We start from the raw sequence: 288,358 nt of genomic DNA on the forward strand, positions 1-288,358 counted from the left end.
TATGAAGTTTATGATCAACAAGGAACTTAAGTAGCTAAGAATAATATATAAATTCAGGTTGCCACTGGTTTTATATTTAAGGGTTTGGTGTTTGTTAACATCCAACACTCTAATGTCATTAATGCGAAGGTATGTTTTCTCTATAAATATGTTTCTAATTACAAATACAATCACAAAATAAAAAATAAGGCAAACACAACATGACAACCATACACATCAATGGCATTACAATGTTGGGCATTAAGCCAAATAGAACCCTAAAACCTAAAACCATTTGCAATTTTGTTACGATTTGTTATTTTTCTGCCATTGAATTGTATTAGCAAGTTACAAGTACATGGCATTGAATTCTGTTTTAATGGTTCTTTTGTTTTCTTCGTTGTGTGCATTGTTTTGCTCTGCAAGTATTGCTCTAAGGTTTGTTGTTTCCATTTTTGTGATATGGCGTGTTGCCTTCAAAACAAACTGTTGGGATCTCTATTACCCTACAAGGTATATTTCTTGTTTTAATTGGCCACCCTTAGTTTGCAGAGTTATTGCATATTTGTTATAGTGCCATTAGATTTTGTTTTCATGTTATGCAGTTTTTTGTGGGTGTTTCCTAATGGAGTTAAATTGCTCTGATCTATCTCTTTGAGTCTGTGAAGCCTTTTAGTCTACGAGGTATATACCTTTGTGTTTAATTAGTGTTTGGTTTTTCGTTTTCTTGCTTCTTGTCGCCATCAAATCTGTTACTCTAGAAGTTATGTTTCCTATTTTAATGTTTTTCGTTTCAATATATTTTAGGTTTTTTGTTTACTTGTCATTGCATACCCTTAATTTGAAAGGTTTTTTGTATATTTGTTACCTTGTACCATTTACTATGCAAGGTAAATACCTTTCTGTTTAATTAGTGTTTGTTTTTTGATTTCCTCCTAAGTGAGGTTCTTTCTTTTAAAATGCTCTTTTGTTTAGCCCATGCTCTCAACAGTTAAACATATACTTTCATCTCCTTGGAATTTGCCTAATTATGTTATTCATCATGAACCATGTATCCAAAATGAGTTTACGAGGTTCATGTTGAACAAAGAACTTAAGTAGATAAGTATAATATATAAATTTTTATATGAAGTTATAGTTAGTGGTACAGGTTGTGTGTGGGTTAGCATCCAACATTGTAATGATGTTAATCTGCATGGTTCTATCCTCCTGTACGCGCTTTATAACACTATAAAATTAATCACCATGCTTGTCTTTTGTATACTTATTATTGTAATCCCATTTATTTGTATGCTTGTGTTGTAGTTTTTTGGTACTTATAGATTGTAAGGTTTTTTTTTTCGTGGGTGTTCCGTAATGTCATTAATTTGTAGGGTTATTGATGTGATTAGTGACTTTCTGGACGTGAAGCCTTTTACTCTGCAAGGTATATATCATTTTGTCTATAAAGGCTATAAATTTCAAAAAGGATTCATTCAAAAAAATGATTCCTTGGATTGGATAAAAGATTAAAAAAAGCATTACACAAGGTCAAAATCATGCAGATGGACAACACCAAAATGTTGGGATTTAACCCAAACTCGACTAGGTAAACTATAAGCACTACCAACTGCTAAGAAAATGGAACGACATGAAAACAACAAATCTAGTTGCGAGTGCTTTTACATTTTATGGTTTGGTCATGGTTGACATCCAATAGTATAATGTCATTACTTTGAAGGGATGTGCCCTCTATAACTATATTTGCAAATTCAATACCAACCATATATGATAATCCATAAATGTCTCTGCTAAAGAATATCAATAATTCTTGGAAAATAGTGCAAATGCTAAGTTCAAATAAATTTCACATATTTTGCACAACATAAACCCTATAAAAATATCAGAAAGAATTCTAAGAGCACAATTTACAAATAATAAATTTTCTTACCTCTAAAGCTTTGAAAAGAATCTTACCGTGTAGAGTATAATGGGTAACAGATAAGGCTAACAGAATGTCAAAGTTGTGCAGAGTAATAGCATTACATTGTTGGAGGTCAACCCAAAGAGAACCCTAAATCCTAAAACCACTCGCAACCTGCAAGCAAAAAGCAACGAGAGGAAAACATTAAATCTGAAACACCTAAAGACAAAGTTGAAATGTAAAAGAACCTAAAAAGTGAACACTTACCTTGCAGAGTAAAATGCTTCATGGTTAGAAAGTGTCAAACAACACCAATAACCCTACAAATTAATAGTATTAGGAAACAACCACAAGAAAAGGCCTTAAAATCTCTATGCAACAAAAAGGTGGATAACATGAAAACAAAATCTAATGACACTATAACGAATACACAAAAACCCTGCAAATTAAGGGTATCCAATGACAAGAAAACAGAAAGCCTAAAATATGTCAAAATGAAAACCATTAAAATAGAAAATACCTTGCAGAGAAATAGACCTGACGGCAACAAGAAGCAAGAAAATGAAAAACGGAACACTAATTAAACACAAAGGTATTTACCTTGCAAACTAAAAGGCTTCATGGACTCAAAGCGACAAATCACATCAAGAACCCTGCAAATTAATGACATTAGGAAACACCCAACAAAAATCACCTAAAAATATATAAGTAGCCAAAAGCTACATGACATGAAAACAAAATCTAATGACACTATAACAAATACACAATAACCATGCAAACTAAGGGTATCCAATGACAAGAAAGAAGAAAACCTAAAATATGCCAAAAATGAAAACCATTAAAACATGAAACATACCTTGCAGAGTAACAAAGCTCATGATAGTTTGTTTTGAAGGCAAGAAGCACTCGCAACCTGATTAAGAAGTCGGTGGCAAAATCCCTCCATGGACTCAAAGGGACAAAGCACATCAATAACCCTGCAAATTAATTGCATTAGGAAACCCGCACAAAAAACTTCATAACGTGAAAATAAAATCTAAGCACACTATAACAAATAGGCAATAACCCTACAAATTAAGGGTATCTAATGACAACAAAACCAGAAACCTAAATTATTGCAAAATCAAAAGCATTTAAACAAGAAACATACCTTGCAGAGTAACAGAGCTCACGACAATTTGTTTTGAAGGCGACAAGCACTCGTAACCTCCTTAAGAAGTTGACGCCAAAATGCAAGCAGATCACAAAGATGAAAACAATAAACCTTAGAACAAAACTTGCAGAGAAAAGCACTTCACACAACGAAGAAAGGAAAATACCTATTAGGGTTATACCTTGCACAGTAACAAAGATCACGATAGTATATTTTGAAATGATAAGCACTCATAACCTGCTTAAGAAGTCGACGCCAAAATCCAAGGAGATCACAAAGATGAAAACAATTAACCTTAGAACAAAATTTGTAGAGAAAAATACTTCACACAATGAAGAAAATGAAATAGCTATTAGGGTTATGCGGCAGCTATTACATTCTTTGACCAACTTCAACATGCGTGCACATGGACTGGGGCAAAAGCAAGGAACAAATTGATGCTTGGGGATGCATGCCAACCGACACACGCAAGTAGCAATACGTGCATGCGTGCAGGCCCACGATGCTAGGCGCGGGAGAGATTCCGACCACCTATAAACATTCGGCTGGATTGTCTTGCAGTTCGGCGGCAAACATCTCCCACTAAAAGCCTATCGGCTTAATTAAAAGATTAAAATTTCAGTAAAATATTTTATGGACATAATAAATGCAATTGCATTTCCAATATAAGAAAAGCTGATCTAATTTAATACACACTTTTTCAATTACTTTGGAAATTTCATGTTTAGAATAACCACTTCTTATTGCAATTTAATGTTAGAAATTGTTTAAAAATTAGGCATCTTGTGAATAATATTTCTTGACATATTTTATTAAATACATATGCTAGTACCACTCACATCAAAACATGGAATACATTAAATAAATTAAATGATAACTATAATATTATATTATTAGATTCTTGAAATAAAGAGAAATACGATCTCTAAGACTAATTAGTGCAACCTAAATATCCCAAATTCTTTTATGGTATTGGAACATGAATATGCCTAGTTGTTGTCCCTAAGGAAGAGCTAGGCATTTAAGTTATTTTCCTTTGTTGCAAGTGTAGCATCGTAAATTGTCATCGAGCCAGTTTACACCTCATGTTTGTGCCCCCACTTTAGCGTGTCCCCTCCTTATCTCCTATCTAGGTCTTTTTAATGCCTTAACTCCAATTTTGATGCCATGTACACCCATTAATTATTTTCCTCGAGCAGTGTCCTTCTCCCTGGGGCTAAATTGAGGTCCCTAACTAAGAAGGGCTAGGGCGCTAGCACCCTAGTCCCTCTTAGTTGGGCCATGTTTTGAAATGGGAGAAGGGCCCTATCTTTTCAAAAGGAATTTAATTTTGTGGCTCCGCATGACCCTTGGAGGTGGAACTAATTGGTAAATGACCTAGATAGCCCTATATAAAGACATTAATCAATTCATTTCAATCTGCCAAGCAATCAAGCATTCATCAAACATTTTCAGAGATCTTCAAGGTTGCATATTCTTTAAATTAAACCATTGTAGAGAAATAATTACATCATTCATATGAAAGCATGTTTGTTTGATCAGGGTTTTGTCATGTCCATGCCATTTCATACAATGTATATGTGATTACATTCAAGAAACAAAGCATCACCATCAACAATTGCAGATTTGAGGTATATCCTTCCATTATTTATTTCAATATCTGTACATTATTTTCCCTAAACCAGGGTTTAACCTAGGCAAACCCCTATTCCCAACCATTTTCCCTCTCTTTCTATGTAGGAAATAGGTGTAGAGCTGTAATTTTTAGTATCGACATAATTCACAGAGATGAACAAGTTCCCCTTTGGGCGGTGAAAAGTGCAAAGGACTAGAGTGACAGGCATTCTGGTCCCAACAATTCAGAACAACTTTCTCGAAACAAGTTTGAATATTCACATACCGCTCACATCTAGGTTCATGGCTCCATTTGATGACTGCAACTCACTTTTTATGCATAATTGCCTCAATTTACACACATTTGCCCTAATTTCAACATCTTCACGATTCAACTAAAAAAGAGGGAATCAAATTCCAACCTATGAATCTAGTCAAAATTATTAGCCTTGTCCTTGCTTATTTGAGGCTAGATCTATTGGATTCACCCCTCTTTAATGTAATTGGTCCCTAAGCAAAAATTAGGTATTTTACTACATCATTGGGTGAAACCCTAATTTTCACCATATTACATTTTGGTGAATCCAACTCCTTATACCCTTATTTCTAATTTGTGTTCTCAAATCTGATTGTTTATGCATTTTCAAATTAAAATTTACATTTACAAGTTTAATTTTCAATCGAATTTCATAAATTTAGAGGTTAAGTTCAACAAACCCTAATGTATAATTCTAAAATTGATCTTCTACGTTGCCTAATTTGGATTAATTATTTCAGATCTAATTTGGGAAAAAAAAATTATTTTCAAATTTTTCATTCATATATCTTATTTTAATAAAATTATGTAAATTTAGAGGTTTAATTCACAAAACCCTAATTTATTTGCTAAATTTGATTTGCGGGTGATAATTTTTTTTTGGTAACTCGGGTATCCTTGGACCCAATTCTAGCACCCAACCTGCTTTACCTTCATCTTACTGCCAAGTTGGAGTTCCGAAAGGGGTGATCTTGAGGGGAGATTAGTCCCTGGGGATGGACCAAGTTGCCCATAAGTCAGATCCATCTAGTGATTTTGAGCCTCAGAGTCGAACTTGAGACCAATGGGGAGCAAACCCATAGTCCAATCCAACTCTGTTACCTATTCATGCTTAAAAGGGTTTCTGGTAATCCTGACGAGAATCGAATCGGAGTTGATGCGTAGCATCGTGACCATTAGTCTAACACTACACCTCACGACTCACCTTCACACCAACCCAGCTACTCATGCACCCTTTTAAAGGGTTTGTGGTAATCTTGGCGAGAATCTAACCGGAGTTGATGCATAGCATTGGGATCGTTAACCTAACACTATGCCTCACGACTCACCTTCAAACCAACTCGACATATTTTTGCACTTATGTTTTCAGATCTGATTTTATTACACATTGCGTAATGCTCGCCAAAATACTCTAGAGAAATAAAACTAACATCAAATAGAGATAAATTTTCTTTAAAAAAAATCATCTAATACAGCACATATAACCATCTACTCATATGCAATAAACATCCATTAACATAATAAGCACATAACAACATAAAGATTTAAGCATAATCACATAGACTATAACGCAAGTGAAAATAAACTCAATACCACATCTATCTTCCCTAGGGTATCTCAACATCATTATTTACTCTACTACCAAAAGCAATAACATCATGATTACTACCACAATTCAATGTACTCTAACTCTATTATCATTTGTTCTTTCCATGCAACATATGCAAGATTATCTTAATTCTATCTATCATGAATGCATACATTAATAAGTAGTACCAATCAACTCTATTAGGTCCATTTTAAGAAAACCAAATCCAAATATACCTAGTCCCATTTTTTCATTCTTTCTATCATCATAACATCCACATAATGCTAAGTACGCAATAACTAATCCAATACCATTATTTCTATTATTGAAACAACCACAAGATACAATACGATACATCATTACATTCTCTTACAAGAGTCATAATCTATATCCTACAATATCCCCTACAATTACATATACTTCATCTAAATTACATCAAAGAGAAAGGCTTTCATACCATATGATCCAATTATAATAATCACATGATATCTACAATTACATATGCCATATGATCAAATACATCCATCTACTACATTATCCATCTAAAAGTTGAAGATAGAAGAATCCCCATCCATGTATGAAGCAACCAATGAAGAACATACCAATGGAAGAAGGTATCAAACCACTCGACCATGTGGAACCAAAGGAACCACCACACACCCCCTCCCCCCCCAACCCCCCCACCCCCCGTGCTAGGAGATGAGACAAGGTCCTACACACACTCTATACCTAAGCTAACACCTAACAACCGAAGAGACTCAACAACTCCAAAGTTAAAACATAAAGCAACTCATAAGCATAAGCCCAAATCACAACAAAAGTCTAATCACAAAATATAGAAACTCCTAGAGGCATACCAACAATCAAGGCATATGGAATAGGACCAAGGACACATGTAGGAGTGGAGTGTCATCACATGCTATCCTCACATGGAAGGAACCACAATAATAGACATGTCTCTACATGATATCCTCAAATAGAAGGTATCATCTCAATAGACATGTGGATCCATCTCAACCTATGAGAGAACAAGGGAGTTTGACTTTCCATCACCATGAATTTCCCAAGCTTATCCTAAAACATCTTCCCTAGGATTAAGTCTTGGGGCTCACATCCATTATTATCTTGATTAGATGAATCCTAATTACCCAACCCATCTAATTAATTATTAATGTTATCACTTATTTAAAAACAAGGAAAAATTTCAAAGTGCTTTGGTGGTCTAGACTCTAAGCATCCTTACTAGGAACCTCTTAGTAGCTTATCTCTCACGACCCCGATCATCACATGGAATCCCACTCCCCCTAACCATGTTCCAAGACCTCAAGAGAATACAACAAAAAAATACAAGGAGGCTCAAATGCAAAATCAATCTAACAATAAGAAATGTAATGCCATTGCCAAAATGCCAACAATGTCAGCATATAATCAAGAGCTTCAACATAATCAATATATCACATAACCATAATAATGAATAAATCGGCCATACATATAAGAAAACCCTCAACAACGAGGCTCATCAACTCACTGGAGCTACACATGAACATTCCCTCAACAACAAGGCATGTCATCTAGTGCCCCTCCCTGAGTCATCTTGCGCGTTTTTACAACAATAAATAATGTTGATCAATATAACTTTGTCTAGTTAATGATGATTTGATGGTATTATACTATGTACTAAGCCTATTTTATGAAATGATAATGACTAAGTTGGCAATTGACACTCATCTGGTGGTTTCTGGTGGTTTCCGGTGACTGATTATTGGTTTAGGGTTGTCATTGATGGCAACTCTTCATGGAGATTCGATCTGATGGTCGTGATTCTTCTTATCCAGAAGAGTGTGTTAACCGGTATTCAGGATGGACAGAGCATTTTTGGGTCCAGAAGCTTTCCAATGATTATGGTGCATTGAAGCGTGTTTGGGATGATTAGAGTGACTTAGACACATCATTTCCTTATTATTTTGGTGATCTGCATTTATCTTTTTGGATTAGTTTAAGTCGACATGTGACTACACATTACACCTTAAGGCTGAATGGTAAATGACCTATTTTGTGGTTGTCGATATATAAGTTTGGTGTGGGTGATCTTTTTGGTGTATGGTGCAATTGTATGCGAGCAAGAGGTGACCGAGAATCCATTTTGGCGCACTTTCATGTGCGCATTCTTGATCCGGTAGTTGACCAAGACATAGTACAAGGCAAAATGGAGAAGGTGATCTAGTCAATGCATCCAATACTTAACTGGAACTCATCTAGGCATTGTTGAAGCTATTTCAAAGTTCATACATTGTAATTCATCATTGTAGTAACTTTGTGAGTCAGTGAGACTTCCCTGAGGGTTGTAGCCTCTCGGCTTATTGTAATTGAGCAGTGAGCTCTAGGCAGTGTGCTTGAATGCCTGTGCATTCCTATTTTATAATAATGTTTTACTACTGGCCATAGTGGAATAATATTGTGGGTTCAAATCCCACCGTGGTTTTTCCCATTTGGGTTTCCATGTAAAAATAATGGTGTCATGATCTTGTGGTTGTTTGTTTCATGTTTTTGCATTTCAGTTTTAAGTGTTTGCTTTCGGTGGTTTAAAGTTAAGTTTGAAAATCTGCAAACCAGTAGATCACTGATTCACCCCCCACCCCCCTCTTAGTGATCCCTGATTCCAACAAACTATGATAGTGCTTGTTGATTGTGAATATCTTCTACTGTGATTATGAAAGAGACGATGTCATACCACTCATTCACGAGCATGCTATGATATTGTGATTCCCCTTCACTTGTCTGTTTATTTCATGATATATGTTATTATATATGTTATATGTGTATTGGTGGTGATAGGATTGTAGATATCGAACATTGACTCCACCTGGTTTCACAAGCCTAAGCGTGTCTTCATCCAATGGCAAGTTGATTGGAGATGACATCAAAACTCATTCTATACTCTAGGTTTAAGTTGATTACCCTTATCAGTTTAGTGTCTTGGTGTAAGATGTTGTTTAGTGTCAATTGGTTTCTTGAGTTATCCTATTTCTTTGTAGTGTTATGATTACTGACCGATTTAATTATTAATTAATTAATTGATTTATATAGTTTAATAATGTTAAACTAAACTATTTAACATAAAGGGGTAAAAATATTATTAAACCAAGGAGACATTACAAAGCAAGGCCATTAAATGGCCCTATCAAGATCAACCAAGTGATCCAATTGATGAGACAAATCTGGGGGCAGATGGCCCCGATCCACCAAATTCCAATCATGCATATGATCGGAAGCCCATTTAGCCAAGCAATCAGCCACACAATTCCATTCACGGGGAATATGGTTGAAAGTAACATGCTCCAGAGATGCACAGAGAGTGAGAATTTGTTCAACAATCAAGGCCAGCTGCCAGCTCACATTATCCATATACTGCCTTTTCAGTAAGTTCACCACAACCTGGGAGTCAGACTCACATATGATCCTTCGCCAACCCAACTGATTGGCCCGCTCCATAGCCACTAAAATAGCCTGAGCCTCCATAAGATTATTCATATGAAGACCCTTATACTCAGAGAAAATAAACTGAACATCCCCTGAGCTATCACGGCCCACACCTCCAATGCCAGCATGACCAGGATTACCACGAGAAGAGCCATCCGAGTTGATTTTTAGGACTCCCAAGGGAGGAGGGGACCATCTTCCCTCCCTATTCACCTTTGGGGTAAAAAATTAAACTAAACTATTTGATTTACATAGTTTATAATAATAAATTAAATAAATAGTTGATATAAATATTTAATATTGATGTGTGATTATTATTTGGGAATTGTTATTTATAAATATTAATCCTTTGGATTTATATTTAATTAATGATTTTATATCATTATTATCTATCAAGGATTATTCAATGTTATTTATTTAATTATTAAGTTGTGGCTTTTATATTAATTTGGGTATTTATTTATACACCCTTAGTTATTTTATTAATAGGCTTTTATATTTCATTATGCCCATGGTTTAATTTATTATTGGCTGATTATATTATTATTTTTTCCCTTACCTATTGGGTTAATTAAATATTAAATATTAAATATTCTTTAGCTACCCTATTTTATGATTGGTTGAGTGTATTGGGTGAGTTAATTAATTATTATTTTATTAATATTTGTCTTGGCTTTTGGAGGGGTTGGTAAGAGATATATTTTATTTGATTATTTGTATTGGCCGACATTTTCTATAGTTTTGGCTATGATTTTCTATTTATTGAATTTTCTATGCATTTGCCTGGGTTGGCTTCTATGAAGAATTTTGCATTTGTTGAAGACTGGATCTGGATTTTGTCTGCTTGGAGCTTTGCTTGGTTTGGCTGGTTCAAGATTGGGATTGCTTTTCTTCAATTCCATTTGGCCATCACTTCTATATTTGCAGGTTGGAGATATTACTCCCATGTCTCTTGCATTTGATTTCAAAGGATTGTCTGCACTGTGTTTGTGTAAAGATTGTTCGCGGGGAACTAGGAGGATTTAAATATGTTGTAAATTAATTGTATACTAAAGAAGATAAATATATAGTACTTTGGAGATTATGGTTATAATGATTATATCTTTTGGGTTTTGTCGTGAGTGACTTTCTCTAATCTTCCTGTGTGTGATTGTCGACTGTAGACACCTAAAATTGTCCTGTCTAATTAAATAAATATTTTTATTTATTTAATTATTTAAGCCCGATTCTTCTATTAATTAATTAAATCTTTATTTATTTAATTAATTCATTTATCCTCTTCTAGCCTTATTTCTCATTTAAGCAACTACTTTATTTATTTAATTTATCTTTTTTTCTAAATCAAATAAATACTTTTATTTATTTAATTGATCCCACTTCTTCTATTATTTAAATAAATATTTATTTATTTAATTAATTCATTAACCTTTTCTACCTATGACACATGTCATTCATCTCATAATTTCTACACTACCTACCCTCTCATTATTTTCTTATTTCCTTTACCTACCCTCTAATCCTAGTCAATCATCTATCTTTTACATCTTTTAATCTTATCCCTCCATTTCTTATAGTGCCTTCTATATAAGAAGATGTTTCCTTCATTATCAATCCTAACCTCGACTCCGCTTTCAAATTTTCATATGCGATCAAGCCTACTTGCAACCACATTTCCGTTCTTTGTTGAACTCTTGTGCACATATAAAATCTGAGAGCAAATATATCAAGCAAGATCAATGGAGATGGGAAGAATGGAGATTCAAACCCTATTGGACATGTGATGGTATCATCTTTTTGATTTTGTTGTTTGCATTGTCTTAGGTAATCTTCATATGTTATGGTGGATCTTTGTTGTTGTTAGGCTAGGGTTTTGTGGTTGAATCTATTTTAGTCTTTCAACATTGTTGTTTCCATTTTCACCATAAACATTTTGGCACGCCTGGTGGGACATGAATTTTTGTTAGATCTATGTTTTTTGCAAGTTTTTCTAACCCTATATTGTTGTATTGTAAAACAATTTGGTGAATAACCTTGTGCAGCGAGGGTTCTGGACACAAAATCAAGATCTTGAAGAGATTTGATCCTATCTCACAAATGGCTTGGAATTTTTGCACCAATATTTGTTGGCAGGTTGAAGACAGTATCAAGAGCTCTCAACACAAAATTCAAAATTTTTGGAGCATATTTGTATTTTCTATGAATTTTTTATGAATTTTCATAAAAAAATTAATTTTGAGAGCAAATGAACGAATTTTTTGGATTTTCTTATATTTTTGAAAATCTCTCCAATTTATACACATGATTTGTTCTTTGTGATTTTAATTTTGATTCCAAATATTTCCTAAAAAAGTTGAATATTTAAAACTTAGGGTTTTTCATTATTTTGATCAGATCTCACAAACTTCTTTGAATTTTGACAACCAATTTTTGTTGCAAGTCAAGAACAATATCAAAAATTCTCAATAAAAAATTAGATTTTTTGAATCATATTTAAATTTTCTATGAATTTTTTATGCATTTTCATAAAAAATTAATTTTGAGAGAAAATTAGAGATTTTTTTTATTTTTTTACATTTTTGGAAAGCTCTTAGAATTATATATAGGATCTGTTGTTTGTGATTTTAATTTTGATGCAAAATAATTCCTAAAAAATTGGATCTTTAAACATTAGGGTTTTGCATTATTTTGCTCATATCTCACAAACTGCGTTGAATTTTTGCAAGAATTTTTGTATGCAAGTTTGGAATGCTATCAGGAGTTTCTAGTAAAAAATTCAAATTTTTTGGATCAATTTTGCATTTTCTATTAAATTTTTATTTTTTTTCATAAAAAATTAATTTTTGGAGCAAATTAGAAACTTTTTTTGGATTTCTTACATTTCTGGAAATTTCTTGAAATCTTACAGATGGTATGTTTTTTATGATGCAAAATAACTCATGGAAAGTCAGATCTTTAAATCTATCGAAAAAATGTCCTATCGAAGGCCCCTATTTCACAAAGTCTTTTGGATCTAAAATCTACCTAACTTGTGTGCTTGCAGGAGGGGTATTATTGCAAAACTATTAACAAATCTTTGTTGTAGAATTTTGGCAATGGTTTTCTTTTGATCTTTATTGTGTGCCTTGTTTTCATAGATTAGCAAACACTTTAATTGGTGCACTAAAATTGAACCAATGTTTTTTGTGTCTTGGGCAATAGGCTCTTTTGTGTTTATCTTTAGAGGGCCTACCTCCCCGTGTGGTCACTAGGACTACTAGTGAGGAGGGAATGACCCAAGTGGTAGCGAGGAAAACCTACCTCTTTCGAACCACTATAAATAATTGTATCCATGGTGAAAGTCATGGGTAACGCGTGTTGATTAGTTCATACCGACACTATGGCTCCCCATAGATCCATTTGATCAAATTTATTTGATCAATAGTAGGGCGTAACCCCTACCGGCTGGGAGCCTTCTATATATACAAAGCTGAAAGTACTGCATGTATGGCCATACGAGTGGATGCCCTTACTGGCACCTTTTTGTTTTAGAAAGCTAAAATCCTTCTAGTTGTTGGGGCAGGAGATTGGACCTCTAGAGTGGCCCACACACATATAGTTCTTAGTACAGATACAAAGTTTGCCATGAGGAGTTTTTGTGGGGACTGATGCTTGGTTGCCCCGGTGAAGTGAGTGCCAAGGGTGGAGCCAGTGGGGTCAAGCATCTAAGTATCTACCCTAAATAGCATAGCCTTGGGGGAAACCCCATATGGGATCAACAACTATTGTCCTGTCCAACCATAAGAATTGTGTTTGTCTTCTTTTAGACATTCAAACATTCAAAGATCAAACATCAAAATATTGTGTCTTTTATGTCTTTAAGTGTATGCAAAACATTTTTACATCAAACGACACACTTTTTTTTGAGTCATTTTGAGTCCAAACACCAACAAACATTGAGTCATCATCAACATTGTGTCCTCTTGTCACAAAAAATGGTCACAAATTCAGATTTGGTCACAACAACAACTTCACAAATTGGAAAAATTGCACTCAGATTTTTAAAACGCGTTTGTCTCTTACAAAAACACGTCTGTGTACTTCAACCACATCTGTGTTCAGTATTAGAAAAAAACTTACAGTCCAGCAAACAAGAGCAATCAGTTTCAAAATTCTTGAGCTTCCTAGGTTATTTCTCTAGGTTTTCATCTAGCATTTAGCCTATTTTTGGGTCTCACAAAGTCCATCATTTCATTACATTCACATTTTTCTAAACTTGAGTCAAAAGGTCACTTGCTTGTCTTCATCTTTCTTTGTCCACACACTACATACAACAACATCTTGCTAAGTGGTCCCTTATCAAGGTTTATCACCTTTGGGTCTTATTTGGTCTTAATTAGAGTCAAGGTCAACTTACCTCATCAAGAGAAACTATCATCTCTTTTGAAGCCACACCTACTCTACTACATACATACTTGGTCTTACACTTTGGACATTGCAAGTACACCTCAGATTCATTTACATTCCATCCAACTCTTGGTCTTCCATACTCTTTCCATTTTTCATCTAGTCTCACAGATCTTTGTCAAGACCTAGTTCATGGTTGAAACTCGTTCCCAAAAATCTAAGAGAGAAGCTAAAGAGGCTCAAGAGTCTACAAACATGAGTGCCTATGAGTATGACAACAATATCTTTTTCAATTCTGATCATACTACATTACCTGACATGGACACTTATAGAAACATTCATAATGTTAAGAACATGGATAATACAAATAACAATGATGCACACAATGACAATGCGGACATCATTTCAGTACATTTAGCAGAAGTGGAAGACTCTATTATGGATCCCCATTTTAATAGATTGGTTGAGGAAATCATGAGAAGAGATAGACAATATTTTCTACAAGTGATGGCACAAAGTGGAGCCAAGATACCTCATGATTTTGATATGTCTCAAATAACGGAACGTCGACCTATGCAAGAAACACAACTCAACGTGTATCAAAGGAGACCTAATAGTGGAGGTCCTAGAGGAATACGTTTCATACCTGTGTCACCCTCATCCTTGTTAGACACAATGTGCCATTGAGAGGGGTAGGGGGTGAATCAGTGATTCTCATACACTTTTCCCTTTAGCAATCCTATGTGAGCATACTAATTATTAGATCTAACTAGAAACAAACTTACCGGTTAGAGAGAAGACTAAGTCAAATGCAAACACACACAAAGGGCATCTCATAACACCAGGATATATGAGGAAATCCCAAGATGGAAAAATTCTCGGTGAGCAATGGTGTTGGAGTCTACTACTCCAATCCAGCCTCATAGTTAAACCTCCATTACAATGTTTAGGGCACCAACCCAAGGAGCTACAACCCCTAACTTGTTTATGGGATACAACCCAAAGGAACTACAATCCCTGATTTAGGACACCAACCCAAGGAGCTACAACCTATGCACCGAGCTACAACTCAGTGTTCACAATGTAAATTTCAATTACAAAATTAGTTATCTTGTTACAAGTGAATCTTGCAACCTTATTATATGTCTTACTCTGTCGATGAGATACCTTCTCTGCTACACCGACTCACTCTTCTCGTTGCTCTTCACCTACTTCTTCTCTGCCAATAAGCCCTGCTGGTTCATCTTTCTTCTGTTCTTCTCTCACTAAATCTCCTCCTCACTACTCTGCTCTTCATCGGTTCTACTCTCTATCGGTTCTCTATCTACCTTCTCTGCAACCTCCTTCACTTCTACTCTATCGGTATGAACACTACTGGTTCTTCTCTTCACTCTCGCTCTCATCTCAGATATTCTTTGAGCACTTGGCTGATTTTATCTTACTTGAAGAAGTATCACACTTTGTAGTAGCACAATATTCTTCTCTACAGTAGCAACAACCAATCTCTTTGGTATTCATACTTATAGGCTCATTTTCTCACTAAAAACCAATTCAAAATCTAGGCAGTTAGGGTCTCCTCACTATCTTTGAGGCAAACCGAATCCAATCAGATCCTTCTTGATCTGATCTTCCTGGTAGCCAACTGTACATCTCCACCATTAGCATTCCTTCCAGAACTCGCCTTTCTTTTCCAGCAACCTGCAATCACTCTATCGGCACACTTCTTGGTCAATTGCCATTAATGGCATGATGGGTTGCTTCAACTACTTTGATCTACTCGATCAAACTATCCTTGATCCTCTCTTGTCCATTTTGTCTTGAGCTATGCACCTCTGCAACTTCACCTCGATCTTCGCAGTCTCCTTTAATGTTGACCAACTCTACACCTACCCCATCGATGTATATTCCTTCTTCATCTAATGCAGGTTCGCCACCTTGACTCCATGTGGCATCCATGTTGACCATCTGCCAGCTTGGCTCCTTCATGTTGGTCCAGATAGGATCACTGACCAACCAACTCTACCGGTTCCTCTTTCCTACCTATTTACTAGCCCTGTCGGTATCACTCACTATACCGATTACCTCATCATGTCTACACTCTATTGAACTGTCGGTGGAACACCTAAACCGATCACCAAACATGTATATTCATAGCATGCACATTCCACAAAGTGGGAGTCTTCTCGATCTACACCTTGTCCACATTACCGGTGGACTTGCATATTGGTAAGCACTCTTGATGACACCATGTCATCAACCTTCACTAGATTCCATCTTTAGTCAAGCCATTCTTCCTCTATCTGCATCTTCTCAGCTATGCCTTCTCCCTGATCAACTTGGACCATGTCTCAACTGGTTTGTCATGTTGACAAATGCTTCACATGTCATTTGTACTAACATCTCAATCATGCCTTCTCAGTTGGTCTAGCGCACAACCATGTTCTCATGCACTTGAGGAATTCCTTTGTTTCACTAGTGTGAGCATTCTGACACTTGCCTTTACCTCTTCTTCCCTAACTCACCAAACTATGATGCACACATTGCATAATAGGAGATAAGTTCCACTTACCGGTGGAGTGACACTTTGTCTTCTGCTTTCTACAATGTAGTCATGTGCCTTCCCTATTTGTGCAACATCTCTTCAAACAGGCACATGTGATCTGATGGGAGTCTTGTTGTTATACAACCTCATAGCATATCGATGACCTGTTCATTCTTCTCTTCTAGTGTTGATGTGATTCAGGTAACATTGTGCCTCTTCATCACAAACAACATCCAAGCATCCTATGTACTGGCGTCACCAATGATCCCTTTCCTTACCTTATCGGTGTTCTGCAACACAAGGTGATATCCAAGGTCTCACATCCTGTGCTCCTTCATGACAGTGTTGCACCAACATCTCTTCTATTGGTAGTCATCCCATACCACTTGACATTAATGACAACACAATGCCAACAATCCTTGTTTCAAAAACCTGAGGTCTCAAATACACATGGTCAAGCTTATGATACTCATGAACAACTTCATCCACATAGACCATTATGGAGGTCTTATGCAGATAAATACACTCAATCACATACCAATGCTAAGGACCAACCTTCAAAACAATTGAATATCTCAAGACATGCTCAAAATCTAAACATAAGGAAACCCCGTGTCAAATTTGGGGGCAACACACTAGAACAAACTCATGACATGCCTATGGAATATGATATGCATGGACAAAGAAAATATTTCATTCTTCATTATGACTCTATACCAAGTGGTTCCTATATGCAGTATCGTTATAGACCTCCTCCATATGAGCATTTTAACTCGGTGGCTTAGGCATGGGATATGGTCCAAGAAGTCGAACTCCACCCAAGATCAATTTGGAACAACAAATAAAGGACTTACAAAAGAAAATGGAAGACATAAATACACCAAAATCAACTTACACAATGAGAGACATATGTCCCTATCCATTTGATGAAAGCATTCCAATGCCTCCTTTTCCTATACATTTCATGACACACAGAGGAAAAGGGGATCCTAAGGTACATATAAGATAGTTTTTCATGGATTTCATTGAGGTAGCAATAGAAGAGACATAGTTGATGAGAGTGTTCCCACAAAGCTTAGGTGATCAAGCTATGGAATGGTTCTCTCAACTTCCACCTGGAATCAAGTCATGGGGTGATCAAGCAGAAGCTTTCATACAACATTTCTCATACAACATAGAGATAGATATATCAGTTACCACTCTGTGAAACACCAAGAAAAGGGATGGGGAGTCATTTTCATCATTCCTACAGAGATGGAGGAATTTAGCTAGCAGATGCTCTTGTGAAATTCCACAAACACAATTGGTAGACATTTTCATATAGAATGTTAACAAAGACATTAGTTATGACTTGAGAAAAGCTTGTTTGTCCACCTTCAAGGACGTCATTGAGAAAGGCTTAGCAACAAAGAAGGTCTTAATTGAACAAGTAGTCATTAAGATATTTAAAGAAAACAAAGAGGACTTTAAAGGAAAAGACAAGCCACGACTTTGGAATAAAAACAAGAACACGGTCAATGCTAGTGTTGTTGATGCTAACACGATGCGACCCAAAATCATCCTTTCTGGATCAGGCTCTACAAACAATCAAGTGAATACTCAAACAACTTCAAAACCATTTAAGAAATACACCCCATTGGGAGAATCACTTGAATCAACTTTCAACAAGCTAGTCGCAAACAAAATAATAACAATTCTAGATAATCCTCCATATGAGCCAAAAGTCAAACCAAATTGGTGGAATGACGATGAGTACTGAGAATATCACAAAAGAAAGGGACATAAAATAGGAAATTGTCATCTATTGAAGAACATCATAAAAGATTTTATTGATAGAGGTGACATTGAGATCGGAGGCCATACATCCAATCAAGAGCATGAGATGTTTAAGGAACCATTCCCTAAACATGACAAGGGAAAAGCCAAAGCCACAGATGAGCAAGCCATCTATGCCAGAGCATCCTATAACTGTGATTCAATTGTTAATCACATTTTGATGGACAATTATGTCTCTGCCATTATCATAAAGGACAAAACACCTGAGAATTCTACCCAAAGACCCAGAGTTGTCCTAAAAGGCATTGGACCTTCTTCTGAACCTACCTCTGAATGTAATGTCACAACTCGTCAATGTAAGGTTACTTTGCAAGGTGATCTAGCTAAGACCACCACTTCCTCATCAACCAAATCTGAGTATGATCTGATAGAACAGTTAGGGAGAACACCTGAGCTTATCTCCATCCTTGAGCTTTTATGCATATCCCCTGCACATAAAGCCATTCTTGATAAAGCTTTGAGAGAAACCTCTGTCCCCACTGATTTGAACGTGGACCAATTTTAAGCCATGGTACGATACTTTTCCATTCCACATTCTCTTACATTCACTAAAGTTGATGATGCATCTGTAAGTGAATACCATAATGCACCTTTACACATTGAATCCTTCCTACATAACCACCGAATAAAATGAGTCCTGATAGATGGAGGAGTCAGTTTGAACATTTGTACATTGAACACTCTTAAGCAATTGAGATATTTTGAAAAGGCTGTGAGTTCTACACATGCAATCACCATTAAAGCATATGATAACAAAGAGTGCTCATCCAAGGCCACAATCACCTTACCTCTTAGAGTAGGGCTAGTTGCAAAGGATGTGGTTTGTCAAGTCCTTGATCTAGATCTCACAGATAACATACTCGTGGGATGCCCATGGATTCATAAAATGAGAGTTGTTCCCTCAACATATCATCGATGTATGAAGTTCCCACACAATGGAGTTGAAGTGACCGTTAAAGCCGACCCAAATCCATTCATATATTTCAATAATCTGTGGCCTAGATAAGAAATAACAATACCAATCAATCGAGAAGTTGTTCCATCTTCAACATATGTTGGTCCAGAATCCTTAAAAGCTTATACATCCAAACAAGAAAAGCTCAAAGAAAAATTCAAGGTTAAAGACCTGGGATGTGGTGAGTATATCTTTCATGTTGATCAACTCCCACTATCTCCTAAGGTATTCAGTCAACGAGAATAACCTACAAACAACTTGCAATGCCAAGGAATTGGGTGTGAACCACCTAGTGTTGTGGCTACTAAGTCTGAATGCAAATCTCCTCTAGTGGTGCAAGCAGCTCTTGATATCAATCGTCCTAAGAGTGGTTCCAATGAAGAATCTATTGAGTATATCGCCAGCCCTCTTGAGGACTTACATAGCCTTACCATTTCATCCACTCATTTCATTTCCACTCATCTCCTAGACTTGGATCAACATGAATCACAAAGGCCCTTACTCACTCGGGATAGAAAATCAAGCTATGAAAAGAAAAATCTAAAAGTAAAAAATAAAGAAAAGTTCTTTAGTCCAAATCAAAATCAAAAGCTATTGGACTCTACAAAAATCAAGGTCAAGGATAAAAATCCTATGAAAGAAAAAGAGCAAGAGATGATCTCCCTTAATATCAAAATAAATGGGGGCAAAAGTTTTACAATTTTAAGTCAAAAAGCATACTTGTTGATCCTAAGTCTCCATCATGTCATGTTACTTTCACTTCTTTTTGCAATCATAAGCCTTCATTCCTCATCCACTTGTTCCACACATTCATTCCCTTCTGGCGATACATCATGGACCTTTAATGGAGCTTCCTCGAAGGACTTTGTTATCAGGGATTCCCAAACTTCTTTAGGTGACACGCATATGAGCTTGTGTAGTCCACATGCTGGTAATTCTATCTCAATTCCTTTATCAAAGAAGATAGTCACTTGAGCTACATATCATTCAGTCAGGGAACAATGCAGCTACAATCATAAGGTTAAGCCTCGTATATTTGAGGTAGGTGACTTAGTTCTCAAGGAAAATCCTAAAAATCAGCAAGATAGGGAAAAGAAAGGCAAGTTCAAACCAAATTGGCTTGGTCCTTACATCATCACAACAGTTTACAGATCAGGTGCATATCAACTTTCAACACCAGAGGGCGAACCTTTAGAAGATCCTATCAACAACATGCACCTTCACAGGTTTTATACATATCTCTTCAGAATATCTTAATTCAAAAATACAATATATATATATATATATATATCAAAAATACAATAAATAAATTTTTTTTAAAAAAAAAAAAAAATCATTTAAAAAAAAAATTGTTACTTGGTGAAAACCTAGCAAACAGGCGCCTTCTGACAAAAAAAATAAAACAAAAAAAACTAAAGAGAAATAAATTTGTCCAATGGTGAAAACCACTTCGGTGGGACCTTGAGCAAGTACCATGGTGAAAACCGGGTTACTGACACCATGCGTAGAGACATTGCTCCTCCCTCCTTTAGGATTCACTTTCATCCTTTCACTTTGCACACACTCACAACCTATCCATCCATAATAAACTAACCCATTCCAGTCATGGCTTGTTATTGATCTTCCTAAGATTGGTTAGCCATTCATAATAAATCCTTCCTTCTCACCCATTTCCATCCATAATAAATCAGCTCCTATATGTGGGTGAGGCAAATCCTAAGTCTAGTGATGAATGTGGAACTGAGAGCATCACACGTTCTGAGGAGTATTTGTTGGTTTTTTGGATATGTTGATATGGTTTTGTCATTGATGTCAACACTTATCAACACTGGTCAACCTATTAGCACTTGGAGAATTGGTTATGTTCACTGGCAAGCAAGTGACTTATGCAAAGTCACCAGTATTTGGTTCACCGATAGGATATATTGTTCACCGGTACTTAAAATCACATGGAAAATACTTGGTTATGTCAAAGACATCGTTTGGACACTCTTTCTTGGAGATTTGTTCATTGGTATATTCGAGTTTGCATATTTGTTGTTACCGACAAATAGGTCCAAGTTATACACCGATAGACTTATCTATTCCAGATCAGCACGACACATCATAGAGATGATTTGTTATTAATGTAAATACATTTGAGCCGACATCATGCATCGGATATTGTTTCTTTGTAATTGATTTTATTGTAATATCTTTTAGTGGGTCGACCTACTCAATTGGTCTTAGGTTAAGGAATAAATGTAAGATCTCATTTGTGAGATTAAGATATGCAAGGGAAAGAGATTGCAATCATGTATATGTGAATATTAGCAGAGTTATACACGCAGACATCATTCAAGATTGAAGGAAGGTTGAAGAAGGCATATCAAAGCTGAACTGGTACTGAATCCAACATATGGAGATGCTATTTTGAGCAGTACATTATCATTGGATTTAATCATCCAATTGTAGTCAGTGTGACTCCCATTTGTGATTGAGCAGTGAGCTCTAGGCCCTTGGCCTTTCTGCATGTGCAGACCCCTTATTGTATACACATACTATCTGTAGTAGTATCATCTGATTGTGGGTAAGGTTTCCCACCATTGTTTTTCCCCTTACAGGGTTTCCACGTACAAATAATGGTGTTATGTGTTGTGGATGTTATTGTCTTTCTATTTCATGCATTAATCTTTACTGGTACTGTAATTAACTAATAAACTATCTACCAGTATTAAGTTTGGTTTACCAGTATTAAGCATTAAGTTTTGGTTAAATTAATTTTGGTTTGAGTTCATTAGGCAACTAATTCACCCCCCCCCCCCCCCACTCTCAGTTTCCTCAGGGACCTAACAATTGGTATCAGAGTCTAGTCCTCTTTTTGCAGAAGTTTAACAACTTAAGGAGATTCAATGTCCTCAAACTATTTAAGGAAGGACAATCCTAAACTTGATGGAACCATGGCATATGGAAGATCAGGATGGAGACACATCTGAATTGCATTGGAAAGGATATCTGGGAGGTTACAAAGAATGGTTATACTGCCCCTACTCAAGGTCAGCTTAATCCACCAAATCTAACCAAAGATGAAGAAAATGATTGCAAAGCAAGAGAAGCACTTTTGAGCGCATTATCAGATCAGCAAGTCATGGGATTGTTAGATAGATCTACTACTAAAGCTATTTGGGACAAACTAGAAACATATAATGAAGGAGATTCTATAGTCAAAATTGCAAAACTGGAATGCTTCCGGGTCAGGTATGAAAGTCTCAAAATAGAAGAAGATGAAAGGATTTCTGCTTTTATGGAAAGAGTAAATGAAATTGTTTTGGGTATTAAATGTTGTGGAGGAACCTTAAGTGAAGATGAAATTGTTTCAAAAGTTTTAAGAGGATTACCACCGGCATACAAAATGAAAGTTACTTCCATAAATGAGTTAAGAACAATGCCTAATACATCAGTAACTAGAGATACATTGATTGGAAAACTTTCAGCTTTTGAAATTGAGGAATTTGGTCATGTTGCTACTATAAAGACAGATTTAGCTTTTAAGGCATCAACATCATCTGCATCATCATCATCATCATTTGAAAAATCTAATTGGAAAGCCTTTTATGCAAGAGAAATTGAAGAAAGGAGGAGAGAAAATGAAGAACTTGAAGAACTTGAAGCACTATTTGCAAGGAAAATGCCTAAAGGTCCAGTTGGAAGTAAGTATGAAGGTAAAGCACCCTTTAAATGTTTTAACTGCATTAAGATTGGTCATATGGCATCAAGGTGTCCTAATAGACATGCAAGATTGAAAGAAGAAGCTAAAAGAACATACAAGCCTAACCCTGAATATCATAGATACAGATTTAAGAAGAATAGAGACAAATCTTGTTATCTTGTTGATGAAGGAATCACTGATGAGGATCCGATAGACAATGGATGGATCTTTGTTGCTATAACAGAAGATAAACCGACACCTACTGTTCAACCGGTAGAAAAGGCCCTAGCAACTAAAATTGAGGATAAGGATGAATGGATCATTGATTCAAGATGTTCACATCATATGACTGGTGATAAAAGTAAATTATTAACTTTTTAGGAATATAATGGAGGTCTAGTAAGATTTGGAGATGATAAAGATTGTTTGATCAAAGGAAAAGGTACTATATCTCTTGATGGTAAGAAAAATACTAATAATGTTTACTATGTTGAAGGCTTAAAGCATAATCTTTTGAGTGTTGGTCAATTAGTTGAAAAAGGATTTCCGTTACAATTCAAGAATGGTAAATGCAAAATCATGAACAGAACTAGTTTGGAAATTGCAACCAGTAATCAGACTAGAGGTAATATCTTTCATTTGAACAACAGTGAAAAGACATTCTTGATTGCACATATTGATGAAAGTTGGTTATGGCATAAGAGACTCTGTCATGTAAATTTTGATTGCATTGTGAAAATTAGTACAACTAAAGCAGTAAGGGACTTGCCTAGAATTGTCAAACCTCACAATTTAGTATGTAAGGAATGTCAATTTGGAAAGCAAGTTAGAGCATCTTGTAAGAGTATTCCAAAAAAATCTAATAATGCTCTTGACTTAATTCATATTGATTTATGTGGTCCAGCTAGAACTAGAAGCTTACAAGGAGATAGATATTTCATGCTAATCATTGATGACTATTCTAGAATGTGTTGGGTTACTTGTCTTAGAGAGAAATCAGAAGCACTTGGGAGATTCAAGCTATTCAAGGTGATGGTAGAGAATGAAACTGGTAAGAAAATCAAATGTCTGAGATCAGATCAAGGAGGTGAATTCACATCTAAGGAATTTAATACATTCTGTGAAGTGAATGGGATCAGAAGACAGTTATCAACACCCTGGACACCCAAGAAAAATGGAGTTGTAGAAAGGAAAAATAGAACTATCTTGGATGCATCTAGAAGTATGTTATCAGAAGAAAATATACCTCATGTATATTGGAGAGAGGTAGTAAGTACAACAGTCTACACATTCAACAAAGTTCACATCAAAGGTGAAACTGGTAAGACCCCTCATGAATTATGGTTTGGTATTACTCCTACTCTTAAATATTTTAGAATATTTGGAAGTAAATGCTATATTAGAAAAGATGAGTATATTGGCAAATTTGATCCTAGAAGTGATGAAGGAATATTTCTTGGTTATTCATCTAAGAGAAAAGCATATAGATGTTTTAACAAGAGATTGCAGAAAATTGTTGAGAGTACAAATGTGAAAATTGATGAACAGTTTAGAGGAACTTCAAGGTATATAGACTCTGAACCAGAAACAAAGATACTGACAAATGAACCTACAATGAACACACTGGTACAGAATGAAGACCCAGTTACACCGATATCATCTGAAAATTCCATAGTAACTGAAGAACAAAAACAAACAAAGACATCTTGTTATGTAAAATTGAACCACTCCGAAGATCAGATAATTGGGAACAATTATCAAGGAGTTATGACTAGAGGAAGACTAGCAAATGAAGAGGTATGTCTTATTTCTCAAATTGAACCAATATCAATTAATGAGGTATGTGGAGATAAACACTAGATTAAAGCTATGGAAGAAGAATTAGAACAAATTGAAAAGAATAACACATGGACATTAGTTCCCTGGCCTAAAGACAAAAATGTAATTGGAACAAAATGGGTATTCAGAAACAAACTTAATGAAGATGGTAAGGTAATCATAAATAAAGCAAGACTAGTGTGTAAGGGATATTCACAGAAAGAAGGAATTGATTATAATGAAACCTTTGCACCGGTAGCTAGAATTGAGGCAATCATATTATCTTTCGCTTTTGCAGCACACAAGAACTACAAAGTATATCAAATGGATATTAAATGTACATTTCTGAATGGAGATCTTGAAGAAGTTTATATTGAACAACCTGATGGATTTTCTTTGACATATAACAAAGATATGGTTTGCAGGTTAAGGAAAGCTTTGTATGGATTGAAACAAGCTCCAAGAGCTTGTTATGCTAGATTAGATAAATATCTTTTGAAGATTGGTTTTTCTAAAGGTAATGCTGACAACAACTTTACTATAAAGTGACTAATGATGACATCTCAGTTATAGAAGTTTTTGTTGATGATATAATCTTTGGAGGAGAAGATGGATTATGTAAAGACTTTTCTATTAAAATGCAGCAAGAATTTGAAATGTCTATGATTGGACAGAAAAAATTCTTTTTAGGATTGCAGATTTCACAAACTGATAAAGGTATATTCTTGAGTCAATCTAAGTACTTGAAGGAGTTACTAAAGAAATTTGACATGGAAAACTCTAAACCGGTAAGCACACCTATGACTACAACTGACAAATTATCACTAAGGGATGAATCAACACCTGCTAATCTGACTAGGTAAAAATCTATGATAAGAGGTCTACTATATTTGACACAAACAAGACCTGATATTATGAATGCAGTATGTATTGTTTCAAGATTTCAGAGTAATCCTAAAGAAAGTCATGAATCAGCAGTAAAAAGGATTTTTTAGTACTTACAAGGCACTACAAATCTTGGCTTATGGTATCCTAAAGATGAAAACTTTGAATTATGTGCATACACAGATGTAAATTGGGCAGGAGATGTAGATGACAAAAAAAACACCATCGGTGGAGCATTTTTCCTTGGAAGCAGATTAATTTCTTGGTTGAGTAAGAAACAAAGTTGCACATCTTTATCAACAGCAGAATCAGAATATGTTGCAGCAGCAACTAATTGCATACAAGTATTATGGCTTAAGAAAATGTTGAAGGATATAAAGGTAAAATGCAAGGAATGTATAACTATCTATTGTTATAATACAAAAACAATTGATATATCTAAGAATCTGGTACTACATTCAAAAACTAAACATGTTTCTATCAAATTGAATTTTCTGAAAGAGAATGTTGAAGCAAAAGAAGTAAAATTGGTTTATGTGAATACTAAAGAATAGATTGCAGATATTTTTACTAAGCCTTTTCTTAAGGAGACTTTTGAATATCTCAGAGATTAGCTTGGGGTTATACCCCCACCGGTAGAGGCTTAGACAATTGATGTTTGTCATCAACCAACAGAACTAACATAGAAATATTTTATTCCAACTTTGATGAGGAGAGCTACTTCTCAGGGGGAGTAGTTGGTATTTTGTATTTGAACTTGGTTTTTGTATTGCTTTAGCATTTGATGTCAAAGGAGGAGAGATTGATATGGAAAAACACATGGAAAACACATGTTATTCCTAGGGGGAGAGACTGTATCCCTTAGGGAGAGATATTATGATTTCTGGTTATGATCTCTTTTGGGAGATTATTGGTTTTTTGTATTTGGCATTTTTGTTTTGGCACTTTGATATTTTTTTCCATCTTGTGTTGCCATCAATGCCAAAGGGGGAGATTGTTGGTATTTTGGATATGTTGATATGGTTTTGTCATTGATGCCAACACTTATCAACACTGGTCAACCTATTAGCACTTGAAGAATTGGTTATGTTCACCAGCAAGCAAGTGACTTATGCACAGTCACCGATATTTGGTTCACCGGTACTTAAAATCACATAGAGAATACTTGGTTATCTTAAAGACATTGTTTGGACACTTTGTCTTGGAGATTTGTTCATTGGTATATTCGAGTTTTCATATATGTTGTTACCAACAAATAGGTCCAGGTTATACACCAACAAACTTATCTATTCCAGATTAGCATGACACGTCATAGAGATGATTTGTTATTATTATAAATACATTTGAGCCAACATCATGCATCGGATATTGTTTCTTTGTAATTGATTTTATTGTAATATCTTTTAGTGAGCCAACCTACTCAATTGGTCTTAGGTTAAGGTATAAATGTAAGATCTCATTTGTGAGATTAAGATATGCAAGGGAAAGAGATTGTAATAAGGTATATGTGAATATTAGCAGAGTTATACACGCAAACATCATTCAAGATTGAAGGAAGGTTTGAAGAAGGCATATCAAAGCTAAATCGGTATTGAATCCAGCATATGGAGATACTATTTTGAGCAGTACATTATCATTGGATTTAATCATCCAATTGTATTTAGTGTGACTCCCATTTGTGATTGAGCAGTGAGCTCTAGGTGCTTGGCCTTTCTGCATGTGCAGACCCCTTATTGTATACACATACTATCTGCAGTAGTATCATCTGATTGTGGGTAAGGTTTCCCATTGTGGTTTTTCCCCTTACAGGGTTTCCATGTGCAAATATTGGTGTTATGTGTTGTGGATGTTATTGTCTTTCTGTTTCATGCATTAATCTTTACCGGTACTGCAATTAACTAATAAACTGTCTACCGGCATTAAGTTTGGTTTACCGGTATTGAGCATTAAGTTTTGGTTAAGTTAATTTTGGTTTGAATTCATTGGGCAACTGATTCACCCCCCCCCCCCTCTCAGTTGCCTCTGGGACCTAACAGTATAGTTTCTTCCAGCTTTCTTTAGTCTATCCACGCACAATCCGCAATAAAGTTTTGCCTTGTCTGTAATAAAGTATCAGTTTCATGGATTGAGTTAGTTTCAGATGAGACACAAGCAACAATGGGCTTCAACAAATCAAATCTTTCAATAGACTCAGACAACATTACGATTCAGTACTATCTATCCTTTTGTGAAAGTAAACATTGTGACCACAATCAAATAGACTTATACAAGTGACAAGAGACACTAAACTTGAGGACTACAATAGATGTTGGTGTCAATTCTTGGTTTTCTTTTGATTTTATCTTTTGGTGGCATTTCTTTTAGCTTTTCTGGGATGTCTCTGAGTAGAGATTTTATCTCTAGGATGTCTTTGACTAGAAAGGCGAGGATGGGGTATCGTCACCTATTTTTCTTTGTCATATGTGGATTGTCTCTTAGTAATTCTATGGCTTGTCCAAGGATATGAGGACACTGTGAGTCTAGTATGAAATGGAGCATTCCTTGTTTGCAACTATCTAATCTCCATGCAAATGGGTATAATGACTTTATGGGTCGAACATATACCTTGATTGTCATAACCTGTTCGCCATAATAAATCTCAATGATGATAACGCACAAGAAGCTCTTTCACTTCCATATCTTCTACCTTCCATCCCCCTTTCTTGATTGACCCCCTTTGTCCTTCTTGAGTCTATGTAGCCTGCTATCACATGACTAAGTATAATGACATGCCAAAAATATCTGCATTTCATGTAGTTTTCATCTGCATTACCTCATATTAGCATTTCATACATATAGATATCACAATTGCATCACATCCTACACACAACACATGTTAGCACATTTTACATTCTCATCATGTAAATAGTTATTTGCATTATCATATTCATCTGCATTTCATACATTCACATTTGCATAACATATAAAACATTTAAAAACATAAAAGAACAAAAAAATATTGCATTCCATCATGTACATATCTGCATCACATAGGTACACATGAATATAGCTACCACAAGGATGAATCATCTCATTTATCAAAATGATAAGTGTCATGATACAATGATGTCAAAATACATATGGCTACAAAATCACTCGAAGGTGTCTACATCATCATACAAAAAGTGATACATAGGGAGCCCTCTAAGGCTACGATGAACTCCCTCCCTCAGAGCCAGCTAGCCTCGACGGAGTCTGAGCCCTAGAAGGACCCATGACCCCACCACTAGACGCTTGTCTCCTATCTCTCTCTCCAGTGGTCGTCATCATCCATGATGGTCTTTAGAAGCTCCTAGCCCGCTGATCTAGTGGAACCACTCCATAATATAGGTCTCTCTAGTAGGCTATCTCCTCTCCTACTCATAGCACATAGGCGTATCCAGCCCCTTTGTCCTTTGTTGCCCATCTGCCTGCCCTCAGTGTTGTCTCATCCTCCATATAGAAGCCTAATCCCTCTACCACCCATTGTCGCTCAATTGTCTTCTGAGCCTAGCCACATCCCTCTCCAGATCCTAGATCTCATCTACCTATCCTTGGTAGATCTCCCTCAAGGATAGTAGCTCATCCTCCTCCTCTCCTCCCCAATCCCACACCCAACCCTCATGTCTCCCTATCTGAACATAGGAACCCACTGATCACTCCTACTAGCACCACCGGTAGTGCCAATCCTGTCTATGTCATGGTTTCCCATGCTACATGTCCAACCCTCATCTCCAGTCCTAGATGTTAGAACACTCATCTCAGTGCATCCCTATCTCCATCTCGATCATAAGGAACCAACTCCCCAACGATCGGTATCCTCAATATCCTATATACATCCTCCAAGATGACTATCATCTCACCCATTGGCAAATGAAAAGTGAAAGTCTCTGAGTGCCATCTCTTAGTTAAGGTTGTCAGCAAGCACATGTTCACCTAAAACTCAAGCATATACATAATATATCGCGGTCCCGTAGCCTCAACTACTTCTCTATCCTTGAGTGGCAACTCTGGTCATAAACTCTGAGTCAAAGGGAATCACTCCCATGACTCCAGCATAGGTAGGTCCTCCTGCAGTCAAGCAAATCAACTGTGTTAATCCTAGTGGCATTCCTCGTTCATCACAAAGTGCTTCTTTTTATCCTAGTGCTTATATCTATCATATGGCACTCTATCCTAGTGGCATTCCCTGTTCATCACAAAGTGCTTCTTTTTATCCTAGTGTTTATATCTATCATATGGCACTCTATCCTAGTGGCATTCCTTGTTCATCACAAAGTGTTGATTTTAATCCTAGTGCTTATATCTATCATATGGCACTCTATCCTAGTGGCATTCCCTGTTCATCACAAAGTGTTGTTTTTTATCCTAGTAGCATTCCCTGTTCATCACAAAGTGCTGCTTTGATCCTATCTTTTAGGGCACCTACTTGAGTGTATCCTCTTGAGTAGCTTATCCAATTGACAATGTATGTTCTATCACAGAATTGTCAATTTCAGCTTATCCAATTGACAACATATGTTCTATCACAAAATTGTTAGTTTCTATGGTACTCCCCGTTCATCACAAAGTGCCTCGCTGTATCCTATCCTAGGGCCTCTCCTTGAGTGTATCCTCTTGAGTAGTTTCTTGATTGGCAACGTATGTTCTATCATAGAATTCTCAATCTTAGCCCTATCTACTATCCTAGTCTTTCCCAGAGGACCTGTTTGAGTGTATCCTCTTAGCAACTTATCAAATTGACGATGTATGTTTATCACAGAACTGTCAATTCAACCTTGAAGACATAAACATGCATTCATGACACAAACGCGCTTGCATACTTTGCAAATGCACATGTCCTACACAAATGTGCCTGCAATACACAGATGTGCTCGTATCTGACACAAACGCTTTTAAAAGCATAGATGTGGTTACACCTGACATAGACGCGCCTAACCCACCCAGACACGCCTAGCACCAATGCAAACGCTATTAGGATTAATGATAGTCCCAAAGACACTGAGAGGGGAGGTGAATCAGTATCTAACTAGTTAGTAGAGTATTTAAGATTATTAAGAACTTTGCATCCCAAAACAGTGTACTAGTAAATAATTAATACAACAAATAAGAATAATAGAAAACGCATAGAAAACACACCATAACAAGAGATATTTAACGAGGAAACCTGGTGTGGGAAAAACCTCGGTGGGATTTGTGACCCACAATATTCACTCACTGACCAATGAATAAATATTACTTACAATGAGGAGACTGCACATGCAGGAAGGCCAACTGCCTAGAGCTCACTACTCAATAAGAGTCTCACTAACTACAAAAGTGGATTATGAGATCCAATACAATGTACTGCTTCAAATCAGCATCAACTATGCCAGGTTTAGTACCGGTTTAAGCTCATTTTATAACCAAAAACCTTCGATGTCAACTATATCTCCTTGTACAAAATATATCCATCTATTCTCTCCATGCATACTTCCTTGCTACTCTATCAATAATGACCTATAAGATCTTATACATATATATGAGTCTTTTACAATATGCCATGTCGGATTTACAAAAGATAATTATATTTAAATACAATAAACAAAATTTTATTCCCTGTCGGCTGGGGTGTCGGTATGCATTATTGCCGTTGCCGGTGAAGTGCTTGTCAGTGTATGTAGATGTCTATTGCCGGTGCCGGTAACTGTCGGTGGCTTACCAGATGAATGCCGGTGGGTTTCCAGATGGTTGCCAGATGGTTGCCATCAATGACAACATCAACCATTCTCATGAGAGTGTAGAATGCCAACAATCTCCCCCTTTGGCATTGATGGCAACACTCATGAGAAAAATCCAAAAGTTGTTCCAAAATTGAAGTCCAAAAAAATGTTTACCAAAAAGATGTGCTCCCCCTGAGAAAATGATCTCCTCTGAATAAACAAACTTTTTTCTCTCTCTCCACTACTCCCCCTTTGACATCAATGACAAAGGTTTTCAAAAAATAGTCAAACGAGTGCAAAAATTTCACCTCAAGGTTTGTAACCAGTTGGTTACAATCTGAAATGTGTCTGCCAAAACCAAATTAATACTTTGCATGAATCTGTTGCTATCATTCAGGGTTGCCTCAGTCTGTTCAATCGTGTCACTAAGATGATGCATGTGCTCTTTCTCCTTGAAGTAATACCTTTGATATTTCATTTCTCAGAGAAATAAGATTGTCCAACTTAGGACCAAGTTTATATTTAAGCTCTCTGGCATTAGAATTAATCCTTGCCTTCTCTTTCTCAAATTTCTCCAATTTCTCCTCAAAACCTACTATTTCCTGCTCAATAATTGATATAGGTTTGGATGAACCAATTAAGTTATCAACTATGTCATCTATTTCTTTCTATACTCCGTTGATCTCCTTTTCTATGTCCTGTGTCAAAAGATGTGTTTTGCATGTTTCTCTATACAACTCTTTGTATTCCAAAATTGTAGAATTCAGTGTCTATAATAGTGTATTCATGTGTTTTGTGCACTTCTTTATTTTGTCCCCAAATAATTTATCCTTCTCCTTTTCAACTTTCTCTTTGAAGGTATCCTCATTCACCTTATCAACCATTATTACATTGTCAACAATAAATTTGGACAATGTGTTCAATTTACCTAAAGAATCCTTAACATGATCTATGTTACATTTCAGTGCAATCAATTTAAGGATTGATATGGTGTCATCAATTGCCTTGTAGGCCAAAGCATTACAATCTGTTATCTTCTTGATCAAGTCCAAAAGTACCTCAGTAACATTTGTAGGTTTGAATTCACTTGGTGAAGTACCGGATGTCTAGCCAATTACCTTTACTACCTCTGTGCTTTCAACATTGGTAACCATTTTTCTTGTGTTTATCTCTGGTGGATCACTATGAGTTTGTATTTCAACCTATAAGGGTTTGTCTAATTGTTTAGGTATCTCATTGATTGCTAGTTTCTCTGCCTCAATATGTACCTCTACCTCTGTAGGTTTCTCTGTATGCTCAACTGTCAGTATCTGAGTCTCTGTGTTAGCATTTATTCCTTCAGTATTCTTCCTAGTATCCAATGGTTGCTCTATTGGTAATGATTGCTTTGTTGGGATCTCAACCTCAACAGTCTCTACTGGTTTCTCAGTAATATTGCCACTGTCAACATTATCATTCTTAACCTCTGTATTGTCCTTGTCCACAATAATATTTACTTCCTGAGTGTCCACATTCATGGTGAATAGTATCTCAGATTCAGGATTAGTGTTATCATGTGTGATACCTTCAGTGTCAATAACCGGTGGATCATCAGAATGTACCAATATAGTCTCCAAAGGTGGTGGTAAATTTTTAGTGATCTTGATGTTTGGAATACCAATTTTACCTTTCCCTTTGTCCTTATCCTTCTAATACACTTTGAATGTTTTCTTTGGCCAAATCAATTCCTCTATTTTTTCTTTTTCCACAAAAAATATATCCCATTTATCAGTAGTCTCCTCTGCAATCTCATTTACTCTTCCTGCCATTAAACTTACTTGTCGATGTCCACTGGCAAAATTGGATCTATTAGCCTCACAAATCAGATCATCAATTTCCTCTTTTGAGTTAACTAGATGTATAGCTATAAGTTTTTCAACTTTAAGTTTCTTATCCAATTCCATCACTACTATTCTTTTTGCATCTAATCTTGTGTATAGCTCATTAGACAAGTCATCCACAACCTCAATTAAAACTTTCTTATATATATTCAGATGTAAGATAATACTGTTCTCAATGCTTTCCTTATCTAAGTCATTGAATGTGTTATATAGTTTACTCACATTAGCCAAATTACCATCATCAGTTATTTCATTTAACAAATCATCTAATGAAAGAGTGATCGGTTTCTGTTTCTTTTTAGGAGTTAGTTTCTTAGTCAGTTGCCTTACTGCCTATTGTTTCTTCCTCAAAGTCCTTGTTCTTTTGGGTGAAGGAGAGGGTACCGGTGAAGGCTTTCTCTTTCTCTCAACTCTTTTGAATATATTTTCCTTATCACTGTCAGTTCTAGAAGATGCGCCTCTGGTTGCAGTCCTTCAAGCTCACTAGCCGTTATCCCAGTAAAGTTCAAAATATTTTCCTTGATCTCTTTTACCTTCCTAGAAGCCTTTCTTATGAATGTTTCTCTTTTCTTCTTTTGCTTCATCATTTTTACATCTTTCTCAATGGTTTCAGCACTACCAAATTTTTTTTCAGTTGGTACTCTAGGCACATCAAGTAATGCCTTTGCATATGTCTCCAGAACATGTAAATCAACTTCATAACCCATTTTTGTTACCTAGATAGTTTGAGGAAATACAGCTTCCATCCATGTCTCATCCTTCTTAATAACAAAACAGATTTCTTTGTCATATTTTGTCAACAATACTCTGTGGTATCTTTTTTCTGGTTTTCATCTTAGATTTGAAAGAGTCAAAATACTCAGTTATGATTTTGTTTTTATCAGTTCCCATGTTGGTGAAAGCTTCCTATAATTGTTTTCGTACCGGTGTGTCATATCCAAAGTCTTTCAGTTCTGTACCAAGAATTTCCTTAGTGAAATACAGCATTAAGCATACTAAAAGATTACCAAAGCAAAATGTCCCTTTCTTATCTCCTTTGATCTTTTTCAAATTATCAATGAGTTCATCTTTCAACCACTCACATACATCTATCATTGCATTGTTGTTAACCATTTCATAAGCACTATTAATGCAAAGACTAGAAATTGAATTAAGCCTATTTGCATGTGTAGTCTTGTAACCTAACACCATACTTATGAATCTCACATTGATGTCTTTGATATCATTCACTCTTATTGATCTACTATCTGATGTTGCTCCAGTTAGGGTCATCACTTTGTTGTTAGGAAATTTCTTTGTTTTGTCTGGTCTGCTGTCGGTTGAGGGTAAACTAATTACTTCCCTAATTGCTTGACGGGTTATCTTGCAGACATAATCCAACCATAGAAATTCTCCATGTGCCCTACTTAGAACAATTCTCACTACTTCTTCCAGAAATTCAAGGATATTCAATATCTCAACAAAATCAATTTTAATATTACTTCGCACACTTTGTGGGTCATCCTTTTCAAAATCTCGAGTAACTACGGGAAAGAAGTGTTGAGTTTGCAGAGAAACAGAGCTGAAAGTTTGAATTCAAAAATGGGAGGAGATTTAAGGAGGGAGGAACCAGACAATACGTCAACATGGAAGGCAACACCGAAAGTGTGGGCAAAGCTGGAAAAAGGGTCCCTCACAAGCTTTATGAAGAAGTTGGTTGATTGCGACAAAGGTATGGTAAATCTCGTTGTTTCCAAAATTTCTGAAAATTGGTGTAATGGGTCCTTTAAAATCTATGGGGTCTAGTTCAAATTGGACGCGAGACTTATAGCTACCATGACTGGTATGCCCCACTCAAGTCTTAATTTTTTTAGGGACCTTAAAGTTTCCAACAACGCGGTTAATCTTTTCCCGCATAAGGAAAAAGAGAGGGCTAAAATTAGCAAAGCCACAGGGGGTTACTATGAAGCATCCAAAATCAAGAAAATATGGGGCTGGGTTTTGAATGCCATAATGGAATATATCACTATTGAGGGCCACTTTTCTAGGGTCCACACTTATCACTTTGTTCTATTAAACCATTTCAGACATGACAAAAGGGTGTCCTGCCCTACTACCTATTTAGGTCCCTTTCAAGGTCCCTCAACAAACACAATAAGAATCCTTCAAATCCGGTTCTCCATTGCAAGATTTTGTTGCTTATTTATGAGCATTGTAAAACCCTCGCCTTGTTGGAAAACAAGAGGTTATTCGCTTCTCTAGGGAAAGCCAAGAGAAAACTGGAATGAGGTGATTCTAGCAAGGAGAAGGCGATCTCTAGCAAAAAAAGTAAGAGTGCCTTTGGGATGGAAACCTATGAAAAAAGAATGATACAGAGGAAACTGGTAAAGATGAAAGTGAAATGGATACGGATGATTTTGATGGTGAAGATAGTTGGAAAGATGAGGAGGTGGGTGTAGAGGATGAAGGTGGTGAGAATGAGTCTGATAATGACAGCCCAGTCCACAATGCTAGCCCTGGCAATTACAACAGCAAACCTATGGTGGATATGGATGACAAGGATAATGAGGATAAAGATGTGAAGTTTGAGAGGGAGGATAACCTTAAAAAACTCACTAAAGCTAGATTGGATTATGACAAGTGGACTTACAAAATTTTGAAGAACCTGGAAAAAAATGGGAAACAGATGGACGAGAAAAGGAAGGATTATGACAGGGATCAAATAAAATGGAAGCAGGATATGGAGGAGATGGTTAAATTGCTGGAAGAAGGGAATGCAGTGATAAAAAATTTGCTGGGCATTATCTCGAATATCCTGTTAGTTGTCACTAAAAACCTTAAGAATATTGCTAAGGTCCTCGATAATTCCAGCTCTCCTAAATCGGTGGTGGACCTTGACATGGATGAAGAAACTATCGAGATAGGCAGTGGGGAAGCTACTCCAGGTGGTGCTGCAAAGAGGACTAGGGCAAGTGTCAAGAAAGTTGCGGCTACTTCTGCTAAGGATAGCCCTAATCTTAGGGAAAATATCAAAGATTTGTATGGGATTAGCAATACCCTGGCTAATGCCCCGAAAAATATCAATTAGTTTCTTCTCTCAGGTCTGGCTGGCTTTTGTTGGCTTTTTGGGGCTTTAGCCGGTTTTCTATGGTTTTTTGCTAGTTGTTTGTTGGTTTGTTCCTTTTGGTCTCTTAACGCTATATCTTTTATGTTCCTTTTGTAAAGGGTTTCGGGGTCCCTTCAAAACCTGTTTTTACCTTAATCAAAAACAAAACCTAAAGTCTCCACAATCTTATGTTCAGGTTTAACAGTGCCATTTTCATCACAAATTACAGTTCTAAACATTTTCAACAATTCCTCAGAACCTAATTCTTCAATGTTGCAATGTATATATATCCTAAGGTCTTTAGCAAATGCTACACCTTTAGGAATTTTTGAAAATGCCCCTATGGAATCATCTTGCTTAGCTACTTCGGGAATTATTTTGAACACTGGCCTAGGGTGTTTTATATTTTCCACAATAGTAGGATTTTCAATAAACTTGGGAGCAGGAGAAGAAGTCATTGAAAAATACCTTTAGCTGTCTAACAATATCTAAATACTTGAAAGAAATCGCCTCACACCTTCACCTTGAATGCCTTCATTCAGTTTTCGCGCTCTCTACTGATTTGAATGCTCGATGAATCAAAAATGAGGTAAATCTGATGATTTATAATGACTTTTCTCTCAACAACTGCATTAAATGCTCGTCAGTTAAGTGAAAACTTAACACATCTACTAGTTAAAGAAGAAATCTATCTTCTCACCATTGACCGAGGGTGATCTGCATGATATTCAATTTGATGTAATACCCCCAAAGGATTACTTCTCAGTTGGATGAAGAACCTCCTGCCAATGGAGAATTACTCTGTTCTACCGGTGCAGAGATGATTTCATCAACATTCTGATTTCTCTTCCTAATCCATTGTTTTGAAAATTCTTGCTTTACCTCATCTACCTTTTCTTTGCCTTTCAAACTGGATCCTTTATTGTTTGCCAGTGAAGTCTTGCTTCTACAAAATTTTGTAATATGTCCAATTTTGTTAAAGGCATAACAAGTCACATTATTCCTCTGAATAGCTTTTTCATATCCTATGTTGGTTTGTGTTCTGCATTGATTAGATAAGTACCCAAATCTTCCACAAACATAACATTTCGCATTCATTTTGCAATTTTCTAAATTATGACCAACTTTGTTGCATTTAGAACATTGATCGGTGGGTGTATTAAAGTTCTAATTGTTTCTAAATCTGCACTGATTTTCTCTATGACCATAATTGTTACAATTAAAGCATTTCCCATTAAATTTATAAGCATTAAGTTGTCTTACCGATTTACTGTGATCATGATTGTTTGCAGTACTAGAACTTTCTCCAACTTCAAATCCAAGTCCATTAGTATCTCCACTAGGTTTTTGATTTTTCAGCATATCATCAAGTTCCTCTGAACTCTTCTTGAATTTCTCTTTGTGTTGATTTGCAATAGCCAACTCATTTTCCAGAATTCCCTTTTGTCTCATAAGCTCAGTTATATCATGTTGTATGTAAATCAAATCTGTCTTCAGCATATCATTCTCATGACTGAGTCTTAAATTTTCAGTTCCAGCATCATTGAGTCTCCTAGTCAAGTCTTCTTCATTCTTCTTTCTGTCTTCAATATCTTTGCATAACCTCGTAGTCATATCTTGCATTTCATTTTTCATGTTATTGTTCTCTATTCTCAACTTGTTTACAAGTTCATTAAGAGTTTCTTTTTCATCATCATCAAACTGCATCTTTTCATGAAGTTATTTTCTTTTATTTCTTGCTATAGTAAGATTCTCTCTAAGTCCTTGAATGAATTCCTATGCAATCCTTAGATCATCTTCAAGTTTGATATTCTTCACTTTCTCTGCATCATAATCTACAAGAGCTCCTTCCAATTGTTTTCTTAAGTTCTCCATCTATCTTGATGTCAGAATCTTCCTCAAGATGTTAGGATTTTGAAAATAGAGGACCAGGCTCTGATACCAATTGTTAGGATTAATGATAGTCCCAAAGATACTGAGAGGGGGGGAGAGGGTGAATCAGTATCTAACCGGTTAGTAGAATATTTAAGATTATTAAGAACTTTGCATCCCAAAACAGTGTACCGGTAAATAAGAATTAATACAACAAATAAGAATAACAGAAACAACATAGAGAACATACCATAACACAAGATATTTAATGAGGAAACTCGACGTGGGAAAAAACTCGGTGGGATTTATGACCCACAATATTCACTCACTGGCCAATGAATAAATATTACTTACAATCAGGGGCCTGCACATGTAGGAAGGCCAACTACCTAGAGCTCACTGCTCAATAAGAGTCTCACTAACTACAAAAGTGGATTATGAAATCCAATACAATGTACTGCTTCAAATCAGCATCAACTATGCCAGGTTCAGTACTGGTTTAAGTCATTCTATAACCAAAAACCTTCGTTGTCAACTATATCTCCTTGTACAAAATATATCCATATATTCTCTCCATGCATACTTCCTTGTTACTCTATCAATAATGACCTATAAGATCTTATACATATATATGAGTCTTTTACAATATGCCATGTCAGCTTTACAAAAGATAATTACATTTAAATACAATAAACAAAAGTTTATTCCCTGTCGGCTGGGGTGTCGGTATGCATTGTTGCTGTTGCCGGTGAAGTGCCTGTCGGCGTATGTAGATGTCTATTGCTGGTGCTAGTAACTATTGGTGGCTTACCAGATGAATGCCGATGGGTTGCTAGATGGTTGCCATCAATGACAAAATCAACCATTCTCATGAGAGTGCAGAATGCCAACAGATGCGCCTTCCCGTCTTTTGACCCAATTGACATTCTTTGCAATCTACCTAAAGCACATTTATTGCACTACCTTGACATGCATTTATGACAACAATTAATGCAGCAAGGTACAAGGAGGTTTTGTGGTACTCACTGGCTCTCCTACATCTGTTGGCCTCTGATATCAACGAACACAATTGAATCTGTGCATGAATACCATCACTGTTGATTGCTCTCTTCTCTCTCTGCACTCTGATCTCTTACATGCGTGGATGACAATGAGGATGTTTTCCCTCGTGGTCTATTTTATAGAATACCCTAGCCCTAGTCTCTCGTGTCAGTCTTCTTTATCACGTGACTTTGTCACTCTATCCTATCTTGTCAGTCCTTTCTAGCCTTTCTTTCTTATCGAGAGATTGTCTGCAATCTTTTCAGACATTTTCATCCAATCTCTCAAGGGGGCATATCATTCCCATCTTTGGGCAACTTTGTATCAGTTCATCTTATCTTCTTTGAAACAATGCAACAAGTTGCATGCTCTCAAAGAGGGGCAAAATGTAGACACCTAAAATTGTCATGTCTAATTAAATAAATCTTTATTTATTTAATTAATTCATTTATCCTCTTCTAGCCTTATTTCTCATTTAAATAAATACTTTATTTATTTAAATTATCCTTTTCTAAATTAAATAAATACTTTTATTTATTTAATTAATCCCACTTCTATTATTTAAATAAATATTTATTTATTTAATTAATTCATTGCCCTTTTCTACCTATGACACATGTCATTCATCTCATAATTTCTACACTACCTACCCTCTCATTATTTTCTTATTTCCTCTACCTACCCTCTAATCCTAGCCGACCATCTATCTTTTACACCTCTTAATCTTATCCCTCCATTTCTTATAGTGCCTTCTATATAAGAAGATGCTTCCTTCATTATCAACTCTAACCTCGACTACGCTTTTGAATTTTCATATGCGATCAAGCCTAGTTGCAACCACATTTCCGTTCTTTGTTGAGCTCTTGTGCCAACATAAAATCTGAGAGCAAATATATCAAGCAAGATCAATGGAGATAGGAAGAATGAAGATTCAAACCCTATTGGACATGTGATGGTATCATCCTTGTGATTTTGTTGATTTGCATTGTTTTAGGTAATCTTCATATGTTATGGTGGATCTTTGTTGTTGTTAGGCTAGGGTTTTGTGGTTGAATCTATTTTAGTCTTTCAATATTGTTGTTTCCATTTTCACCATAAACATCAATAGATGATTGATGTGCTTAGAGATGTTTATATTTATTGTTTCAATTCAAATTATCTTGGTTTTTGTTTGACTTTGTGTCTCTTTTTGGGTTGTTTTGAGACCTTGATTATGCCTTAAATTAATTTATTTTGGATTCACAATTGCCTATGTTCATTTTCTGAGTTTTTCTCTATGTTATATGCGCTATTGTTTGTGTTATATGCGCTATTGCCTGGGTTATATGCACTGTATTGTTAGTCAGATGCACTAATGTATATGTTATATGCATTGTTTCATTGATCAAAAGCATTGAAATTATCAGAAAATGTGCTTCTCTATTCAACGAATATGGCAGATGATTGTTAAGTCCTTATGTGTTAGTTTTTTGGGCTTTCTGTGTTGATTATCCATTTCTGTTTTCACAAAGGCTAATGTATGTTGGGTTCTGAGTTCCTAACGTTGTCCCAGGATCATTTTATTGGTTATAATTTATTATATGTGCTTTTGGGCTTTGTGCAAGATGAGACATGCCTTGCTTCTATTGTTTATTATTGTGAGATGATTGTTGTTGTGACATTGTCAGTTGCCTAATAGAGGTTGTGTTAATGGCATATGTTGTTCATGCCTAAGAGTATATTATTGTTGATTTGTCTTAGTTATCTAGTTATGATGTATTAGGAGCCCATGTTTATGTGTTGTGCATTGTTGTTACCCTATGGTCTAGGTGCATGCTAGGGGGAGTGGGCTTCCAATTGAGTGACTGGGGTTGTGGGGAGTAGAAAACAAGGTTATCCAGAGTCTAGACTGTTGGAATATCTCATTGGGATTTTACCTTGTACTCAAGCGATGATTAAATTAATTGATTTCAGGATAGTTGGGTAATCGTAATTTACCATAATAAGATAAGAAATGGATTTGTGACCTCAACACATGCCCCTGGGGTATTTATAGCGATTCGGGAATGGTTGAGAAGACCTTGGTGATCTAGGTAAGATAATTTCCCTTTCTCCTTCAAGGTTGAGATGGCTCCACATGGGCATTATGAATTCTAGGATGAGTTCCCAAGTTCCCATCATGATTGCATGTGATGACACTCCTTCCCTACATGTAGGTCCTAGTACCTTGAGTCTTGATTTTGTGAGCAGCCTCTATAGGTCTTATGTTTTGTTGAGCTTTGATTTAGCCACTGATGTGTGGAATGTTGTCCTTTGGTTGTTAGGTGTCAACTTAGATCTAAAGTGTGTGGGATCTTGTATCATCTCTTAGCATGGGGGGGGGTTCCTTATGGTTCCAAATGGTCGGGTGGTTCGATGCCTTCTTCCATTGGGATGTTCTTCGTTGGATGCTCTTGTGCATGGATGTGGATGCATATCTTCTCTTCATGTAGATGAATTCTTAGAGTATATTATATGTATTGGAAATTGAGATTATGTATCTCTTATCATGAGGAAGGAATAATTGTAAAGGAAGAATATGTAATATTATTGTGTAATCATATGTAATATGATTTATAGTGGATTGAGATCATGATGTATTGTAATAGAATATGATTGTTGAAATTATTGTAAATGACTATGTTGTAATTAGATATTCATTATGTATGTAACTCTAGATTGGAAGGGACCAAATGATTGAGTGAAGTGCATGTTGGCATTAAATGAATGTTCTTAATGGAAATGATGTTATTCTTGGTTCATGGATACCTCTAGACTATGGATAGGAATGAGTATCTTGTCAGATATATGGTTATACTTAAGGAACTGAACTAGATTGCATTAGTTGATGCCTAATTGAAAATCCATGATATCTTGACATGTTAAATGGTTTGGAAAGGGATTAGGACAATATGGTTTGGTGTTTTAAAATGAATCAAATGGATAATGGGGATATGATAAGATATGAATTTGATAAATAATTATTCACATGTTAAGAAGGAAAGTGTTTGATTAGGAAATGAATGTAAAGAATGTTGAATGGTATCATAGATAGAAATGTGTTTATGTGTAAGATTTATTTACGTGATGACGTTGAAGTACCCTAAGGAATGGTAGATGTTGTATTGTATTCTGCTTGTGTAATTATGATGTTATGTTATGTAAATGTTAATGATATTCTATGTAATCTTGTAGTTGTTAAATATTGATTTTGAGTAATGGTAGTTTAATATGTTGTATTAGAAGATGCTTTTAAAAAAAATTGTTTCTATTAGCATATTAGTTAGTATATTTCATTCTAGGCCTCTAATTTCATTCTATCCGAAGTCCAAGCTTAATGCTCAAAATAATTCCTATCTTAATCATGTGGCCAATTTCAAAAAATTCCTACGCTCAAATTAGTGCTTGACCTTCACATTCCTTTGGATTTGAAAAATGATTGGCTTATTTTGTCTTCTTTCATATAGGGGTATCTCTCACTTGATCCCAATAGTGAAGATAAGCTCAATTGGGGTAGCATAAAAGGAACAAGAAACTATTTAGTAAGCAAATTTATCATGAAATTCCACCCAAATAGTGTCAAGCACACATGTGAATGAGTTAAGTGGTAAGTGCAAGAAGTTGAGTCCACTTAGAGTGTAATTTTTACACTTAGAAAAATAGCAAATTGTATGGAGTGCATGGAAAATGAATCAAGATCTTGATTCGCCTTGGGATGGCGAGCCAAAAAATAAATTGAGATCCCATAGGCTACAAGATCCTAGGCCTAAAATTATGAAATGAATAAGGATCCTATTTGAAATAAATTGGGATCCCATTTCTAAATTTTTATTTTTTTAAAATCGGGATCTAGCTCATTTTGCCTACACGGGATCTCGATTCGAAGACCTTCCAGCTAGTCCTTTTTTCCATTTTTTTTCCTAGTTTTACTTTTTATGTATTTTTTTCAATTCATAAAAGAAAAATTATTGTTTCAGTTAGGTTTCTTTTGCATTTATAAATGGAAAATTATTGTTTCGTTTAAGTTTTTCTCCAATTTATAATTGAAAAATTATTGTTTCATTTAGATTTCTTTTCAAAATTTAAGTTTAGGTTTTAATATTAAAGCAATTTAGAGTTTTATGTTTAGTCATGTTTTTAATTTTATGTAATTTATATTTTTTTTATAAAATACTTTATTTTTCATAATTATAACAAAAATGAAAAATGAAAACAAAAACAAAAATGAAAACGAAAATGAAAATTAAAACAAAATCAAATTTAACAAAAATGGAAATGAAAAAGAAAATGAAAACGAAAATGAGATTCAAACCCAAACTTAATTAAGGTATGCAAATTATCACACGACCCCTTAAGACATTAATTATCACATGAACCCTTATACTTTGAATGGACATTTACTTGTCATTCAATATCTCATTAAGAGCTCTAGTTGAAATAGGGCCCCTTAAGACATTAATTATCACACATGGGGGCTTCACTTAATGAACCTGGGTTATAACATGTGCATTCATGGCATACTAAAGAATCCCCCTATTTTCAAAAACTATTGCCCTTAACTCCTTTCTTGTCAACCCCTTCCAATTCATAGCTCGAATTAAAAACCCCCCTTATTTTCACTAGATATTGTATGTATCGATTTTTTTTTAACATTTTCCATACCCCTCTATATTTCTATCTTATGTTATGATAAAGACTTGGTTGGGTTTTAAGCATAATCCTAGATTTGGCAGAAGGTACTAATATTAATTGATCAGTTGCATAAAATGTTTTGGGTTAAAATTTTCAAATAACCTTAGGCAGGCTTTTGTTTTAATTTTCAATTGACTTCAGTTTGATTCTCGCCAAGATTACCACAAGCTATAAATTTTGTTTTTTGTGCCTCGGCTAAAACATTGGATAATATGTATTTTGAATTTATATATTAATAAAATCTATATATTATTGACCAAAAAAATAATTAATTAAAAAAAAGCTCTACAATATTTTTAATTAGCTAAATTATATGCATTGGTTAATGATATATTTTGTTTAGGCAAGAAAGGTGGTGGAGTCAATGCAAATTCGTGCGGATGAGATGTCTCTACAAAGCTTAGTCAAAAAAGATGTTACAATGCATTTATGATTCAGGCTTCTAATGACGTAAGAGGACGATGGCTTTGGATGTGGTGTGAGATGTTTTATTCATTATTTTTGTTTTGAGTTGCTCATTCCTTTATTTGCTTTTCATTCTGCTCAAGAGGGTGCTATAGTGAAGAGTGTGGTTGTTGGAGAGGGGTAAGAATGGAAGCTAGTTTTACCTTCAATACAACGAAAAATTTGGTGCCCTTTGTGGGCAAGGTGGCAGATAGAAGGCTTGATGGTCTTTTTCAATTTAAGGACCAACGATTAGTGGATGCTATGAAGCTACTTCTGGGCAAGGAGATTACTTAAATTGGCTACCTTTATAGGATGAACATGGAGATTTATTCTCTAATTGTTGCTTGGGGTCTGGAATTTGAGGAGGATGAAAACAAGTAAAGAGGGTTCTGTGTAAACTAATTGACGAAGAATACCTATGAAATATGGACTGCATCTTTGAGAGGGTGATTCCAGGAGTTGGTTTCAACATCTCAAAAATCTTGGAGAAACCTGTGGATCCCCTTCCTTTTATTTGGTGGCAGTAGGATGACCTGAAACAGGCTTGTAGAGAGCTGGCACGTAGGGGTTGGGAGGCCTTTAAAACATTTGCAGATTTAATGTGGGTTGATGAAGTTCTTGAAGCTTTGCATGAAGTGGCAAGGGCAGAGGTCGGCAGAGAATTGAGGTTGAGGAAAAGGACTGAGAAGGCGATGAGATTTCTGGCTAGTGTTAAAGATGATCCAAATTATAAGCAGTTTAAATTGTAGCCATTTTTAGGATGTTTGGTTGTAGGTTGTTGTTTTCTAAGAGTTTTTTTAATATGGTGTATTTTATTTGGTAAAGCCGGAAAAGGATCCCTTTTATGTTCCAATGAACTTATAGTTTATGAAGCTTTTTATGAAATTATAGTTTATGCTTGTGTTTTGAAAGTTTCAGACTGAATCTTGGAAATCTGATCTATGTACTCTTTTTTGCTTTTATATATTAATAAAATCCTACATTACTAACAAAAAAAAATGATATATTTTGTTTAGTTTATAAATAATTAAATTACATGCATTTGGTTAATGATATATTTTGTTTAGTTTATCATATATATTTTATTTTAATTTAAGTTATTTAATTTGCTATTTTAGATCATATTAAGAATAATATTTTTTATGTGCAGTTGTTGTTAATTTTTATAAAATAAGTAAATAATAGCTATTTGAATTATTTCATTTAGCTTATGATATATATATATATATAATTTATTTTTTATTTTATATAAATAAATCAATTAAAAAATAATATTGTATATCCACTTTTTAAACCTAAATTATTGTTCTTAATTTATTATATCATATTAAAGATTATATTAATGTTTATATCATAATAAATTTAATATAAATAATATTAATATATAAAATAAATATAATATAACTAATAATTTATTATTTTTATATTTCATATGTCAATATAAATCTAATATTTTTTAATATTAATTAATTTACAAATATAAAAAGAAATTAAAAAAAGAGAAGATGTATTGAAAACCTTGAATAACTAAATATATAGAAAACTAAATAATGGAGAGAGAGATCATAAATTTGATATGAGTAGAGGTCTTGGAAATCCAAAAACATATCTATGACAAAATCTTCTCAGTCACGCAGTACATCATTTGTCCATCGACATGTGTGAAAACACGAATTTTGAGGAGAATGTTTGAAAGGCTTCAAGGCCTAAAATCCTAAGCCCTATGTTGGTTTCCCTTTTTGTTTTGTTTTTTAATGCCGATTGTTGATCACCCGTATCCAGTCATTTAAGTTTCCCCTGAATCATTTTAAGTCATATGGATGAACGACTCCTCCTTGTTATCCATCTGGTTGAAGTTTTTTCCTCAAGCTCCACATATCATTCGCATCTTGGCTGAGATCAATGGTCGCAAGAGTTGCGTGATTGCGTGATTGCTTCAACATACATGACAGAGATAACTCCGCAATGTCATTGCTGACCAGTTAAGGGATGGCGGGGTTCTGACATGAGGAGTTGGATGTTACTGATTGGCTCGAGTTGGAGTCCATGTAATTGTGGGCCCTAATCTAAGCAGCCAAGCACAGGTGAACGAGAACGAGCCCCACCTAAATGGGTAATTGATCGAGTGGACTTGTCAATGGTTGCCACATAGATCATAGGCCATCAAGTAGCAACGTGGGCCCAACCTTCCCCCGTGTTGTAAAAGGAAGTAAGCAGTGATTACATTGATCAAGATCAACAGTGCGGGATGAGCAGGCAAGTACGCGACTAGATAAAGATGTAAGCAAAAGCTAACTCTGCAACTCTATCGGTGACCTAGATTAAGGGCCCCACGAAGGTGAGTCATTGATCAGAGGGACCCGAGATAATATATAGTCATTTTTTATCGAATCAATGGTTGTGGTGACTACATGATTGCACAGTTATTCCAAGGTGTTCCCACAAGTTAATTCTTCAATGCCGCTGCAAATCTAGCAGATGGAACCCATAGGTGACAAGAATGATTGCTTAGCTAATAAAAACATAGATACATGGCCAAGTCGGCCATGTACCAACGATGATTATACAATGAGAAAGATTTTTTATGGCCAAGGTCAGCGATAAAATAAAATGTGATATAAATACTGATGTGTCGATTTCTGATTGTTGTTAGGGCCCCAACTTTCAAATATGAAGTGCAACGACTCTCTCCCACCCTGACACTAGTATGCGTGCTTGTATTTAATTTTGCCATCTTAACCGTTATGATCCATATTTTTGCCTATTTAGCACCGAGATTGCTCTAATTCATGTTTACAGTGTTTTGTATATGCTCTTGGTTTTCATCATCTTTTGTTTGTTCTTTAATTCTCATAATTAGGGTTTCTGAAAAATAATTGTTGATTGCACCTTGAGTTGCATTCTCCTTAGCCTTCTTCCTTTCATGCAAAATTCTTAAATGTTTGCAGCCATGTAAGCACTTGAGATTCATTATGTGCTAAGGTTTTAAGCTCTTCATCCTATTTGCTCATAAAACCCTAACCCTAACAATGGTAGAGTCCTCTAGCCAAGGGAAGAGGAAATGGTTTGAGGAGATTATATCTCAGCTTCCTGGGTAACTGAGACTCAGAAAAGATCTAATCTTGGTTCAAGGCCAGATGAGCTCATCATTGACCACACAATAGGTATTCAAGATGCATTGATTCCTCCAACAAGATTTGGTCTATGGAGGAGGGGTTATAACAAGAATAAAGAGGGGGTCCCAATTTCAAATATCCGGACTTCCAATTTGGGGAAGCTTGTGGTACCAAATGCATATGTGAATATAGAATTGATTTCCGCAATTGCAAAAAATTATAATCCTTCTACTAGGGAAATTGTAGCAAGTGGAGGTGGCAAATTGACAGAAATTAATAGAGATGTGATAAATGAAGTTTTTATGCTCAATCCCAATATTGATTGACCCATCAATTTAGATGAACTAAAGATTGAATATGATAAGAATGAGCACATGTATAAGGGGAAGTTGGTACAATTCTTGCATGCAAAAATCAAAGGGGAGGATAGATTGTTGACTTCAAAACAGACATCCCATTATAGTGTGAACCTGTTTGCAAATTACTTTGTGGAGACATATCATGCCCTCTATCAAGTGTATTTTGCAAATGTCAAGGACATGATACCAACCTGGATGATGATGGTGTTTGTAGATGTTTAGAGCAAAGATATCAACAGACCCTTTAATTATGCTTTTGTGGTGGTTGAAGGTTTGCATAATGCCCTCTCTAATTTCAAATTGGGAAAGTCAAATATTTTCCTTATTTTTCCCTTTTGATGCATATGTTTTTGTATAAGGGTCTCAAAGTGTGGCACACTGATTTGGGGATTATTACCAAGGTTAGAGGGGAGCCTCTCCCAGTTCAGGAATGTATGTATGTTTGGGATTCCCATAGTAATAGGTCTAATTATTTGATGTTTGAAAAAAATTTTGTGAGAAAACTCCCTAGCATCTTGCAGAAGAAGATTAGGTCGGGACTATCCCAAGAGGCTAAAGAATTTTTAAGGCCTAAGGAGCTTAAGCCAAATTGAAAATTACTCATAATTGGGGGTCAATGTTCTATTTCAAGGACCACACTTTTATAAGGGTTTTTGGTAGTCTGGTCACACCTAGGTGCTTACTCATTACTGTTCAGGATAAGGTAGATTTCCTTGAAATCATGCATCAATTGGTAGAAGCAAATAATTCTTTGATGGGTGGGTCACATAAGAAAGGATCAATTATCCCATCACAAGTTGTGATTGGGATCTACCATTTTCTGAATAGGAAGGTATATGATATTATTCACTCTATGTTGAATAAGTATAGCCTTCCTTCGGTTGAGTATAGATACTTTGATTCAGAATGGTTTTTTAGGAGCCTTGGTAAGGCCAATCCATATGATCATCGGTGGGATACAAACAATGATAAAGACCTCATAAGGAATGCAACTGATTATTGGGAGGTGTTAAAAAGAAAAGAAAGATGGTGTAAGATCCAATATGAGGAAGATAGAAAGAGGAAACAAGATAGTTCATACTCTCCTTCTTGGGAGCCGCTACAAATCCTAGAGGCAAGGATGAGGACAATTTTTTCCTCTTACATAGATATTGATAGGATGCTTTTTCCACCTCTGCCACATGAAAGGCCCTGTTTTCATGTTGTACCCCTAGTTCAAAGACTGGATGTGGAAGAGCCTCAATCCCCTTAGTCAATTGGTTCCCCTATTGGACCTACTTCTCCTCCACTAAGCCCTCAAATTTCTCCCCCTATGGTTGTTGTAGACCCTGAACCCTCAAACCCTTCCTCTTCTAAGAGGTTTCTTGTTGAAGCAGCCATGAAGAAGCCTATGATTGGCTCAGTTCCTAGTGGTCCACTTTACCAAGTGCCTGAGAGCCCTAGGGCAGTTACTCCTTTGAACATATTGTCACTAGGAAGGGAGGTCCCTTATCAATCATACCAAGGTTTTGATTTCCAAGTGAATGAACCACTACCTCCTCATAAATTTGATACATCAACAAGAGTTATTGTCCAAGAGACTCCTAAGGAGTTGGCTCTTGATTCAATCAATCTTGGAGGTGATTTGAGTGAAGATGTAAGGTTAGTTGCTTGTGAAGAATTCATGAGGGATGATAATTTCATCCACACAAGGAAGTCTAAACAATTTTTTATCAGACATTTGATAGACCATATAGAGAGAACCCAAGGCATTGATTTTGATAAATTAGGACATGATGAAAGGGAAAAATTAAAGCATGAAGTCTTGAAGATTGAAAATCAACAATTTGCTACTATGAGTCCAGAAATAGGGAGAGAGATTGTGAAGAAAAGTAGAATACTCCTTCTGGAAGGATGGGACATCTCCTCTGCTATTGTTTTTGACTAGATAAGAAGGAGACATGACATAGATTTGGATTCAATGAATTCAGCACCAAGAGATAAGGTATTGTCTGAAGCTCTATTTGATGATCACCTTGATCAACTTGTTATTTGGTTCCTTAATAAGGTTACAAGGAGACCTAGCATGAGTCATGAGATGGATCAATTTTTTGGTGCTTGTTCGTCAAAAGAGTGGTTGATACCTCTATCACAGAGGCAACATACCTTAATTTGAATGTGGAAAAGTTTACTCACAAGGTTTCTTTTAAGATAGAAGAGGAACTCACACTCTTGAGAGAAAAGGTGGTTACTCTGGGAGAAAGATTAAGGATGGTACCTACACATACACCCCTAGGGGAGATTTGAGTATGTATCCAATGAAAGTATTGGATTAAGAGATGATTTGGCGTAGGCTAGTTTGGAGATTGTTGATCTCAGAAATGAAAGGGATGGCCTGAAGGTGGATACCTTACAGCCAAAAAGAAAGGTAAAGACAAGTATGGAAGAGTTATTATTGCAATAAAAAATTAATGAAATTTTGGAGCACGTAAATACAACATGGGATGAGCATAGAGAATTGTTAAGCTTTTTTTTCAGGAACATTTGAATTGGCAACATTTTGTAGCTTGCTTATTATCTCATATGAGCAAAGTGATTGCAGTGTTGGAGATTTCATTGGTTAGACCTCTTCCAAGTTATCTACATACTATGATGGAGATTTTTAAGGCCAAATTTGAAAGAACATGACAACTCTTCACCATTCATAGGATGTATACCAAGAAAATAAACAATGAATTTAGAAGTTTTCATTGCCTGGTCACTAGCCATATGCCTACCTTATTTGACAGGGAAAGAAGTACGACAAAAGGAAGGAAAGGTTTAAGGGCTAAAACAGATTAGATAGCTGACATCAAAACACTTTAGAGACATATATTTCTTAATGTTACTTTAGATGATGCACAACTCTGCAAAAAGCTAGGGCCATACATGGATGCCCTTTCAATATTGGATAGTGGTATGACAAGGATGGAGGTTACCAGCCAAGAGATTGCAGCTAAGGAGTACCAACAACACATCAAGCCTCTTTAGGACCTTAAGAAACATGGATTTGGAGAATTTTGATCCCTCTTTCCTTTCTCTCTTCCTTTTTCCAAATTTGTAAAAGGCCCGAAGCTTATTGCATCCTTGTTTCTATAAAAGGATATTCAAGGCCTTTTTTCTTTCTACCTGAAAAAATGAGAAATATAGAAGACTAGTTTTTGAGAATCTTGTATGCTTTATTTTTTCACTAAGGGTGAATAGTATGCCATATATTTTAGTAGTCTTTTATAGAGTAGTACTATGACCATATGTTTCCTACTTGTGAAAAGATTTGCAAAGGATCATATGTATGAATTAATAATATCAATGGTTTTCAATTCATATCTCTTCACTGTGTTGAATGAGTTTTGGATAGAATTTGGCTTCTTCTAAAGTAGGAGATTAAAATTTGCTAATTTCTTCTCAAAAGGATTCTATATAGACAACAAGTATTGAGTTACAATTGATAAATTCATCTTTTACTATGACTCATACCAGGTATTAATCACATAAGGCCCAAGGCACTACAGAGGATACATATCTTTTTATTGTAATAATAATTCATCTAGTGCATAGCCCAATGGAATAGGCATTGGTCAAATATTTTTATTGTAATAATGATTCATCTAGTGCATAGCCCAATCAAGTCGGCATAGGTCACACTATTGTATTGTTAATTATGCTCAGAGGAAATATTTTATCAAAATATTTCAAATTATCATTTCATTTCATAGAGTTCTTTTTTAAGTTTTAGGAAAGCTTTGTTCTCATTGTGATCAGAATTACATAGGAATGAAGGCCTCATCCTATACAGTTTAAAGATTATTGATTCACATAATAGTCTAAGAACATGTATGTTTAACATCATGTCTATCTGAGAAGATAAAAAATTCTACCATAAGGGATACCCACCTTAGTCCTACAGAGCCTAAAGTGTAGAGAGTGTGATTAGGTCCTTATCCCTAGTCCACACTCTATCAGTTGGTACATTGATCCAGGGTCTTAAAGATTGAGATTGGCCTCTCATAGAGATTTATTGGAGCAATCAGTTGGAAACACCAACAAATTGCAGGTTTATTTCAAGGAAAAAAAATGAAGTCTATAATTATATTGTAGCAAGGTAGACATAACTTATAGTGATTTTTAAGTAAAGATAACAAGTCCATGAGGAAGCATCTGTAATTTATCAATTTCTTTATTATTATGCAAAGTTGAAATTGGATATAAATTAATGGTGCAACAGAGGACTAGACAAACTCACGTGTACCTTCAACAATGAACACCAACAAGATTTTCATGTAATTGGTCTCATTCAAGTTCATAAAGGGCATTACCTTGATTTTAAATAAAACAAATATAATGTCTATAGTAGTTGTATAGAGCATGCATCGTGCCAAGCTGTTTGATTCCTAACCTTCTAAAACCTTTAAATTTGATTTGATAACCCCATTGACATCATGAATGACATGTGAATTTTCATCAACCCATGTACCTGCACATTTGGATCACCATGTGAGACCCAAATTTGTATTGAAATTTCATTTAGATCATATTTGATCTTTTCTCCAATTTCATTGCACTACAAAATATGAATGGTTAGTGAAAGAAACTTACACCAAGAAGTAGGTAGCAACAAATTGGTTGAGTTATCCTAAACATTCACCATCAAGAATATTCATTACACATAAAGCCAAAAAGTATAAAACCAATATTAGATTTGATAAAAATAAATAAAAAATTTAAACAATCTAACATCTAGGATTACATAGTGAAGAAGAAAGTAGAATGTTTTGAATATACACCTTGTTCATATTTTTGACAAAATCTAAATTTTTTTTGTGATCTCTTTCTTCTAATTTGTATGTATGATTCCTAGCATTGTAAGATAAGATGGGTGTTGCTATGATAGAATCAAGTTCCACAAAAGCATGATCTGACAAATCATACTTGTACATGTGTTGCCCCTTTATTCTATTGTACCAACATAATTGAATCTCAAAGCCTTCTGGCCTATCAAAAAGGTCAATGTCATTATGGTAATCAAACACCCTATTACCATCCTTCCTCCATATTATTTGAACCCTTCCAATGTACCAGGTCCCACAAGAAACTCCTTGTCTTATACTTTGAGAAATACTTTTTCTTGTAGCACGTTCACTAGGAGATATTGAATTTCTCTCAAACAACACCCCGTAATCTGATCCAATTCCAAAGATAATTGAAACACCCTTTACTGAGGGCCTCTCATCTTACCTAAAGTAGACCCCATTCCTTACTTTAGTCTGATAACTCAATGATGAACCACTAGTACCAAACCGGTACTGAGAGGGGGGGGTGAATCAATATAAACACAAATACAGTCCAAAACCGGTTTGACAGCAAATACTCCAAATGACTGATAAATAGGGATACCGGTAAAATAGAGTGCAACCGGTAACATCCAGTATAGCTCAATCAGTCATGAACCGGTCACTCAATAAGCTTTTCTCTTGGCTCAATTCCACAGTATCATTATATTCTCATGCATAAACTAGTAAACTTAACCATCAGATCTTCACAACAGTGAGTTCAATATGTTTTATAGACAGGCATAAGACATAGAACCTTCATGTGCTTAACAGATAAAACAGAGCATCACAAGACAAAAGCATTACACATGACACACATATTTTTCACGTGGAAACCCAACTAGGAAAAACCACAGCGGGGATGAATACCCACAAGCTGCTTTTTGAACTCTTTAGAAGTTCGCTCTATTAGGAGCCTTGTCCGGTTAAGGACATTACAATAGGTTCTGGTAGGAACCGATTCTGTTAAGGATCACCCGGTTAAGGGATACCTGGTTAAGGGTTAAACCCAGTAGGGTCACCTTGTTAGAGGATTTTAAGAACTCAATAGCTGAAAGGATCTCCTAAGCTTCTCTAGCTTCTCAAAACTCATTAGCCTCGAGTTACCTAGTTAAGGGATTTGAAACAAGCTAGTTAAGACCACCCAATTTAAGGGATTTTGAATCAAGCCAGTTAAGGCTACCCTGTTAGGGGATTTTACAACTATTGAAGTGGTTAGAGATCAACAGGTATTACAATGATCTGTTAACAACACTTGATTCTAATGCAGATCCATTTAGGCTCCTCTTTTCCTTCTGCACATTCACTTTGTAGGTATCTCTTCTCTCCTTTGGTCTGGCAATTATCACGTATCACTTTCCTTAGATACACACTCACAACTTTTGCCAACAACCTCAGACAGAAACCCAACATCGACCTTATAGGAAACATACAGGTTGGTAGCAAAAACCCTAAACCCTAAACCTGTTAGGTTGAGCAATTCAAATAGTTCAATCCTGACCATTGAATCATACTACATTAAATGCACCAGTCTTGAACCGATCTCAAGACATTCTCCATCGTCCATTATCCACCATTTCCATGGCGGCTGATAACCCATCATGCATTATCACCGTTTGACAGACTTCACACATTCCCGAGGTAGATAGGAATAGTCATCTTCATGCAAGATCCTTCACACACACAGAGCTTGCGTGGCAACATGATCTATCCTCCATCATACTGCTAACTCATCACATAAAGATCACCAATTGAGTCACACAGACTTGAGGTACTCCAACCAGAAACCCTAAAGTGGAAGCTACCTACCAACCGGTAGTCATACAGTGCTTCCATGTGTTGGTTCCCATAACTACATGCCGGTTCACCTTGAACAAATATGCCACTTCACTTTGGCATATAAACCAGTTCACACATGTGCCGATTTCTCTCTCTTCACTTATCACATGTGTCAGTTCACACTATGTCCCATATTGACATCAATGACAACATACAATATCATTATGTCTTCATGTCGGTTCACATAAGGCTCATGTTGGTTCACATAGTGTCAACAATCTCCCCCTTTGGCATTGATGGCAATATACAAAAGATATCTTCTCTGCTTCACATCTTCTCCCCATTTGTTGCAGATATCCTTTCGCTTCACTCCTTCTCCACCTTTGACAACAATGCCAAAGTGGAGGTACAATCATCACTATTTCATCATGCTGCTGCCCCTGAAGAGTAGCATCCATAACCACACCAATCAACCAAAGATTTGTCTTTTTAGTACCTGATTGATGTGGAACAATCACTTTTAGTTCACCACCTGAAGGGGTAATACCCCTAATTCACTTCTCAAATGCACAAATGTTGTCTTTGGGAGAGGCTTGGTGAAAATGTCTGCTAACTGCTCCTTACTTGACACATGCTCTAGTGCAATCTCTTTATTCTGAACCTTTTCCATCAAGAAATGATACTTAAGCTCAAAATGCTCGGTTCTAGAATGTAAAACTAGATTCTTTGATATATTGATAGCACTTGTGTTATCACAGAATATACTTACCAGTTCAGATACAAAGATCTTGAAGCCTTCTAGTACATGCTTCATCCAGATTGTCTGAGTGCAGTTCATGAAAGCTACAACATACTCCACTTCTGTTGTAGACTGAGAGATGCAACTCTGCTTTTTACTCATCCATGAGACCAGTCTACAACCGAGAAAGAATGCACCACTGGTTGTGCTCTTCCGATCATCCACATTACCAGCCCAATCAGCATCTGTGAATACTTTTAGATTGAAATTATTGTTGTATGGGTACCACAATCCATATTCAATTGTTCCCTTTAGATACCTAAGAATCCACTTGACTGCACTCAAGTGAGATTCTCTTGGACTCTTCCGGAACCTTGCAGTGATGCCAACTGCATGTGCAATATCCGGTCTACTATGCACTACATAATGCAACTTACCAATCATTGATCGGTATTCCTTCTCATCAACCAGTGTGGAATCATCCTCCTTTGTCAATTTGCAACTGGTCACCATCGGTGTACCAACTGGTTTGCTATCTTCCATGCCAAAAGTCTTCAACACTTCTTTGACATATTTGGACTGAGTGATGAAGATTCCATCTTTCATCTGCTGGATCTGCAGTCTAATGAAGAACTTAATCTCCCCTATGAGTGACATCTCAAACTCTTTCTTCATCTCATCAGCAAACTCATGACTCATCTTGTCATCTCCACCAAAGATGATGTCATCAACAAAAACTTCACAGATCAGAATCTAATCTCCTTCAGACTTCAAGTAGATATTGCTATCTTCACTTGTTCTCTCAAATCCAATCTTCACAAGATGGGAATGTAGGCACTCATACCATGCCCTAGGTGCTTGCTTTAGACCATATAATGCTTTATGTAGCCTACATACCATGTCACTGTCTTCAGATAGGGTAAATCCATCTGGTTGCTCAATATACACCTCCTCTTCAAGTACACCATTTAGGAATGCAGATTTTACATCCATTTGATATACCTTGAATCTCTTAAAAGCTGCATATGCAAGAAGCATACGAACTCCTTCCAATCTGGCTACAGGAGCAAAGGTTTCCCCATAGTCTTCACCTTCTTCTTGAGCATATCCTTTGCATACCAGTCTAGCTTTATTCCTAATCATTGTGCCATCCTCATTCAACTTATTTCTGAACACCCATTTGGTGCCAATGACATTTTTATGTTCTGGTCTAGGTACCAAGGACCATGTACCATTTTTCTCTATCTGGTCAAGTTCTTCTTCCATTGCCTTGATCTAGTCTTCATCTTTATGAGCCTCTTTGAATGACTTAGGCTCAAATTCAAAGATCATAAATGAGTTTTCTCTGATCTTTCTTCCAGTAAGGATTCTTGCATCCTTATCACCTATGATATGCTTGGGATCATGATTCAACTTGACATACCGAGGAATGGTCTTAACTGGTTCTTCTTGCTTTTCTTCTTCATCCTCATCTTCATCAGTATCAGCACTCACTGGTTCAAGAACACTGTTACTGATACTAGGTTGACTAACAACCGGTTCCTAGAAGGTTGCAACCAGTTCATTTACAACTTGCTCACTACCAGTTTCCTCAGTCTTCTCAGAGGATTCATCAACTGTTACATTCATGCTTTCTATAATTCTCTGAGTCCTATTGTTGTAGCACTTGAAAGCTTTACTCTTGGTGGAATATCCTAGAAATATTCCCTCATCACATTTAGCTTCAAATTTACCTTGGTGTTCAGTCCTCTTGATGTAACATTTTCTACCAAATACCTTAAAGTAGTTAACCACAGTGTCTTACTGGTCCAATACTCATAAGGAGTTTTGTCCTTACCCTTTTTGATGAGTATCCGGTTCATAGTGTAGACTGCAGTGCTCACTGCTTCTCTCCAAAAGGTGTGAGCAAACTTTCCTTGGATCAACATGGTTCTAGCTGCTTCAACCACAGTCTGGTTATTCCTCTCTACTAGGCCATTCTGCTATGGAGTCTGAGGGGCAGACAGTTTCCTCTTGATGCCAAATTCTTCACAATACTTGTTGAATTCACTGGAAGTGAATTCCCCTCCTTGATCAGTTCTGAGACAATTTATCCTTTTACCACTTTCCTTCTCCACTAATGCTCTGAAAGCTTTGAATTTCCCAAAGGCTTCAGACTTGTCTTTCAAGAATGTGACCCACATCATTCTTGAGCAGTCATCAATGAGAATCATGAAGTACCTATCACCCTGCACACTTCTAGTTTTCATAGGACCACATAAATCAGTATGCACAAGATCAAACAAGTTGTCAGCAGTGAAAGATTTACCTTTAAAGGTTGAGGAAGACATTTTCCCCAATTGACATTCTCTACACAAGGTATTATCTGGTTTGCTCAGCACTAGCAACCCTCTAACTACCTTGATCTTACTAGCCTTCACAATGTTATCAAAGTTCACATGGCAGAATCTCCTATGCCATATCTAGCTATCATCAAGCTTAGCAATAAGACATGTACTTATATTTGCATTTAGATGAAATAGGTTACCTTTAGTCTGCATGTCGATGGCTACCAATTTACCATCTTTACCTTTGATTCTGCAAACTCCATTCTTGAATTGTAAAGTGAGACCACTGTCATTTAGTTGGGCAACACTTAGAAGGTTGTGTTTGAGACCATCAACCCAGTACACATTGTCAGCACTACTCTTTCCATTCAAAGAGATGGACCCTCTGCCTTTGACCATGCATGGTGCATCATTACCAAAGCGAACCACACCACCATTATACTCTAAGGATAGAAACTTGCTCTGGTCACCAGTCATATGGTGAGAACAGCCACTGTCAATGATCCACTCATTGAAATCATCAAACCGAGAGACAAGAGCCTTCTTGTCTGCCACATCTTCCTTTATAGCAACAAACACAATGTCTTCATTCTCTTCATCTTCTGATTCCTCATCTGTGACACCTTCATCAGCTGCCACAAAACAATTTCTCTGGTTTCCTCCTTTGAATTTCTTGAACCTTTTCAGTTTGTCCTTGTTGTCACTATTAGGATAGTTCATAGCAATATGTCCTATTTGGTTACAGGAGAAACATTTCAAAGGAAGCTTACCTTTGTATTTACCAATCTGTTTTGGAAATCTCCTGGCAAGAAGAGCTTCAAATTCCATCAGAAACTCTTCATCCTTCATTTCTTTGTTCTGATTAGGTTCCCCACTAGTGCTAGCCTCTTTTCCTTTTCTGGATGGTATTGCAGAAGCTTTAAAAGTTGATTATGTCTTTTGAACACTACCATCAAAACTATTTAGCTCATAGGCTATCAACTTGGCTATGATGGAGTCCAAGAATGCCTTAGACTTGTCTATTGATCTCAGCTCCTGAATAGCAGCAACCCTTATTGCATAGACCAGAAATAGGGATCTCAGGACTTTACTTACCACAATGGAATCTTCTATTTTGCCACCTGCACTCTTTATTTCTCCAACAACTGTTTTGATTCTTATTCCATACTGTTGAATGGTCTCTCCTTCAACCATCCGCATGTCTTCAAACTTTCCTCTCAAGCTCTCTTCCTTAGCCTGTTTTACATGCTCATCACCACCATAGATATTTTCAAGAGCATCCCATACCTCTTTGGGATTTGCCTTGTCCTGAACATCAATAAACTCAATGTCAGATAGACTACTGATGAGGGCTTCCATGACTTGCCCATTTTCTTGTATCTCTCTCTTTTGGTCATCGATGAGAGTACCGGTAGGAACAACATATACATTTTCAACATAACTCCAGTGTTGAACACCCATGCTTTTGATGAATATCTTCATCCTGTCTTTCCATATACCAAAATTTTCCCTGTTAAACTTTGGACCTTCCCTCTTCATCATTTGACTAGGATCTTTTCCTCAAGTGGTTAAGCTTACAACACAGAGGACCTAGAGGGCTCTGATACCAATTGATAACTCAATGATGAACCAATAGTACCAAACCGGTATTGAGAGGGGGGGTGAATCAGTACAAATACAAATACAGTCCAAAACTGGTTTGATAGCAAATACTCCAAATGATTGATAAACAGGGATACCGGTAAAACAGAGTGCAACCGGTAACATCTAGTATAGCTCAATCGGTCATGAACCGGTCACTCAATAAGCTTTTCTCTTGGCTCAATTCCACAGTATCATTATATTCTCATGCATAAAGTAGTAAACTTAACCATTAGATCTTCACAACAGTGAGTTCAATATGTTTTATAGGCAGGCATAAGACATAGAACCTTCATGTCCTTAACAGATAAAACAGAGCATCACAAGACAAAATCATTACACATGACACATATTTTTCATGTGGAAACCCAACTGGGAAAAACCACAATGGGGATGAATACCCACAAGCTACTTTTTGAACTCTTTAGAAGTTCACTCTGTTAGGAGCCTTGTCTCGTTAAGGACATTACAATAGGTTATGGTAGGAACCAATCCTGTTAAGGATCACCTAGTTAAGGGATACCTAGTTAAGGGTTAAACTTAGTAGGGTCACCTTGTTAGAGAATTTTAAGAATTCAATAGCTGAAAGGATCTCCTAAGCTTCTCTAGCTTCTCAAAACTCATTAGCCTCGAGTTACTCGGTTAAGGGATTTGAAACAAGCCGGTTAAGACCACCCAATTTAAGGGATTTTAAATCAAGCCAATTAAGGCTACCCTGTTAGGGATTTTACAACTGTTGAAGTGGTTAGAGATCAACAGGTATTACAATGATCTATTAATAGCACTCAATGCTAATGCAGATCCATTTAGGCTCCTCTTTTCCTTTTGCACATTAACTTTGCAGGTATCTCTTCTCTCCTTTGGTCTGGCAATTATCACGTATCACTTTCCTTAGATACACACTCACAACTTTTTCCCACAACCTCAGACAAAAACCCAACATTGACCTTATAGGAAACATACAGGTCAGTAGCAAAAACCCTAAACCCTAAACCTATTAGGTTGAGCAATTCAAATGGTTTGATCCTGACTGTTGAATCATACTGCATTAAATGCACCAGTCTTGAATCGATCTCAAGACATTCTCCATCATCCATTATCCACCACTTCCATGGCGGCTGATAACCCATCACGCGTTATCACCATTTGACAGACTTCGCACATTCCCGAGGTAGATAGGAATAGTCATCTTCATGCAAGATCCTTCATGCACACAGAGCTTACGTGGCAACATGATCTATCCTCCATCATACTGCTAACTCATCACACAAAGATCACCGATTGAGTCACACAGACTTGAGGTACTCCAACCGGAAACCTCGAATTGGAAGCTGCCTACCAACCAGTAGTCATACAGTGCTTCCATGTGCCGGTTCCCATAACTACATACTGGTTCACCTTGAACAAATATGCCGCTTCATGTTGGCATATAAACCGGTTCACACATGTGTCAGTTTCTCTCTCTTCACTTATCACATGTGCTGGTTCACACTATGTCCCATATTGACATCAATGACAACATACAATATCATTATGTCTTCATGCCGGTTCACATAAGGCTCATGCCGGTTCACATAATGCCAACATAGTCAACCTATCTTTCGATAATGTTGGATTTCCATTCAGCTAACTAACCAAACAAGCTTTAAAAATATCCTTACCATCAAGCTCTACCACTGGTTTTATAGTTTTTTTTACATTTTCATCAATGGAATCTAAATTTTCATCTAACTCATGCCTCCATTCACTTTCGATTATTTGAAATTAACCATGATTGTGTGCCACTGAACACATAGATATGAATATAGAGTTGGAATGAGTTGGTGTAGAGTCATCAACTACTTTCTCCAAAACTTTGAATGTTGGATAATTTTGTTCCTCTATCCATGGTTTAACCCATCAAGAAGATTTTGTGGGATTATCTAATCGCATGCCAAGAGATGATAAAATATCTTGTGCATCCTTCAATCCTTTCTTGAGGGCTTCTGTAATTTTATCATCGATAGATATTGAATCATACTCTGATAATATGTTAACATTTAGTATCCGTTCTTGGTGCAATCTATTCCAAATACTTTCTTGCTTCTTATGAGATTTATTAAAATGAAGCCCTTGGGGATTTTATTCTTCTTCTACAACTCTATTTAGGGATCCAATAGCATGAAGCAAATAGGTGAAATCATAGGCCTTTTTGCTCCAACCATCCCACCAACTTTGCTAAAGAATTTCTCACATACATTTGACCCAATCAAGTGCAAAACACATGGCAAGTGAGAGTATTGATCTCAAAACAATCTCAACAATAGAACTACAAAGTGGCAATAAATTTTCATGTCTTGATATGGCTCTTTACTGATGAAATTTATGTTGACGTTAAATTATTAGATTCTTTTTGTAGCCAACTTAACCATAACGTGAAGAAATGATGAACTCATGAAGCATTTTGCACTCTTTCCCAAAGAGTCAAACTCTGAGACATAAAAATGTCAATGTAGTCGGCAACAATCATTAGATATGTCTCTGTCCGTAGTATCCTCTCTACCCTTCTAGTGGATGTACTTCTCATCTCTTTCAAACAGTTTTGAACATGCCTCAAAGCAATTCGTTGTGTCGAACCCCAATTCTGTCGATCTATCCTCTCTATATCTTCACTTTTAATCTTGTTATCATCCACTTTAAAAGTGTTATATACCATCCTAACATGATTAAAACTTATCGGCTCTTCTCCTAAAATGAAATATCATCTACCGCTAAATAAAGGATTCACTAGATTTTTGTTGTTGTAGATGTAGTCGTGGTCATGCAATCCTATTACATTGCAACCATTGGGCAACCCACTTAGTCTCCACCCTTCCCAAGAAATTTGATGTCGAATACCGTCTTCTCAACAATAGTCCATCAACATAAGCTGTCTTCTTCTACTATTCCCATCTAAGGAATGACCAATAATAGGTCCTAAATTATTTTCCACATCTCTTCCACAAAAATTCTATTCTTTCCCATTGTTGATGAACAAAATTTACATTGAACCTATTGCATGTTGGATGGGAAACCACAATAAAATGAGGAGGCTTTTCATGTAAAGGGTTTGCAATAATAACACTTGCATATTTCCCAATAACATTATTCTTAAAAGAATCTGTTATGATATCAAAGCATGCAACTCCCTCACCAACTATCACCAAGAAATGTGATTGTCATTTATGTTCTTCTTTATTACTAGAAAAACCCACCAATGTATCACTTTTTGCTACCCACCTAACATACTTTCTCACAATAGTTTCATCTTCAGCAAGGTAGACATTAATTGGACTATCTATACCATGTTTGGTTTTATAAGAAGAATACACTTTTCCTACTACCTCAAAAATGTAGTTGTGCTCCCCGGGGATGTATGCCATTGACTTTCTAACTTGCCTCAAAGTTGTAGAAATTGAAGAACCATCCAGATTCAAGCTATAAAGTTATGTAATCTAGGACCTCCCCATAACTTGATCATCTCATAAAGTGATTTTGTGGATGTACTATACCTTCTTTCTGCCTTTGGATGCATCACATTGTGAAAGATATCCTTGACAAAATCCCAAAGTGCATCTTTACCTTGTAATTTCCTTGTTTATGTGTCTCACATACATCCTTGCAAAACCTAAAGGCATCCTTCCTTTCAGTTGATTCAAACAACTTCTCCTTTAATGGTCTTATTCTAACAGAGAGTATAGAAACCTTTGTCTTTTCCCACAAAAGAGCTCACATTATTGATCTTTGACTAGCATTTGAAACCCTAGTAGCTTTTTTGAGTTCATATTGAGTCAAATAGTCTAGTCTTCTCCCTCTCTTTTTATCCCACCCATGTCTTTTATTGGCACATATTGATTCACATTATAAACACATCCTAAAATCATCACATTCTGGAATCATTTTACAAAATTTGCATGTCAATGATTCAAATGGGATCCTTGTCATAGAAGCCCTCTTGCAATGAATATGCCTATATGTGCTATCGATACAATATTCATTACTCTCATAACGTAGGATCATCTTGGTATGCTTCTCTATGACCCATAATTTTCCACCCCTTTGATCATCCATTAGGACATTTGTGTCTAATCTCTCTCTATTTCTACTAATATAGGATTTCCAATACCCCCAACATTGCAACATCAATGGGAATTAATGACCTTTAATAAGATAATTAAACAAAAAATGAACAAATTAAAACATATCAAATTTAAAATAAATTTGAACTTGGGTAGTTAACACACCTAAAGTAGAAGGATTTGCACTTGTAGAACCCCTGTGTAATACAAATGGTAATGATGGGACCAAGAACCTAGTCAAACTTTGTTGGGAATTTTCATTGGTAGGATTCTTGGGTCTCCCGGTTGTGTCACTCCTTAAAAAAATAATATCATGTGAATCCTCATTTGTAGTAGTGGTGTGCTTCTTTGATTTCATGTGTTCATTTAGAGAACTGGCAATATTACCACTTGTTGGTACCAAACAAAACCATTTATTGCATCGTGTACATTCCACTCTTACTTTTTTTTATCCTCATAGCCTCTAAGTGTTGCTTCCACCATCTTGAATCAAATTAGTCTTGTGAAATCATCTAGAAGTTTAATTGCTTGATCAATCTCAAATCAATCTCTAACCACAATTGTCTACTTTATATTCTACTTGAATGATTTTCAACATTCCCCTCCATTAAAATGTGATGTCGATGGGACATTTTTTTCATAAGATTGTTTTTGAAGTTACAAACTATTCATGTTTCCATGGATACTTCCCCTGTTCTATAATAATGCCACAAATTTCACGATGGATCTTTAGTTTATGTTCTTCATTTTTGAAATATACTTTGAGAGTGAGTTTCTCATTGACAAATTCTTCCATTAAACTATTTAGTTTCTAATTCCAAGATGCCAATATATTAGGATCAAGAACTATGGTTTGTTCCACTGACTCAGACCCATCTCCAACTCTTGGTTGTTTACGTATACATACCTCCATAGTCTCTCTACTATGTTGAGGGTTTGTGTACTTTCCATTATATTTGACTCGACCGTACTAGCATACACTGTGTCAAGTTTCCTCTTAATGCCTATAAGTATTTTTGTAGCTTTACTTTTTTGTTCTTGCTTTATATTTAAGGGATGCCCAAGCTCACTAATAAAATTGAAAGGATTTTCAATGAGTTCATCATCCACAATCTTATGACGGATGTCAGCAAGTGTATAACCGTTTTGATAAATGATTGTGCCAACAACAAATTTTCTTCACCGGTAACAATTACATATTCCATTTCTACAATTGGATCCATCTGCATTATTTTCCACATGTACCTATCGGTTGGTTAAGTAATGGGTAAAATTATAATAAAAAATTCAGAAGTTTGGTTATAATATTACTATGAAAGGATGTGTATTTTCATCATGGTGCATCCATAACTAAATGAGAAAGGAAAGTTTACACAGGAAGGGGTTAATTTGGAAATGGAAAAATTAAGAGTAAATAAAGATGTTTGTTTTCCTAGGCAGTTGCCCCAAGGAACTATTTATTTTCCTTGCTATTCCATTTGGGCTTAGAGAGGCATGACTTAGGAGATCTTTTAGTTTCAGATAATTGTAAATCAACATTTGTTACTTGGACAAAATGACATGGCCTCACATGGAACTACAGTTGCATTCCGAAAGATTGCAAATCTCCATTTTGGCGATAGAGTCTGCCATCTGTGAGGCCATAAAAATGATTAAACAAAGATTACATTGGAACTCGATGAATTTATTTTCTGCCATAACTAAAAAATTAATTATCTAATCATAGCACAACATCGAGGAGACCATTTTGATGACATCCGTAAGATATGGGATCATTTGCTACTTTTTGGAAGTGTTTCCTCCTAAACTCGTAGAGATTATCTCCTCAGGATAGTGAATTGATTTGATTGTCTCTGAGATTTCCAGAGAGCAAAGGCACTATAAACGCAACAAAAGTGAGTTCAAATTCATAGAGCGGTGTCAATGTTTAGAGAAGATGGATAAGTATTTTGGCATTAAGTGTTAGTGCCTAGAGCAAGAAGATCTGGCATAGTTGCTCGAGCAGCAGGTGGCATATCTATTCAATAAATCAAACGATAAGGAAAAAGAGACAGTAGTGGAGATGTAGGGGACAAAATTTTGGAGTGAGGAGAATGTCCATGATGGTTTGGTCATGTAGAGCCTGTTCGAATCCATTGTTTAGGTATTGGAACATGCCATATCTATAAATGGCATAGTAAGGAGGATGGTTTGGGAGGATCTGACCCAAGTAGTATTTGAAGCTTTGGATATTATTGAAGCAGTCTCGGCCTCTGGATGCATGTTGGGCTTCTTTTACTTGAATGCAGAGGGTAAGAAGAAAAAGATGCAGAAAGCCTAGAGCCTGTTCAAGGTAGGGATTGTGAAAGAGTATAGCATGGAGAAGTTCGAGGCATTCATGCAGAACAACAAAGGAGTCATGCCTGAGGAGATAGTTGAGTGGGTGGTGCAAATCAGGTAAGGGATCAAATATTTGTATAATTGAGAGTAGAGATCTCTCATATGTTGTTGTGTACTCCTTTATGTAATGTTTGATGCTATAAATATATAAGGTACTGCCCCCTAGGCAGGTCTTACTTAAAAACACTTCGTCAAGGTATTGTAAACTATAATCAATATTCACTAGCTCTTACTTATAGATCAAATGATAGTTCTTCATGTATTCTTCACCCTAGTTTACTAATTTTTTCACAGATGTAATAGCGTTTTCCATGCTCAACATCACTAAGTTAAAATAGATGAATGAGAATAATAGTTAAATGGAGAGGACAATATTTTCTCTAAATACCTGATTAAGTATTGTTCCTTGGTAGTTCCTTGATCCTCTTTCATTGTGAATCTTGAAAAGGGCTTGAAGTTGCAGGTTTTTGTGAGGTTTACTTCCCGTCTTCTAAATGAACATTGTTTGTTGTGTGTTTGACTTAAAATGAATATATTTTACTAGTTAATAGATTTAGCCTTTATTAATTTTATGATAAATGACTCATGTATGCCCTTAGTTTTTCGAAAGACAAATAGAACCAACAGTTGGGTAAATCAATGAATAGTTTACCCTCTGCATAAGGGTGCAGCTTCCCGTATGATGTTCAATGAATTTTTAAACACACACAAATATTAACTTCACTTTTAACCAGACTACGAGAAAAGGCTTTTCACATTCATCAGTCAACACCACATGAATGCTAGGAAAATAAATGTTCTATATGTAAACCCATAGATTTACAATCAAAATAACTTTACTTCTCAGAATTTTTAATTAAAGAAACAATTAAATCAGGGATTCTAATTGAATCTGTCTCGTGTCTCATAGGACAAGGGGAATCAGAACATCCACACAAAGTTAACAAAAGGATTACTGATCAAATTCATTCACAAACATAAGAAAAGTGGAATAATCAAAGAAGCAACATATTCTACACAAATAGATACATCCCAGCATAGATTCTTCTTTTTGCATTCAAATACACATATTTGAAAGTTGCTGAAAATGTCTAAATTTATTCACTGACAAAATGCCTTCATTGAAAATCCACAATATTTAAAAAAAAGTCTGCTAATCTTTTTCAAAATTTATCAGACCTTTTTTAAGTCTTTTGCCAAAAATATATAGCTAAACTTATCGCCCTAACCACTCGGTAACCATAGAGTTACACCACTCTGCTTGAGGATAAGTTAAACAGTTTGTTTTAAAAAATAACTTGTAAAACTTTTTCTTGACTAAACACAATATAAAGTAAAGAAAACATGGGAACAATTATCCAATTCATGGCAAAGGGTGACTAGTTTGATCCTTCTTCCACTCCGTGAATGCCTTCGTGAATTGTTGGATGACATGTTCATTTGGAATACCTGCATGTAAAATTTGTTGTTTCCAAACCTCCTTATCACAATGAACCTATTTTACTTTATCCACATGATTGTTCAAATGATCTATGCATAAAAATAGTAAGGATTCAATTTTGGCAATGGTGGAGAAATCTTTCTTGGTGACCACCATTGCACTCCTAACCGTATCAATTTGCACTTCAAAAGATTTGCTTATGGCATCAGCAGTGTCAAGAGTTTGTCCATCCTCCTTCCACTAGTACAAAAACAACAATATATGACTAAATAAAATACCAAAAATTATAGATAAATGACTAAATTTGATCACGTGACCACTAGTAGTTTATTGTCAGTCATAAAGCATTTTGGTCACATGACCACTGGTTGTTTTGATTGATCAATTTGGTCATCGATTTGGTCATTCATTTAGTCATATATTTAGTCACTAATTTAGTCATTGATTATTGTTATATGGTCATTTATTTAGTCATGATAGTTACTAATTTAGTCATATATTTAGTCATGGTAGTCATATATTTTGTCATATATTTTGTCATTGATTATTGTTATAGTGATATATGAGTACACAATAATAACAACATAAAAATACTAATTGCATAGCTAAACAATTTATAAATAGAAAGCAAGAAAAAAGAGCTCTATAATAATGAGCAGATACTCCAAATGTACATTGTATGAATTAGCAAAGACTTTGTACGAGTACATAATAATCACAAGTTATACATGAAAAAAAATTATACTCACAGTTTTCTAAATAGTGAAGAATGAACTATAATAGGTTTTCTAAGAGCTATTGCAATATGAGGGCAGTGATCATTTGTGTCCAAAGTCCCATATGACCACCATCTAATTGGTCTCAATTGTCATTTCTATAAAAAAATTGTCTTTCAGTCAATCACCTATGGTATAAATACATCAACTCTTCAATGGTACTTCAAAGATTAGAAATGTAGTTTGTTGGACGATCTACAACTTCCATCAATTTTGTGGCAATGGACCTTGCATATTCGCATGAGCCTTCATAGATCTACATAAAGAAAACAAACCAACTATTTCTATTAATATATAGAACATATGAGAAATTTATACAAATTAATATCTTATTTGAATGATGAAACAAAATTCTGGTTTTTATAGTTTTCTCTGATATTTCCTAACTTGCACAAGATTTATATAAAATTGGTGGTCTATGAAGAATTCTAATCTACTAGTAATTTATACAAACTCATAGCCAAAGGAATTTCATACCAAAGAAGTGCATATTGATTGCCATGTGGATGAAGTTGAAAAAATAGTGAGGAGCAAGGATTGTTACAAACCTAAAATATACCAGTCATAAAAAAAAAATTATTGATAAATAAATATGACAAATCTCAATCATAAAAAAAATATAACAATGAGCGGGGGTGTAAGGGGGGAAATGGGGAAGCCGAAGGCTCGGCCCACCCATGTGGGAAGCGGCACCTCAGGGAGCCGCAACCCACACTATGGGCCACATGAGCCGTGACCCAGTGTGGGCCATGACCCCCAGGGAGCCGCGGACAAGGGGCGCCTCAGGGAGCCACGACCCACTGTGTGGGCCATGACCCCGAGGGAGCTGCGGACAAGCAGTGCCTCAGGGAGCCACGACCCACACAGTGGGCCGCGTGATCCGCGATGGCCCCCAAGGAGTTGCGAACAAACAGTGCCTCAGGGAGCCGCGCCCCACTATGTGGGCCACGACCCCCAGGGAGTCATGGACAAGCGATGCCTCAAGGAGCCACGACCCCCAGGGAGCCGCAGACCACACAAGATCGAACCCTTCCTTTCTGCCTCTCATCATGGCAACACACACAACCGCTCAGGGGGAGCTCGACCTTCCCTTCACCACCTGGTTTTCCTCTCACCGCCCTTCATATCTCCGCCCTGCAAACAAGAATAAGGAGTAAGGAGATACAAATGTCCTAACTTAGTATTAAGTTAGGGCATTGATAAAAAGGGTCTAGCAAGTGGTTTGAAATCTTTTAAGTTGAATTATATTTATTTTTAGAATATATATATATATATATATATATATATATATATATATATATATATATATATATATATATATATATATATATATATATACATTCATTAAACAATTGGTTATTATTATAATATATATCTTTGGTATCTAAATGATTAAATTTGTGATTGGTAAACAATTACCTATGATTTTTTTTAAATAATATTAATGTAGAGAAATTACATGAATTCTAAAATAGTTAAAATCGTAGAATTACAACTAAATGATTTAATTAACATTGAAGTTGTATTGGTATTAATGGATTGTTTCAGTCATTTTAAATTACAAGGGGGTAAATTATTTATATACGATTATTTAAATCTTTTAAGGGGAGTAGTTGTCCATAATGGAAGATTTATTTTCTAGACGACTTTATTAATGACTTAGTTAAAATAATGTCGTATTGGAACTTTATTTTCAAATGTTCAATTAATTAATAATAATACAACAAATTTATATTAGTATTAATTTAATGGATTTTTGCAACTATTTAACAATACAACGAAATAATATTAACGGTAAATATGGTTAAAATTGTGATTGCCAATGGGCAATTTAATTAATATTAAAGTTGGTTTACATAATTATCAAATTTTTACAAAGGCATGTTTAATTTTAACATTGGTCAATCAATATTTAATATTTTGAATAGAAATCAAATTTAAACATTACAAAGTAAGTATTCTATTTTTTAATTTGATTAATTTGGATAAATAAATAATTGAGTAAATCTAATATAAACAATATATATGACAAGTAAAGTATTAATTAAATGAGAATTAGATTAGGTTGCTTAGTTTGTATAAGAGGTGATTGTGATTTGTTAATATAGTTATTATACTTTGTAGCTAGAATCTACTTGTAGTATTCAAATCTTATATGTGATTGATGTGTTATTGAACTCTATAAATCTATTTAACAAAATTAGGATTTTGGTTGTCTTTAAAAACCATCATCATGTCCTATTTCTACAATTTGTTTATGTCAATCTTTCACCTCAAATTTGAGTCCTATGTCCTAAAATTTTATCAAGATGGTATTAATTATGATCACCATTAATGAACATGTTGTGCCATGTTATATTACTTCTATTCTTATTATATTTTTAATAAAATAATAATAATAATATAATACATGAGCTAATAAAATAATTTATTATTTATAAATAATAAATAATTTACAAACAAAAATATTAGGATCAATTGTTTATATCATTTCCACAAGTACCTAATTTCTTTAAGAGAAGAGCCAGACAATTATCTAGTCATTTATTTAGAATTTCTCTATTATCTATCAAATTAGTCATTTCTATTATTGTGATCACACCCGATGACCAAATTAGTCATTCATAGATTTTTTGTTAAAAATTGCTAAAATTTGGTCTCGTGACTAAAATTTTTGGTCACGTAATAATTTACTGGCCATATTTCTACTAGTGTTCATATATTTCACCCCTATGCATTTCAGATCATTAAGCATGTTTTGCACCAATTCAAACAATTATTGCCCAAGTTTTACAAATTCCTCATAGCCCTGTTTTATTACTGAATTTCTCCATTCAATGTTCTTTTTGCAGATGTACAAAACATTATCATCAAATCCTTGTAAAGGCTTCTCTGCAAGGAAATTCATTACACCATTCATTTGAACTTCTTCCATGTGAGATACTGTTCAGGCCCATTTTTCTTCTTTGTTCTTCCAGGTTGTGTTTTCCTTTCCCAACTCTCGGATGACTTTAGCAGCATCATCATACACCTTACTTAAATACCCAATGTATTCATTTCCCTCTTTCCTGATCATATCCAACCATTCAAGGAACACCCCATGCACCATTTTATTCCTTTGTATTTCTGCGAGCAACTTTTGATTGCTAGGGGATTTAGGATAGAAGAGTACCAGTTATGGAGACAGTAGTTGGGGATCTAGTCCATGGATTGCATCAATGTTTTCCACCATTTGTCTTAAGGATTCTCTTAGTTCCTTTTTGTCTTTTTCATCCTTCCATGTCCTAATTATGATCTTTTTTGTTGAAGCTTCAAGATGAAGAAAAATCATGGCCTGAGAAGCAGTACCAATATTCACCTTTTCAACAGTAAAATCTCGGGCTGTAGGGTCCTTTGTTTTCTCATTTGTCAACTAGTGTGCTATCTTTGTAGTGCAATTCCCACTGTCGGCATCAAAATCAATCTTTGAAATAATTTTTAGCTTCTTCACTTTGGGATTTTCTCCAAGCACTTGCTCACCATGTCCTCCAATGGGACCGAAACTGGAACTACATTCCTTTTCCTGCTATTCAGGGTATTTTATAACCATTGAGGCCCAGTGCATACATAAGTTTCATCAAAGCCAGCTGCAGTTTCTTTTTCACTCCTTACAACCAATGTGGTAGTAGGGTTTGCTAAATTATCCACTTGTACTTGAGTGTCATTTGCATCATCAATATTTAGCACCTCCAAGTCTGGATGAGTTGAAGGATCGTCCATACCAAGAGAGGCTTCCAAATCAACTACCATTGAATAAACGAGAGATTTCTTAGCTCCACTTCTAGTTCTGGCCCTGGTGATCCTAGTAGGAGTTGGTTCCTTTTTTATTTCCACCGGCCTAGCACTCTGATTAACTTTAGTATGTGTTCTGGATGATCTTGCAACACAAGATGCAAAATGGGGGTTAGCCAATGGGACCTCAAAGGACAAGGTTGAACCTTTCTTAGAGCCCTTTCCCATTCTTCGCTATCTTAGCCATCTTTCAGTTCTTCTGATAACTGGGGTTTCCTTGTTTGAATTTTCTCCTCCTCATCTTTTTCCTAGTCCATTTCTGGAATGACTCCCTTATTCCTATCATCCACAAACTGAGGATCCATCAATTCACTCTCATCATCCTTGATATTAGCAATATTCATTTTCAACTCAAAGGCCATGACCTGTTGTAGGGTGAACCTTTGATCTGTGTCCTCTTCCTAACTTCAAACTCATCACAACAATCATCCCAAAAATCCTGTATATTTGGCACATGGATAAAATCTTTTCTTAATGTCAGATGAGCGGTGACGATTCCTTTGGCATCAAAATTTGCTCATGGACCATATAATTGAAAATTCAATTTCTTAAATCCTAGTTTCAAATTCAAGGCATTAGGGACACTATTACAAATGAAATAAGTTAATTCAATTGGAAATGAGACACCTAACCGATGTCTATCTCTGCACTTTGTATCAATATAGGCTAGTTGCCTGCATATCTCCATTAAAATTTGTCTCTCAAATGCATATCTAGGCAACTTGTATGGTTCTCCTTCAAAACCCCCTACCCTTAGATAGATAAACTTGGGAAACTATATGAAGAATCTACCATAAGTACCAATCAATTTCATAGCTTCATTTGACAACCTTTTAAGAATCTTTCCCTTCAATTCATACACCATTCTGCCTAGGAATATGTCATGCAATTTATGATAATTTTCACAGGACCTTTGTTGTTGTAGATGTGGGTGATATTAAAATATTTTCATATTATCCACCCACACTTCATGATACAAATCAAGCCACTACCTAATACATGCCAAGAAATACAGAATATATGATGACATATAGAAGCTTTTGTTACCAAAGCAACTCAAACCTTCATGTAACCTGTCTGCAATCAATTCTACCCAATCCATATATCTTTTCTCACCAAAAATGACTTGTATGAAGTACATCCCATCTTCCCAATAAAAGGCAATTTGATTCTCCCTCACTTTATGTTACAAAATGACTATATCCCTGACTTCTTTGATTAGATGTTCCTAGGTCAATGGACTTGGCAGTCAGGAACCTCCTCTTTGAAACTTTAACAACTAGTTTCTAGCAATGACATTCCTATGGAATGATTTATTTTCTGAGAAAAGTCCCTATGACTTACACACCATCCAATCCTCATATTGATCCTTCTCAAGTATTTTCATAATGACAACAACAACCTCTTGACTAACCCTAAGAAGAACCTCACCATCTACACCTCTCATACATCTCTCAATAGGGTCATATATATTCATGTATTCTAGAACCAACTCAGGACATGACACCGCTGGAGGGAAAGTTGTCACTTCCACTAACCCACTATCCAGAATCCTCTGCATTAAGGGAGAACCGATGGGATTCCATGCCCTTTCATGAAATTTGTCTAGGTCTACTAATGGAAATTTAGGTCTCATTTTGAATTTATTGACAGAAAAAGCATAGCAAGGAAGATGAACTAAACCAACTGAACTACCAAAAAAGGCTTCCAATTTAAGAAATCATAGGAATGAGAAGAAGATTTTGAACTCACCTTTCATGCAGAGCTCGAAATCCAAAGAGACAAGAACAAAAAATATTGCCTCTGCAAATCCCTTACCAAATTAGGCAAATGAAGAAGGCAAGTATTTTATTTTTTAAAAATAAAGCACATCTTGAGAACAGGCTTAAAAATTGGTCACACGGTTTGATATGATTGTAACTGCATGCTTATCCATGCCAAATTACTCCGAAAAGAATTAATTTTGACAATTAATTAATTAAAATTCTTTTCCCTCCATATCCTTCCTTGAAATAATTATTCTCAAGTATGGCTCTTCATCACGACTCATTCCATTGGGGTTCACCTTTTAAATCTAGAATATTCCCTCCATGCTTATGCTTCGCCACTTTTGTCTGCCACTTTTATGTCGAAAGCTAACAATCCTTGAATTTTGAACATTGAACCCTCCAAGAAGTAGTTCAAAAGTTAAAGTTCAAAAGAATAGAACAAGTACAAACCAAGACAAAGACACCAAAATACCGTGGCTTACATGTTACAAGGAAAGGACTCAAACAAGACTCGACTTTCTCAACTTTGAACTTGAACCTTGAACTTTTTGAAAAGGTTCAATAGTTCAAGTTCAATGACAATAGTCACAAATAACTATAACTCTCTTTTAAAATAAAAGAAAAGTCATGACACAACTTACTCCGCTTCAACTTGAACCTTGAACTTGAACCTTGAACTTAGATGAGGTTCAACTAAGAGGTTCAGTTCAAGAAAAAATTTAACAAGACAAAAACCGAGAATTACATAAGCCCAAACTAAATAAACACTCCTTATTTTAAATAACATAAGAACAAAAATGCCTTGGGAAAATGAGGAGGGTAACATATTTTAAATTCAAAAATACATTTAATGCATCCAACTTGACCTTCATGGCACCAATCTGTGCCTATGTTCAAATTGTTCTCACTTTTTAGAGTGAAATCTTAAGTTCCAACAAAGTTCAAATCTCATCTTGCTAGCAAAGTGGATGACCATCAAAAAATTCTCGTTATAACTAATGCTTTCGTATTTTTGACTCCCGTGATCCACCAATTATGATACATTTGGAAGTCTTATGTCCAACCCCTACTTTTGACATGTCACGAACAAAAGATACCTTTGAAGATTTGTATTTGGGATAGAAATTTATAAAACCACTACATCCTTAATATATTAGAAATATATTGCTTTGGGTTTTGGGAATATAAAACCCCCAATATGAACGCACGTGATACCATATTGCCCTAGTGGGTGAATCCCTCATGGGTGAAGCCCTCGTGACATCACATTCCCTTAAAACATTCGTTATCACACATGACCCCTTATACTATAAATTTAAACATGTACTTAACATTTAAGATCTTAGGAAGGCCTCTCTAAGCCAAAATAGGACCCCTTAAAACATTCTCAATCAAATGACCCTGGGCACATATATTTCAATATTTATTTGAATCAACATTTAGTATTCTAGGACCTCTAAAGTCTCTCTCCCTCTCTCTCTCTCTCTCTCCTCATCTCTTGGGTGTCTATCTCTCGTTCTAAATCCCTCTATGTACTATATTATACTATATTTTTGCAATGGTGTAAATGAGGTGTTCATTCTTGAAACAAGAGAAAACAAACTCTTACACAATATGTTTCATACTTGAAACCAAAGCAGCAAAACTCTTACATGGAATGTCCTTGAAACTAGGCATATATTTGTCTTACATGGGGTTACACGTTCTCAAAATTAGAGCAAACAAACTCTTACACGGGATGGTCCTGAAACCAGACACTCACCCCTTGGCATTTTTTATTTAATGTTTTACATAGGTTGTTGCATATGCGAAACTAGAGAAAAAAAACTCTTATATGAGATACTTAACACCAAAAATTAGACATCACTTGCAAACATGCACAAGGATGAGTGGAACTAGTGAAACATAACTAGACTATTCCTACTCTCCTCCTCGACATGGATCACCTAGAAAAATACATCTAGAATGTGTATCCATGTCCTCTCTCACCCTTCATCCCATGGATCACCTAGGAAAACAAATCGAAAATATGTATCCATGCTTTCTCTCTTCCTTCTCATGAGATCATAGCTTTTCTATTTGTAATTCATGGATGATGTGTTCTCTTTCTCTTTTATGGGATCACTTGTGTTCGTGAGATGACATTTTTCAAAAATGATATTATTGTGTGAGACATTTTGATATTGACGTCTCTTCAGCTAGTTGACTCGAGGTCTTGTTTTTGGTTTTTATCTTTGTGTGTGTCTTTTTCCTTTTTATCTTTGTTTGCATTTTTGTGTATGTCTTGTTTTGTGTGCTCTTGTAGGTGTTTGAGTGAGTTAAGATCCTAAGATTGGGGGCTTGGTTCCTCAAAATTAGTGATGTCTTATAATCCTTGTGATAATGCTCCTAATATCTCCTCTCCTTCACCTTTTTCTTCTACTTTACTGTGAGTATTTGCATAGGCTCATACTCTCATTAAAGTGGGGGCTAAATGTAGAGTCGTAAATTGTCACCTAGCCAATTTACACCTCATGTTTGTGCCCCTACTTTAGCTTGTCCCCTCCTTATCTCCTATCTAGGTTTGTTTAGTGCCTTAACTCCAATTCGAGTGCCATGTACACCCACTAATTGATTTCCCAAAATGGTGTCCTTCTACCTGGGGCTAAATTGAGGTCCCTAATTAAGAAGGACCAGGGTGCTAGAGTGTCAAGTGTCTTGGTCTCTCTTATTTAGGCCCTATTTTTAAATGGGATAAGGGCCTCTATCTCTGAATTAGAAATTTAATTTTGTGGCTCTACATGACCATTGGAGGTCAACCTAATTGGTAAATGACCCAGATACCCTTATATAAAGACATTAATCAATTCATTTTAATCCAAAGGCTCCAATGAATCAAGCATCCATGCATCCATGAAGCATCCATTATCAAGCATTTTGAGGGATCTTCAAGGCTGCATATTCTTTATTTAACTATTGTGGAGAAAGAATTACATCATTCATATGTAAGCATGTGTGTGTGATTAGGTTTTTTTCATGTCCATGTCATTTCATACAACATATGTGATTACATTTAAGAAACAAAGCATCATCATCAACAATTGCAGATATGAGGTATAACCTTCCATTATTTATTTTAGTATTTGCATTATTTAATTCAATGTTAATTCCTTAAATGAGGTTTGACATAGGAAAACCCCTATTCCCAACCATTTTTCCTCTCTTTTTGTGTGCAGGAAATAGGTACAAAGATGTAATTTTTAGGATCAACATAATTCACAGAGATGAATAGGTTCCCTTTTGGATGACGAAAAATGTGGAGGACCAAAGTGACGAGCATTCTAGTCCTGAAAATTCAGGATGACCTTCTGGGAACAAGTCCAAGCATTCACATACTACTCAGATCTAGGTTTGTGGCTCCGTTTGATGACCATAGATGACTATTTATGCATAATTACCTCAATTTACATGCATTTGCCCTAATTTCAGCATCTTCACAATTCAACTTAAAAAGAGGGAATCAAACTCCAACTAGTGAATCTAATTAGAATTCTTAGCCCTATCCCTTTTTATTTGAGGCTAGATTTATTTGATTCACACCTCTTTAACATAATCGGTCCCTAATAAAAAAAATAGGTATTTTATTACATCATTGGGTGAAACCCTATTTTTCACCATATTACAACAAGAGATTGGGATCTTTGTGGAGTGTGTGAGTGTGAACTAGGTTAATATTGATGAAATAACTAAATTTGATATAAATAGGGATGCTATAAGATGGAGACATAGAGAGAAACTCGATATTGAAATCTATAGCTAACTATTTTAGATTGAAGCATTGGGCACCCATGTCTGATGGTAACATAGGCCTAGGAGACAGTCGAAAATGGAATCAAGGAACTCCATGCATCTATCTTTTGAAAATATGGGTCAAGCTAGCAAGACGTAAGAAATATGAGTGCCCTACTTATAGGATTTTCAACTGTTCAAAGTTTGACAATATTTGTCACTAATTGCTATACTTGTCTGTAAATTTTATAGAATGTCAGATCTACATCTACACATAAAACATGGAAAAATGGTTGCACGTTGTATAGAGGCTTTCTGAAGTCAAACCATGTGTCAGTGATCCCATTTCCATAATGACAGTAATGAAGAAAAGTTTGTAGCCGCACAAGGATAGAGGCTAAAAAAATGATTAATTTTTAAATGATGAGATCTTAACGTAGATATGAAAATCTATCAAGGAAACCCACACAAGGCTTGGTGTGATGCTCATGAAGTACTACAACATGTTAGTGCATGCTTACAACATGAATGACATAACATACTTGATCATAACATACTTTCTTTATTGTTTTGCTCCTTGGATGTGCTTTCTTATTTGAATTTTCATAGAGAGTGTGTAAACTTTGAAATGAGAAAAGGATTTGTATTAATTTGCAACTTACACCATTTTGGAACAACCTTTTAGAACAGGTCGACAAACCAAAGTTAAATCATGCAAATTGAAAGGTGACATTCATCTCTTGAAAGTCAAGCCCATTTTGGTAGGATAGGAGTACTAGGAACCCTAGTCTTACCAAAATGTGCTAGAAAAAAGCTTCAGAATAGGGAAAATAATCTAGTTTTCCAAAGTGGTCCCAATATGAGGCACAAATATGCATAAATTACGCACATTTTCTAAAATGGGTGCTAAAGCTAGCATGAATTGTTAAGGTCAACAAGTTATAATGCTACATTTATCCCCCACTTTGGTTGGTGTAAGAAAATACTGTTAGACAATTCAGATAACCAAAAGACAACTGAGAGAGGGGGCATGGATCAGTTGTCACAAATTACCAGAAGCTTTAGCAATTTAAAACAACAATACCGAAACCCAAAACAATAATACTAGAATAGCAGTTGATCCAATTAAGCATAAACAATAATCACATAATAAAATCCATCCACACAACACCAAGATTTGTACGTGGAAAATCCAGTAAAGGAAAAAACCATGGTGGGAAGCCTACCCACAGTCAGATAATACTTCTGTCATAAGTATGTGAATTTACAATGAAGGGGCTTGCACATGCAGGAAGGCCAATAGCCTAGAGCACACCACTCATCACAAAAGGAGTCTCATTTACTACATACAAATCTAGACTAAAATCCAAAGAAGTGTTGAACTGCAAAAGATAGCATCTCCTATACCTAAGTATAGTTCCCATTAAGCTCAATACTAGAAGACTAAATCCTCTTGCAAACCCAATTCGATCTCAATGATCGACCAACTCCTCTTCCTGAATGATATTACATTATTAGCACATTGCATTCTTTGACCATGACCTCTTACAATAACCATGATGATCTACAATGAGATCTTACATCTTATTTATACAAACCCTCGACCATACACAATCAGGTCAGCCACCAAACAATAAACTAATTACATAATTACAAATTATGTCGGCCTTAAACCAAATTAAATAAACACATAAGACATCCTAGAAATACAACAATAGGTCCTATCCACATGTTACATTAATGTCGGTCCATAACCTAGATTAACCGGGACCAAGTGTAGGTCCACGCGCTTCAGCAATGATCTCCAAATGCCAAGTCTCAAACAAGATCACCAACAACATCCTAATACTCCATCAGAAGCTGCACCAACACCAATTATGCAATGCATCAAAGATCTCCACTAAAAGCTATGTCGGTGAAACCCTCATCGGAACCAAAAACCAATCTTTTGAGTAAGAAGGATACCATCCAATTACCAGACCAAAATCAACTGACCAAATATGACTCATAGCATTATGAAAAAGTCAATTCCATCACCATATTATATCGGAGTCAACTGGATCATGTCGGATCCAAGTTAACCAAAGACCACTCAACCTACCAGAACCAGAAGGGTGTCGGTAAAGCATCCAAATAGCTAGTGTTGACATCAATGCAACACATAATTAATTCCACCAAATAGCCAACAATCCCCCCCTTTGGTATTGATGGCAACACTAGATGTGAAAAACATCTAAGTACCAAGAAATGCCAAACAAGTCTCCCCCTGTGGAAGACAACCAACAATATCCTACATATAGCTCTAGATATCAATAACTCTCTACCTTTGAATAATATCTTTGTAAAGTTCTGAATTTCTTTTTCACATCACTGTCTCTCCCCCTTTGACATCAATGCTAGAAATATGATAGAAATATCAAAGAAAAAACATAAGCCTCTGAATCTCAAAGCTGACTACTCCCCCTGAGCAGTAGCATCCCACATCAATGCTAGAATGAATAGTATCTCTAATAATGCATACCGGACCGATGTCAAACCACATCAATCAAGTCTCTACCGGAGGGGCAGAAACCCCCAAACTGTCTCTCAAGTACTTAAATGATTCCTTGGATAAGGGTTTAGTAAAAATATCTGCAATCTGTTCTTTAGTGTTCACATAAAGCAGTTTAACTTCATTTGCTTCCACCTTCTCCTTCAAAAAGTTATACTTGATAGATATGTACTTTGTCTTAGAGAGAAATATCGGATTCTTTGATATATCAATAGTAGCAGAGTTATCACAATGAATAACTACCGGTGCATCACAATCCACCTTTATGTCCATCAACATTTGCTTCATCCATTAAATTTGTATACAATTAGTAGCAGCAACAACATACTCAACTTCAACAGTAGATAAAGAAGTACATGACTGTTTCTTGTTGATCCATGAAACCAACTTCTTTCCAAGAAAGAAAGCTCCACCAAAAGTACTTTTTTGGTCATCAACATCTCCAGCCCAGTGAGCATCTGTATATGCACATAAAGTGAAGTTATCATCCTTAGGATACAAAAACCATATTCCGATGTACCTTGCAAGTATCTAAAAATCCTTTTCACCACCATCTCATGATTTTCTCTAGGATCACTCTGAAATCTTGAAACAATACAAACACATTCATAATGTCAGGCCTAGTCTGAGTCAAATAAAGTAGACCTCCAATCATAGATTTGTATCTTGTAGGATTTATCAGTGTAGAAACATCTTTCCTTTTCAATTTCTCACTTGTAACCATAGGTGTACTTATTGGTTTAGAATCTCCCATACCAAATTTCTTCAACAACTCCTTAGCATACTTAGTTTGACAGATAAAAATACCTTTGTCAATCTGAGTAATCTGCAAGCCTAAGAAAAAATTCATCTCACCAATCATAGACATCTCAAATTCTTTCTTCATGTTTTTAGAAAATTCTATTCATAATTTATCTTCACCTCCAAAAATAATGTCATCAACAAATACTTCAACAATCAGTATATCATCATCAGTGATTTTATAATATAAATTGTTGTCAGCACTACCCTTAGTAAAACCAAGCTTCAAAAGATATTTATCCAAACTTGCATACCAAGCTTTAGGTGCTTGTTTCAATCCATAGAAAGCTTTCCTTAACCTGCAAACCATATCAGTATCATCTGATAGTGAAAAACCATCAGGTTGCTCAATATAAACTTCCTCATCAAGATCCCCATTCAAGAATGCACATTTAACATCCATCCGATAAGCCTTGTAGTTTTTATAAGCAGCATAAGCAAGAAATAATCTTACAGCTTCAATCCTAGCTACCGGTGCAAAAGTTTCTCCATAATAAATTCCTTCCTTCCAAGAATATCCTTTACAAACCAATCTAGCCTTATTCCTTATAACTTTACCATCCTCATTCAATTTATTCCTAAAAATCCATTTAGTTCCAATAACATTTTTATTTTTAGGTCGAGGAACCAAAGTCCATGTGTTATTTTTTTCAATTTGATCTAATTCTTCTTTCATAGCTTTTAACCAAAATTCATCTTTACATACCTCAATTACTAATACCACTTCAACTTGTGAAATTAAACATACCTCATTAGTTCTCACTCTTCTTCTTGGCATTACTCCATTGTTCTTATCCCCAATGATTTGATCTTCAGAATGATTCAATCTCACATACCTAGGAGTCTTCTGACTCTCTGTTTCTCTTCCATGTTCTTTAGAAACTATAGTATTCTATGATGTTGTCGGAGTAACTGGTTCAACTCTTTGTTTTGGTAAAGGTGCTACTGGTTCATATACAATTATTTCCACTGTCAGTTTCTTCTCGTACATTCTGATTTGACTTTTGCTTATCTCATATACTTTGACATTAGCACTTTCCACTATTTTATGCAATCTCTTGTTATAACATCTATATACTTTTATTTCATTAGAATAACCAAGAAATATGCCTTAATCACTTTTAGGATCAAATTTCCTAATAGTATCATCTCTCTTGATATAACATTTACCACCAAAAATTTTGAAATACTTAACTGTAGGTGTATTGCCAAACCATAATTCATAAAGTGTCTTACCAGTTTCTCCTTTGATGTGTACTTTGTTGAATGTGTAAACCGATGTACTAACTGCTTCTCTCTAGTAGATATGAGGTATATTAGCTTCTATCATCATTGTTCTAGAAGCATCCAAGATAGTTTTATTTTTCCTTTCCACAACTCCATTCTGCTGAGGTGTTTGGGGAGCAGAAAATTGTCTTCTAATACCATGCTTGTCACAAAAGTTATTAAACTCACCAGATGTGAATTCTCCACTATGATCTGATCTCAAACATTTAATCTTCAATCTTGTCTCAGTTTCCACTTTAGCCTTAAATATTTTAAACTTTTCAAATGCTTCATATTTTTCTTTCAAAAAAGTAACCCACATCATTCTAGAATAATCATAAATGATTAGCATGAAATATCTATCACCGTGAAAACTTTTAACTCTAGCAGGGCCACACAAATCAGTATGCATAAGGTCAAGAACATCATTTGATTTATCTTGTATACTCCTAAAAGAGGTTCTGACATGTTTACCCATTTGACATTCTTTACATACCAGATTATAGGCCTTCATAATCTTAGGTATATCTCTAACATCCTTAGTTGAACCGATCTTCACAATGTAATAAAAATTCACATGACACAACTTGTTATGACATAACCAACTTTCATCAATCTGTGTAATCAAACATGTCTTCTCACCGGAGTTCAAATGAAATATGTTACCTTTTGTCTATGTACCAGTTGCAATCTCTAAGCTAGACCTGTTAATGATTTTGCATTTTCCATCCTTGAACTGCAATTAAAATCCCGTATCTACCAATTTTCCTACACTCAAAAGATTATGCTTCAAACCTTCAACATAATAAACATTGTCAGTATTGTTCTTACCATCCAATGATATATTTCCTTTTCCTTTAACCATACATGCCTTGTCATCTCCAAATCTAACTAGTCCACCATCAATTTCTTGTAAAGACATAAACTTCCCTTTATCTCCAGTCATATGATGTGAACAACCACTGTCAATTACCCATTCATCTTTATCCTCAATTTTAGCAGCAAGTGCATTCTCCTTAGGTACATTATCTTCCAGTGCCGAATCATCTTCCTTGATAGCCAAGAATACCCATTCTTCCCCATTTCCGGATCCACTAGCAGAATCTTCTACCAGTTCATTATCTGAATTAGTAATGCCTTCCTCTTCCGCTATGTAGCATGATTTGTCTCTTTTTTTCTTGAATCTATACTTGTTCTGATATCCAGGGTTAGGCTTAAATAATCTATGAACTCTTTCTTCAAATCTTGAATTCCTTTCAGGACATATAGAAGCAAAATGACCAATCTTATTGTTACCTATTTTCGCTACTAGCTCAATCAGGATGTAGGAGATATCATATCAATATGCCTCAGAAGGAGAAAAAAAGTTCTAAGTATGAGAAGAGTACATGTTTTTTGTCTAACTTGTTTGCTTCATGTGTAGACACAAGGAAAATAACTTCTTTATTCATTGATTTATAGCATGTGGGGTAAAATGTTGCTCCCACGATTTAAGGCCAAAAGAAACTCAGAGCAAAATGCAATCAGCTTGTGTAAAGTTTTTACTTGGGCGCAAAAGAGGGTTTTAAAAGGCCAGAGACCTTCCAAGCGGTTTCAGTCGCCAGGCATGAAGAAAATTTATCCCACATTGGCAGTGCAGAGGTAGTTTATCACATTTAAATATAAGATCACATGTAGCTATAGTGTCAAACTTACGGGCTTTGACAAGAAGTGGCTCATCACCTAGTGGACCCCGCATGTGTGCACATCTCAAGGCGTCCTAATTTTGTGACCGGTTAGCAGGAAGAGACTAAAGAGTGAGCAAGTAAGAAATATCGGGCGTAGATCACAGTGATCCAATAACTATCACTATATCATGATGTTTAGATGCTCATCAGATATCTCACGCGCCTTAGCGACTGATGATGTGGTAGGGTAGAGAGTATAAGACCAAGGACAGGTGGCAGATAGGTGGTGGTCCAGTGGCTGGTGACATGAGTCCCAAAAAAGTTTCACCTAAAGCTCAGTTCCATCGACATCGAGTAGACCTTGGCTGCGATGAGTCTTGAAAAGCTTTCACCGAAGGCTTAGTTCCATCGACATAGGTTATATCGAAGAAATTAGAAGCAGTTCCACTGAAAGAGTGATATCGATGAAACTGCAGGTTTGATGAGATTGATAAACGACTCACCAATGGAGTAATTTGGCCGAAAGAAGGATATCCGATAGAGAAAGATGCGTGGCAGGCCCGACAGATAGGTGGTACCCAGGCAGATCTCTGGAGCCAATCAGGGTTGACACATGTTGACACGCGGCACAAGAGAGAAGATCAATCGGGGTTAAAGGTCAAGCAAGTTGAGGAAAGATCAATGGTCATCGCTATATCACATGATAAAGATGCTTGTTGGTTATCTCACACGACTTGGCAACTGACGACGTGGAAGTTAAGATGGCAGTCTAGATGGCAGACAAGGTGGACCCACAAGTGAACCATAGGTTGACACATGGCACAAATAAAGAGAGAAACTTAGAAGAGATAAATACCGAATAGGTTCCTAAAGATCTAGGGTTGGTCGCTATACCGCGATCGAAAGATGTGTGGTGTTAATTCACCATGACTTGGTGACCAAGTGGTGGGGCCCATCAAAGAAATATGTGGAGTGCTACCATCAGCTATCGAAAAACCCAGTTTTCCACCTACCCCGATATCCCGATGAGGTCACCAGTGAATTGGAACGAGTCGGAGTGGAGCTATCGGGTATCGATATAACATGTTTGGGTGCTGACCGATAATCCAATAGAACAACATTTAGTTGGGAGTGCATCATCGGCCATTAGAATAAATATTTCAGTGCTAACCCGATGACATGATGGAAACCGTTGAGGGAGCACACAGTTTGGAAAGTATCATCGGACATTGGAGTAAGTATTTTGATGCTACTTCGATGCCCCGATAGAAAAGAAAGTGAAATGGAGCGTATCATCGGCCATCAGAATAAGTGTTTTGGTTCTAACCCGATGACCCAATGAAGAAAGCAATGCTAGTTACAGTTAGAAGCCGAAAGTGGTGGCAGGCAAGGTAGCATCCAGGGATCCATGCAAAATAAGGAGTCATCAGGTAGTTTGCAATCCATGCACAATAAGAAGAAGTCATCCGGTTAATGCAAGTGATTTTTAAGCTTAGAGCAAGTCTGCATGAGTCTTTCTCGTGATCTTGAAGTAATAAGGATCGAGTTTTTAGTGCCATATGGTCAACCTTTAGTTGACTAAGAGTTTGAACTGAATTGCATGAGTTCTTTTTGCATGATTTGAAGCCTTTTTGGTGGCTTTTTATTTCTATGAGAGGATCAGTTTTGAGAAGAGATATTTTCAATGGGAGTTCATCTTCACCCTTTTTGGAGTTATCCTTTCCTCTACCTTTTGGAAGATTTTTGTATAAAGGGAAAAAAATTATCTTTCTTTGCTAGTTCTTGATGATTCTCTAGCTAGTTTTAGCAGAGAATACACTCTTGTAGCTCATATGTAGTTTTATGACAGAATTTTGAATAAAAGTTACCAGCTTATGCCTTATGTCTTTGCAGATCATTTTCTTATTCACGATTGAGAGTTAGTTTATTGTGTTATTGTCTAGATAACCTTTAATTTTTTGTCTCATTTATAAGTCACGGGTTGTGCATTGTGATAATTTGGTTCATTTGGTTGATTGTGAAATTTTTCTCTTTCCTTTCAATTTCTTGAAGTTCAAATCCTTTGTATGAAATATTTATGTGTTATGAACCAGAAGTCTATCTGTGCAGATTGGTGTTTTTAGGAGTATATCCCTGTCATTTTTGAGATATCTTATTGATGCTTCACTTTGTTTTAGCATTTGCAAGTCTTTCTAGTTTTCCTATCCCTTTTCTTGGTAAAGATTTATAGTTATTCATAGGGAACCAACCCTTCATCTGGAGGTTAATTCTCACTATAGGCAACCCATAGGCTTGAGAATTATCCCATGTGTCGACAAGTTGCTTGAGCTTTCATCTTGTGCATTATGGGTGCAATTTGAGTGACAACACTTATTACATGCAAAACATTTAAAAGGTGCTTTTCCTTCATACTTACTTCCTACCAGTCCTTTCGGTACTCTTCTAGAAAATAGTGCTTCAAGTTGCTCAAACTCATCATCTTCTCTCTTCATATCTTCTAATTATTTTGCATATAAATATCTCCAATCTTGTTTACTGGTTCTGGATGTAGATGCATGAAAAGTAGGTTCAGTCTTCACAACTCCAGAAGGTCCAAATTTCTCAAGATCAAAAGAAGTTAGTTTCCCAACCAATGTATCTTTATTGACAGATGTATTAGCCATAGTTCTCAACTCATTAATAGCAGTAGCCTTCATTTTGTAAGCCGATGGTAGGGCTCTCAGGACTTTAGAAATAATTTTATCTTCACTCAGAGTTCCACCACAACATTGAATTCCCATAACAATCTCATTTACCCTTTCCATGAATGCAATAATCCTTTCATCTTCTTCCATCTTGAGGTTTTCATATCTTACCCAATAACCATCAATTTTAGCAATCTTTACTATAGGGTCACCTTCATTAAGAGTCTGCAACTTATCCCATATAGCCTTTCCAGATGATTTTTATGTTAATCCCATAATTTGCTGATCAGATAGTGCACACAAGAGGGCTTCTCTTGCTCTACAATCATTCTCAAGCTCCTTGTCTAGGTTAGCCAAAGGAGGATTTCCAAATCCCAGATTATAGAGTGTGACACCATTCTGTGTGATCTCCCAAATATCCTTGCCAAGACATCTCAGATGACTCTCCATCTGAATCTTCCATATTGTATAATTTGTTCCTATAAGCCTCAGTATATTCCTTTGAAAAATAGCTCCAGAAGAACTGGATTAACTTGAACTATTAGTTGCCATAGGATCTTTCTCAAGTGGTTAAGCTTTCTGTAGAGAGGACCAAAGCTCTAATACCAATTGTTAGACAGTTCAAATAATTGGAAGAAAACTAAGAGGGGTGGGGGTGAATCATTTGTCACAGATTACCGAAAGCTTTAGCAATTTAAAACAACAATACAGGAACCCAAAATAATAATACCAGAATAATAGTTAATCCAATTAAGTATAAACAATAATCACATAATAAAAGTCATCCACACAGCACCAAGATTTGTATGTGGGAAACCCGGTAAAGGGAAAAACCATGGTGGGAATCCTGCCCACAATCAAATAATACTTCTGCAGTAAGTATGTGAATTTACAATGAAGGGGCCTACACATGCAGGAAGGCCAATAGCCTAGAGCACACTGCTCATCACAAAAGGAGTCTCACTTGCTACATACAAATCCAGACTACAATCCATAGAAGTGTTGAACTACAAAATATAGTATCTCCTATGCCTAAGTACAATTCTGGTTAAGCTAAATACCGGAGGACTAAATCCTCTTACAAACCCAATTCAATCTCAATCATCGACCAACTCCTCTGCCTGAATGATATTGCATTATTCGCACATTACATTCCTTGACCATGACCTCTTACAATAACCATGATGATCTACAATGAGATCTTACATCTTATTTATACAAACCCTCGACCATACACAATCAGGTCAGCCACCAGACAATAAACTAATTACATAATTACAAACCATGTCAGCCTTAGACTAAAACAAATAATATCCACACATAAGACATCCCAAAAATACAATAATAGGTCCTATCCACATATTACAAACCATGTCGGCCTTAGACTAAAACAAATAATATCCACACATAAGACATCCCAAAAATACAATAATAGGTCCTATCCACATATTACATTAATGTTGATCCATAACCTAGATCAATCGGGACCAAGTATAGGTCCACACACTTCAACAATGACCTCCAAATGTCAAGTCTCAAACATGATCACCAACAACATCCTGAAACTCCATCAGAAGTTGTACCAACACCAATTATGCATTGCATCAAAGATCTCCACCAAAAGCTTTGCCGATGAAACCCTCGCCGAAACCAAAAACCAATCTTCTGAGTAAGCAGGATAACATCCAATTACCAAAGCAAAATCAACAAACCAAATATGAGTATAAGCATTATGAACAAGTCAATTTCATCACCAGATTATACCGGATTCAACCAGATCATATCGTATCCAAGTTAACCAAAGACCACTCAACCTACCGGAACCAAAAGGGTGTTAGTAAAGCATCCAAATAGCTAGTATTGACATCAATGACAAAACATAAATGCAACACATAATCAATTCCACCAAGTAGCCAACACATATGTTATGAATAAGTTTGTGGTAAAGTACAGAGAAGCCAAAAATCCTTTCATCGGAACATTGAAGAGGCATGACAATTGTAAGCTCAAAAAGGAAATATTCCCCAAGATTTAGGGTCCTATCAATCCATAATGCCAAGATAAAAGGTTAATCACACAAAACATTAAGCAAAAATATATTCGTAAAAAAAGGCTAGTAAAAATTTGATCATCATTAAAAACATGCATGAAGCATACATGGAACATACATGGCAAAAAATGTATGGCATCAGGGACTAGTAAGATCTACAAACTTTTACAAGGAGTCATGTCTTCAAACACAAGGTATGACCTCTAGGACTAGTAAGATCCTCAAATACTTACTAGTACTAGTAAGATTCCCATATACTTATTAGGATTCATGTACACAAACACAAGGCATTTGGTTTTTTTCCATTGTTGCAAGAGATTGTAATATATGTGAAATGTGTGACTGTGAACTAGATTAATAAGGTTGAAATGACTAGATCTAATAGAATGTAGCAAATATTGAATGAAATACAAAAAATAATAGGGTTACTCTAAGATGGAGGTGTAGAGAGAATCTTGACATTGAAATTTGGAGCTAATTGTATTTTATTGAAGTATTGGACACCTATGCTTGAAGATAACATGCTTGGAAGATGGTAAAAAAAGGAATTAGGAATCACTATGCACCTATCTTTTGAAAATATGGGTCAAACTAGCTAGAGAGGGGCATTGAGAGCCCTACTCATAGGATTTTCATCCATTTGAAGTTCAAAAATACATCATCTAGAAGGTAAAAAAAATGTGAGGGTTCACACCAAGTCAACACATCTTCCAATCACCATCAAAAACCTTTACCCCCAACTGTTGAGTCCAATATGCATGAACTGATACAAAACTTATTTTGCTAAAATCACATCTTATCCAAAACCTAAAATAAAGAAAGTGGTTCACCCCCAAAAGGATTACAAGATATTGATTTGTAGTGTAGTCATGACAAGCAAATAAATCCTGATAGACAACAATCTAAGATATTTTTTTGTATGAACACTTATCTCAAATCAAATAAAACACCAAAGATAATAGAAATACTTTTGGACTAGGTAGGGAACACCAGACTTCAGAAAACACATTGAATCGTCACTTCATATCATCTCATAAACACAATGTGAATTTGCAATGAGTTTTACAACATAGTATCATAGAAATAAACATTTGGATAGTCCACCAAATACACTTTATATCAGCTAAACATATCCATATCTAGATCACCAACAATAACAACCGGGTCATATAGGATTGAAAAATGCTTGAAATCAATGATAACAATGACATCCACATGTGCAACATTATATGACTTGTTGATTTTAAGATATAAGGAATAATTTAATTTTGGGTAGTCATCATCAACACTAAGAAATTTTTAAGTCACAAGAATTAGTCCAGTATTGCCAAAAAAAGGGCATTAAATAAATAAATACTATAACAAATATTGGAATGTGTTAAACTCTTAGGTACTTTCACCTACAATACAACATTGTTTTTACAAATAACCCAACATCAATTTTCCTAATATTTTCTAAAATAGCACTCACATCAGCGTTGAATCCCAAATAAGTAGTTTTCCAAACAATTTACAAACCAAAGATGAAGTGAGAGCCTTATAGATGTCATTCTAACATCACATGAAAATTTGCATGTTAAAACAAATAAATATTTAACACATTATGAAAGAGGCTACAATTTAATAAATTAAATTCTTTTCCTATGTACAGGGAACTTGATGTCTAATGTTTCCACGCAGGGATTTAAAAATTCGCATAAGATTTTAATTTGATATGACACATTACGAAGATGTGTTCAAGAGATAAGAAAGAGAAGTGTCTATAAAAAGCTAATGCTAACCCTAGGAAATTACAAAGAGTCATGGTGGATAGAGCTTAATATAGAGATATTTTAATGGTCATTTCATGAATAATCATTTTGAAAAAACTCGAATTTGGAGAAATATAGAAAAGGCCTTGATGTTAATTTCTAACTTGTTAGCTTGGATGCCTAGAAATGGACAAAAAATTACTTTCTTGAGGAAAAAGATTTATGAGTTAGGACATTTTAGGCCTCTAATTTCAATCTATCCAAAGTACAAGCTTCATGCTCAAAAAATTCATTTCTTAATCATGTGGCCAATTTTAAAATATGCCTAAGCTCAAATCAATGCTTGACCTTAACATTCCTTTGGATTTTCAAAATGATTGGCTTCTTTTGTCTTCTAAATACAAACATGTATAAATTAGGGACATTTGCTAAAATGGGCGCTAAACCTAATGTGAATTGTTAAGGTCGATAATTTATAATGCTACATTTAGCCCCCACTTTGTTGGGTGTAAGAACATACGTTATGAATAAGTTTGTGGTAAAGTACAAAGAAGCCAAAAATCCTTCTATCAGAACATTGAAGAGGCATGAAAACTCTAAGCTCAAAAAGGAAATAGTCCCCAAGATTCAGTGTCCTATCAATCCATAATGCCAAGATAAAATGTCAATCACACAAAACATTAAGCAAACATAAATTCAAAGAAAAAGGCTAGTAAAAGTTTGATCGTTATTAAAAACATGCATGAAGAATACATGGAACATACATGGCAAAAAATGTATGGCATTAGGGACTAGTAAGATCTAAAAACTCTAACAAGGAGTCATGTCTTCAAACATAAGGTATGACCTCTAGGACTAGTAAGATCCTCAGATACTTACTAGTACTAGTAAGATCCTCATATAATTATTAGGACTCATGTACACAAACACAAGGCATTTGGTTTTTTTCCATTTTTGCAAGAGATTGTAATCTATGTGAAATGTGTGACTGTGAACTAGATTAATAAGGATGAAATGACAAAATCTAATAGAATGTAGAAAATATAGAATGAAATACAAACAATAATAGGGTTACTCTAAGATGGAGACGTAGAGAAACTTGACATTGAAATATGGAGCTAATTGTATTTTTTTGAAGTATTGGACACGTATGTCTGAAGGTAACATAGGTCTGGGAGACGGTAAAAAATATGGGTCAAACTAGCTGAAGAGGGGCACTGAGAGCCCTACTCATAGGGTTTTCATCCATTTGAAGTCCAAAAATACATCATCTGGAAGGTAAAAAAATGTGAGGGTTCACACCAAGTCGGCACACCTTCTAATCGACGTCAAAAACCTTTACCCCCGACTACTCAAACCAATATGCATGAACCAGTATAAAACTTATTTTGCTAAAATCACATCTTATCCCAGACCTAAAATAAAGAAAGTGGTTCACCCCAAAAAGGATCACAAGATATTTATTTGTAATGTAGTCATGATAAGCAAAGGAATCTGAATAGACAACATGATCATCTGAGATATTTTTGGTACAAACACTTATCCCAGATCTAAGCAAACACCAAAGATAATAGAAATACTTTTGGACTAGGTAGGGAACACTGGACTTCTTAAAACACATTGAATCATCACTTCATATCATCTCATCAACACAATGTGAATTTGCAATGAGTTTTGTAGCATAGTATCATAGAAATAAACATTTAGACACTCAACTTGATACACTTTATATCAGCTAAACATATTCATATCCAGATCACCAACAATAACAACTGGGGCGTATAGGATTGACAAAGGTTTGACAACAATGACATCTACATGTGCAACATTATATGACTTGTTGATTTTAAGATATAAAGAATACACTTCATTTAATTATGGGTAGTGTATATGGTGAAAATGGATAACAAATAACAACAATATTGAAAGGCTAAAATGAATCCAACCACTAAACCCTAGCCTAACAATGAACAAAGATCCACCATAACATATGAAGATTACCTAAGACAATGCAAATAACTCAAAATCACAAAGATTATACCATCACATGTCCAATAGGGCTTTGATCTCCATTCTTCCTATCTCCATTGATCTTGCTTGATATACTTGCTCTCAGATTTTTTGTATGCACAAGAGCTCAACAAAGAATGGAATGTGGTTGCAAGTGGAATTGTAGTGTAGCCAAGTCTTCAAAATTAGTCATTAGGGTTTGACAATGAAGAAAGCATCTCCTTAAATAGAAGACACAATAAGAAATGGAGGGTTTAGATTGAGAGGTGTAAAAAGTGAGGTCGGCTAGGATTAGAGGGTAGGTAGAAGAAATAGTAAAATAATGAAAGAGGTAGGTAGTGTATGAATTAAAAGATGAATGACATGTGTCATGTATAGAAAAAGATAATGAATTAATTAAATAAATAAATATTTATTTAATTAGTAGAAGAAGTAGGACAATTAAATAAATAAAATATTTATTTAATTTAGGAAAGGGATAATTTAAATAAATAAATGTATTTATTTAAATGAGAAATAAGGCTAGAAGAGGATAAATGAATTAATTAAATAAATAAAAATTTATGTAATTAATAGAAGAATTAGGCTTAGATAATTAAATAAATAAAATATTTATTTAATTGGACATGACAATTTTGAGTGTCTACAGGTAGTAATCATCAACACTAACAAAGTTTTAAGTCACAACTGTTAGTGCAATATTGCCAAAAAATAAAAAGGGCATTAAATCAATAAATGCTATTAAAAAATATTGGAATGTATTAAACTATTAGGTCCTTTCATCTACAATACAACAGTGTTTTTACCAATGACCCAACATCATTTTTTCTAATATTTTCTAAAATAGCACTCATATCAATGTTGAATCCCAAATAACTAACTAATTTTCCAAACAATTTACAAACCAAAGATGAAGTGAGATCCTTATAGATTTCATTCTAACATCACGTGCAAATTTGCATGTTAAAATAAATAAATATTTGACACATTATGAAAGAGAGGAATGGGCATGAAAGAGGCTACAATTTAATGAACTGGATTCTTTACCTAGATGTATTGGGAATTTGAAAGTTGGCATAAGATTTTAATTTGATATGACGCACTAATAAGATGTGTTCAAGAGATAAGAAAGAGAAGTGTCTATAAAAAGCTAATGCTAACCCAAGGAAATTACAAAGGGTCATGGTGGATAAATCTTAATATAGAGATATTTTAATGGTCATTTCATGAATAAGCATGGTGAGAAAACTCGAATTTGGAGAAATATAGAAAAGGCCTTGATGTTAATTTCTAACTAGTTAGCTTGGATGCTTAGAAATGGATAAAAAATTACTTTCTTGAGGAAAAAGATTTATAAGTTAGGATATTTTAGGCCTCTAATTTCACTCTATCCAAAGTACAAGCTTCATGCTCAAAATAATTCCTATCTTAATCATGTGGCCAATTTCAAAATATGCCTAAGCTCAAATCAGTGCTTGACCTTAACATGCCTTTGGATTTGCAAAATGATTGGCTTCTTTTGTCTTCTTTAATACAGGGGTATCTTCCACTTGATCCCAATTATGAAGATAAGCTCATTTGGGGTAGCATAAAAGGAACAAGAAACTATTCACTAAGGAAATATATCATTAAATTCCGCCCAGATAGTGTCAAGCATACATGTGAGTGTGTTAAGTGGTAAGTACAAGAAGTCGAGTCCACTTAGAGTGGAATTTTTATAGTAACAAAAAAAATTGCAAATTGCACGGAGTGCATGGAAAACGAATTGAGATCTCGATCCGCCTTGGGATGGCGAGCCTAAAAATGAATCAAGAACTCGATCCGCCTTGGGATGGCGAGCCTAAAAATGAATCAAGAACTCATAGGCTACAGGATCCCGAGCCTAAAATGATGAAATGAGATCCCATTCTAAAATGAATAGGGATCTCGTTTCTAGAATATATTTAATTTTTTAAAAATCGGGATCAAGCTCATTTTGCCTACACAAGATCCTGATCCGAAGACCTTCCAGCTAATCCTTTTTTTTCCATTTTTTTTTTCTTGTTTTACTTTTTATGTATTTTTTCAATTGATAAATGAAAAAATATTGTTTCATTTAGGTTTCTTTTTCATTTATAAATAAAAAATTATTATTTCGTTTAAATTTTTCTTCAATTTATAATTGAAATATTATTGTTTCGTTTAGATTCTTATTCAAAATTAAATAACTTTAGGTTTTAATGTTAAAGCAATTTAGAGTTTTGTATTTAGTCATGTTTTTAATTTTATGTAATCTATATTTTTTTAATAAAATACTTTATTTTTCATAATTGAAACAAAAATGAAAAATGAAAACAAAAACAAAAACGAAAACGAAAACAAAAACAAAAACGAAAATGAAAATGAAAACAAAAATGAAAATGAAAAATAAAATTTAACAAAAATGGAAATGAAAAAGAAAATTAAAACAAAAACGAAAACGAAAATGAAATTCAAACCCAAACCTAATGTGTGCAAATTATCACATGACCCCTTAAGACATTAATTATCACATGACCCCTTACACTTTAAATGGACATTTGCCTTTCATTTAGTATCTCATTAGGAGCTCTAGTTGAAATAGGACCCCTTAAGACATTAATTATCACACATCACATTCCCTAAAAACATTCATTATCACGCATGACCCCTTAAGACATGTTAATTAGGACATGACCCCTTAAGACATGTTAATTATGACATGACCCCTTATACTATAAATGTACACATGTACTTAACATTCAAGATCTTAGGAAGGCATCTCTAAGATGAAATACGACCCCTTAAAACATCCTCAATCAAATGATCCCGTGTACATATATTTCAATATTTATTTCAATCATTATTTAGTATTGTAGGACCTCTGAAGTCTCTCTCCCTCTAACCCTCTATCTAGATCTCTCTCTCCTTATCTATTGGGTGTCTCTCTCCCTGTCTAAATCCCTCTTTGTACTATATTGTACTATATTTCTCCAATGATGTAAATGGGGTGTTCCTTCTTGAAACAAGAGAAAACAAACTCTTACACAAGATATTTCATGCTCGAAACCAGAAATAACATTGATATATGTCTTACATAGGGTGCACATTCTCAAAACCAAAGCAAGCAAACTATTACACGGGATGTCCTTGAAACCAGGCATAAATTTGTCCTATAAGGGGTTACACATTCTTGAAACTAGAGCAAACAAACTCTTACATAAGATGGTCATAAAACCAGACACTCCCCCCTTGGCATTTTTCATTTCATGTCTTACATAGGTTGTTGCATACTCAAAACTAGAGAAAACAAGCTCTTATATGAGATGCTTAATACCAAAAACCAAACATCACTTGCACACATGCATGATGATGAGTGAAACTAGCAAAACATAACTAGACTATTCCTACTCTCCTCCTTCACATGGATCACATAGAAAAACACATCTAGAATGTGTATCGATGTCCTCTCTGACCCTTCGTCTCATGGATCGCCTATAAATATAGATCTAAATTGTGTATCCATGCTTTCTCTTTTCCTTCTCATGAGATCATAGCTTTTCTATTTGCAGTTCATGGATGATGCGTGCTCTTTCTCTTTTATGTGATCACTTGTGTTCGTGAGATGACATTTTTTTAAAATGATATTAGTGGGTGAGACATTTTGTTATCGAGGTCTCTTCAACTAGTTGACTTGAGGTCTTGTTTTTGGTTTTTTGCTAAATGTGTGTGTCTTTTTCCTTTTATCTTTGTTTATCTTTGTTTGCATTTTTGTGTATGTCTTGTTTTCTATGCCCTTGCATGCATTTGAGTGAGTTAATATCCTAAGATTGGGGGCTTTGTTCCTCAAAATTAGTGATGTCTTATACTCCTTGTGATTATACTCCTAATATCCAGAGATTACTTTAGTGGCGAACATTCACCAATGGTGAATTTTTCACGTTGATGACCTGGGAAATGGCGAATATTTTGTACCGACTGGGGGTGGCCATGTCGCTAGAACATTAGCAATTTCCATCAAATTCACAGCTTGATCGCCATATGTTTTATGTAATTAAATGTTTCTATGTGAGTATTTCACCAATACAATATATGGTGGACACATGGTAAATTTAATTTTTTCACCTACACTCTCTGAGGTTGCCTTAATAGATGACCATAATTTGCCTATAGGCATATCAAGATTTGTTAGCCATGAGGACCTGATTCGCCCGACATTTTGCTGATGTGTGTCTCCATTCACCCCAACTTTCGCCAACTATATAGTATTTGCCAAATATTTGGACGACCCATAATTGCCTCAAAAATTACATGTCGTGTTATAGTTACGAGGGATTCACCCAATATTTGTATACCATATATAATTCCCACAGAATTTGCCATATAAGGATTGGTATAAATACATGTAAAGAACGGATCTATCTCTACACAATCTGGTGGGTTCTAGGCTCTGAATTCTGATCAATAGTGAAGTTTCAAACCAAGGAAAATCATTGTTGTTGACTGAATTTGGGACTGCTAGTGACCTGAAGGTGAGCAATCATATTTTTGAGGTGTTATAATATTATTCTAAATTTATCTATATTTGTTTGCACTGTTGAGTTCATTATTATTCACTAGGGACCCGTCAGTGCCAAGTGGTAAACCCGGAGATTCACACCTTAGACATCTAGATTGTAGGTTGTAGGAAAAATGAAACATATATTATACTTTATAATCTATTATTGCTTCTTCAACAAATTGATATTTTTTTGGCAGCCTTTATTTCATTGGAGATGTCGAACAGGAAGAAGGGTAGGAAACCTAAATGTGGGAAGGCCATGAGAGGCCAACAAAAAGAAGAGCATTGTCTTCGTACTTTGACTTTGGAAAAGATTGTGGTGAAAATCAGGAAGGTACATCATCACAAGTACAAGTACAAAATTCGCAACCTACACCACATGTTGAAGACGATGGTGAACCTGATATCTCAAATCAGGATGATCTTGAAGAAGATTATCTAGTAGATGCCCAAGTTACCCAAAATGATATAATTGAATTGGGTGATAATGCCATTGATGATAATGTCAGTGGGGAATTTTTAAATTAATTGGGCATCAAAGTATCCATTCATTGAACCAGTGGAGAATCCAATTGAAGGCGAGCCTCCAATAGAATGCAGGTGTAAGATTTGCACTTGGAAACATAACAAGAAAACTAGGTTGCAGCTAAAATTTGACATCATAGAAAAGCATATGGGTAAAGTTTATGAAAAACAAATGATAGACGGAGTTGAAAAATCAGTGATAAGATGGAAAACAAAGGAGGAATGTAAGCATGCGAGGAATGCTGAAGAGTATTATTTTCATGAGAAAATACAGATGAAACCTACTGAAGTTAAAGGTTCTATTGAAGCTAGTTTGGGAAAAGCAATGCAAATAGAACAATTGGAAAAAGTTGTCCTGTTAAGCATTGTTTTTTATATTTTGAGCAGAGGGTGTGCTATGACAAATTTCCCATCAATTAGTGGTTTATTACACTTTTTGAAAGTTCCTAACTATCCTAATAGACACTGGTTAGTAAACAGTGGATGGGAATGGGCAAGTTGTCTTGCTAAGGTTGAAAAAGAAGATGTAAAGGAAAAAATAAGAGAGTCAAACTTTATTGCATTTTCTTTAGACAAAGTTACGACAGTAGACAATACTTCATGGGTATGCATGCATGTTTATACTGTACACAATCATGCTCGCCAACCTCAACTACTATATGTTGCTAAAATGAAGGAGAGTGCGACAAGGGAAAATTTATTTCAACTAGTGAAGAGAAGTTTAATTGAATATGGAGGTATGGATGACATGACGGTTGCCAAAAAATTGGTGTGTGTTGGAGCAGATGGAGCTTCAGTAATGCAAGGTCACAGGAATAGTCTTTGTATAAAGATTGAGATTTATTTTGCACTGTACATTACTGAAATTCACTGCATGGCTCACAGAATGAATCTATCTTTTGGAATTGTGAGCAAGTATGTTTCAGTAAAAAAAATTGAAATTTTAATCAGAGAGCTCTACTCACTTTTGTCGAAGTCCCAAGCGATTTATGGAATTTCAATACTTTGTTGATAGAATAACTAATGGGAACAAGCTTCTCAAGGATAATGATACTGGATGGACCTCTTTGGATGGTCTAGCGCATCGATTTTTTTCAGAATATCCATCCTTGATTGGACTATTTCACACAACTCACGACAAATCAGAGAAACTAGAATTTCCTGACCTTCTTCGGAGGTTAAGTAATCTAGAGACACTCTTAACTTTAGCATCTCTTATGCCCATGCTAGAGGAAATGAGGAATATTATGAATGTTGCCCAAAAAAGAGCTCTGTATATTGCAGAATATGCTACACTGCGTAAGATGACATGCATGACCCTCAAAAATCTCTATCAAAATCAACCAACATTATCTGATGACAATTTGTTAAGTGGCAAACACTCACAGATTTGAAGAATCCTTATAATTTTTTACAAATCGATATAAATGGGGAGGTATGTGCCAATGTACAAGGAGTTGAGATACCAATGCACTTCTATGCCATGGTCGACCCCGAGGAACTAGGAAAGCGCCCCAGGAAGCAACTAGAAAGAGTTACAAGGGAAGATTTCGACAAGATTGTTGAGTCTGTAACTACTTCTGTGAAGAAAATTGCCTATGATATTTCCTCATAAGTTAGAAGTAGATTCCCTCCTGACAACCTACTCGAAGCCATGTCTATTTTGTTCCTCAATATTGGAGCCTCAACAGTGCAGTTGATTTTTGAAGTAAGCTACTCACTTTGTGAGGTTGAGGTCGGCAGGGGAAGCACAATCAATCCCTAACTCCAACCTTCTACAGATGATCAATCTCTTTGTTAACTCTAACCCAGTGAACAATTGTAGCCTTACTTAGCATGCTAAGGCTAATGGTTGACTAGCCTAGTTATCCAACCATGGAAATACTTGAACCCTTTGGTTTAGGGAGTGGACAAGGTTCCTCTAGCCTGTTTCAGACTTGTTTTGATCAACCAAGTTGATCCCCAACAGGTCCTAGACCCACAACACCCAGTGTTGTTACTACTTATCAAATTTCCATTAGTTTTTATATTCAAAGTCATACTATGTATTCTAGTCGGTTAGTATTACCGAATCATGCAGTCGGTACACATAGAGAAGTTAGTATGAACAGACTAGTCAGTTACAGAAGAAAGCAGTCAAAGAACACAGTATTCACCGAGCTGTTTACCAAGTATTGTTTCATGGCTACCGAGCAGTAAAGTTAACTCATCGAGTTGATATTCACTGAGTAAAACGTATTACCAGATACATTGAACCTGGACATACACATGAAAATGTGTTACAAGATCGAGGCACATCTAACCGTTATTACATTAGAAATTGCACTAGAAGATTGTGTATGATTGCAAGGTCAATCTAACCAATGAAATATTTTGTTTAGTTATTCATTCAAGGAATCTTGTTTGTAAGATCGAAGCAATGAATTAGATCACCGCTTTAAGAGATCTATTTATACAGCATGGGAAGAGAGAAGTATACATGTATGAAGGAAGACTGTTATAGAGACACAAAGAGCTCACCAAGAAGGTTATCAGTGAATAGTCGAAGAATAGAGTAAACAGAAGGGTTTACTGAGTTACAATATGGGTTACCGAGGTATGCTATAAGCTAGGTAATCTTATTCTGAGCACTTAGAATCTGCTATAACATTTCAAATGTAAAGTTGCAGATATTTGTAATAATTTTATTGTAATATTGTGAAGTTGAAAGAGATACCTTTAACAGGGTAAAAGACTCTAACCAAGTCTATAAATTGTAAATCCTCTAACCAGGTGCAGCATTCGGATTAATATTGTAAAATCCTTTAGCAAGGTAGATCTAACAGATCTTGTTACTCCTAATAGGGTAAGCTATCAGAAATAGCTAAATGTAGCTCTAACCGAGAAATCTTTATTATTGCAGTAGTGAAGTTGTGGGTGCCATCCCCACCGCAGTTTTTCTCTCTAACCAAGAGTTTCTGCGTGACCAAATTATATGTGTTATGGAGTGAATCATGTATGATTGTTATCTATTTGTTTTAACTTTATTTTATATTACTGCACTATTATGTTTATGCATAACAGTAAGGATATTGTTGGAGAAAAGTTTTGGAGTACTGATTCACCTCTCCCCTCTTAGTACATTAGCTTTCCATATTGGGCCTAACAATTGGTATCAGAGCTTGAATCTTGGAAAAGGGTTTAACTACCTAAAGAGAAAGATCTTATCAATGGAAGGCTACAAACAATCTCGAAGGATTGTGTATCTACAAGAAGAGCTGGATAATGCAAATCAATTGATTGTAGACATGCAAAGGCAAATGCAAAAATCTTTGAAAATAAGGAGAAGATTATCTGATGACTTGCAGGATTCTCAAGAGTTAGTGGAACAAATCGAGACATCATCTGAGAACAGTATATCTGAAGAGACTGAAGAAATGATTGGAATGTTGAAAGAAAAGAACAAAGCATTGGTTGATCAACTAAAAGCAATGAAAAGGGAACATGAACATTTCAGTACACAAATGACTGAAAATCTAGATGCATTAAGGATAGTTGAGGATAAAGAAAGAGATCTACAAAGAGAGAAACAACAACTTGAAGCTCTAGTATCTGATAAGAATGATGAAATCATAAGGCTAACTGGTATTCAACAAAATATGACAAATCAACTAGGTTATGCACATCATGAAGCAATTCTAAAGAATGATGAAAATCAATCATTGAAACTTGAAGTATCAAGGTTGACTGGTGAACTTGAAACAGAGAAGAAATCCAAAGGATCATTGGAGAAAATTTATGAAGCATCAAAGATGTTGGATGAGCAACTGAATACAAGACGACCCTACAAAGAAGGAGGACTCGATTACAAAGGAAAAGAATCAACCGAGAAAGGAATTCATACTACCGAGAGAGGAGAATCATCAAAGCAAGCTGGAAACGGGAATAACATCAAAAGGAAGAAGCCTATTTGCTACTACTGTGGAAATCAAGGTCATACTGCCAACATATGCCAGATCAGAAAAGGTAAGCAACCGAATATCACTAAGTCCAATGGATATTGTTACAATTGCAATAAATATGGTCACACATCTAATCAATGTAGGACAAAGTCTGTTAACAACTATAAGAAGGCAAAATTCAAAGGGTTTTGTAGAAACTGCAATAGATATGGACATAGTACCGAGAAGTACTGGTCTAAGCAAAAGAACTACATGCAGTATCCACACCAAGCAAACACTAGAGGTTATTGAACTCACATAGATCCTTACCGACAATATGCAGCAGTACCATGGGATTACAATACAAGGATATGGTGCGAATGTTGTGGAAGATATGGACATATTAGTGCCAACTGTTTTATAAGGTTTGGAATGAACAACCGAAGATCATGGAGAAATCCTGGTATGGCATGTTTTCATTGTCACAAAGTTGGACATTTAGTTGGAGATTGCAGAGATCAACCTAGAAGAGACACTGAAGAGATAAAAGAAAAATTCAAGATGATTTGGAAAAAGAAGGAAATTATGTCAAATGAAGAAAGCACCTTACCTACCGAGTTAGGTGCACCTATTTCAAATTAGTCAGGAAAAGGTATGAAGGGACTGCATTCTCTAAAGGTTAAATCATAACAGTTCCTATTCTATTATGTACAAAATTCAAAATCTGCATAGTTAAGATGCAATTAGTCAGTTTGAAATTCTATTAAAAATACTTTACAGGAAACCTGTCAAGTCGGTTAATAAAGGGAATTTGGTTACTCGGTTAAAAAAAAAAAAGGAGTCAATTGGTAAAAGGTGAATCGAATGCATTTAATGTTTTGACCTAACTTGCATGGAGCCCGATAAGGTATTTTTGAGTACTTAAAAGTATTTTCGCGGTCATTTTCATTCACCAAGTTTTTGAGAAGCAGAGCATAGTGAATCAAGGCGGTCAAACTTCATTCAGAGTGAATTTCAAGGTATTTACATCAAATCTATTCACACTGTTAAGCTAGTTTCTGATCTAATCAAATTGCTATTATCTACTGAGTGTGAAGTGTCAGTCGTTTGTAAACACTAAGGATATTTTGCTAAATTTTACCCGAAACCTTCAATGGCGCCCAAGATCCAAGATCCAGTAGTTGTCAAAAATGTGGAGAAGCCCTCACTGAAATATTCTTTAACTCCCAAAGTTGCCTCTGAACCGGATGACAAAACTGCATTTTCACTCATCCCGAATCGAGTCTTGTTAGTTGAAGATGTTAGATTCTTCACCAAATGCCGTGTTGAGGAACTCGGTCATGTTGAGATTAGTGACACATATGATGAACTTTGCACTGATGGCAAACTAGATAGCAAATTTGAGCATATCAAAATCAAGGGATTAACTGAAGCCCTAGTCTATCCCCGTGTGTTCAAACCCCAGTGGGTTAAGTTTGTCTTGAGCAGAGTACATGATGATTTCATGTGGCTACAGGAGCAACCGTTCAAGATCACTAAGGAAATCATTCATCTGATCACCAAGTATCCTATCTATGATCATGCACGAGCACAGAAAATGATAGCACAAAAAGAGCTAATCAATCTAACTGGAGTAGAATCTGATTACCAAGGACTGAAATTGAATAATGTCACTGATGCAGAACTCAAGTTTGCAATTAGAGTAATTGGCTATTGTTTCTTCCAATCTGCAAGGGAAAACAGTTTACCATGTGTTGCAGTTGACTTGGCCTACAAAATAGTCAAGAAGGGAATGAAAGTAGATTTATGTGAAGTGCTACTGAAGAACTTGTTTGAGAACTTGAACACAATAAGGAAGCCGAAGAAGAACAACTCGACAAATACATTAAAGTTTGGTTCACTTCTTGTATGCATGTTTTTCTACTTTGAGAAGTTCTTTCCCTCAGTCGGTAAAGTAGTATGGGAGCTACACCAACCTATCACCCATCAAATCAATGACTTTATCAAGAAACTGGGAGATAACTTTAATGATATCATGGATGATTATTTCTACAAATTTCAAGAGAAGATGCACAACAGGTATAGGATTCCACCACAGTTGGTAGAAAAATATAAGGATAATATATGTTTTGAGGTAGACATTGATTATTGTTATATGAATGTTGTTGAACCGAGGACTCAATATTTGCCACCAATGGGTTATGAGATTGATTATGATATGGCACAGTAGCAAATTGATGCCTATTTATCATTTCCAAGGCATGCAACCAAACTAAGATATGGAACATGTGAAGAGGTGAAGGAAAAAGTAAAAATGAGTATTGTAGTACCTAAGGCTACAAGAAAAGCTACAAAAATGATAAAGGTTTTATCTGAGAAATTCAGAGAAGAATCCTCCTCTACACCTATCAAAGGCAATCTTGCCATTACCGAAGAAGAATCAGAAGCTCAAGAGGCAGCAATAACATTAAGTACAGAGTTGCCTAAGGGAAAAGTTTTGAAAAGAAAGAAATAGGACATTTCAAAGGCCCTACCAACTCCACCAACAAAGAGACCCAACACTAGAGCATCAGCTGCATCACCGAGTAAGAAACAAAAGAGTGTTACTACACCCAAGGTAACCAAGACCTATAAGAAATCTACTCGGAGACTCATTTTGGCAAAAGAGTCGAGTGATACAGAATCTGATGATGCGAACAAATTTCAGATTGTAAAAAGCAAAAAGGTAAATATTCACAGTGTTGAAAATTTTTGTGCCAATCTTAAAGAATATGGTGGATTTGAAGGATTTAGATATGTTAAGTATGAGACTAGGAATAATGATGAGAAGCGACAAATTGAAAAGTTGTCATCTACACACTTCTAAAGTTTCGGCTAGCTCCATTAGAACTAGTAAAGTCACTTCCAAGTGAATTATACTTACATATTGATAACAAAAGGAAATATGCCATGGACTCGAAGAAACAAATAAGAGAAATAAGTCTAGTCCATCTATTCCCTGATATGTCTGTAGTAGAAATCAAGTTGCATTTGACCACATACAATTCTAAATTTCTTGTCAAACAGAGAGCCTTAAAATTGATGAATGGGCTATACATAGATGTGGAAAATGAGGCAAAAGCCAAGTGGTGGGAGATCTTCAAACAAAAGGATGTCGGTGAACAATCTCAAATTGAAATTGTTGATGTCACCGAGAAAGATCCAGATGTCACCGAGCAAGGTCCAGACTCGGCTGACACTATTCAAATTGATGAAGATGTTATGGATGAAGCAGCACCGGAGTAGGAAATGATTGAAGGCACTACCTATACAAAACTTGTATCTAGTGAATTTGTTTTAGAACAAGTTCAGCCTTATCTGCCAGTGAAGCCACCTGTCTCAACCAAAGCTCCTAAGGACACAGAGCAAGGCATCGAAGGTAACAAATCTGAAGCAGCAGAAGATACAACCAAAGATCAGATGTCTCAAGCACCGTCGAGCACTGCAAATGTTACAGCTGAGACCCCTAGCACCGAGACACCCAAGGACACTACAACAGCTACAAGAACCGACCAAAGTGTTGCATCTACCAAGCAACCTACCAAGGGTTAGCAAGCCTCACAAGCACTTGTCTTAGTGCAACCATCCAAAGGAAAAGAGAGGAAGGTGAGAAAGCATAGTTTCAAACTTGATTTGACTAAACTGATAGTGTTGCCCAATGTCGATATCTTAAAATTAAAAGGGCAAGCACTTATTGATTTCGGTGAACTATGCAAAGCAAAGGTCGAATAGGAAAAACAATTGGCTATTCAAAAGAAGAATAAAGTACTTTAGAAGGTTAAGACACTACTAACAGAAATACTACCTTCAGCAACAGTGTCAACCGATGCAGCCATCCACATTCAACTAGATGAACTCCTTACTCAAATAGAAACATCTGGAGTTGATGCATCTGAGTACTTAAGCAAGCTAAAGGATAAAGAGCTTACAACAAAATGATTGTAGAGGTACAAAAAGCTCTCGCTATAGGAAAAGTAAAGCTTGTCAAATTCATTACTGAGTTGTCCCCTCCACTCAAGCATATTCTTTATTTATTTCAGAAACTGTGTACATTTTCCTTATTCATTAAAGATATCAAGAATAAAACTGATGCAATTGAGAAAGAGATCACCGATCTCTCAACTAAGTTGACCACTGAGCCTAATTCAGTTCGAAATTTTTATACAAAACTTCAACAACTCATGGCTCAATAGTTAGAACTCCAGAATGAAGAGCATAAAATCAGGATGGACATAATGACCCTTCAGACATTATTCCTTCCTCATCTCTCATCATTACAGGAATAGATCAACAGAGCTACACGCCTATCAACTACACAAGAGGGAAGCACTCTTGATGGCTTAATATCACTCTTAGTTGATATTCAAGCACAAAATTCATTAATGGAAAGTGTAAAGGATTCACTCTCAGTCGCCCTCGCCGACGCCCAAACCAAGTATAAGTCTATTTTTGATCAGTTATCGCCTCCAGATGGAAATTAAGTTTTTGATGTTTGTCAAAAAGGGGGAGTAATACTATAATACTACATAGAGGAAGTAATACCAGACAAAGGGGGATTAATACTATATTTGGAGAGTGATACAGTTTCGGTAACACAGTTTTGAGTATTGTATACAAGGGGAGTATACTGAGCAGAATATACAGAGCATTCAGAGCACAAGCACAGAACAGAACAGAACATGCAAAATTCAGAGTTATGTACAAAATAATGATAAGGGGAGTATATCTGCATATACTATTTCATTGACTATTATATATATTGTCAAGTGTAGTCATTTTGCAAGTATATAGTTTTTGAGTTATGACTTTGAAAGTAGTTTTTGTCAAACATCTCAACTAATGTCAAAAGGGGAGATTGTTACTACTTATCAAATTGCCATTAGTTTTTATATTCAAAGTCATACTATATATTCTAGTTGGTTAGTATTACCGAATCATGCAGTCGGTATACACAGAGAAGTCGGTATGAACAGACTAGTCGGTTACAGAAGAAAGCAGTCACAGAACGCAGTATTCACCAAGTTGTTTATCGAGTATTGTTTCATGGCTACCGAGCAGTTAAGTTAACTCACCGAGTCGATATTCACCGAGTGAAACGTATTACCAGATACATTGAACCTAGACATGCACATGAAAACGTGTTACAAGATTGAGGCACATCTAACCGTTATTACATTAGAAATTGCATTAGAAGATTTTGTATGATTGCAAGGTAAATCTAACCAATGAAATATTTTGTTTAGTTATTCATTCAAGGAATCTTGTTTGTAAGATCGAAGCAATGAATTAGATCACTGCTTTAAGAGATCTATTTATACAGCATGGGAAGAGAGAAGTATGCATGTATGAAGGAAGACTGTTACAGAGACACAGAGAGGTCACCGAGAAGGTTATCAGTGAACAGTCGAAGAACAGAGTAAACGGAAGGGTTTACCAAGTTACAATATGGGTTACTGAGGTATGCTATAAGCTAGGTAATCTTATTCTGCGCACATAGAATCTGCTATAACATTTCAGATGTAAAGTTGCAGATATTTGTAATAATTTTATTGTAATATTGTGAAGTTGAAAGAGATACCTTTAACAAGGTAAAAGACTCTAACCAAGTCTATAAATTGTAAATCCTCTAACCAGGTGCAGCATTCAGATTAATGTTGTAAAATCCTTTAGCAAGGTAGATCTAACAGATCTTGTTACTCCTAAAAGGGTAAGCTATCAGAAATAGCTAAATGTAGCTCTAATCAAGAAATCCTTTATTATTACAGTAGTGAGGTTGTGGGTGCCATCCCCACCGCAGTTTTTCTCTCTAACCAAGAGTTTCTGTGTGACCAAATTATATGTGTTATGTAGTGAATCATGTATGATTGTTATCTATTTGTTTTAACTTTATTTTATATTATTGCACTATTCTGTTTATGCATAATAGTAAGGATATTGTTGGAGAAAATTTTTGGAGTACTGATTCACCCCTCCCCTCTCAATACATTAGCTTTCCATATTGGGCCTAACAAGTGTTGCTTTATTGTCATACCAGACCAGTTTCAGCTTGTAGCCCTCTAGACACTATTTTTGGCAAAAAAACCTCAACTTCTCCAAGGGATGAAGAAAACAAACTTCAGATCTGAGTACCCTTTATTGAGTAATTTCAGAATCCAAACGGATAGGCTCCAATTCCTTTTCTACAGCTCTGAACTCCTCTAGGCCAGACAAACCTAATAGGGATAACTACGTTGATTCCTTAAGCAACAAACTGCAAATGAATACATAAGGTTAGATAATCATTTGGTTCTAGTCTGAGGATGCTCCTACACACCCAATCCAACCTTGGATTGGTCCAGTCCACTCCCGGAGTCCTTTTGCACTCCTACTTCCTAAATTCTGAGACCAAGCACATGGGCATGCTTGGCCTAGGGTATGGTGTGGAATCTAACATGATGAATAATGATGAATAGTAAATACCGAATAGATACTGAGAGGGCGGGGGTGAATCAATATGGACATAAACTTCTTCAACAACTTAAATTTCAAAGACTGCACTGACTGGTAAACAATATCACCGATCTAAATCAAGGCACTACCGATAACACACAGTATGACTATAAAAGACATAAACTAGTTCATCTAGATCATCTTTAGACCTAACATCTCATCTCAACTTCACCCATATGCTTAAGCAAGTAAAACATCAGAAATACAATGACCATTGGATCAACTTGCATTACCACTTAACAGAAAATACTAAAACATCACATGAAAAAGCATCACACATAACACACTGATTTTTCACATGGAAACCCAATTGGGAAAAACCACGGTGGGGATGAATACCCACAAGTTGTTCTTGAACTCTTCTAAAGTTAGCTCTGTTAGGAGCCTAGTCTATTTAAAGACTTTACAATAGCTTCTGCTAGGAACCGATCCTGCTAGGGATCACCCGGTTAAGGGATGGCTAAATACCTGATTAGAGGTTAAAACCCTGTTAAAGGTTACCTTGTAAGAGGATTTTAAGAACTCAATGATTTTGAGTCACCCTGTTAAAGGATTTACAAAAAGCCTATTAAAGCTACCCAGTTAAGGGATTCTCCAACTGCTGAAATGGTTAGAAGTCAACAGGTAATACACTGATCTGATAACAACACTTAATGCCAAGGCAAATCCACTTCAGTTCCTTTACATCTGCAATCACACTCTACAGATCTCTACTCACTACTCCGGTCTGGCAAGAATCACTTCACACACATTCATCTGCCAACAACTTCAAATGAAAATCATCATCGACCTTATAGACAACAATTAGGTCAGTGGCAAAAACCTAAAACCCTAAGCATCTAGGTTAACAATACAGTCGGTCCAATCCTGACCGTTCAAACACATTACATAGAGTAAAACAATCTTGAACAAATCTCAAGACGTTCTCCATCGTTCATTCTTCACCGCTTCTAGAAGCTGGTAACCCATCATGTTCTCTCCACCGTTTACTAAGGTTTTGCACATTTCTAAGGCAGATAGAATCAATCTTCTTCATGCAAGATCTTCAAGGAGATTCTTCACGCACACAAGGCTGACGTGGTAGCACAATCTAATCTTCATTCCAATGCTAACTCATCATAGGATGTCGTCAGTCGAATCACACAGACTTGGAATGCATCAACCAGAAACCCTGAAGTTGAGACTACCAAATGGTAGTCATAACAAATGAAACCCCGATACAAACTTTGCATATACCGGTTCACATTCCAACAAACCGGTTCATCTTTTTGCATATACTGGTTCATACCATCATACCAGTTCTCTTGCCAGTTTGCATTCTTCAATATACCAGTTCATACTTCAGCATATTGACATCAATGACAACATGCAATATCATCATGTCATCAAACTCTGCACATATGCCAACAATCTCCCCCTTTGGCATTGATGGCAATACACAAAGATATCTCTTTGCTTCACATCTTTTCCCCAATCTCTTCCATATTATATGTCTTCAATATTGCAAAGATATCTTCTCTACTTCACATCTTCTCCCCCTTTGACAACAATGCCAAAGTGGAGGCACAAACATCCATGTTCCACTATGCTACTCCCCCTGAGGAGTAGCATCCTTCAACACACCAATCTTAAAAAGATTTGACAATGCAATACCTGACTGATGTGGAGCACATACCTTTAGTTCACCTCTTGAAGGGGCAACACCCCTAATTCACCTCTTAAATAGGTAAATGTAGCCTTCGGTAGAGGCTTGGTGAATATATCTGCTAACTGCTCTTTACTGGAAACATGTTCCAATACAACCTCTTTGTTCTGAACTTTCTCCCTCAAGAAATGATACTTGAGCTCGAAGTGCTTGGTTCTAGCATGTAATACCGGATTCTTGGAAATATTGATTACACTTGTGTTGTCACAAAATATACTCATTGGTTCAGATACAGGGACTTTAAAACCACTTAATACATGCTTCATCCAAATTGTCTGAGTGCAGTTCATAAATGCTGCTACATATTCTGCTTCTGCTATGGACTGAGAGATACAAGTTTGCTTCTTGCTCATCCATGAGACTAGTCTGCCACCGAGAAAGAATGCACCACCAGTTGTGCTCTTTCGATCGTCCACATTACTAGCCCAATCGGCATCGGTAAATACTTTGAGATTGAAATCATTATTGTATGGATACCACAATCCATTATCTATAGTTCCCTTTAGATATCTAAGAATCCGCTTGACTGCTACCAAGTGAGATTCTCTTGGACTTTTTTGAAAACGTGTAGCAATGCCCACTGCATGTGCTATGTTCAGTCTATTGTGTACTACATAGTGCAACTTACCAATCATTGACCGGTATTCCTTCTCATTCACCAATGCTGAGTCATCTTCTTTTGACAATTTGCAACCGGTCATCATAGGTGTACCAACCGGTTTGTTGTCTTCCATGCCAAAGGTCTTCAACACCTCTTTGACATACTTGGACTGAGTGATAAAGATACCATCTTTCATTTGTTGAATTTGTAGTCCAATTAAGAACTTAATCAATCTGATTAGTGACATCTCAAATTCCTTCTTCATCTCATCTGCAAGCGCATGGCTCATCTTGTCATTTCCACCAAAAATTATATCATCAACAAACACTTCACATATCAGAATCTGATCTCCTTCTGACTTCAGATAGATATTGTTCTCTTCACTTGTTCTTTTCAATCCAATCTTCACAAGATGGGAGTGTAAACGTTCATACCATGCTCTAGGTGCTTGCTTCAATCCATACAAGGCAATGTAGCCTACATACCATATCACTGTCCTCTGATAGGGCAAACCCATCTGGCTACTCTATATACACTTCCTCTTCAAGTATTCCATTCAAGAATGCAGATTTCACATCCATCTGATACACTTTGAATCCCTTGAAGGCTGCATATGCAAGTAGCATTTGAAATCCTTCCAATCTAGCTACTAGAGCAAAGGTTTCTCCATAGTCTTCTCCTTCTTCTTGAGCATATCCCTTACATACCAATCTTGCTTTGTTTCTTACCATTGTGCCATCTTCATTCAACTTGTTTCTAAAAACCCATTTGGTGCCAATAACATTTTTATGCTCAAGTCTGGGTACCAAAGACCATCTACCATTCTTTTCTATCTGGTCAAGTTCCTCTTCCATAGCCTTTAATCCAGTCTTCATCTTTGTGTGCCTCTTTAAATGTTTTGGGCTTAAATTCAAAAATCATGCAATAATTTTCTCTGACCTTTCTTCTTGTAAGTATTCCTGCATCCTTATCCCCTATGATCTGCTTTGGATTATGATGCAGCTTTACATACCTACGAATGATCTTAACTAATTCTTCTTGCTTTTCCTCTTCATCCTCATCTTCATCTTCATCTACATTAGCATCTACTAGTGTAGGAGCACCGTTATTTGTACTTGGTTGTTTTGCAACCGGTTCCCAAAAGGTTACATCCAGTTCATCTACCGCTCTGTCACTGCCAGTTTCCTCAGGTTTCTCAGTCGTCTCATCAATTCTAACATTGATACTTTCAACAATTCTCTGAGTCCTATTGTTAAAACACTTGAGAGCTTTGCTCTTGGTGGAATACCCTAGGAATATTCCCTCATCACATTTTGCATCAAACTTGCTCTAGTGTTCACTCCTCTTGATACAACACTTGCTACCAAACACTCTAAAGTAGCTTACTACTGGAGTCTTACCAGTCCAATACTCATGAGGAGTTTTATCCTTACCTTTCTTGATGAGTACCCAGTTCATAGTGTATACTGCAGTGCTCATCGCTTCTCTCCAAAAAGTGTGAGCAACCTTCCTTTGAATCAACATCGTTCTGGCTTCTTCAACTATAGTCTGGTTGTTCCTTTCTGCTAGGCCATTATGTTGTGGAGTCTGGGGAGCACACAGTACTTATTGAACTCACTAGAAGTGAACTCACCTCCTTGGTCAGTTCTAAGGCATTTAATCCTCTTACCACTTTCCTTTTCAACTAGTACTCTGAAGGCTTTAAACTTTCCAAAAGCTTCAGACTTGTCTTTCAAGAATGTGACCCACATCATTCTAGAGCAATCATCAGTAAGAATCATAAAGTACGTATCTCCCTGAACACTCCTAGTTTTCATAGGACCACGCAGATCAGTATGTACAAGATCAAGTAAATTATCTATTGTGAAAGATTTACCTCTGAAGGTTGAGGAAGACATTTTCCCAAGTTGACATTCTCTGCACAAAGGATTGTCTGATTTGTTTAGCACAGGCAATCCTCTAACTACCTTGATCTTACTACCCTTCACAATATTATCAAAATTTACATGGCAGAGTCTCCTATGCCATATCCAACTATCATCAAACTTAGCCATTAGACATTGACTGATATTTGTATTTAACTGAAATAAGTTACCTTTGGTCTGCATATCGGTGGCCATCAGTTCACCACTCTTTCCTTTTATTTTTCACACTTCATCTTTGAATTCCAAAGTGAGTCCTTTATCATTCAGCTGAGCAACACTCGAAAGGTTATGCCTGAGATCTTCTACCCAATACACATTATCAGCACTTCTTTTTCCATTTAGAGAGATGGACCCTTTTCCTTTTACCATACATGATGCATCATTACCAAATCGGACTACACCTCCATCATACTCTTCTAGAGATAGAAACTTTCTCAGGTCACCAGTCATGTGGTGAGAACATCCACTCATTAGAATTATCAAAGCGGGTGAGAAGAGCCTTCTTCTCTGACACATCTTCCTTAATGGCTACAAACACTATGTCTTCACTTTCTTCATCTTCTGATTCATCATTAGTGACACTTTCATCGACTGCAACAAGACAGTTTCTCCTATTTCCTTCTTTGAACTTTTTAAACTTCTCTGGTTTATCCTTATTATCACTGCAGGGACAGTTGATAGCAATGTGTACTATCTTATAACAAGAAAAACATTTCAAAGGGAGCTTACCTCTGTATTTTCTAGTTCTCTTAAGAAGTCTCTTGCCCAAAAGAGCTTCAAATTCCATCAGGATCTCCTCATCATCCATATCTCTACTTTGTCTTGGTTCACAGTTGGTACTAGCTTCTTTTCCCTTTCTAGATAGTGTAGCAAATGCTCTAAAGGCTGAATCAGTCTTCTGAACACTGCCATCATAACTGTTTAGCTCATATGCGGTCAACTTAGCAATGATGGAGTCAAGGGATACCTTTGTCTTGTCAATAGATCTCAACTCCTGAATAGCGGCAACCCTTATTGCATAGACTAGTAATAAGGATCTCAAAACTTTGCTAACAATGGTGGAATCATCCATTGTACCTCCTACACTCTTGATGTCTTCAACAACAGTTTGAATCCTTATCCCATATTGTTGAATGGTCTCTCCTTCAACTATCTGCATGTCTTCAAACTTTCCTCTAAGGCTTTATTCCTTAGCTTGCTTCACATGCTCATCACCGCCATAGATAGACTCCAGAGTATCCCATACATCTTTGGGGTTGTCTTTATCCTGAACATCTATAAACTCAATATCAAATAGACTGCTGATAAGAGCTTCCATGACTTGCCCATTCTCCTAAATTTCTCTTATTTGATCATCGGTGAGAGTACCGGTAGGGACAACATAAGTATTCTCAACATAGTTCCAGTGTTGAGCACCCATTCTTTCAATGTAAATCTTCATTTTGTCCTTCCATATCTTAAAGTTATCTCTGTTGAACTTAGTACCTTCCCTCTTCATCATTAGAATAAGATCTTTTCCTCAAGTGGTTAAGCTTACAACACAAAGGACCTAGAGGACACTTTGATACCAATTGATGAATAATGATGAATAGTAAATACCCAACAGATACTAAGAGGGTGGGGAGGGTGAATCAGTATGGACAGAAACTTCTTCAACAACTTAAATTGCAAAGACTGCATTGATTGGTAAACAATATCACTAATCTAAATCAAGGCACTACCGGTAACACACAGTATGACTGTAAAAGACATAAATCGGTTCATCTAGATCATGTTTAGACCTAACATCTCATCTCAACTTCACCCATATGCTTAAGCAAGTAAAACATCAGAAATACAATGACCATTGGATCAGCTTGCATTACCACTTAACATAAAATACTAAAACTTCACATGAAAAAGCATCACACATAACACACTGATTTTTCACATGGAAACCCAACTAGGAAAAACCATGGTGGGGACGAATACCCACAAGTTGTTCTTGAACTCTTTTGAAGTTTGCTCTATTAGGAGCCTAGTCCGGTTAAAGACTTTACAATAGGTTTTGCTAGGAACCAATCCTACTAGGGATCACCCAGTTAAGGGATGGCTAAATACCTGGTTAGAAGTTAAAACCCTGTTAAAGGTTACCTTGTAAGAGGATTTTAAGAACTCAATGATTTTGAGTCACCCTGTTAAAGAATTTACAAAAAGCCTATTAAAGCTACCCAGTTAAGGGATTTTCCAACTGCTGAAATGGTTAGAAGTCAACAGGTAATACATTGATCTGATAACAACACTTAATGCCAAGGCAGATCCACTTAGGTTCCTTTACATCTGCAATCACACTCTACAGATCTCTACTCACTGCTCTGATCTGGCAAGAATCACTTCACACACATTCGTTTGCCAACAACTTCAAATGAAAATCATCATCGACCTTATAGACAACAATTAGGTCGATGGAAAAAACCTAAAACCCTAAGCATCTAGGTTAACAATACAGTTGGTCCAATCCTGACCATTCAAACACATTACATAGAGTAAAACAATCTTGAACAAATCTCAAGACGTTCTCCATTGTTTGTTCTTCACCACTTCTGGAAGTTGATAACCCATCACGCGCTCTCCACCGTTTACTAAGATTTTGCACATTCCCAAGGTAGATAGAATCAATCTTCTTCATGCAAGATCTTCAAGGAGATTCTTCATGCGCACAAGGCTGACGTGGTAGCATGATCTAATCTTCATTCCAATGCTAACTCATCACAGGATGTCGTCAGTCGAATCACACTGTCTTGGAATGCATCAACCGGAAACCCTGAAGTTGAGACTACCAACCGGTAGTCATAACAAATGAAACCCTGATACAAAATTTGCATACACTGGTTCACATTCCAACATACCGGTTCACCTTTTTGCATATACTGGTTCATACCATCATACTGGTTCTCTTGCCAGTTTGCATTCTTCAATACATCGGTTCATGCTTCAACATATTGACATCAATGACAACATACAATATCATCATGTCATCAAACTCTGCACATATGCCAACATAACATACATTTCTCCAACTTGAACTCCTCTAATGGTCGTTGTGGTCCAATGCAAGAATCTCAAGTTATAGCCATTGCTAGATGAAACCCTGATTGCACTTCTCTCTGGCTGTCAAACTAGAACAAAAGAAATCCTAACTCAGACATGTCCACCTAGACCCTAAATCGATTGAAACTAAGTGGAATAATAAAATTCTAAATCTACACACCCATGCCAAGTCCTACCAGTACAATTTATTGGTTTTTCAACACAAAGATGTTCTGTGAAACCTACAACTATATTTATGTTCACACCAAAATATCAATTACATTTGTTGAATCAATCCGCTCTCCATCGGAAATGATTCAAACATGTTCAAATAGGTCTCCATCAACGTCCTCAACCGAAATTTAAACCGATTTAGCCATTGGGGGGAGTTGGGAGACCGAATTTCTATTCGGTTACCGTTTCTGGCAATTGGCAACTTCCATCGGGTTATCGACATAGGTCAAAAACATGACCTCTGATGCCCGATGACAAGTTTTACAATCACGCTATTCTATCGGGTCATCGGGTTAACCCAAAAACAAGCTTCCTGATGCCTGATCACAAACTCTGCCAATGGTGTGTCCCTATTGGGTCTTCGAAGTAGATCAAACACTCTCCATCTAATGCTGGATGAAATATCGCCAAGGTGGTGCGCTTTTCCATCAGCTCTTCGAGGTAACACAAACATCTGCTTGTCGATGCCCGATGACTAGTGGACACAAGTTTGCTTTTCCATCAGGTCGTTGGGATGACTCCAAAATAGTTCCTCTGATGGCCGACGCTGAAACTCCAAGTGTGCTGACTTATCAGGTCATTGGGGTTGTCAAGATCTTTGACTTCGGATACCTGATGCTGACTCCTTCTGCATGCTATGCTATCGGGTCATCATGAGTGGAGAAAACCTGCTATACCGATACTCGATAAAACTTCTTCGGAATGTCACCCCTCCATCGGGTTATCGGGTGGCACTCAAAATGGTTACGTCGATACTCGATGACAACTTTTCAAGAAGGCGACTCTATCGGGACAAGTTACACTGAAAACGCAACTTTTACAACTTCTTGCAACATTTGGTCTATCGACCATTTATGCATTTTCCTGCACTCCAAAGGTTTCCAAATGAACCCTAAGCACAAAAGACACACAAAATTGACTCTTCCTAATCTACCATAGATCCGTTGACCAATTTTGACCAAGTGGTTTATAGGTGTACCAACTTTATCTTTATTACAAACATGAAAATGAAAAAGGGGCTTCATTGTTGGGGTGCTCTTGCACTACTTTGATAAAACAAAATTTTCAATATCCAAAGAATTGAATGGATTAACTATAAGTGGAATATTAGACTAAACTCATCTTAGAGAGAAATTATCTCATTTTGCATACACTATGAGGGAACAATATGGCACAATGGAGAACCCCCACAAAGAGGGATCAGTAACAAGGCTTTGGAAATATATAGTTGAGAATGTAGTGTTGTGTGATCCAATGCCAGAATATTTGAAGCTTGTTGATTTATGTCTTACCATTATATTGGGTTCGGTGGAAGATGAGAGAGTTTTAAGTGCTTTGGGGTTCCTAAAATCAAAGCTAAGAAACAAGCTAGACAAAAATTTGGAAAATTACTTGAGGCTCTATACATCTAGGTATGATGTCCATACTTTTCCTTACGATAGGGCACTGCAAATCTGGAGGTCCAAATGTGAAAGAAGAGATTTGGGAAACACTTCAAACCAAAGTGCTAGTGGGACTATTGACTCATGTACTGGACCTACTGGTAGCATTGAGATGTAGTTCAACGAAGGTATGCAGACTCAGAGTGAAGAAAACACAGACAAGAATCAAGAAAGCTCTGAATTTGATGGGGATGAATGGAAATAGTAAGAGATTGGTATTTATTAATCTTATTACTATATCTCATCATTCATATTACAAAAGCATATTGTTATGGTTGATAACTTGATGGTATTTTATGAGTCTGCCAACTTTTTGCAATTAGAATTTAATATTGATTTGTAATTGTATTTTTCAACTTTCTATTTCCAGATTTAAAATAGCATAATAAAAGACCATAATGTGTTTATTGATACATAGATGTTTATTTTGACATGTTGAGAACTTAGATTTTCATTGATTCTTTCAAAATATAGCCATATGATACAATTCATTCAATACACCACTCTGTGTGATTCTCCATGCAAAAGTCAATACAAAGTTTTAGAACCCTTTGCAAATGACCTTGAATTCCCTTTTATAGAAACAAGGCAGCAACAACAGCTTTGGGTCGATTTGCAAAATGTGAAGAGTCAACATCAAAATCACAAACTCAACACAAATTTACATGGCCATCATAGGCCAAATTAGCAATTTAATAACTGCTACATGTCTGATGTCTCTTGTTCAAAAAATAAAGTTTAAAATTAAATATTAATTCAAGCCATGACAAATTAAATATAGATAATAGCAGTGCCCAAAACCTAGTAATCAGAAATAGAGAAACATGCAAAAATGTTAAAACTTGGGAGAATTTGAGAATACAAATTTACAGGTTGAAGGTTTGCATTGTGCATCATAGATTCATAGGCTGGATTAGCAATAGCAAGTGCTGGTTTTTTCCTATTCATAAAACAGAGTTATTTCAAACGATACCAAATTCCAAACAAAAAAACATAAAACCTTGAAATTAAGAGTAAAAGCATAAAATTGTGCAATACATACTATGATTCTTAAGATTTATGTGCCAGTTTTTGTAGGGTGCTCCACTCTTCGTCTGATGGAAGGTCAACATTCTTTAAACTATGGAAAATCAACTACAACATCGTCAACAATCCATATTTAGAAGAGTGACTTGACATCACTGTTTCACCCAATACCGCATTCAAAGTTGTAAATGGTTGGATGCATTCTAGAAAGATTTGGGAAGTTGTGTTCTTAGGAAGCAAGTCTAAATCAGACTTCATTTTTATCTCCATGTTTTTTTTGTAAGCTTCATTTCCAATGAATTTATTTGATGGGTCAACGGTCTTAGGAAAACCAAGTTTAATCAAAATAGTTGTCTTTTCTTGCAGCTTCAATATCTTTTTGCCACATTTATCCATAACTTCTGATGTTTCCCTTAGTTTCTAGCATTTTTGAAGGATAGATGATGTCTTAACTGTGGCATCAATGTGGCTCTTAATTCCCTTGGATTCCAAATAGCTATCACTGGTACTGTAGACTACTTGCAAAATTTGTTTTGCCATATTCTCTTTTGAATAAACATGTATGCTCTTCTCAATGTGCCCTTTGATTTTCATATTAATTAATCTAAGACTTCCGTTCAATTCAAACCATTCACACAACTTCTCACGCCTCTGCATTATTTGCTCCCAAATATTTTCTTGTGTATACTTTGTTGTATTTTTCATATTATCTTTCAATCTATCCTTTGAAGTTTTAATTTTATCATTTGCATTGTGCAGGTCTTATTTCATTTGTGCACATTTCTTTCTTTCTTCCTCTACTTCCTCTTCAAATGTTTTTCTTTTTCCTTCTCATGATCCAATAGGTCCTGTATTTTTCTTATTTCGACAGAGCAAACTCATAACTTTTATATAATTTTTGAAAATTGGCTCTTTCCTCATCAATTTTTTTACTGTTTTTAGCCAATTTTTCTCTCAGGTCCTTCAATTCTACATCCATCTTTTCCTGCTCTGCAATTTCTACTATAGAGCCTAAATTTTTTATCCTTTTCTATAAATCATTGCACTTGTTATCTGTTGCTTTCCTCTTTAATTTTTCGTTTGCCAGGTTTGCCTGTAACTTTTTTATTTGTTTCTCCAGTTTATTTTCTCTCTCCACCTTTAGCAGTGAACTGTAGACCACTTCGTTAGTCCTTTTTGACACACTAATTTTGTCCACATTATGTACTTTGGAAAAATCCATTTGGAGGGTACTAACTTGAAATTCAAAGGGATCTATCTGACTGTGTGGTGGATTTTTATCTTTAGTTGGGGGCATAACAACCATGAACACCATCTTATCTTTGTGTGGGTCATATGTTGGAAAGTCTCTATTTCTTGCAGGTTGTTCGTTTAAAACTTCAGTCAGGGCAACCCTATGAAATGCTCTCTTTTTTTCTTTATTTGCATTTGTTGTGTGTTCAAAATTTTCATAGTAATCATGAAATTGAAAATATGGGCTTGTTGAAGCAATTGAATGTTTGAAAGGTGACATAACAGAGGCTCCAGTTCCACCTATGCCTATGGTTTTAACTAATGCATTACGAGGATTACCAAAAATCATTCTCGATACTGTCCCACTATCACTTTCATGTGTAGTTTTTATAGTCTTTTGAGGGGTCTGATCTGAAGCTGTAAATGATAGATTTGTAGTGTCAGTGGCACTTGATATAGGATTCTAAATAGTATGAGTATCTACCACTAGTGGCCTCTTGCAAGAGATATTTTGTTGTTTCCCTTGTCCAACACCAAGACAACTAGTATCAGTAGTAGTACTCATGCCAACCCCACCAATCACAGTGGTGCTTGACTGAACACTAATAAGAGTACTATCCCCAGATTCCCCACCAATGGCAGTGGCACTTGATTCACCACCAATGGGAGTACCATGATATGGTGGTGGTTGTGGATTTGAACTTGAAACAAATGTAGGTGGACCCTAAGGGTAATGAGTAGTACCTTTCCATGATGAATCTAAAGAATCAAGTCCAATGACTGGTTTAACAGGAGCTTTTGATTTTGAATTTGATCGAATTTGTACCTCAAGTGGATACCAAATGCCTTCTCCTCTGGGACCTAGACCACCACCTTCAAAACCCATTTTTTCCACAACGTTTGCCCCTTTGCTATATTTTTCTTTCATGGACTCAATGACTCCACCTAATATTTTAGGGACTATAGTAGTTGTTGGAGTAGGCTCAACCTCATACTCATTTTCATCTTCACTCATGTCATATGTTGTTGTGGGATGCTCCATATTCCACAATTTGCTAAACTCTTCATCCTCGTCAATGGACTCAAATTTTGCACTGGTCTTTGGTTCACCAAGATTCTTCCTCATAGTCCAAAAATCATCTATTTTGGTTTGAGTCCAATAACTGTCTTTACATTCTTGCAGAATTATTTTGGGAATAGATTTGTTAGATGGATTAGCAGATTTTGGGTAGAAATTGTAGGATCTTCTATTTTGGATGCCCTGACCCTCCTCTGTTATCCTCTGTGTGCGCAATGTCATAATTTGTGATGACATTTCTTCTATTGAAATGTTATTGTTAGCAGCAATTTTCTACATCTCTTTTTTTACCTCATCCCAGGAGTTCATGTTTCTAAGCTTTTCTAGCAATGGTTTACTTTCATGTTGACATAACGCTGAAGAGTTCCCATTTTTCTTAAGCCTTGCTTGAACTGCACCAATTGGATCATACGGACAGAGACCCTCATCACCAAAGCTAAAAACTGTCAAAAAATTGTGCCATTTTGAATTCTTTTCTCTCAAATGTGAACCCTCCACATGAGAAAGGCAAGGGAGGAAATATGCTCTTCTTTTGCTGACCGTGGAAGTGCCTATCTGTGCTCTGCAACTACCGTACATATTCCAATGCAAATACCCTCTTGGTCACGTGTATTGAAAGTCTGTAGGGTTTTACTGCTGATCCGTAAAACCTTAACATAGTGTATTCTTCCATGAAGAACCATTTGGCCAATTGTATTTGACTTCCAAGTTGAATGCAATCTCTACAAGACACGAGCAATCTAGGCATTGGAGTGCTTGTAATTTCATTATACATTGGTGCCAAAAAAAAGTCTACAAAATGGTTGTAGTTTTTTTTGTTATCATGCATCCTTATCTTTGGTGTCCATTCATATATAGAACACTCTATTCTGTTCTGAGTCTTCTCATCAATCTTATAGTTCACAATGTGAAGATTGTTGGTCTCGAATATTGCACGATACTTGGATAGAAGGAGATAGCACAAGTAGGATGAGAACCTAAATATCTTACAAGAAGCTTTTTTTATCATTAGTAATTGTTTTTGCATGGATTGAACAATGTGCTCAACAAAATTATATCTTACTGGCTGAGTTACACAAAGGATATTAAAAATCATTTCAAGAAGGCTAGCACCCACTTCCCTATCATTTTCCAATCCCAGGCAAAATGTCAGCAAGGAAATAGTATCCCGAACCCATGGAACAAAAATGTTAGAATCATAAGGAGGCTTATGATTTGGATCCAACGGAGTACCATGCATTATTAGAGCTCTGATAAATGAATCTCTACGACCTTGATCGAGACTCTCATAATTCTCTATCAGCTTTCCTAGGTCAATGTGGATGTTTGAATTTGTGCTTGAAACCCTAGGTTCAACAAACAAGCAAATTCTCCCACCTTTATGGATAGAATTTCCTCTTTTGTATTTTTATTGACAAACCATCAACCAGTTTCTGTTTGAGTCAGTCTTCTCTAATTGAAATAGCGAAGGTTTCCAAATAATCTATAATCCCCCTGAGGCACCTACTGTTGGAACTGCAACTTGTTTGCTACCAAAGTATTGACTGCCTAGCCCACTTCCAAAGGATTATGCTTGCTAAAGATCAATTTTAGTTTCTTGGAGCATTACAATCTCTGCATTGATCAAAAGAATTCTTCTCTTGATCAAGCACTTCTTGTTAGGGGCATTAAGGCCCCTAACATTACAGGATAAGATTTTCATTTTTGTTCAGGAAGGGTAGCCCCCTTCCTTACTTTCAAAATACTAGTGATCTTTATTTGCCCTTCACCTTCTCCTACTATATTTAAATGCTCACTTAAGGATTTTATACCTCTCTTTGGAGGAGTAATGTCAAAATCAGAGTTTGATTTGCTTGTATTTACTTGCTTTATTCCCAATCTCCTTTTTTCTTTCACTTGAAAAAATAGATCCAATAGAGGAGTCTCCATTACTTGATCAGGATCCTCGTCTTCTTCCATATAGTCATTTAATAGGCACTTCTATAATCTTACTTTCTATATACTTCCATTATTTTAACATTGTCTTCAATTTAAAGAGGCACATATTTTGACACCTACAACTATAATACAACTTTGATAACAAACATTTCATACTTGAACAATTTTCAACAATAATCATTATATAGTATTCATGATCACATACATTATTTCATTGTGACTACATAGCCAATATGTTTATTGCTTATAACTTTTATGAACCTCCATAAATTCAATCATGAAAATCACAGACTTCATGATTTACGTGGCAATTTCATATTTGATTAAACATTACAAAATAATTATATTTAGCACTTCATAGCTACGTGTTGTCTTTTTTAGTACATTATTAAACTCTTATCAATTATCATATGTATTAACATCTTCAAGGAAAATGATCCATTAGTTAAGAATGTTTCAAGAATGTATTTGTTGATTTAATATTTAATATTTTTACTAATATCTTTTAAACAATTGTAATTTTAAATTTTTACGTTGATCATGAATATTTAACTAACTTAAATGAAATATATTCTTGAGTCTAAAAATAAATAGATTATGTAATGTCATATCGACACACCAATATTAAATATTTTAGTACACATATACTAGCCCAAAGTTAAATGAAAACCTCAACAAAATACATACTTACATGATGTCTCACTTACATCTTCATCATATAGATATTTAAAATTGACATAAAAAATTTTGAAAAAACATAGATCTTATTGCTCAACTAGATTGTCTCCATTGATTATTTTTCACATCTTCACTTCTCCAATCCAATTACACCACATCATTGACTTCTTTTAAATCCACAAATATCTCTCCCCTTTCTCCTTTTTATCATTAGGAATTAAAAAACACTATCATTTTAACTTCCATGCTCATGCAATTTCCTCCTTTAAACCATAAATTTAACCAACCATATGAAAAATTTCCTTTCTTAAAAAAATACCAAAGATATCCTTAACCTTTTCAGCGGCCATCAAAACCATCCAAAAAATATACTATGCTTTTTGCATCTTTTGTTATTTGTAAATCGCAGGGCATTACAGCATCAAATAAGTTAATAAATTTGGCTAGAGAAAAATCTAGATAGTACACCGTGACTTAACTCTTCAAATGTTGCCCCACATTTTTCCTATTTTTTTATTTTCAGTCACTGGGAATTCATGTTCAGCCAGCCCTAGATAAATGTAGGAAAATATTAGTCCGAACATATATCTATAGTTGCATACACATATATGAGAATAGACAATCTAGCAAATTAATTACACTTTGCATACACGAATATGAGATTAGACAATCTAGCAAATTAATTACACTATGTAATAAGTATGTGATAGCTCTATAAAATGTTGATAATATGGAATAAGTCAAACGTTGAAAATTAACAGCATTTTATAAATTAACTCTTAAATCAAATAATAATAAAATTGATCAGTTTTGACTAGTAACCTAAAACATTCATTTCTCTTTGTAAAAAATAGAGGATAAAAATCCATATTATCGAGGAAGCTTGCATATTTCTTGTATAGATTAACATTAATTGATACAAAATTAGATTCATATACAACCACTTATAATAGAAGACAAAATAATTATCTGCATATGATCTGCATAACAGGGCTCGGAATGCCATTCTCAAGGAAAAATGTCAACAGACTAGCATCATGAAATATGTCCACTGGTTTAAACCTCAGAGGTCAAGTCTTTCCCTTGTGAAGCTTCTGCTAGTCAAATGATTCTCCAAGCTTATCAGCATTGCTATTTCAGTACTGAGCATTAACTAAGACTTTTGTACTATCAAAGTTCTATTTCAAAAGGACTAGAAATTCAGCAAGGAAAATTAACCTTTTGTGGAAGGGAAGAGTACTAAAAGTCGTTATAATTCTAATAATAGTTCATTTCCTGGAAGAGTACTAAAAGTTGTTAGAATTCTAATAATAGTTCATTTCCTGTGCATCTAACCTGTCAATTACTAACTTCAAAAAAAACTCAAAAAATGTACAATTACTGAAACATTTGTACATAAATATTGACAATTTTAACTGCACATTATTGGGACATTTTTAAGTAGGTATCAGGGACACTTTGAAATGTGTACTTTTTGACTCTTGTGCTCATAATGGATCCCGCAGTATACGAATAGCTATAAGTAGTTAAGTCACATACAGAAACAAAATCCAATATACTGATACACTTCCCCTAAATAAATATTGTTTCATTCAACTTATCTGAACCATGTGCATCTATACGGCATTTATAAAATTGAAAAACAATTTAAAAAAGCCAAAATAACTAATGAAATAGAGCATAACTACCCTGAATGAAATGATGGGGACAGATAAATTGCGCATCAGATTACTTTTAATTGAAAAATAAGCTTGTATCTATCAAACAAGATTAACAAGAAGAGAGCCACGTTTTCACGGAACTGCATTTTCCATTAGTTTTTATCAGAATATTTGTAGGGTCTTTGAAGAGAATATTCACCACCTTTCATCAAAAACTCCTCTAGCTGCTTTCTGCATATTCTCCAAGCAATATTGTTTCAAGGCTTTGGCCAAGTGCTATAATATAATTTATGCATTCCACATGCTTGTACATTTATTCATTTTACATATTTTGCTAAGGATTAAAGACTTGATAATGAAAATGTGTAAGTTTCAAAAGTGAAAATAAATCTTGTCACTATCTTGTGTCCTTGTATTCCCTATGTATCTTTCAAGATCTTGTCTATGTGTCAAGACTCAAAAGGGAAGTTATATATATATGTGTGTGTGAGAGTGAGATTTATCAATCTCATAATTTTGATGTAAAAAGAAACAAATGCTATGTTTCTGTAAGTCCCATTTTGAGGGAGATAGAGAAATCCAGGAATGATAAATAGGGAAACCTAGAAGTAACCTCAACATCCTACAAATGATTTATGAAAAAGAAAATAACATAGGAACTGGGATAAGGGGATGCTGACAGAGGAAAGAACAAAAGGGGATTATTTACCATGCAACATGGAAAAAGACTGAAGTCGAAATGATGAATATCATTAGAAAGGAATCATGTTGAAGCAGAAGCATGGTAATTAGCTTAATATATCGCAAAGAAAATTCCCAGAGATGCATACTTACAGTTGGAGTAAAATCTTCAAAGGTATCAGATGATAGATCAAGTAGTGTGATTCAGTTGGAGTAAAATCTTCTACTCTTCAAAGGTATCAGATGATGATAGATCAAGTAGTGTGATTCGTAATGTTGATGCAAACTACTGTAACACAATCTAACCCAAAAACAACATTGGACAAACCTATGAATTATGGAAACCTAATAACATTAATCTTAAAAGATATCAGATGTAAATTGTAATAAGAGACTACTCTTGATAATCAAAATTTACTTATAGAAAAGTTTATAGAACTTGAGTTTCTACAACACATGTTAAGATATTTTCAATAATGAGCATTCTAAAGATTAATGCAAATACACATTAATTCGGGAAAAAAAAGTTAAATCGAATAATTTTGCAAAATCCCATCCATACATACCTGCACAATTTATCTCTATAATACCACATGCTTATCACAAAATAAAACAAATTGCATCTTCTCATGTAAGACACAGAAAATAATAAATTACCATCGATATTTTACTCTCAAAAATTACAAATTGTAGACATGAAGTTTAACGAAAGCCAGATTTTAAGTTTGATTAAATGCTTTTGTACAGAGAAAATTGACATGAATCCATCCTTGCAACTGAGAGAGAATATGAGCAAGTTCCCTTTCAAAACTAACAAACCTGATTTTTTCCGTTTAATATCATGCAGGATATTCCCAAAACCTGAATTGGTTGGCAAGTGCAGATGTACTGGATGGAGCAGCAGTTTGGTTGGCAAGTGTAGATGTGGATGGAGCGGCAGTTCCATGACCAAGTGCAGATGTGAAATGTTGTAATCCAAAGCCCATTCAGTTAGCCTCCTTCAACTAAAGGGTTAGTGGCAAGGGTCCTGTGATTAGCGCATTGCTAGAGGGGCCGCTATGTTGGGTAAATTTTTAGAACAAGAGTAATACCCACCATAGCGAAACCTTCAGTTAAGTCCCAATCACAGGACCCTTACCACTAACCCTAACCCTTAAGTTGAAGTAGTCCTTGCAGAGTGGGCTATGGATTACAACATTTCATGGTACTGGAGAAAAAGAATCAAGAGTAATACCCACCATAGCAACCCCTCCGGTCAAGGCCCCAATCGCAGGACCCTTGCTGCTGCTATTGTGAAAGCTTGGAGGAGCATATACTCTAGTATCGGGTATCTGTCAAGAGTTGTGTTAGTCGCCATGTTTCCTTCAGCTTTTCTACCATTTAACTTTTGAAAACATTCAAAATTTCAAAGAACTTTAAGGTGAATTGTAAAGGTGCAAGATAAAGCCAAGATGCTTAAAATGTGCAGAGTTATTTAGAGAGGACAAAAGAAAGTGTTGGTGTTGGAAATAAGCCACATCCGGACCAACGATGGACTGGTCCAAGAGGGGCCAGTAGCTCAGTGGTAGAGCACTCCAGCAGCGTATGGAAGGTTCTAGGTTCAAGTCCTAGCTGGTCCATGTCTCAACATGGTATCAGAACCAGGTCCAGGCTAGGAGCCCCAAGCACACGAGAGATGTGGCTTAAGGGGGATGTTGGTGTTGGAAATAAACCACGTCCGGACCAACGATGGACTGGTCCAAGAGGGGCCAGTAGCTCAGTGGTAGAGCACTCCAGCAGCGTATGGAAGGTCCTAGGTTCGAGTCCTAGCTGGTCCATGTCTCAACAGAAAGAACAGCAGATTGGTGGGTGAGGGAATGGAACAGAGGCCGTATGAGAGGGAATGGAACAGAGGCCGTATGAGCAATAGAGTGGAAGACTGAGAGCTGCGTACAAGAGCTAAGGAGAGGGCATGAGAAAGAAAAAGGTTATACAAACAAGAGCTGCAGAGCAGCGAAGTTCCTGCCAAAAGAGTGGCAGAACAATTTTGTTTTTGTTTGATCGAGGTTTTTGCCAGATGTTATAGTTGCCAGTGGCTTGGTAGTCATGTATGCAAAACATTGATAGGGCCTCAATATACATGAAAACATACTAGGAAAAATTTGCTGAACCTTGAGTTTTGCTATGAAAATAAAATGGACTGCAAGATCTTAGTGATTTACAAACTCATAGTTTGATCAAGGCATGTAGCATTGTAGGCAAAGAGAAAGAGGCATATGGGCTTTTTATGGAGATGACATCCAGAGGCTTGGAACTTCTGGATGATAGGTTATGCAAAGAGGTTTTAGAGATTCTGCAACCAACCAATAGAGTAAACAAGGGTCAAAATAAAGGTTATTAAAAATACAGGAATTTAAAGAACACATGATTCTTGATGTACAAAGTTACAACTTAGTTGACTTGTGACTCTCAGCAACCACCACGAGTCACCTCTAGAGAATTGCGGCAATGAAGAGGAAGATTGAACACAATCATAAATGATTGTGATTAGGAAGGCATTGACCTTACAAAAATGTAGAAATCTAATTACAAGAAAGATTTTAAGTTTCCAAGTAACTCACATCCAGGTGAAACAAACGACTCATGCCAAGACAAAAATTAAATTGCAAAAAAATATTAATCCTTAGTCAATACAAAATGTTATTCTATATTAGCAGAATAGCTACTAAGATCTTGTGGGCTTCCATTGTATAGCATAAAACAAACAGATATGTTCAAAGCCATGCAGAAAAAGTTCATAATTGCGCTCCGAGCCTCCTCGGGAATATTTTGTGATCGCATTTTCATTATTGAGGGCCTGAATATCCCCACACAAGCCTTAAATACACAAAATCTAAGAAGTTGGAGAAATTCTTCTGTTGTAATACTTCACCTTTTCTGTGCTGGCTTCCAAGAAAAACTATTTTAAACAGGCAAGGAAAAAAACTTGGATATCCAAGATGCTCATGTACAATCAAAAACCAAGAAGACAAAAGAGGCAGTTTAGCAATGACATACACTTGGAGTAATGCTGCAACAAAGACAACAAAGACAATCTGCATGTAGCTTTCCACCTTGAGTGCTGGGCGAGCCAAAAGTCTAGAGGCCAGTGAACTTCCCATCATTGAAGCCAGCATAAATTTAGCAAATAGGAACCCATGAGGAATATCCTATTCATTTGGACTCAAAGCAGGTTTCCAAAGAAACACAAATGTGTACATTGAACCTTCAAATAATGATTGTATAGCTCCTAGAAGTACAATTTTGTCATCTAATCCCTACACACCATTAAAACTTGTCAGAGAAAAAGGTTTACATATTTCAATTTATTTTACAGAGATTTCATAAAAGTATGATATTTACATATTAACATATGCCTAACAACTTACCAGAAGCAATGGCCAAAAGAAGCACCCATGAACTATGTGAGTAAATCCTTGCCCAACAACATTGCCTTTGAGAATGTCAATGACAGCCATTATGGATCAAAACCCCTCTGCAAAAAAGCAGAAAGCTTCAGTAATAAGAAAATAATAACACAAACCTAGATGATTCTTTCAGATCTAATAGTTATATGAAATCACCTCACTAAACATGCTTTGTTATGCATTATTAGAAATTTATAATCAAATACAACTAGATGTTACCTTGAAATGTTCAGCAACAAGCCATGATTTGAAAGTTGAAAATAGAAGAGATGTAGCAATTCCTCCTAGAATGTGACCAAGAATCAAGACTTTGTACTCAGGAAAATGCTTTGTAAAACAACTTAAAATGTAAGTTATGCAATATGTTATGCATTCCCTCTTACGACCCCTGCAGATACAGAGAATAACACTGTAGTATGTATTTTATTTAATTGCTCTCTTGAAGAGAGGTTCCACGATCCACAACTATAGTGCAAATATGCATTTGCTTATGTGAATATCTCACTGTTTATCAGCTAGTGATCCCACAATTGTTCCAAATAGAATCGATGATCCAAACCCGACAATGAAGAGTCATCCAATTTCTCCCTTGTCAAAACCATACTGGCTATAAGGAAATAAACATAGGGTCATTGTAACCAATATCCAACTACATATAAAATAACAAGCTATTAGCCTTTAGGAGGAAAAGGTCATCAATTTGCTGGCAGAAAAAGTAAGTTCATTGCCTCTACTGAAAAGCATTCCACTTCACATAACTAATTACAAGAGAGCACATCTTTCGACATTTTGTGTATGAAGAGGACGTGGCAGTATCTGAAATGGAATGCTAACTATCTTTCTGGCAAATCAATTCAGATCTTGCAGGTCAATTTTTTGCCCTTCAAATTGACTGTAATTCTAACAAATGGAGATATTCATCTGCCCAAAATACAACAAAATGTTGTATTTTTTTCTAGATGATAAGGTAGTGTTACCTTAGAATTTTCTGTCACTGAGCTAAAGAACCATTCGTTTATATTTAGCTACATATTAAAAATAAAAAGAATCAAACAATCGTGGTCTAGAGGTAATTTGAGGAAAGTTTGCCACATTAATGGAATATTTGAGGTCTAGTGGGTAAACCTGGGGGAGTTTTGAGAGAGTTTTCCATCCGTCGTCTGGATTCTCTCACAGGCTGAGAATTCCCAGCTTCTAAACCCTACCAGGCCAAGGACAATGAACTTGGTTAAATAAACTAAAAATAAATGCCCAAGTAGTTTATGTTTAATTCTGGACAGGATGGAACTACCATTGTTCAATTGAGAAACCAAACTTAAGTTACTTGGCATATTTAATGAGATAATGATAATGCATTGACATTAACCCTATTTCCATCACTAAAGCTATTACATGGTGAAAATTGTGACCCAAAATACTTTCAGCACATTCCTGATTAATATTGTACTATTTCAAATTAAGGAAGGAGGGCTTTTAGGTCAAGGGTACAGCACCCTAACAAGCTAATGGACATTGCTAAGATCTAGTTTGATCGTTCTGAGTGGCCATAGAATATGTGGTACCAATTGTGGATTTCTCTGGCACCATTTTTTTTAATGAAGTGCATAAATAAAGTACAATCCTAATTACAGACATTAAATCTTTGATTACGAATAGAATGGAAAGAAATGAAAGACTCATAATCTCCAGGAGAAAAAGAATGAATGGCACATTGCTACTAATAGAACCTCTGTACCTTCCATTTTTAGGGCATGAATCTACAAGTTTGCATGTTCATACCTGTGTATTGCTTGTTCTATAAGCCGCCTCCCTTCCTTGCAGCAGGCACAAAATTTGGTACCGGGAAAATGACCCAAATGAATGCGCCTTAATGCAATTGACCTGATAACCAATCGTCCAAACAACTACATGCAAAACACGTAACACCCTCTTTGCCACTGTCCAAAAAAACTACCACCTGTATCTGCAGCTTGCATTCCATGCAAATTAGGTTTTTATTGCCTCGTAATGTTCGAGAGGAGCTGACAATCTGCAACACCCTCCAAATCTCTACTCACTTTCAGGCTCCTCAATATTGGTGCGTTCTCTCATATGAAAAAATGTGTTTTCTCTCTGACAATCTGCTATTGTCGAATTCCAATCCAAATGTTGTAATCCATAGCCCATTCAGCAAGGCCGTTTGATTGGCACCATAACTAGGGGATCGCTATGCTGGGTATTATTCTTGTTCTATGCTGGGTAATAGAACAAGAATAATACCCAGCATAGCGATCCCTCCGGTCAAGACCCCAATCATAGGACCGTTGTCACTAACCCTTTAGTTGAAGGAGTCCTTGCCGAATGGGCTTTGGATTACAACATTTCAAGGTACTGGAGAAAACGAATTAAGAGTAATACGAGTCAAAGCCCCAATCGCAGAACCCTTGTTGCTGCTATTATGAAAGCTTGGAGAAGCACCAGTATCGGGTTCCTGTCAAGAGTTGTGTTAGTCGCGATGTTTCCTTCAGCGTTTTCACCATTTAACTTTTGAAAACATTTAAAATTCAAAGCACTTTAAGGTGAATGAATGAATGAAGGAATTTTAATGACGTCCACGAGACCCAATGAATGAAGGAATTTTAATGACGTCTACGAGACTCAACGATCTAAGAGACCAAGATGAAACATGCTAGCCCGTTTTCAAGTTCTTTTCTATATTGACTCTCTTGTTGTGGATTTTTATTTACGAAACTTGTTGTTTTATGGATTCTTGTCTCTTCAAAAAGCTCATTCAAGTTATCCACCTTTAATTCGTTAGCAAACTGATTGCGGATATCGCCATACGCTGCACATGCTTTTATGAAATGTCATTTCGTTTCCACCACCCTCATATTGCAGAAGATGCACGTCCTTTCTTCCCATTCTTCTTTGGGGACCTTCCATCTCCCAGTTTCACATCTTAAATGATGAGACCCCGTCCTTAACTGCGCAATTAGTATTTTGGCATTTCCGTTGATCGTGGATCTCAAATACACTTTTTCATCATGTTCCCAAGTGGGGTTAAACTCTTTGATATAATATGTTTTTTCCCTGCCTAGCTGATTCGTCCACATAGCATTCCTAAATTTTTCTAAAACCCACTTTTTAATCTCTTCTTTAGTATTAGGGCAGTCTTGATAATTTATGTTCCACTTGTTCAACCACTTGCTATTTTGATTTTTCTAGTTCTTTTTCCTACGAGTTAGTTCCCCCTCTTCCACAATCATTTAGGGCCAGCGGTGCTTATCCATATTTTCAGCCTTCTTTAGATAACATAACAATTGAATGATCGTTGAAGCCTCAATTGGAAACATACTAGCTTTAGCCAAAAGAATATCAAACGATGTCATTGATTTGACTTTAAGACTGCTAGTAATTAGATGCTTTTGGATTCTTTATATTTGTCCCCATTTGTGATTTGATATGCTATTCCCCCAAACTTCACACCCGTAAAGGATAACCGACACCACTAACAAACCAAAAGGGTTTTCTTAGTTTTCCAATCCCACAATTCTGCTTTTCCACATCTATTCTGAAGAAGGTATAAAGCTCTTCATCCTCCTTATATCCTCTTTGATCTACATGTCTCCCAAGTAAGCCTGTTGTGAAAATCAATTCATAGATATTTGTAATCCGCCACTACCTCCAAGGGGCTACCCTCGAAGATAAATTTGACTTGTTGCTTCTTCTTTTTAGAGAGAAGATCATGACTTCGGTCTTGCTAGTATTCACTTGCATCCCAACCTCCTGACAAAAGAGCACAAGAGGCTTCAAATGCTCTTCCAAACCTTGTATAGATTTAGCAATGAGAATAAGATCATCTGCATATAAAAGCAACTTTACCACGTATCTCGACAACTGAATACCTTCCCAATTAATGTTGTTTAACCACTCTTCAAGTTTATCAATATATAAACCGAACAAAGTGAAAGAAAGAGGACACCCTTGCTTGACCTCGATGTCATTGCCAAATCACTCTAACATCCCCTCTTTAGTTCTGATTTTAGCTCTAACCTGCTCATATAGTTTGTAGACAACAGCTCTAAACTCCTTTGGAACCCCAAGTTCTTCCATTTTGTGCCAAAGCTTATCCCGAGGAACAGTGTCAAAAGCTTTTTTGAAATCAACAAAGCAACAAAAAGCTTCTCCTCCTTTGTTGTCCCAAAAATTTTCAATGAAATGTCTTAAGCGTAATGCAATGGTCAATGGTAGAATGTTTCGATCGGAAACCCGCCTGCCCTCTAGCCCTTTTTCCCACTTTTTCTGCCCATTTACTAATTTTGTGTTCTATCATGCTTTCAAACAACTTTCCAAAGAGAGGATTGACCATAATAGGACAGTAACTATAGGGATTATTGATGTCTCCACTTTTATGTAGAGGTATAACAACGCTAGTTGTCCATTCCACTGGAAAGTTGTTTTGGTTAACCCCATTAAATATTTTCTTGATATATGGAGCTAGGAGATCAACTCCCCATTTTAAATATTATGCTTGTAAACCATCAATATCTCGTGCTTTACCACTGTCCCTTATACCTTGTTTGATGTCTATCACTAAAAAAAGCTCAGTTGAAGTGTCAATTGTGGGTGGCCTACATTTCTCATTTGTCCGTTCATAAAGGAGCTTCGCATATTCAACCCACTAGACCTCTGTTATATTATTTTCTATTTGCTTTCTTTTTTGTTGCAGTTCCTTTCAAAATCCTTTGGGGTTGTGTTTCCCCAAAGCAATTAGCTCCTTCCTTCTTGCAATTACATAACTTTCTTTTTTTGATTTTTTCAATTGTTTGTATGCAATCTTGTTTTCTTTGTTTGAATCCACCCTTTTAAAAGATTTTTTAGCAGCTTTGCACTCTTTGTCATACCAAGGATTAGTAGGGAAGGTATTTGAAACTTACGTCAAAGGTTTTGAACGCTTACACCCCTCCAAAGCCTTTTGGATTAAAGGGATCAACATGTTGTTGCCAAAATAATCTCTTTCTCTCTTGCTTCCTGATGCAGAGAGTCTTGGAGCTTGGTTCAATACACCTTCTTGAGTGACTTGTCCTACTCAACCCTTCAACTACTCAAGTCCTTCCAATGGCACTTAGTAGGGGCTATGTTAATGAGACCTCCAAGGTCTGAACCTCTTTGGCTTGCCTCTTAGGTATAGCCAATGGTTTTGGACAATCAACTCCACCACTTGAGGTTGCCACCTCAATCACACACACACTCCTCTCCTAGGCTCCAACCACTCCTGCAAGGATCTTAACACACAACCACTTCCTATGGATTTCCAATGCATCTACCAGATGTCTTTAAATTATTTTGAGTTTTAAGGCTCACCAAACCCATCGCTTTAGCTTCCTAACCCTTCTAGGTCCATACTGGCTCAAAATAGGCCTAATTGTATTAGCCCTCCCTAGGCGTTTTTAGGGTCTTAGTTTGAAAAAGTCCCAAAAAAGGCTAGAAATAAATCATGGATTTGAGTACCCTTTTGGAAGTTACAGACAATACTGGAAAAGTGCATCTGGGTTATCCTTACAAGTGGGGTTTCCAATGTTACACTATTTTGAAGGGTTTAGGCCTCACCAGGTGACTTGGCAAGATGGGTCTAAAACTCTTCACCAGTCAAATATCCCGCTCCAAAAAATGTAGGAATATTCAAGGGCACTCAGAGGGCTTTCCGTTCATATGACACTTAATCCTGCACCAATCCCCTTGTGCTCATAATTCACACTTTTCTTGTTGTCCTAACTCACCTACTCCCAGTGGTGAGCCTAGGGCTTAATTGTTTCTCCTCCATAAGGACCTGCAAAACCACAAATCCTATCCTAAAGCTATGTATAGACCCTAACCTAGCATTATTAGTGATTTCAACAGGTGCCATCAAAGAATGCCTAGGTTAGAGCCATTTTCTTGCTCTTAAACCCTACTTGCAAGGGTTTTGCACCTAGTTGCAAAGAATGGAAAAAATCTCTGCAACCAAGAACAATCAAACTTGAAAATCAACCTTGAAAAAATCAAATACAATGAACACTCAAGAATGGCAATGATTTTACACCATCTAGTCCATACTGGACCGTACAAGCAATGAAAACAAGTCAAAAACTGTCAAAAACCGGTGGAAACAAGGTTGCTTCACAAACCAAAAACTTTCTCTTGCATTTCCAATCCTCCAACCCATACAATGAAGTGAATTTTGGATTTTATACTTCAATTTAAGTCGGTTCAACCAACTTTTTAACGCCTATAACCAAAAATGCAACTTTTGCAAGAAATTGCAAAATGTTGCTCAACAACTTTTTTCAACTTTTGGCTCCAGGATGCAATTTTGCATTCTAATGCATTTTTAGACTCCTAAAGGTCCTCAAACACCCTAGAAGACCTAAAAACAACACAAATGACCCCTAATACATGAATACATTCATCTGGAGTACTTTACCTGTGAACTACCTGAGCATCTCACTTCTCAAGCTGTCAGCATCCTGAACACAATTGACTCAACACCAAAACTTGGACAACTCAACCATGGCTCTATTGATTCCTAAATGGTTGGTCCATTATTACATCACAAAGATAACACACAAACTTGAAAGAAAACAAAAACTTTCAACTTGGAGTGCTAGGTGCCCTGCACCACTTCCCTTGCCCTCTATATTGTTTTTTGTCAAATGTATGTGTTTTTCCAAAGATGCCTTAAAGAGGTGAATTGCAAAGGTGCAAGATAAAACCATGATGCTTAAAATGTGTAGAGTTATTTAGAGAGGACAAAAGAAAGCACAACAAGTTGGTGGGTGAGAGAATGAAACAGAGGTTGTATGAGCAATAGAGTGGAAGACTAAGACCTACATACAAGAGCTAAGAAGATGATGTGAGAAAGAAAAAGGTTATACAAATAAGCATCATAAGTATCTATATCTATATCTATATGCATCAACATCTAAGTGTTTATTCATACATCATAAGTATACATGTAATACATCACATGCATCTATCATATCAATACATATTAAACAATAATGTCCTTATCATTATACATGTGTGTTATGAAATACATCAATGGAATAATGTGTTCATCGTGTTATGAAATACATCAATGCAATAATGTGTAGATCATGTTAGGATAATCGGTGGACAACTGAGAGGGGGGGTGAATCATGTGTCAATAGATTATGAAACTCTAAGCACACAAAACCTTACCAGAATAGAAGATATAACAACTAAGCACAAACATAAATCACAAAACAATTACCATCCATCCATGACACATAATACCGAGAATTGTACGTAGAAAACCTAGTAAAGGGAAAAACCACGGTGGGAAGCCTACCCACAGTTAGATAATACTTCTACAGTAAGTATGTAATTACAATAAGAGGGGCATGCACATGCAGGAAGGCACATTGCCTAGAGCACAATGCTCATCACAAAAGGAGCCTCATTGACTACAAAAGAAATCTAGACTACAATCTGGAAAGATGAATGAATTGCAAGAATAGCATCTCCTATGTCTGAGTGCAATTTTGGTTAAGCTCAATACTGGAGGTCTAAAACCCCTTCCACAATCCCAATTCTATCACCTATGATCGACCAAAACCTCTGCATATAATTACAACTTTATTCGCACACATGTAATCCCATAACCATAATCCCATCCATGATCTACAAAGAGATCTTACATCAGACATATACCAACCCGTGACCTAAACAATTAAGTTGGCCACCAAATAGATAATACAATAAATTTGTTACATAATCTCGCAAACCAATGATAAATCAAGTCTGCCTAAGACCAAAACAACATAAACCAATCAATAAATCGAACTAGTAACTCATCGGGAGCATCCACCAACACGTTACACAAATCGGTCCATAACCTAGCAAAATAAGACCAGACCTAAAATAGGTTGCCATAAGCTAAATGAAACACCACCGATCAATTGGAACATGAACACGATAACCATCAACATCTTGATAACCTTCTAGAAGCCGCATCAACACCACTTATCAGATCCATCAAAAGATCTTCAACAAAGTTCTATCGATAAAACCCTTACTAGTAACCAAAAGGCTTACTAGAACAAAAGATAGCATCTGGATCATCAAATATCAAACCAACTAAATGTGATATGCATCAGGAACACATGAATAACCAATCCAAACCAATTCCAATAGTCGAAACATACCGGAGAATACCAGAGACAAATCTCCTAATCATCATCAAAGTCCAACCACTCTACCGGAAGTCGGTAGACAACCAAAACAGCTAGTGTTGACATCAATGATAAACATCAATGCAACACATAATCAATTCCTCCATATAGCCAAAAATCTTCCCCTTTGGCATTGATGGCAACACTAGATGTGAAAAACATCCAAGTGCCAAAAAAATGTCAAACAAGTCTTCCCCAATGGAAGACAACCAACAATCTCCCAAAGATGGTATAGCAATAAAGTTATGAACTCCCTCTATGAAAGATATCTTTGTTAAGCTCTTATTTTCACATATATCTCTCCCCCTTTGACATCAATGCCATAAATTTGATATAAACATCAAATAAAAAATCATAAATCCTCTGAACCACACAACTAACTACTCCCCCTGAATAGTAGCATCAACACATCAATCCAGAATGAATAATAATTCTAATAAATGCATACCAAAATGATGTAAATTAGCATCACTCAAGTCTCTACTAGAGGGGTAGAGACCCCCAATTTATCTGTGAAGTACTCAAATGATTCCTTAGGAAAGGGTTTAGTGAAAATATTTACAATCTTCTCTTTAGTATTCACATAAACCAATCTGACTTCATTTGCTTCCACCTTCTCCTTCAGAAGGTTATACTTGATTGAAATGTGTTTTGTCTTAGAATGAAATACCAAATTCTTTGATATGTCAATAGCAGTAGAGTTATCACAGTGAATAACTATCTGTTCATTACAATTACCCTTATATCCTTCAACATTTGCTTCATCCATAGAACTTGTGTACAGTTAGTAACAACAACAACATACTCAACTTCAGTAGTAGATAAAGAGGTACATGACTATTTCTTGCTGATCCATGAAACAAGTTGCTTTCCAAGAAAGAAAGCTCCACCAGATTTGCTCTTCTGGTCATCAACATCTCTAGCCCAATCTGCATTTGTATATGCACATAGTGTAAAGTCATCATCTTTAGGATACCATAAACCATAATCAGTTATTCCTTGCAAATACCTAAAAATCCTTTTCACCACACTCTCATGATTCTCTCTAGGATCACTCTGATATCTTGATACAATACAAACTACATTCATTATATCTGGTCTAGTCTGAGTCAAATATAAAAAACCTCCAATCATTGATTTATACCTTGTAGGATTTACTAGAGTTGTTATATCTTTCTAATGTCAATTTCTCACTTGTAACCATAGGAGTACTAACTGGTTTAGAATTTTCCATACCATATTTCTTCAACAATTCTCTAGTATACTTAGTTTGACAGATGAAAATACCTTTATCAGTCTAAGTAATTTGCAAACCTAAGAAAAATCTCATCTCTCCAATCATAGACATTTCAAATTCATTTTTCATATTATCAGAGAATTCCATACAAAACTTATCCTCACTTCAAAAAATGATATCATCAACAAAAAAATCAACAATCAATATGTCATCATCAGTGATCTTATAGTACAAATTACTGTCAACATTACCTTTAGTGAAACCAAGGTTCAAAAGATATTTGTCCAATCTAGCATACCAAGCTCTAGGGGCTTGTTTCAATCCATATAAATCTTTTCTTAACCTGCAAACCATGATTTTGTCATCAAAAAGTGAAAATCCATCAGGTTGCTTAATGTAAACTTCCTCTTCAAGATCTCCATTCATAAATGCACACTTAACATCCATCTGATAAACCTTGTATTTCTTATGTGTAGCATAAGCAAGAAATAATCTCACAGCTTCAATCCTAGCTACCTAAGCAAAAGTCTCATCATAATTGATTCCTTCCTTCTGAGAATAACCTTTACATACCAATCTAGCCTTGTTACTCACAACTTGTCCATCTTCATTTAATTTATTCCTGAAAACCCATTTACCTCCAATAAAATTCTTATTTTTAGGCCAAGGAACCAAAGTCCATGTATTATCAGTTTCTATCTGATCTAATTCCTCTTCCATAGCTTTCATCCAACATTCATCTGTACAAGCTTCAATTACTGATGTTGGTTCAACTTGAGAAATTAAACATAACTCTTCAGCCGCCAACCTTCTTCTTATCATCACTCCTTTGTTCTTATCTCCAATGATATGATCTTCTGAATGATTCAACCTTACATACCTAGGAGTCTTCTGACTTTCTGTTTCCCTACTATGGTCTTTAGTTACAGTTGAGTTTTTTGATACTGCGGGAGTAACTAGTTCAACATTATGTTTCGATATAGGTGCTACCGGTTCAGTTATGATCATTTCCACTTCTGGTTCTCTCTCATAAGTTTTGATTTGACCTTTGTACTGCTCATGTGCCTTGACATTAGCACTCTCCATAATTCTCTGCAATCTTTTGTTATAACATCTATATGCATTGCTTTCATTATAATAACCAAGAAATATCCCTTCATCACATCTAGGATCAAACTTTCCAATGGAATCATCTCTTTTAATATAGCATTTACTACCAAAGATTTTGAAATACTTAATTGTAGGTGTATGACCAAACCATAACTCATAAGGTGTCTTATCAGTGTCTCCTTTGATATGAACTTTGTTGAATGTGTACACCATTGTGCTAACAACTTCTCTCCAGTAGATATGAGGCAAATTAGCTTCCATTATCATAGTTCTAGCTGCATCCAAGATAGTTTTGTTCTTCCTTTCCACTACACCATTCTGCTAAGGTGTCTAGGGTGCAAACAGTTGTCTCCTTATACCATTCTTCTCACAATGGCTGTTAAATTCACCAGATGTGAATTCTCCACCCTGATCAGACCTTAAACATTTAATCTTCAATCATGTCTCTGTCTAAACTTTATCTTTAAAGATCTTAAACTTTTCAAAGGCTTCAGATTTATCCCTTATAAAAGTAACCCATATCATTCTAGAATAGTCATCAATGATTAGCATGAAATATCTATCTCCCTGAAAACTTTTTATTCTAGCAGGACCACACAAATCAGTGTGAGTAAGATCAAGAAAATCATTAGATTTATCTTGTATACTCTTAAAAGAATTTCTAACCTGCTTACCCATTTGACATTCCTTACATATCGGATTATAGGGCTTCACAATCATAGGTATATCTCTAGCTGCCTTAGTGAAACTAATCTTTACAATGCAATCAAAATTCACATGACACAGCCTCTTATGCCATAGCCAACTCTCATCAATATGTGCAATCAAACATGTCTTCTCACCGGAGTTCAGATGAAAGATGTTAACTTTAGTTTGAGTCTCGGTTGCAATATCCAATCTAGATTTGTTAATGATTTTGCATTTTCCATCCTTGCACTGTAGTTGAAATCTCTTATCCACCAATTATCCTACACTCAAAAGATTATGTTTTAAACTTTCAACATAATAAACATTATCAGTGTTATGCTTACCATCCAATGATATAGTTTCTCTTCCTCTGATCATGCATGCTTTGTCATCTCCAAATCTAACCAGACCCCAATCAAATTCTTGAAAAGATAGAAACTTCCTTTTATCTCTAGTCATATGATGTGAGCATCCACTAGACCTATTACCCATTCATCCTTATCTTCAACTTTAGCAGCAAGGGCCTTCTCATTTTGAATAGCCAGTTCCGAAATATCTTCCTTGATAGCCAAAATACCCATTCCTTTCCACTGTCAGATCCACTAGCTGGATCTTGTGTCGGTTCATCATCAGAGTCATCAGTCACACCTTCCTCATCCACATAGTAGCATGATTTCTCTTTGTTTCTCATGTACTTATGCTTGTTCTGATAATCATGGTTAGGCCTAAAAGATCTTCTAGCTTTCTCCTCAAATCTTGAATTCCTCTTAGGACATCTAGATGCAAAATGACCTATCTTATTACATGCAAAACATTTAAAAGGTGATTTTCCTTCATACTCACTTCTCGTCGGACCTTTAGGTACTCTTCTAGCAAATAGGGCTTCAAGTTGCTCAAACTCTTCATCTTCTTTCTTCATATCTTCAAGTTCTTTTGCATATAAAACTTTCCAGTCACTCTTGACGGTTGATGATGTAGATGCACAAAAAGCAGATTCAGTCTTTGTAGCTCCAGGAGGACCAAATTCTTCAAGCTCAAAAGTAGATAACTTTCCAACCAAGGTATCCCTATTAACAGAAGTATTAGACATAGTTCTCATCTCATTAATTGCAGTAGCCTTCATCTTGTAAGCCGGTGGCAAGGCTCTCAATACTTTAGAAACAATCTCATCTTCGCTTAGAGATCAACCACAACATTGAATTCTCATAATAATTTCATTAACTCTTTCCATAAAAGCAGTAGTTATTTCATCTTCTTCCATTTTTAATTTCTCATACCTCACCTGGTAACCATCAAGTTTAGCAATTTTAATAGTAGAGTCACCTTCATTCAGAGTCTCCAACTTATCCCATATAGCTTTAGCAGATGATTTGTTTGATAGTCCCATAACTTGTTGATCAGAAAGGGCACTCAAAAGAGCTTCTCTAGCTCTACAATCATTTTCAATGTTCTTATCCAAGTCTGCTAGAGGAGGATTCTGAGAGTTCGGATCATAAGGAGTATATCCTTTCTCAATGATCTCCCAAATCTCCTTGACAAGACATCTATAGAAACAACAATAGATGAACTATTAGATGCCATAGGGTCTTCCTCAAGCTGTTAAGCTTCTTCAAAGAGGACCAAGCTCTGATACCAATTGTTAGGATAACCGGTGGACAACTGAGAGGGGGAGGGGGGTGAATCAATTGTCAACAGATTATGAAACTCTAAGCACACAAAACCTTTTACCGGAATGCATAAACCAAATACCAAAATAACAGATATAACAATTAAGCACAAACATAAATCACAAAACAATTACCATCCATCCACGACACATAGCACTAAGAATTGTATGTGGAAAACCCGGTAAACGGAAAAACCACGGTGGGAAGCCTACCCACAGTCAGATAATACTTCTGCAGTAAGTATGTGATTACAATAAGAGGGGCCTACACATGCAGGAAGGCACACTGCCTAGAGTGCACTGCTCATCACAAAAGGAGCCTCACTGACTACAAAAAAATCCAGACTACAATCCGGAAAGATGAATGAACTACAAGAATATAATCTCCTATGCCTGAGTATAGTTTCAATTAAGCTCAATACCGAAGGTCTAAAACCTCTTCCACAATCCCAATTCGATCACCTATGATCGACCAAAACCTCTTCATATGATTACAACTTTATTCGCACATAGGTAATCCCATAACCATAATCCCATCCATGATCTACAAAGAGATCTTACATCATATATATACCAACCTAGGACCTAAACAATTAAGTTGGCCACCAAATAGATAATACAATAAATCTGTTACATAACCCCACTTGAACCAATGATAAATCAAGTCGTCCTAAGACTGAAACAATATAAACCAATCAATAAATCCAACGGGTAATGCATCGGGAGCATCCACCAACACGTTACAAAAACCGGTCCATAACCTAGCTAAATAAGACTAGACCTAAAATAGGTCGCCATAAGCCAAATGAAACACCACCGATCAACTGGAACATGAACACGATAACCATCAGCATCCTAATAACGCCGCACCAACACCACTTATCAAATCCATCAAAACATCTTCAACAAAGCTATGCCAGTAAAACCCTTACCGATAACCAAAAGGCTTACTAGAACAAAAGATAGCATTTGTATCATTGAATCTCAAACCAACTGAATGTGATATGCATTAGGAACACATGAATAGCCAATCCAAACCAATTCCAATAGCCGAAACATACCAGAAATACCGGAGACAAATCTCCTGATCATCATCAAAGTCCAACCACTCTACCGGAAGTCGGTAGACAACCAAAACGGCTAGTGTTGACATCAATGACAAACATCAATGCAACACATAATCAATTCCTCCAAATACCCAACACATCGCTCATGAAATTAGTTAACCAAATACTACCCGATAATTTTTAAAGGCATAAAGCTGATATATTTTTTGAGAGCAATAAATTGAGAATATGTTATCAATTTCTTACAAACAAATAGGCATTAGAAAGTTGGTTCCACATACTTTGCAATTATTTGTTTGGTTTTTCTCTATGCTTTAAGTAGCCGCCATTTTAGTTTGAAGTAAATTTTTCTACTTCTAGTTTTACAATAAATATTTTACAAAATATGATCTTATTTTTTATGCTATAAGAGTTCGAATTTGACATCGAAGTTGATAAACCCCTCTTACACTTTTCCTACCATGCCCTTTTTAACTTAGCATTTATGATTTTAAAATATAGATAACATGATTAGAAGATTGCACCATCAAATTTTGTAGACACTAATTTTGAATGGTTTTAAGTATTTTGAATGTAGATAATTCTTCCTTAGTGCTGATATTTGACCTCTTGAATGTAGATAATTTTGATATGTATTTTACCATTAAGTTTCGATTGGTATTTTATCTTTTAGATAGTGTGCATTTTATGCAAAGCACAATCTATCAACTCTTTATGGTTCAAATATGTGGGTCTACACCAAGTATGCAAACATGGATTGCTTTAGGGCAATTTATTGAACTACTTTCATTCTTTATGCTTTACTAAATATCATGAATTGGAAATATTTAGAAACACCTTGAGAAAGTCACTAAATCACTAGGGTTGTGTTCTCTAGGTTAACCTACCCGATAAACTTGATTTCACCATGCTAAAAAAAATTGAAGAGGCCAATATCTATACAAGAGAATGCTCCAAAATAATGTGATGCAAAATTAGATTAAGGTGTTATAATTTAAGCATTCCTAACATGCTCTTACTCAAATGGAATTAATTTTTAGTGACTTTATATATAAGTACGTAGCAATTGATTACACCAATCATTGCCAAGTTGGTTTAAAGTGAAAAATAAATTGACATGAGAACCAAAATTTGAATTTAAATTATAAAGGTTTGATTCACAAATGGGTGATCAAGTTTGACCAAACCTATGCTTGTGGGGTTGACCTAGAACATGGAAGTAGTATGGGTATGAGTACTATTATATAACATTGAGATTAATTTTATGCAACTCATATGTTATTTATTGATATATGATTGTATGTCTCAATCCATAAAAAGGACCCTAAATTATATAAGGAATGAGCCCATACTTACACAACTAAATGGTATAGAAATTTCACCATTCCAAATCATTTAAGCTTGATATTTATTAGTAAATTTTATAACAATGATTATGAAAATTTGCAAAACCATAATGTACATATATGGATTATATATTTGTAAATTTTTAAACATAATTATTAAATTTTTCAAATAGTAGTGATTTTTTCACAAGTATAAATCAAATAACACTTCTTTAGATATAAATATGTAAGAATCAATCTAATTTAGAGAGATTTAAAAGAGATTACCTTGAACATATTTGAGTTGAAGACATTATTTTAACTTTAATAAATATTTGTAGATTTTAGAAGATAAATTGGAACTTTAATTTTTAAGGGTTTCTTATGTAGCAATTTCTACATCAATCAAATTAATCCATTTGAATGATGACGAATGAAGATTAGGTTTGAAATAACTAACCTCACATTAGAAAATTACAATATTATCTTGTGCCACCAATAAATAACAATTATTTATTTTAAATGGTTTAAAAACAATTTAAACATTTTTAATAATATTATCAAAATTTACAAGAAAAATTATCATTGTTAGTACAACCATTGAATTGGCAATCTCCAACCTTCATAATAAAAATTGTAAAACTATTGTTAATTAATTTTATTTACATTGCAAATATTAAAAATGACAATCTAATTGACTTCGATATTATAGAGGTATATTGATATATAAAAAAAATATTATTATTTAGATTAAAGTTTTGTTGAGATTACAAATCTACATAGTAAAACGTTTGATTTTGAAGTTAAGGAAGTAGCTTAAGACACATTAATACACAATTCAAACAACACATGTAACAAATACATATAGATCTCATTGCAAGGAATGCCTCGTTCTCTCTTTCACTCACTTGAACATGAGAAAGCTTGATTAAAACAAGGAAAAACCTCAATTCATAATGAGGACATGTTAATATGTGGTAATCTTTTATTATCCTACCATCACAAACTTTCTATGCCCTTTGTTGCCTAAGGTTCCCTCCCCTACCTAAATATTAGTCTTTTTCTCCGTCCTTGGGTTTGTGTATAATAATTAATGTGTTTGTGTGTAAGAAATTTCATTTATCCTATAAAAAGTTCCAACACTTAGTCATTTTTAGAGGTGTATCAGGGTTTTGTCTTAGTTAAAAACTCTTGTTAGAGTTTGAAAAGCCTTCTTGTCTTCATCCAAACCCTCACGCTTTCTTTAAGTGCTCCTAGCATTAGTGTCATATATCTTAATTTTTAAAAGTTACATTGGACTCCAACATGTTGCTCAATACTTAGCCTTCAAGCTTGAGGTTTTCAAAGCTTAAGTTCTAAATGTCCTATCATGACCCAATGCCCAAATCAAACTTGTCCCTATGTTGATCCTTGTATTTAAAAGTCTTGTGTCAAAGCTACCAAGATCCCGACCATTTAAACTATACTCAAAGCAAATAACTTAGAATGCTAAGTTACCTAATAGAGCTAAAATGAAGGTGTATTGTGGACGATTTAGAAAAACTGGTCGGAGATCGACGCTCACTCCCAAAGTAAAGAAGCAGAGTTAAAGTGAAATGAGAACAAATTTCACTAAGTGGAACCAATATAGAGTTTTAAAACCTATGGGGAAACCCAACAAGTTATCCTAACTAATGTGAAGCCAAAATGATGGCACAACCTTCAAGATTACTTGCATTAATTACTAGCACCCAAAGTAGGTGGACATTGAAAGCATATATGAGTGGAGCTATTAATTCAATTTCCTTCACTCTCAAAGCTTCATTCAAAAGATCATTTAGGCATAAGGTAGAAAAAAAAGTAGAGGTATGGGTGCAATGTGTAAAGCCAACATTTCCACCATTGTTGTAGAAGAGGTAGGTTATTCTGAAGCCACCAAAAAGCTTATTTTTCAAAGAGATGAGGTTTTTAAAGTTAGGAATTGAAAAGTACTTGTGACAAGGGGAATTTTTGCCAAAAAGATTCTAGAATTTTTAAATATGAATTATAAGTATTTGGGGTATGAACACCTAAATGGGCTAGAAAGATTTTTTCCCAAAATTGGGGATACAAAATTAGGATATATAGACCTAAAGTAGTTTTGGAGAAGAGTATCAAACTATGATAGACACCCCATTACACATAAATTGGTGAAGAGTCGACTACTCGAAGTAGTAGCTTTCCCAGTTGCCATACAATACATGAATTTGGTTTTGGAATATATCAATAGATACAATCCCAATACCAAGGAAATCAAGACCCATGATGACAATGTCCTCATAACCCTTGATCATGCTACTATTCAGAATTATTTCCCTCTCCTTGTTAGAGAACCATACTACCATTGGGATTTTTCAATTTCTCAATTTTTCAATGCAAAGAAGGATTTTTATAAAAATGTGATCGTTAAGAAATCGTTTGCAAGACCCAAAAGAGGATAATCCCAACTACCAAAAACCATTCATAAGTCATATTTGAAAGGAGAAATTGTCAACATAATCATATCGCTAAACAAACTTAGGGGAGATGAGGATACTTTCAACCTGGATGAGTGGATGTTTTTCTTTGTACAAGTTATATGTGTCATACAATTATACTTAGATTAGAAAATCTAAGTAATTAGTGATCAACTCCACTTTATGATAACTAGTTTTCATTTCAATATGTCCTTTTTTATGTCATTCTACCTATTTTATGCTTTAGCTTGTACCAAGATTTGGGGTGGTCTGAACTATGTGGAAGAGTTTGATGATCTAACATACAAACTCATGACTTGTACCTAGATTCACAATTATGAAAGAGCTATGCTAATAACATGAGAGTGAATGATACAATCACTATGCAGTTGGTAAGAGAATTTCACAGGACGCTGCTCAGATATCTAATAAATATGGGAGTTATTTCTTACTATTTTCAACATTTACCTACATTATGGTATGGGGGTTATGAGGATTTTCCCAAAAATTGCCCAGGTATGTTGAAGACAAGTTTGAAATAAAGAATATTGGTATCCAATTTACTAATAGTCTAGGGTTGTATACTTGTAAGACAAAGTCAGATGCATTAAAACCTTGGGAAGGATATGTCTATATACACTTTGTAAACTAATGACAATCTCAAGTTGTAGTTTGATAGTAAAGATTTAGTAAAAATAATTTGTATCTTGGTCGTACAGTCCATCATATACCCCATCTAGAAGACTTTTGAGAGGATTGTGTTGATGAATATGAGGTAAGGAGATGAAGTTGGATGAGATTGAGCCTAAAACAAATAATTGATTATCACTTAGGATGGAATGTTGAAGGCATTATGGATGATAAATCTACTATTCAATTGCAACATTTAGCACCTTTTAATTGAAATCAACCTAAACGAGAAGATTTGGCGATGAGAAAAACTAAAGTTCTAAAGAGAACTCATATTTGGTTGGCGAAGAAGACAAAGACTAAAAATCCCTCTCCAAAGAAGTCAAATAAGTCTATAGGATAAAACAATATATACAATGTAAATGCTTCTTCTTCAACCACAATCATACACACAATTTGATTAGATAACACAGGCAATGATGGATGTGATGAAGAGAAACCATGAAAGGATAAGTTGCTAAAGAAAACATGCAGAGAAGGCTCAGTGCCAAATATTGAAGAACAAAATAAAGATAAAGAGAAATGAGATGAGACTAAAATATAGGGAAGGAATGAAGAAAAAAGGAAAGAAGTGATTGCAAAATTAAAATAGTTGGATGCTACCAATGATGCCAACCCTTTTGGAGGTCCTATTGAAGATAAATCAAGAATCCCTTTTTCCTTTAATTTGCAAAGTGTGGATAGAACTCCCCTAGTGAAGAGGACCTTATTATTTACACCTGATAGTATGAAGAATGTCTTGAAATCCTATCTTCTCCCTCGCATGGCTGGATGTATCTTTATCTAGAAAGAGGAAATTTTAATGTACAATGGTACCCTCTAGAGATACCATCTCTCAGATATTGCAATCCCCTTCTAACCATATCTTGCTTGGTAGAAGATGAAAACTTTGATCACCTATTTTTAGAGATTGCTCAACTGACAACACAAAAGGATATAAGCTAGGCTACTATAGTTTTCTTCCATGTAACTTGTGTCGATATAGGGCCTTCAAGTAGAGATGTGGATTTGCACAATTTCTAGGTATCAACTATTAAATTGATGGAAATAACTAAAAGAGACAAGCTTGATAAAGAGGGATTGAAAGCATATGTAAACACTTTGTCAGATTGTTTTAAAGTCTCTATTTGGTCCCTCCTCCCAAATGTCTAGTCCTTCAAAAAGAACAATGGATCTCAAATCTGATGTTAATAAAGAATTGATGGTAAAAGCGCAATTTATAGTCACTTTGGTCAGATGACTCGAAAATGGATTCAAAGAGATCAAATTTAAAGGGATTTTTTTATCGATAACATGTGCAAATCATACAATGAACTCATCTTGGCTCTAGGAATATAGTTTCTACGGAGACAGGGAATACTAGATTGAAGAAACCTCACATCTATAAACCATTAAGAAACTTCAAGAAAGTATGAATTTGGGTCTAGAGGTTTCTATTTCAGAAAAGATAACTTTTGATGTCCAAAATACTCTTGTCACTGTGTGGATTGAGAGCCTTTAGTGGAAATATCCCTTCTTGCAACAAAATATCTAGGAACAAAAGAAATTAATGAAGGAAGGTAATAAAATGATTATACAAGTTCTACATGAATCCATAGATATTAGGTGCCAAATTAAAAAGGACTCTAATTTTGGGACTACCATAGTTGAAGAACCCAAATTGAAATTCTAAGGCAATATTGATGCCCTATCCAACCCAGATAATTTCAACAAAGAGAAATATGATAAGTGAGAAAGAATATATGCCTTTTTGATATGGTGTACAAACCATGATATGATTTTCTAGTAAAGAGTGCATAGATTAGGAATCAAAGAGCACAATGTGGGCTAAGGACAAGCAATGTATACATCTGATTTGAACAAGAGATTCCACTTGTCTTTAAGGTGCTCTACGAGTACAAGGACCAACAAATTCAATAACCATCATCCCAAGTAGGTGACACTAGTGCAAGGAATAAGGAGATACCACTTCAACTTTAGTCTTGTTACAAGATCATTTGCAATGATTTCAATTTTTATTCTTTAAAGACTCTTTGATTATTATGTTTAAATAGTTATGTTTTATGCGATTCTCTTATAGAATTGGTTTCAAAAAGCTTTGGTAGTTACAACCTAAATGTCATAAATATACATCAGATGAGTTGTAGAAGGGTCTACATTTTTTATCATTTTTTATCTGGGCCCCAATGCTTTGACATATGAGTGAGAAATGACCAAATTTGAAGATCAATTTAATCTTACTAAATTTATAAGCTTCTATGTCTGTGTGCATTGGAGTTAAATAGTGTTTTTGTTTGTTATGAATCCGTGAGTTTATACAAAACTAAATGTTATGCTCTTTGAAGTGTTCATGTTCACATGAATGATTTTTCATATTCTTAGGAATCCAATCGATCTTTTAAATTTATCGGCCATTCTAAACATACATTGGTTATTAATCTTTGAGTTGGTGCTTATGTTTGAAATCTATTTCTATATCTTGTGATAATCTTCGAGTTATCAAATCATAACCCTTAAGTCACATGTAATTTTTAGTTTTCTATTTTTTGCATTTGTTGCATAGTGATGAGCAAATGTTAGCACCTTTACTACTTTCGAGTTATAAGTATTCCTATCTTCATACATTTAAAAAATTAAAATTTTGATCATACAAAGGGAATTGTACCTTTATAAAATTTACAGGAAAACTACTCTTCAATTTACCCAATTGTTGATTGATAGATTATTCTTGTTTTGGAGGAAAAGACTTTTATTTGTTAATTGTTTAAGAAAGACAAATCTATTAGCAAACACCCTTCAAAATTTCCCACATGCAACCAAGTTGTACAAGTATAACTAGAAAAAACAAAAAAATATCATCCTAATGCTCAGATAGAATAGTGCTAATGAATGTAAAAAGAAGAAAATAATGGACTATGTTTCAACACGAGGTATCAATAGTGGGCATGGCCATGTAAAGTTTGAATGAGCTACTTGGCCAAAACTACTTTAAGATCTTTTTCACCAGCAACCACCTCTTCAAATTTCTCTATGAAAGGTAGTGCAAACACACACACAAAAAAACAAAGTTAAAATTCTCAACTTGCAATGAGTTAAGGCATGTAAACAAATCCACTTTACAACCATTCCAATACCAAATAGATTTTGGTGCACTTTTAATCAAATGGGTGTTGATTAAATTTAAATTTGAAATCACATTTTAGGACTCATCAAGTCTTTCATTTCATGAAACTTTGAATTGCATGTACACCATCCCTTACATCATTTATAACAATATTCCATCTCTATCAATGCTGACAAATGATAGATAGTGTTGTACATCGAATATAGTGATGCATAAGACCATGGATGCAAATGACAAATCTGATACCCCAAAAAAGTGCATTTTGACATTATAGCTCTTCAAGGAAACATGGTAAGATTTATATTTATAATTACAACTATCAAGAAACCATACTATTGCACATGTTAAATTGAACAATCATTATGGCATCTAGATTATATTCTCATGTAATATTATTAGTAAGGTGAATTTAGAGTAGCAATATGGTGGAGAGAAACACCTTATTAGTCTATTAAAATAATTGTTCATGATATCATAGTACGAGTGAATGGTAATCACAAATGGATGTGTATGCTAGGCATTAATCTTATTACATTGAGAAACCTAAGCATATAGGTCATTACTCCACAAATGTTACAAAAACTTCTAACTTTGGTGTTGATAATCTAGATTATATAATAAATGTTCGTCATATTAGAACATATGTGGGGATTGATCATAGCATGTTACTATAATTGAAAGTATAGGAGTATTACAATAATTAAGTATGGATAGATCTTTTAGTTAGCTGATAAATTTGATTTTTTTCCCCTTATAATAGGACATCTCATGGAGCCATATCAATGCTTGCATAATGGGTGAATTGTGAAAATACTTTGGTTGTAGTTATAGTTATCTTGTACTATGATATCCCTTTAGTCATAACAACTTGGTATATAGGAAAATATTATTAGGTTGGGTCAAGTATGTTGAGCTTGGTTCTATGGACAATATTTTAACTTCCTTTAGAATCATGAGTGGAAACTTGTTATATGGTATTGTATTCCATCATTGTCCATTACATACTTAAAAATAGATTATAACTATGAAGGGATTAGTAATCACATTCATTAATTCTATGCTTGGTATTGTGAGAAATGAATTTTGGTATGATATTTTGAGTTGTGCCATTTGATCGTGTTTATACATTTGTAAAGACACAAAAATTCATAAAATTAAATTTTAAAAATATGCTCAAAATTTCTCATAATACAAATGAAGCACGATATTGTACATAATGTTTTAGTTACAATGTTCATCTCATTGAGAGGTATAATTCTATAAATGAGATATTAAAGGTTAATTATATTAATAAATATATATAATAATACTATGAAACAATGCAATCTTCGGTCACCACAGACTCTCCTCCATCTGCTTTCCATGAGATGTGGATATAATCTAGATTCTTTTACTCCCAACCACAAAGCTTAAGCTCCCCTCGTGCTCTTCAAGTAATAAAGAGCTCTCAACCTTGCATGAGCTACCTAGAATTCTAGAACGGAGAGGTGGGATAGAATCTAGTATGGCATGGCGCAACTAACATGCATTTCACATATGAACATACAATATCCTAAAATTATGATAGGATAGAGAAAAATAATAATAATCATATAGTATTATAATGATTAAACAAAAGCTTTGGCTAAAGTGTCTTTTTCAATCTTTTTTCGGTAGATAGATCTAGAGCAGAGACTAATCCTTCTCGATCTAGCCATATTTGGTACTCATCCATAGATCAATAATCCTAGTTGTTTCACATACATGAAAATAGACTACTTGAGCAAAAAGGAAAACTACCCTCTCCGATTAGCATTAGAAAAAATCCACTATCCTCCTAGGGGTATGCAATTATTTTAGACATCTTTCATATAAGTATAACTACCTTTGTTCTAATTAGTTACAAAGGTAGTTATCCTTATCTTTTTTTGGTAGATAGATCTAGAGCAGAGACAAATCCTTCTCGATCTAGCCATATTTGGTACTCATCCATAGATCAGCCAAACTAGTTGTTTCACATACATGAAAATAGACCACTTGAACAAAAAGGAAAACTACCCTCTCCGATAAGCATTAGAAAAAATCCACTATCCTCCTAGGAGTATGCGATTGGTTTAGACATCTTTCATATAAGTATAACTACCTTTGTTTCTACTACTATTTCATTTTAATTTAGACTTACACCTAAGAGAAATTCATTGGATATCCTTGTTTAGTTTCTTTTTCAACTACACTTTCAACGGAAAGAACTACATACTAACATTTTTCATGCCTTAAATATGTATAGAACCCAAAGTTATACATAGTTTACTTTTTTCTTTTTGTGGGATTTGAACTTGTGACCTCTTTTTCAAGAGCACAAGTTCTCCACTACTAGGCCAACTCATGTTGTACATACATAGTTTACTTTATTACTTCCACACTTAATCCCCAAAATATTAAATTATATTTTAGGTAAGAATATAATAAATAATATTCTATGTATTCCAATATTCAAATATTCATTTTGATGCATAAATAAGATTAATATTAAGATTAATACATTTTCAATTATTTTTAATAAATATTTATTTTATTTTTTACCAAGAAAATTTATCCAAATTACCTATATAATTAAAGAATAGATAAGATAGTATCAGCTGAAAAAGCTCTCTTTAAATAATAATACATTTTCCAATTACTCTTAATAACTATTTCTTTTCTCTTTTTAACAAGAAATTTTATCAAAATTATGTCTATATGCTTAGATGCATAGATAAATATTACCTTATAATATTAAATATCTCTTTAAATAACAATACATTTCCCAATTACTCTTAATAACTATTTCTTTATAACCTGCAAAGAAATAATACAATTCTTTTTAATTTTCAAAAGAAATATGTTCCTCTATATCTTCTTTTCTCGCAAAATAAATCCTAGACTAATAAATTTATCGTAGGTATAAAAATTAATGAGATTCAATCACCGGCAAAGCATACCTCATTTGAAATGAACTTCCTCACTTTCGAAATCGACGGTGCAGACTGTTTGAATGGTAATGCGAGATGGTGCAAGACATCTCGACTGTTGGGTTTTCACGGTTGTTGATTTTCACCTATGGATTAAAAATACCCAAATTAACTACAGGATTACTGCTGCCTGCCATTGCTGCCCTGTTGGTAGCCATGGCAAAAAAACTCCTTAAAAAACTACAAATCCATCAAGAAAAACAACTAGAATCAAAAGAAAACAACAAATTGAAATCCAAAGAATTACTGAAAGCAAAAGAGGTTTAAAATTTGAGATATATTTGAAATTTTGGTACTTTTCCATACAAGCCATGAGGTTCACCATGCTCAATATTACCACAATTAATGGCATTGTTGTTGTGTGTGTTACTCTTGATTCTGCCATTGAACTTTTAAACAAAACAAATCTTACTGTGTTGCGTAGTACAAACAATCAGAGGCCTCACAAACTATTGTATATGCACAGAGTGTTATGCGTGTTTTGCAATCAAGTAGAAAGGGCAAGGAAGTTTTCATTATGGCAAAAATTACATTACGAGTCGTAGACCATGGTTCCTTCGAGTGAAGTGTATTTTTCAGTCTTGGGAAAAAAAAGTGTACAATCTTTTACATTAATATTTTAGACGATCCTTAAACAGATAGGTTTTTCATGTTGGGTGTTTTCCTTTGAGATGTTGCTAAGTTTTGAATTGACTGTTGGATTTTTTTTTTAGTTTTTTAGAAAAAATTAAGATAATTTTTGTTAAAGTTAAATACTTTGATAAGTTTTTGATTATCTTTGCTTTAAATTCTGAAGTATTTTGAATTGACTAAGAAGTTGTATAGGGTTTAATGCTTTTTAAGAGCTCAGAATTTTGTGGGCATTGAAGCTAGTTTCCCTCTCTGCGTATTTTCAGAGAATGGTTTAAAATATCTGTTTTAGGCCCTCTGGGCTTTTTTGGAATTCTGGATCTTCATTGTGTAATCGTTTTCAACAATTAATATATAAACTTGGCTCTGCCTTTATTGATAAAAAAAAAAAATATTTCAGACTACCTGTCATTATGATAATATGTTTAAACTTATTTTGATGTTGAATTAGAAAATTGCCCGGAATTGACATAAAAATTACCACTTGGTACTTTTCCAAAAATCTTAAAAAAGATACACTAAAATAATTTCTTTGATACTTTTAGTTTTTACTTCTTTTAAACATTGATAAATATCTCAAGTAAGGAAACAATCAACAATATTTTTCAAGAACAAAGTCATGAAAGACCATTATTCCCCAGACTTCGATACACCAAAATTTAAAGATTTAATTCTATGCAACACTCATGTAGCATGACAAGATGTTCATTGTTTGATTGAAAATATTGTAGCTATCTTGATTAAAAACTCGCAAACACCTTGATTCAACATAAAGCTGCTTTACTACAACCTCTGTACCATCCTTCAAGACTCCCTAAAAATGTATGCTCAACAGTAGTACTGTTTATATAGGTTCAAAGTTTGAGGATTAATGCATGTTATATCCACAAGTAATAAATCAATTATCTTATCAAGGTTTTGGTTTCATGTTTGAGTAAAATCATAAGTACTATTTTAGAATATTAAGATTTAGTTTTCTCAAATAACATACACACTGTTGTTTTCTTTAAAAAAAATCGCTTTAGAATATGCCCACTTTCTATCTTTTTTCATCCATGTGATATTGACTACTCAATGAAATTCCACATAAAGGTTTGAATTTAAGGTTTTATGCACAACACATATAACCCAACAAAGGTGACTATACATTAAGTGCATATTCATATTATATTACTTATGAAATGTACAAAACAAATCATCCATGCACCCATAACTACATGCATTCGTAGTTTCCTTAGATTATCACATTGTCATATTGTCGTATGTTAAAATTTATCAAATGTAAAGCAAACTAGAAATGCCAGGGAAAATCACGAATCCCTATCCTAGTTAGAATTCAAACAAACAAACAATGAAATAACACAGAAGTAAGAAACATGAATATAATTAAAATCAATCAATTCCCCCTATTCCAAGACTGCGTAGAGCTTCCATTGCTTTTCTCCTCCTTGTGGTATGGTGGCTCTCAGATATTACGCTGACAACCTGCAAATGACACAATTGATTGAAAGGTGGAACAGATTGATCAAGAGGTGGAACTCGGGTGAGCTCACATGTTGATTGATAGTTGAACTGCTGCATTGGAGGAGGAACAAAATAGATTGAATAGATTAAATGAGTCAACTGATTGAGAAAAAACTAAGTGAAAGATGAAAAAAGATGATTGGAGGAAATAAAGAGGAAGAGATAGTTAACTGATTGAAAGCTTTTTGAGAGCTTTATTTAGAAAAAACTAACTAAAAGATAGAAATAGGAATTGAAAAGATAATTGAATTAATTAATTAATTGATTGAATTAATTAATTTAGCATGTGCTTGAACTTTGACTTTGATTTTCAATTTAATCTTTGCATGAGAATTAATTCAAATATTGAATTTATTTTAAATTGAGTTTAGTATTTGAATATATTTAGAACTCAAGACTTTGATTTTCAAATTGATTTTTGAAATCATGCACATGTATTTGAAATTAGAAGAATATGAATTAAATTAAATTAGAAGAATTTGGAGAATTAATGAAATTAAAATTTGGGGATTTGAAATTGAAATTAGAATTTGAACGAAATTAGAAAAAAATAGATTTTGAGAATTAATTAGTTAATTAAATAATTTAAAGAAACTATTTAATTATTTAGAAATTGAATTTAATTGAATAATAAAGATTATTTAAATTAAATGAATTAAAATCATAATTAATTAAATAAAAAATATTTAATTAATATTTTGAAAAGGGTTAATGATAATTAATTAGAGATAGAAATTGAGAATGAATTTATTTAAATAATAAAGATTATTTAAATTGAAGGATTAATCACAATTAATTAGATAATAAATATTCAATTAACATTAGAAAATGGTTTAAATGATTAAATGATGATGGAATTGAAATTGGAATAATTAGTAAGATGATGAGGAAATGTGAAATTAGAAGAATAAGATTAATTAACTTAATTAAATAATTAAAGAATTATTTAATCAATTAGAGGAATAATTAGTACATAATCAATGAGACATTTTTAGGTGTCTACATTTGCCCCTCTTTGAGACAATGCCAAAACGGTGTTGTTTCAAAGAAAACAAGAAAATTCTGCCCCAGTATGCCCCGGTGATGCTTAGGGTTTAATGCCCCCTCGAGAGACCCTTTGTGCATTAAAGATATGAATGATCTCTCAAAAAAAAAGAATGTGAGATAGAAGAATAGTTGGTTGATTAGAGATAGAGATAGGTGATGTGAAGATGATTGAGATAGAATATGAGAGAATGAACCTTAGAATGAAATAGAATAATGTTAGATGATAGAAAATGATTTAGAAAGAGATGATGAGAAAAGAATCAACAAACTAGCAATAAGAAAATGAGATAAAATGAGAATGATTTATTCACAAACCTGTGTCATTATTTATTGAGCAATATATATTCATCACTGAGCTTTATTATTGAACAATGGAGCTTATCACATCAGGGTATAAGGAACCAAAATGTAAAGATATCTCATTGAAGAAACAAACACGTAGCCGACAAGGAGTGAAACCCTCCATTCTGAGAAATTTTTGGTGTGTTTTGTTTTTCAATGTTTTAGATATGATGAAACATGACCTGTCATTAATTGATAAAGATAAGACTAACTTGGACAAAATACAACAGCCATATTGATCAATGTCATTGTTTTGATCGTTTGATGATTGATAGGAATGTCTGGTTTGAGAGAGTGAATACCCCGTGTAAGATCAACCTGTCTGGTTTCGAGTGTACCCTTCCTTGTATAAGACATGTTGATGTTTGATAGAGTTTGATCGATAAATTGATTAACAAGACATGTGATTAGTTTGATTGTAGACTTTGAGAGTTTGTCTGTTGTTTATTTGATTTGATGGATGGTCTATGCTTTCTTGCTTTGATTTTTTAGTTTTTGTTTTATTTTGTGATTTTGCTTTTTATAGCTTTTTTCAAGACATTTTATGATTTTATTTTTTATTTTTTTAGGACTTTATATGATTTTTAGGATTTTTTCTGGACTTTTTATGATTTTTTTCAATTATGCCCCCATTGTGCAAACCTATATGACATGATGAATGTATGTGAAGACAATGAATTTTTGACATGACCTATGTTAATGCAATATGCCTGATGAAGATGCATTTCCTATTCAAACAAGGATGACTGTGTTTGTTTAGCATTTTGTAATACACTAATTGAATTGGAGATACAAATCATTTCATAGATAAGTAGTCAATCGATCCTTAAGGTCCCTTGGAACATCCAAGTTAACACACTTAGTGATTAGGATTTACAAATGGAGAGGCGAAAAACTTCCCCATTGGTTCTTGAAACTTTGATCTTCTTTTTCCCATGTGTGTGCAAATGAGTTAATTTCTGCTCTTGTGTTCACTAAAGATCATTAGCATCCTATATGACTAGCTACATGGATTATTCTAACTTAAAAAGCATCTCGAATAGAGCCTTGCTACCAGCAAGCTTTTAGAGCTCCGACAAGTTTATATACCTTAATCTCTCAAATATTGCTCCATTGCCAATAGGCATTCATAGCCCTGATGGATTTACTTGCATGTTCCCATAGTCAAGATTTTTGTTACACTTTGTATGCACAATATTTTAATTATATATCATTGCTCTTTTGCCTTAAGATGAATATGCGGCTTAACACCTTTTCTTTTTTTATTTTCTTGCTTTGACTTGTAAGTAATGAAACCTACTTGGGTGTGACAATTACAACGGCGCTGAAGTAGAATTTTAGATTTTTCACTAGTCATATGATCAACCAGGTGTCTAGAATGAATTATAGATTTTGTTAATGTGTTTGAGATATAGCAATTGATAGATTTTGGGTTAACAAGTCTCAAATAGTGAAATCACTACCCAACCATAAGTAAAGTGTTGTTACAGGGTGATGTTGAAAATGAGTGACCTTAGGACCTCAAAGACTTCACGTTTGAATATCTAAGAAACGAGACGACCCTTGTTTCTCTTGAATGCAAAAATTGGACAGTTGCCTTGTTTTATTGATGTTGATGTATGCTAATGCATAAACTTTGTGAATGTGATGCTTTTTTAAAAGGAAACTATATGTGATGCAAGGATTTGAAGAAAATGATATGCAATGCAGATAGTAAAACCTAAACTAACTCAGCCCTTAGATATAATATCGTTTAAGGTGCATGTTGTTCATAGGGTCAAGAAGTTCTGTGTAGGTAGTTCATTGGTCTTTGTTTGAAGAGTTGGATAAAGATGTCTTTTCCAATAGGATATAAGGACTCAACTAAGTGTACATGTTCAACATCTCCAATGTTGATTTCCTTAGTTTTTGGATTTTGTGGATCATCAGAGGGAAATCTAGCTCTAGAACCCATGATTTTAGCTAAAGCCTTATCATTTTCAAAGCAATCCAACTGTGGTAGATTCTCTTGCCCCCAATCTATCACGTGTGGGTGTATGAGACAAATAGATTCTGGTTCCAAAGTTGTGACCACATTGGCTTGAGAAAATGGAACACATACAATCATTGATAAATTTTTCTCTGCAGTATAATCAAGATTGGTGATTTTATTGATAAGGAGTTCATGAAAAACTTGTGTAGAGGGATTGGGATCATGAGGGGGAATGGTAAATTCATTTGAGAGGGAATTTTGTGAGAGAAATGGAGGATTATGACATGGAAATGACGGGATGGAGGGATCTTGATCAAGATCTAGAGAAATAATGGGATCTTGCTTAAGACATGAAGGTGAAGGAATACTTTGATCTTGACTTGGAAAGGGATTATTAGGAAGGATGGAAGGGATGCCATGATCTTGCTTAGGAGGTGGATGTTGGATGGGACTTGAAAGGACACTTTGTTCTTGAGACAAAAGGGTATCATTATGAATGGAATAGAAAAGAGCAAGGGGATCATCATAAGACTCTTGGTCAGTGGGATCTTGATCAAAAATTGGGTTAGATGAAAGAGTTATTTTTTGATCTTTATTTGTTTTAGGACTCATTTCTTCTGATTTAGGATCATCCTCTTGACACAGGGAAGGATTTTGGATATGCATGGGAGATTCTTGGAATGTTTCAACACATTGGCCTGATGAGGAAGGATTTTGAATGAGATCCTCTAAATCATGACATGAATTAGATTGGATTTGTATGATAGATAACCCTTGGGAGGTTGTGTTATTAGATAGAGATGGCATGGATTGGTCTTGTGTGACTCCAGGGGATGATGAAATGGTGGATAGATATGGTTGATTTGGGCTTTGGTTAAAAGGGATTTGATTTTGGTTGAAAAGAGTATGATTTTGGGTGAAAGAGGTTCGATTTTGGTTGAAAGAGGAATTTTGAATGTCGGGTTGATGTGAATTTTTTTTTGGACTTTGGTTGAATGAGGTTCGATTTTGGTTGAAAGACGTACTTTGAATGTTGGGTTGATGTGAATTTTGTTTTGGACTTTGGTTGAATGGGGTTTGATTGTTGGGTTGATATGAATTTTGTTTTGGACTTTGGTTGAATAGGGTTTGATTTTTGTTGAAAGGGGTTTGATTGTTGGGTTGATATGATTGGTAAGATTGATATAGTGGGTTGAAAGAAAAAGAAGGTTTGCATGACTCTAATGTTGGTTGAACTGAGGTAGGAATGATTTTGTTGAAGAATGAAGGTTGGCATATTTGAATGGTCTCACAAGAAGAAGAAGGTTGACCTGATATTGATTCCCTAGTGGTCATCACTTCTCTCATCATTTTTTCTAACCAGCCCCTATGGTTATTAGGACTAGTCATGTTTATCATTTGTTGTTACTAAGGTTTCTATGGATGGAACAAAGGCAAGAATACAAGAAATATAAAGTTGACCTAATATTTTTCTTCTTCTTCTTTGATAATCTAGATTTGATAGCAATGATGATTAGTAAACCAACCACAAATATAGTGTGAACGATAGTTCAAGCTTCAAACAAATAATAGCGGGACATATTTTTCAACCATTATTTACTTACCAAATATATAGAAATATGAGATCCCCCAACACACATGTTAAGAATTGCTAAAAAAATAATTAAAACAATGTTTAATAACTACTTGATGATTATGTAGGTTAACTCATGTTCTCTTCACCAAAATCATATGACAAATGTTTTCTTATATTACGAGGGTCAATTGTTTGTGGCTACATTTTAAATTTTTAAAAAATATTATTGGGTAGTCTTTTGTAGTTATGCTTAAATAAGATAAACAAATAAATAATAAAGATTGGCATTGAAATTTTTGTTTTGTTATATGTTTCTAGTTTGGTGAGGGTGACATATTTTGTGCTGAATATAACAAGATTTTATAACTATTTAAGTTTAGATAATGTTCTATAATTTTGTGGTTATGTCAAAAAAAAATTCACTCCTAATGAATTTTTTGTCTTGTTATATATGTTCTTAAGTTGATGAGGCTAATATATGTTGTGTGTGCAAATAAGCATGGTAGACTAATGTTAGTGTCAAATGCCCTTGGAAATGTTCATTTGTGTTGGAGTATAATTTTTATTGGTGGATGTTGTTGAAAGATTGGACAAAATAAAATAAAATAAGAATCAAAATGAAATTTCCTTTTGTGTGGGACAACTCTCATTAACTTGACCATTGTAGACATTTGACCATGATACGTGATTAGACAACTTTTGAGAAAAACTTTAATGTACACTGCATTAAAAACTTTATTAGATTAGCTTAGATTAATCTTATGAAAATCTCATTTTCCTTTACATCTTTAAAGATATGATCTAATCTTATATGATTTAGTTTCTCTTATGCAAACCTCATTTCCCTTTACATCTTTAGTCAATTGTTATTCTTGGTAGACTCGAAATATCAAGCTTGTACATCTAAATGCTATTTGAAGAGTAGAGTCTCTCACACCTCCCAACACTCTTTCTTGAAGCCGGGCATTAAGGTGTAGACTAAAGAATCAACATTGGGCTCCTCATTGATTTCCTTTCATGGTGGGGCAGCTTTTTTGGGTTATTGTTTCTAGTGTTTATTTGTTGTTAATTTGACAACTTGCATGATGAGTCACGCCTTCAAACCTTAGTTGTAGATAGTTAAGTGTCCATATTACATTTCTATAGAAAAACGAAGGTCTTAGGATATTCCATGTGACGACTACATGTTGATGAAGTTAGCCCTAACGACTACTGGTCCCTCTCCCCTAATAGGGTGTGTTTCTTTTTTGCCAATATTGTTGTACTCGCTATTTTAATATTACTAATATATTTCTGTTTATTTCCTTTGGACAAGGATTCTATAGAATTCTCAATTAAACTATTACAAAAATAATACAACGACAATCCCTACTTTATTGGCAAACTCATTATGTTATACTACCTTTGCGATGTTGTGGGGACGTAGGACCACAAATAATAAAAACAAAGGAGTCAAATTCTGGTCATACTGTGATGACTTTGTACAAGTTTTCCTTCATAAAATTTTTGAAGTAAATCTTATGTCCTTGTTCATGAAGATGCCTACTTGGATGGAATGATTGATATATACGAGGATTTAAGTTTAAGACTAATTTAAAAGCCTTTAGTATACAAGCCAAACATATAATTAGAAATGATTATATTTTTTCTAATCCTTTAATTTTCTATTCTATATTATTCTTTATTTTCTATAGGATCTGAAAACTATCATTTCTGTTTCAGAAACCGTATCTAGTTGAGAAACATCAGGAAATTGGTGTGCTCCATATATCCAATCTACTGTGTGGAACACAAAATCTTCTAATTAATCTTGATACAAATTTATTGCAGTTATGAGATTTTATTTTGTCAATATTGATTTACTTCATAAATCATTTGAAAGAAATTAAATAATTCAGACGTTATTGATAGATATATAAATTTGATTTTAGAAAATATACTTTTCAATAAATTAAAGAATATATGATAATAATAATTTAAAATTTGTATTTAAATTATTTAATTTAAACAAGTAAAATTTCAGTTTAAAAAAAAAATATTAATAATATGTATAAAACAGCATATACATGATAGATTAAGTAGTATTTAGAAAAAGTGAACAGAATATATATTGTGCATACAAAGAATTTTACAAACTAACTTTACAAATTAAATTTTCCATCGCTTAGAAAGTAGATGAATTTCTCCAGAGTCCAAATGTACAAGGTTTACCATCAACAACCCAAGCATTATGCTTGTATATTTAACCATGGTAATGCGACTGCTGGGATAGCAAGCATAGTTTGAGATGAATATGATTCATCTGCTACAGGTAATTAATTGGGTTATAAGATATCACATAAAATAGGAAACGTAGGGAGTGAATCTTAACCCTGAGCCTAGATAACACAAATTTGAAATAAATAAATAGCCATTAGTTAAATTTAGGTGTCATTCAAACAATTTTTTTACATCCATTTTGATGGAATATCCTCCTAAATCCCATTTTAATGGATTCATAATATTAGATAATCTAATAAACCTCTAATTTAAACGTTTCAGATTAGTTGGGATTTGATCCCGATTAATTTAGTACTAATAGCTTCAATTAACATCTAGATATATAGTGAAATGGTATAACACTGTAAGAGGATTTATCAAGCGAACAATCATGGTATATCCATTATATGTGTCGATCCGGGGCAATTTTCTAAACAATCAGGTGGGCATGTTAAGACTAAAGAAATTTTCAATCCCTACCGATGAAACTTGGACAGAAGAGAAGGGCAAAGCTGAGATCTATGATACTGTGATAAGTTTGTACAAGTTTTCCCTCATAAAATTTTGGAAGTAAATCTTATGTCCTTGTTCATGAGGATGCCTACTTGGATGGAATGATAACATGGTGCTAGTTTATCATATATATGAGGATTTAAGTTTAAGACTAATTTAAAAGCCTTAATTGGCAGGCTTTTGGAGAGAACAAGCAAAGCTTTAATAGATCGTTCAGGGTTCATTCTCAAGATTGGTCAATAAACAAGAGAGGGATCCAAGTCTTAAACTCCATAGAGGACACCAAGAGTTATGCCCAAAGGAATCTCAAGCTAAATACAGATTCCTTCCGAGGATTCAACTAGGAGCAACGGGCTCACGTGGATTTCCTTTGACTAGGCCCATCAATGTGGCTATGGGCTCTAATGTGGCTACGAGCTCTAATATAGCCAAGATTTTCTATCTTGGCTATATTTTCCATATCTTAGATTGGAAGCCTGTCTTTGATCATCATTCTTATAGAATTAGGAGATCCCCAATTTGGTTGAATCTGATCGGACTCCCTTCGAAGTTCTGGTGTGTGAATGCTCTCTTGAAAAGTGGAGATGCATTAGGTTCCCTGTTAGGCATAGAAGAGGGTATCCTCAATGTAAAATAGGGGGATGTGGCTAATATCTATGTTGACATAGACCTCGACTTAGGTTTCTATGGGGAGTTAGAAATTGTGTCTGAAGTAGGCAGATGGAAACAAAAAGTTAAGAGATTGATGGATGGACATCTTCAAAAATGTCTTTTGAGAGAATAGATTATCTTTGGAAGCTCTCTAAAAGTCTCAATTGGTCTGGTATTTCAAGGAAATGCATCTAGGATGGAAACGACAGAAGTTGGCCAAGTTAGGTTGGGATTGTCACAGAATGATGAAGAGAATGTAGTCTCGCCATATAAAGAAGTCCAGAATCCTTCTCTGGAGGAGACAAGTGATATTTCTCCTAAGCTCAGACATAGCCTCTTCCCTGGCTCTAGGCCTTTAGTTGGTGGCCCTAAAAGGAATAAAGCTTCAAAGAAGAGAACTATCCCAAAATGGGGAGTTTGCGAAGCTCTACTTGCCAAATCCAAAAAGGCTTCTAGCAAAAGGAAACAGTCTAGGAATGTCAAGGTGGGGGCTAGTGTTAATTTTATGGATCAAAATAAACCAAAGGCACATGGTCTATCATAACTTCTCTCAAAAATAGAGAGCTTAAAGGAAGATATTATTCAATAAATGAATGCTTCTAAGGATGATGGGGCCCTTCTTCAGAATACAAAGAATCCAAAATTAGCCAATCGGCATACCCCTCCTCAAATCTCAGATAATCCCTCACCCAGGATGGAAGTGGTAGATAAATCTGCAGACCCCCCAGCTCAAATTCTCCCCTCCAATTTTGTTCCCCATCTGGGATCGATCCTTTGAAGTCAAGGAGCATCAATATTTCCTTGGAGGTCCCAATTTCTTTGGTCGATCCCCCAATTCTTCCATTTGCTTCTCCGGATATGGGAATAGCCTCCAACATTTATTAATTTGTTAAATGATTGCATGGAAGAGGATGAAGTCCCTAAGAAAGTTATGGAAACTTCTCTTGCTGCTCTATATTCACAGGTGAAAGAAAAGGAAGCTAGACATTAAGCAATTAATTGATGGCAAATCTAAGGCTAATTTTCACATTGTCTCCCCTAAGAGGGATAGAAAATCTTTGAGCAAACATCAATCTATGGAGGGAGAGTATGATGGACAAATCAAGATTACTAAAATACTGAAAGTAAGGAAGGGTTCAACCCATCCTGAACAGAAATGAAAATCCTAACATGGAATGTTAGGCGCCTCAACACCCCTAATGAGAAATGCTTGATCAAAAGAAGACTTCTTTTGATCAATGCAGACATCATTATGCTTCAAGAAACAAAACTCAATCTTCAACAAGCAAAATCCTTTGGTCAGGGTCTTAGGAATCAATATAATGGATGTAAGAAGGAAGCAATTCAAGCAGATGGTGCCTCTAGGGGTCTTCTGATAATATGGAAACCTTATATGGTTTAGATTGAGAGGGTTGCCTCAGACAAAAATTGGTTATTGGTTGCAGTTAAGATTTTATCTTTGAATTTTTATTTTCTATTGATTAGTGCCTATGGCCCTATGTCTTTGGTATTGAAGTGTGTCTTCTAGTCAGAACTGGATGGAGCAATATCTCAAATCTACAATAAGAATTTATTTATTGGAGGGGACTTCAATGCCATTAGAAGTTTGAAAGACAAAAGAGGAGGTTTAATTAGGCTTGGAAAATCTGAACAAGAATTCAATGATTGGGTTGAAAGGAATGACCTTCTTGAGGTGGAATTAGGGGATAGCACCTTTACTTGGAATAACACAAGATTAGGTTTCAGTAATATTGGAGAAAAAATAGATACATTATGGCCCTATGTCTTTAGTATCTAAGTGTGTCTTCTAGTCAGAATTGGATGGAGTGATATCTCAAATCTACAATGAGAATTTATTCATTGGAGAGGACTTCAATGACATTAGAAGTTTGAAAGATAAAAGAGGAGGTTTAATTAGGCTTGGAAAATGTGAACAAGAATTCAATGATTGGGTTGAAAAGAATGACCTTCTTGAGATGGAATCAGGGGATAGCACCTTTACTTGGAATAACAAGAGATTAGGTTTTAGTAATATTGCAGAAAAAATAGATACATTTTTTTGGTTGGGGGACTTCTCTTCTTTCCCATTTTCATTGGAGTGTATCAAAGTCTTACCATGCTCGAGATCAAATCATTATCCATTACAGTTAAATTTTCAGGGTGGTTCCAATCTTTCAAAACCCCCTTTTAGATTTGAAAATATGTGGATGAAGGATCTGAATTTCCTACCTCTTGTAGATCAATGGTTTGAAGACACTTTTGAGGACTCTAAACTTTATTGCTTTGTATCAAAATTGAAATATGTCAAGAAGAAGTTGTTAGAATGGAATTTTGAGCATTTCAAAAACATTTTTGAATCTAAGAGAAATAGAGAAGCCCAATTGGAGGAGTTGAATAAAAAAAAAATCAAGGATGGCATGTCTCAAGAAGAATTCATCAAAGAAAGGGATCTTTTAGTAGAATATGAATATATTCTATCTAAAGGGGAAATATTTTGGAAACAAAAGTCAATGGAGGGTTGGCTACAAGCTGGGGATAAGAACACCAAATATTTTTATAATGTTACTAAGCAAAGGAGAAGTATAAATAGAATAACCAAAATAGAAGATCAAAGGAATCGGGTCATAGAGGATCCACGGGCTTTTTGGTCTAAAATCGTTTTATTCTTCTCCAACCTGCTAAATAATGATGAAGGATCATATCTAAGGGAACAAAACAATCTACTCTCAGTCATTCCCAAAATCATTACAAAGGAGAAAAATAGGCGGTTAAATGAAAGCATCTCAATGGAAGAAGTCACGTTAACCCTAAGCCAACTTCCTTTTGATAAAGCTCCTGGACCAGATGGCTTCTCCACTAGCTTTTTCAAAAAATGTTGGAAAATATTAGGATCTAACTTGGTGGTGGCTCTAGAGTCTTCAAGAAAATCAGGTAATATTCTTAAACAAATCAACAATACTTTCATTTCCCTTATCCCGAAGAAAGAGAAAGTTGTTAGATTGGGGGATTTTAAACCAATATCCCTTTGCAACTCTATCTACAAAATTCTCTCCAAGGTTCTCACTAATAGACTTAAGCCTCTCATGAACAACATTATTTCATAAGAACAAATAGGGTTTGTGCCAGGAAGGTCAAATTTAGATGGCGCGATTGTTGCTCAAGAGGCTATCCATTTCAAAATATAAATAAAGTAGGGATGATCATTAAATTGGATATATCAAAGGCATATGATAATGTTGATTGGTGATTTTTATGCAAGATAATGCAAGCCTTTGGATTCAACAACCAATAGATTAATTTCATCTATGAATGCATTCAATGCCAAAAAATCTAATCCTCATAAATGGGAACCCTGAAGGATATTTCTCATCCTCCAAAGGTATCAGACCAGGTGATCAACTGTCTCCATTGTTGGCAACAAGGCATCAAACTCAGGGGGGGTGAATCAATTTGCTCACAAACTTTAATCAACTTAATCACAATTTTAGATATGATAATTAACAATGAAAGCATCAATCAACACCACATCAATAACACACATAATACCAAGAATTTTGACATGGAAAACCCGGTCAAGGGAAAAACCATGGTGGGAACCTACCCATAATATGATGATACCTTGTTAGAAGTATATGAAATATTACAATGGGGAATGCACATGCATTCTGCCATACTGCCTAGAGCTCACTGCTCAAAACAATAAACAACAAGGGCTACAACCTTGGAGAAGACTCATTGTATTACAAAAAGTTTTGGATTACATTCAGAAGATCATGAGCTGATAGAATGGCATCTCCTCATGCCTAGTTACAGTTCCAGTTAAGCACACAATCTAATCTTCTCTACCACACTTCTTCACACTTTCGAAAGATCAAAACATTTGTTCGCACACTTATCTGATCATACACATTCAAATACACTCACAAATACATCTCTCATATGATTATTACATATATTAATATAAATCATCAACCTCAGCTCAAGGTTGGCTCACACATCACAAATCATAAATCTATAACAACACAGACTACAATATAACACGTGGACAAAAACCATGTTGGCTAAGACATAGTATGGACCTAGATCAACACCTGGAACATGAAAAAACTCCAAGAATTATCCCCTGAACATCCGCAACATGGTACAATTACCATGTTGGCCAAGAACATGAAGAACACCACTGGATAAGGAAAAACATCAATAATGCGCACAACAATCAATGTGGACCATCAACACTGATAGAACATGATCTAGAAACATCCACAAGTATCATGAATTACACTAGCAACAACCACAACATCAACACTTACTAGAATCTTCATCATCATTATACCGAACCTCAAGAACACCAACTATACTGATTGTCAAGCTAAATGATTCACTTGCAAACCTCCAAATCATGAACCATCTAAATTGAGAATACATATGAACATCCCAAACACTCTGCCAAATTTGCAAACCAAGATATTGCAACACGGAGAAAAATCTAGAATATTGATCAACACTGAACAATTGAAAAACCAACCGCAATACCGGATCTCATAACTCAATCGAATCATCATGTGGACCACTAAAGTTGCAGTTCAATAAAATAGAGATACTTATCTCAAAACCCTTTAATGCACAACTCATCTGCAACATAATGGCCAAACTAACTCAATTAATCTGACTGCAACACTAGAGCACACAAGAGAATATGTTGACATCAATGACAACACGTCATTCCAACAAACTTCTCAACAATATCCAACAATCACCCCCTTTGGCATTGATGGAAATATTAATGTGAAAAATAATCAATGCAAAGAAAGAAAATAATCAGTTCCCTCTTATATTATGCACACAGCTCAATATAGGCTCTCTCTCCCATAGTTTTTCACATGAATCTCTCTCCCCCTTTGACATCAATGCTAAAGACACATATTGCACAAATCTCTCAACAATGTCCCTTTTTACACCAAACTCTCTCTCTCCACACAATTCACAAATATGAACATTTGAACCACAACACTGACTACTCCCCCTAAGTAGCAGCCACCACTCATTAATCTGGATTACAAGATATCTCTGTGAAATCCACCAAACTGATGCAACTCAATCCATCTTAGTTCTCATCAAGAGGGAAATCACCCCTAACTTCTCTCTAAGATACTCAAAAGTATCCTTTGGAAAAGGCTTCGTGAAGATATTTGCAATTTTCTCCTTTGTACACACATACTCCAATCTAACTTCCTTCACATTCACCTTTTCTCTCAAGAAATGAAACTTGATTGATATATTCTTAGTTTTTGAATGCAACACCAGATTCTTAGAAATGTTGATAGCACTTGAATTATCACAGTATGTACAAGTAGGCTCATAAAAAACAACTTTGATATCCTTTAACATTTGTTTCATCTACATCACTTGAATACGATTGCTAGCAATAGCAATGTATTCAACTTCTGTAGTAGATAAAAAATTTGCATTCTACTTCTTACTCATCCATGAAACCAATCTCTTACCCAATTAAAATGCACCACCACTAGTATTCTTTCTGTCATCCACATCACTTGCTCAATCAACATCAGTTAAAGAACTCAAGGTAAATTCATCATCTTTAGGATACCACAAACCAAAATCAACTATCCCTTTCAAATATCTAAAAATCCTTTTAATAGCAACAACATGAGATTCCTTATGATCAGCCTGAAATCTACCAACAAGACATATAACATTCATAATATTTGGTCTAGTCTAAGTCAAATATAGCAATCCACCAATCATAGAATTGTATGGTCTGATTTTCTTTTAGAGAATCATCATCCTTAATCAACTTACATCCAGTCACCATAGGGGTACCTGTATATGGTGAAAATGGATAACAATAATAACAAAGTTGAAACGCTAAATGAATTCAACCACAAAACCCTAGCCTAACAACAACAAAGATCCACCATAACATATGAAGATTACCTAAGACAATGCAAATCAAATGAAATCACAAAGATTATACCATCACATGTCCAATAGGGTTTGGATCTCCATTCTTCCTATCTCCATTGATCTTGCTTGATATATTTGCTCTCAGATTTTATGTGCACAAGAGCTCAACAAAGAACGGAATGTGGTTGCAAGTAGGATCGTAGTGTAGTCAAGTGATCAAATAGTTCATTCGTTAGGGTTTGATAATGAAAGAGGCATCTCCTTATATAGAAGACACTATATGAAATGGAGGGATAAGATTGAGAGGTGTAAAAGGAGGTTGGCTATGATTAGAGGGTAGGTAGAAGAAATAATAAAATAATGAAAGGGGTAGGCATTGTAGGAATTAAGAGATGAATGACATGTGTCATGGGTAGAAAAAGATAATGAATTAATTAAATAAATAAATATTTATTTAATTAATAGAAGAAGTGAGATCAATTAAATAAATAAGATATTTATTTAATTTAGGAAAAGGATAATTTAAATAAATAAATGTATTTATTTAAATGAGAAATAAGGCTAGAAGAGGATAAATGAATTAATTAAATAAATAAAGATTTATTTAATTAATAGAAGAATTAGGCTTAGACTGGACAATTTTAGGTGTCTACATTTTGCCCCTCTTTGAGACAATGCAGCTTGTCGCGTTGTTTCAAAGAAGATAAGATGAATTGATACAGAGTTTCCCCAAGATGGGAATGATATGCCCCCTCGAGAGATTGGATGAAAATGTCTGAAAAGATCACAGACAATCTCTTGATAAGAAAGATGAGATAGAATGGACTGACCGGATAAAGTGACAGAGTCACGGGATAATGAGGACTGACTTGGGAAATGAGGGCTAGGTCTAGGGTAGTCTATAAGATAGACCATGGGGGAAATACATCCTCATTGTCATCCACACATCCACGAGAGCAGAGTGCAGAGCAAAAATAGAGCAGCAGCAATCAACAGTGATGGCTTTCGTTCACAGATTCGACCGCGTTCGTCGATTCCAGAGGCCAATAGAGGTAGGAGAGCCGGTAAGTACCACCAAACCTCCTCATACTTCAATGCATTTATTGTTGTCATTAATGCATGGTAGATAAGGCAATAAATGTGCATTAGGTTAAGGTCAAAAAATGTCAAAAAATGGCTAGGCGCGTCTGTGTTGGTGCCAGGCGCATCTATGCTCGCTAGGCGCGTCTGGGTTTGTGCCAAGCACGTCTATGTCGAATGTGGCCGCGTTTGTGCTATGTAGGCGTGTCTGTGCCAAGAATGCACGTCCATGTCGCCCAAGCGCATCTATGCAGAGCATAGGCTCGTCTGTGTTTTTCAGGCGCGTCTGTGCAGTCTTTAAGCGCGTTTATGTCAGGAAAGCGCGTTTATGTCCAAAAAAATGTGAATTTGTGTCTTCTAGGTCAAATCGGCAGTTCTGTGATGAACATACGCTGTCGATTGGATAAGCTGCTGAGAGGATACACTCAAGCAGGTCCTCTAGAGAAGACTAGGATAGATCAAGGCACTTTGTGATGAACAGTGAATACCAAGATAGAGTACTTTGTGATGAACAGGGAGTACTAAAATATAAGCAGCACTTTATGATAAATAGTGAGTGCGAATGTGAGCAGCACTTTGTGATGAACAGGGAGTGCCAAACACGTAGTACTTTGTGATGAACAGGGAGTACTACTAGGGTAAATAGCAACACTTTGTGATGAACAGTGAGTGTCACTAGGATAGAATGCCATATGCACTTAGATAAAAAAGTAGCATTTTGCAATGAATAGTGAATGCCACTATGACTGACATGATTGATTTGTTTGACTGTAGGAGTATTTGCTGATGCTGGAGTCACGAGAGAGATTCCCGTCGACATAGAGATTGCGACCTAAGTTGACACTTGAGGACCGAGCAGCTATTGAGGCTATGGGAATGAGACATGTTCTATATGTGCCTGAGTTTCGGATGAACATGGGACTGCTGACTGCACTGGTAGAGAGGTGGCACTCCGAGACATGTACTTTCCATTTGCCGATGGGTGAGATGATAGTCACCCTAGAGGATGTATACAGGATCTTGAGGATACCGATCGATGGTGAGCTGATTCCGTACGATTGAGATGGAGATAGGGAGGCCCTGAGATGAGTGTTCTGGGACCCAGGTTTGGAGATGAGGGCAGGGCATGTGGCTTGGGACACTATGACTGCGACAGGATTGGCGCTGCCAGCAGTGATAGGAGGAGCGATCAGTGGGTTCCTATGTCCTGATAGAGTGACACGGGGGTTGGCTGTGGGCTGGGGAGGAGCATTGGAGACACTGGTAACATAGCACACCAGATATGCCTGGGGACCATGTGTGCTGGCACACCTGTACTATGAGCTGCATCAATTTGTATACCACGAGTTAGTGGGATTGGGCTGCGGGGTGACATTGTTGCAGGTGTGGGCTTATGAGCATCTGCCAGTGATGAGACCGATACATTTTAGAGGTAGAGGTCACGGACGTTGTTTTGTTCACTTGTATGATATGATCACGTCGCAGCCACGGATTGGCAGGTTAGAGCATCGGCGGCGGGTGATAGATGATTTTGATGTGGTCATTTGGAGACCATACCTGGGATGCGAGCAGTGGGAGGATGATGCGGTAGAGCTTCCCTACACCTTCCAGAGTAGGTACCTGATTGGGCGGATGCCCTATGTGCTGGAGAGGCAGCTAGTGGACAGGGTGGGCAGGTAGTTTGGCAGGATCCAGAGGATGCCACGGGGCTCAGGCATGTATGCACGGACAGTCAGGGATTAGGCGCAGTTTGGACCCTTGTTATCATATGATCAGGCTGTGACGCAGCTAGTAGAGATGATACCCCTACCCTGGGACATGTGGCCAGAGATCGAGGATGCCGACATAAATGTCGAGTATACAGACTACTGGGCCGAGCATCCATTCCCACACCTCACAGATCCAGGAGAGTTATTTGAGGGAGATGGTGGTGGGGATGATGATGATGATGGAGCCGATGGGGGCAGAGGCCGACGGAGGAGGAGGGGGGCAGTTGGAGAGAGGAGGGTTGCACCGTAAGGTCCTAGAAAGGTGTAGGTACAGGGACAGGGACAGGTACCAGTACAAGGACAGGTACCAGTACAAGTACAGGCACAAGGGCAGGCACCTTTACAGGGGGAGCCACAGGGGTCAGAAGCAGAGGAGGATGAGCTGACGGAGCTGAGGGAGATCTGCCAGGGACAGGTAGATGAGATCTAGGACCTGGAGAGGGAGAGGGATAGGCTTAGGAGGTGGCTCAGAGATACTGAGCAGGAGCGGGATCAGGCCATTTAGCACTACACAGAGGCTGAGACCGCACTGAGGGCTGGGAGACAGGCAGTAGAGGACACAGGGGCTGGATATGCCTATGTTCTGCGGGCAGGTGAGGAGATTGCCTATTGGCGGGATCTCTATTATGGTGCAGTGCTAGCGGATCAGTGGGTGAGGAGCTTCCATAGACCATCGCGGACAGCGACAGCTATGGGAGGGAGCCGAAGGAGACAGGCATCTAGTGGTGGGGTTATGGGTCCTCCACCACCACCAGAGAGAGGGGATGATCCTGGGGCGGGTCCTTCGGGGGCTCAGATTCCGTCAAGGCCAGGCGGCTCCGAGGGAGGGAGTTCATCATAGCCGTAGAGGGATCCCTATGTATCAGTATTGTATCATTTTTGTATGATGATGTAGACACTTTCGGGTGATTGTAGCCATTTGATTTTTGACATCATTGTATCATGACACTTTATATATATATGAGATGATTCATCTTTGCGGTAGCTATATGCATGTGTACCTATGTAATGAGATGTTTCATGATGTATGTTTCTATGTGATGGTTATGATATGGATGCAAATATGTACATAATGAAATGCAATATTTTTGTTCTTTTATGTTTTAGATGTGTATGCTTGATGTAAATGTGAATGTATGTAATGCAGATGGATATGACAATGCAAATGTAAATTGTGCTAACAGGTGTTGTGTGCAGGATGTGATGCAGTAGTGATATCTATATGTATGTATGAAATACTTATATGTGGTAATGCAGGTGCACTACATGAAATGCAAATGTTTTTGGTGTGTCATTATACTCAGTCATGTGATAGCAAGCTACGCGGACTCGAGAAGGATAATGAAAGTCAATCAAGAAAGGGGGATGAAAGATAGAAGATATGAAAGTGAAATAGCTTCTTGTGCGTTATCATCATTGAGCTTTATTATGGCAAGTAGGTTATGACAATCGAGACATATGTTCGACCCAAAAAGTCATTGTACCTGTTTGCATGGAGATAAGACAGTCACAAACAAGGAATGCCCCAGTTCACACTAGACTCACAGTGTCCTCATATCCTTGGACAAGTCATAGCATTACTAAAAGACAATCCATAGATAGAAAATACAAATAGGTGACGATACCCCATCCTCGCCTTTCTAATCAAAGACATCCCAGAGATAGAATCTCTAGTCAGAGACGTCCTGGAAAAGCTAAAAGACATGTCACCAAAAGATAAAAATCAAAAGAAAACCAAGACTCAACACCAACATCCATTGTAGTCCTCAAGTTTAGTGTCTCTTGTCACTTGTATAAGTCTTATTTGATTGTGGTCACAATGTTTACTTTCACAGAAAGGATAGATAGCACTGAACCATATGTTGTTCGAGTCTGTTGAAAGATTTGATTTTGTTGAAGCTTATTGTTGCTGCTGTCTCATCTGAAATTGACTGAATCCATGAAACTGATATTTTATTGCGAAGAAGATGAAACTTTATTATGGATCTGCGATGCAAATGCTGCTTTATTGCGGATTGTGCGCGGATAGTTTGAAGGAAGCTGGAAGAAACTGTACTCCTCAAAACATGTGATGTTCTTAGTTCCACACCCATCACTAGATGTAGGATTTGCCTTAGCCACAGATAGGATCTGATTTATTATGGATGGAAAGAGAGGTTTATTATGAATGGCTAACCAATCTTAGATATATCAATAACAAGCCATGATGGGAATGGGTAAGTTTATTATGAATGAATAGGTTGTGAGTGTGTGCAAAGTGAAGTGATGAAAGAGAATCCTAAAGGAGGGAGGAGCAATGTCTCTACACATGGTGCTGGTGACCCAGTTTTCACCATGGTACTTGCCCAGGGCGCCACCGAAGTGATTTTCACCATTGGACGAAATTATTTCTCTTTACTTTTTTCAAATTTTCAATGTTTTTTTGTGTCACAAGGTGCCTGTTTGCTAGGTTTTCACCAAGTAACGATTTTTTTGTTTTATAATTTTTTTGTATTTTTGAATTTTTTGATTTTTTTGTATTTTTGAATTAGGATATTTCAAAGAGCTATGTGTAGAACCTGCGAAGGTGCATGCTGTTGATAGGATCCTCCAAAGGTTCACCTTCTGTAGTTAAGAGCTGATTGTAAAGCAGAAAATCGCGATCGAACCCTCGTTGCTCTCCCCTCTTCCAACTCCAAGGAGAGAGAAGGGAGATTCACTAGGGTTGATGGTTTTCACTTAGGGGAGAGACTTTACATTCAAAAGAGGGGTTGAAACCCACAAGATCCAATCCCACGCAATGTAAGATTGGATGCTAAATGAGTTTCAAGGGTTATGACAGCAAGGCTACACTCTTTTGTAAAGAATGTGCATCGAAGAATTAAGCTAGGAATGCATAGAAAGTGACAAAGATTCGCTTATAAACTGAGATAGGGATACAGTATGAAGCTGCGGACCTGGAATTAGCAGTAAAATGTCAATACGGCGTTGTCCTGCAAATTTGAGCAAAAGTTGTCGGGACGATGGTGCCCGAGCGCCACGGTCCTCCGAAAAATCCGTGAAACGAAGGGGGATCTGTTCGTCTCTGCACAAGGATTCCAGATCTTCAATTTCAGCCGCGTACCTGCAACCTACACACAGAAAAGCGAAGACGATTGGGGGGTTAGGGATTAGGGGTTTGCCTTTAGGTCAAACCCCGGTTTTGGAATTAACCAAGAAATGAGCAAGTGCTGTAAATGTAAATGTCTGTAAAACAAGTACTAATACCTTGTTCTAAGGATGTTTGTATCCTTATGTGCGAAGGTATAGATGTTGTATGTTGTATGTTGTAGCATGTAGTATGTGATCTCCTCTTCAATGGTTGAATCCTTGACTTGAATGCAACACTTAGCCTTGAATGGAGACTTGAAATGATCAATTGCTTGAAGGAATGCTTGAACACTTGAATGCTTGAACGCTTGGGTATAGTTTCCACGCTTGTACACATATGTCCTTCTTACCCAAATGGGAGAGGCAAATGTAGTTTATATACTTGTCAATTAGGGCTGATAGACTGATTTTCCCGACCTTAGGCCGACCAGGAAATGATAATTTCCAAATTGCAAACAAAAAGACCCGAGACCCCTTAGGAGACCGGGCCCAAAATAGGACCCAGGGACCAGGGCGCTGGGCGCTCTGGTCCCACCTCCCGGGACAGCAGGGTGCAAAGGAGGTTCAGGCCAGGGTGCAAGAAAATGTAGTTTTCAGTGTCATAATCAGGTTTCGGGGTCTCCATTCAGGTTCCGTGTTGCGTCACCATCGTGAAGACCGAAATGCAGTCGAAATTGCAAGTGTCGCAATTTTAGGACGCTACATTTAGCCCCCACTTTAGCGGGAGTATAAGCGTACGCTCATACTTCTGGTAAAGTACAAGGAAACAACATTGAAAGACTTTCACCACGTCAAGGAGGTAAGACACACCAAGCCCCCAGTGGACTAAGGATCTTACGACTTCGATTGACAAAGTAAAAGGGAAGATCACGAGGGAGAACCATGACTATCAGTAGTAAGGTTCCCTCACTATGAGTCATGCAAAAGAAATACCAAAAATTTTCAAGGCAAAGCTAAGTTCGCCAAGAAATTTTCAAGTATCCTGAAGAGATAGACAGGGTGTATGCCCCCCTACGTTAAAGCAATCGCACACGCCTCAATGGGGGTGATTGTTTTAACGTAGTGATACACATAAGAAATAAGAAAGGAAAGGAGCACGTTATCACAAAGATTTAGCCCCCAAGTGTGAGATAAACCCAAGGATAATAGACACAAAACACAAAGCACGAGGTGACTTCGCTTTCCTCGGGGTCAGTATGCTGTATGATAATTCATGTATATATATCATATGTATGTATGCATAATTGTTCTTCATTCCCCAATCAAGGAAGGTCACCTAGAAGAAGGGAACACATGTGTCTTTTGAGTCAACATGAGAGAGATCGAGAGATCTCAATGCTTTGCATCGTCCTCAAGTAGACAACACTAAGGACAACAAATAGAAGAATGAGAATAACACATAGAGGAAGTAACACAAGAGAGGAGGAGAGAATCTGCTATGCTAATGTAACTAGTCTAGCATGTCATCTACCCCCCCGATCTTGCTGATCAATGTTTTGGGAAGGTGGGGAACACACTAGAGGAGGAACATCCAACACAGCAGATGGAGCTATCACAAGATCCAAACAAGGGCTATGTTCATGTTCCGAGCCACGTTGTTCTTGTCTAGGAGCTAGGATAAGTGCTTTAGAAAATTCATTAGATAAATGGTTATCAATATCAACAAGTTCATATTCACTATCAGAAGTAAGAGAAGTAACATTTTCATCATGAATAACATTTTCATCTATAGCATCATCAAGATTTATAAAAATAGGGTCTTTAATTCGTACAGGATCAAGACCATCATGCATCTTATGTTTAGGAGATTTTGGAGAAAATGGAATAATGCTTGTTGAAGGTGTTTTTGGAGATTGCAAAGTTTGAGAAGCGGCTGCTTGAGCCCTAAGACGACGCTTTCGTCGGCGTTCACGTGCAGAACGATTACGTCTAGTCTTAGTAGGAAGTGGAGAAGATTAAGGAGGAGGAATGTTCTCATCCTTATCACTTGGGTGTTTAGGTTGTGGTCTCTTAGGCTGGATAATAGGAGAAGAAGAAGATCTCTTCTCTCTATAAAAAGAAGGAGGAGGGACTGCTCCATACAAAGGAGGAATGTTTGGTTTAGGAAGAAGACCAAGTCCATCATGACGAGGAGGTATAGGTCTACTCTTAGAAGGTTTATTCGGCATAGACATGGTCACATCCATAGGGATGGGTTGGGAATCTTCTTGAGGAAAGACATTAGTTTTATCTTTCAAAGGAAGAACTTCCTTCTCAAGAACAATAGGAATATCAAGTTTAGGTGTTCTAGGTTCACTTAAAGATAGAATCATATCTGTTTTCCATTTTTGATAAGATTTGAAAAGACGATCGCTTCGCGGAGGAAGAGATTGAAATTGTTTAGGCCAAAAGTAATCAAGAGGAATGCTAGAAGTTCTTTCAGCTGGTTTAAAGAGACTATGATTGACAGTAACAACTTCACCATTATGGGGAAATTTCAAACACTTATGAATAGGAGAAGCAATAGCTTTCATGGAAGATAGCCAAGGATAGCCAAGCTTCACATGAAATTGTTCGGATGAAGGAATAATAGCAAAGTTCACATCAAGGGATTTGTTATGGACCTCAATAGGCAATGTAATATAACCAATTGCAGGAGAAGAAAATGCATCAAATAGTTTCACAATCACATCTGTTTTGTCATATATCACTTGATTCAATTGCAAAGTAAAAAGAAATTCTTCAGTAATAACATTAACCATGCACGAAGGATCAATAAGCACTCCACAGCAAGGTGTATTCTTGACTTTTGCAACTATGTATAAAGGACCATCAGGTGCCCTAATGGTTTCACTGGAATCAAATGTGATGGAAGGTTCTTTAGGGTTTTCTTGCTGCTCTACAAAGTTAATCACATTCGGAGTCATAGACACAAGACCATCAGATGAAAGAGAGGAATCCTTAGCCTCAATCGCATTAGAGGTATGAGAAGTATGAGAAGGTAATGGATCAGTAAAAATCTGAAGATTTTGGTTAGGAGGAGCTACAGATGTATTGCCTTTATCATTCACTCCAGAAACAGAGATAGTATTATTATCAATCAAATCTTGAATTTTACCCTTTAAAGAAAAACATTTTTCAGTATCATGCCCAGGCTGACGATGAAATTGACAAAAAGATTTGTTATCAAAATAAGGTGAAGTAATCTTTGCAGGATCAATTTGCCTTATAGGAGGAAGAGTAAGCACATTTTGTTCCAATAACTTATTCATAATACTATGCAATGATTCATTCAAAGGAGTATACTTTCTTTCTTTCTTGAAAAATTTAGAAATAGGAGGCACACCTGATGCTGCATTCACATTGTTGTTGATGATGTTTTCATTGAATTTGATGGAATCTCTATTCGGTTTAAACTTCCCAAATGGTTGTTGACTGCTATCACCCTTATCACTCGGAGCCATAGGATGTGATTGTTCCATTTGACTCACAGTCAGTTGATAATTGTGAAGAGTTGCACACAACTGTTGGAAAGAAGTAAACTCAGAAAACAGAAGTTTGTCTCGAATGTCTTTTTGTAAATTAGAAATAAAGATTATTTGAATATCATTGTCAGGCACTGGAAAAGAAATTTGAGCATACAAATGCTTATATCTACCAATGAAATCAGTCACTTTTTCTTTAACACCTTGTTTACAATGCATTAAATCAATCAAAGTAACTTTAGGACTTATATTGTTTTGAAATTGTTGAATGAAAGCATTTGCAAGTTGTTCGAAAGAAGTAATAGAATAAGAAGGCAACGAGCAATACCATTGTAGGGCTTTGTCTCTTAATGTTCTAGTGAATAGTTTTGCAAGCAACCTTTGGTCATAAGCAAAATCAGTACAAATTGTTTGAAAAGTCTTAACATGTGTTAGAGGATCACCCTTACCATTATACAGTTCCAAATGCGGGATTTCAACATGTTTAGGAGGGATAGCTCGAACAATGTCAAGAGAAAGTGGGCTCGCAACATCAAATGTGGGCACACTAAACTTAGATTGATTCATAGAGGCAATTTGTTGCTATAAAGAAGAGACAGTTTGTGCAAGATTGTTAATGGTCGCTTCAGTCGAAGAATTCATATTAGATGTGTTAGATTGAGATGGAGGTGTTATGTTATTGAAAGAAGGTAGAGAGTAAGGTGGTGGGACCCTATGATAGTCAGTCATAGGAGATGATTGGACAAGAGGAACACTACAAGGAGGAATGGAATGGTTAAATGAATTGCCCCCTTGCGTCATGTTCATTTGTGGAGATGTAATAGGAACACTCATTGAAGGGACGAATGAAGAAGTCGGATTAAATGAAGGAAGAGGGTTAATTGAAGAAGAGGGAGGATTGCCCCCATGACTGGTAATCACAGGGGGAATGTCTTGTATAGAAGTAGCCATTATGTTTGATGTAAAGGTAGGTACGCTGGCAATAGGAGTCATCAAAGGAATAGAATGATTGACTTGAGTAGGAGGTTGTGTATAACCCAAATTTTCAGCACAACTCTTCATAGGCATCACATTCGAATCCACAATGTGTGCAATACCACGCAAAATATCAATTCCATTCTTATCACTTTGAAGCATACGTTTTAGACCCTCAATTAAAGGAAGAGCTTGACTATCGGGGTATTCTTGAGACATCCATTGTCGAAAATCGTCAAATTGGTTATCCAATTTCGAAAGTTGTTCTTCAGAAACCTCATGGAGAGCTTCTTCATCATTAGGAGGATTAGAGGAATTACCCATGTCCTCATTAAAAAGGCTATTCAAATTAGGTTCCATCTCCTTAGTAGTTAAACCTCGGAAAGACTTAATTCTACGGCTTCGTCTAACGGGAATAGTGTAAGTAGGGCTTATTGTTGTAAAACTCATGCACTAGAAAGAGAGAGAAGATTTTGAATTTAGAGGTAGCAATTTTCAGTAAAATCAGCCAATCTTCTGGATTTAAGCTGTTAAATACAATCAGGACAATCTCCCGAAATTTCAGAAAAAATGTCTGGGACCGTGGCGCTCGGAGTGCAACACGGTCCGTGCAACTTTTTTCGAAATTTGCAGGGATGAAAGGTATGATGATTTTAGAGCTAATCTGGAAAAATTGAGTGATTTTACAATCTGTAGATAGGCCAAATTAAAGTTGCAATCTCGAAATTGAACCCTACCAAGATTGTCGAAAAATGCAAAAATTTGAATTTTGAAAAAGAGAGGGAAACTAAAATTTTGAATTTTATGATTTTAGAGGGAATGTCAAGAGCAATGCAAGTTTTGAAATTCAAAAATTGACTCAATTTCACGCAAAATTCAATTTTGAAAGCGGAAATCAAAGTTGTTGTAATTAAGCAATTAATTTCAAAAGTCACAAATTGTAAGAATTTGAATAAAGCAGTGAAATTTCAAATGAATGCAAACACACTTTTCAGATTTAGGACAGTAAGAACACAATTTTGACACAAAATTTCAGTTTCAATGATTTTTGAATGTTTAGAAGCGTTAATCCAAGCAATCACAAGACCAACTTTGACTATAATTTTGAAAGTGTTAGATTTGATAAAATCAGCCAAAAGTCTGAATTTTAGCAGGAAAATACAATAAGATCTAGCTCCCGAAATTTCGGAAAAAATGTTGGGGATGATGGCGCTCGGAGTGCACACGGTCCTCGCAACTTTTTTCCAAATTTTCAGGGATGAAAGATATTGTGATTTTATTGTGGAATCCAAAGTTATAGCTGATTTGGAGATGTTTTGATTAGTGAAATTGTCAGACAAATGTTGGATCAAGAGGGTTTTAAAAATTAGGGTTTTGACACTTAACCACTTAATTTTCAAAATTAAAGCACAAATATGAACTGATAATTTGTAATAGAAGGGCAGATCTGAAACAAGCATTAACAATTAAATATTTCACAAGTTCAATTTCCAAAAAGAAAATTTAGGGTTTTTTATGCAATCACCTCTAAAATTTTGCAAAAGATCAAACATGGAAATGTAATCAAAGAATCAAATTTCAGATCTAATCATGAATAATCAGAAAGGATGTTCACGTTGGGTTCACCAAAATGTAAAGCGGAAAATCGCGATCGAACCCTCGTTGCTCTCCCCTCTTCCAACTCCAAGGAGAGAGAAGGGAGATTCACTAGGGTTGATGGTTTTCACTTAGGGGAGAGACTTTACATTCAAAAGAGGGGTTGAAACCCACAAGATCCAATCCCACGCAATGTAAGATTGGATGCTAAATGAGTTTCAAGGGTTATGACAGCAAGGCTACCCTCTTTTGTAAAGAATGTGCATAGAAGAATTAAGCTAGGAATGCATAGAAAGTGACAAAGATTCGCTTATAAACTGAGATAGGGATACAGTATGAAGCTGCGGACCTGGAATTAGCAGTAAAATGTCGATACGGTGCTGTCCTGCAAATTTGAGCAAAAGTTGTCGGGACGATGGCGCCCGAGCGCCACGGTCCTCCGAAAAATCCGCGAAACGAAGGGGGATCTGTTCGTCTCTGCACAAGGATTCCAGATCTTCAATTTCAGCCGCGTACCTGCAACCTACACACAGAAAAGCGAAGACGATTGGGGGGTTAGGGATTAGGGGTTTGCCTTTAGGTCAAACCCCGGTTTTGGAATTAACCAAGAAATGAGCAAGTGCTGTAAATGTAAATGTCTGTAAAACAAGTACTAATACCTTGTTCTAAGGATGTTTGTATCCTTATGTGCGAAGGTATAGATGTTGTATGTTGTATGTTGTAGCATGTAGTATGTGATCTCCTCTTCAATGGTTGAATCCTTGACTTGAATGCAACACTTAGCCTTGAATGGAGACTTGAAATGATCAATTGCTTGAAGGAATGCTTGAACGCTTGAATGCTTGAACGCTTGGGTATAGTTTCCACGCTTGTACACATATGTCCTTCTTACCCAAATGGGAGAGGCAAATGTAGTTTATATACTTGTCAATTAGGGCTGATAGACTGATTTTCCCGACCTTAGGCCGACCAGGAAATGATAATTTCCAAATTGCAAACAAAAAGACCCGAGACCCCTTAGGAGACTGGGCCCAAAATAGGACCTAGGGACCAGGGCGCTGGGCGCCATGGTCCTGGGGACCAAGGCACTAGGCGCCCTGGTCCTTCAGGACCAGGGTGCTGGGCACTCTGGTCCCACCTCCCGGGACAATAGGGTGCAAAGGAGGTTCAGGCCAGGGTGCAAGAAAATGCAGTTTTCAGTGTCATAATCAGGTTTCGGGGTCTCCATTCAGGTTCGGTGTTGCGTCGCCATCGTGAAGACCGAAATGCAGTCAAAATTGCAAGTGTCACAATTTTAGGACGCTACACTGATATGCCCTAGATCCATATGTTGCTGTAATGATGTAAGGACCAAGCCAATTTGGTTCAAACTTGCCCTTCTTCTCTCTGTCTTGCTGATGTTTTGCAAAGAGACCCGTAAAGAGGGTAACTCGACCTCAATAGGCAAGATGGCTTCAGTGCCGTAGACAAGTGAATAGGGTGTAGCTCCTGTAGGTGTGCGGATACTTGTGCGGTAGGCCCAAAGTGTAGGATTAAGTTGGATATGCCAATTACGGCCAGCGTCATCGACTGTCTTTTTAAGGATTTTAAGGATTGTTTTATTAGATGCCTCAACTTGACCATTACCTTGGGGATAATATGGTGTGGAGAAATGATTGGAAATATGGAAGCAGTCACAGAGTTCATGAACATCCTGATTTTTGAAGGGATGCCCGTTATCAGTGATAAGGGAAACAGGAATACCGTATCGGCAAATGATATAGTTGAGGATGAATGTAGCAATCTATTTTCCAGTGACTTGTGTGAGAGGCACAACTTCAATCCATTTTGTGAAATACTCTGTGGCAGTGATAATGAATTTATGACCATTGGAAGAAGGAGGGTGAATCTTGCCTATGAGATTGAGTCCCCATTAACAAAAGGGCCAAGGAGATACAATTGGTTGTAGTTCTTGTGCTGGCGCATGTACGAGGTCTCCATGAATTTGACATTGCTTACATTTCTTGACAAACTGATATGAGTCTTTTTTCCATATTGGGCCAGTAATATCCAGTCCTGATGAGTTTCTTGGCCAAGGTAGGACCACTAGCACGTGGACCACATATCCCTTCATGTACTTCACGTAACGCAATATGAGCTTCGTCGCTTTCTAAACATCTAAGAAGAGTGCCATCTAGACCTCGCCGGTATAGGATATCAGCTAAAATGACATATCGATAGGATTGGCGAATGAAGGTGCGACATTGGTTATTTGATAGATCAGGAGGTAGGGTATTGTCACGAAGGTATGTGAAAATGGAACCATATAACTGGGACTCGGGACCGAAAACACATATCGTCTTAGTAGGAATGATCTCATATGAAGGAACCAAAAGATTATCCACCAAGAACTCATAGCGGGTCTCATTTGGAGGTAGATCGATTAGTGAGGCAATTGTAGCCATGGCATCTACGGCGCGATTCTACTCTCTTGGTATCTGCTCAAAATCTATCTTTGTGAAGTGTTGTTTCAGGTCATCCACCATTTGTTTGTAAAGCATTAATTTTTCATCTTTTGTTTGGTAATCATCAGTTGCTTGACGGATGACAAGTTGAGAATCCCCAAAAACACGAAGTTCCTGGATCTTCCACTGAACTGCGATCCGTAATCTAGTTGTTAATGCCTCATATTCTGCTATATTGTTAGTGCAAGGAAATGATAAGCAGTATGATTTTGGTATAGAATCCCCTTGAGGAGTTATAAAGAGGATGCCAGCTCCTACCCCATGCTATGTGTATGAGCCGTCGAAGTATAGTTGCCATGGCTTTGCATGTGACATTATTAAAATAGATTCATCTGAAAATTCTGACCTTAGAGGAACATCATCAATCATGGGAGCATCTGCTAATTGATTTGCGATGGCTTGTCCTTTTATTGCTTTTCTGTCCACATACTTGATGTCGAATTCACTCAGGATCATTACCCACTTGGCTAGTCACCCAGTAAGTGTTGCTTTATTGAGATGGTATTTCAACGGATCTATCCTTGCCACCAACTTAGTCTTATGAGTGAGCATGTAATGTCATAATTTATGTGAAGCAAAGACCACAGTGAGATATGCATGCTTGATTGGTGTGTAGTTTAGCTCATATCCCACCAATGTGCGACTGATATGGTATACTGCTTTTTCCTTGCCCTCAACAATTTGTTGTGCTAAGAGTGCCCCCAGTGCTGTTGGAGTAGTTGATATGTATAGTAACAGAGGCTGATTTGGAACTGGTGGCATCAAAATTGGCGGATTTAGAAGATAATCTTTGAGCGTTTGGAAAGCCTGTTGACAGTTATCATCCCATTTGAATTTGATATTTTTATGTAGCAGGTGACTGATATTTCTTGGTGGTGGCATGTCCAAGATGGCCTTGACTTTTGCTGGATCAGCTTCGATTCCTCTTTTGGACACAATGAATCCTAGAAGCTTCCTGGAGGTTACTCCAAAGACACATTTCTTGGGGTTTAATCTTACTTTGTACTTTTCCAATCGATCAAAGATGACTGAAAGTATGTCCAAATGTGTATTTCTATCTATTGATTTACCCAAGAGGTTGTCGACATAATCTTCCACAGTTACGTGCATGAGATCATGAAAGATAGTAGTCATGGCTCTTTGATAGGTAGCACCTGCATTTTTTAGCCCAAAGGGCATGACATTTTAGCAGAAAGTTCCCCAAGGACAAGTGAATGATGTTTTGTGTTGATCCTTGGATGCGATCCTTATTTGATTGTAACCAGAAAATCCATCCATCAATGATAACATTTCATGACCTGCTATGAGATCAACAATCAAGTCAATATTTGGTAATGGGAAGTCATCCTTTGGACAAGCTTTGTTGATGTCTTTGAAATCTATACATATTCTGATGTTGCGATCTGGTTTACTAATAGGCACTAAATTGGAGATCCATTCAGGATAGTCAATTGGGCGTATGAATCCGACATCCAATAATTTCTCAAGTTCTACTTTGACTAATAATGCCACTTGTGGATGCATTTTTCTTAATTTCTGTTTCACTGGCTTTGCCCCCGGTTTGACTGTCAAATGATGCATTACCAAATCTGGATCTAACCCAGGCATATCAACGTATGACCATGCAAAGTTGATTTGTCGTTCTTTGAAGAAACTTATGAATTTTGACCTTTCTAACTCTATCAGCGATTGAGCCAGGAATATGTTGTGTGGAACCTCTTCTGTACCAATGTTTGTTTTGATAGTCTCCTCTACCAACATGGATGACTTTTCCTCATATGATGCTGGGAGAATGTCGAGCCTTCCATCTTTGAGTGCCTCAGAGAGGTTTTTGCCCTCAGATACGTCCTTTCTTTTTACTTTTTTGGGGTCAAACAACACCACAGTGTGGTTTTCGCCATAAGACCCTTGGTTTGTTCTTATTTTCACATTTTTGAGACTGGAAGGTCTGACACCCTCACCAAAATATGCCACGTCGTTGAGTTCTATAGTGTATCCTGCTTTATGGTCCATAGGGGGAAGATCATCTTGTATGCCAAGATAGTCAATAACAACTTCATCATTTTGGAATGTGTCAAATTGTGCTGGTCCTTCATGATCCCAGTCAATGAGTTGATGGTGAACAAGGGGAAGGCCTTTAATGTCTTCAAAATTAGCGGGGCTAAGAGTGAAGATACAGTTATACTTGGGCATGTCAAGGTAATTATCAAGGTCATCAATGGCACTCTCCTCATCAGTCTCGATCACGAGCAAATCCAAATTATCATCACTAGTAGCGCATTCTGGGACAGGTGTTCTCATCCTATGCGATTTCAACCTAGAACCTTGAGACAAGGACTGTGTGGACTCCTCAGGGGTTGTTCCTTGACCAACTCTGAACTTTTTATAAAATTTCTCTTCTTCTGTGGGTTCATCTGGCTCTCTGAATGTCTCGGTGAGCTCATAGTCACTGGAGGATTTATCTGAACCCCATTCCCATTCGTTGGAGTCTGTGGAATAGTGATCCTCTTGTTGAATTTTCGTAGCTTTGATTTGTAAGGCTTCTTCTGTCCTTTGAGTGTGGACCTTGGAAGTTAGGAAACCAAGTCCCTTCAAGCGTTCCTTTTTGAAAGTCAATTCAAGTTGTAAAGGTTCAATGATGCCTTCCTTTCGTAACCCAAGAGGGCTTTTTCCATCATACCCAAATTTTTGTAGAATCTTGAAGCCTTTGCCATATTTCTCACATGGTAGATTGATGTGATCTTGTGTGTCATTTTTAATGTCTTTGTAGAGCATTTTGTATAAGTCTTCCTCTTCCAATTTGCCCCATCTTTGAAAGGTAGTAGGGTCCCATTTGAGTACCATGATGGATACTTGCTTGTTAGGATGTGGTCTTCCATATTCTTTTGGGGAACTCATGACTTGTCGCAAGTACATGGTTTGATTTAAAGTGTATTCCCCCATGCCTTTGTCCTGAAATTTGCCTTTAAGCTCACCTTGTTTTGATGTCGAAGGTTTTAATGACTCAGGATCAATGTATGCCGAAGAAGGAACAACTTCGCGATTACTGGGAATGATGGTCTCAGTTTTTGATCTTAGGTTATTGCAGTATATAAACAGATTAGGATCACCGTTAACTGTTACTTCTACTCCATTGTGAGGAAACTTAATGCATTGGTGATATGTCGATGGGACTGCCCTCATTTCATGAATCCAAGGTTGTCCTAGCAATATATTATAAGTGAGATCTAGATCCAGGACTGGACAAACCACATCCTTCGTAACTGGCCCAACTCAGAGAGGCAAGGTGACTGTGCCCTTGGATGAATGCTCTTCATCATCATATGCCTTGATGGTGATTTGATTTGTAGAATTGACAACTTTATCAGAATATCCCAATTGTTTAATTGTGCTCAATGTACAAATGTTTAGACCAGCTCCTCCATCTATTAGGACTCATTTTATTCGATGTTTGTGTATGAAGGCTTCAACATGTAGTGGTGCATTATGTGGCTGACTTACGGAGGTGTCGTCGGCTTCTGTGAATGTAAGGGAATGTGGAACGAAAAGGTATCCCACCATGGCTTGAAACTGGTCCACGTTCAAATCAGTAGGAACGACAGTTTCTCTCAAGATTTTGTCAAGAATAGCTTTATGAGTGGGGGATATGCGTAGGAGCTCAAGAATGGAGATGAGCGCGGGTGTCTTCCCTAACTGTTCTACAAGGTCATACTCAGGTTTGGTTGATGAAGAAGTAGTGTTTTTAGTTGAAGCACCTGGCAAAGTAATTTTACCTTGACGGGTTGTAATATGACATTCAGAGGTAGGTTCAGAAGAAGATCCAATACCTTTTAGGACAATTTTGGGTCTCTAAGTAGAATTCTCAGGAGTTTTGTCCTTGATGATAATAGTAGAGACATAATTGTCCATTGAGATGTGATTGATGGTTGAATCATAGTTGTAAGATGCTCTGGTATAGTTGGTTTGATCATCTGTGGCTTTAGCTTTTCCCTTGTCATGCTTTGGGAATGGTTCCTTAAACATCTCATGTCCTTGATTAGATGAGTGTCCCTCAATCTCAATGTCACCTCTATCAATGAGATCTTGTATGATGTTCTTCAGTCGATGACAATTTCTTGTCTTATGACCCTTGCTCTTATGAAACTCACAATACTCGTCATCATTCCACCAATTTGGTTTAACCTTTGGTTCATATGGAGGAAAATCTGGAACTGTGATTACCTTGTTTGCCACTAGCTTTTTGAAAACTAACTCAAGTGGTTCTCCCAATGGAGTGTACTTCCTTCATGATCTTGAAGTTGTTTGAGTATTCACTTGATTGTTTGTAGAACTTGATCCCGAAAATATGAATTTGGGTCGCACTGTATTGGCATCAACAACACCATCATTGACTGTGGTCTTGTTTTTATTCCAAAATCTTGGCTTGTCTTTTCCTTTAAAGTCATCTTTGTTTTCCTTAAATATCTTAATGACTCCTTGTTTAATTAGGACCTTTTCTATTGCTAAGCCTTTTTCAATGACGTCCTTGAAGGTGGACAAACAAGCTTTCCTTAGATCATAACCAATGTCTTTATTAACATTCTGGGTGAACATTTCTACCATTTGTTTTTGTGGAATTTCACAAGAGCATCTGCTAGCTAGATTCCTCCATCTTTGTAAAAATGATGCAAAAGACTCTCCCTCTTTTTGCTTGGTGTTGCACAAAGTAGTGACTGATATGTCTGTCTCTATATTGTAGGAGAAATGTTGAATAAATGCCTCTGCTAAGTCACCCCATGACTTAATACCAGGTGGGAGTTGGGAGAACCATTACATAGCTTGATCACCTAAGCTTTGTGGGAATAATCTCATCAAATATGTCTCTTCTGCTACTACCTCAATGCAAGCTATGAAAAACTGTCTTATGTGTGCCTTAGGATCCCCTTTTCCTCTATACTTATCAAACTTAGGCGTCACAAAATGTGTAGGAAATGGAGGCATTGGAATGCTCTTATCGAATGGATAAGGACATATGTCTCTCATTGTGTAGGTTGGCTTCGGTGCATTTATGTCCTCCATTTTCTTTTGTAAGTCCCTGATTTGTTGCTCCAAATTGCTCTTAGGTGGGGATCGACTTCTTGAACCATACCCCATGTTTGAGGCACCAATTGGAGGAGGAGCATGTTGCATATATGGATGATATTGATCATACACATGTTCATATGGAGGAGGTCTATAGTGATGCTATGTATATGGAGCACTTGGTATAGATTCATGTTGAGGAACACCATATCTATTTTGTGCATGTATACCATACTCTACAGGCATGTCATGTTCTACTGTGTTGCCCCCAAATTTGACACGGGGTTTCCTTGTGTCCAAATTTTGAGCATGCCTTTGAATATCCAATTGCTTTGGTGGTTGATCCTTAGCTTGGGTATGTGATTGAGCATATCTTTCTGCATAAGACTTCCATAATGGTCTGTGAAGGTGAGTATCATATGCTTGACCATGTGTATGTGGGACCTCTGGTTTTTGAAGCAAAGATGATGGTGATTCAGGTACCATATATGGTCCTCTATTTCCTCCACTATTAGGCCTCCTTTGATCCATGTTGGAGTGAGTTTGTTGCAAAGGTCGATTTTCCATTATTTGAGACATGTCAAAATCATGAGGTATCTTGGCTCTAGTTTGTGCCATCATTTGTAAGAAGTATTGTCTATCCCTCCTCATTATTTCCTCAACCAACCGATTGAAATGAGGATTCATAATGGATTCTTCCACATTTGTTGAATGTACTGAAAAGTTGTCCATATTGTCATTGTGTGTATCATTGTTGTTTGTAGTGTCCATGTTCTCAACATTTGGAAGGTTTCTATAGACGTCCATGTCAGGTAATGTAGTATGATCAGTATTGAAAAAGACATCATTATCAAACTCATAAACACTCATGTTTGCGGACTCTTGAGCCTCTTTAGTTTCTCTCCTAGATTTTTGAAGACGGGTTTCAACCATGAACTAGGTATTGACCAAGATGTGTGAGACTAGGTGAAAATGGAAAAAAGTATGGAAGACCAAGAGTTGGATGGAATGTAAATGAATCTGAGGTGTACTTGCAATGTCCAAAATGTAAGACCAAGTATGTATGTAGTAGAGTAGGTGTGACTTCCAAAGAGAGGATAGTTTCTCTTGATGAGGTAAGTTGACCTTGACTCTAAGTAAGACCAAATGAGACCCAAAGGTAAGAAGCCTTGATGAGGGACCACTTAGCAAAGTATTGTTGTATGTAGTGTGTTGACAAAGTATAGTGAGGATAAGCAAGTGACCTTTTGACTCAAGTTTATAAAATTGTGAATGTAAAGTGAGATGTGAAGCAATGATGGACTGTGTGAGACCCAAAGATAGGTTGAATGCTAAATGAAACCTAGAGAAATGACCTAGGAAGCTCAAAAATTCTGAAATTGACCGTGTTTGTTTGCCGGACTGTAACAGTTTTTCAATTCTGAACACAGACGCGCCTGTATACTTCACAGACGCGGTTTCCTAACACAGACGTGGCTTTGTTCAACACAGATGCACTTCTGAGGATTTTTTTTTTTTTTTTTGCAAAATGCACTGTTGATTCTAGGAACACAGACGCGTTTCTACCCTTTATAGATGCGGTTAAACAACACAGACGCTATTATGACCGACACAAACGCGATTCTGTAAAATTTGTGCAAATTTTTTTTTCAATCTGTGAGGTCATTTTGTTGTGACCAAATCTGATTGTTTGACTGTTTTTCGTGACAAGAGGACACAGTGTTGATGAAGACCCAATGTTTGTAAGTGTCTAGACTCCAAAATGACTCCAATAAAAAGTGTGTTGTTTGATGTAAAAATTGTTTTTGCATACACTTGAAGACACAAAAGACACAATGTTTTGCTATTTGGTCTTGAATGTTTGAATGCTTAAAATAAGTCAAGCACAATTCTTATGGTTGGCCAAGACAATAGTTGTTGATCCCACATGGGGTTTTACCCACAAGGCTATGCTATTCAGAGCGGATACTTAGATGCTTGACCTCACTAGCTCCACCCTCGGCACTCACTTCTCGGGTCAGCCAAGCATCAGTCCCCACGAAAACTCCCCGTGGTGAACTTTGTATCTCTACTAAGAACCATATGTGTGTGGGCTGCTACCAGAGGTCCGACCTCCTGCCCCAACAACTAGAAGGATTTGGGCTTCTAAAACAAAAAGGTGCTAGTAAGGGCATCCGCTCATGTGGCCATACATGCAACACTTTCAGCTCTGTTAATACAGAAGGCTCCCAGCCGGTAGGGGTTACGCCCTACAACTGATCAAATAAATTTGATCAAATGGGTTTATGGGGAGACATAGTGTCAGTATGAACTAATCAGCACATGTTATCCATAGTTTTCACCATGAATACATTTATTTATAGTGGTTTGGAAGAGGTGGGTTTTCCTCGCTACCACTTGGGTCGTTCTCTTCTCACTAGTAGTCCTAATGACCACATGGGAAGACAGGCCCTCTAAAGATTAAACAAAAAGAGCCTATTGCTCAAGACATAAAAGACAATGATTCAATTTTAGTGCACCAATTGAAGTGTTTGCTAGTCTATTGAAAACAAAGCACACAATAAAAATCCAAAAACCCTTGCCAAGGACCTGCAACAAAAAGTTGTTAGTAGTTTGGGTTGTTTCAAATAATGACCCCTTCCTGCAAGCACACAAGTTAGGTAAATTTTAAAACCAAAAAGACTTTGTGAAAATAGGGGCCTTCAACAAAACGATTTTGCTTCCAAGACAAGCTGCACCAATTTCGTTAGCTAGATCTAAAAATGTTAGCTCAAAATAGACTAGATCTGAAACCCTAAATGCAAAACTCAAAAACCGAATCAATAAACTCAAAATTTGAAATTTGTGAACATAGATGCGATTACCCTCAACACAGATGCGGTTTTATGATGCAGATGCAGTTCTGTGAGGCACAAATGTGGCTCAAAAACACAGACGTGGCTAATGGACACAGACGCGGCTAAAAACACCGCAGACGCGACTTTATAACATAAACGCGATTTCTGAAACCTGCAAAATAAAATATTGCTGATAACATAGACGCGATTCTAGATGTCGCAGACGCACCAGAAAGTCAAAAACACGATCCGAAAGTACGCAGACGCGAAAATATCAAAATGCTGCTGAAAATGTCAGATCTGCAACTTCAAAACACAAAATCTACAACAAGGATGTTAAATGCAAAAAAGGGACAAGAGTCCCACCGGGCGTGCCAAAATGTATATGGTGAAAATGGATAACAATAATAACAAAGTTGAAAGGCTAAATGAATTCAACCACAAAACCCTAGCCTAACAACAACAAAGATCCACCATAACATATGAAGATTACCTAAGACAATGCAAATCAAATGAAATCAAAAAGATTATACCATCACATGTCCAATAGGGTTTGGATCTCCATTCTTCCTATCTCCATTGATCTTGCTTGATATATTTGCTCTCAGATTTTATGTGCACAAGAGCTCAACAAAGAACGAAATGTGGTTGCAAGTAGGATCGTAGTGTAAGCAAGTGATCAAATAGTTCATTCGTTAGGGTTTGATAATGAAAGAGGCATCTCCTTATATAGAAGACACTATATGAAATGGAGGGATAAGATTGAGAGGTGTAAAAGGAGGTCGGCTATGATTAGAGGGTAGGTAGAAGAAATAATAAAATAATGAAAGGGGTAGGTAGTGTAGGAATTAAGAGATGAATGACATGTGTCATGGGTAGAAAAAGCTAATGAATTAATTAAATAAATAAATATTTATTTAATTAATAGAAGAAGTGAGATCAATTAAATAAATAAGATATTTATTTAATTTAGGAAAAGGATAATTTAAATAAATAAATGTATTTATTTAAATGAGAAATAAGGCTAGAAGAGGATAAATGAATTAATTAAATAAATAAAGATTTATTTAATTAATAGAAGAATTAGGCTTAGACTGGAAAATTTTAGGTGTCTATAGTACCAACTAGCTTTGAATCATCTAAACCAAACTTCTTCAACAATTCCTTCACATACTTGGACTGTGATATAAAAATGCTTTTATCCAACTAAGTAATTTGCAATCCTTTAAAGAATTTCATCTCACCAATCATAGACATCTCAAACTCATTTTGCATTTCATCAGCAAACTTCTTGCACAAACTATCATCTCTTCCAAAAATAATATCATCAACAAATAACTCAACAATCAAAATGTTATCATGATCAATCTTTAAATACATATTACTGTCAGCAGTACCTTTATTGAATCTAGTCTTCATCAAATACTTATCGAATCTGGCATACCAAGCTCTTGGGGCTTGCTTCAATCCATATAGTGCTTTCTTCAACCTACAAACCATATCTTTCTGATCTATCAACTAAAATCCATATGGTTGCTCAATATAAACTTCCTCTTCCAACTCACCATTAAGAAAGGCTGACTTGACATCCATCTGATAAAATTTGCAATATTTGTAAGTAGCATAAGCAATTCTAAATAATATATCAGCTTCAATTCTTGCCACCAGAGAAAAAGTCTCCTCAAAAACAATTCCTTCCATCTAAGAATATCCCTTACAAACAAGTCTTTCTTTATTCCTAACAACTTCACCTTTTTCATCCAATTTATTCTGAAACACCCATTTAGTTCCAATTACATTCTTATCCTTAGGTCTGGGAACAGGAATCCAAGTATTATTCTTTTCAATTTAGTTTAATTCTTCTTCCATTTCTTTAACCCAATTTTCATCTTTGCATGCTTCATTAACATCTTTAGGTTCAATTTTAGAAATCAAGCAATATTCTTCAACATTTCTTCTTCTAGTCATCACACCTTTATTCTTATCTCCTAATACGTATGATTTGATAATTTGAATCATTCAATTTCACATACCTTGGAGTCTTACGATTTTCTTGATTTTTTAGACTCTTGAGCTCTTTCTTCTACACTAGCACTTGTACCTTCTCCTTCATTCTTAGGATTTTTCAGAACAATCTGAATTTGATTTTGGGTCAACACATGGTTTCCATTACCTGAACTGAGATCTTGATCATCTGAATCATGAATATCTGGAGCATCTAGGTTGATACTCATACCCTTCATCAACTTTCACATTAGCACTTTCAACTATCTTCCTTAATCTATTATTATAACCCCAATAGGACTTTCTCTTAGTAGAGTAATCAAGAAAAATTCTTTCATCACATCTAGCATCAAACTTAGGAAGATCTCTCATAGCTTGAGTAGAACTTATCTTAACCATGAAATCAAAATTCACATCACGCATTCTTCTATGCCATAACCAACTTTTATCAATCTTAGCAATCAACAACTTTAACCACTAGCATTCAAGTGAAAGATATTACCTTTAGTCTTTGTACGTAATGCAATCTCAATTCTGGAGCTACTCAAGATCTTACATTTGCCATTCTTGAATTAAAAATCATATCCCTTGTCAACTATCTATCCAACACTCAAAATATTATGCTTTAGACCTTTTACATATAAGACATCATCGGTATTATGCTTGCCATCAAGAGAAATGGAACCTCTACCACAAATTATACTAGCTTTGTCATCACCAAATCGTACTACACCATCATCATGCCTTTCCATACTCACAAACTTACTCTTATCACCTATCATATGATGAGAGAAGCCACTATCAATAACCCATTCATATTTCTCTTCAACTTTAGCAACCAAAGCTTTCTCCTTAATAATGTAGCTAGTAGAATTAGTAGGCACTGGATCATCTTCCTTGGTAGCAATAAACACCCATTTATCTCCTAAATTTCCCTTATCAAATTCATCATCTATCACACCTTCATCAACAACATAATAACATTTTTTTTGATATTTAGTCTTGTATGGTTTGGACTTAGGAACTCTTTTCGAACGCCTTGAGGCAAATTGTCCTATATTATTGTAAGAAAAACATTTCAGAGGCAGCTTCCGTTCATACTTACTAGCTCCTTTAGGAAATCGTCTAGCAATAAGGGCTTCATGCTCCTCAAGTTCTCTTTCTTCTTCTTCAAGTTCTCTCATCTCCTTCTCATATTTGGACACCCTTATAGAACTTTCTCCTAGATCATATTTATGCTTCCTGAAAATAGTAGCTTTGAATGCAAATTCTAACTTAGGAAGAGTTTCTTCAAACTCACTCCTAGTCACATTTCTCATAATATGGGTCTCCTCAATAGCACAACCTTGTGATAATATGATGAAACTATAAGGATCTGGTCAACTACTGAGAGGGGGCGGGAGGGGGGGGGGGTGAATCAGTAGATAGAAAATAAACTAAACCTTCAATAAACAAACTTTCAACTCAGAATCAAATCACTAAACTTATCCGGTTTAGTCTCTTTATCAAAAACTGCAACTACACTATCAAACTTTACCGGTTGATCAAAACATCAATGATACAATGCAACAGATCTGATACTCAAATACCATTTAACCAAAACATTAAACCACTTCACTTAATATCAATAATAACTCATTTTAGATCTTTTTCGGTCATCTAGATATATCTAAGTAGATTTACCAGTCATTCATATCAACCATATCAAAAACACATCCACAAAATCATTCACCACTTGACACAATGATTTTTCATGTGGAAACCCAAATGGGAAAAACCATGGTGGGGATGAATACCCACAAGTTTTCTGAAATCTTCTGAAGTTCGCCCTGTTAGGAGCCAAGCCTTGTTATAAGCTTATACAATAATGTCATGTTAAGAACATATTCGGTTAAGGGATTGACTACAATACCTTGTTAAAGGTAACCTCGGAGGAGGATTTCAAATCGAAGCTAATGGATCACCTTGTTAGAGGATTTCAACAACACCAAGCCTATTAAAGCTTACCCGGTTAGGGGATTTAACAGTTGTAATGGTTAGAGAACAACATGTTCTTTGTTGATCTGGAAATAACATTAACTTTCTTAATCAAATCTGTTTCTACTCCTATCTGCCTTCACAACATTCTGCAAACACACCTTCTGGTTCAACATCAATCACACTTAACCAAATTTTTCCAACACAATTACAAAACAAATCATCGACCTTATAAGAAAATACAATAGGTCAGTAACATAACACAAAACCTACAGATCTCATAGAGATTACAAACGTGTCGGTTCAATCTTGACAGTTAGATTACATAGTAATCAACTACACATTGTTCTAGACAACTTCAACTGCTCTTGGATCACCGCACATTGGATCCTATAGCTCATCACGCATTTTTCACTTCATGCTATGCATTTGATCTTTCCCAAGATAAACAGTTATCTCTACATGCCAAATCCACTTTGAAACTCATCACGTGCAACATGCATACATGGCATCTTCATCTCCGATCACCATTCGGTCATAGATCATCACAAATGATTCTCCAAACTTCATCGGTTAGGGTCTGCTTCTCAAAGGGTTAGGGTTACCGATTGAGCTCAGCTTCAATAATAATATTGGTTTCCTTCACTACTTTAATAATACCGGTTGCTTTACTACATCATTACCAGTTGCAATACATCTTCAATACCGGTTGTAATTAACATCAATGACAACACTATACTTCATCAATGCAATATTCATGCAATGCCAACATTCTCCCCCTTTGGCATTGATGGCAATACAAATATCAATACCAATTGATTGTATCTTCATATCTTCAGCTGGTAATTGGCTATCAATCATATACAATTCTTCTCCCCCTTTGACAACAATACCAAAGTGAAGGTAAACCATTCTGGTTCACATCCATGCTTCACCAATCTGTAATTAGTTGCTCCCCCTATGGAGTAGCTCCACTTAACACCAATCCTTCTTTAATATTTTCAATAGGCTTTGGGACTGATGTCTTCCACGTCTTCTTAATTGACTTCATGTAGGGGTACAACCCCTCACTTACCTCTAAGATATTCAAATGTAGCCTTAGGTAGAGATTTAGTAAAGATGTCTGCTAGTTGTTATTTAGTAGATACATGCTCCAATGATACATCCTTGCTTTGCACTTTTTCTCTAAGGAAATGATACTTCAACTCAATATGCTTTGTTCTAGCATGAAACACTGGGTTCTTAGAAATGTTTATAGCACTTGTATTATCACAAAAAATGCTTATTGATTCTGATAGCTTCAACTTAAAACCTTCCAAAATGTGTTTCATCCAAATTGCTTGGGTACAATTCATGTAAGCTGCAACATATTCAACTTCTGCAGTTGATTGAGAGATACAACTTTGTTTCTTGTTGCTCCAAGACACTAGTCTTCTTCCAAGAAAAAGTGCTCCTCTAGTTGTACTCTTAAATGTATTACCATAGTCTTAACCTTCTTCCTGTGCATATCCTTTGCATACCAGTCTGGCTTTATTTCAGACCACTACTCCATCTTCATTCAATTTATTTCTGAATACCCATTTTGTAGCTATTACATTCTTGTTCTCCGACCTGGGTACCAATGACCAAGTATTGTTCTTCTCTATCTGTTCAAGTTCATCTTCCATTTCCTTGATCCAGTGTTCATCTCCAAAGGCTTCTTTTCTTGTTCTAGGCTCAATGGTGGAAATCATACAAGAGTTTTCTCTTATCCCTCTTCTAGTTAATACACCTACATTCATGTCTCCAATAATCTGATTGGGGCTATGATTGAGTCTAACATACCTTGGAATAACATGATCTTGGTTTTCATGTTCTTCTTCTTCTTCACTTTCTTCATCTTTTGTTGGACCTTCCTATTCTGGTTGAACTAGGGCTTCTTTGTTTAGTTCACCAACTTCTGGTTTTACTAGTTCGAGTTCCAAAAACAATGTGTAAGGTTCTTCTTCTTCCTTCTCTTTACTGGTTTCTTTTGTCTTCTCAAGAAATTCATCAACTTGGGCATTGACACTTTTAATGATCTTCTTAGTCTAGTTGTTGTAGCGCTTGTAAGATTTTCTCTTGGTGGAGTAACCAAAAAATATATACCTTCATCACTCTTACCATCAAACTTACCAATATAATCACCTCTTTTGACAAAACATCTGCTATCAAAATTTTTAAAATAACTGACATTTGGTGATCTACCATACCAGTACTCATAGGGTGTTTTGTCCTTACCTCTTTTAACCAGTATCTGGTTCATTGTATAAACAACTGTGCTCACAACCTCTCTCCAGAATGTCTTAGCTACACCTCCTTGAATTAGCATAGTCCTAGCAGCTTCAACAATTGACTGGTTGTTCCTTTCTACAATACCATTATGTTGTGGTGTCCTAGGTGTAGAAAGTTGCCTCTTAATTCCATTGTTTTCACAGTATCTAGTGAATTCCTCTAAAGTAAATTCACCACCTTGATTAGTTCTTAAGCACTTAAGCTTTCTTCCACTTTCATTTTCAACCAAGGCTTTGAATGCCTTGAACTTGCTAAATGCTTATGTCTTGTCTTTCAAGCATGTGACCCACATCATCCTTGAACAATCATTGGTAAAAATCATGAAGTACTGGTCACCTTGAATACTCCTAGTCCTCATTGGTCCACATAGGTCAGTATGAACCAAATCTAGCAAATGTTCAGCTAAAAATATTTTCTCTTGGAGGTTGAGGATGTCATTTTCCCTAACTGACATTCCTTGCATAAAGCATTTACTAGTTTGTCCAACTGTGGCAAACTTCTTATTGATTTTGACTTACTGACTCTTACAATGTTATCAAACTTTATAAGACAAAATATTCAATGCCAAAGCCAACTATCTTCAACTTTTGTAATTAAACAACTATTGACTTTAGATTTTAGGTGAAACAAGTTACCTTTTGTCTGTTTGCCAGTTGCAATCAGTTCACCTTTGCTTCCATAAATCTTGCACACTCCATTCTTGAATTCTAGTGGATAACCTTTGTCATTGAGTTGAGCAACACTCAAAAGATTGTGTTTCAAACCTTCAACCCAGTAGACATCATCTGCACTACTCTTACCATTCAAAGAGATAGATCATTTCCTTTTCACCATGCAAGGTGAGTCATTCCCAAATCTCCCAACACCTCCGTCAAATTCCTTCAAAGTAAGAAACTCATTCCGGTCACCGGTCATGTGATGTGAACAACCATTGTCTATAATCCAATCATGTAAATTGTCTAAGTGAGAGACCAATGCCTTCTGATCTGATATCTCTTCTTTGATAGCAACAAAGACAATGTCCTCATTTGCATCTTTCTCAAATTCTTCATCTATAATTCCTCCATCCACTACAATGAGACAATTTATTTTACCTTTGCCTTTATACTTCCTACACTTCTCTCATTTTTCCTTATTATCTCCATTAGGATAGTTAGCAACAATATATCCAATCCGGTTACATGCAAAACATTTCAATGGTAGTTTACCTATGTACTTATCAGTACCTCTGGGTAACCCCTTGGCCAACAATGCTTCAAGCTCTATAAAACTATCTTCATCATCTACCTCTCTATTGGATCTAGACTCATGAATGTAGCTCACTTCTCTACTTTTCCTTACCGGTGGGGTTGTGAATGAGGATTTAAATGCAGATTTTGATCTCTAAACACTTCCATCAAAACCATTTAATTCAAAAGTAGTCAATCTACCAATGATAGAGTCAAGAGTTACCTTAGTCTTATCAATAGATTTGAGTTCCTGAATGGCTGCAACTCGGATAGCATAGACCAGTAGAAGGGTTCTCAACACCTTGCTAACCACTGTGGTATCCTCCACTGTACCTCCAACACTTTTGATTTCTTCGACTATCTCCTTGATCCTCTGACCATACTGTTGAATGTTTTCTCCTTCAACCATCCGCATATCATCACATTTATCTCTAAGACTCTCTTCCTTGGCAATCTTAACATGCTCATCACCGCTATAGATATCTTCCAGTTTCTTCCAAACCTCACATGCAGTCTCCAATCCATGAACATCAACATACTCTGAATCGGACAAGGAACTGATGATGGCCTCCAATGTTTGATTGTTCTCCTGTTTCTCCTTCTTTTGATCATCTAACAAAATCCCACTAGACAAGTTATATTTAGTAACAACATGTTCCCAATATTGACTTCCTAAGCTCTTGATATAGATCTTCATCCTATCACTCCAGATTTTGTAATTTTCTCTATTAAACTTCAGACCTTCTGTCTTCATCATGTTCTCCTAGTTCTTTTCCTCAAGCTATTAGGCTTAAACTCAAGAGGACCTAAAATGCTTTGATACCAATTGATAATATAATAAAACTATAAGGATCCGGTCAACTACTGAGAGGGGGGTGAATCAGTAGATAGAAAATAAACTAAAATTTCACCAAACAAACTTTCAACTCAGAATCAAATCACTAAACTTAACTGGTTTAGTCTCTTTATCAAAAACTACAACTGCACTGTCAAACTTTACCGGTTGATCAAAACATCAATGATACAATGCAATATATTTGATGATCAAATACCATTTAATGAAAATATTAAACCACTTCACTTAATATTAATAATAACTCATTTCAGATCTTTTTCGATCATCTAAATATATCTAAGTAGATTTACCAGTCATTCATATCAACCATATCAAAAACACATCCACAAAATCATTCACCACTTGACACAAAGATTTTTCACGTGGAAACCCAAATGGGAAAAAACACGGTGGGGATGAATACCCACAAGTATTCTGAAATCTTTTGAAGTTTGCCTTCTTAAGAGCCAAGACTTGTTAGAAGCTTATACAATAATGTCTTGCTACAAACAGATCCGGTTAAGGACCACCTGGTTAAGGGATTGACTACAATACCCTATTAAAGATAATACCCTGTTAAAGGTAAGCTCGAAGGAGGGTTTAAAATCCAAGCTAATGGATCACCTTGTTAGAGGCTTGTTAGAGGATTTCAACAGCACCAAGCCTATTAAAGCTTATCCAGTTAGGGAATTTAATAGTTGTAATGGTTAGAGAACAACAGGTTCTTTGCTGATCTGGAAATAGCACTGACTTGCTTAATCAGGTCCTTTTCTGCTCCTATCTACCTTCACAATATTCTGCAGGCACACCTTCTAGTTTGGTAATAATCACACTTAACCAAATTTTGCCAACACAATTACAAAACAAATCATCGACCTTATAAGCAAATACAATAGGTCGGTAACACAACACAAAACCCATAGATCTCATAGAGATTACAAAAATTTCGGTTTAATCTTGAACGTTAGATTACATAGTAATCAACTACACATTATTCTAGATAACTCCAACCACTCTTGGATCACCGCACATTAGATCTTGTAGCTCATCACAAGTATTTAACCATGCTATGCATTTGATCTTTCCCAAGATAAAAAGTTATCTCTTCGCACCAAATCCACTTTGAAACTCATCACGTGCAACATGTATATTTGGCATCTTCATCTCTGATCACCATTCGGTCATAGATCATCACAACTGATTCTCCAAACTTCATAGGTTAGGGTTTTCTTGTCAACGGGTTAGGGTTACCGGTTGAGCTCAGCTTCAATAATAATACTGGTTTCCTTCACTGCTTCAATAATACCAGTTGCTTTACTGCATCATTACCTGTTGTAATACATCTTCAATACCGGTTGCAATTGACATCAATGACAACACTATACTTCATCAATGCAATCTTCATGCAATGCCAACATCTTGTGCTTGTAAGCAGGAGGCAAGGATCTCAACACTTTAGCTACTATATCTCATTCTTCCAACACTCCACCAACACATTTGATATTCAATACAAGCTCATTCACTCTCTGCATAAAAGAGCTAATGTTCTCATCTTTTGCCATCTTCAAAAACCCATACTTTCCCTTCAAGCTCTGCAACTTGGTAGTCTTCACATGCTATCAAAATCATACAAAGTTTCTAACTTCTTCCAAATCTCATGAGAAGTTTGCAAATCCATCACATTAGTTATTTTAGAATTAGTCAGGGCACTCAATAATGCTTCCATAGCTCTAATATTGAATTCAACTTCCTTTATCTCATTTGGAGTTGTAGTACTATTTAGAGGAACATTATACACATTCTTAGTAATCTTCACCAATGCATCTCAAATGACACTCCATCAAATCTTGAACTATCCTTCTTGTAAGCATAGGTTGCCATCCCGGATCACCTCAAGCAGTCAAACTTCTTTCAGAGAATCTAGATCTGATACCAATTGTTGGCAACAAGGCAACAAAAAGAGAGGTGAGGGTGAATCAGTTTGGTCAAAAACTTTACTCAACTCAATCACAATTTCAGATATGATAATAAACAATGAAAGCATAAATCAACACCACATCAATAACACACATAACACCAATATTTTTGATGTGGAAAACCCGATCAAGGGAAAAACCATGATGGGAACCCACCCACAATATGATGATACCTTGTTAGAAGTATATGAAATATTACAATGGGGAATGCACATGCATTCAAACACACTGCCTAGACCTGAGAGCTCACTTCTCAAAACAATAAACAACAAGGGCTACAACCCTGGGGAAGACTCACTGTCTTACAAAAACATTCAGATTACATCCAGATCGAAGATCATGAACTGCTTGAATAGCATATCCTCATGCCTGGTTATAGTTCTGGTTAAGCACACAATTTGATCTGCTCTGCCACACTTCTAAAAGATCAAAACATTTGTTCGCACACTTATCTAATCACACACATTCAGATACACTTGCAGATACATCTCTCATATGATTATTACATATATTAATACAAATCATCAACCTTGGCTTAAGGTCAGCTCAACACACATCACAAATTACAAAGCTATAACCTCACATGCTATAATATAACATGTAGACCAAAACAATGTCAACTAAGACATAGTATGGATCTAAATCAACACCTAGAACATGAAACACCTCCATGAATTATGCCACCAACATGTGCAACACGCTACAATAACCATGTCGGCCAAAAATATGAAGAACACTAATGGATAAGGAAAATCATTAATAATGCTCACAACAATCAATGCAGACCATCAACATAGTTAGGACATGATCTAGAAAAATCCACAAGCATCATGAATTACACCAACAAGAATCACAACATCACCGTTTACTAGAATCTTCATCATCATTATACTGAACCTCAAGAACACCAACTATAATAACTGTCAAATTGAAAGATTCACTTGTGGACCTCCAAACCATGAACCATTTGAATTGAGGACACGTATGAACATCCCAAACACTCTACCAAATCTGTGAACCAAGATATTGCAGCGCAGAGTAATGTGAAGAAAAATCTAGAACACTAATCAACATTGAACAATTTAAAAACCAACCGCAATATCGAATCTCATAACTTGATCAAATCATCATGCAAACCACTAAAATTTTAACTGAACCAACTAGAGATACTTATCTCAAAACCCTTTAATCTGCAACAACTCATCTACAACACATTGGCCAAATGAACTCAATTAATCTAACTGCAACACTGGAACACATAGGAGAATATGTTGATATCAATGACAACACATGATTCTAGCAAACTTCTCAACAATATACAACATCCATTTCTCTTCATTATAATGGGAGAAGCCTTGGGTAGAGCTATAAAAGACATGCAAAATCAAGGCTTAATAGAAGGCATCAATATAACAAGAAACTTCATTGCTACACACCAATAGTTTGCAGATGATAATCATCTATTAGCAACAACCAAATCTAGAGAAGCAACTCAACTTCAAAGCCTCCTAACTTCGTATGGTAAAGCCTTTGGTTAGGTTATCAATAGAGAGAAATCAAAAATTTATTTTTCCTCAACCCCACTTCCAATAGAAAACAAAATAATGAATATTTTTAATTGCAAGAAAGGTTGCCTTCCATGTATCTACTTGCGAATACCAATAGACAAAGGTTTGAGAAATTCAAAACTGTGGGATCCCTTGAAATCAAAAATGGAGTAGAGAATCAATTCATGGAAAGGAAAATCGCATTCATGGATAGGTAGATTAGTTATGCTACAGATGGTTATATCAGCACTCCCCATATATCTATTGTCATACCTTGAATTAACAACAAAGATGAACACATCCATTATTCAGAAAAGGAGAATTTCTTTCGGAAAAAAGAGGAGAGACATATAATAGCTTTAATAGCTTGGGATAAAATCTGCAAACCAAAGGCTTCAAGTGGTTTAGGGATCCGCAACCAACAACTTCAAAATAAGGCTTTGGGAGCTAAACTTGTGTGGAAAATTACTAAGGATCCAAACGCTAGATGGGTAAGACTAATGCAAGCTAAATGCATTGTGAAGGGAGATTGAAGCAACTTCATGAGAATTATTAATCCACCTAAGAGATCTAGGATTTAGAATTTTATGCTCAAATGCAAATTTTTAGTGGCAAAGTATATCTCTTGGGATGTCCATGAAGGCTCTTCATGCTTGTTTTGGGAGGACTCTTGGGGTGGTTATCCGAGCTTAGATAGTTTAATTTCTATTCAACACATAAGAGCTTGGATAAAAAAAAACTAAGGTATCCACATTAGAGATTGAGGAGGGTTCTAATATTGATTGGTCTTGGTCTTGGAAGAGTTTTGAGGGTCTTCCTCCCCCCCCCCCGATTAAATTGACTAGCTTCTAGATATTATCAAGAATAGGCAATTGTTTTTCAGAAATGATCAGGATTCACTAATATGGACACCTTCCAAATCAGCCCAATACAATGTTAAGGAAGGTTATAATCTCCTTTATGAGCATAACAATCTTGGAATTCCACAAAAGCCTTTTTGGAGCAACAAACTAATACCAAAAGCAAGCATTTTTGCTTGGTTAGGAACTAGAAAGAAAATGTTAAGTGTAGAGAAATTCAACAAAATGGGTTTTGAAGGCCCTTCAAGATGCATCCTTTGCAAAGCTCAGGAGGAAATAGTAGACCATCTCTTTCTCAATTTCCCTTTTTTAGCCAAGCGATGGAGATGGCTATGTGCTAAGCTAGGGTGGATCACTGCCCTTCCCAATGGCATTGTCTCCCTTTTCCAAGATTGGCCCACTAGACCAAAGGATGGTCTACTTATCCCTCTATGGGAAATTAGTCCTTCCACTCTTATATGGGAGATTTGGAAAGAACTCAATAGGAGGATTTTTTATAATAAAGCAAGGAAGGTAGAGTCAGTCCTCAACTGTATTGAAAGCTCAATTGTGTAGAACATCAATTGCAAGCTATCCCTCAACTCCACTACCAACAAATAGTTCACAAACTACAATGATAGATTAGATTTAGATGGAATGGTATTAAATTTCCTCCATTTATGGGGAAGAAGGACTATGTAAGAAACTTTGTTGTTTGGACTCCACCTAAGATAGGATGGTTAAAACTAAACTTTCACGGAGCTTCAAAAGGAAACCTAATACCATCTAGAGCTGTATGTGTTATCAGGGATCACTATGGAATTGTTAAAGGAAAATTAGCTATTCCCACCTCTTCTGACACTAATAATATTGTTGAATAAAACACCCTCTTAATGGGCCTTATTGAATTCTCAAAGAGAGGCATTAAGAACCTTGAAGTTGAAGGGGATTCTGCTATTGTCATCAATGCAATCAGAACAACAAGAACCCCAAACTAGAGGCTGCAAGTAATGCCAAAAAAGATTCTATCAAATTTGGACCAATTTGAAAACTTCTCTTGCAGGCATATTTATAGGGAAACAAATTTAGAGCCATATGCACTCTCTAAATTAATGGTAGAGGGGTTGGACCTTAGCTGGTGGATGAATGAATATATGATCCATAAGAATCAATGTTTACCTTCTTTTCAGGAAAATAAATAAATTTAATTTTCACAGTCTGAAGGTTAACCTCCATTCTTATCTTCTTCCACCAAAGTTTGTCACTACAAGGAATAGGTATTCCCACTATTACAAATTTGAATTCAAATTTTCCAATGGTTACTAAGGTTCTTGGCCAAATTTATGTAGAAGGCTAATACAATTTAGAAATTCGGCTTTGAATTTGGGAACCATTGAGTATATTGTAATTGTTAGGATGAAGAAATCGAATTGAAAAATAGTAGATAAACAAATTAATAACACACACAACAATAAACAATGAGACACAAATTTATCGTGGTTCGGCAATTGCCTAGATCCACACTTGAAGCAGGGGAATCACTTTATTATTCACCAATTTGGTTTACATCTACACAGCTGCAATCAACTCTGGCAATCAATTTCAGAAAATGAATTACAATCAGCTCTTAAAGAGCTTCCAGGAAGAATATGAATAGCCAAGAGTTTTGGCGGCAAATAGGGAAGGAGTCCATTGGACTTCAACTTCCAACAATCTCCCACTGAAGGCCAACGAACTGCTACAACAAGGAATTCCCCCACTTAGTTCTGCTATCAGTTATTGGAAAGGTCGAGAGAAGCTCGGAAAAAATCGAACTTCTCCCACTTAAATACTTTAGTGAGTACATCAGTTGGATTCAGATCGGTATGAATCTTATCTACACGAAACTTGCCTTCTTCAACCATATGGCGAACATAATGATTGCGAACATCAACATGTTTTGACCTCAGCTGAGATGTTTGATGTTTAGTCATAAAAATTGCACTGCTGTTATCACAAAATAAAGCAAAATCTGATTGCTTCAAACCCAACTCGCTGAACAAGAGTTGCAGCCATACCATCTCTTTTGCTCCTTCAGAAAGAGCTATATATTCAGCCTCTGTGGTTGATTGGGCAACTGTATGTTGCAATTTTGAAGCCCAACTAATTGCTGCCCCGACAAATGTGAAAGCATAACCAGAAGTAGACTTTCTTTTGTCCAAGTCACCAGCAAAATTTGAATTGGTAAACCCTTGCAAAACTGCCTTGTCCTTTCCAAACCATAAACAAAAATCAGAAGTACCTTTGAGATACCTCAACATATACTTAACCGCCTCCCAATTTGATTTGCCTGGATTAGCCATAAATCTGCTCACCAATCCCACGACATGAGCAATGTCCGGTCGAGTAGACACCATAGTGTACATGAGGCTTCCAACTGCAGATTTGTATGGAATTTTATCCATAAACTCCTTATCTTCTTGTGTTTTAGGACACAAATGAGAAGACAACTGAAAATGAGAGGCTAAAGGTACACAAACAGATTTAGCATCCACCATACCAAATCTGTCCAAGACTTTTTTAATGTAGTCTTGCTGAGATAGTTTGAGTTCTCTCTTTTTTCTATCCCAAAAAATAGTCATTCCTAAGATCTTCTTTGCTGCCCCTAAATCTTTCATGGCACATTCCTTTGCTAAATGAGTCTTAAGTTCACTCACAATCCTCATGCTTGTGCCGGCTACGAGCATATCATCCACATAAAGGAGAAGAATGACAAATTTGCCATTAGGAAGCTTCTTGTAATAAATACAAGGATCAGACTCGCTACGAGTAAACTTGTGATCAATCATGAATTTGTCAAATTTAAGATACCACTACCGGGGGGCTTGCTTAAGCCCATACAAACTGCATTTCAATCTGTAATAAAGGTGTTCTTGCCCCTTTTTAATGAACCCTTCCGGCTGATGCATAAATAATTCCTCATCAAGGTCGCCATGGAGAAATGTCGTCTTCACATTTAGCCGTTCAAGTTCAAGATCCCACGCTGCAACTAATCCCAATACTGCTCGGATGGTAGTCATTTTAACTACTGGTGAAAAAATTTCTTTGAAGTCAAGGTCTTGCTGCTGAGCATATCCCTTTACAACCAGTCTCGCTCAAAATCGTTTGTGACCATCGACTTCATCTTTTAGTTTATACACCCATTTATTTCTCAATGCCTTCTTGTCAAGCAGAAGTGACACCAAATCCCATGTTTGATTCCTCACTAGTGCATCTATTTCTTCGCACATTGCAACGTGCCAGTTATCACAGTCTGCATTTTTACAAGCCTCTTTGTATGTTGTAGGCTCTATTTGATCAGAGATGAGCAAAGAAGGTTCAGCCTCTTCACAAAACAATACGTCATAATCATAAAATTTTGCAGGAGGTCACCTCTGTCTGGTTGATTTTCTCAATTGACTCTCTGTTTTAGTAGTAGAGTCTTTTAATTTTTGTGTTCCCTATTTAACCATATTAACATCACTTCCTCTATTTTTAATGTTGTTATTTTTACAGACCTGTGGATTTTGTTGGGGATAGAGACCATGTGAATGGTCTTCCACGAGACCATCACCGTCAGTAGCATATGTCTGTGGTTGCGGTGAACCCATGGAGTGGGCATGCAGAGAGAAAGAGGGAGCAGCTGGGGGGTCGCGGGAAGTCTGCAGAGAGGGCCCACATGGTGGGGAGGCATGGTGACTAGCAAGGAGCTCGCGGGGAGTCTGCAGGCTTGGCAGGTCCCACGTGGAGTGAGGGGAGGCTGCAGGGGATCCACGGGGAGAAGGGGCTATGGGAGGAGCATGAGGAAGGCAGCAAGGAGTTGCGAAAGACTCTTGGAAAGGACTGCAAGCTACGGGGTGTGGGGAGTGAGGTAGGTAAGTTGCGTGGGTAGGCTGCGTAGTATGTCATGAGGGGAAGACAGAGTTTGCAGGGTATGGTGGCGTTAGAGACCACCATTGAGTGTGCCCAGCCAAATGTGAGCCAAAAACACTTTGAGATTGATCTTCCAAGTTTCCTTCAACATTGGTGTTATTTTGAGGAGGATTTTCTTTGTTTTGCTTACTCGCAAATTCTGAATTAAATGAAGACCAAACATTTTCAACACTCACTTCATCATTCTCAGTTTGAGAATTATATTCAACAGATGTAGATTTCATAGGAGCTCCCACTGAATGAGAGATCGGAGGTAGAGCACTGGTAGTCGCATTCTGAAATAGAGACATAGGAACATATTCTGTCTCTAATTTACTTGCGTCTTGCAGTGCGAGAAAGGCGGTTTCATGAAAGACTACATCCCTGCTGCGAACAATCTTTTTGTGAACTAGATCCCACAATCTAAAACCAAACTGCTCTTCTCCATACCCCACAAAGATACATTTCAGCGACTTTGGATCCAATTTCGTTCACTTTTCCTTGGGTCTATGCGAGAAGGCTTTGCATCCAAACACATGAAGATGCGAATACGAAATCCTCTTCCCTTGCCATTCCTCTTCCGGAATACCAAAATCCAATTTAGATGATGGACTTTGGTTAATTAAATACACTGTTGTATTACACGCTTCTGCCCAAAAATCTTTGCCTAAACCTGCATTAGACAACATACATCATGCCTTCTGAAGGATTGTTCTACTCATCCTCTCGGCTGCACCGTTTTCTTGAGGAGTGAATGGAACAACCTTGATTCTTCTAATCCCATTATCAGCACAAAAATTATCAAATTCATGTGAACAAAATTCCCCACCGTTATCTGTTTGTAAGCATTTAATCCTATGCCGAATCTAATTTTCAACTAATGCCTTGAAAATTTTAAATTTTGAAAACACTTCTGATTTCCTGGAAAGCATATAAATCCATACTTTTCTTGTGCAATCATCAAGAAATGTTACAAAATAGTTAGCTCCTCCAATGGAGGTTACCTTGGTTGGTCCAAAAACATCCGAGTATACAAGCTCCAGCGGTGTTGTCTTTGTGTCATGCCCACCTTTCAAAAAATTGACTCTCTTTTGTTTGCCATAGAGGCAATGTTCACAAAAGGCTAAGTCCACAAGCTTGATATGCATAACATGGAGACCTTTCTTGCTAATGTGCCCAAGTCTTTGATGCCAAAGATCCACTTTGCTGTCCTCAATCACCATTGCAGCTCCCACTTCACCATGAGTCTTAAAAATGTAAAGATTTCCCACTTTATTACCATTTGCAATCAGCATGGTACCATGTGTTACTTTCCATGTATCCGGAAGAAGATTAACATTTAGACCTTGACCAAAGAGCTATCCAACGGATATCAAATTCCGCTTCAATTTTAGGACATGGTGAACATCTTTGAGCAGCCAAGTTTTACCACCTTCTAATGGCAGCAATACATCCCCTTTGCTTGTAATTTCACAAGCTTTGTTATCTCCTAAAAAGACATTGCCAAATTGACCTTCATGGTAGTTAATAAATGCTTCAAGACATGAGGTAGCATGATAGGAGGCATCGAAATCAAGCACCCATGAATCCAAAGTAGTGTCGGTTGTTGAAAGGATTAAGATGCTACCATCTTTATCATAAACGGTATTTGCTTCGCTGTCCCACACTCTCTCTTGTGCTCTTTTGAAATTTCTGCAATCCTTTTTCACATGACCCGCTTTGCCACAAAACCAACATTCACCATTTTTGTTTCTAGACTTCGATCTCTTTGCTGATTTCGAACGTCTATGGTAATTATTTCTGCCTCTGTTATGACTTCTACCTCTATTATCGGTGCTGACCACCGTTAAAGCTTCACTAGATGAAGGTTCATCATTCTTTCTTCTCAAATCCTCGCTGAGAAGAGTAGCTACTACATCATTAAAAACTAATTTATTTTTACTAGATATAGATGTGCTAATTGCTGTTACAACACCATCCCAGCTGCTTGGTAAAGAACACAATAACAAAACAACCTTGCTTTCATCATCTTGTGTCATCCCCACCGAAGTCGCTTGACTAATCAATGTATTGAATTCATTGATGTGGTTTGCCATAGCACAACCTTCCTTCATTTTCAGTTTGTACAAGTGCTTCATAATGAAAACTTTATTTACAGTCGAAGCCATTTCATACATGGTTGAAATTCTATCCCATACTTCTTTTGTTGTTGCATCACCCGTGACATTGAAGAGAACATTATTGGACAACGAGAGAAAGATTGTCGCTCTCGCCTTCTTGTCTAATTTTACAAAATCTTCATCAGCCATCCCAGCTGGTTTCTTTGCTATCCCTTCAAGCGTGATTGAAAGGTCTTTCTTTATCAGCAAAGACTCCATCTACACTTTCCATAATTCGAAGCTCTGACCGAAGAACTTCTCTATCTTCGATTCTTCCATGATTCTAGAAATTCAAACACCAAAATCTAAACAATGATCTAACCTCACTCTGATACCAATTGTTAGGATGAAGAAATCAAATTGAAAAACAGCAGATAAACAAATTAATAACACACACAACAATAAACAATGAGACACAGATTTATCGTGGTTCGACAATTGCCTACATCCACACTTGAAGCAAGGGAATCACTTTATTATTCACCAATTTGGTTTACATCTACACAGCAAGCAATTTTTTAGGAAATCACGGATCAGAGATTGAAGAGGCTTCTTCATACCACAAATGCTTTGGTTATTTTGGTAGTAAAAATGGTCTTCGAAAGGGGTCACCTCAAAAGAAACAAGTATTATAGGGATAATACTCAAATTTCCTCAAGATTTGTGGCTTCTCTCTTGGATAATCAAGTGCCTAAGGTTGAGGTGAAAGAGTTGGCTAAGCATATTTTTGGTTCGGAGCTGTTGGTTGGCTTAGGCAAATTTTTTGGGTATGTTGTTCTTGGGACTGGCCTTCCACAGCCTGAGGATCTAGCTTCACTCATAGACTCAGAAGATTTATTAACTTTCTACCCTTTTCTTCTTGACCTCAAGGGTCCAACTCTCATTAAACATAGGGCATTCATTGTTGTGGTGTATGTCTTCCTAAAATGGAAATTTTCTACAAATTATGTTGAGGACACAAAAGGAGGAAGAATTCAGAGATTTCGCTATCTTAAATGGTTTTCTCATCCCCAAAGAAGAAAGAGAGATCCCCATCCATAATGGAAACAATTTAGTTCACCTATAGAGAGGCCAAGGAAACGGAAGTGGGAAGATTGGCGAAGGTAGCGGTTGAGGATGTGAACAAGAAAGGGGTTGAGGCAGAGATCCTGGTCATGGTGGTCATGGTTCAACACAATCCTGCTCCTATCCTGGGTCTTCATCCTAGGAGTCTAAAGATATTTTTTGATAATATGCATCAATATGAAATGTTGGTAATCCAATACTTTTCATGTAGATAGGATATTTGATAAGTTTCTGATGAACTCTCCAATTATTTTATGGATTTACAATAGCTTTATTCAGGAAATTGTAGGCACAGAAGGGTAGTTAGACTATTAAATTTTTTGTATTTCTGGAACTTTTTCTTTAATATCAAATTTTTTGGCTCTGTCGTTTACTGATTAAAAAAAAAAAGATTTAACCATATTACAAAATTTATAATTAGTTAATGACTCACATACCAAACAATCATAAAAGATTAAAAATTCCAAACCAAAGACCATATTAATGTAAAAGGCCTTATACATGTACAAAATTTATATATTAATAACAATTAGAAGGGACTTTTTTTTGGTTACTTTTTGTAATGGGTAGGTTATTTATCAAACAAAATCTCTATAGGAGAAGGTTTGAACTCTCTCAAATTGATCTTAGACATTGGTGGAAATGGTGGAAGGCTTCTTTTATCTTTTTATTAGTTGAAGGTGTTTTATTTCTTTGCAGAGAATGTACTACCTAATTTGAAGCCTTTGTGGAAGGTTTCTAATGATGACTGTATACATTTAATATTGACTTGAGATAAATTAATTAAATATTAATTATTTAATTATTGTCTATTCCTCTATCAATAAATTAAATTATTTAATGTATTTATATGATCCATTCCTAGTCTCTTTTTCTCAATGTATTTATTTAACTAGGTCCTAAGTCTTTTAAAATTAAATAATTTTAAATTATTTAATTATTCCTCCAAAGACAAAGTCAATTCCTAAAAATCCACTTCATCTTCCATATCACTCTTCCTTCCATTTCATCTACAACCTCATCCTCATGTGGCTAACAAAAAAAATATTTTAATATTTGATTGGTTGATTATCTTCAACATCCTTCCCTAGTCATAAGGAAGTTGGAGACTTATGTGCCATCCTATCTACTATTCATTCTCCACCTTCCCTATTCTTAAGAGTTTGGTCTCTCTGCATTATGGTCAAAGGTGACTCATGAGACCATATCTTATGAGGCCTACATTCTCTCTCATATTCCAGCAACATGGAATGTTTCCTCCCCTTCTTTCTCATGGTCCTTGAGAGCATCATGGCATGTGGTCTCTCCTCCCACTTTTCCTCCACTTTATCAATGTAGGAGGAACATACTCCTTCTCTTTCTCTCACAATCCAACCAACTCAATCTTAGCCATCCATTGTCTCAAGACCAATTCCTTTCCATTGATCTTTTCCACCTAGGATCAAATCCATGGATTTTCTATAAAAGGAGACCTTATATCCTCATTTTGGCTAATAATCAGGTGTTTTAGTGTGCTTTTTATGCTTTCAGGAGATCATAAAAATTTCTGAAAGTGTGCCTTTGGCTAGTATTATTAGTAGCATAACATAATCTTCATTATTGTATCTAGTATCATAGAAATACCTTGAATTAGTGTATTTATTTCATTTATCTACACTTAGGCTACTTAAGCCTACTTAGTCATCTATTTCTACTTGACACTTGTTCATGCAAGTTGTCAAGATCATTTAGGAGTTGATTAGACAGGTGGCAACTTAGTTTTGGCACATCATGCTAGTTTATTGGAAGGAAACACCACTCATTGAGTGTTGGGTTCAACTTTTGATTCGATACCATCACTCTTGCTATATGTACTCTTTTTATTCATCTTATTTTAATGGTCCACTATGCTCAATTTTATGAAATCTTGTGCTTATTCTAAATATCATTTGTTCTAGATTTATTACATGGTCTCAAAGCAGTTGGATATTTTATTAAGCCAAGAGAAAATCCACAAGGGACTACAAGGCAAAGAAGCATGAGGGATTCTTCATCAGGTTACCACTTAGCCATGAAGATCAATGGTTGGTGGAGCACAATGAAGGGCTTCTGTATAACCAGTCTGTCTGCATGCTTTGTTCATGTGGGAGACAGGGTGTGTGGGAGGTCTTAAACAATGATGGCATCATTGAAGCACCCCACAAAGATTAACAACCTCATCCCCTCTTCCACACATAGGGTTTGAATGGTCATTCAACCTCCTCCAACCACCCCCATGTTTCTCTCTCACCAACTCCCCACATGCTACGCAATCCCACACAATGCCTAGCATCCCACATAGTACCCACTACAGACGTGGATGCATCCCAGTTCCACATAGCCCTGCACCTACACATCGATCATTTGGGTTCATGCAGGCTGACCACCAAACTTGCACACCTCCCACCCATTGATTACTCAAAATCAGATCCAAATTTTGACACCTATTAATTTAAATCAGTGGAGGGAGGGCACTATTCATGTGGTCTTTGGTTGTTTTTTTGGTAAATTTTCTCAAATTGGAAATTTAATTTTTATTGGAGGAGGTTAATTTTGTAATTAAGCTAAAATTGTTTTCCTCATAACTTTTCCTCAGTTGCTCAAAATTGAGTGTTGTTTTTTGCATAAGTGCATGTTTTTTTTGCCACGAATCCAAAGGACATACTCAAACACTCTCATTATAAAGTGCCAATTTGTGTGTTTTGGGGGGGTTGGTTACAAAGAACTCCTATAAAGTGCCAAAAACAAGGGGGTCACCAAATATTAAATCAAGGGGGCTATCATGAGTTGTGCTTATGAGTACTTCTGTGAGTTGTGTTATGCACACTTCCATACCTTCTTGAGAACTATGTGGATGCACAATGTAGTCATATGACAAGCATTGTGATCTCCTTACTTATTGCTACTTAAGAATCTAGAAATTCTTTGTAGAGAGAATGCATGATTCTTTGCAACAAATTTGCATACCATTTTTCAACACTGCACGCTTGGAAACTAGTATAACGAGGCTTAGTCTTTGGATCATGTGCAAACTTTAGAGACAACTACATCACTTCTTACACATCCAGAATGGGAAGTCATCTTGCACACATTATGGGGGCTTGAATAATCTCTCATTTCTCTCATATGGAGGGATCATTCACTGTACTTGTGTGTAGAAGTAGCTCTTGAGAGGTTCTAATTAATCCTTTCTTCTATGACATATCATATTCATTTGTACATTCATTGTATTATGATATCTTTTTGGAGGAAACTTTTTTCCCATTGGGTTTTATTTATTACTTCGTTTATCAAAGATTTCATTGTACATGGGTACCTCACTAGGCTAGTAGTTAGCACCCATTTTTTCTTATTATCCTCCTAAGCTTGCTTAAAGGGGGGTGTCAGTGTATTTATTTCATTTATCTACACTTAGGCTACTTAATCCTACTTAGTCATCCATATCTACTTGACACTTGTTCATGCAAGTTGTCAAGATCATTTAGAAGTCAATTAGAGAGGTGTCGACTTAGCTTTGGCACCTCATGCTAGTTTAGTGGGAGGCAACTCACCACCACTCATTGAGTGTTGGGTTCGACTTTTGATTCAACCCAATCACTCTTGCAATATGTACTCTTCTTCTCCATCTTATTTTAATTGTCCACTATGCTCAATTTAATGAAATCTTGTGCTTATTCTAAATCTCATGTGTTCCTAAATTATTACACCTTGCATATCTAGAATAGATTCATCTTCATATTATCCTCATATCATTCCATTATCATCATCTCAACTTTGCATTGTAGGAACATTCCACTTTGCACCATTTAAATTAACCAAAAAATGTATTCTCATTAAGTCATCTTGGAATCATTTGTGCAAAAGTACATAAACCAAACAGTTACAACAAGATCTCAAGGGATATAACATAATGGGATGATAAAGAGTAATCGGTTGCTACAAGGTATAATCTTTGTTTTTATTGATTTCTTGATAGTTTCATTGGTATAATTGTAAAAAGTAATATTTCTATATTATTGTGGTATATTAGTAAGTTCTATAGTGTTTTACATTTCCAAGCTCACAATAACTATAATGCATCAACAACAATACTAGATGTAGTCTTGGTAGTATCCTAGATTACTTAGTTCATGATATTCACTAGCAAATTATATTCAAGTATTAAATTTAGGTTTCAATAAGGTTCTCTCAATTTTAAGCCAATGTTTCCTTTGTTTTCCATGTATGCTTCTCTCATTCTATGCTAGATTTTATTTCTTCTCTTACATGCATGCATGATTTTTGTTTATTTACTTACTCAATATTTTTTCTTTCATTGTCTATAAGTAGTCATTACATTAGTAAGAACTTGTCATTTACAGACATCAAGATAAAGATATAATTGCAAGTGTTCCTCACTATAAAGTAAAATCTCTCCTAAAATTATTCAAAAATAATGAAAATTAATAATTTCAAAATTGGAAGCAAAGAAAAGTCATGTGAAAGAAATAGTTGAAATAACAACAGAAGGCATAAAAATTGCATTTGTTTTAAAGAAAATGAATATTAATGACATCTAGGCTCTCATGCAATATTATAAGGTAAATTGGGATTAGTAACATGGTGGAGAGAAACATCTTATTGGGATATTATAAAAATTATCCATGATATCTTTGTACAAGTGAATGATAATCATAGATGGATGTGTATGTTAAGCATGAATTTTATTACTTTGAGCAACCTAAAGATATAGCTCTTTGCTCTAAAAATATTACAATTTAATTTATCACTTTGGTATTGATAGTCTAGATTATATAATTAAGTGTACTCCATATTGTCACATATTTAAGGATTGATCATTACATGTTACTATAGCTGATTTCATAGGAGTGGTACAATACTTAAATATGGATAGTTGTTTTGGATAGATGAATAAATTGATTTTATCTTCTTATAATAGGACATATTATGGAGCAATGAAAAGGCTTGCATAATGGGTGCATTGTGAATATCCTTTGGTTGTAGTTATCTTGTACTATAATATATCCTTAGTTATAACATTATGTTTATAGGACAATACTATTTTTAATTTGGATCGATTGTGTTAACCTTCATTGTATGAATAATATTGTAAGACTGATTTTTGAATCATGAGTGGAAACTTGTTATATGAGATTTTATGTCATCATTGTCCATTACATGTTCATAAATAGAATATCAGTATGAAGGAATTAGTAGTCGTATTTGTTATCTTTATGCTTGGTAGTGTGAGCATTGAATTTGGTATTGTATAATAAGTTATGCGAGTCAAAGTGAGGTCTAGGTTTTTGGATATGGTTGATCATTACTCGTGATAGGATATGTTGTTGTTATTGATGTCAACATATTCCTGTGATTTATTCTGGTGTGATTGGAAAGATTTTCTGATTCGGTTTTTGTAGTTTGATTTTGCTGATCACTGTTTGGCAAAGGTTGATATTTCCTCCGGTATATTCTGGTATGATCAAATCTTGTGCTAAGACTTTAGGATATTATTTTGGTTGGTTTTGTGTAGCTTCATTTTAGATGTTTCATGATGTGGTGGTCTGCAAGTTATCTTTCTTCATGACAGTTTCTGATTGGGTATGTTCTTGAGCTTCTAGACGTTGATCGATGAAGATTTAAAAAATGGCATTGGTGCAACTATTCTGGATGATTCTAATGTGCTTGCTGGTGTTTCCTAGTCATGTCCTATTTGTTTTAATGATCTAGATTAATCATTGTGCAAGCTTTTGGTGGTTCTCATCAACTGGTATTGATTCTCGTGTTATGCGGTATTTATGGTGGTGTTGTGTGTTGCAGTTGATCTTGACATGATTTTTGGTGGAGTTGATCATTTGAGAATTTGAATTAGGACCATACTATGCTATGTAAATCATTATATTGGTCCAGTGGTCAATCTTTGTATCATGTGATGTAATTTTGTAATTGAGGGTTGAGAGATTAACCGACCTTGTTATCAAAGTTGATGAATTGTATATATAGGTGAGTTATCCATGTAATTTGGTTGTCGGTATTGTGTTTGCATTATTAGAGAGAGGTGTATGTGTGAACAAGTGATTTTTCATTTGGTGTTGAGTTTGAGGTGAGATTGGTGTTGCAGAGTAGATAACCATGCTTAACCAGAACTGTAATCAGTCATTTGGAGATGCTATTCTTTCAATTCATTTCTTTCAGATTGTAGTCTCAAGCATATTGTAAGTTAGTGAGACTTCCTTGAGGGTTGTAGCCTTTCAAGAAAATATATTTTGTGCAGTGAGCTCTAGGCAATGTGCCTGAATGTATGTGCATTCCCCATTGTAATATTTTCACATACTACTACAGAGTATCATCTTACTGTGGGTAGGTTCCCACCATGGTTTTTCCTTAACCAGGTTTTCCATGTCAAAATCTTGGTGTTGTGTGTTGTGATGTTAATTTGCTTATCTGTTTATAGCTGCAGTTTGTTAGATTCATTATTGTGCTTCAAGTTTTATGTTCTGGTGAAGACTGATTCACCTCCCCCCCCTCTCAGTCTTCCTTCTTGGTTGCTGCTAACAATTGGTATCAAAGCCAGATCCTCCGGTAGAAGCTTAATCACTTGAGGAGATCCAAGATGGAATCTCAAGGTATTCTTTTCAAGAAGGAAGACCTGAGGTTTGATGGAAGCAACTATACTATATGGAAGAAACGGATGGAGGTGAATTCAAAATGTCTTGGAGAAGATTACTAGAAGATTACAAAGAATGTCTATGTTGTTCCTTAGAACTGACCATCTACTTCGGATGAGGTTAAGTAAGCAGAATATAACATTAGAGCGAAGGAAGCATTGCTTAGTACCTTGACTCATTCAGAAATTATGAATGTTATGGGACTTCAGACCACACATGAGATCTGGGAGAAGCTTGAGATCTTGTATGGAGGTGATAAACAAGTGAAAGTTGATAAGTTGCAGAGTTTGAAAGGAAAATATGAGACATTGAAGATGGGAGACGATGAGAACATACATTCTTTTATGGCTAAGGTTAATGACCTTGTCCTAGGTATCAAATGTGCTAGTGGAAGCATTCAGGAAGATGAAATCATTGCTAAGGTGTTCAGATCTTTTCCTCCTTAAAAACATAAAGTTGTTACTATTGATGAAATTCGAAGTGTGACTACAGTGACAAGAGATGTATTGGTTAGAAAGCTTTTTGCATTTGAGTTGAGTGAGTTTGGAGAATCACATGCAAAGTTTGAAACAACATTTAGAGAATCTGCATCTATTTCTAGTAAATAGATGTATGATACTGATGAGTGCAAAATATCTAGTTATGAGAAAGAGAGAAAAGAGATTGAAGAGAAAGAGAAAGAGCTTGATGATCTTGAAGCACTGATTGTCCGGAGATTGCCTAAAGGTGTCGGAACCAAAAGAACTATTATTATGTTGTGGATGAAGGTGTTATAGATGATGAATCAAAAGGAGATGAAGTTGTGTTTATTGCCATTAAAGAAGATAGACATGTACTTATTGATTCCACTAGTTGTTCTCTTGAGAAGAAAGATTTGGCAGCTAAGGTAGAAGAAAATGATGAATGGGTGATTGACACTGGTTGTTTGCATCATATGACCCGTGATAAAAGAAATTTTGTGAGCATGGAAAGGTATGATGGTAGGATAGTTAGATTTGGAGATGACAAAGCCTGTGTAATCTATGGGAGAGGTTCTATTTCTTTTGATGGTAAGCATAACATTGATGATGTCTTGTATGTTGAAGGTTTGAATCATAATCTTTTGAGTGTTGGACAAATGGTTGATAAGGGTTAGGATCTACAATTCAAGAATGGTAAATGCAAGATCTTGAATGCCTCTGGTATAGAGATTACATTTGGGACTAAGAATGAAGGTAACATTTTTCATTTGAATGCTGGTGAGAAAATTTGTTTGATTGCTAAGATAGATGAGCGTTGGTTGTGGCATAGAAGAATGTGCCATGTAAACTTTAATTCAGTGATTAAGATTTGTTCTACACAAGATATTAGAGATCTACCTAATATTGTTAAGCCCGCTAATCTAATATGTAAGGAATGCCAGTTGGGTGAGCAAACAAGAATTTCTTTCAAGAGAAAATAGTATACATCTGATGGAATGCTAGATCTTATGCATACTGACCTGTGTGGACCTACAAATGTTAGAAGTGTGTAGGGTGATAGATATTTTATGTTGCTAATTGATGATTATTCTAAGATAATGTGAGTTGTCTTTCTGAAGGAGAAATCAGAAGCATTTGACAAATTCAAAATATTCAAATCTAAGGTGGAAATTGAGTCTGGATTGAAGGTGAAATGTTTGAGATCTGATAAGGGTGGATAATTCTATTTTGGTGAGTTCAATTCATTCTATGAGATGCATGGAATGAGAAGACAATTGTCTGCTCCTAGAACTCTTCAGTAAAATGGAATTGTTGAGAGGAAGAATAGAACTATTTTGGATGCTACAAGGACTATGTTGACTGAAGGAAATGTTTTGAAGATCTATTGGAGAGAAGCCATTAGCACTTTTGTTTACACATTCAACAAAGTTCACATCAAAGATGATACCGGTAAGACCCCTTATGAGCTTTGGTTTGGTCATGTTCCTACTATAAGATATTTTAGAGTGTTTGGTAGCAAATTTTTATATCAAGAGAGATGAGGATATAGGGAAGTATGATGCTAGAAGTGATGAAGGTATCTTCTTGGTATATTCAACTAAGAGTAAATCCTATCGGTGCTATAATAAGAGACTAAGAAAGATAGTTGAGAGTGCAAATGTGAAGGTGGATAAGAACCTTCAAAAGGAGATCAGAGCATGCAGTTATGATGATGGTCAACATGTTGTTTTGACTCCTATTCAGACTAAAGAACCTAAGCAGAGTGATCCGGTAGAGATTATTAATTTGGATGTTGCTGATGACGGTGAAGAAGTACAGGAACCTGAGAATTAGAATAGACAAAAGACTTTGAGATATGTAAGATTGAATCATTCTAAGAATTAGATTATTGGTGATAATAATAAAGGTGTAATGACTAGAAGGAGGTTAGTTGTTGAAGAAGTATGTTTGATTTCTAAACTTGAACCTAAAGATGTTGTTCAAGCTTGTAAAGATGAAAGTTGGATGAGAGTTATGGAAGAAAAACTAGATCAGCTTGAAAAGAATAATACCTGGGAACTTGTGCCTAGACCTAAGGATAACAATGTTATTGGTAGTAAATGGGTATTCAAAAACAAATTGAATGAAGTCGGTGAAGTTGTCAGAAATAAAGCTAGATTGGTTTGCAAAGGATACTCACTGCAAGAAAGAATTAATTATGAGGAGACTTTTGCTCTGGTTGCCAGACTTAAAGTTTTTAAACTATTGCTTGCTTATGCTGCTTATAAATATTTCAAGGTTTATTAGATGGATGTCAAATCATCCTTTTTGAGTGGTGATCTAGAGGAAGAGGTTCACATTGAACAGCTTGATGGATTTTCACTGTCGGATGATGGAGACATGGTATGTAAGTTGAAGAAATCTCTTTATGGACTAAAACAAGCTCCTAGAGCCTGGTATGTTATACTAGACAAATACTTGTTGAAATTGGGATTAACTAAAGGTGTTGCTGACAGTAATCTGTATTTCAAGATTGAAAATGATAACATCCTAATTGTTGAAGTCTTTTTTGATGATATTATCTTTGGTGGTGATGATGACTTAAGCATGAAGTTTGCTAGTGATATGCATAAAGAATTCAAGATGTCTATGATTGGTTAGATGAAATTATTTTTAGGTTTGTAGATTGCATAGAAAAGAAAAGGTATATTGATATCTCAAACTGAGTATGTGAAGGAATTTTTGAAGAAGTTTGGATTAGATGACTCCAAACTAGTTAGAACTCCTATGGTGACTGGTTGTAAATTTTCTAAAAATGATGAATCTCCAAAAGCTAATCAAAGTTTGTACAGATCTATGGCTGGTGGACTGGTATATCTTACTCAAACTAGGCCTAACATCATGCATGTTGTGTGTATGGCTTCTATACATCAAGTTGATTCGAAGGAGACTCATGTCACCGTTGTTAAGAGGATATTCATATATTTGAAGGAAATTGTGGATTATGGTTTATGATATCTGAGGAATGATGATTTCAAGTTGTGTTCCTACATTGAAGCTGATTGGGCTGGTGATGTGGATGACCGAAAGAGCACTACCGATGGGGCATTATTTTTGGGTAAGAACTTGGTTTTATGGGCTAGCAAGAAACAAGATTTGGTGTCCTTATCTACTACTGAAGTTGAGTACATTGTTGTTGTAAGTAATTGCACTTAGGTGGTTTGGATGAAGCAAATGTTGAAAGATATCAGAGTTATTCATGATGAGCCTACTATTATTTATTTGATACTTCTAGTGCTATCAACATGTCAAATAATTTGGTGCAACATTCGAAGACTAGTCATGTGTCAATCAAGTATCATTATTTGAGATAGCAAGTCAGTGAGGAGAAGGTGAAGTTGGAGTATGTATCTACAAAGGAACAGACAGCTAATATTTTCACTAAGCCTTTTCCTGAATATACATTTGTCTATTTGAGAGACAAGTTAGGGGTATCCACCCCTCCTGATGAGTACTAGATGCATTGAGTTGCATCGATCCAGTGGATTTTAGAGCTTTATCTTTTATCTGGATTGATGAGTTGGTGTTTCTCCTCTACTAGAGTAGTCTGTATTTTGGGAGGGAGATTTGTGTTTCATATTCAAAGGGGGAGAATAAGTTTGATTATCTATTTTGGAGATCTTTAGCATTGTTTTCAAAGGGGGAGAAAGATCATGTGAAAAAATGCCTTATCTGTCTTGATCTTAGGGGGAGTTTGTTGGTGATATCTTCTTTCTCTGCATTGACTATTTTTCACATTCATATGTTGTCATCAATGTCAAAGGGGGAGATTGTTAGAAATGGTTGATCATTATTGCTGCTAGGATATGTTGTTTTTATTGATGTCAACATATTCCTTTGATTTCTTCCAGTGTGATTGGAAAGATTTTCTGATCTGGTTTTTGTAGTTTAGTTTTGTTGATCACTATTTTGCAGAGGTTGATATTTCCTTTGGTATATTTCGATGTGATCAGATCTTGTGCTGAGACTTTGGGATATTGTTTTGGTTGGTCTTGTGTATCTTCATTTCAGATGGTTCATGATTTAGTTCTCTGCAAGTTATCTTTCTTCATGACAATGGCTAATTGGTTGTGCTCTTGAGCTTCTAGACGTTGACCGATGAAGATTTGAAAAATGGCTTTAGTGCAACTATTATGGATGATTCTAACATGCTTGTTGGTGTTTCCTAGTCATGTCTTATTTTTTTTGACGATCCGCATTGATTATTGTGCGATATTTTGGTGGTTTTCATCAACTGATATTGATTCTCATGTTATGTGGTATTTATGGTGGTGTATTGTGTTGCGGTTGATCTTGATGTGATTTTCAGTGGAGTTGATCATTTGGGAATTTGATTAGGACAATATTATGCTATGTAAATTATTATATTGGTTCAGTGGTCAATCTTTGTATCATGTGATGTAATTTTGTAATTGAGGGTTGAGGGCTTAACCGACCTTGTTATCAAGGTTGATTAATTGTATATATAGGTGAGTTATTCATGTAATTTGGGTGTCAGTATTGTGTCTGCATTATCAGAGAGAGGTGTATGTGTGAACAAGTGATTTTTCATTTTCTATTGAGTTTGAGATGAGATTGGTGTTGCAGAGTAGACAATCGTTCTTAACCGGAACTGTAATCAAACATTTGGAGATGTTATTCTTTTAGTTTATTTATTCTAGATTGTAGTTAGAAGCATATTGTAAGTCAGTGAGACTTCCCTAAGGGTTGTAGCCTTTTGAGCAAATATCTTTTGAGCAGTGTGCCTGAATGCATGTGCATTCCCCATTGTAATATTTTAACATACTACTACAAAGTATCATCTTACTGTGGGTAGGTTCCCACCATGGTTTTTCACTTAACCAGGTTTTCCACGTCAAAATCTTGGTTTTGTGTGTTGTGATGTTAATTTTCTTATTTGTTTATAGCTGCAGTTTGTTAGATCTGTTATTATGCTTAAAGTTTTATGTTTCAGTGAAGACTGATTCACCCCCCCCTCTCAGTCTTCCTTCTTGGTTGCTGCTCACATAGGTATCATTTTTCAAAGTCTCTTCATATAGGTTTACTATATTGTGAATTTAGTTACCTACTATCAGAAATTATTAATTGAAGGGAATCATTAATGAGACCTTGTCTATGGGAATCTATGTATAGGTCCTTTAAGATATCATGTAAGGAGAACTATGAGTGAATTTGATCCAGTTTGGAAGCACATTCAAGGAGAGTAGACCTATTAATGAAGGATAAAATATTTCATCATTTAAAAACCCTCCATCTTCAATAGGATTAGGAATACATTAGATCTAGTTTAGAAGCATGCATGTTTTTAATGATTTATTATTGCAAACAAGGGAATAATCTAAAAATAACTAATAGATAAATCTTAAAAGATTCATGCAATGCATTTTTCCACCTTTCCACTATGTATATAATTTCAAATTAAATCATCTTAACGAAAATTATAATATTGATATTATTAATAGGTGCATGTAGGAGGTGTTACATCAACTGTAAGATGTCATATGCAACTAGTTTGTCGTGATCTAGTGATAAATTATAGGGGTTAAAAATTCATTAGATATAGTTTACATTGCTAAAAACATGTTGCACTTCAATTATTTTAAAACCCTATTAAAGATATCTCTTGGAATACCCTCTTAGGTGTATTTGAGCCCAAATCAAAAGAGAGACTACCCACTCTTGTCAATAAGTCTTAAACCCTCCTCATTCTATTAATGAGAATCCTTTTTACCATCTTGATGATATATCTTTACCCTTGAAGTTAATGAGAGATCAAGGACTGTACAACAATGGTTTTGCGACCCAACAAATATTACATTGTCAAAGTAGTGATGTGAATAGGTAAGCATAAGGTGGATAAATTAGGACTTCACCAACTAAGTTAATAAAAGAACTAGTTTAATGGGAACATATCACATTAAGGAGAAGATTGAATTTTATTGATGTAACCCTAAAAGGATTAAAATAAAAATCATATTTATCCTCTTTGTTTGAGTTGAAATTGTATTAGAATTAGGTTTAAATTGCAATACTAGATCTAGATGTTCAAACAATGAGAATTTGACATAAAATAACAGTAATAATAAGTTGCAAATGTCATGCAGATCTATCAAGTTGAATTTGAGAATGGGAAACAGATCAAAGCCTATGATAAAAAATTCGGGTTGAATTGTCAGGACCAAGAGGTGTGGGGCGAATCATCCCCCAAATTTTGAATGCCAACAAACTGAATCTTTTCTAGATTAGTATGACACACAAAATCTCCTCTCAATGATTTTTTAGAATTTATCCAGACTGGGAGGTGTGGGGTGACTCAATCCTCCATATTTTGTACTTTCAAAAGGTGGATCTGATTGTCATCATCTGCTTTGTCAAATTATGCACTTGTGGCTCTTGAGTCAATTTCTTACACACAAAATAACAAAAAATTGTTTGTTGATGGGCGTTTGCCTTAGGTAAAACCTTATTTTAGGAATTACTGAGCTTGAAATTGAAATAATAATGAAACTTGGAAATAGAATAGAATTGAATTAGAATGCTTTCCTTTTGAGGGAAAGGTTAGATCTGAAAATGCTTGAAATTGAACTTGATACCTTGATGAATCTTGCTTGAATCCTCATACACGGGCTTAGTATATCATGTAGAATTTCTTTGTGGAATACTGATCATGAATGCTTGAGCTTGAATTGACCTCTCCTTTAATGCTTGATGAATGCTTGATTTCTTGCTCACTTAGGATTGAACTTTGCTAGAGTGCAATTGATTTCCAAATTGAGAGATCCCTTGTGTTACAAAAATGAGGGGGGTAGACTTCCTTTTATACCTAACCATGCCTTAATTGTTTGAATATTCAAAGAAGACCAACAGAGGGCCATATTTACTACCCACAAGAAGTGACCATTTAGGGGTCCAATTTTGGGCCCCTTATTGGAGGACCAGGGCACCTAGGATATCTTGGTCTTGTCAATCAAGACAAAATTGGATGGTGTGAGTAACATCAAAGTTGGTATGTAGCATTGGAAGGCAAAACACCAATGTGAGGCCTAGGTGAGTACAAAATTGTGTAGGGATACAATTTACAACACTACATTTACCCTAATTTAGGGGGAGTATAAGCCTATGCTCATACTCATAGTAAATTAAAAATTTGCATTGAAAAACTTTCACCGAGATACTAAAGAGACAAGACACAACAAGCCCCTATGGACTTAGGATCTTATCAATCTATAATTGAGATAAAAGGAGAAAACCCTGAAGAGGATGGAAAGAACATGATTATTCTTGGCCTAGTGATGATTGTGCTTACTATGAGTCATTTTAGATTGAAAAAATTTGAAATTTAAAAAACCTGTGCAGAAGATTGCAAAGCAAAAGGATCAATTTGCAAAGTAACTGGAACATTAAAGTGAATTTACTACAAAATGGGTACCACAACATACCAAATATGTTATGGTGTATGATAAAAAGTGTACAAACTAAGTCTCATGGTGTGTGCACGAAGTGTAACATTGAGCAAAGTTTATGTCTTTACATTAAAGTGATTGTGTATGCCTTACCGAGAGCAATAGCTTTAAGGTAGCATACATGAATCCAAAAGACAAGCACATTGCCACAGTGATATTCACTTCCAAATTAGATTCAAGTACTAAATTGAGGTTTCGGTAAGATTGTCTCAATTTTTAGCCAATGTTTCCTATCATTTTGTTTTTCATGCATGCTTCTCTCATTCCATGCTATATTTCCTCCCTTCTCTTACATGCATGCATGATTTTTGTATATTTAATTATTCAAGATTATTTCATTTCATTCTCTGCAAATAGTCATTGCATTAGTATGAACTCACCATTTATAAACATCAAGATCAACACATACATGCAACTATTTTTAAGAAAAATGTATGGAAGTACTCGCTAAATAAGAAAATTATTTTGGAAGCAATGTTTGATCTTCAAAATCCTTAAGAAAAGTGAGTCTCTCATAAACTTACCCGAAAATTATGAAAAACAAAATTTATCAACATTGGAAGCAAATATAAATCATGTGAAAAAAATAGTTGAAATAATGACAAAGACATAAAAAAATTATTCCATAGTTCCAACCAAGCTAGTTGAGATCTATTTAATACTTTGATAAGAACTAAGCAAATGGAAATAGAGGCCTTCAATTTCATGTGTAGAACATAAGTGTTGGAATTGATTGGAGTGTAGAATAGATTTTCATATGGAAAGAAGTTTAAAATATAACTAGAAATAGTTGGGTAGGTTCCTTAAATATTGGATTTACACATCTAACATGCTATTCACATTACTCACCTTTATTCATGTTTCTTAATTTGTGTTTGAGTTTATTTATTCACTTTGCTTGCATTCAATTTAGTCACCTTTATTTGTGTTTCTTTTTTCATTTTACTCTATTTAATCATGTTTTTTTTCAAATGGAACCAATTGATTATTAATGACCATGTATTAATTAATTGCTACAATTTCAATTGGATGTAAAAATTAAGTAGATGTTTTTGTTGAAGTGAGTGAATGACACCCATAATACAATTCTAGAAAGCCTCTTAGCTTAAATAAAGTTTAAGTGAAATATAAATGACTTTCACTTTGTAGTTATTTGTGGAGACATGCTAAGAGCTCCCTTGATTAGCACAAATATTGATAAACCATACTATTACACTTGCTAAAGCAAATGATTATTATGACATCTAGGTTATATTCTCATGTAATATTATTAGTAAGGTTTGAGAGTAGTAATGTGGTGGAGAGCAACACAAAAATTGTTCATGATATCTTTGTAAAAGTAAATAGTAATCATAAATGAATGTGTATGTTAAGAATGAATTTTATTACATTGAGTAACCTAAGGGTATAGCTCATTGTTCCAAAAATCTTACAATGTTTTTTTTTACTTTGGTATTGATAATCTAGATTACAAAATTAAATGTTCTCCATATTGGAACATATGTAGGGATTGATCATTGCATGTTACTATAGTTGAAATTATGGGAATGACGCAATACTTACTTATGGATAGTTATTTTGGCTAAATGAATAAATTGATTTCCTTTCCTTATAATAGGAGATCTCATGGAGCAAAATCAAGGTTTGCATAATGGATGCATTATGAAGATACTTTGGTTGTCATTATCTTGTATTGTAATATGTCTTTGTTATAACATCCTAATTATATGATAATATTATAATTAGTTTAGGTCAAGTATGCTCACCTTTATTGTATGATTTCTTTTAGAATCATGAGTATGTCATCATTGTTCATTACATGCTGATAAATATATTATCATTATGAAGACATAATTAGTAATCATATATTTGTTATCTATATGCTTGGTAGTGTGAGAATTGAATTTGGTATGGTATAATAAGTCAAGTGCCATTTGATCATATTTAATGAGAAGTTTTAAAATTTGAAAATATAAGCTACATGTGTAAGAAACATATTATTACATATTGTATGGTGAGAATTGACAATTTATACCTTACACGACTTCGTATTAGGATATAACTTTTGGATGCAGCAATTATATTGTAATAATCTAAATTTATGTTTATGTATTCACTATGGCATAGTGTCTTTGTCCAGTGATTAAGCATGGTTTGTGCAAACAAAGATAATTTCTTGTTATTGTAATCAACCTAACCTTTGTACCATGGAGATGAACCCATAAGATATTTTGTACAAATTATATTACCTAAGAACTTACTATAATCAAGGGTTAATTATTAGAATAGCTTTATATTTAGAATTTAAGAGAAATATGATGGCGAAGAATTCTAGATCAAATATATAGCTATTTAAGATAACCTTATAACATGAATTAGGAATAAGATATAAGTCATATGAGCCTTAAACCTTGATTGCATAATATTATAAGGGTGGCTTTGTTTACTGATGCTACAACCACACTTTGTTTAATGTTAATAATTAATTGATACCTTGCTAAATACTTTATATGATTACACAATGTCTATAAACCTCTTAATCATAAGAACCCCAATATGGGAACTAAGACTTGTACTAGATTGTTGTATGATTAAATATAATGAATCCAGTATTTAATTTGATTGTTGTTATTGAGGATGTGTAAATATTTATTAATTATAAGGGTGTGGCAACCATTTCATTATGGGAATTGGATTGGTAGAAAAATTGTTTGTGAATAAAAGGGCTAGATGTGGGTTATGGAAACCCTCCCTAATCCCATATGTTTCTAATAATACATACTTTGATAATAGTTATGTTTGAGTTAATTATAGGGAGAGCTTAGTTTCTAAGAATATTATTATTATTATTAACTATATTTATGTAATTCCTTAATGGATGTAGAGATACCAACTATCTTGCATATGATTCAGGTACTAGTCGTTGTTTAAGAAAAATGATAACTAATATGTTAGGTCTTAAAAAATTTACAAGTTGTTGTATGGCCTTATTGAGGTATGATCAATTATAATAGACATTGATGTCATAAATTAGTAGGATCATGATGCTTGATCATATTATTAGAATAACATTTGTAGCGTCATAAATTGTATGCACTTGCTAGGGTGGTACAATTTCACACCTAGTTTAGCACCCGCCTTGGCGCATTTTGCATTGCATTTCCCCTTTAGCACTTAATTAATTAAATTAATTAGGTCTAAGGTTCTATTTCATCATCTTCCACATCATAAAGTTGGGCCTCTTCATTAAAGTGTGCCCCTTTCATCTTATTCCTCCAATACATCATTTAATAGAAAACCCTAATTAGGTCCTATTTTGAACTTGGGGGCTTGATTTTGGGGGTCAAAACATCTCGAAGTCACCCATAACTTCGGGATTCTCTCTAAAATCATCATATCCGATGGCCCTGAAAATTTGGTGAAAAGTTGTCGGGACCATGGCGCCCGAAGTGCACATGGTCCCGAACATTTTTCCCGAAATTTTAGGAGCACGATTCAATCATAAAATAAAGCTTAACCCCAAGAAATTGGCGGGAGATTCAATCTCTAGGTCGGCCAAAAGTTGAAATTAAGACCTAGGGTTTCATATATAGGAGCTCTCTTTCTTCATTGGAAAAGATCCGGAATTTTTGATTTCAAGGGCCTTCTATGCAGCAAAAGAGAAGATCTTTGAAGACTTAAACAACATTCAACATCCGTACATCAAGCCTTCATCAATTTCATTCATCCATTTAGGGCTTTGAAGGCATTGAAGAGCAATAAGGGATCACCAACTGAAGATTGGCTTGTACCCTCCCTTGGGGTTGGGTATGATTTCATGTTGTTTTCATGTCTTTGCATAAGCCTCATTATATCATTTGTATTTATGCTTTAGATCACTTTTCATCTTGATTTGGAGCATTTACATTATCATTTACAAGCAATTAGGGTTTACTTTCTAGGCTGCTCTAGTTTGCTTACTTGCATTTTAGGATCTTGCACATACACAAGGTCTGCACACACACTACTTTTACAATACAACTTGGCTATTCGTGGAGGTGGAAATCACCAAAGTGGGGGTTTGACTAAGGCAAAACCCTATATAGCCACCCACCATACCTTTTCAGATATAAGTGCAGGTTTCGGGATTCGGACGACGCTGCAAGTTGCAGATCCGACGGAAGCAGATCGAGACAGAGCTTCACACCAACTTTCAGAGCAAAAGACCAGGACAGGGGCGTGGGGCACTCTGGTCCTACTAGGATAGGGGCACTGGGTGCCCTGGTCCCTGGGACAGAGGCGCTGGGCGCCCTTGTCCTTCTGTCAGATAGCAACTTTCAGCATTTCCGACAGCTTTCTAGGTTGCAAAACAACAGCTTCAGGAGCAGTTTCCGGAGCGGTATTAGGACAGTGGCGCCCACGCCCCCGTCCCGAACGTTTTCACTCATATTTTGACTCTGGGTACATATCTGCATTCTTGTCTTGTCCTTGTGTTTACAGCTTTTCATTGTTTAAACTCAATTCTGCAATCTTGTTATCAGTTCATACTTGCACTTTGGGGTTAGGAATTGAACTTGCATCATTTTATCTTTCAATTACAACAAAGGAATAGAAACCCTAATAGGTAGCCCATGGCTCTCTCTTCCACAAAAAGAAGTAGCCATTTGTGTGATACCTCTAGGCTCTTTCGTATTCCACAATGTGTGTCAAAAGGTAGGATTAGGGCATGTTAACCTAGTCTCGCTTTTTCCCCTACACATTTTGGTGAACCCGACGTGAAACTATCAGTGCTTCCTCTTGCATTGCATTTGTTAGATCTAGATCTAGATTTAGTGTGTTTCATTTAAGTTTCATTTTTCATTAAAAAAAAAAGAAAAAAAAGAAAAAAAAAATAGGGAAAAGAAAGAGTGTTTTTCTTTGCATTGTGTGTTTAAGTTTTATGCAAAATGTCAGATTTTTATTTGCAAGATGTTCATATTTATGATGATGTATGGAATTATGTTGATTATGAGTATAGCCAAGATGAATTAGATGAAGCTTTGGATGAGTTTTTGAACCCTAAAGATACCAAACCTTCATTTTACCTAAAACTCATAAACCTTGTTACTATGCCATTTCGGTGTGATGAGAAAGATAAGCCGAATGATTCCTCTCAAGGGTACATTCCTATCAACTCTTCCACTAAATCTAGTAACATGGTTGTTTTCAATAATCCCCTCTATGAAGAGATGTCTCCTTTTGAATCAAAAGATAAACCTTTTAATAGCTATGATCATGCTTTGTTGGATGATGCTCTTGATGACTTTGTGGCTTTATCGAAATCTTTAAACAAGAACAAGACTTCTAAATTAGTTAACATGATAAACCTGAATGAGCATAATAAGCCTCTCTTTGAAGTCCAAGGTGCTTATCCTTCTCCCACCTTTCAAGTTCCTAAATCACCTCTCCTTACTATCCAAGGAGGGTATGGTCATGATTCCTTTCTTACTCCGAATAAACCTATCATCACTGTGCAAGGAAGAAAACCTATAAGTCCTTATAGTTATGCCAAGCAATTAACTAGAGAGAGTTATCATGCGGTTGCCCATACTTATCATTCTAGAAATAATAGGTAGCCTAATCCTCCTCCTATTATTCCGGTTTCTCTTTGTAATCCTCAACCAATTCTTCCGCAAGCTCCACGCATTTCACAAGTTATGGGTAAGGAATATGATCTCATAGAACAACTTAAAGTTACCCCTGCTAAGATATCCCTTTGGGATTTGATCCAAACTTCTTCCGCTCATCATGAAATGTTACAAGATGCCTTGAAAGATTTGAATGTTCCTCCACCTAATACATCTAGTAATATAGTGTCTTTGGTTAACTCTGTGATGAATCCTAAAGCTCAAATTGTGTTTACTCAAGATGAATTGCCTACTAGTGAAATTCAACATCAATATGATCCCTTGATGATTGTGGTTATCATAAATGACACGGCTATAAGACGAACACTGGTAGATAATGGCTCTGGCCTTAATGTGTGTAGCATTAATCTATTGCATAAGATGAATGTGGATACATCCCTTATTGAGCCTGACTCTCATCCCATTCGAGGCTTTGATAATGTGGCTAAGTCTTCATTAGGTATTATCACCTTACCCATCACAGTGGGACCTGTTACTTTGCCTACTCCTATCCATGTTATGTCGGGAAATCTAACATACAACTTGTTATTAGGGAGACCTTGGATCCACAGTATGCAAGTTGTCCCCTCTACATTGCATAGACAATTTAAATTTATTTATAACAATAAGACATATACCTTGATAGGCGATACTAATTTTCAAGCTTGTTTGCAAACATCTACTTCTAAAGGGAGTTCTTCTGAACCTTCCTCTTCTAGTGATGACTCTTTACCTATGGATGAGTCATCACCCTCCGATGATCAAGATTCTTTGGATGAGTCTGAAGTTATTGAAGAAGATTCTTCTCAACTTGAGTCTACACATTCAAAGGCTTTTGATCCTGAGAAGGTTCTCGCAGAAGATGATTGGGGATCTCTTGACTTTAATCCCACCTTTGTAGGTGAGTATAGGGTTCCTCCTAGAGAGCTTAAAGTTAAGAAGAAGGAAGAAACTAAAGATCAATCAACCTTGCTTGAACCTATGAACAATAATTTTGTGGCCACTTCTCAAACTTCTTCTCCTCACACATCTAATCCTGAAGAATTTGATTCTTTGTCTTATGAAAAACCACCTCCTCTTTCTGAAATGGCTGATCGTTATGGTCGTGGTTTCCATATTTTAGCTAAGTATGGGTATAATGGAAATAGTTGTGGCGCTCACGAACAAGGGATAATGGTTCCTCTAGGGAATAATCTTTATGATGAGACCTTTGGACTTGGTTATAATCCCTACAAGCACACTAAAGCTTCTAAGAGACCCTGTATTAGTGTAAATGTTATTTCTACATCTCTACCAATGAGACACCCTGAGTATATTGATGGGGATCCTTCGTGTGCCTATGCTTTGGATGTCTTCCCTACTGATGATGCTTTAGCTGAGTTCTTGGGAGCATATGACACTCTTCCTCGTTATCATCACAATAGGGGATTTCCTTATTGTTTGAACACTAAAGCTTATTTTGGAAAAGAGATTGATAATGATGAGATAGTGGAAGAATTCCCTCAGTTAAAGGATATTCCTCAACAAAGTAATCTTCTCATAAGTGACACCACTGATGTTAAGATGGATCCTTGTAATGAAGAAAAAGTTATTAAAATTGGAAAGTGTTTGGATGAAGAAGAACAAAAACAATATGCAGATTTATTGCATGAATTCCCTAAGATCTTTGCTTGGACATACTCTGACATGCCTGGTATAGATCCTAAGATTGTTACTCATAATATTGTCTTAGTTCCCGATGCTAAGCTTGTGAAACAAAAGATTCGAAAAATGAATCCTAAGGTAGCTCTGCTTGTTAAGGCTGAGATTGAAAAACTATTGGAGACTGGATTTATCCGCCCTATTGATTATTCCCCGTGGATTTCAAATATTGTCGCCGTGGCTAAACCGGATAATAAAATAAGAATGTGTACCGACTTTCGAGATTTAAATAAGGCTTCTTTAAAAGATTATTTCCCTCTCCCAAACATTGACATGATAGTTGATTCTACAACAGGACATGCTTTGTTATCCTTCATGGATGGTTTTTCAGGATACAATCAAATTTTCATTAATCCTCAAGATCAATTCAAAATTGCTTTCACCACTCCTTGGGGTACATTTTGTTGGGTGATGATGCCTTTTGGACTTAAAAACGCCAGCGCAACTTATCAACGAGCGATGACGCTTATCTTTCATGATTATATGCATAAGATTTTAGAAGATTATGTTGATGATATTTTAGCCAAATCCGTTCTTCGTATAGATCATATTAAGATCCTTCGTCAAATCTTTGAAAGGATTCGTAAATATCACATGCACTTGAATCCCCGAAAATGTGTTTTTGGTGTGGATAGTGGAAAACTATTAGGATTCATAGTTTCGCATCGTGGGATTGAGGTGAACACTAAGAAAATAGATGCTATTGTCAACATGCCACCTCCTAGAAATGTGTCTCAACTCAAAAGCTTACAAGGAAAGATTCAAGCTATTCGTAGGTTCGTATCTCAACTTGCGGATCGTACCTTTCCTTTCACTCAACTTCTGAAAAAGAATATCACTTTTCAATGGAACGAAGATTGTCAGCAAGCGTTTGAAGATTTAAAAGTATATTTGGCCAATCCTCTTATCCTTCAACCTGCCGAACCTTCTAAACCCTTTCTTCTTTATACAGCTGCATCCTCTCATGCTCTCGTAGCATTATTGGCACAACATGATAAAGATGGTAAGGAATGTTCAGTTTATTATATAAGTCGTACCTTACTCGATTATGAGACCGGATATTCTGCGATAGAAAGACAATGCTTGGCCTTGGTGTTTGCGACTCAGAAATTGAGACATTATCTTTTAAATTCAGAAGTCCACGTCATGGTAAAGTTTGATCCTTTGAAGCATCTTTTCTCTAAAACTGATTTATCAGGACGCCTAGCTAAGTGGGTTATGATGTTAACTGAATTTGACCTTAAATTTGTTTCACAAAAAGCAATTAAAGGGCAAGCGTTGATCGATCACTTAGTTGATGCCCCTTCACCTTTCTCCTTCCCTAACCCTGAGTCTTTTCCCGATGACTTCATTCTTTGTACAGAAAAAGATGAAACTTGGGAGTTATACTTTGATGGCTCTAAGTGTCGTACGGGATCGGGGGCAGGTGTTGTTGTAATTTCTCCTACAAAGAAATCCATTCCTTTATCTTAACATCTCAATTTCCTATGTACCAATAACATTGTTGAGTATGAGGCTCTTATAGCAGGAATAAAGGCAGCCTTGGCTTTGAATGTAAAACACATACATATTTATGGAGATTCACAATTGATTATAAAACAAGTAACAGGACTGTATCAAGCAAAACAAGACAAATTATCACAATATAAAGACCTTGCTATCTCTTTGTTACAAAAATTTGATTCTTATACCATGGAACCTGTTCCTCGAAAAGATAATCGACATGCGGATGCAATGGCATGTGTGGCTTCTCTTGTATCTTTAGAGGACCCTGTGGTTGATCTTAAATTTTTTATTCACAACCTTATTTCTCCAGCTATTGTAGATGATTCTAGCTTGATGACATGTTGTGACTTTATAGACTCAGATGAATGGTATTCGCATATCGTAAGATACTTGACTGATGGTACCTTTCCTGATTCTGCCAATAGGAACACTAGGGCTAGAATCTGCAAGCTGTCTGCTAGATATATCATTCTTTCTAATGTTCTTTACCGAAGGGGTTATAACGGTCTTCTCCTTCGCTGTCTTAACAATTCGGAAATCCCTATTGCTCTTGAAGAGGCACATTCAGGTGCCTATGGGGGGCATTTTGGAGGCAAATCCTTGGTTCAAAGATTGCTTCGTATGGGATACTATTGGCAAACTATGCAGAAGGATTCTTTTTCATTTGTTAAGAAATGTCATCAATGTCAACAACATAATAATTTGATTCATGCTCCTGCCCAAGAACTTCGTTCTCATGTAGCTTCTTGGCCTTTCTCTGCATGGGGGTTGGATCTCATCGATAAAATCTCTCCTCCTTCATCTCAAGGACACACTTTCATTATAACCGCAACAGATTACTTTACAAAGTGGGTAGAAGTTGTTCCCCTTCGCTCTACTACTGCTGAAGTGATTTGTCAATTTCTTCTAGAAAACATTATTTCTCGATTCGGGATACCTTCCACTATAATCTCAGATAATGGGACATCATTTAAGAACAAGGACGTGAAGAAATTCCTCGAGAAATATCATATCAAACATTGATTTTCTACACCATACTATCCTCAATCAAATGGTCAAGCCGAATCATCCAATAAGATAATTGAACAAATTCTTTGCAAAACCATGAATAAGCATGGTAAGGATTGGAGTACTCAGCTAATCTATGCTCTTTGGGCCTACCGAACGAGTGTACGAATTGCTACAGGAACTACCCCTTATAATCTTGTTTATGATGCCGACGCTATTATGCCTTTAGAGTTAGAGATTCCATCACTTAGAGTTTCTCTCAAAGGTATAGTAGATGATGACTCTTATAGAGAACAAAGACTTCAACAACTTGAGATGCTTGATGAACAACGTATAAATGCTCTTGAGTATATTCAAGCGTATCACAAAACTCTACAATGAAGCCATAATGATAAGGTTATTCAACGTTCCTTCTCAGTAGGTGACTTCGTTCTCTATGAGAATCAGCGCAATGTGAATGCCTTACCTGAAGAAAGGGGAAAATTTAGTCCTAATTGGCTTGGACCGTATATTGTTATTGAAGATTATGGATCAGGTGCTTACAAAATAGCGGATGTAGATGGTACGCCTCTTAAAGAACCTATAAATGCTATGCACTTGCGTAGATACTATGCTTAATTCCTCATTCCTTATCTTTCATTTCATCTATCTTCTTTTCAAGTTCTTCAAAATTGGGTAATATGTTAGCATATCTTGGTTAGAGCAAATAGAATTAAAGGATATTGTGTTTAATCTATATTGCTTTGTTCTTGACAAGCGTGTTTCTTTACTTTATAGTTTGTCTTGAATTGATTTATGTAAATTGCAAAAGATTTACATTTCCATTATGCTAGCATATTATACAATGTCTTTATGTGTTAAGGAGAATCGTATCATGTTATGTTTAAGTTTAAAATTAAATCACATTAGTTATATGATTCTTAGGCTTAACACATATTTCTTCTCTATCATCAATGTAGTACTTGATTAAATATTTTATTTTAATTAAGTCACACATGTATCAATTTAATCATGGAGCATTGAGAAATCAATCACATGGAAATTAAATTTAGAATATACATGTACATCTACCAAATGTATTAACTTTAATCAAAATACACATTGTTTTAGCCATTAAAGATAACACGTTTGAGACAAAGAGAAGCATGTATATATATATATATATATATATATATATATATATATATATATATATATATATATATGTGGATCATGTTTTCATACACAAAAGTAGGTCACTATACATCCAAAATGTGACCTATCCTACATCATGAGATCATCTCCTATCCCTAGGGCTAGTGGCTGGAGAGTGATGACTAGACGCTCTCTCCTGATCCGGCCGTGAAGGTGGACCCATAGGTGTATAGCGTGATATAGACCGTGAATGACTCCGAGAGGAACTCCTACGATCCCTATCCATAAGGATCGAGCGATACGAGGTAGCCTCGGCCTGAGCTGCTGCTAGGTCACGCTATGCCCGCTGAAGGTTCTCTAATAGAACTCTCTCTCTCTCCCTCCATATGTCCACCTGTACTCGAAATGGGGAAAACAAGTCCTCATGCTGATCCGTGTTCCCCTGAGGCCTATAAGCAACCCATGAGGAACTAGGGATCTGTGCCATCATGGAAATATCTGTCACTACTTGCTGAATCAAGGAACGCCACTCCTACACATAAGCTATAGCAGTAGAACAGATTTTTTATTAGTACCATTCTATATCATCAAAACATTAATCAATCAATATAAACCTACTATACCTGGATCTCCCTCGCGCCAGTAGGGATTGTGATATGGTAGCATCTGTGACTGGGAACTACTAGGCTCCCCACGCTCAAACGATCTGTGCACAAGGGGTACAGGTCTCCGTATCGCCTCGGGTTCCCCCTTTTGGGGAATAGGAGGAGGATCCAAGGCTATGGTATCATCTCTTGAATGGTAGGGAGCTGCATCTGACTCCTCATCATCTCTATCCTCCTCCTCCTCATCATCCTCATCATTGTCTGCATCCTCACCTGCATCCTCATTCTCCTCATCATCATCTCTATCGGTGTCATCCTCCTCCTCAGCACTAGGCTGATCTCCTATGGGTGGATCAGGATCTCCTGCCTCCTCCAATCTGGATCCCTGATCCTCATCCCGGTCTCCATGTCTCCATGGACCTGGATGGCCTGTCGGGTAATCTGGTGGAAAGATAGGCCCTGGGTATGTCCTCACAAACCATGAGAGATACCTACGATGTGCTCCGGGATTTGCGGAGTAATCAGTGACCACATCCTGATCGAAACCCTCTATATCTATAATCTTGATATCATCTATCATAGGTCTCACTACTGCTCTGGGTCTGGGAAAGACTCGTGAGTGTCTAGTATAGATAGGTACATCGGCTGAAACACACTGCTCTAGCCCAAACTACCTCCATACTCGGTCAAAGTAGAATGGAACTATGATATGTGGGTATCGTCCTCTCAGTAGGTGGTTCCTCTGTAAGCATGCTAGCTGCCTCTCCATCTCATCCCATCTGTGCATCCGCAGATATGATCTCCATACTGTCACCTCAGCTGTCAATCTATCAAATGTCACTCTCCAATATAGTAGATCCCCAAATCTCCACTCACTGGTAAGTGGATAGGCAAACACCCTAGGTCGCTCGCTAGCCATACTCATCGGATAGCCGACAGGCCTGGTGCATGTGAAGTGCTCAAACATCCACACCTGCAGAAGTGTGCATGTCATCAAGCTACAACACTGTCCAAACACATATTCCTCAAGGTCGTGATAGAGATGTGCAAGCATACTCCGACCCCAAGCATATACTCTCCTATGTCTCTCCATAGCCCTGATGCACCATGTGAGACCCCCATGCATGTGCGTACCTTGCCCATTAGGGTAGACGACTAGTGCAATGATGGCAATCATAAGATGTCTCACAAGGGGCACCTCTCCTATAGGATGTAAGAGCCAACTGATCATGATGCGACCTCTAGTCTCACTCGGCATGACTCTCCCTATGCAGTATACTTGCTCCCTCTGATAGTCCTCCGCTGACCGATCAGTCGCGTATGTCACGGTGGCTCCTCTAATAGGTAGGCGAAGTATGTGGTACACATCCTCAAGTGTAACCATCATCTCTCCTACTAGGAGATGGAATGTACATGTGTCAGGATCCCATCACTCCATAAGTGCCATCAGCATCGCAGGATGGAATCGAATGGCCGGCATGAGGATCGCATACCATAAACCCACTATCGATAGCATATCCCTCTCTTCCTGAGTCAGCCGGGGAATTTGATCTCGCAGACTGCGAAGAATCTGCCCTGCAGTGTGCTCTCTCATGTATGGGAGACCTTGCAATGCAAAAACAATAAGTGAAATCAGTACTCAATCATCAAAATCATCTATGCAAAAAATGAAAACTGTCGAACATCGAAAGCTAACCCTGACACCCCCTTGCCAAGTCTTGATGGGGACCAGGGCGCCCTCCAGGGACCATGGCACCCTGAGAGGACCATGGCGCCCCATAGGGACCATGGCGCCCTGAAAGGACCATGGCGCCCCACAGGGACCATGGCACCCTGATAGGACCATGGCACCCTGGGTGGGACCCAGGGTCAAATTCTATGGCCCTCATTCGATTACAAAAACTCAAATTCAACAGAAATGCAGAAAGTCAAAGTCAAAAGTTCAGTTAACTCACCTCGTCTAGTGGCTCGTCATCGATCACGGCCTGTCGCATGATCTCAATCCTCGTGGGACGCTCCAGTTATCGTGAAGGCATGATGATGGCTATGTGGGCTCCATTGCAATGAACAATACTCAGAAATCAACAAAGTGACAAATGCAATTGTCACTTTCAAGGTATATATTTTCATTCCTTTATTTTCAAAACCCTAATTTTCCTCTATCACTCATTTCATCATAACTTGAGTTTGGGAGATGCGATTTTCGAACCGTTTGTTGCGTAGGAATCGTATTTTCATTCCCCTACTCCCGGGATGTTCCAAAATGTTCTCTAATGAAGCCTCTTCAGTGAACATCTCTCATCAATAATCTCTCACATAATTTGTCGTAAGTAAACATGCTATCCTGTTTCACCTCCCTAATAAGCAAGCCGAAACAGGGGGGGCATATAGCTACTCACAAATTTCATCACTTTCTTTAGTAAGCATTAGGTGATTTTGTGATCTAACATGTGTTTTGTAGGGTGCGGTTCCTAACTGTGTACTGCAGATATCGCTAGGGGCTTCGTCTGACAACTTATGGATATATCCTTTTTCAAATAATGTTTACTTTTCTGTACTTTAGCTTGCATATGCATGTAGTGTTCATATGACCGCTAAAGTGGGGGCTAAATGTAGCGTCGTAAATTGTACGCACTTGCTAGGTGGTACAATTTCACACCTAGTTTAGCACCCGCCTTCGCGCATTTTGCATTTTGCATTGCATTTCCCCTTTAGCACTTAATTAATTAAATTAATTAGGTCTAAGGTTCTATTTCATCATCTTCCACATCATAAAGTTGGGCCTTTTCATTAAAGTGTGCCCCTTTCATCTTATTCCTCCAATACATCATTTAATCAAAAACCCTAATTAGGTCCTATTTTGAACTTGGGGGCTTGATTTCGGGGGTCAAAACATCTCGAAGTCACCCGTAACTTCGGGATTCTCTCTAAAATCATCATATCCGACGGCCCTGAAAATTTGGTGAAAAGTTGTCGGGACCATGGCGCCCGGAGTGCACATGGTCTCGGACATTTTTCTCAAAATTTTACGAGCACGATCCAATCATAAAATAAAGCTTAACCCCAAGAAATTGGTAGGAGATTCAATCTCTAGGTTGGCCAAAAGTTGAAATTAAGACCTAGGGTTTCATATATAGGAGCTCTCTTTCTTCATTGGAAAGGATCCAGAATTTTTGATTTCAAGGGCCTTCTATGCAGCGAAAGAGCAGATCTTTGAAGACTTAAACAACATTCAACATCCGTACATCAAGCCTTCATCAATTTCATTCATCCATTTAGGGCTTTGAAGGCATTGAAGAGCAATAAGGGATCACCAACTGAAGATTGGCTTGTACCCCTCCCTTGGGGTTGGGTATGATTTCATGTTGTTTTCATGTCTTTGCATAAGCCTCATTATATCATTTGTATTTATGCTTTAGATCACTTTGCATCTTGATTTGGAGCATTTACATTATCATTTACAAGCAATTAGGGTTTACTTTCTAGGTTGCTCTAGTTTGCTTACTTGCATTTTAGGATCTTGCACACACACAAGGTCTGCACACACACTACTTTTACAATACAAATTGGCTATTCGTGGAGGTGGAAATCACCAAATTGGGGGTTTGACTAAGGCAAAACCCTATATAGCCGCCCACCATACCTTTTCAGATATAAGTGCAGGTTTCGGGATTCGGACGACGCCGCAAGTTGCAGATCCGACGGAAGCAGACTGAGACAAAGCTTCACACCAAGTTTCAGAGAAAAAGACTAGAACAGGGGCATGGGGCGCCCTGGTCCTGCCAGGACAGGGGCGCTGGGTGCCCTGGTCCCTGGGACAGAGGTGTTGGGTGCCCTGGTCCTTCTGTCAGGCAACAACTTTCAACATTTCCGACAGCTTTCCAGGTTGCAAAACAGCAGTTTCAGGAGCAGTTTCTGGAGCGGTATCAAGATAGTGGTGCCCGTGCCCCCATCCGAAACGTTTTCACTTAGATTTTGACTTCGGGTACATATCTGCATTCTTGTCTTGTCCTTGTGTTTACAACTTTTCATTTTTTAAACTCAATTCTGCAATCTTGTTATCAGTTCATACTTGCACTTTGGGGTTAGGAATTGAACTTGCATCATTTTATCTTTCAATTACAACAAAGGAATAGAAACCCTAATAGGTAGCCCATGGCTCTCTCTTCCACAAAAAGAAGTAGCCAATTGTGTGATACCTCTAGGCTCTTTCATATTCCACAATGTGTGTCAAAAGGTAGGATTAGGGCATGTTAACCTAGGTTCACTTTTTCCCCTACACAACATTAAATCCATTATTGGGACTTCATGTGATTTACACATGGTGATTAAATCTTGATTATTGCTACCTTCATTGTTAATAAATTTATCCTAATTGTGATATTTAATCTACTACATTATCTTCATACATAAATACTTGAGGGGTTCCTTATTTAATGGTTCAATATATGAAGAGCTAATACACTTGTGATCTCTAAGATTATTGAATCATGTTCTAATCCAAAATAGACCACTATATTGTAAACTATCATCAGGGTACTATATTTTGCATGATATCATTCATAGGTAATTGGGAGGGCTCTATGATGTCGATGTTGAATTAGGATTAATATTAGTGGTAGGTCAAAGTGGAGATCAAGGTGTCTTTGTTGAAAGTCCCTCCATATAGGTTTACTATATTTTGAGTTTAGTAAGTATTTTCCTGCCTACTATCAAAACATTATTAATTAAAGGGAATCATTAATGAGACCTTGGCTATGGGTGTTGGCCTGATGATGATTTTGTTTCACATGTATGTGCTTACCTTTGTCATTGCTGTCAAAGGGGGAGTAGTATTGAGAGTTAAAATTTTGTAATAGAATGTAATTGCTAAGGGGGAGTTTTGAGTTTTTTTTTGGAGTTTTGAGTCAGTCATAGTTTTTGTAATGTGACACTTCGACAAGAATTTTTTTTCCTAAAAGTGTTGCCATCAATGCCAAAGGGGGAGATTGTTGACTTGATGATGATTTAATTGTAATAGGTTGATTGATGACTTGTATTGTATTTTCATTGATGGCAATCATATTTTGTTAGTCATCTAAGTCTTTTAGTCCAACCGGTAAATCATAATTGGTAGAGGAAGCAGTTAAACAGTGAACCGGTAAAACAGTGACAGAGCTATATTCAAGCGACCGGTATGAAAGATTGGTGAAGAGTTAAGTGTTGCGGTTTGATACACATGTTCATGACATTGGCAAAAATCTATGACCAGAACCACATCAGTAGATTCGATTGAATGAGTGAGTTATGGTATTCTAAGCAGTCAGTCAGGAAGAATAGTTAACCGGTAGAGAAAAGTCACTTAGATCGGTAAACCGGTAGACTTAACATTTTATTTTTTGAGTTAAGTTGTTTGTGGCCGACATGAGGAAAGTGTAATGTACGAGATTGACTAGATACATTGAACCTAGGAAATTGTTCCAAGGGTTCTTAGCCGACTTAGCAGAGTTGTTTATAAAAAGAGTATATTATGTGATGTATGAGACATGAGATCTATACTATGAACTTGATTGTGGGATGAAGGGTGAAGCTCTATATTAATGTTTAGTCAGTGTTAGAAGAAGATTTGAAGCGAATCTAATCAGGAACAGAGGTGCTAACAATAGATCAATCACTTGTTATTTCCTAATAGTTGCAGCAAGATAAAATCTTCTCACAAGGTCACTCCTAACAGGGTGCGGTAAGATCCTCACAGGTCTGAAGGTTTAAATCCCTTAACAGGGTCACACGTTAACTTATGTTGTTTAAATCCCATAGTTGGGTAGCTCCTAACAGGGTTGGTCCTAATAGGCCTTATTGTAATAGCTCCAAACCGGGCTAAGACACACTTAACTGGGTGTGCTCCTAACAGAGTAGTTGTAAGACCTTAACCGGTCAGATCCCTAGTCTACAAATAGTTGATCTTGTGGGTACCAATTCCCATTGTGGGTTTTCCCATTCGGTTTTACACGTGAAAAAAATTGTTTTATGAGTTGTATGCTTTACTAAGTGTTAGCTTATGTGGTTATTTTCCTTCCATGCTTGCTAAGTTTCAAATTGATAAAAGTAGTGATCAGATTTGTGTTGTTTTTTTTGCTTGTACTAATTCGCCCCCTCTCTCAGTGCCTTATAAGTTTATCAATGGGAACCTACATATAGTTCATTTGTGAGACATTTTCATGAGAAGTATCTGTGATTTTGATCCTTTTTGGAAGCACATTCAAGGAGGGTAGACATACAAAGAATTTTCCCAACTACATAGTATTGATGACTAACATTAGTCTTCCAACTTCTTGGATCTGGTGGATCAATAGTTAGTTGGTGTAGTGTCTAAAATTATATCCTCATACAATTTTATACTCATTTGGGGCCCACTTTTCCGTTTCTACCTTCATGTATATGAACCTTACTAATTCTACTCAATATAATGCCAACTATGAAGGCTCAGTATGGTTTTTGGCTCCCTATTTGAATCTTAGCCAGGAGGTTTGGACTAGGGCGCCTAGCACTATTGTCCCCCTAAACTAGGGCATCTAACTAGTATCATAGTCCCCTTGGACCAAGGTGCCTAGTCTCATAGTTCCCCTATGGCACCTATTTCCATGGTCTAATCAAAAGGGACCCAAATTTGAACAATCTAATGGTAAAAAAAATTGAGCAAGAAAGTGCTCCTCAATGTCAGTCTTCATCAAATTTTCAACACATTTCATGACATTAATTATAAAAAGAAAGTCTTACTCCCTCATTTGAAAATCTATCAATTTCTAAATCACAAAAATTGAAGTCAAATTGAGCAAGTAATCAGTCATCTTCAAGGTAGTGAAGAAGAGATCAAGCATTCAAGCATTTAAGATTGCATCAATGGTAAAGTAACTTATGTGTTTCCTCCATGAGTGAAGACATGCACTCCCACCTAGAAACATAGACCTTCCATGAGCCTTCAAGGCAAGGAGATTCACAAAATAGGTATAACCTTTCAATTCTATATTTTCTTAAGATTTTTAGTCTCTTCCCTACAAGGGTAAGATCTCTTTTCTTCCATCATTTTTATAGGAGAGGTTAATTCCTACCTAGGGTTTGACTTAGGTGAGCCACTATACAAACTAACACATTTTCTTCTTTTCTATTGCAAGTGATAGATCTAAAGACAAAGAATAGCAAATTTAGAAAGAGAAAACAAAGTTACATGGTTTCAGATGTAGAAACTTAAATTAATTATTTTAATTAATTTAACCCTCCTACATAATTAATTTATTTAATTGTGTTAACCTTTATTCTTCTCAATATTAATTTAATTTAATTTAATTAATATTATCATTATAGTCCATATGATTGATTTATTTAACAAATCAATTTTCCCTTCTTCCTCTAAAGTACTCAAAAATTAATTCTTCTTAATCCCCCTTTTGATTAATTAATTTAAATTAATTAATTAATCTAGGTGATTCCTACAAATCACCTTGTCCTAATCCATCATTAGTCTAATCAATTCTTCTAAAAACTCCCTTAATATTGCCTAGCACTATTCTTGAATTTTTAATTCTCCCCACTCATTCTCTCTTCAGTCAAATCCTCCTACAAATCCCACTTGCTCCTAATCCTCACCTAATTGGTCTAAATAATCCCCCTAATCCCTTGCTACTACTTAATCCCCATGATTAGGCACAAAAGTCAACTATAGCCATTTATGACTAAATTCCCTTTATCCACCTCTCACCTTCCACCTTAAATGCCCCCTTTTTGGGTGAATGTGAGATTTTCAAAATCTCACATTCTCCCATGCATCTCACCTTCCCAAGGAATTTTAAAATTTCTTTTCCCTTTTCCAATCCTCATGCACACAATATCTTAGGAATTTTTAATTCCATGTGCATCCCCTAAGGAATTTTTAATTCCTATTATTCCTCCTAGGTGCACTGGGAACTCTTCCCTACAAGAAATGCCTTTATGGAAAATATCTTGCTCTCCACCCCCCTTGTCATGTCATTGTCCATTGATTCATGTGATCTATCCATTTCAATCCTAACCCTCCATTGTTTTTCAATCTTGTCAGTCCATTTTCTTCCATCCAACTCTATAAATTGGGGTCTCCATCCCCTCATTTGACATCTCCAATTTATGCAATCTCATGTTGTTCGTTTGAGTCTAGAAATCATCCCAAGTATCTACATTATAGCCAAATCAATATCCTCCATCACTTAATCATTTCATCCATCCATCTTGCATCCATCAAACAATCTCCCACTCACCATTATTGTGCAATCTTGGAGAGCCATCCACAACCGAATAAAGGAGCATATCCAATAAAGTAGAGCAATTGGGCGCATTCCACTTCATCATTCGCTCAATTAGAGGAACAAGAGAGATCTTATTTTGCAAGGTATAAATTACTTAGTTTATTTCTCTTATTTGGTCTTATATACTTCTTTGTATTTAAACTAACCCTCTAACGCCTTGCATGATTTCCCTTGGTTCATCAGATATAGAATAGGTGAAACCCTTCGACTATGTCATAATTACGACATAATTTGACACTTTTTGGCTAAAATTTTGGGAGGAAGATAAATAGAGAATCTTGGTTTGGATTTTGTGTACTCAAGCTAACAAAAAAAGCCCTTGGACTATGACACCTAGCAACAATGTCTGACTATATTGAGCCTAGATTTCAGACACGGCCCATTCATCTCTACATCTTATTGCCAAATTCAACGTTTTATTCTAATTTATAGTTTTGTATTTGCTTGTTTATGTTGTTTATGGTCAAAATCCCTAGTTCTTACATCATTTCTCATTCTATCTTATCCAATCATTAGGCTAGTGAACCCCATTTCCACACACTACATTTTGGTGAACTTGACATGCATTGCATATTTTTTGATTTGGATGTTTAGATATAAGTTGAATTGCATAAAATTTGTAGACTTAGAGACATTAATTATTGAAACCTATCATTTATATGACTCATTTTGCTTAATTAAGTGGTTAATTGATCATTCTATTTCTATATCATATTGTTTAATCACTTATTTCATTGCTATCTAGTTTCATATCAATTATTAATTGCTTGCATTATCATTTATAGTTGTATAAAAGGCATTGAAAGTGTGGGTGTTTCCACCCAATCCAGGAGCCAATCTACAGAAAATCCTCCACAACTAAGAGAGATTCAAAACATGAAATTGTATTGAATTAAGAGGTGAGTACAAATGTACAAGTAGCCTTTCTTAAATAGGCAAGAGTAGTTAGGAAGAGTGGAAAAGGTTGAGAGATGTGTCTCAACCTAGAGGAAGTAGAGGGTTTGTGCACCAAGATGGTGTGCAGAAAAGTAGACACACCCCCCCCCAGAAAAAGAAAAAACATAAAATGCGCACGAGGTATTTCAAATTTAAAAAACCCCATACGTGTTAAGGGTCATTTTGTCGAGCCTAATTGAAGCTAAATTGCGTATGGGGTTTAAAGTATACTAACCACGTACATGGTTTAGAAACTAAAACTAGTATGCAGTTTATAAACTAAAACCCCATACAGAGTTTTAGTTTGTAAACCGCGTATGCGTTTGTCTGTCAATAAAATTTAAATTAGTAATATGGACTTGTATGCAATTCATTTAGCATTCCATTAGGTTTTTTAGAAAGATATATACATAAAAAATATAAATTTTAAGTATAAGAAATGCCACTTATACTTTAAGTTATATTTTATATGTATATTGTCAGGATGTTTGAGAGTGGTTCTAGATCTTTAAGAGTTATAATGCAGATTCTAGTTTTTTGAGTATTCTTATAAATTTCATACTTAGTCAAATTTTAGTAATTAGCATTATCTCTCTTGTCTCTTCCCTATATTCCCCCTCTCTCTTCCTTAACGCCTACATTTTTGTCTCTTAGGCCTCTCCCTCTCTACTTTCTTCCCTCTCTTAGGTATCTCTCCCTCTCTTTCTCATCTCCCTTGCCCTCTTTCTCTCTTTCATCTATCCCTCTCTTTCTCTCCCTCTCTCAAATATCTCTATCTCTCACTCTCTCCCACTCTCTTCAGTGTCTCTCTCTCCCATTCTATCCCTCTCCCTCCCCCTCCCTTTCTCTTCCTCTGTCAAGTATTTATTTCCCTCTAAATCTCTTTCTCTCTCCACCTCTGGCTCCATTTCTCTTTCTCTCAAGTCTCTCTCCTTCTCTCTATCAAGTCTCTGGCTATCAACCTTTATCTATCTATATCTCTCTCCTCTTCTATCAAGTCTCTCTCTCTCTCTCTCTCTCTCTCTCTCTCTCTCTCTCTCTCTCTCTCCCCCATTATTTATCTCTGAAGGCTCTCCCTCTCATCCTCTGTCTCTCTATCTTACTCTCCCCTTCTATCAGGTGTATATCTCTCTCTCATTCTCTATCTCTCTATCTTACTCTCCCCTTCTCTCAGGTGTATATCTCTCTCTCATTCTCTCTCTCTCTCTTCCCCCTCCCTCCTTTTCTCATTACCTCTCTTTCTCACTCTCTCCCTCTCTCCCTCTCTTAACACCTCTCTCTCTTGTACTCTCCTTCCATCCATTCCTCCCTCTCACTCAGAATCTCTCTATCTCTCACCCTCTCTTTTTCTCTCTCTCGCCTTCCCTCCCTCCACCTCTTAGGTCTCTCTTTCTCTCTCAATCCCTCCATCCACCTCTTAGATCTCTCTCTCTCTCTCTCTCTCTCTCTCTCAATCTCCTCCTCTCTTAGTTATATCTCTCTCCCATTCCCTCCCTCTAGGGTCATATGGTATTCTTAGGGGTCATATGGTATCCTAGGGATCCATGCATGTGTCTTAAGGGGTCATAGGACACCATATGACCCCTTAGCACACCATACAACCCATAAGGACACCAAATGGTATCCTAAGGGGTCATAGAACACCATATGACTTCTAGGACACCATACAACCCATAACGACACCATATGAAGTCCTAAGGGGTCATACGGTGTCCTAAGGGGTCATAGGAGACCATATGACCTCTTAGGACACCATACGACCCCTAACGAAACCATATGGCATCCTAAGGGGTCATATGGTGTCCTAGGGGTCATAGGAAACCATACGACACATAACGACACCATATGGTGTCCTAAAGGGTCATATGGTGTCCTAAGGGGTCATAGGACACCATATGACTCTTATGACACAATATAAGTCATATGGTGTCCTAAGAAGTCATATGGTGTCATTATGGGTTGTATGGTGTCTTAAGGGGTCGTATGGTGTCCTAAGGGGTCATAGGACACCATATGACCTCTTAGGAAACAATATGACCCCTAACAATACCTAAGGGGTCATATGGTGTCCTAAGGAGTCATAGGATAGCATATGACCCCTTAGGACACCATAAGACCCATAATTATACCATATGGAGTCCTAAGGGGTCATAAAACACCATATGACCCCTTAGGACACCATATGACCCATAACGACACCTAAGGGGTCATATGGACTCCTAAGGGATCATAGGGCACCATATGACCCCTAATGACACCAAACGATTTCCTAAGGGGTCATAGAGCACCATATGACGTCTTAGGACACCTTACAACCCATAACAACACCATATGGAGCCCTAAGGGGTCGTAGGAGACCATATGACCCTAACGACACATAAGGGGTGATATGGTGTTTGAAGGGGTCATAGGACACCATATGAACCCTTAAGAGACCATACGACCCATAACAACATCATATGGTGTCCTAAGGGGTTATATGATCTCCTAAGAGGTTGTAGAACACCATATGACCCCTTAGGACACCATATAACGACACCAAATGGTGTTATAAGGGGTCCTATGATGTCCTAAGGGGTCATAGAACACCATATGGCCTCTTAGGACACCATACGACCCATAACGACACCATATGGAGTCCTAAGGGGTGATATAGTGTCCTAAGGGATCATAGGACACCATACAACCCCTAATGATACTACATGGTGTCCTAAAGGGTCATATGGTGTCATAAGGAGTCATAGGACCCTATATGGCCCCTTAGGACACCATACGACACATAACAACACCATATGGTGTCCTAAGAGGTCATATGGTGTTATAAGGGATCATAGGACACCATATGGCCCCTTAGGACACAATATGACCACTAACAATAGCTAAGGGGTCATATGGTGTCCTAAGGGATCACAGAACATCATATCTTAGGACACAATACAACCAATAAAGACACCATATGGTGTCCTAAGAGGTCATATTGTGTCCTGAGTGGTCGTAGGACACCATATGACCCCATAGGACTCCATATGGTCTCTATCTCTTTACCTCTAACTCTTTTTACCTCTCTCCCTCCCAAACCCCTTCTCCCTCTCACCCTCTATCTATATCTCTTTCTCACTCCCCCTCTCTCTGAGGTCTCTCTCTCTCTCTCTCATTATCTCCCTCTCTCTCTCTATCTCTCTCTCCATCTCTCTCTATTTCTCCCTTTCCCTTTCTCTATCTCTCACTCCCTTTCTCTTAGGTGTCTCTCTTACATTCTTTCCCTCTCCCTCCCTCCCCATCCTTCTCTCTCTTCCCTCTCTCCCCACCCTCTCTCTCTCTCTCTCTCTCTCTCTCTCTCTCTCTCTCTCTCTCTCTCTCTCTCTCCCCCGCTCCCTCCCCCATCCTCTATCTTCCCTCTCCCTCTCTCCCTCCCATTGTTTCCCTCTCTACCTTTCTCTCCCTCTATCTCTCTCTCTCTCTCTCTCTCCCTCGACCAGGTCTCTCTCTCCCTCCACTCTCTTAGATGTCTCTCTTTCCTATTCTCTTCATCTTTCCCTCTCTCCATCCCCCATCCTCTCTCTTCCCTCTCACTCTCTAAAGTGTCTCTCTCTCACATTCTTTCCCTCTCTCCCTCTCTCCCTTTCTCTTTCTCTCTCAAGTCTCTCTCATTCCCTCTCACCATCCATCCTCTCTCTTCTCTCTCCCTCTCTCCCTCCCAAGCCTAACCTAAGAGAGAGAGAGATAGAGACTAAGTGAGAAGGAGGAAGGCATGGAAAATGAGTTTGAGACTAGAGAAAGAGCCCAGGTGTGAGAGAGGGGTGGAGGAAGGGAAGGGTTGAGAGAGAGAGAAAGAGAGGTTGATGGAAATAGAAGAAGAGACTATAGATAGAGAGAACCCATATGAGAGAAAGGGAGGGAGGAAGGGAGGGGTTGAGAGAGAGTTAAAGTGAGAGAGATGGAGGAAGGGAGGGGTTGAGGGAAGGAGAGGGGGAGAGAGAGATCTCAAGTGAGAGAGAGGGAGGGAGGAAGGTAGGGCTCTCTACTTTTTTCTTTCTCACTTCGTCCGTCCCTCCTTCCCTATCTATTTTTCTTTATCTCACACTCTTAAAAACCCCTCTCCTTCTCTCTACCTACCACTCTTTTCATCCCTCACTACATTTAGCTCACCTAACTCTCTACATCCTTCCCTTCATACTCACTCTCTCTCTCTAAATATCACCTCCACTTCTATCTATCTAACCTATCTATGTCTCTCTCTTCTTCTCTTTGCACCTCTCTCTCTCTAGCTATCTAGGTATTTAGATAAATATATTAAGGGGGGAGGGCAAAAAGGTAGGTAGATTATGTAGATAATAAGAGCTTAATGATTATTAAAATTTGATTATATTTGAGAAATTATAATATCTAAAGCTTGGGGAGAGAGGAGAGAGTGAGATAGAGAGAGGTGAAGAGAGGATGAGAGAGATAGGAAAATAGATAGGTCTAGAGCTTAGAGAAGACAAGTAGCGTGAGATAGAGAGATAGCAAGTGAATGATGATACAAGCCTACTGATTACTAAAATTTGACTGTCTGAAAAATTATATGATCTTCTAAAATCAAGAATCTTCATTATGAATCCTAGAGATTTGAAACCACTCTCAAACATCCTGACAATATATACATGAAATATAACTTAAAGTATATGTGGCATTTCTCTTTGTCATAAAAGACAAAGAGAAATGCCACTTATACTTAAATGTTATATTTTATGTATATATCTTGTTAAAAAACCTAATGGAATGCTAAATGAATTGCATACAAGTCCATATTACTAATCTAACTTTATTAATTTGAACCCCATACGTGGTTTTTGTTCTTAAAACCCCATACACGGTTTTGTTTATTAAAACCCTATATGCGCTTCATATTCTAAATACCCCGTACACGGTTTGTTTATTAAAATCACGTACGTGCTTTGTATTCAAAATAACCCATACGCGCTTTAGTTTATTTAGGCTTGTGAATATCCTTGGATGACAAAGTTGTGGGTTAGAAGTTTGATTTCCCTCCATTTCCCTCCTTTTTGACATGTTTTATTTTATCAACTTGGTTTCTCGATTTTGTCATCATCAGGTCTTCACTTCATCAACTGGGTATTTCTAAAATTGCCACCATATTTTCACCCATCTTCTGAGCTTTCTAACCATATAATTTTTTTATAATTTGAACAACAATAACATATCATTCTTGAATTTCTTTTACTAGTGTCTCCATAGTTCTCAGAGACATATGTGTACCATTTTTTTAATAGCTTTTGATCTAATTATCCAAATTTTAAAAAATTTATATATTATTGTAGTGCACTTGATTCTTTACAATTAAAAAAAAAAATGATTTGCAATTTCAATTGTTTTGGTGCAATTTATGCTTCGCGCACGAACATGTACCTGATTTTCAGGATGTGCTTGATTCGAAAAATCATTAAAAAAAGTACTCAATAAAAAATTACAAAAAAATAGACAACTTCTAGTGCTCACTCTTAAATATCTTTCTACCAAAGTATTTGTCAAAATACTAAATCTAATTGTGACTTTTTTGATGCAGACGTCAAACACTGTTATGTTTTTTTAGAAAAAATCAGGATCTATTTTTCGTGCGGGAAGGATTTGACCCCCTTAATCTTATCCAATTTTGAAAAGAAAAAAACTTAGTTTGGAAACTAGATTCGGAGGACTACAATATTTGTTCTTTGAGTCTCTTCATATCTTTTGTGGATGAGTCTCAACTTTCTCCTCCAAGTTCAAGTTTACCCGATTTTAGAAAAGTGTCCATTTATACCCCCCTTTTTGTACACCATCTTGGTGCACTTACCCTAGAGTCCTGACATAACTCAACAATATCCTCTAGGATGACTCTAATATTATCCATCTACCTAATAAAAGTGTTCACCTAAGTAAACTTAAGTAAATAGTAAATAGTAAAGACTATTTACTCCAACATCCCTCCTTAAGTGCAACATAGGGAGCAATGATAAAATATGGGTCGCGACTACTAGGACATTTTAGGTACTCATGTACAAATGTAATGCAATCGATTGCAACTTGTCACAAGTGGAGGAAAAGAGAAAACCCAATGGGAGAAAACTCATCTCAAAAGATAGAACATTGAAGGACTAAGAAGCCTCCAAGATGATGTCCTAAAAGCATGAAGAACATCACTAAAGCACGAAGAACTTGTAGACAACTTTCAAAGACTGGTATGGTATCGTAATTGAAAATCCTCCTTTGAAAAAGATAATGATCATGATCATGAAGTCAACTATAGACGCTAAAAATCTGCATCACTCGCATCTTCCATTTTTAACATGTCAATTTGTCCCTAACCTAACCTAATTTTCCCAATTTTCCTATTTTCTATCCAAACTCTCCCATTCTTTCCAATTTCATCTTTGTTAACCCAAATTGACTAAGTTTGACAAATTTGACTATTTTTGCCAATTTAAGTTTAATTAATTCATTAATTAATTAATCCTCTTTTTACTAATTATTTTTCCCTAGAACATTTCATCGTTTTATCAAACCCATTTCCCTTTTAAAATTAATTAATTAATATTACATTATTTGATTAATTTCGATTTATCCCCTTTAACTAAACAATCTTAATTGATTTAATTAAAGGTTCATTTATTTTAACCTATAGTTGAATAATTCATTTTAATTATTCAATTATCTAATTATGCGTTTGAATTAAATAATTATTTTTATTTATATAATATTCCTAATTATCTTCTCACATGAGGATAATATCTTCTTTTTCAATTTTTTAATTGGAAATATCTTCCTAATTTTTGAAAATGGCAACTTTGTCTCAAGATTTATCTTTGATTTTTAAAAACCTTAAATATCTCATTAATCTTAATTTTTAATTAAAAAATGAGGTATCCATCCCTGAAATCCACTTTTTTGCAATGTCATCGCTTTTTCATTCATCTCCTTCATCCTTCCTCGAATGGCAACTCTATTGTGTGTTTGATCTCGTCCATCCACCTGATAAAAAATCCTTTCAATCTTGTCCATTAGTTGAGTCTCCAGTTTCTCTATAAATTGAGGACTCCCCTTCGATCATTTCAACTAACTTTCATGCATTTTTACTCTGTCGAATTATTCATCTAATTTCTAAGTAATCTTATTCTGCTAGTCTTAACATCTGACTTTAGCATTGTTACTCTGGTAGTTTATAAAATCTACTTCCAATTTCATTTTGTCACATTGTTACTCTATCCAAATCATCATCTTTAATCAAACATTCCGAGTAAGGTTCGCATATCAATCCCCTTCGCTTTTGCCATTTCATGCACCTGGCTTCTCGAGAGCAACATATCCACATTAGAACCAAAAGGAAGAGCAACGAGGTATAACTAAAAGAATAATGAATTATTTTCATTCATTTTATATTTCATTTAAATTACTTTGTTGGTAGGATTAGGAAGATTAGCATGTCATTTGAGTTTTTTTGATTAGCTTAGATAGATTGCATGTGTTGTTTTATTTTTCAAACTAATTCCCATTTTCCTCATCTACAACAACAATTTGTATGAGTGCCCCCAATGACACTTATCGAACAATGATTAGATGACAACAATGGCATAACATCTGTCAACAAAAATACAAACGATAAATAAATTTACATTAGTGACCTTAAAATAACTGCACAACCAATCAAGTTGCTTGAGTGATCCCATCATCACTACTCTACCAATGCAAGGTGGAAATGTAGGTGCAATAGTCTAAAGAACTATGATCAAGGAGGTTGCCTCCAAAAAATAGGAATTTGCAAGAGTGTGTCGACTCACTTCAAGTGAAATCAAGGAAGCATTAGCATGACAGTATATCCCCCCCATAATGTTGACTAGGGAGAAGTAAGATAGCTGACTAAAAACATGTGTCCCCAAGAAATTCATGCCAGAGGTCATCCAAGGTCTAAAGTGACCAAGATAGTATCGACAACTAAACAAAGGGTTTGTACCAAACTACACACACGCATGAGGCATGAATTCTAGAGATTCATTTGTTGTCATGGAGTTATAATCACTTTGACAAAGTTGTGATTTTCAAACAACAAAGGTTTTACACAACTCCCAATAACACTTTATAATACATTACATGTACAAGAATATGACACAATTTGTGCAAAATTCTCCAAGATACATGATGTGATGCAATTCAGTGTAATACAACTACAAAAATGTGCTTACAAAATCTTTAAATTGATCCAAGAGTACAAATAAGCTAAAATTATTGCACCAATGAACAAGAAATGAAAACATCTTTACAAAGATACCCTGTTCATCAAATACGGACCATGAATGCTCGAGTTATGACCGTTGAAGGACTAATGTCAATTAGGGCCTAAAGGTGAAAAAATGGCCCACCCCTCTAAGTACCTAGGGGTGAGGGTTTGGTCCTCCATGGGACCATCAGCTCATGCACTTTAAAAAAAGTGCCCCCCATGACAAAGAGGGTATTAATGAGTAGAGTAGTGGTAATTCACCATCCATCAAAATGAGACTACATGCAAGAAGGTAGACAAAATCCACCACTATCAATCTGGGATCAAATCTCAATGCCCTACCAGAACATGTGATCGGGACCCACAACAACAAACAATTTATTTATGCTCGATCATTAATAAAGAAACATTGCCAATATTAATAGGCCTTCTCAGAAAGTCAAAGCGATACTTTAATGTTGCACAGGCCAAAAATCTGAACCAAATCTAAACCTCATGACTACAATAAAGCACTCCACAATAAAGAGGGGTGGCTTAATCACACAATTAAGCTTATATTTCTAGGTTTAAAAGTGTTAAACACTCATAATTGACTACCATTCTCTATACTTAATATGTTGTTTAGTGTATGGGGTTTAAGGCTAGCCCAATAAAGGTACTTGCACCAGCTTGTCAAAGCTAAGTGTTGTGGGCTAATTGCGTTGTCCAATTTGGAATAATGATTTGGACCCATGTCCTATATGGATGATATCGATGCTGCTATTACAAACTGAGTAGAGCAATATCACTACGCACTAGGTCGACCAAGCTCATAGATCATGGCATGTTTCATGGATCAGGCAATATATTGATGCCAAAGGTGGCTATAGGGCCAATCTGCAAAAAGCTCAGTCTGGTCTCTGAAATATGCAAGATGAAATTACTCCCTACGTTAGATCTTTGCTCTAGATATTGAAGTGGGCGTATGTATGCCAAATTAGAATAGAGGCTCTCCACACAAGAATGTGTAACTACAAGATCACAAAGTGAAGAAACCACCTTAGAAAATTTTCATGAGGCCTGAAGAGAATAGACTAGCCTGAGAGGAGGCTAGCAAGGAGATGGTATCTGTAGATCAAGACGCCTCACCCTCTTTCAACTGCAATGAAGCCAATTCATGAACCAACACAACAACTTGTCACCTACAGCAAATATGAAGGAGAGTCCAGGTTGATAGATTTCGGAAATGAGAATCGCAACTACACTTTAGAAAGGTTGTCCAAGCTCAAATAGAGATCTGCAATGATATTTGGGCCCAAAAATTTTAATGCACCGATATCCAAAGTATTCTCTCATAAACACGCACAAGGCTGGATCGATCAGCATTGATCACCAAACCATATGCAACGCAGTCTTGGAAAAGGAAATGAATCCAAATGATTGAGAAATAGAACCCCATTCAATCAACCAGACAAGGACACTATCCATCAATAATGTGAACCCATGACCATGAGCGCTCACAATAATTTCTTTGTATCTAAATCAAGGAGTAGCATGACCGTCCAATCACAATAATGTAAGGCAAAAAAGAAAATGAATGCTCATCATAAAAATTAATCAAATGCCAAGAATAATAGACTTCTAGCAATGTAATCAACCAAGTTTTCCATATCTGCAGACATGGAAGACAGATATGGCCTCAAAAAAATAGGAATACTAGCTAAGAACTTGCAACGAGTGTCAAAACTTATGTATCTAACTAATACAGTAGATATGGCAAAAATGCTACAGATCTCATAAACTAACAGAATGGTTTAAGACTACCTGGGACCTCAAAACTAAAAAAAAATGAAGACTCTTAAAAAAACTGGAAGGAGCTAAAGGATGGGAGCTCCACCCAACCCAGGAGCCAATCTGCAAAACATCCTCCACAGCTAAGAGAGATTTAACACATGAAATTTTATTGACAGTACAAATGTTCAAGTAATCTTTCTTAAATAGGCAAGAGTAGGTAGGAAAAGTGGACAAGGTTGAGAGATGTGTCTCAACCTGGAAGAAGTAGAGTCCTGACAGAATTCAACAATATCCTCTAGGATGACTCTAATATTATCCTGATAATATGATGAAACTATAAAGATATGGTCAACCACTGAAGGCAATACAAATATCAATACCAATTGATTGTCATGATTGAGACTAAAACATCTGCTACCGAGAATTTTGAAGTAACTGACATTCGGTGATCTACCATACCAGTATTCATAGGGTGTTTTGTCTTTACCTCTTTTGACCAATATCTAGTTCATTGTATAAACAGTTGTGCTAACAGCTTCTCTCCAAAATTTGTTAGCTACACCTCCTTGGATTAACATAGTCCTAGCAACTTCAACCACTGACTGGTTGTTCCTTTTTGCAATATTGTTCTATTGTGATGTCCTTGGTGCAGATAGCTGCCTCTTGATCCCATTTTTTTCACAGTATCTAGTGAATTCCTCTAAAGTAAATTCACCACCTTGATCAATCCTTAAACATTTCAACTTCCTTCCACTTTCATTCTCAACCAAGGCTCTGAATGCTTTAAATTTGTTGAATGCTTATGTCTTGTCTTTCAAGAATGTCACCCACATCATCCTTGAGCAGTCATCGGTAAATATCATGAAGTACCGATCTCCTTGAATACTCCTAGTCTTCGTTGGTCCACATAGGTCAGTATGAACCAAATCTAGCAAATGTTCAGTTGGGAAAGATTTTCTCTTCAAGGTTGAGGTTTTCATTTTCCTTGCACAAAGCATTCATCGATTTGTTCAACTGTGGCAATCCTCTTACTGATTTTGACTTGCTCTCTTACAATGTTATCAAAATTCACATGGAAAAACCTTCGATGCCAAAGCCAACTATCTTCTACTTTTACAATCAAACAGTTGTTGACTTTAGAGTTTAAGTGAAAAAGATTACCTATGGTTTATTTGCATGTTTCTCCTTCTTCTGATCATCTGTCAGAGTTCCACTAGGCAAGTTATACTTACCAACAACATGATCCCAATATTGACTTCCTAAGCTCTTGATGTAAATCTTCATCCTATCACTCTAGATTCTATAGTTATCTCTATTGAACTTCAAACCTTCTCTCTTCATCATTTTCTCCTGGATCTTTTCCTTAAGCTATTAGGCTTATACTCAAGAGGACTTGGAATGCTTAGATACTAATTGATAATATGATGAAACTATAAAGATATGGTCAACCACTTAGAGGGGGGGGTGAATCAGTAGTTGAAGAATAACTAAATCTTCACCAAACTTATTTTTCTCTAAGAATAAACTCACAAAGTTTACTAGTTTAGTCACTTTAATCAATCTGCGGTTGCACTGTTAAACCTTACTAGTTGGCCTAATACTTCAATGATATAATGCAACAAATCTTAAACTTAAAAATCCTTTGATCAAAACCTTAAACCACTTCACTAATACCAATAATAACATATTTCAGATCATTTTCAATCATTGAAATATATCTATGCAAATTTAACAATCATTCATATCAACCATACCAAAAACACATCCACAAAATCATTCACCACTTGACACAATGATTTTTCATGTGGAAACCCAAATGGGCAAAACCACGGTGGAGATGAATACCCAGAAGTATTCTTTCAACTCTTTTGAAGTTCGCTCCATTAGGAGCCAAGCCTGGTTAGATGCTTATACAAGAATGTTCTGTTAGGAATAGATCCGGTTAAGGACCACCCAGTTAAGGGATTGACTACAAATACTATTGGGATCAAAGAACATTGAGAGGGGGGGTGAATCAGTGTTCTGCTGGAATGAACTGTTTTTAACTTTTTAAACCATGCATGTATGTACTAGTAAACAAATAAGCATATAACAAGAAGCAAATAAACCATCCACATAAATGAACACCATAACACACAAAATTTATACGTGGAAAACCTCAGTGAGGAAAAACCACAGTGGAATTTATGACCCACAATATCAGTTCACTGACCATATGAAAAGATATTACATAAAACAGGGACCTACACTTGCAGGAAGGCACACTGCCTAGAGCATACTGGTCATCACTAAAGAGCCTCACTGACTACAATCTTCTGCCAAAGTAAACTATTGAAAATGAACTCAAGAGTGCATCTGCTATGCCAGATAGAGTTCCAATTTTGGTTCTGCTATGTACTAGTTCACAAACTTGAACTATTATCGGTAAAACTTCTCCTCCAAGAATGCTTTCCAAGCTATCCATAGATCACTGCATGATATAATGTTCACATACAAAAATGATCTCCATACATAAATGTCACATCACACAATTCTGCTATACCTATATATTTTTATTACAATATCATCATCTTCATCCTTGAATTGACCTAGCAGACTGACTTATATACCTATTACATGATATGCCTTATGTCGACTTATAATACAGTTACAAAAGATATTCAATGTCGACCTCGGCAATAATTACAAATCATTTACAAAATAAATCTTCCTTGATGTCGACTTCCTTGAAGTATTGGCCTCGACAATAATTACAAAATAATTTACAAAATAAATCTTCCTTGATGTTGGCTTCCTTGAAGTATTGATGTTGGTGCCGGTGCCGGTGTAGACCTAAATGCTTCCAATGTCGATATCTGTCGGTATATGCCTCCTAGTGCCGGTTTATGACTTCCATCAGATCTTGTTGCCATAAATGATAGCAAAATGAATCCAATGAGTGTCAAATGCCAACAATCTCCCCCTTTGGCATTGATGGCAATACTCATGTGAAAAATGGATTCCCTGTCGGTGTGCTCCCCCTGAGCATTACACTCCATATACTCCATCTGATAATTTTTTATATTTTTTACATATGTACATACTCCCCCTTTGACATTAATGCCAAAGACCAGTGAAAGAATAAAAGGATGAAAGAATACCGTTAGTGTCACTCAAGCTTAGTCATCCTCAGGATTTATGGGTATGCCTTTTGTAGCAACTGAAGATACGTTTCCCAGCTTGATTTGAAAGTATTAGATACCATTGCAAGTCCACTGAGTAAGCGGGCAAGTGATTCGTTCTCCTGGGTATCTACCGGTGTGGGTTTTTCTAGCATATCCATGCATTCTTTCTTGTGAACACCCAATGAATCAAGTCTAGGGATTACCAATCCTCTTAAATTTCTTACTCTGCTTATTATTTTATCTTTGTCCTTCTCAAAAGCAAAAACTTGGTTCTCCAAGGACAAAATTTGACCATCAACAGATGTAGTTAGTGCAGTCAGTCCATCAAAAGAGTTAGCAATATTAGCCATTTTGTCATATAACTCTTTCAATCTTCTATCTACATTAGCTGTAAGATTTCCTAGATTGCAACATACTCTGTAGATATTAGTACATTGTTTTTAAAAAAATTCAATGCGAATAAGCTTGACTTCTATTTTCTTCTTCCCAGTTTCTATGAGTTGATCAAAAGTTGTTCTTTTAGCTGCAGAGAAACTGTCCAAAGCTTGTCGGTCTACAATTTGTCTTAAAGATTAAAAATTATTTGATATGTGCTCTATTAAAGTCTTGAGCTTACCGGAAGGGCTTGCTCCATCCTCAATCTAATAGTCAGGCATTATTTGGTGTAGTACAGAGACCAATTGATCAATTAACCCTTTGTCTATAGTTCCTTCCTTTAGCAATTTCTGAGTGGCCATCATCATTATTTCTATTGGACTTAACTCAGAGATTGATTTCTTCTCAACTTGAGAAGTGTCAATTACCAAAACTCTTGTCGGGGAATCAATTTTACCTGTCGGTATGGACTCAATTGATTTTACCTTGTCCATCTCAACCTCTATTGCACTGGAGGCTTTGCCACTTGGTGCAGTATCGGTTACTGTCGGTGGAGTATTATTCATAGTGTGTCCAGTGCCCTTTACATTCTCTGTAACTGCCGGTTGTGGTTGTGTACCTGTAGTTACTGTCGGTTGTGGTTGTGCCAAAACTAGAGTAGAAATGCCCAAAATACCCTTTCCTTTTGATTTGTCAGGAATGGTGGGGGATGTTGCCTTTGCAAATTCTTCCTAAGATATGAGAATGTCAGGGTTTTTCTAAAAGAATTTTGTCCATCCCTTCCTTGTCTCATTTATTACCTCATTTACTCTTCCCATCATAAGGCTTATCTGCCAATTTTTACTAGTGAAAATTGTCCTATTAGCAGTTTCTATACATCTTTTCATCTCTTCATTATTTATAGTACCACATTGTTCCAAAAGTGCAACTTCCTTGATTTCTTTATCCCTCTTGATAGCATCAAGTCTTCTAGCCTCAAGTTTATTAAATAGGGATAAAGGTATCTCCTTCAAAATTTCAACTAAGGCTTTCTTATAGATGTCTATATGTAGTAAAATAGCCTCTTCTAACTCATTTTGCTCATTTTCTTTAAAATCTTCATAATACTTTGATATATTATTTAAAATTCCATCTTTTGTAACTTCATCAATAATTTCAGCATAGGTCATTGTTGTCTTACCAGCTTCAGTATCACCACCCTTCTGATTTTTGCTCGTGGTTGCTAGTGTGACTAGTTTCCTCTTCTGCATAGGCTTCTATGCTAGTGGTAGAGGTGTAGTAGGCTTGGTTGCCTTTTTGACAAGTCTTCTCCTAGGTTTTTCCTTTTGGTGCTCTACCTGTGGTTTTACCACATTCTTCCTTTGTACCCTTCTGAAAGCCAGAGGTTCATTATCCTCAGAGTTAGAGTCAGAAGTGATAGGGGAAATGTGAACTTCAGGTTTCTTCACTTCTACAGTACCAACCTCTGCCGATTTAGCTACCTATTTAGATTTAGAGCCCAACTGAGTGTCTATCTTATACATCACATCTTGTATATATGTAGACATCTTTTCTATTTTCTTTTCTCTTCTCTTCTTGTTAAAACTAGTTTTCACATCAAGAGCCTTCTCTCCTGCAATACCAAAATGTTTTGTCTTATCATCTAATAGGGCATCTAACAACATCTTTGCATAGAGTTAAAAAAAGCTACAATCCACCTCATAGCCAAGCTTAGTAACCCATATTTTCTTAGGTTCAACTGCTTCCATAAGACTTTCATCAGTCTTTACCATGAAACAGATATCAATGGAATAATTCTCCATAATGGTTTTTGAAATTCTCTCCCTTAGCCTCATGTTTTCTTGAAAAGTTTTAAAATACCCCCAAATATTTTCATCTCTGTCGGTACCAAGACCGGTGATAGCTTCCTTGATCTGCATACCTACTAGTATGTCATGAGCCCATTGCTTCTTTCCAAGACTATGTGGCTCATTCAGGAAGTAAAGCATTAAACATACAATGAGATTACCATATCTGAAAGTTCCTTTCTTAATTCCTTTGATCTTCCCAACGTTTAACATTAATTCACTCCTCATCCATTCACTCAAATCATATTTCACATTATTTCTCAGCATCTGATATGCAACATGTATGCAAGAACTAGATACAAAATTCAATCGATTAGATTGAGTTACCTTATAGCCTTGTATCATGCTTGCAAACTTTATATCTGTGCCGGTGATTGTGCTTATCCTCATTGACCTATTATCAGGTGTAGCATTAGTGAGTTTCTCGATTGCAGTGTTGGAGATTTTCTTGCTAAGTTCTTTTCCGACTGAGGGTAAACTGGTGACCGCTTGGATAGCATCCTTCGTGATCATGTAAGGTCTATCTAGCCAAATAAATTTGTTGTGAACCCTGCTCAGAACGTATCTGATAACTTCATCTTTGAATTTCGGTATGTACAGAATACCGGTTAACCCTAGATCCTCAATTGCTTTGAATTCTAGTTTGATAGTTTCAGACTCTCCTAGTATCACGGATTGATACATGCTTTTGATATCCTCAGTGCCTAGATCCTCAAGGGTGCAGTGAATGTATGCCCTCACATCTTTGACATACATCATGCCATCAGGAACCCTAGAAAATGCTTCCATAGAGTCTTCCTTCTTGGCAATTTCAGGAACCTCCATAAAGACTGGCCTTAACCTATCCTTGAATTCAACAACGGTGGGATTTGCAATAAAAGTAGGTGTTGTAGATCTAGATGCCATATCGAAAAATACCTGAAAGTGTATGTCGGGTGAAATATCGATAACTTCTTGAAATCCTCTCTCAATGTTTTGCTCGCTCTTAATTTGCCTTTACTTCTCTTTGAATGCTTGAATGCTCGATGAGTGAAAATGAACTCACTTACCCTCTTTTATTAGCAAATAAAACCCTAATTTTTTGTAAAATATGCTTCACCAACAACCCTACGGATGTTGGTATCACAGTTATGTGTCGAGTGAACCTTCATCGATGATGAACACAATTCTCCAGATCTCTTCCAAGATCTCCTCAGATCTCTTTCGGGGTAATATGCAAAATTTAGCAATGACTTTGCCAACCCCTAAGGCTTATGCCTTAGTTACCGGTGGAATTTCCTGTTGATGGAGGAATACTCTGTTCTATTGGTAGATTTGCCAGTATAGATCCATCTCCACCTTGATTTTCAGATTTTCTAACCCATCTCTTGGTGTGATCTAGTTGTATTTCATCTACCTTCGGTTTTCCTTTCTCATTGTCTTTATCATTATTAGCCGGTTGAGTCTTGCTTCTACAATACTTAGCAATATGACCTATTTTGTTGCATGCATAGCATGTAACATTGTTCTTCTATATTGCTTTGTCATATCTGGTGTTATTCCTTGACCTATAGTGATTAGCAAAATGTCTAAACTTTCTGCATGCATGACATTTAACATTCATTCTACAATATTTTGATCTATGACCATATTTCTTGTAGTTTGTGCATTGACTGGGAATAGAATTGTAGTTTTGGTTTGCCTTATTCCTACATTGTTTAGCCATATGCCCAAATTTATTGCAAACAAAACATCTGCCATTGAATTTGTAAGCATTAGATTGACTTACTGGTTTCCTCTGTTCTGATGAGTTCCACATACCGGTTGTCTAATCTTCATTTGCAATACCAGAGCTTTCTCCTTGTGTAAATCCAAGTCCATTGGAATCATGTCTTTGTCTTTTTAGTAAGTCATCCAACTATGCAAAATTGATCCTAAACTTTTCTTTATACTCACTTGCAATAGTCAGATCATTTCTCTGAGTGGTTATTTGTCTTTCAAGTTCTTGTTCATTATTCTAGGAGTATGCCAAATCAGTTCTCAACAGATTATTCTCATGAGTCAATCTTCCACATTCATCAAACTTGTTCTTCAGAGATAAAATAAAATTATCTTCCTTCTTCATTCTATCCTCAATATCTTTGGATAACCTCATGGTCAGATCTTGCATTTCATTTTTCATGAGCATGTTTGCTTGACTTAGTTTCTGACATTGTTCCTTAAGAGGATTTTTCTCCTCATCATCCAGTTGTTGCAAAATTTCTTTTCTCTTGGCTTGAGCAGATGATAATATTTCTTGCAAGGTAATAATGAATTCATTTGCATAATTCAACGCTTCTTGCAATTTCAAGTTCTTCACCCTTTCAGCATCATAATCCTCAAGAGCCATCTTAAGTTGCTTCTCCATAGCCATGTTCAAAGAATTTGGTTTTAGGATCTTTCTCAAGTTGTTAAACTTCTTCCGAGGTACCAATCTCTAATACCAATTGTTCGGATCTGAGAAAACTAAGAGGGGGGGTGAATCAGTGTTTTGCCAGAATGAACAGTTTTTAACTTTCTAAACCATGCATGTATATACCGGTAAAAAAATAAGAATATAACAAGAAGCAAATAAACCATCCACATAAATGAAAACCATAACACACTGAATTTATACGTGGAAAACCTCAATGAGGAAAAACCACGATGGGATTTATGACCCACAATATGAGTTCACTAGCCATATCAAAAGAGATTACATAAAATAGGGTCCTGCACTTGCAGGAAGGCACAATGCCTAGAGCATACTGCTCATCACTAAAGAGCCTCACTGAATACAAGCTTTCTACCAAAGTAAATTACTGAAAATGAACTCAAGAGTGCATCTTCTACGCCAGATAGAGTTTCGGTTCTGGTTCTTCTCTGTACCGGTTCACAAACTTGAACTATTACCGATATAATTTCTCCTCCAAGAATGCTTTCCAAGCTATCCATAGATCATTGCATGATATAATGTTTTCATATAAAAATGATCTCTATACATATATTTCACATCACACAGTTTTGTTATACCTATATATGTTTATTACAATACCATCATCTTCATCTTTGAATTGACCTAGCAGACTGACTTATATACCTATTACATGATATGCCTTATGTTGGCTTATAATGCATTTATAAAAGATATTCAATGTTGGCCTCGACAATAATTACAAAATGATTTACAAAATAAATCTTCCTTGATGTCGGCTTCCTTGAAGTATTAGCCTCAACAATAATTACAAAATGATTTACAAAATAAATCTTCCTTGATGTCGGCTTCCTTGAAGTATTGATGTCGGTGTCGGTGTCGGTGTAGACCTGAATGCTTCCAATGTCGATATCTATCGGTATATGCATCCTAGTGCCAGTTTGTGACTTCCATCATACCTTGTTGCCATCAATGACAACAAAATGAATCCAATGAGTGTTAATTGCCAACAAATACCCTGTTAAAGGTAACCTCAGTGGAGGATTTCAAATCCAAGCTAATGGATCACCTAGTTAGAGGATTTCAACAAGAAGCACATTAGAGATTACCCATTGAGGGGATTTCAAACTGTTGTAATGGCTAGAGAACAACAGGTTCTTTGACCGATCTGGAAATAACACTTCCTTGCTGAATCATATCCTTTACTGCTCCTATCTGCGTTCACATAATTTTGTAGACACACCTCCTAGTTTGGCAATAGTCACTTTCACACTAAATTAAATTTGTCATCCACTCATTCAATCAATTCTTCAACCTTATAAACAAATACATTAGGTGAGTAACACAACACAAACCCTAAAATTGTCATAAAGATTACAAACACATCGGTTCAATCTTGACTGTTAGATTACATTGTGTAGACAAATAAATCTGTCCACTTAATTAAATGAATATCTAATATTTGTTTGATTGTTTTAACCATCAATAATCAATTATTTAAATTGATATTTAATTAATTCATCTTCAACCTCTTCTGCTATTAACTAAATAAATTATCCAATTTATTTAAATTAATTCATTAAACCACACTCTAACAATCAATTAAATGAATAAAATATATTTATTTAATTTAACCCCTTTCCTCCTTTAAATAACTAAGTAAATATTTATTTAAAACCCTAAACTACCCCCCCCACTTGCATTCTCCTACAAATGCAAGCTGGACCAATAAATAGATTTTATTTTTAAATAAAATCCTATTTTCTCTCACCCACCAAACCCACTTGCATCCTAAAACCCATTCTAGATTCTTCTAAACCATTCCTAATTAGCCTAATCACCCTCCCTAATTATTGTCACATTCCAAAGCAATTTGAAATCACTTCTCAAAGCCTCCAAAGTCTTTGAAAAGCATTAAAGGCTTTATGTCTCCAACAAGTTAACCCCCAAAGTCTTCCGAACCATTAATGGCTCTTACATAACCATTTATGGCTCTTATATAACCATTAATGGTTAAACTCAACCTTCCCACATGGTTAGAGACTTTCCCTCTAATTCAACCCCCATTTAACTCATGTGTCTCCTCAAGAATTCATTGCTTTGTCCATGGTTATCGCCACTAACTCTTGCACAAGAGTTTTTCCATTGGATAAAGGCATTATTCATTGGATAAAAGCTTTATTCATTAACTCAAGCCTAAACCTTACCTCCTAAGGTAACTTTCAAGTCATCTCAAGCATTTAATGCTTCTTCCCTCTCCTCTCAATCCATTTCATGTTGACATTTGTCATCTTGAGATTATGTTGAAAGCCCTCACATGGATCACAAACCCATCAATCCTGGCCCTTGTTGAGGTTACTCAATCTTGACTATCCATTGCCCTATTTTACCTATATATAGAGCTCTTGTTCCTCATTTTAAAGATCTAGAATCCAGAAGTATTTTTAGATCAAACTTATAGTTATTTTGAGAGAACATTTAGGAACATTTTCTTTGTTATTTTGGCTAAAATTAACATAGAATAATTAAGGTGCTTTCTCATATTATCTTGTTTACACTTGCATTCTTAGTTAGTTTCATTTTCATAATCTTGAATCTTTATAAGACATCCATACATAGTGCAAAAAGCTTGAGAGCTACACTCGTGTGGAACTTGGAGAGGAGAGGAACAAGGGAGGAACAACTATGGGCATTGTGAGGAGCATCTTTGGGGGTCTTCTTTCCCTCTTTCATTTTTGTATGCTTCTTTTTGTATGCTTTATATCTCTCTTGATATGTATGCTTAGGATCATAGGTTCTTTTGTCTTTCATTTCTGATTATCACTAACATTGTTAACATTTGAACTTGTGTGTCTTTTGTGTCCTTTTTGGCGTGCATCATTTGGTGAACCCGACGTGAATCGAACACGCAACCTTTTGATTGTTTAAACTAAGTTTTTTATGATTTTCCTCATAAATTTTCACACATAGGTTGTGCTTTAGCGCTTTTGACACTTATTTTAGTGTCATTGTTCGAGTTCTAATGCTTTTGATATACGTTTTAGCACTTTTGTTGTATTTGTGGCACTATTGTTTGATAAATAGCGCTATTGTAATATTTTAGCACCTTCACGCTCTTTGTTTGTCAGTATTTTCATTATGGCGAACAGTTTAATTAGCGTGTCTATTCATTTTTTAGTGTTGTTGATATTTATTTAGCGCTTATGTTAATACTTTGGTGCTTTTGTCTGAAGTAGTGCTTTTGTGTTTACACAGAGTAGCGCTTTTGTAACAGAGAGTTCGAAAAAAAATTGTGTAATCGAAAAATTCAAAATTTAGGCTTGTAGAAGCCCACCAAAAATATCTTCATTTTACTAATTTTTTTTTTTTTTTTTGTGCAGGTTAGTAACATTTTTGTTTGCAGGATTCGAGGAATTAGAATTAGGAATTTATTTCTTTTCTTTCTAGCTTTTTATTAAGTTAGATTAAAAAGAATTCACTTTCCTTTTTGTTTTAAAAAGTATCTCATCCTTCATTTTGGATTAAAATCAACAAAATCTTTAATTTGGGCTTAAAAAGAATTTCATTTGCAAGCTAAAAAGAACCACAAATCAAACAAACAAACTTTCCTTTCTTGCAAGTTAGGGATAAACTTTTCAATTTGAGCTTAAAACAAACCAACAATCTTTTATTCCTTGCAAGCATAAAATTCACAATCAACTTTATTTTGCAAGTTAAAAAGAACCAAACAACTTGTCCATTTTTGTTCACAAAGCGATTCATCTCCAAATAGAAAATAGATCACATTGCAATAAACAATTAAAATGAACAAGTGTTTATCGTGATTGGCACACTTGTGCAAAACTATAGAGTGGTCCCATTTCTAACACACACTATAGTCTCCCTTGGCTCTTGTGGTCCTGGGTGCAAGAGAAAAGTGTTAGTAATGCTCTAATTTTTTTATTTTTAAGAGAGTCTTGCCAAGAGACACATCACTCTTGGGAATGACCTTGCGCGGTAAATCCTTCGAGTGGCTATAGAAATCAAGTGAGAGAAAAAGTTGTATCCTTGTGTGTAGTTGTTCCTATAGTGTAACTTGTCAAAAGGACATATGGGCCCCACCACAAGTTACAAGGCTCTTAAGTGAGTCACTATAGAATGAATTTATGTCCAAAGACATCGAACATTACTAGACACCTCCTATTTTAGAAGCCCACCTATTCTATTGATTGAGGATATTTGTGAAAAGTTCAGTGCAAGAGCATAGATGGTTTTTCTCCCAAGATACTCACCATACATATTTCCTTGAGTAGAAACATGGCTTTTTGAAAGGCTACTTGTAGCTTGATGAAAATGGTGACTCCCTTATCATAGGGATCATCTATTTGTTATGCTCATGCAAGACTCAGTATATCACATCCTTACCTGCCACTCCAGGATTCATAAGGTATGTAGTACCAAAGTCAAAGAAATATCAAGATGTGGAATGAAAATATCACAACTGGCCATGACCTTAGGGATAAAAAGTGCTTGAGTTATCTTCGTCTTGTTTCAGACGAGTAAAAATTTGAGCCAACTTCAGGCTTTGGGAACATTAAAATACATTTGTAAAAGGGTCAAAGTTCATGATTGGGTTCATCTAGACCCGCACCTATTGTGCCTTTTATTAAAAAAGGGCAAGGTTATGTGTGCTTGCTGTATTTTCTTGTCAAAGAAATTCAAAACAATTGAAACCTAGTATTCATCCAATGAATCTACATCAAAATTGACAAACAAATCTACCTCAACAAGTGAAACAAAATATCAGTTTGTATGACCATCACTCATATCTTGAGAAAATTAAATCTTCATCAAAAGACCAAATTGAAGAAGAGACAACTTGGTTCAAGAGCTCTTGTCAAAACAAGGAAGTTTTTCTATATCAACAGATAACTTTTTCTCTCACATAGGGTATTCTTATGTGATATGCACTTATACCTTCAAGGCAAATCTAACAAATTTGATGAAGAGCCTTTGAGAAATAGAGATTTTACATAGTATAGAGCTTTTGATTATCACAAGAACAAACGAGGCAAGATGAATCCCGCTTTCTTTCCCCAAAACTGTATTACATACAACGAAGCTTGAGGGGAACCGCCAACCCCTAAAAGAGAGGAAGAAGTAGACACCTCCTTTATAATAGAAAGCTTCTATTGAAACATACATCCTATCCACTTTCACATTTAAAACACATCACAATCCATTTAACTCTCAAACACAAAAAGGTCTTGTCCTTAGTTCTTTTTAGATATTGCTAAATCAAAACAACAAATCACTTTTAGGGTATCTCTACATCTAGGATCAATCATCCTAAGAGGCATTTCTACATAGGTTAAAACTAGTTTATGAGTGCATCCTCTCATTGCTAGATAGCTTGGTTTGTAACACATCTCAAACCTTGCTATACCTTATCACATCAAAATTGTTGAAAAACACAAGCAATTCACAAAGAATTTTGTTGACATCCAACCTTCAGTGTTAGAGATCTATCATCCAACAAACATTTCACAAAACTTGTCTCCCATCAAACACTTCATCACCACCTCATAAATCACTTTTACAAACATAAAAAACATGGCTCGCATAAGATCAATTAGAAACCGACAACCATAAATTGAAGAGGAAGAAAACCTCAACGATTATCATTAGGCCTTTGGAGGAGGTACAAATGATGAAGATCCCAACACTCCAACTCCAGAAGATATAGAAAGAGCACAACATAATCCAAAATTCAACAAACTCTTTGATGAAATCCTTAGAAACAATGTAGATGCTCATTTCTTTAAACTTGCTCAAGAGGGTGCCAAACTACCCTCCAACTTTGATACAATACAAATACGACAAGAATTTGAACAACATATCCATCACAATGGTGGAAGAGGTAGAGACTACTTACGTTATGATCCTAATCATCAAGGGAATCCTCCACCTCCTCCTCCCCCTTCAGAAATAGAATTGTTGAGGCAACAAGTAGAAAATCTCGCTCAACAATTAAACAGTGGTGTGAAGACTACTCGATTCTAACTCAATGAAATTTGTCCCTATCCTTTTGATAGGAACATGCTCATGCCACCTTTTCCATGAGGGTTTGAAACACCCAAATTTGAAAAGTATCGAGGCAAAGGAGATCCTAGGGATCATGTGAGATAATTTCACTCAACTTGTTTAGAGGTAGCCTATGCGAACACCTATCTAGTGCGCCTCTTTCCTCAAAGTTTGGGAGGCACAAATAGACAATGGTTTTCATGACTGCCAGGTGGCATTAGAACATTCAAAGAACTGCTACAAAAATTCATTGCTCATTCCTCACACAACATAGAACGTGATGCCACCATGGCAGATTTATGCAACACCAAACAAAAACTAGGGGAGTTATTCTCAACTTTCCTACAACGGCGAAGGCAACTATCTAGCAGAGGCTCCCTTCATCTACCTAAGCAAGAACTAGTGGAAATTTTCATTTCCAACTTAAACGATGAGATGGAATTTCATTTAGACATCAAAGGTACATAATCCTTTGAAGAGATGATCACTCAAGAATTAAAATGTGAAAGAGCCCTTATCAAAAAGGGACTCATCAAAATTTATAATGAACCCAAAGATGGTCCTCGACCACATTATAATAGTGATAAACCCAAATTTTGGAACAAGAACAAGAACGTTGTCAATGACGAGATAGTGGATGCAAGAAAAAGAAAAATTGCACAACCTGTGGTTAGATTTGCAGGATAAAATCTCCCTCCTAACAACAATGCCATCAATAAACCACAAAATCAAGGTCGCAACACACAACAAGAGGAATCAAAACAAAAGAAACAAAATTTCAAACCAAAACATACATATACACCCTTAGGGGAACCTATTGAAACAATCTTGCGTCAATTGATATCCTCAAATCTTGTGACCCTACCAAAAACATCTAACTATGAGCCTCAAGTTAAGCCTTCATGGTGGTGAGACCATGAACATTGTGAATTTCACTAGGGAAGAGGGCATAAGACAAGCAATCGCCATCGACTGAAAGATCTTGTTCAAGATCTTATTGATAGAGAAGAAATTGAGATTGAAGGACATGACCATAAAACGTCCAATGATGATCATTTAATGTTCAAGAATCCACTTCCATCACATGATCAAAGGGGTCCTTCCACTTCAGGGAGAAACACAGATACCATGACTAATTACACGCAAGTTGCGTACAATTATACTGTGAATCACCTGTACGATGTGAATGAACAAGTTGCAACTCTTACCATAAAAAATCCAAATCCTGCATGCAACGTTGTTACGCGTCGTAGCAAGATCACTATTAAAGTGGCTCCACAAGGAACAACACCCCTCCCCAAGCATTATAATCTTGTAGAGAAATTGGATAAAAAACCCACCCTCATTTCCATATTAGAGCTCTTATTCTTATCTCCATCACACAAAACAATCTTGGAGAAAGCTCTCCAAGAAGCGTCATTCCCCACCAACCTCAACACAGATAAATTTCAAGCCATGGTTGGTAATCCGAAGTCATCACCATGTCTCACTTTTACTGAAAGTGACAACTCATCCTTCCAACAACCCCATAATGCCTCCCTCCATATTGAAGGATTTGTGAACCAACATAGAATCAAGTGAGTCTTGATTGACAATGGAGTCGGCTTAAACATATGCACCTTGCAGTTGGTCACAACATTGGGTTATGCAATTGAATCAGTGGATGCCAGCAAAAAGATAACCATTTAGGCATATGATGATGTAGAGCGTTCTTTTAGAGGAGTTGTTGTATTACCTATCAAGGTTGGGCTGGTGGTGAAACATATAGTTTGCCAAGTTCTAGACCTTCCTCTTCCATATAATCTCTTATTAGGGAGACCTTGGATACATGCCATGCAAGTAGTCCCATCTACCTATCACCAATGTATCAAGTTCCGCATAATGGGGTAGAAATTACAATCCTTGATGATGTAAATCCATTTTCATATTGTAATAATATTAACCATCAACCAGAGATCACTGTGCCTAACAACAAGGAAGCTATTCCTTCCTCATCATATGTAAATCCAACCTCTCTTTCCAGCTTAACAAATCCTACACCAAAGCAAGAGAAATTGAAAATAAAAATGGCTAAGGAAGGTACTGGGGAATATAATCTTAGCCAACTCTTTTGTGTTGGGCAATTACTCACATCCCCTAGAACTCATGGAAAACCCCAAGGTTTGATTCAACCACCACTAGCCAAAAGCACTTGCACATTGGCACAATTTACCCCTGGTAAAAGTCAAGAGGAGGAAGCCATGGATGAAGACCTAGAAGAATGGATCTACATAGACCTTATCGACAAAGAAAGACCAAAGGCTAAGCTCCCCATGGACAAATATGCCAAAGGCTTCACTATCATGCGGAGAATGGGCTAGATGGCCACAGTGATTTGGGACCTTGCAAACAAGGATTGAAAGAGCCCTTACAACCAGAGTTAAAACCCAGAGAGAAAATTGGAGTAGGTTTTCAAAAGGAATCTCTTCCCAAGCTCCAATTCAAAGGAAAACCTAGCTAACCCGTATATCAACAAATTATTCCAAGGATGTAATCCTTGACTATATTTGCAGCACCCACAATCCCATCAGCAGTACCTGTAGCATCAACAACACCAATAATCCCATCGACAACACCAATAATCCCACTGACAACACCGATAATCCCATTGACAACACTGATAATCCCACCAATAGAACCAATAATCCCACCCGCAGCACCAATAATCCCATCGATAGCACCAATAATCTCACCTACAACATCAATAGAACCGATAACCCCATCAATAACATCAGTACCACTAGTCACACTAACCGTACCAATAATCCCATTAGTAGTATTAGTAGCACCATAGTACCAACAATCCCACCTCAAACAATACATACATTGGTAACTAATACCCTATTCAACTCAAAAGACATCCCAGCTTGGTATAGTAATCGGATGCCCGAGAGTGATTCAGAGATAGACTCCCATGAGTGGGAATTTGATTCAGTGCATCTAAATACTTCAGATGAGGAAGACACGTCACCTCCACCCCCTTGTAAAGATATACTTGTTTTTGGAGAAGCATGGATTAAAACCTTTTGGGTTCTTGAGCTAGAAGCACCTTCCACAGACCCTATGTAAAATCCTACATTGGAATATGACAAGGAGAGTACCATTGATGACCTTCACCCCACTATATTAACCCTCACCGACACCCCCCACAAACTTAACTTTATCGATGAGGTAATGCCTATCATCCATCCTGAACTCATTAAATGGAATCAATCAAATCCACCATGCCATGCCCATTTCCAAAATCATGGGGTGCTCATAGACTTTTTGGAATTACGGGATAACATATGAAGCGGGGATCATAAAGTTGTATTTGCCATCGAACTTAACAATGCAACATACTTTGGGGAAGATGCCAAACCTTTCAGCTACAAAAATATTACAATAAAACATGGATCTTCTAGTGAAAACCACACAATGGCACTCTTTGATCCCAAAAAAGTAAAAAACAAAGAGCGTTATCCAAAGGTGAAAAACCTCTCTGAGGTGCCTAAGGATGAAAGGTTTGACATCCTCCCCTTTAGTATGAATCAGGAGAGATCAACCATCCTAATAGAGGAAATAAAAGAATTCAATGTGGGGACTCCTGAGACTCCTCACCAAATACATTTGGCATCTCTATTAACTCCAAAAGAACAACCAAAATTTGTGGAATTATTCTAGAAGCGCCAAATCAACTTTGCATGGTCTTATGCAGACATGTACGACCTAGATCCAGATTTGGCCATGCATCACCTAACTGTAGCAGGAGCTAAACCTCTCAATCAAAAGATCAAAAAGATGCACCCACATATTACCATCCTTGTCAAAGTTGAACTTAAAAAACTCTTGGATGTTAGTTACATCAGACAAATTGATTATGCAGAGTGGATCTCCAATATTGTACCTATTGGTGAACCTAATGGGGACATCTGTATCTGTATGGATTTCAGAGATCTAAACAAGGCATGTCCTAAAGATGACTTCCCATTACCAAACATCAACATGATTGTCGACCTAACAATAATTCATACAATGCTTTCTCTTATGGATGGCTTTCCAAGATACAACCAGATTAAAATTGCTCCAGAGGATCAACACAAAATTGCTTTCACATGTCCATGGGGAACATACTATTGGAATGTGATGCCATTAGGTCTAAAGAATGCAGGGGTGACATATCAAAGAGCCATGACTACCATCTTTCATGATATGATGTACCCCATTATGGAAGATTATGTGGATGATTTACTGGCTAAATCATTAACAAGAGAAGGTCATCTTGCCATATTGGATAAAATCTTCGACAGATTAGAACAATATCATGTCTATCTCAATCCGAAGAAATGTGTCTTTAGAGTAACTTTCGGGAAACTCTTAAGATACATTATCTCAAGTAAAGGCATTGAGGTAGATCCTGAAAAAGTCAAGGCAATCATGGACATGCCACCACCAAAGAATATCAGTTAGTTGAGGACATTATAAGGGCAACTACAATCAATTCATTGCACAATTGGCTGATAAATGTCATCCCTTCACCCATCTACTACACAAGAATATCCATTTTCAATGGGATGCAAGGTGCCAACGAGCATTCCAAATTCTCAAAGACTACCTAATGAGCACATTGTTGTTGATTCCACCAGATCCAAGCAGACCTCTCTTGTTATGTATTTCAGCTACAAACACGACTTTAGGAGTACTGTTGGCACAACATAATGCAGAAAGAAAAGAATGTGTGGTCTACTACATCTCTCGAACACTGGTAGGCTATGAAGTAAATTACACACCTATTAAGCTAGCTTGCCTAGCAGTTATCTTGGCAGCCACCAAATTGAGGCACTACATGTTAACGCACAAGGTACAACTCATGGCCAAAATAGATTTTTTCACTTGCCTACGTGACCACACACTTCCCCCTAACCAATTCAATAACCAACAAAAAACCATTATCTATCAAACAACTCAATACACCATCATTGCTAAAACCCTATACAGACAAAGTCTTGATGGTACTCTCCTTCGATGTTTGGAACAAGATGAGATAACAAAAGCCTTCGAAGAGGTACATGAAGGAATTTGTGGGGCTCACTAAAGTGGTCCTTCACTAGCAAATAAAATCATGTGAGTAGGATACTATTGGCCCTCCATGGAGAAAGACTCCTATTATTTTGTCACAAAGTGCAATAAATGTTAAGTTCACAGAGATCTGATACATGCCTCGGCATAGGAATTGCAACCAATCACAACACCATGGCCCTTTTGTCAGTGGGGCCTTGACCTTGTGGGTAAAATCCATCCATCTTCATCCAACGACCATAAATTTATCATTACCACAACATAATACTTCACAAAGTGGATCGAATTCATTCTACTTACCCAAGTCACCGGCAAGCAGATCACCGCATTCAGCCTCAATTACATCATCTGCCAGTATGGTGTACTCATGTCCATCATCACAGATAACAGACTCCCTTTCAAAAATCAAGATGTCCATGAATTCTGTGAGAAGTTTCATATCCAACACCGCTTTTCCACCCCATATTACCTATTGAACATAGAGTACCACTGAGAGGGGGGTGAATCCGTGGTTGCTAAAACTTTTACTTTCAAGACAACTTCAGAATACCAGTTTTTCACTTACGCACTAAACAACCAAAACCGGTAGAGCAAGAAGAGAAACCAAAGGAGATCAATCACACAAATGCAACCCACAACACCAGATATACGAGGAAAACCCAATATGGGAAAAACCTCGGTGAGAAATGCTGCTAGAGTCTACTGCTCCAATCTAGCCTCACAGGTAAAACACTGGATTACAAAGATTTAGGGCACCAACCCAAGGAGCACCAACCCCTGCACCAAGCTCCAGCTTGGCGATGTATATTTAAATACATTTTTTATCAAATTAAAGCTTCTTGTTACAAATGAATTCTGTAACTCCTGATTAAATACCTTACTGCCGATTGGCAGTCTTTTCTCCTCCACTAGATCTCACACTGTCGGTTGTGAGATAACACTCTTTGATTCTTGGCTTATGTTATTGATGCTCTGCAAAAAGGATTAGAAAATCTGTTTGATGGCAACACACACAAGAGCACAAGAAACAAACATTAGTGTTAGTGTTAAATTCTGTGAGAAGCAAGAATTGAGCTAGGATTTGATGTCGGTCATAGATCACATGCAACTCCAAGCAACGGATGATCGAAGATTAAAATAGCTAAATGAAGATAAATCTGATATGAGAGAAAAATAGAGATAAAAAAGAGAATTTAGAGAAGACTCTCACCGAGCTATCACTTAACTAGTGAAGGTGAGAGTATATTGCTTATTATATAGAAAAATAATAGCATATACAACCAAGAGGTGCATTAACTCCCACCTCCATAAAAAGTGGGAGGTTTTACCTACTACCCCATAAAAGGTGGGAGGTTTTTACCTACTTGGTAAATGTCAAAATATGTGGCATAACCTCCTTACATGAAAACAAAAAAGGAGTTATAAGAGGTGGCACATAAGGCCAAAAGAGGGTGAGAAACCCAACTACCCCATAACCCACTTAGGAAATGATAGAATAGTGGTTATGAGAGGTGGCACAACAAGCCAAAAGAGGGTGTGTAACTCAACTACCCATGTGAGGTGGAGAGTTACACATGTAGCTAATGTATTCCGCCACGTGTCCTCATATTAACCACACCTAATAACCTAAGCAAACTTAATAATATATGTGTAGGAAAAATAAATACCCCCTAACATAAGGAAAATAAAAAAACCTACACTAACACCCCCCCTTAAGCGTAGCTTAGGTGGGTGAAAAGATGGGTCCCGACAAATGAGGCCATGTTAGGTACCCATGTACATAAATATCCCCCCCAAAAGAAGAAGCCCCCCATAAGAGGAATAGACCCCCCCTAAATAGAGAGAGAAAGAATGAAGGACTAAGAAGCCCCTCCTAAAGTAGACACCTTTTGCATCCCAAGCAAAGATCACAAATGAAGGAACTTGCTTTCGGTGAAAGGTTTGGTGAAGATGTCTGCAGTTTGCTCCGATGTAGAACAATACTTAAGATCAATGATGCCTTCCTAAATGAGCTCCCGAATATAGTGCATATGTATCGAGCAATGTGTTTCGTCCTCTGATGATGAACTGGATTTCTTGAGATCTGTACAGCACTCTGATTATCACAAAAGATGATGGTAGGCTTTCTAACTAGAATACCAAACTCAGTAAGAATATTTTGAAGCCAAATAGCCTCAGTGGTGGCATTGCTGCCCCTCAATACTCGACCTCTATCGATGAAAGAGCAATTGCAGATTGCTTCTTGCTCGACCAACAAACTGGACCAGAACCAAGTGAGAAACAATACCCAGAAGTAGACTTGCGATCTTGAGAATCACCTGCCCAATCTGAATCCGTATATCCTACCAAGTCAATATCCACACCTGCTACATACTGAATTCCATAATTGTGAGTACCCTGAATGTAGTGGAGGATCCGCTTAGCTGCTTTCCAATGCAACTCATGTGGCTCCTGCATGAATCTAGAGACCATGCCCACCGCATATGAAATGTCGGGTCTCGTATGAGTCAAATAAATGAGGCTTCCAACAAGCTATCGATATAAAGTGCCATTAACCAAGGGTGAAGAGTACTTAGCCTCAAGTTTGACTCCTGACAAAAATGGAGTAGGTGCAGGCTTACAATCAGCCATGTGAAATCTAGAGAGCATATCAAGTGCATACTTGGGTTGTCCAAGGAAGATTCCTGAAGATGATTGAGTGATCTCAATTCCCAAGAAGTAATGCAGAAGACCCAAGTCTGACATCAAAAATCTATCATGTAGAGCAATTTTCACTGCTTTGATGGTGGATGAGTGACTCCCTGTGAGTAACAAGTCATCAACATAGAGAACCAAAAATGTGAGAGTTTCATCCTGTTGCAGAATGTATACGTTCGGATTAGAATGGCACCGAGTGAAACCAACTGTCAGAAGGAATGAGTCCATCTTGGCATACCAAGCTCGAGGAGCCTGTTTGAGGCCATAGAGAGACTTTCGAAGTCGACACACAAGTGAAGGATCCTGAACAAACCCCTATGGTTGCTCCATGTAGATTTCCTCCTGAAGGTCACCATGAAGAAATGCACTCTTCACATCCATCTGATGAACTTCCCAACGATGGGCTGCAGCTATAGCAAGAACAAGTCGGATGGAATTCATCTTAGCAACTGGAGCAAAAGTCTCAGAGTAATCAACCCTTGGAAATTGGGAAAAACCTTTTGCTACCAAGCGAGCCTTATACTTATCAACTGACCCATCCGCTACAAATTTTGTTTGATAGATCCACTTGCATTGAACAAGTTTCCTTCCCTTAGGAAGAGGAACTAAATCCCATGTGTGATTCCTTTCCAAGGAATTGAACTCTTCTTGCATTGCAGCATCCCACTCAGGAACACCTGAAGCTTCTTGAAAGGACTGTGGATCAGAAGCTGAAGAAATGAAGAGATGTGGAGCTTGCTGAAATTGTGACCTTGTTCGTCTAGTATCTAATGGATCACCAAGCCAATCTCCTGCTGACTCAAATGTTTGTCGAGCCCAAAGGGGCACTAAGGCTGGAGAGTCTGGGGGAGAATCATCAACCTCTGAATGATGACTATGAGAGGAATGTGAATCCTCATCATCACTGTCACCATCTAAAGTAGAGGAAGAAGACTCCTCATCAAGATTAGGAGGTCTAAGATCCACTGAAGAACTATCATCATAATGCAATCTCTCCAATCTGATAGTGGATGGAGAAGTGGTGTGAGAAGAACTAGAAGAACTCTCCTCAAAACGAACACTCCTCTCAATGAACAACTCCTGAGTAGTGGGATGAAGAAGCCTATACCCTTTGACATCATCTGGATATCCAAGAAATATGCAAGGCTCACTCTACGGATCCATAGCCTTGCGTTTTTCAGCTGGAATGTGGGCCCATGCAAGAGAACCAAACACTCTAAAGTGTTTAACTGTGGGTTTTCGACTAGTCCAAGCTTGAAAGGGAGTTACCCCCTTCACAGCTTTATGAGGAACTCGATTCTAGATGTAACACGCACAGTTGATGGCCTCTGCCCAATACTGAGGTGCCAAAGACTTGGAGTGAATCATACAATTAGCCATCTCCTTCAAGGACCTATTTTTTCGTTCTGCTACACCATTTTGTTGAGGACTGTATGGAACTGTGTGCTGCATGTTGATACCTTCTGAAGCACAAAATTGTTCAAACTGATTATTAACATATTCACCCCCATTATCTGTACGCAGAATCTTGATGAACTTCCCAGATTGTTTCTCTACAAAGGCTTTGAAATCTAGAAAATTTTCAAAGACTTCAGACTTTTGTTTGAGAAAGTAAACCCATGTATATCTGGAAAAGTCATAAATAAATGTCAAGACATATCTAGCCTTGCTGAAAGATGGTTGTGGAAATGGTCCTGCCAAGTCACTATGTACCAACTCCAATAGTTGTGTAGCTCTCCAAGCTTTACCTTTATCATACTTCTCCTCTGGATGCTTACCAAGAATGCACCCCTGGCAAACTCCATTAGAAAATCGAATAGAAGGTAACCCTGAAACTATTTCTTGTTGACTGAGTTGTTGCAAGTAACGGTAGTTCAAGTGGCCAAACCGTTGATGCCACAAACAACTCACCTCATCTGCATGAGTGAGTAAAACTATCGAAGGAGAGTCAGGAACAAAGTGAGAAAACTGATATAATCTAGAATGATGATCTACTTTTCCCATAGCAACAGTAGACCCATTATGCATTTCGCTGATTACCACTACATCTGATGTGAACTCAACTCGCTTGCCAGAACTAGTGTGAGTGATCTGATAAACAGATAGGAGATTAGTTGATAAAGATGGAACACAAAGGACATCTTGAAATGTTCCTTCACCCACATCAACAGACCCTCTCCCATGCACTTCAATAGGAGTGTCATCACCCATTAGGATGGAAGGCATAAAACATGGCTCTAAAGACGTGAAATCATCTTCTGAAGAAGCCATGTGGTGTGAAGCACCTGAGTCAATTATCCAAGAATTTGGTTGTGAAGCAATAGCAACTAGGGCCTTACCCTTTCCTTTCCCCTTACTCTTATCTATGTCCTTAGAAGATCCTTCCGATGAACTCTGTTTAACTAAATCAGGAACCTTGATATTATTCTTTTCAAGAAGATTTGAAAGGTGATCAATTTGTTTCCTTAAACACTTATGTTCATCATGACCAGGCCTCTTACAATAAGAACACTTGACCTTCTCCTTCTTAGGTTGTTCACCTTTTGATGAAGAGGTCTCATTGTTTTCTTTTGAAGTAGCAGATTTCTGATCTTTCTTCTTCTCTCCTTGGTTCTTTTGTTTCTTATCTTGCTTACTAGACCCGTTCTGTTCTTTTATGCCTTGATTTACAACTAAGGCATGTGACTTAGAGGGCTTTATTGTACCCATTTGAACCAATTTGTCCTGCTCCCTAGTGAGTTCTGTAGCAAAATCATCTAAAGAAGACATTTTGAATGTGGTACCTAGGGCACATTTGGTAGCATAGAATGTAGAAACAAACACTGAATAGTTAGGGCCAAGCTTAGAAAGAATACTCAAGATCAGTTGCTTATCATTTTTCTTAGTTCCACACTGTTCCAACTGCAATCTTATAGACTTAAGTTTAGTGAAGAAGTCTTGTATAGTATCAAAATTGGTTGGATTCAACCCTATGAGTTCATTCTCCAATTGATGACCTCTTAGTTCATCCTGCTTACCAAAGAGGTTTCCCAAAGTAGTCCATACTGCATTTGGTGTAGTAGCAGATTCAATGCGAAAAAGAAGGTCAAGAGAGACTGACATGCACAATGTACCAAAAGCTTCATCACATTTATTAAACCATTTAATCTTTTCTGCAGCATCTTGAGGTTCAGTTTCAAGTCCCATAGTAACACGATGATATCCATGTCTTTTCAGATATATTATCATCTTAGATTTCCATTCAAAGTAATTATATGGTGTTAAAAGTGGAACTGTAGATGCATCCATGATAGTAGAAAAGAAGATTGCAAAGAGTCAAGAAGAGTGCAAGAAAGAAGACACAAGAGACACCCCCCCTTTTCACTAGTCTTTGAAATCACCCCCCCAAATATTACAAAGTTGGCACTTTATAATTAGTGCATTTACAAGGCTTTTATCAGATTACAATGCTTTCTAAAGCTTTAATGGTCAAAATAGAAAGTTTAAATACATATAAATTTAACACAAAATCTGAAAAAATTAGCCTTATTGCTGCTCAATGTATTTTAATACCTTTCCAACAACTATTCATTTTTGTAAAATAGAGTTGTGAGAAGAAAGATATGATCTATAGAAGGGAAAAAAAATATGTAGCTGATTCAACCTGCAATATCTAACAAAGAAGGGTAGAATATTTCAATAAGACCTGCAATTATGAAGAGTGCTCATTTCCAGCTTTTTGTCAAGTACTCATTTGCAAAAAACTGACACCCGAGGCAAAAGTTATGCAACTTTTAAGAAAAGTTGCTGAATTTCCCTGATAGAAAAATGACTTAAGCCTTGTTGAAACTCAATTTATGCAAAAATTACTAATTTTCCAAAAAAACCCTCCAAAACCCAGAAATTTTTTGATGCTGGAAACAAAACCCAGAAATTTTTTTTTCTGAAAATGAACGAAGATTAGAACACTAGGGCCAAAATGAAAACAACTCTAGTAAAATATTTCACTCTGATTTTTTTTACTATGTTCTCCAAACTCTGAATTTGGTGAAATAAAAGTCACTTATGATTTTCACAAGCCTTCTGGACACTCTGGAAATGCTAAAGAAGCCTCCAATATTACCAAAAATGTTGCAATCACTCAGATCTCAAAGAACACATATATAAAACCAGATTTAACTAGAAGCTTATTTTCCTTTAAACTGTTCTGATTCTCCAGATCACACGAAAATGCAGGAGAAGAGCATACTTGGTTTTTAAGAAAAATATTAGCTATCTAACAATCTCAAATCTCTCAAATAAATCAAAAAAACAATGAGCTATACCAGACAACACGGCTCTGATACCATGTTAAATTTTGTAAGAAGCAAGAATTGAGCCAGGATCTGATGTCGGTCATAGATCACATGCAACTCCAAGCAACGGATGATCGAAGATCAAAATAGCTGAATGAAGATAAATCTGATATGAGAGAAAAATAGAGATAAAAAAGAGAATTTAGAGAAGACTCTCACCGAGCTATCACTTAACTAGTGAAGGTGAGAGTATATTGCTTATTATATAGAAAAATAATAGCATATACAACCAAGAGGTGCATTAACTCCCACCTCCATAAAAAGTGGGAGGTTTTACCTACTACCCCATAAAAGGTGGGAGGTTTTTACCTACTTGGTAAATGTCAAAATATGTGGCATAACCTCCTTACATGAAAACAAAAAAGGAGTTATAAGAGGTGGCACATAAGGCCAAAAGAGGGTGAGAAACCCAACTACCCCATAACCCACTTAGGAAATGACAGAATAGTGGTTATGAGAGGTGGCACAACAAGCCAAAAGAGGATGTGTAACTCAACTACCCATGTGAGGTGGAGAGTTACATATGTAGCTAATGTATTCCACCACATGTCCTCATATTAACCACACCTAATAACCTAAGCAAGCTTAATAATATATGTGTAGGAAAAATAAATACCCCCTAACATAAGGAAAATAAAAAAACCTACACCAACAGTTAGCAACAAAAGATTATCCTAAACAGGCATATCAAGAGAGATATTAAGCATGAAATAGAAAGCATATAAACATAGAATAAAATAGCTAATCAAGATGCTCATAGTTGCTCCTCCCTTGTTCCTCTCCTCTCCAAGTCTCAAATGAGTGTAGCTCTCAGCTTTTAGCACTAGCCATGGATGCCATATGGAGATTCAAGATGGTTGAATATGATAAGCAAATGCTATGCAAGTGTAGATAGTGATGCTATGAGAAAGCTCTATGCTAATGCCAGTATAACAACAATACTCTAATGCTTCCTCCTTTGCTTGAGGAGAAGGGTTCTATTTATAGAAGAAATGGGGAAATGAAGGGTTAAGATTGAGTAATCTTAACAAAGGTTAGGATTGAAAGATATTCAATCCATGTGAGACTTTCAATCCAATCCCATGTTGACAAGTGTCGCCATGAGGAGGCTTGAGAGGAGAGATAAGGAGCATTAAATGCTTGAGGGGACATGATGGTTACCCTAGTCAAAGAAATAAATGCTTTGAAGAGACACATGGGTTACATGAGGGTTAAGTTAGGGGTCAAAGTCCTTAACCATGGGTGCAAGTGGAATTAACCATTAATGGTCATGTAAGAGCCATAAGTGGTTTGGAAGACTTTAGAGGTTAATTTGTTGAACACACAAAGCATTAATTGTTTTTCAAAGACTTTGGAGTCTTTGAGAAGTGACTCTAATTTGCTTAGGAATGTGACAATATTTAGGGGATGGATTAGGTTAATTAGGAAGGGTTTAGAAGAATCTAGAAGGGGTTTAGGCATGCAAGTGGATTTTGTAAGAAAATGCAAGTGGGAGGAATTTTGGTATTTTCAATTAAAATAAAATCATTTATTTCAATTAAATGGTGTAATTTGCATTTGGATAAATATTTAAATAAATATTAATTTATTTAAATGAGAAAAAGGAAGATAAAGCATTAAATGCTTCAAGACTTTTAAGGGAAACCATTAAAGACTAGAAGACTTTAAGGGAAGCAATTAAAGTCTTAAGAAGACTTTAAGGGAAGCCATTAAAGGCTTAAGAAGACTATAAAAGGAAGCCATTAAGTTTGAAGACTTTAAAGCCATTAAGTTTGAAGACTTTAAGGGAAACCATTAAAAGTTTAAGAAGACTCTAGAAGGAAGCCATTAAGTTTGAAGACTTTAAGGGAAACCATTAAAGGTTTCAAGTGGGTGAGGATAAATAGAATTTTAAATAAATAATTTATTTAAAATAGTTGTGCAACTTGCATTTGTAGGAAAATACAAGTGGGTGGAGGATAAATGTGATTTAAATAAATGATTTATTTAAAATAGTTGTGCAACTTGCATTTGTAGGAAAATACAAGTGGGTGGAGAATAAAGGTGATTTAAATAAATGATTTATTTATTTAAATGTGAGAGATGGAATTTTGGGGGAATTTTAATAAATATTAATTTATTTAAATGTGAGAGAAAATTTAATTAAATAAATATGATTTATTTATTTAATTAATGGTTTGAATTTGGTTAAGTGAATTAAATCAAATAAATTGAATAATTTATTTAATTAATAGGAGAAGAGGGTTAAGATGAATTAATTAAATATATTAATTTAATTAATTATTGATTGATGGTTAAATGATCAAATATACTAAATATTCATTTAATTAAGTGGACAGATTTATGTGACTACATTTGCCCCTCTTTGAGACGATGCAGTTTTATCACGTCGTTTCAAAGAAAGAAAAATAGGTGTGAAGAAATATGCCCCATAAATGTTAGTTTAGTGGGTGGTATGCCCCCTCGAGAGATGGGCCGAAAAATTTCAAAAAATCGGGCGATCTCTCGAAAAAAAATGAGAAGTGGAGGGGAAGTAGAATAAAAGAAATTAGCAATAACGGTGAAAGAATGGAAGAAAATAGAGTGAATACAGAGAAACAACAAGCCAGTGAGTACCCATAGGTTATGCAGGAGATACAGTGCAAATGTGGTGTTGTGCTTTTGAATGATGCTATATAATTGATCAAAATGGTTGGACAATCTGGTGCAATTGGTTAAATTGCCCCGGTCGAGTCAAAGTGTGACAATTGATGTCAGTTGGTTGCTTGGACATGATAAAGTCTGAGTAAGTGAATCAAAGTGACCTGATGTGACTTAGACAATTGATGTAATTTCCCGATGAAGTCAAGGTATATGAAGCAAAATACTCATTGAGACGTAGACAATTGATGTAATTATCCGTTGGATTGTGTTTGATTGGTTGATCAATTGATAGTGTATGTGTGTGATGGATGGTTGTGGGGAATCATGGCAACCCCATTGAGACTAGGTCATTATGATAAATGTTTGATGTAGTCTAGGATTACCATAATCGATGACCTGTTGAGACCTGAAGATACTTGATCAGAGTATCTGTTGATAGTCTAGGTGTGCGTGAGTTGATGTACCTATGTAGATAGAGTAACTTTCTTGACTTATTGGATGACTTAGGATAGGAAACACAATCCCTCCTATTTAGAGATGGATGGTGATGAACATGGCTTGATTAGGTTGATTGGGACACGATGTAGGGTACGTGATGCTGATTATCGAGATGGGGAGGGTTGGGGGGGGTTTCAATATTAGATAGAAGAAATGGAGGACCTATTACATTCCTATGGAAGAAGAGGAAAATAGAGTATCCATTGTCATTACTATGTATGAATGATATGCAGCTATTTATGAATGTATGGATGGATGGAATGCAATATATACAAATGAGATGGAATGACGATCCATGGTGCTTTATTTTTCATCATTGAGCTTTAAAATGTTGTAGGAACATACAAGCAACTTGACATAATGATTCAAGATGACCTAAGTATTTCTTACATGGATTTTGATATAGCAAGCTAATACAAGCAACTTGATATAATGGATCAAGTTGACCTGAGTATTACTTGCAGAACAAGCAAGGATTATCTCCTTTCATGCATGACTTGGATCATCCTCCTTGATCTTAGGCTGATCATATCCTGAGACAAGTGCATACCGTAATAAAAGATAAAACCTTTATCCAATTTGGATGAGGTAGGAGGAACCAAAGAAAGAGCATTGTACCTGCAAACAAACAGTATATACATAAAGAATAAAGAATATAGATCCTTGGTAATGGTTCATGCTCATATGGTCGAGGTATACGCTGTAGTCAGCAAACCGTAGTGATCTATGACTGTATTTTTGCCTATGATCATGTAGCTTAGTGAACTTCCCACGTAGACACCATTAGTACATGCCCCAAAACTTCATCGGAAATAATGTGCAAACGATACAAAACAATGCTAAAAGATCCTGATACAGATAAACGAATGATTGTACTCACAAATCAACCAAGTATTTGATAGCTTAACATAATTTTTTTGTCAAAGAAAACGTCACTTTTGTCTTTGTTTTGGTAAGGAAGGATGCATCCTTGTTTAAAGACAGTTTCCGACTTGTTGGATGTTGATTGTGTGGTCGATTGGTAAATGGTCATCGTGTGAGTATTATGTCAATGTTTGTTTTGTATCTACGCGGATGAGTGTGTACAAGGTGTTGCCATGTTTTTGTTTGATTTTTGATGGTTTTTCATTGTTTTTGGACTTTGTATTGTTTTTGAATGTTTTTGGTATTTTGTGAGACATTTTTGAATGTTTTTTTGGATTTTTGTGATTGTTTTGAATGTTTTTGGATTTTGAATTGTTTTGAATGTTTTTGCCAATGAATCACCAGTAATGTAGAATCCACTTCCATCAACTAGATTTTAAGGGTATTGCCCCCAAGTTTAGACATGACTATGAAAAAGTGGGACGCAAGACACATGAAGTACTATCTCTGTATTGCAGATCAAATAACAAGTCATGGTTAGATGGATGGATGTGTGTATGTATGAATGTGATCACAACGAGCCTGAAAGATACTGGAGCCATTGTCTTTACGAGTGGCGCCTGTTTGCTAGGTTTTCACCATCGCACTTACCCAAGGTGCCACCGGAGTGGTTGTTCACCGTTTTGGATGCATGATTTCTTCAGGACATTTTTCTGAATGTTTTTGGTATTTTCTGGTATGCAGGGGAACCTGATTCTCTGTATAGCTTAGGTATAAAACCTTTTGAGGTGCATGCTGTTGATTGGATCTGCGAGCGGTTCTCTTTTTGATGTAGCCAACTGATATGCCCCGGATCCGAATACAGTAGTGACAACATATGGGCCCAGCCAGTTTGATTCAAACTTGCCCTAATGTTCTCTGTTTGGTTGGTTGCGAGGATTCTCTTATAGAACAAGATCACCTACCTCAAATGTATGAGATCTAACTCGGTGATTATA

General features: G+C 36.2%; 1 long non-coding RNA gene across 2 annotated transcripts; it reads right to left on the reverse strand.

Annotated features, from left to right (window-relative positions):
• Positions 1 to 125,729: 125,729 nt before the first annotated feature.
• Positions 125,730 to 131,008, reverse strand: LOC131859732 (uncharacterized). 2 transcript variants are annotated; one of them, XR_009359313.1, is made up of 5 exons: positions 130,293 to 131,008; positions 128,733 to 128,797; positions 128,475 to 128,581; positions 128,104 to 128,363; positions 125,730 to 126,398 (listed from the first exon to the last, which is right to left on the reverse strand). It is a non-coding gene; the product is annotated as an uncharacterized LOC131859732 (long non-coding RNA). The 2 variants fall into 2 exon arrangements; XR_009359312.1 differs by lacking the exon at positions 125,730 to 126,398 and having other exon boundaries at positions 127,862 to 128,363.
• Between the last annotated feature and the right edge of the window lie 157,350 nt (positions 131,009 to 288,358).

This window comes from Cryptomeria japonica, chromosome 11, assembly GCF_030272615.1.
Source record: "Cryptomeria japonica chromosome 11, Sugi_1.0, whole genome shotgun sequence".
NCBI classification, from domain to species: domain Eukaryota; kingdom Viridiplantae; phylum Streptophyta; class Pinopsida; order Cupressales; family Cupressaceae; genus Cryptomeria; species Cryptomeria japonica.